The sequence below is a fragment of the Meriones unguiculatus genome, chromosome 9 (genome assembly GCF_030254825.1).
Source record: "Meriones unguiculatus strain TT.TT164.6M chromosome 9, Bangor_MerUng_6.1, whole genome shotgun sequence".
In the NCBI taxonomy this organism is placed as follows: domain Eukaryota; kingdom Metazoa; phylum Chordata; class Mammalia; order Rodentia; family Muridae; genus Meriones; species Meriones unguiculatus.
This window is the reverse complement of record NC_083357.1, coordinates 44,910,428-45,198,785: the sequence shown is the minus strand read 5'-3', so window position 1 is coordinate 45,198,785 and position 288,358 is coordinate 44,910,428.

Sequence of the window (288,358 nt, the reverse complement as noted above, 5' to 3'; positions counted from 1 at the left end):
GAAGTGAAACATTGTAAACAATAATAAAGTGAAATAGAGAACATTACGAATGTATTACAATGAGGGATAAGAGGAAGGGAAGGATGTAGACAAATGAAATTGTGGGGATTCCAAGTATTTAGTTTGGTAAGAAACTGAAGGGAAGTAAGGTTGCTTGGACAATCCAAACGTTTCTTCAGTTATCATCCTCCACAGGATGATCAATTGTACTGTAGAAGAAAGTTGTTCCAATATCCACTGTCAAATAAAACAAACAAATATCATGATTCAAAACATTCTCAGAAGACAGATTCCTCTCGATTCAGATGAAATGAGTCTTTCAGTCTATTTATACAACTCCACACAGAAAATTTCTTGTGTTTACAACATATCTGATTTTGCGAGGTGCTAATTGATGATTCCGGTATGTTTTAGCCTATTTATCATTCTTCACATACTTGTTGTAGTGGATCCTGTGAATCCAATAGTTACATAATGCTGAGCATTTGATAAGATTTATCTCTCATAAGAAATCAAAATAATGTTAGTGTTTTTGCAAGACGATTGCACAGTTTGGTGACAGTGGCACAAGGCTTTATCTCCCAGAAAGTTTGAGGGGTTTTTGAATCAAATCATTGTCTCTAGTGCTCTTTCCAAAAGTAATAATTTCAGTATCCAAGATATCCTACACTGACTCAGGGACCAGGAGAAGGAAAGGTGAGAAACACAGCAGGAATATTCTGGGATCCTTTCAGGGGCTAAATTAGGACGGTATCTGTCATACATACATGCATGTATATATGTGAGTATAAACATGCATGTGGATAAATGTGCTTAACAGTATATGTATGTATGTATGCTTATATTTATATTTTAAAATTACACTGTTGTTTAAAGAGACTTCTCATGCTCTAATATCATGATGTGTGACAATACTGCTGTGATGCTATTTACAGTTTTGTGAAATCAAGAGAGGATGTTGTCTTTCCATTCATCTGATTACTTCTTTAAAGCTTCCTGTTACCTGTAGGAATGTCCTCCTTAGAAGGAACAGATGTAAGCTTTAATTCTTCATTATTATCATTAGGAAAGTCATACTCACTTTGGTTATCCGCATCAGCCTTATCAGGAGACTTATCACCAGAGGAGTTCTTGATGTCCTCCACACTCCTTTGGACATCTTTATACAATTTACTAGTATCCTCTTTAAAAATCTTGGGGAAATAATCAATTAGAAGTTTTATAAGGGAAACCTGTAAATCAACAGTGTAGAAACAAGATCCTTTCATTTCACATTGCTTACAAATTTGATATTAGATTCTTGAAATGACAAAAAAAAAATAGTAGTTACTATACGCAGCTATGAACCCATGAAATGAGTAAGAATAGTTTGGGCACCTATTTAATATTTTCTCAGTAAAATTACGAAAAGTTTTAGTATCCTCACAGCAATGACTGTTTCTGTTTAACTTTTGTTTTTCTTCCCATGATGCACCTAATTTTATATTTGACCAGTCTTTTGAAAATTTATTCATTTATTACTATTTATTCAAATTTTTCCCTACTGCAGCCCACTCCCTGGTCTCCTCTTAGAACTACACACCCTCCCTCTTCTCCTTCTGTGCCCCTTCCCTAGTTCCCTGACAGGGGAGAACCCCCTCCAAGCTCAGCAGTTAAAGTCTGGGCTCACAACCAAAAAATTTGACCAGTCTTAAACAGGGTAGCAAAGAAATAATTTTCAGGAATATCATACTTAGATGATTTTCTTATTTCCTACACAAATAGTTCAGGATAGTGATCCTTCTTGGCTTTCATATCTGACCACATACAGGAATATATTTGAATAGAACTGTTTAGAAAAGAGAATCATTAATAGTAGTTAAGAGTGAAAAATATATCTCATTGTTCTTTTTGTACTGAACATGAATTTTAATAAAACTTGGATTTTAGGTTGCCAGTAGCTTGATAGCTGAATAGAGCCAAGTAGAGTCCTGGATGCGAAAGTGATTCTCTGTGCTGTACTACTCCACTGTACCATGATTTCTGTCCTGTGCAGCTGATTCCTGAAAGGTACTAGTTAAATATACCCCTTGCTTTCTTCTTATTTCTTTTCTTTCTTGGTAAACAAATGACTTTATTGATTCTTTGTGAATTTTCCATCATGTACCCCAAACCCACAAATTTCCCAATGCTTCCATTACTGCTCTCCACCCTTTAAATCCCACAAAAAGAAATAATAAAAAATTATATGTATCTGTATATAAATCACTAAATTATCCCATGTAAGCTGTGTTGTGCCACTGTGTGTCAAACTAATATCCTTTTGCTCAAACAGCTCAATTTGCAAATATTCACTAAAATGAGGCAATGCTCTGGGTCAGGGCCTATGGTTTTGTGCTACAACATCAATAATAGATCCTCTCAGAGACTCTCTCAGATATTCCGGATATTCTCCTGTTGCCCCTGACCATGGATTTCCAGCAGCTTTGGGTGTTCAGGACCAGCCTCTTCACACGTTCCAAAAGTTCATAGATGGAGATTTTGGACTGGGCCAGCTCAAAGTCTTGGATCTCGTTAGTAACATAGCTTGCCAACTCTCCTTGCAAACCATGCCACCAGGGCCAGCTCTCCTGCACCTTCTTAACAAGAAGGCACACCCATACTTTCTTAAAACATTTTGTCTCTCATTTTGACACAAAACACGAAAAGGGTCTTATCAGTCTGCATCTGCACATTAGGGCATTACACTTTTTTAAATTTTATTCAGTTTTAAAATTTAGTCTTAATCCTACTGAACTTTGTACCCTTTCTGTTTTTCAAATCTATCATATCCAACTTCTTAGTGACTGCTCTGCTCAGGAGACATATGCGCTAATCATTAAATCTTTAAGGCTTTTTTCCTGGGAATTATGCTTTAAGAAGGAAGCCCCACTGTGAGGCAAATGGTATGCAGTTCTGGCATTAGAGCGAATGCAGGAGTCCTATCTTTCTCTCTGCCTTTCTCTCAGTCAGCTTTCTTTTTAACAGGTGAGCATATATTTTCTTCTCAGGAATTTTCTCCCACCACATGAAATATTCCTCTCAGGCTTGTAATAAAAAATAACCTTATCTCCTATCTGCATTGCCCCCGTGGCACGCCTGGGTTGGCTACCCAGAGGCTATTTAAGCTGTGGGCTGGCTTTCCCCGGGGTCCGAGGATTGTTCAATGTTCCTGAATAAACTGCATTGAAAAAAAATAACCTTATCAATAAAAAGTTGAGACAATCAGTTAAGCAAATTAAAGTAAATTCCTTGATGAAACAAGCTTAAGGTAAACTATTATGTGAAGTGATGTGTCAGAAGGTATGTTCATTGGCAGCTATCTCAAAGGACTCAGCATCTGTAATTTCACAAGCATCTGTACTTTCAGTTTTGTGAGAGCCAATGCCATCCTCTTGTTTCCAAAGGCACCACAATGCAAGCAGTGCACAACTTCCATGCAGACCACATTAAAAAGAAAAAAAAAAACATTTCATTCCTGCTTTACATAAATTAAAATAAATATTTTGGTTCCAGAATTATGGCTCACTATTAAGTGCACTATTTGCTATTTGAGAGCATCAGGTTGGGTTCTCAGCACCTCACGTTTGTTTAGAGTATTATGTAATTCTAATTCCATGGATTTCAAAGGTTTCTTTGGGCATGCAGGGCACTAAGAAAAGTTGATACATGCAAAATCACATGAAAGCAGAAGGTTAGCACACAGGGTATTTTACTAAAATAAATGTTTCCTTTTTATAAGTGTAGTTCTACAGGTCTGTTGTTGTAGAAATGAAAAGCTGCCTAACATATCAGCTGCATTGTTTCTTCTGTGCTCTATTCAAACACAAAGGGGGACTAAGTGCAGAGAAGCTGGGGACAAGTGCTACTCCCAGGGACGAGAAAACTACTTTGGAAATTTATGTCCAATTCTATTCATCAGTGTTTATCCATGATGGTCCACAGTCCTCAGTTTTAGTGTGATGAGCCTCCTCATCTCTTTCTATCATCCTCAGTGTCTGTGCTTCAAGTTGATTTGGTTTTCAAAGCCAGTTAAATAAGGATGATTCACAACTTGTAACCACATTAACAAGGTCCCTTCCCAACCTCCCCGAAATAGATCAATACCTCTTCAACTCTAAAAGAATGCAATCCTAGGGTGTTCTTTAACAGCAATGACTTTTCCAACTTCTAGATCATAAGAAGGACTTTGCTCACAAAGGCAGAAACCAAGAGATCCACTTACCCTTTTTGAGAAATCTGTTTCAGATATTGAGTAGTCAGCAGTATCCTTCCATAGAAGACTATCAGCAATGCGAAATGATAAAATATAAGCGTTCACAAACCAAATGGAAGAATGACTTTTAATCTCGTGTAACAAATGCATGAAGTGCCTCAAAAGAATCAGATTTGGTGGTGGCATCTTCAATAAAAGTCTGAATATAGAAAAATAAGGATTTTATGCTTGTTTGACTTTACAGGGAAAGTTACTTATCAATCTCCAAATTCAGTGAAAATGCAGGGTAAATGTTTCATAGACCAGATCATATGATAATCAAAAATTAAAAGAGGCTAAAATATTGTCTAGAATAGCTTCATCCAAAAAAGTCTCTGTAAAGAATCATAGGAAATAAAAAAAAAAAATAGGTAATAATATCTGTGCACCACCTGTTTGACTAGTGCCCATGAGCCCCTAGGACGGTGTCAGAAACCCTGGAAATGGAACCTGGGTTGTTGCAAGCCATCATGTGGGTTCTGACAATGGAAATATCCAGAGTTATTAAGCACTGTGATATCTGTATAGGCACCATGAGGACACATTTAATTTACAATTTAATGTAAACCCAAGTAACACTTTTAGGCATTCTTGATCTGATGACTAGGATGAGCTGAAAACACTCTAATGAAACATAGCAATGCAGTATGAAAGATGATGCTTTAAATAAAGCAGACATGCTGGGGTTCTGGATTGTCATGGAGCTGAAAAGTCCTCCGTTACCTGAGAAATCGTTCTATAGAGTATGGTACAGGAAAATTTTTCCATGAAGTCTAAGCTGACCTTGATCTAGACTACTCTATATTGCTATAGTTGAGAAAGTTGAACTCACTAGTAGCTTTATGTACCAAGCAGTGTCATCTATTTAGTGTGTGAAGTATCTTTAACTCTTCCATGGTAATACTATTTGGACAGAAATAACACACAGGTATTGCATACACATACTTCTTTTAATTTCTCTCACACAGGAACTGAAACCCACATTTTAGCCTGGACTGCACTCAGCTATGTAATCACGGCTATCCTGCAATCCATAACAATTAAAATGTGGCAGCCTCCCAAGTGGTGGGATTATAAGCACGAGGCAATGCTGTTGCCTGAGCAATGCATCTGTTCATGAAGTGACTACACATGTGCGAGCAAAAGAACCCTCTTGGCATGGGTCGTCATTTCAAGGGGGTAATCTCTTAAAAACAAGCTAATAATACCTTCAAGAAATGTATTGCTCCTAGCTTTGTGTTGTTTTCTGAGTGTTTAATGCAACTTTACCTTTGAATTGTAGAAATCTTTTGATCCAAATCATCTTCATCAAGAACATTAAGCCAGTCTTCATATAATTCACAACAAAGGAGGCTTCCTTGTAACTTTCGGATGAAATCCTTATTTATTTATTTATTTTTTTATATTTTAGGAAATAAACAAGAATTGTAAAGGTCAATGTATACTGGAGAAATGATAGATAAGATTCTTATTGAAAAATAGCAGTTTAGACCAGCGATTCTCTACCTGTGGGTTGTGAAGCTTTGAGGGTCACATACCAGATAGCCTGTATATCCGATGTTTACATTACAATCCACGACAATAGCAAATTTACAGTGATGAAGCAGCAGTAAATTAATTTTGTGGTTGGGGGTTCACAACGTGAGTAACATTATTATTTTATTTTGTTATTTTTATTTTTAATTCTTTACTAATTACACTTTATTCACTTTGTATCCCCCCTGTGGTTCCCTCCCTCCTCTTGTCCCAATCACTCCCTTCACCCTCTGCATGCGTGCTCCTCCCAAAGTCCACTGATAGGGGAGGTCTTCTTTTCCTTCCTTCTGATCCAGGTCAATTAGGTCTCATCAGGAGTGGCTACATTGCCTTCTTCTGTGACCAGGTAATGTTGCTTCCCCCTCAGGGAGAGGTAATTAAAGAGCAGGCTAATCAGCTCATGTCAGAGGCCGTCCCTGTTCCTATTACAATGGAACCCACATCTACACAATGGAATATTACTTAGCAATAAAAAACAAGGAAATCCTGAATTTGCAGGGAAATGGTGGGAACTGGAAAAGATCATCCTGAGTGAGCTATTCCAGAAGCATAAAGATGAACATGGTATATATTCACTGATATAGACCTATAATATAAGATAAGCCTACTAAAATCTGCACACCTAAAGAAACAAATCAAGAGAGAGGACTCCTACTAAAATGCTCAATTCCTATCCAGAAAGACAAAGAGTGTGGACATCAGAAGAAAGAGAAACGAGGGAACAAGTCAGGGCCTGACACAGAGGACCTCTGAAAGGCTCTGCCCTGCAGACTATCAATGCAGATCCTGAGACTTATGGGCAACCTTTGGGCAGAGTGCAGGGAATCTTAGGAAAGAAGTGGGAAACAGTAAGATCTGGAGAGGACAGGAACTCCACAAGGAGAGAAACAGAAACAAAAAATCTGAGCACAGGTGTCTTTCCTGAGACTGATACTCCAACCAAGGATTAGGCATGGAGATGACCTAAGACCCCTGCACAGACATAGCCCATGGCAGTGAGTAACATTATTAAAGGGCCACAGGATTAGGAAGGCTGAGAACCCAGGTTTAGAGTCTACTCTCTTAAGAGAGTCCCACCCTGTCACCTACCCAGACTCTTGGCTCAACTGTAAATCCCAGGAGGAGGAGCTTGTGTTTTCTCATCTAAGGTTGGAATCACAGATGCACAGTTCTGGAATAGGTAGCAATGAAATAAACCTATTGTATGTTCAAAGTGTTCTTCCTCGGAATAAGCAAGCATCCCAAACAGGCAGAGCAAGAGAATGTCTTGTCCTGATTCAATAACTTGATGAATCAGTGCTTATACTTCATAGAATGAAGGTTCTAATGTGCTTACAGGCACACTTGGAGTAGGGAAGAACATTATTCCTTCTTGAGCTTCCTGTGTCTCATGAGACAAGCTTTCACACTTTCACATTCATTCCCTTAAATGTATAAACATTCAAATCTTTAAATAAAGAGTGACTAACAGCTTGTTTGATGGGCAGAAATGTCTCTTTCTTTAATTCCTTCTAACTCTGGTACTGGGTCACACATACACTGCAGTTTTAAAAGCCTAGGTATATTGAAATGTGTGAGGCCTAGGCAAGCATTGGTGGTATACAGTTAGAAACTCAGAACGCATAATGATGCAGTTGGGCCTTAGGTTAGAGATTAGAGTGAGTGTCAAACACAGACAAGACTCAAAGTAGATGAATAAATAAACAGATAAGTAAACAAACAAGCAAACAGTAAATAGATAAAAAATAAAGAAAACAACAAAAATTGGAGAAATCCCTAATTACTGGGGTAAGAAAAAGAAGTATCAAATTACCTTACATAGCTTAAAACTAGCATATCTTCTCTTCTTACTAAACAGCCCAAAACTGTTCAGGACTAACTAGTTCAGTAAATCCACAACCAACTTTCATGTTCATAATTCAGTAAAGGTTGATTCATTTTAAAGATTTCTGAGCTGTGAAAGATCAGCCATATTTTGAGGTTCCAAGGATAGAGAAATGAGAACAATAGGAAAAGTCCAGGTGTTCCTGTACCTTTAAAGTACCCTGAATGAACAGCCCTGACTTGTGATCACTGATCTTCACTTTCTTTCTCAGGATGTGGTCCCAGCCTTCTGGCAATGAGAGCAAACCATACTTGCTAAGCTCCAGAACAAGGAGGGATCCAGTGGTACCTTTGTCTGATGTTACTAATCCTGCCTGCTCTCAGAGCAGTACCTTCTCTCTTTATGTCTGAGGCTACAGCTCCAGAGTCAGCTGAGTGGTGAATTCAGAGCATGGCCCAATTAAAGTCAAGCAATGGTGTTTCTCTAGAACCACTGGTTGCTCCAGTGTAAGTTCAGTGTGTGAAAGAGTGTTTTGAGTAGGTTAAGAAAATTGTTGATTATCTGACAAGGGTTAAGGATCTAGTAAATATAAAAGTACTTGTTTAATTTTTTTGTATCGAAGGAGATCAATTTCATGTATGTACTGGAAGGGGGCATTATCCACCTCTCTGTGAACTTGTTACAAGTCAGTGCTGAACTAGCCATTTTGAACTGTTTTTATTTATGAAGGATATATTTTTGGTATGTATGATTTAAGACTTGAGTTTTGTCAATCACATGTTTACCACTATTATTACTTGTTTTGTTATGACTTCAAATATTGTGTTCAGAGGTGAAATCAGCAGGGTGTTTTGCAATGCCAAACCAAAGCACATCTGCCCTATGAGCAAGTTAACTTCCTACAGAAGGTTTTCAATGGTATGTTTGTGATGAATCCCTTAACTTGTCAGACCTTTATCTACCATCCTCTTGTCCTCAGATCATCAGTTTCCACAGCTGAAATAATCTATCATCAGAAATTTGTCTCAAGGAAAGAAAGTACTTAGGCATGTCTAGAGGGATGCTAAGTATGAAGGAGGCTAAAACCATTACCTTTAAGACCGCTCCTATGACATTCACAGATTCCTGATTTAAATTTACAGCCTGTTGAGTGTCAATCTTTTCACGGAGGTCCCAGAATGCTTTGGTCCCCAAATACCTGAATAAACGGTATTCATCTAGTCCCTTTTCATGAATAATTGAAATCATCTCCTGTATGAGATAAACACATGCTTCTATGATTACACATCCAATAGTTTGAAGAACAAATGTGTCTCTTACTGTGAACTAGAGCAATGGCAATTATAGGTCAGTAACTACAACCGGGAGGAATGAAGAAGATATTGTATTTTGTAATTTTTCTTAACTTCTGAATACATTTTCTCTCCTAATCCTTTTATCTCAATTTTAAACATTGGGGTTTGTTGGAATCAGATCCTCCTTGGCATTGAATCGCAATTAGGTTCCCTAAATAACTTTGGTGATGGGTCCTCCCTTACTTTTTCCCTCTTCTATAGGAATATTCTTCCCAAGCATGCCATTCTCAGTTACTACTGGAATATTTCCCTTTCAGCATGCAAATGTGTCCTGCCTGTGCTGCTTTCTGTTGGAAATCTAAATATCTCTCTTGTCAGGAAAGATTTTTGCCTTTCAGGAAAGTTCCTTTCATAAAGACTTTCATTTCTTTTTCCTGGGACTTTTTAGTTTCAGCTATCAATATAGAAAGATGTCCCAGTCAAGAACTCAAGGAGATTTCGATTCCTCTTCCATGGTTTCACCATGTAACATTGACTACCATACACATCTTTACTCAATATTTTCGTGGTTGGGTTATGATTATAGTCATGGTTAGCAGAAGAGTTTGCAGTAAAATACTCAAGGTACGTGCAGTAATTATCATGTGTCTGACTTAATCCTATTGACATGCTGCCATATAGTTTTAAAATGCTTGCTGCACAGTAAATACATTCATTCTCTATGGCAATTTAATAACTTCTTTAAAATAGATCAAGCCATATTAGATGACTTTGAAATATATTTTTCTAGGATGAAAGGATTAATATAAAGCAAAGAAAAATGTTTACACCTAATTCCTTGATAAAGTAAAACAAAGCACTCTAGATATATTGAATTATAAGACTGAATGATCTCAGAGGCAACACTATTACAGGAGACTCCAGAATAATATGGAGGTTAAAAGAAGCTGGAAGATTTGACAGTTTGGGACTCAGAGGAGACTCCCATCCATAGAATCATTTCCTCCAACTAGATGGGGGATTTGGATTCCTGTGGTATTCAGAGGGAACCTTGGGAATGTTATACATTAGTTTTCAATATTTTTGAATTACACAACTCCAATTTCACTGGGATTTATTTCTTGGAGGCAGTATTTTAAAAGGATCTCACCCTCATGGATAGGTTATGTTTGTAAGATAATGAATTGAGAGAACAGGCTCCCCAGCAAGTATGTTGGACAGGACAGCTACGGAGACCAAAACTTAACTTACAAGTATAACAGCGGGCAGGTTTCCATTGTTACATATACTTTTGAGAGATTTTCCAAATAGGTGTCCTGGTGGAGACACAAATGGCCCTGGTGGAGAGGGCGAAAACACCGTAGTATCTTCCTCTGGGGGAGTGATATTCAGAGATTCTTCCTTTGTTTCCGGTCTTGATGTTGGTGTCCTACCCTCAGATGTCACAGAACCTAAGAAAAATGGGCAATCATTGTACATCGCAATTGAACTCACTTAAGTTTGAATGCTCTTTTCTTTTCATAGCATGTATAACTTGTGCCTCACCACAAATACACAGAAAATAATCAATATTTTAGCATGTGTTAAAAAGAGATTGCATCATGAGGCACTCGATAGCTAGTTGCATATGGCTCATCCTTTTAGGTTTAATCTGTAAATGCTACTTTTTGCTTTGAATGCAATGCATAAATGCATTAGAATCAAGCTGTGATGTTGTCAAGAACCTGGAGGCCAAGGAAGTTTGGAGGATGCACGGGCCACACAGGAGGCTTTGGAAGAGTAAGAATAGACTTCACCCTGAAATCTATCCCAGGGCTCAAGAGGGAACCCCCTCTGGAAGAAGATTAGTCCAGCCCAGAGCTGGAGAGTGGCAGTATCTCAGTATGTGCTCTGGAAAACAGAACTTTGCTGGGGAATACAATGCAAACTGTATAAGACCCCTAACACCAAGGACTTCCTTCTGCCACCCTTCCCACCTCCAGATGGTGACTTTGGGGCTGCTGCCATGTGAGGTTGAGGAGGACTGATGAACCCTGGTGGACCTGCAGGACTGTTCTTATCTTGAGATAGATGATACTTCTGAGGTTGCCCTTTCTTGGACCGAGGTGGCTTTGGTGGAGAAAGAGGCTCTGATTGTGGGGGATCTCCTGGACCTTCCATCAGAGGAAGATCAGGCAGATATGAAAGCCCTGGGATAGGGACAAAAGGGAACACCCTCAGGAATATAGAGACCCACCTTACTAGAGATCTGTTGTGCTTTACTGATGACCAGATTTATTTTTAAACCAGAAAATGTTTTAAATGTGTAATTCCATATTATAATGTTGGCAGTAACATTTTGATTATTCCTTGTCTCTACTTTAGTATTGTCACCATTTGTGAAGAATCATTAAAACAAATGGTGAAAAAAATTAACAATAATAGAACTTCTATACTTACCTAGAATCTCCTCATTTTCAAGAGAAGCCCTTGTACTTCCAGGCACTGTGTCACTTTCTATGGGGCATGTCATCCCACTGTGGGAGCGGTTTTCTTGCTCTATTTCTTTTTGCAGGACACTTGAAGTTTTATTACCGTAAGAATTAAAAAACGATGCTTCATAGAAAATGATGTTTTCTCCAAATATATATGGTGAATTTTTAATAAGGAAAGATACTAAAGAAACCTGTGACAGAAATGGGAAAAACAGAGGGTCTTGAAATCACATTTGATATATAAGTCTTGTAGGCTAAAAATATGCAGTCCAAAATTCTGAGAAAGAGTCAGCTGTTATAAGATAAAGGGAGGATATTCTGTTAGAAATTTAAAAGTTGATTTTGAGATCAGATTTTAAAATATGATCATCACAGTGCAAGACTACATAACAGAATGGTTTCCAGTTTTCCCATTGCAATGGCTAGTATCTACTGTCAACCTGAGTAATTTTAATTCCACTTGTCACCCGCATGGCTGAGCATGCTGGAAAAGGATGCTCATAGAAACACACAACTCAGAAGGAAATGTAGCACTTCTGAATGTGGACACCGTCCTAATGAAAGTTCCCGTTCAGGGATATAAAGGAAGACAGAGGCAAAATAAAACTAAGCAGCAGCCTTCATGAGTCTCTGATTGCTCAGTGCAGACTCAATGGTCAAAGCCTCATCCACAGGCATGGGTTTTCGAGAGGCATTTGAAATAAGGCCTTTTTGGAGAAAACTGGATAATTATGTTCCTGTAATGCCAGTTCTTAGGTACCCTATCTTTTTCTCCTGTCCTTTCATTTTGCTCAATATGAGGAAAATATTTTCTGAGTTATACGTTCATCTAATGTACTCCTTACAGGTCCAAAAGCAATAATAACTCAGAAACTCAATATATATATATATATATATATATATATATATATATATATATATATATGTATGTATATATATGTATATATATACTATATATTCAGTCATTAAATGATAGTATATGAAATGCATGTACCATAAAAACGTGTTCACCAGAATTTCTCTAAATCAACCATAATTAGCAACTAATAACTCTCTCTTAGCCTAATAAAAACCATATATGTTAAAAGGAACCCATATTGCCTGTTTTATGAGGAAACCACCTTGGAATCAAATAGAGTTCACTCATTCTTCTGTAAAGATATGATGATTCAGTTTTGATTGCTGGACCCAGCACCCATGAGTTTGCATCATTTTACAACATTTGCTCTCAGTGGGTTAGCTTAAGTATAGGATATTTTTAATGCCATTTAATGTCATTTAATTAACGAATGACAAAATGAGTTCAAGCAGCCACTTTCAGTCTAATTACTTAAAAGAAACCAATGATTCTTCCCTCCTAGAGGAACATAATTCAAGAGTATATTTATTTAAAACAAAACCAAACCAAAACAGATTTTCAGGATAACCCTCCGTTTCTTTCTCTTTGTAGACGTGTTAATCTTATACCTAAATGTATGCATCATTACCTTTCTGGCAAAGTTCTCTCCGAATCCTGAACCAGGTCTCCAGAGCAGAATTGGGGCTAGGCATAAAGCTAACCGGTCACTGCACATCATGTTCTTTTCTGAATTTTTAGAAATTGTGTGAAGTATTCTGAAGAGCTGTATGATGAGAAGGGCATTCACGGGTGGCACTTTTTCTAGAAGACTGAACCCAATAACAAGTTACTTTCAACTAGTAAATTTTACTCATTGATTTGCAAAAATAAAGAATGTGCACAGGGTAATTCTATCTTATTAATGGTTTTATGAGAATAAAATGAAAGTAGGAATGTTCTTGGAATATTTCTCCAAATTTAAATGTCTACATTAGAAAAATTTAAATGGATCCATATTTATCACCCTGCACAAAAACTAAAGTCCAAGTTTAATATGAACCCAGAAACACTCAACCTGTTAGCAGAAAAAGTGGGGAGGAGCCTTGAATTCATTGACATAGGAGGCAACTCCCTGTACAGAACACCAACAAAACAGGCTCTAAGATCAACATTCAATAAATGGGGCTTCATGAAACTGAAAAGCTTCTGTAAAGCAAAGGACACTGTCATCAGAACAAAATGACATCCTACAGACTAGGAAATGATCTTCACCAACCCTATACCTGACAGAGGGTTAATATCCAGAATATATAAAAAACTCAAGAAGTTAAAAAGCAACAAATCAAGTAATCAATTAAAAAAGGGAGTAGAGTGCTAAAAAGAGAATTCTCAATAGAGGAATATTGAACAGCAGGGAAACCCTTAAAGAAATGCTTAATATCTCTTGTCATTGGGGAAATGCAAATCAAAATGACCCTGAGATTTCACCTTATACACATTAGGATAGGCAAGAATAAAAAATCACATGACAATACATGCTGGAGAGAATGTCGAGAAAGGAGAAACCCTCTTCCATTGCTTGTGGGAATTTAAACTTGTACAACCACATTGGAAATCAATATGGTGCTTTCTGAGAATATTAGGAACAGTGCTAACTAACGATCCAGCTGTACCACTCCTAGACATATACCCAAAATATGCTTAAGTATACAACAAAAACCTTTGCTCAACCATGTTTTTAGCACCTTTATTTGTAATAGCCAGAACCTGGAAATAACCAAGATGTCCCTCAATTGAGGCATGGATACAGAAATTGTGGTACATTTACACAACGGAATAGTACTCAACAAAACCATAAGGAAATCATGAAATTTTCTGGCAAATAGTGGGAACTAGAAAAGATCATCCCGAGTGAGGTATTCCAGAAGAATAAAGTCACACATGGTATATACTCACATCTAAGTGGATATTAGAGGTATAATATAGGATACACATACTAAAATCTGTACTCCCTAAGAAGCTAAGCAAGAAGTAGGACCCTGGGAAAGATGTTCTATTGCCATTCAGAAAAGCCAGCAGGATAGACATTGGAAGATGGTGAATAAAAGGAACAAGGCAGGAGCCTACCACAGAGGGCCTCTGAAACTCTACATAGCAGGATATCAAAGCAGATACTGAGACTCTTAGCCAGACTTTGGGCAGAGTGTTCGTAATCTGATGAAAGAAGGGGGAGATAGAAAGACCTGGATGGGACTGGACCTCTACAAGGACAGCAACAGAAACAAAAAAGCTGGATGCTTACAGGGGTCTTTTTCTAAGATTGATATTCCAACCAAGGTCTATTCAAAGAGATAAACTTGAACTGTTGCACAGATGTTTCCAATGGCAGCTCAGTCTCCAAATGGGCTTCCTAGTAAGGAGAACAGGGGCTGTCTCTGATATGAACTCAATGGCTTGCTCTTTGATCATCTTCCCCTGAAGCAGGGCAGTCTTACTGGGCCACAGAGGAAAACAATGCAGACAGTCCTTTTTGAGACCTGATAGGCTAAGGTCAGGCAGAAGGGTAGGAGGACCTCCCCAATCAGTGGACTGAGGAAGGGGCATGGGAGAAGAGAAAGTGAGCACAGGATATGGAGGGGAGTAGGGAGGGGCCTACAACTGGGATACAAAGTGAATAAATTGTACTATACAAATAAAGCAAACTAAAACATCAGTCCTCCATTAACAGCAGGGAAAAAGCTTCCTTCCTGGGCCACAAGTTTATCTAAGAATATCTCTGAACCCAGACAGCCTTTCCAAAGAAGTTGCTATTCACTCTTGCTTCCTCTCTTGGAATGTTTGACAGTGCAGTGTGGCCCCAAGTATAGTTTAAGCATGGATTTTGAAAGCACTACCTCAAGATTATAAATCTGTCTCCCTGCTTACAACCATGCTCTCAAGTGTTATTCCTTCTGCAAATAAAGATTTTGGAAACACAGAAACAATAAAAAAAAAAAAAAAAAAAAAAAACAAATTTAACTGCTGTATGAATCCTGAGATTATGAGCCTGGGACATTGTGACTCACCATATGACTCTTCTTAACATTTCTTTCTGGTGTGTGAATAATTGTCAATTTTATTGTCAGTAATTAATTTTACTAAGCAATTCTCTGATATGTACTCTAATGTGTCTAAGCAAACATTATGTCTGTTTTTGTTGATGTTGTTTAAGAAATTAGCAAGGCATTACCTTTTTGCAGCAGCCAATTGCTCCTGTTCTGTGAGGCAGTCTAGCACACTCAGCCACTCCTCATAGAGTCCAGCTGTCATCAGACTATTTTCAAGGTTTTGTAAAAACTCCTTATATACATAGAAAGGAAATATTTTGTGAAAAAATATTAATCAAAGAAATTACATGAACTACTTTAAAGTATAAATTAAGTCAAAACTTTTATTTATTTATTTATTTATTTATTTATTTTTTATCAGTTACATTTTATTAACTCTGTATCCCAGCCATGTCCCGATCCCTCATTCCCTCCCAGTCCCTCCCTCCCTCCCTCATCTCCACCGTGCCCCTTTCCAAGTCCACTGATAGGGGGGACCTCCTCCCCATTCATCTGATCCTGTTTTATCAGGTATCTTCAGGACTGGCTGCAAAGCTCTCCTCTGTGGCCTAACAGGACTGCTCCTCCCTTCGGGGGTGGGGAGACCAAAGAGCCAGTCATTGAGTTCCTGTTAGAAATAGTCCCTGTTCCCCTCACTTTGGGAAACCAATTGGTTACTGAGCTACCACAGGCTACATCTGAGTGGAGGTTCTAGGTTATATCCATACATGGTCCTTGGTTGAATGTCAGTCTCAGAAAAGACCCTGTGCCCAGATATATTTGGTCCTTGTGGAGCTCCTATCCTTTCCCCATCAGACTAACTCCCCTTCTTTCTTATGATTCCCTGTACTCTGCCAAAGGTTTGCTCATGAGTCTTTGCTTTGAAAACACTGCTAGTTAGAGTCTTTCAGATGCGCTCAGTAGACTTCTGTCATACGTTCAATGCACATCCCATCTGTCTTTCTAAATGAGGATTGATCATCTTACCCCATGTCCACTCAATTGATTATCTTTTTTAGGTGTATAGATTTCATTATGTTTATCATATCTTATAGATCTATATAAGTGAGTATATCCCATGTTTGTCTTTCTCCTTCTGGGATATTTCACTCAGAATGATCTTTTCTAGATCCCACCATTTGCCTGCAAATTTCATGATTTCCTCCTTTTTGATTGCTGAGTAGTATTCCATTGTATAAAAATACCACAATTTCTGTACCCATTCCAGCGTTGATGGACATCTGGGTTGTTTCCAGGTTCTGGCTATTACAAATAGAGCTGCTATAAACATGATTGAGCAAGTGTCCTTTTTGTGTACTTGAACAAACTTTGGGTATATACCTAGCAGTGGTATAGCTGTGTCTGGAGGAAGCACTATTCCTATTTGTCTTAGAAAGCGCCAGATATCTTTCCAGAGTGGTTGTACCAGTTTACATTCCCACCAGCAGTGGAGGAGGGTTCCCCTTTCTCCACAACCTCTCCAGCATGTGTTATCGCTTGAGTTTTTCATCTTGGCCATTCTGATGGGTGTAAGGTGATATCTCAGGGTCGTTTTGATTTGCATTACCCTGATGGCTAATGAGGATGAGCATTTCTTTAAGTGTTTTTCTGCCATTCGATATTTTGTCATAGCTCTCAACCTGTGCCCAAGGTAGAACCTTCATTGACATGGAGGTCCGCTAAGTCTGGGCCATCAAAATAGAAATGTAAAAGCAGATCTTTCAGTAGTGCTGCTACTGCAGAGAGATATTCCCTTGGCTCAAAAGGGCCTCTATTGGACAGCTGAGCCAACTAGCACAGACTGAAGTGACCAATATCCCAGCTCAACTCCTATTTTTAAATGACATCAAGAGACACATTATGGTAAACTCTGAAGGTCAAAGGTTTTTGCTTTTAACCTTAATGGTTCCACATCAAGAGATCAAACTGCATGTGCCAGCGTACTTAAAGCCAAGGCTGAGTAAGCCTGGACTTACTTGTGTAATTTATACTTTGAGAGGAAATGTTTCTAGTGACATCCTGTAAGTGGTGGAGGAAATGGAATGTGTATTTTTTTGTAATGACTGTAAATAAAAATCAGAAACCTGGGAATGTGACAATTTGTGATCCATAATGGAATGAGTATGTGAACTCAGAGCTCAAGACAGGAAAACAACAATCTTAAGTTAGAGCTCAATCCTGGAGATACAGCAACAATATGGATAATTCTTTGTTAGAGAAAACTCAGTGGAACCTTCCTGCTGAGTCATTCAAAAACAGGGAGAAGATTTCAAATCACCTTGATAGTTTCCAGACACACGCCTTTTGTATAGGTATCACGGATTTAACTTTCAGGAAAAGCACCAAGCTATTCTTATGATTTCAGTTCAGAAATTTCTAGAGTAGCCCAACATTTTTAGAGCTGGCCAATATACTAGGCATGGTTTGAAGTACTTGGGATAGACCAGTGAAGAATCTCTCAGTTACCATCTCCTTATATCATAAATATATAATAGATGCTTCAAACCTTCTTTGGCAATCTGCATTGTTCAACATGGCTAGTTCTATGTGGTGCTGACACCATATTTATTAATAGGGTAAGGTAACTTTTTGAGAATGGGACAAGGTATTATGAGGAAAAATTTAGAAAATGTAGTGTTTTTTAATATATGCTGTTGCTATATAATCATATCACTCAGTGTGTACCTCATATAGGCAATACCTGAGTCCTTTATGTACCTATAAGAAAGTTGACTTGATCTGCTATAAGGTATTTCTGAAATATTGCCATTTATCATGTAACCATATCATAATGGGGGTCATGGAAATACTGAGTAACAGAAACAGTTACTTTCAGAGATATATGGATTTATAGAGATGGCTCAGCAGTTAAGAGCACTGGCTGCTCTTCTAGAGGACCCATGTTCAATTAGCAAAACCCACATGGCAACTCCTAACTGGATGAGACTCCTATTCCAGGGATCTGATCCCTTCCCATATGCAGGCAAATGTTAATGGACACAAAATATTAAAACATAATTAAATATTAACATAATTAAAACCTCTTAACATACATCAGTATGAATTATTCCTCTATTGTAATGTTTTCTCTTCAAGGTATTTATAATTTATTTTTATTATTCCATAACTCTTTTTGCATAAATCAATTTAATTTTCAGAAATCAAAATTCAAATTAGTCTTTGTCAATGAGAATATAAAGCAGACCTATCCAAAATGACTACAATCAGAAAAAGTTTCTCCTGTGGCATGATGAATAACTACACTGCATTAATAGCATAACAGTGAAGGGCACACCCATCGAGTCATCTTTTCAGACAGACATCAAAGTAAAAGTGTTTGAAGATGGGAAGGGTTATGGCCAGTAAATGAATAGAGTTCTTCATAAGCCCTCCGGTTTGTTTTGATTATAAAATAATTGAAAGAATAATTCTTGCTTATTGTTTAAAAATCTATGTATTATAAACTTGGGTAGGCAGTTTTAATTGAGGAGGAAGAAGAAACAAATACAGAAGGAAAGAAAACAGGTTGTTTGAAAAATCTATAAAAAAATCACATTATTGTTTTATTTAGCAAAATTGCATATAAATCACATAAGTTTATTTGTATTAAGTATACATAAAAATTAAAGTTAAGGATAGCAATGCTCCACACAATGGACAAAGACTAATAAACATCCCAGAACAAGGCTTGAAAAATCGCATTCGACGTGGTTCAGAGTCTAAGAGATTCTTCTAAGTATACATGCTATTGTTCCTACCCTTGGCTAGCTCACAGAAATTGACAATAAGTCTCCATTGCTGAACACACAATGCACTTCAGACTTAGGGGATGAAAGATCTAAGCTGGGGCTGACATGTAAAGCTCCTCCTTGAGGACCAGGTATAACAGTATTCAAAGGTGCTATGCAAGCTACAGTAGGGCCTTGGGGCCAGGAAAAAGTAATCCTACACAACTGCACCTATGAACCACAAAAATGACAAGTGTGTTAAGTAATTGTGTGGTTTCTCAGGTTCAGAAAACCATGCCCGGTACTGGAAACCTTGCAACTAAGGTCACGCCTATTAGAGGAGAAGGACTTGTCTTAAAGGCATTCTAAATATTTAAGCTACTACTCTCAGATAATGTAGCTCTTACCCCTTCATCAAAGGTTCTCTTTGCAATGGAATGAGATTATTACAGAAAACTATAGCTGTTCAAAATACAGAGAACTAATGTTCCCGTGGTTTACAGCCCAGTGGACACATATGCGAGGTAACTCTTGAACAGTGGGCTCAAGGAACTTCAGTTAAAAGACTCAGAAAGACTCTAAAGCAGAGAATCAGATAATCTGTCTTAAATCTGGGCCTCCTAGAAATGAGGGACAGGCTTCAGTCATGATAGTCCAACAATATGGTTGCTTTAACAATACGTAACGAAAAACATCATCCAAGTTAGTTGGATGAAGAAATGTCATGAAGCCAAACTCTAGACAAAGAACTATATGCACATAAATACTACTGAGTGTGAGAAAATTCGTCTTTCCCCAACATGAATCCGTTATTGGTAATTTAATACCAAATAGTTAGCTCAGAAATAATACATATACTACCAACCATAAGGGGACTCATCAGGATGTTTGAACATATTATGGATTTATATGTATTTATATAATAACAATTAAAGAAAATGGGCCATGTATTTGACAAGAAGTGTGAGGTTGTTGGGAAAGAATCTTAGAACAAAGAAATGGAAGAAATGAAATGTTGTAATTGAATTTTAATTTTAATAATAAAATGCAAATATCATTTTATGGAGCTGAAGGGATATGTCAGTGATTAAGAACACCTATTTCCCTGTCATGAAGATTTGTATTTGAGTACAGTTCTGTGTGTGTGTGTGTTTGTCTGTGTGTGAAAGAAAGAGAGAATTCCTGAGATCTTAAAGGGATCGGTAATGAAGATATATGTGAAGGAGACACATGCTGTATATTGAGAAAGAAAAACCTGCCTCTCAGAAATAAACTAGTGACACTAATTGAAGAACACTGGTACCAAAGGCTTGCGACTAGGCATGCATACCAGGTGACACATGTATATGAAATGACCCCCCCACACACACACTTATTATTTTGAAATAATATGTGTCTCATGGGTCCTCATTTGTCCCATGAGGAGGATGGAATATTCTTCATTATGTTACAGTTTATGATGGCTGCTTTATGCTGGATTCCTTATTCCTTCTGTTGTGAACATCAGGGGAACCTTTGAGGTTACCACATTTCTACCAGTGGTATCTACTGTCTGTCGGGAAATGCATTATGAAGAAACTATTGACATAGCCCTAGAGGAATCCGAGGGTAGATGACACAAGGGATCACCCTACCTTTAGGACTGCAGCAACGACATCAACATCTTCTATGTTGAGATTTACGTACTGCCCATGATCTAGTTTTTCCTTCAAAATTTGGGCTGAAGTGATATTCGCTGGTAACATAAAAATACACTCAGTGTTCGGCCCTTTGTTCTTCATGACTGACAGCATGTCCTGAGAGGAAGAAAGGGAAGTACCTGTCATTCCATCCACAGCACAGGGCACTCTTTGCTTCTTATGAACCAGACCAACCCTGCTCACTGGTGCAATGCAAAAGCTGGCATGGATGAAGAGGACCTTGAACTGCGTGGGTGCCTCCATCTCTCCTTGTTCTCATACCACCTTAAGGAGAACTCTGAAGCCCCAGGCAATATTTTCTTATCAGGCTGTCCACCATTGTAAAGAGATTAAACCCAACTTTCCCAATACCTGTTTCAGGTGAATAGCCCTCTTTTTCCTCCCTATTCTGAAGCCAACCCTTTGAATCACAATAGTTTCTCAACCTGAGGACAGAATTGAAGGCTAGTGAGGGGGTATTTAAGAAGCAGATCTTATCCTTAAGACAGCCAGAAAAGAACCTTGTAAGACCCACCAATACTGCATAGGGCAGATTGCCGTCGTTGCAAATAGCCTCTAGACTATTTCTAAACAATTTTCCTTGCTTTTCCACCAGTTTGTCAGGTTGGGGCACAGAGCCCTTGTGAAAGAGCGAACTCATGTGGGGCCATCTTTTCTTCAGTGTTTTTTCCTCCACATCTAAAGACAGAATGAGATTATTACATGGAGTAGAGTAATTACACGACCTCAAAATGCAAAACGATTACAATTGCATGAAGTGCTGTTGTAATGAACGAACACAATATTTGTAATAAAACATTCCCCACATATTAATAATGCTTAGTCATCTTCTATTGTGTGGATATTCTTTTCCCTTATACTCTATAATGTCTTTAATGTTAGAGACATGAAATGAGTTTGCCTGTTGGAATTCTCACAAGACAATATTGAATAACTCCCACATTGCGTCATGAGGCACTTGATACACATTTGAACCAACTTCCTGAGATATATGTACAGTCAGTTGCTTCAGTGTTCATGTCCTTTTCCACAGCTACCCTCATTGGTTTTCATATTAGAAAGTTTTCTATTGTCCTCAATGTCTCAGTGCATCTCTTCCCATTCTTAGTTTTCTTACTGAGTCAAATTTTGTTAATCATCAGCATGTGCCCTTCATGAGGAAATATGCACGATTACTTTTGTCTGCCAGACTCGAGACCCTTGTTCCCATAGTATCAGCTCAAATCTGAGATCAAAGTTTCTTTGTGGGGCCTGGAGAGACGGCTCATCAGTAAAGAACACTAGCTCTTCTTCCAGAGTTCCTGAGTTCAATTCTCAGCAACATCAAGGTGGCTAGCAATGATCTATAGTGTGATCTATTTCCTTCTTTTGGCCTGTAGACATATTTTCAGATGGAGCATTCATTTATAGAAAATAAATGAATAAATAGATCATTTAAACATTTTTCTTTTGTTCATGTAAGATTTATTTTAGAATAGGAGACCAAATTGAAATCTCAAATAAGTTACTTAGAACAAATGCATTAAGAGTAAAAAAAAATAGTTATAAAACTATTAGTTATATATGACTAATATGACTAATAGTCATAATATAGGTTTCTTCAGAGTAGAAAATACTGGGTGGTTGTCTAACACAAAATAGTCAGGCCTAAACATACAAGTATTATTGGATAGATGAGTAATATATGTGAGTGTGTTTGCATGTTTGTGTGTGTGTATACATGAGTGCTAAAACATATACATATTCAACTATCTTTGTAAAGAAGACAAGAAATTGGAAGCAATCAAGGGAAGTGCATGAGAGGATTGGAGAAAAGTCAGCAAAGGAGACTATAGAACAAAAGCATATTATATTTGGAAAAACAGTAAAATAAATTCAAATGTTCCAGTGTATAAATAGTAGGTCCATTTCTAGTCCAGAGGCAGGTTTAAAAGACACATGTAAAACATCCTTGATGTGGGAACAGAAATGAGCTTAAAGCCTGGCCTTGGAGCTTAAGGCCATTTTCACACAAGCCCAGAAATAAATTATCTTCAATTCCATACATTTAACTTTTCTGTATAACATTCCTTATAGGGTTGTCTACCTGCAGTTATTAGGGCATTTTCTGCTCTGATCATGAAACCCACAGAATAAGGAACATATGAGGATCCAACTCTTAGAAGTCATATTCTCATGGGACAAAAGATGTGTGCACACACAATTTCCTGTACACAGTGCCTTGGCATTCCTGTGTTGACTATCTGCCTGAAAGATGGAAATGAAAACTTCTCCCTAAATCTTATGAAAGAAGGGGTAGATGAAAGACTTGGAGGGGACAGTAGCTGCACACGATAAACAGTAGAACCAAAAAATCTGGGCACAGGGTCTTTTCTGAGAGTGATAGTCCAACCATGGACCATGCAAAGAGATAACCTAGAATCCCTGCTCAGATGTAGCCTATGGCAGCTCAGTGTCCAAGCGGGTATCAAGTAAGGTGAATAGGGACTGTCTCTGACATGAACTCAGTGGCTGGCTCTTTAATCACCTCCCCTGATGGGGGGGATACAATGCAGCCAAGTCCTGATAAGACCTGATAGGCAATTGTCATAGAGAATTGGAGGAGGATGGCCCCTCTCAATGGACTGGGGCAGGAGCATGGGAGAAGAAGGGGAAGGAAGGGTGGGATTGGGAGTGAATGAGGGAAGGGGCTACATTTTGAATACAAAAATGAATAAATTGTGATTAATATGTAAATTACTTTTAAAAAGTTCTCCCTAAAAACTAGCTCGGTCTGGACATCACAATTTAGTGTGCTTCTGATCCTGAACTGAGCTGTATTGCTGTATGTTTTTGCTTTCTATGGTGCCCCTTTTCTCATGCAAGAAAATGACACTGGACGTTGACATATTATGCAGAATAGAAGTGGGAACTGATTAGGGCACTCCAAGGAAGCATCAACTCACTGCTCTGCTCTTGGGTTTTTGCAGGGTCTCTGATCTTTAAGACAAAGCGTCCATAATCCTCCAAGTTGTCATGATTCCCGAACACTCCAGGCAGGGATGGAAATGCTTTGATGTTCCTCTCCCGTTGTTTGAAATTATTTTCTATGTTCTTCAAAAGCATGTCTTGTGGGATCTCATGTCCTATGGGAAGACAATGTGAATATAAAACTAGTGGTAACAAGTGTGAGCAAACCTGCCAATAAGATTTAGCATGCACTGCTGTATATTATTTCCCTGTACTTATGGACACAGTACAATGGACACCCTAGAGCATTAGCACTCTCTCTGGGATACTCTGACAAAGTAAGCCTGTGTACCTGAGAACTCATGAAAGTTGGGAAGGAAAATGAAAACTTTTCGCTTTGTTTGGAGAACATAAGGCCCATCATTAAACTGTGTGTTTGTGGATTTGGGCTTTTGCTGTTCTCCCCTTTGACAGTTTTAACGCCTTCCAGCTTCAACCTTGATGTCACTAAGAGTCTTACATCATTAGAAGCTTTCTTAATTTGTCCTTATTTGTATTAATCAGTTTGAATATTTACCACCCTTTGTATATAATAAAAAGAAAGATGTTTATATGGTTTGGGGGCCTGCACTCTTTAAGTAATTCTATTCGCCATGGCAAACACTGCTTTGTATATTTTTTTTTTCTTTCTCTTGATTTCTTCCACATTTATAAAGAATCCATTTCCATTCCCAGTATGAGAACTGTGTTCTCAGGAGCACTGTAGTAGGATGGCTTCTCCTTCCTCCAGCTGCTGTTCTTCCTGCCAATGGTCAGGTTGATGCTGTTTGCTGTACAAAACACATTTAGAGTCCTGGACACACAGCACTTGTGTAACTTTCTAGTTGGGGGCATGGCTCCTAGAAAGTTCATCCTAAAAATGAGGCAGATGAAAGTTTCATGTGATAGCCAATTTCATTCAGAGAATCGAAGTCACCTGGGTAGAGTCTACAACCACAAGAACAAGCAGCATGTGGCAAAAATTTGTTTTTCCATAAAGGCATGTGAATAACAACAGTTGAAACAAACCTAGTCTTATCTGCTTCACCTGGGAGGGACTTCAAAACACATTTAAGAAAAGTTCAGTGCTTTCAAGGAAACTGAGGTTTCAACACCTTAGTCTGTTTTTCCTGATGCTTTTTCAAAATCTTTCAGAATTTCCTTTGCACAGCTATGTTCTTGAATTGTGTTCCAATGATAGTGAATGTGGACTAGAACTTGAGGTCCCTGGATGTTTCATATCACTTATGGTCCCTCCTTTAAGAAAAATGAGAGGGGAGAATACAAAGGAGGAATGAGGGGAAGAACAGGATGAAGGGGCCTGAGTGTCAGGCTGAAATGAGATGTAATAAATAAATTTAAAAAAAGAAAACAAAAAACAAAGACCAGATTTTTTTTTTGGCATGTGTCTGTATTTTCAGGACTAATTATGGTGACAGTGAGAATTATACTGACAGTGAGGATTTTAGTGACAGAGAAGATTAAGAATCAAACCCGTACCTTCCTGGACATAACCTCAGTACACTTTGCAATTAAAACAAAACAACAAGAAAAGATCCAAAGTGTGGATATATTATACCCCGTGGGTATTATCCAATACACTAAAACTCTAAAGATAAGTATTGTAGAAAATCATAGTAGTTTAGTTTTACTTTACAATTTGAATAATCAAGAATGTTCCACAGATTGTGTTTAGGATACTAGAGGAGCCAGGGTATTGAGGTAAGAGTCTCCCAGTTCCTCAGAAGAGGGGGAGGGTGTCTGCAGGAGGGAGGGTGGGACTGGGAGGAAAGAGAGGAGTCGACTACAACATACATGTAAATTGAATAAACTAATTAATTAGTTTAAAAAATGTCCTTGGTTAGACGGTCAGTCTCAGAAAAGACCTTTGGGCCAAGAATTTTCGGTTCAGTTGTTCTCCTTGTGGAGTTCTTGTCCTGTCCAGGTCTTTCTATCTCCCCCTTTTTCACCAAAGACCATTCATGGAGATAACCTAGGAGCACTGCACAGATTTAGCCCATGGCAGCTCAGGGTCCAGGTGGGTGCCCTAATAAGGGGAGAGGGGTCTGTCTCTGACATGAACACAGTGGCTGCCACTTTGATCATCTCCCTTCTGAGGGAGGGAGACTATCTTACCAGTCATCAGAGGAAAACAATGCAGCCAGTCCTGGTGAGACATGATAGAATAGGATCAGATGGAAGGGGAGGAGGACCTCCCCTAACAGTGGACTTGGGGAAGGGCATGATTGGAGAAGAGGGAAAGAAGTTGGGATTGGAAGGGGATGAGGGAGGGTGCTACAGGTGGAATACAAAGTGGAATACTGTAATTAATTTAAAAATTTAGAAAATAAACTAAAATTAGAAAGTCAGGCTTGTTCGATCATTGGCGTTTTCATATTCATAATTCTTATATTAATGCATTCTTTGATTTTAATAATATTACATATTTGTCAATTATCTGGTGAAAAATTCTAGAAAATCACAGCATATGGAATAGCAGGTGATTCATTCGGGAAGGCTCCAGGAATATGAATATGTTTTCTCATGCTCTGGGAGAAAATGCTGTTAGTGGAGAGATTGTGAACTGAATATTTTTAATTAGATTCACAGAAATGACTATATTTCAGATTTGCTGTCCAAAACGCTGTTATGTTTCTCCAGTTGAGGGGAAGTATCCCCTTTATCTTAATAAATGTGGAAGAAAATGTTTAGTAAACCTTTAAGAAACAGTGTTTCAAAACATACTACTGCAAGAATAAAATTAATGTAATTTATTTGATAATTAATGACTACTACTAAAATAAATTGTATATACACAATAAAAAAACGCAATTCACATTTTATGGAGCATACAGAGTATTTTTAAAAGTGTTACATTTTAATTTTAGACTTATTTTTGTATGTGAGTGTTTTGCTAACAAGTATATCTGTGTATAATGTTGTGCCTTGTACCTGAGCTGGTTGAAAGAGAGCATCAAAACCTTGTGAGGCTTTGAATGCCTGTGAGCTACCTACCATGTGGATGCTGGGAACCACTGACACACCTCCCTAGCTGGTTAGATTTTCATTAATGTTCAACAAATGATTTTTTTTTCACCAGAAACAAGACAACCAATGTTTTGTTTTGTTTGTCTTTTTAGAAAACTTGTTTCTCAAATGGAAAAAGCGCAAGAAAATTCTAGTTAATTTTTCACCAGACCTCAAAATGTTACATAAAGAGAATTTATCATGTGTCTGGAGGTTATATTAAATTATTGTCAATTATGACTTAAGTGAATGCAATGATTTTCCAAGTTTCTTTGCTTTTAATGTGTACTTAAATTTAAGAATAAAAATGTAAGCATTGGGAATTCAAGATTAGTACACTGAACTCAAGATATTCCTGCTACTCACCTTGCAGTGGTCTGGGAGTTTTTTTATGGCCACAACAGAACCACAGTTCGTAATCTTGAACATTCTAGGGGGTCAAAAAAAATCACAAATGATCTGACAGTGGACTCTGGAAGAGTCTTGTCATTTTTTCCTAACCATTTTCATCTCTCTAGCAGAAATGTTTATAAGAGCAGTATTAATGATTTGTTTTATAACCACAGGTTTGAGTAAATAGGGCTGATTTCAGGAGAAAATCCTGAGTACTTCATCTCTGATGGAGCCCAGATCTACTGATTGCAATTGGATCTGAATTATTATAGCCTAAGAATTTCCATTCAGCCATACACACTAGCCAAGAATGTGGTCAACTAAGATTTCTTACATCTGTCTGTCCAGCCTGTAAGTGGAACATTGAACTATAATTTGATGCCTTTACATAATGTATTATCCAGAGTGTCTTACACCCACAGTGGCTATGATGACTTGGGCAAATTCAGCAACAATGAACAATATAGGAAAAAGCAAACAAACAAACAAAGAGAAAAGGAAACACAGAAGAAGAAAACAAAACAACAACAAATAAACAAAAAATAAACACAGAGAAGCTTTCAGAGTGCCTAGGAATGAAAAACAAACAAACCAAACCAAACAAAACAATAAAATCTTGGCTTTCATTATAGATGGTCAGTCTGTGGAGAAGGAAGATATGTGTCCAACCTGGAATATAGGCCAGGTGTTGGAAACAAGTTCCACAACATAGCTACTGCTCACAATGCCATGAATCCATTTGAAACAATCATTTAAATAGAATATGCTCCTGAAATATTTAGCACCTTAAAAACTGGCTAAAGTGAGAATATGCTCTAATTGGACTAATCAATAATTTTACTTATTGTTGATTACTGATTATAAGCCATTGTCATGCCCTATAAAATTCTTAAGTGTTAAAACTAGCAGACATATACACTCAGGTAGAAACCCACATCAAAACCGTCCACAAAAACACACACACATGCAGAAAGAAAGAGGGGCAGAGATAGAAGCAGAGAAACACAGAAAGATAGAGAGACAGCCTGACAAAGATCTACAAACTCACATAAGGTAATGGAGAAGGACATATACACATATGGAGAAACATACCCAGATAGAGAGACATAATTACATGTGGCAGCCTTTGTGGAGTTAATGGCAAATTTGGAGTTAATGGCATCTGAGCAGTGGAATTTGGCCTCTTGGCTTTGGCTATTTACCAAAGTCCAGTCTCTCATAAACTGACCTTGGTGGTCCTAAAGCAGACTGCTCTGACCCCGAGAAACTGTGTGCAACCATAGTAACCAGACAGCAGGCTCTGTGTAACCTTGAGTGATCTCTCCTATGTTTTGACCAAGTAAAGCTTCTACTGGAGAAACTTCTTGTACTTTTTGACTACTTAAGTGTTAACTTGACGTCCATTAAATCGACACCTTGAACAAAGCATAGACTTGGTGTCCTCTGTGTCACCCTGTCTCTCTCTCTCCCAGCCCTCTCTCAGGTGGTATTCAGGTGTCACTGCTGGCTGGTGACAATTACACAGAGATATACATGCACATTTAAAACAGAAAGAAAAGGTTATATACTTTTTGATATGTATGCAGAAAGAACAGAGACACATTTATTAAAGATTTACTAAAGGTTCAAAAAAAGAAAAATACATTCAAATCTTATACCCCTGTACCTGAACACAGACAAGAATGAAAATAGAAGGAATGGGATAAGAGAAGAAATTATACCAAAGAGGAAGTACAATGTAATTTAAATGAAAAGAAAAACCTACTTTCCTCTAAGATTGGCATCCTTTAAACCAGATATGTGCATATGGCCAACAAATCTCAATTATTTATTACAATCAATGTGTATTATCTAGTGAAACTAAAAGTGTAGCTCAATGCCATTGGGCTATGAGTTTTATTTCACATGAACGTTAGACAACAGTTCAAAAAACAAATTCTCTCTCTAAAGACTATTATATCTTAGATGTTTTTATATCCTGAAGGATATTGTAAAATCCTTTGATTGGCAAATTAGTCATGATCAAGTATCTTCTGTATCCATTTATATGCACATATGCACATATGCGGAACTGAAAAACAAAACTGAATGTTAACTTGAAGTAGTTTGAAAGTAACTTACAGGCATTCCTATCATTGTCACCACCTTCTGTATAATATCATTCACTGTTTCAGTGTTTGTTGCTGTTAAATATAATGGCTATAAAAATACAGAGAAAAAATATATTATGACATAACTTAAGTCACGTGATTATACAATTATTTATTATTAATCACTACTTATAATGTACAACCTGTAATAACAAAGCTAATGTAGCCTAAATACCTTGATTTTATTTTCAATTTCTATAACTCAATGCTGGAAGACTGTCAGTCTCACAAATCTAAATTAAGTACTTGGGTAATGGGTACTCAAACCTAACAGGTAACAGGTGGTGTAGGATGAAGCCAGACTGAGGAGCCATGGGTGTAGGAACTCTTTTCTTTCATCATGGCAGCAGGGGTTGGGGGCAGTATAAACAGAGCAGAACCATTTGCTGCCTCCCCGACTATACTTCCACCATTTTACTAATTTATTTTCATGCACTGCATGTGCACAGTTGTAGGACAATCAGGATAAGAAGTGGACATTCAACTATGAACTTTCAGCCAATGTGAATGCGTATGTTCTCCATATCAGTCTTTGTAATGAGTTGATATACAATGTTGAAAATCCGTTGCAGTGATAGATGTAGAAATACAAAATAAATATTTTAGTTATGAAACCCCATCATTTCATATTCTTGAGAATAAACAAGGGCTTATAATTAGCTTTCTACTGCCTTCATAATTAGATGTGCTCCAGAGACCTAAAAAGACAGCTTGAAGAAAAGGGAATAAATTCAAATGGTAGGAATTGATGTGAATTGATACCACTGATATACTGGAATTCTAAACTGTCGCCATAGAATATAACAATGAGTAGATAGGTACATTTTATGCAGATAGTTGCAATAGTATCAGATTATTTTCACTAAAGTTTCTAAGAATCTAGGAATCTGTCCCTTTAAAAAAAACCAGAACAAATGCCTTGTCGGCATCCACAATTAAAAAATAAAGATAAAATAAACAAGGCCAAAAGACACTGATGGATGACCTGTATCATTCAATGTGTTTATATTTATTATCTTTTAAACACTAGGCATAAAATATTTCCTTGAAAATGGGGTGTGTGTGTGTGTGTGTGTGTATGTGTGTGTGTTGTTGTTGTTGCTTATGATTTACCCCAGATCCTGCCATAACCTACCAGGTTAATTGAATTTTATGAACAAGAATAAGTTACACTTAGTGATTTTACAACTTACTAACTATAGGCTAGGAAGTATGGAAGAGCACCTTTGAAAGAAATAATAGGTCTACTCTTGTAGTACTAATGCAAGCATGAAGGAATAATGTGTGCTTCCTCTCAGAATGTGGATTTAATCATCTCTGGAAATAAAGATAGTTCAGGGCTCACTTGATAGAAGTAACTAGACAATCTCCAGCAAGTTTCCTTCTTACCTCAAAATTGGCACTTTGACCTACGTGTGCACACATTGAAACTACTCACACACATAAAAACATACATACACACACAAAATATGGTAAGAGTAATAATTTTAAAGATAAGTAAAGCTTCTGACATTTTGTTGAATATTTAAAAACTCTTCCCTATCATTTTAACCAGTGAAATATTTTATAGAAAAAACTCATATGTGATAGGGTAGTAGCGTTTCATTCTCATCATGTAAAGTCGTGTTTTCAGAGAATTTAGAACAGATTACCTACATTTGGACCATATTAAGACCTAAATTAAGATTGCATTGATGTTTATATTTCCTAGTGATAAGATTTTGTGTTTTAAAACAAACACAGTTCAAGAGAGTCTTTTTAAACCAAAAATTTCTAAAAATACTGCTTATTAAAGCATTAAAAAGAAATATAATCTAAAATTTGGTATACATGTTAAAATAAACTTGATATATAATGAACCAGGGATATATAAATAATTATTGAGTGATGACTATTGGAAGCTGGAGAAGAAATGGAACAGGACAGGAGCCTACCAAGATGGCCTCTGAAAGGCTACCCAGCAGAGTATCCAAGCAGATGTGAAGAGTCCATAACAAAACTTTGGGCAGAGTTCAGGGAATCTTATTGAAGAAGGTGGAGCTAGAAAGACCAGTATGGGACAGGAGCTACACAAGGAGATCAATAGAGCAAAAAACCCTGGGACCAGAGTGGCCTGAAGAGACATAATCTCCAACCAAGGACCATTCATGGAGAGGACTTAGACCCCCTGTTCAGATGTATTCCTTCGGCAGCTCAGTTTTCAAGTGGGATTTCCTTAGTAATGGGAGCAAAGGCTGTCTCTGACATGAGCTCAGTGGCCAGCTCTTTGATCACATTGCCCTAGGGGTGTGCAGGTTTGCCAGGCCACAGAGGAGGAAGATACAGCAAGACTTAATGTCAGATAGAAGGGGAGGAGCACCTTCCCCATCAGGGGTACAGGGTAGGGGCATAGCCGGAGAAGAGGAAGGAAGGGTGGAAGTGGAAGGAGATAAGGGAGGGGTCTAGAGCAGGGATACAAAGTGAATAAACTATAATGAATAATACATAAAAAGAGAGAACTAAAAGAAGAGTAATGAGCAACTTCACAATTGCTCACATGTTCAAAATATGAATAATAATAGCTTTTTGTAATAATGCTCAGTGATGTAAAGGAAATATGTTTAATGCAAAAATTAAGTATATATTCAGATAGAAATAGAAAACCTGTAGTATTGAAATTACACTTTAAAGTAACTTATCACTGTTTCAGTGATAAGTTTAAATATAATTGTTATTACTAAAAAGGCATGAATTTCAAAATACATTAAAGTCATCTATGCATGCAGTGAAATTCTCTCTTCCAGCCATAGCATAACCAATGACTCATACTGAGAGTGCAGATATTTGTTATCTGCAAAATATTGAGTCAGAATATCAGCATTTCGTATACTTGTAATTGAAGTCAGAAGGACAGGCAGAGAGAAGAGTGCAGGGACACAAGAAGATGTGAAGGGTTGGGGGATATTTTAGGAGTGATGCTGTGAGTTGGCAGTAAATTTGTACACATGTATAAAATTATCAAAATCATGAAGATGATTTTAAAAATCATCTTCATCGCTGTGTTCAAAATATAAGCAGTATATGAAGAATCTATATTGAATTCCAAGAATTTTAATAATAACAACAGAAAATTTTGGAGGTAAAACATCCTAGAGTAAGAATAGCTTAAAAATATTTAAGCTGTGGGCGGGATTTCCCCAGGGTCAGATGATTGTTCAAGGTTCCTGAATAAACTGCATTGAAAAAAAATTAAAAAAAATAAAATTTTTTTTTTCTAATTTTTCCATAGAAAAGTACACACACATTCATATACCCATATATATATATATATATATATATATATACAATTATATACAACTATATACATATATGTATATGTATTTGAAAGATCATTGCTGACAACTCAGAGGAGAATATGGAGAATGAGGTATGAAGAACACATCACTTTGTGAACTAAAATTTCTTCATATTTAACACCTTGTTTACTCTAGTGCAATTCCAACAGTGACACTTTAGAAAATTGACTCTAAATGTGTTTGAATAGTCATTAGCACTTATGAAGTTCAGAAACATGGTGATCCTTTTAGCTCTACTATCCTGGTATGAAAGTAGGAAAGGTCTTCCGTGCTCTGCATTCTACATAATAGTTAAATTGCTGATCGACACTGACACCAGTAGTGGAAAATATAGCAAGAAAATGAAAATTGAAAGAATAGATAGTTATTTTAATAGTATGTCTCTGAGTATTTAATACTCAAGACAGAACAGCTCTGTAGTATATGTGAGGTCATGGTTTCTATCCTAAGCACTATCCACAGAAAAAAATCTCTCTCTCCTTCACTCACTGTCTCTCTCACTCTTACAAATTTTTTAAAGGTGATTTGTGAACAGAAGTTACATGAAAAGATATCTTTTTACCTAGGAGATTCACTTGTATCTGAGGATAAGGATCCATGACTATGTAGTACCTGAGCTTCAAAATAAGGTGTGACAATCAAGAGTGAGAGAAAGGAAGAGCAGAGTTGAATAGGTAAAATGTCACCAAACAGGTCAATATGAAGAGTGAATGTAATTATTGATAACACTTTGCTTAAAAATTGTTTAAACATTTATGAATAGACAAATATATTTTAAAATGTAAGCAATCATGCAAACACTACATGAGGAAGTCTATAAAGTCTGTAAGCTATAAAGACTGGGGAAAACAGTTCAATTCTAGGAGGAATACTTGGATTGAAAAATGTATGTTGTTGGATATAGCTGACTCAATTTTCAGACATTTAACAACAACAAATTCTCATTTTTGGCGTACCGCTGCCTAAATTCTCACTTTCTCTCCTCAACCCTCTTTTCATGTCTTCCTATTTCATTACTCTCCAAACAGTCTCTCTTCTAGTCATGAATCTGGAATGTTAGTTTTCATTTTATATTCACATACATTGTCACAGCTTGGGATGTCCTCCATGAATATTTTCAGGGGAAGAGCTTTCTTGTTGCCCTTTTTGGCATCTTCGATGGAGCTGCTCAAATGCAATCAAGACACACAATAGAGTCAGATGAATTATCTAGTAGAATATTTCAAGGTAATCACTGTTAATATTTTATCAATATCATCTTGGCTTTAAATACAAGACTATCAGTTCAGTGGTATGCATTATTGGATTAGGAAGTATTCAGAAATGTTTCAGAAAGAGAGGCATGGTTGGGTAACAGCATATTGACCCAGCAAGCAAGACAGTCTTCAAAATGTTTTGTCTGCAAGAGAATGTCAGAAACCTGCTTGATTTCAAACTAGGAAGCAGCAGATGTTTAGAGAGTACATGGTACAGTAACCTCAACTGATAGCAGAAGAGAGTTCACTACAAAAAAGAGCACAGCATGCAGAATTTCCTCAAAATTAAACAAAATATTCACTTTAACAAGAGACTTTAAACTAGTAGCCAGAAAACCTGTAATCAACAGCACATTTGGCGAAAATTACCAAATACAATTTTAATAAAAGATATGGTACTCAGAATGTCATTCATACATCACTAAGAAATTAAGGTACTAAACAAGTGAAATACCTGTGGAGAACACGATACCATTGTTCTTTCTGCTCCACCGAGCTGTAATGTAAAAGTGAAAAAAAAATTACACTCTTGAGAAATGACAAAACTTTTTCACACTTTTTAAAATTATTACTATTTATCACAGTTTATTCACTTCATAATCCAGGCTCTGCCCCATTTCTCATCTCCTCTCTGTGCAACCCTCCCTCCTCCTTCTCCCCCTATGCCCCACCCCTAGTCCTCTGATAGGACAGGTCTTCCTCCCCTACTATCTGACCCTAGTCCATCAGGTCTCATCAGTCCAGGCTACCACTTTCTTCCTTTGAGGCCTGTCAAGCCTGTCCCACCCCCAACAAGGTGGATGTGACCAAAGAACCAGTCTTCCTCATACATATATTATAAGACAATTGCCATGAGTGAGCATGCTGGTGTAGGTGGCATTCTCCACATGATTGGGTAGCTGTTAGTTCTGTTATTTCCCTGGAAACCTACAGGGTAGGAAATGAACTATTGTTTGGATGCTTGTGGGGAAATACAAGCCTTGACTATAACCATGGAACAAGAACTCTGTGACCATGGCTGTGCCAAAAATTTCTCCAAACTTTATTTCATATGTCTAAAAGGATAATTAAGGCTTACAGGGTTCCCTTAACTCTTGAGGTAGTGTTCACATTGAAAGGTGCCATTACCCTTTTCAAATGTATCCCATAGATTCAGTGTCTAAGTGGGTTCCTTAGGAAGGGGAGCAGGGACTTTCTCTGGCATGAACTCCATGGCAGGCTCTCTGATTACCTCCCTCTGGGGATACATCCTTGCAAGGTCACACAGGAAGACAATGGAACCTGTCTTGATGAAATGTGACAAGCTAGATCAAAGAGAAGGAGAGGTGACCCTCTTGTAACAGTGGAATAGGGGAGGGGCATAGAGGGAGTAAGAGGGAGCTAGGGTGAGATTAGGTGGGGATGACGGAGGGGCCACAGCCAGGATACATAATAAAAATTAATAATTAAAAAAAAAAAACCGAAAGGTGCCACTACACAAACCTCCTGTAAATCACGTGAATTTTGGTTAGAATACACTTAAACCAGGGAAAGTACCTTTTATGAAAAAAAATTGTTTGTTTTTGTCTTCACATGAATTACATAATTAACACATAAGACATTAGGTTCCTAGAAAACTAGTGCTTCATTTTTGTGAGTCATAATATCAAATCACCTGGTGCTAAATAGTAATAAACTCACCTCTATTTTACTGTAGCACATACTACTCAAATGTAAATGGATTAAAGATGAATGAACCACACTAATATTCGAGAGAATGTAAATTATAGGTTGAATGGGTTGGACCTCAGTGATATTGGATATATTTAGAGTGTCTTATAATGGTCAACATTATTTTTTATGAACATCTTTTTCTCTTTTTTTCTTATTTTTTATTTTAATTTTCTTTGTTAATTACACTTTACTCACTTTGTATCCGTCCCCCTGTGGTTCCCTCCCATATCCCCTCCCAATCCCTCCCTTCCTCCACTCTCTGCATGCATGCCTCTACCCAAGTCCACTGATAGGGAAGGACTTCTTTTCCTTCCTTCTGATCCTAGTCAATTAGGTCTCATCAAGAGTGGCTGCCATGTACTCTTCTGTGGCCTGGTAATGCTGCTTCCCCCATCAGGGGGAGGTAATTAAAGAGCAGGACAATCAGTTCATGTCACAGACACTCCTTGTTCCTATCACAATGGAACCCACTTGGATACTGAACTGCCATGGGCTACATCTGTGTGGGGGTCTTAGGTTATCTCCATGCATAGTCCTTGGTTGGCATATCAGTCTCAGGAAAGACCCCTGTGATCAGATTTTTTGCTTCTGTTGCTCTCCTTGTGGAGTTCCTCTCCTCTCCAGATCTTACTGTTTCCCACTTCTTTCCTAAGATTCCCTGCATTCTGCCCAAAGGTTGCCCATAATTCTCAGTATCTACATTGATAGTCTGCAGGGCAGAGCTTTTCAGAGGTCCTCTGTGTCAGGCTCCTGACTTGTTTTCCCTCTTATCTCCTTCTTCTGATGTCCAGCCTCTTTGCCTTTCTGAATAGGAATTGAGCATTTTAGCAAGAGTCCTCCCTCTTGATTATTTTCTTTAGGTGTATAGATTTTAGTAGGTTTATCCAATATTATATGTCTATATGAGTGAATATATACCCTGTGCATCCCACTGCTGCTGGGATAGTTCACTCAGGATGATCTTTTCCAGATCCCACCATTTACCTGCAAATTTCATGATTTCCTTGTTTTTTATTGCTGAGTAATAAAAAGCTGTGTAGATATACCACAATTTGTGCATCCATTCCTCCACTGAGGGGCATCTGGGCTGTTTCCAGCTTCTGGCTATTACAAATAAAGCTGATACAATCATGGTTGAGCAAATGTCCTTATTGTGTACTCGAGAATCTTTTGGATATATGCCTAGGAGTGGTATAGCTCTATCTTGAGGAAGGGCTATTCCTAGTTGTCTGACACCTGAAGTGAACTGTGACAATTCCTCAGAAGCACCACTATTCAGTTGACCATACCCAAACAGCAGAGGAGAACTTCAGAACCCCACCAAATGGATTCTCTCCACCCCAGGGCTCAGAAGGCACCATAAATTAACAGACAACCTGAGACAGAGAGATGGTAGAGGCCAGCGAAAAAGCACAACCAACAAAAGGCAAAACAACATGTCATCCCCAAAACCCAGTTATCTAGGAGCAAGTAGCCCTGGACACCCTAACATAAGTGAAATTCAGGAAGATGACCTTACAGCTATGCTAATGAAGTGGTTAATGGAGGAAGTAAATAAAATGCATAAAGAATTAGGGGAAGATATAATAAAACAGATTATGGTCATCCGTAAAGAACTACAAGAAGATGCAGCCAAACAGTCTGTGTCACTGAAAGAAATAAAAGAAACAGAGGAACGTTCAAACAAATAGCTGAAGGAATTGAAGGAAAAAACAGGAAAATACAGTCAGACAGGTGAAGGAAATCAACAAAATGGTTCAAGATCTGAAGATAGAATTGGAAGAATTAAAGAAAATACAAACGGAAGAAATCACAGAGAGCAAGAATCTAGAAAAGAAAACAGGAATTACAGAGGTAAGCATAATCAACAGAATACAAGAGATGGAAGAAAATGTGTGGAAGATACAATGGAAGAAATCAAATAATAAATCTAAAAAATTCCTGACACAAACCATCCAAGAAATCCAAGACAACATAAAAAGAACATTTTTTTCTTATCTGGAGGATAGTCCTTTTTCAGTTCACTATTCTTAATTCTCCTTGCTCACAACCTATACCAGGTACTGTTGTTCCATTCTTAAGTTTAATATGTGAGTTATTTCTCCTTGATGAAAATTGTGATTTATGTGGTTAGGAACATTCCTTTCCTTTCTCCATGTTACTACATTCATAATTCCAGTGCCATATTCATACTGAAATTCTCTGTAACATCCTGTGTAGCTATGGACTGATTCTTGACAAAAGACTAGTACACTTCATTTTTCTACTATTAACTGCTCACCCACTTTATATCTGTGCCTGAAACCATTCTGATCAGAAGGGTAGATTAAACCCATGGCCCCAACCTCATGTGTACATAGACAACACATCAGATATCACATCATATATTAAAAGGTGACAGAGCAGGAAACATCAAAGGAACTTACAGAGGAACAAGAAAACTCTAAAGTGAGTGTTTCATGTGATGAACTCTTCATGTAGAAAAGAAATATAAATTCAGGTATAAACTTGTGTAGAGCAGAAGGTTTATGCTACACAATCCCTGTGATTCCAACTGTTGTGCTGAAGATATTCTCAGTATACCATGATCACATTTTTTTCATAAAAGATCAGAATGTGACTTTGAAATTTACCTGCAGTGCACAAATCAACTGTGACTCTGATGGTCTAATGACACTGGACTTCATCTGTTGACTATAGACACAAGTGATATTCTACTGAACTGACATTCAAGACCTTGAACAATCCAAGGGTTACTATTCTTATCTGTAGAATTATATACTGTATTTTTAGGAAATAATCATGGCACTGTAGCATGATTTTTTTAAATTTAATTATACTACACAAAATCATTGGAGAGAGATCAATTTGTTTATTTTCAAAACCCAGATAATACCTGGTCATTTTGGAGTAAAACATGTGGGGCATGCCCTGCTCCTGTCACATCCCTCATAGAGAACAATGTCCTTGATTTCTACCGCAGGGATCTTGGGACATCGTGATGAGCAACACTGATCAAAAGCTAAGGAACCTCCTTCCATATAGGAATGTGCGTGGTGAAAAGTACATAAAGTTGTTCTTAGGAGCTGAAAACTTGAGTTGGGAGCCTGAATACAATGAGACTAAAATAAATTCTTATTTTGTAAATATTCTGATTAACTGATTTCTATATTGCCTGTAAGTAAGCATTAAACTGACCCAGAATTTCTACAGTCAGCCTTTTTTGAACACTGGTCCAAGCTGTAGGTCTTACCGAAAAGTGGCCACAAAATTTCCCATAGGACACAATAGAGTAATCGACTTGGAAGCAGAGCTGTTTTCTGTCTCAACAATATCTGCATATTCATCAATCCAAAGATAAGTCAGGGAGAAGATAATTTTTATTTTAAATTTTTTCTTGCACCTAGAAAAATAATCAAGTATCTCTGTTAGTTTGCTTTTCATTACAGTTGGAATTGCTTGTCATAACACCCAGTTCTGCCTGCCCCAGAACAGAGGACTCATCCATCTCTAGGATCTAATCACACATAGCTCATGCCATGGTAGACAGACCTCAGCAAAACCTCTGTTGAAAGAAGTGAGTAGGTACCCAGGTTTCAATGCTCATAATTAGCCATACACTACTCTTTCTCTGAATGATGAGTGTTAAGGGAAAACTGTACCATGGGTTTTAAAGGCTTAGCATTTTTAGAAACACATCTTTCAATATTTCTATCCTCTATTTAGTGGAACACTAACATTTTTCCTTTGTTTATTTGTTATTCTTTTGTTTATTTTGTTTATTTCCATAAATTGCTTACACAGAAAATTAGTTAATTTTTTAAATTATAATTAGATAATATAGTTTAATAATCTCTTCAAAATAAATACTGTCGAAATCCTGTCTGATGCAATAATTTTCCCTTTCTGTGGTCCTTCACCCTGATGTAAGAAGTCATGTCTGCTCACTACTGTTGCGACTTCAGTGAAAACAAGGTATGCTTCTCATACAAGGAACACAAAGAGGATTCAGGTTTCCAAGAACTTTCTCAAGTGATTATAAACATGTCTTCCTTTCAAGCATTCTGATGTTATCAATATCCTCTTGTAAAACAATACCTGGGAATGTAAGTTCCATTCTTTCACTCTTTTTATATGAAGTTAGTTCTTTGAGAATTGTACATATGTATACAAGGTGCTCTGTTTTCTTTTGTCACTCTCTCAGATCTCCTAACAGCCCTCCTTCTCTGATTTGTAAATATTTTAAGCTATTTTTATGATGCACTGAGTAGTATCTGAGTCATTTGTTATGTGAACCTGGATATAAAACTCTCCATTGGATATTAGTGAGCTAAATGTAGATATACAATTAAAGATCATGACTCCCCCTCTCTCACATTCAGGAGATTGTGTGTAACCAATATAAACCTTGGTTCAAAATCAGAGATGTAAGCTGGGCATGGTGGCAAGTGCCTGTAACCCCATACCTTGGGTGTTGGGGAGAGGCAAGGGGATCTCTGTGAGTTAGTGACTAGTCTGCTCTGTGAAGAAAGTCCAGGATAGCCAAGGCTACACAGAGGTCTTTAAAAAGCAACAACGATAAGAAAATCCTATGTGTAAAAATTTCTAAAGTCAGTACACATGAAGACTAACACGATACTATGGAGAAAGTCCCCCCCATCTTATAAGACATACTATAATCAAAATACAAACATATCATACACCATTTGATTCAGGATACACACACAATCACAGAGACACCCACAGGTGTCACAGAAATACAAAACATTAATTTTATATTTGCATTCTACTGTCAAGACATCTAATTGTGTATATATTTTTGTAAATGTATATAAATATACATATGTGCATATATATGAAACAAAATTTTAAAAAAAATGCTTAAACCTGTAACTATTAATTTCAATATTTCTCCTAAGAGACAATCTCCCTTGAAAAGGAAAATAATTTCAATTATACCTTAAGTGTTTGATGATACTCTTTCCATAATATAAATTACAATTTTAAAATAGTATTAAATACAACTCTAACAATTGAAGAAATACAAATGTGCAGTCTTTTAGAAAACTAACCAATTTAGTTTCCTTCATTCTCAAAAAACAGAATGTAGTTCATTTATTTCTCAATTACTCTGTGTGGAATATGATCAGTATATTTTTTACATTTGAAGTGAGTTGATTACTATCTTTTATATATAAAATCTGAGGAATTCCAACTGTAGACTGAAGGGGAGCTGAGGAGAAATCACAAGAAAGATGGACAGATTATCAGACAGCTGGGTCATTCACTTATTTTAGCCGGCATCGGTCATACCCTAAGTTACCATTTTCTAGGTTTGTAGCTTAGAGTGACTGACCAGGCTGAGAGGAAAATGTTCACAGTTGGTTGTGTCTTTTTTATAAAAGAATGCTCTCCTGGATTTTCATTTTCCTCATGATCTTTGAAGTAGAACTTGGAGAGTATTATTCTCTGATGACCAGAAAGTTTGCCCCCCAAAACTGAATAGAATTGCATTGATGTCTGTCCATAATCCATTCATTGATGGACTTATTAGAATACCCTTAAATTATTTACTTGAGATTGGTACCATTTTCATACCTTTCCAAATAGTATGAAGTCTATAGTCATGGCACCTGGAGATTATATGTGATGTGCTCCGAGAAAACACCTCCAAGTGCATTGCAAGTGTGACAATGCAACCATGTAAAAGATGCAATCACAACAGACTTGTGTAGCATCTGCAGGATCACCAAGAATTACCTGCTTTGTTCCATCAGTTTTCCCTAATGAATGTAGATAGTATCTGCTTCTCATCTCTTCACACTAACTTGGAAGTTATGAGCTCAGAGGAGCATACATATGTGGACCCTGCTGAGCAACTGTTATAATCAGGGACTTACCCCCCCACACTTCAATGATCTGTCTTTACAACAGGAAATGTTTTTAATATGTTGTTTGAGAAAATTACTTAGCATAGTTTACAAACTTGCAGCACTCATAAATCAGCTTCAAAATTGCTAGAATTGTTGGCATGTGCTACCACAGTTGCCTCCATTTCAAATTTGTTGCTATACTTTTTCCAGATTCAAACTGCAGAACAGCACCTTAAATAATTCATTATTTTCAGTATGACTGAAAGTTTGTGAAAAGAGAGTGAAAAATGTGTACAGATGAAAATCCACTAAGCCTCTAGCCTGCTCAAAGCAGTATGGGACCCTGAGTAATTTCGAGGGTAAGAGAAATACTCCTCCGTAGAAAAAGTAGAAAAATTGGATATTAGGTACCAAATGCACAATCCTGAAAACATATATACAATTTAATATTATGCTGACTGAGAAGATTATAGTCTATGTAAAATACATATTTTAAAAGAAGAGCTATGTATCTCAATATACATATGTATATAACAACAATTATTAAATAAAGATATCATGAGTTTTTCTTTTAAAAGAACAAGGAAGGAAATATGGCAGGATGTGGAATAATTTTGAAAGGGGGTTTAACAAGAACCATGTATGGGATATAACCCTAGAACCACTGCTCGGATGAAGCTGGTAGTAGCTCACTAACCAATTGTTTTCCCATAGTAAGGGGAACAGGGTCTATTTCTGACAGGAACTCAATGGCAGTCTCTTTGATATCCCCATCCCCCAAGGGAGGAGCAGTCCTGCTAGGCCACAGAGGAGGACTTTGCAGCCAGTCCTGAAGATACCTGATAAAACAGGGTCAGATGAAAGGGGAGGAGGTCCTCCCCAATCAGTGGACTTGGAAAGGGGCAGAGAGGAGATGAGGGAGGGAGGGAGGATATGAGAGGGTACGAGGGAGCAGGATACAGCTGTGGTACAGAGTTAAGAAAATGTAACTAATAAAAAAATAAAAAAGTAAAAAGAAAAAGAAAAGACAAAAAGGGGGTTTAAATAATGAATTCTAACATCAAAATACACAAAATATAAAAAAGTTATTTTTGCATACTAAAGCCTAATCAATTGTGTCCTTGCATAGTTAGGCTGGCATGACACACATACTCACAGGTTAGTAGATATAACCAGAAGGTCATCAAATAAAGAAAGATATCGTTTCTTCTTTGACCATCCCCTTCTGATTTCTACAGGTCCCTGGCATAACAAGGTACGGTGTGTTGCTTCGGTGTTGAATTCCTTCCTGGTTCCCATGTGGGAAAAATTAGGATTATCTTCATGCAGGTCGCCACCTAGAAGAGTCATGCAGTTCATAAGTTATAAGACTAGTTATTACTTCTCTTCAGAGGTGCATAGTTTTAAAACACAGGCTCCAAAGCAGGATTCTTTTGAAGTAGAGGCAGATTTTAAATACAACATAAAAACAACAACGACAAAACATCTGGGCCCTGGGGTTTGCAGAGACTAATAGACCAACAAGGATCATGAATGGAGAGTACTTAAAACCCCTGCTCAGATGTAGCTGAAAGGCAGCAGAATCTCCTTGTGGGTGCCTTTGTCATGAACTCAGTGGCCTGCTCTTTGATCACTGTAGTCTGGCAATGCAGCCTTGTCAGGCCAAAGAGGAAGAGGATCTGGGCATTCCTGATGAAACTTGGTAAGTAAAGGTCAGATGGAAGGGATAGAGAACTCCCCCTTTCAGTGGTCTAGAGGAAGAAGATAGGGAGGAGAGATATGGAGGATAAGACTAGGAGAAGTTGAGAGAGGAGCCTACCATCAGGTTAAAAAATTAATAAATTTATAAAAATAATTTAAAAAATCCTTTTGATTATCTGGAAAAAATAACAGAAAAGAAGAGGTACTTAGGAAAAGATGTATTGGGAACACATTGAAGGAGTGGGCTTTTTTCAGAAGTTATTGACATGTGGGTGGTGGGGAAAGTTTGAAGAAAGGCAGTCGGTGTGGTCTAGATCAATGGTTCTCAACCTTCCACATGATTTAACACTTTAATATAGATCCCTCATGCTGTGGTGACAAAAAAACCAAATAACTAATTCATTGCTACTTCATAACTATAATTTTGTTACTCTTATGAATCCTAATGTAAATATCTGATACATAGATATCTGATATGCCGAACCCAAAGCAGTCAGGACCCATAAGTTCAGAACCACTGGTCAAAGGAAAGGAAAGGGTGGGGAATGTAATTTTATTTCAATTAAAATCATTTTTTAAAATAAATGAGTAAAAACAATATTCTTTTAAAATTGGGTTTACCAACATTTTTCATGTTTTAAAAAGTAAAGCAGGAAACATTGCAAGGTATCTTACTGCAGAGAAGAAGAAATATTCACATAATTGAGTGATTCACAAAAAAAAGATGGATTGATATCAAACACCCAATGAAGGTCAAAATAGTCAACTCCTAAACATTGGCCATTAGAGTAGTAACATGGATATCATAGTTCACTTTAACTGAAATATTATGTGTACAATAAAAGGATACTTTTGACAAACATGGTGAAATATATGTTTCTCCCCATATATTACTCCCTAATATTTTTAACCTATCAAAGTTCAAATTGAAAAATGAAGGATGCAGATATCATTAACCCTGTTAAACTTAGACTCTAACAGATGTATAAAGGATGGGGGATTTTATAGAGAAATGTGCTTTACTGAGATAGTCAGACAGGTCCATGCATAGAGACATTAGACAACTTTGAAGAGTATAGAGAAGGACACATGATTATTAGTGGAAAGTTTATATACTAAATCCTAGAGACACTTAAAAATGTGACTGAAAGAATGTGTGAGGTACTCTGTAAATCTCATAATTGAATATGTAGGATTCATTGGAAACTTTAAAATCACAGGCATATCATATAAAATTAGAAAGAAATTTATGTACTGGAATGCCTAAACTAAACTCAATTCTTAGTAAGCAAATATAAATTAACATGAAAAAAACTCAGGTCTTCCTAATGATTTAAACTATTTAGACCTTAGGGAGCACATCTATCCAGAAATAAAAGACTTGGTTCACATCAAGATAGAGGACAGAAGGATTTATGGTGTTTAGAAACAAACAAACAAAAGAGAACAAAAATAGCCAACATTATTCATTAAGAATTTTTGAGATAGAACTTGTCAATAAATAGAAGTCATTTCCCATGCCTCTGCCAGAAAGGACATATGGCTCTTCAATAACCTGTGACCTATCAGAATATTTAACCCGCTGTCTGGCTTCCAGGTTAACTGAAGGGGAAGCAAAAGTAGTTGTTAAATGTTTTGAAAACCCACCTGTGTAAGATGATCATTCCTCCCTCAGAAAGACCAACAGGACAGACATCAGGAAGAGGGAGTATACAGGGGAACAGGACAGGAGTCACCATAGAAGGCCTCTGAAAGCCACTACCCAGCAGGATATCAAAGCAGATGCTGTGACTGATAGCCAAACTTTGGGCAGAGTGCAGGGAATCTTCTAAGAGAAGGGGGAGAGAGAAAGACCTTGAGGGGACAGGGGCAACATAAGGAGAGCAACAAAACCAAAATATCTGGGCCCAGGGACCTTTACTGAGACTGAACCAAGGACCAGTCATGGATATAACCTAGAAACCCTGCTCAGATGTAGCCCATGGCAGTTCAGTATTCAAGTGGGTTCTCTAGTAAGGGGAACAGGGACTGTCTCTGACCTGAAGTCAGTGGGTAGCTCTTTGATGGACACCCCTGGATGGCAGAAGAGCCTTGCCAGACCAAAAAGGAGGAAAATGCACCCAGTTCTGATGAGACCTGATAAGCTAGGGTCAGCTGGAAGGGAAAGAGGACCTTAACTATCTGTGGGCTTGGAGAACTGCATAGGAGGAGATGAGAGAGGAATAGCAGGATTGGGAGGGAATGAGGAAGGGGGCTACAGCTAGGATACAAAGTGAATAAGCTGTAATTAATATAAAATATAAAAAATAATCAAAAAAGAATTGTATCAAATCAGTTTCATAATTATAAAAGATGAAAGTGAATGAGCAGATCGTGAAATATATTCCCGTTTGTTGTGAATCTATGTCAAATATTGAGAATTATGTTTCAAAGAACACTATATATGTTGGAAAAAGTAGGAATTTTTTGAAAACCACAGAGTTCTTAGATTTTGGAGGTTGAAATTTGACTAGTTTCTAACTAAGCTTTGTGATCATAGCAGGGAAAACAACTTGATGGAGCAGAAAATACTCCTCTCTCATATTGTGGACATACATATTTTGAAGATATACAGACAACATTCTTACATACAGCTCAGAGCATACCTCTCCAGACATGATAACTTTGTGTCTTTGGGGGGATGCTACTGAATATGGCTAGTATGCATAGCTTCCCATGGAGCCACACTTGAGTTAAGAATTAGTTCACATGATCTGGAGGAATCAACACACAGCACTTCCTGAAACCATTAGAGAATCATAATAGTCATGTAAAAAATACCTTTACGGTGGAGCCTGGAATGAACAAACTCTCAATGAGCGTGAAATTCGGCTTTTCCCTCTGGCACGAAACACCAGTAGCTGCAGGCACTACAGTAGCTTGTAGACCAACTACTGAAGTCTGAAGGTTCTGGAGTAGTCATAGTGTCACACCATTGTGATGTCAACACTGTAAAGCTCATGAAGTAACTGACAAAATGACACATGCATTTCATTTTCTTTCATACTTTTGCCTTCAAAATTATTATAGAAATATTTTTGACCACAAGTTCCTCAGGAATAACAGTCTCTTACTGCCATATATTCATATATGTATAATGTATGTTCTATATGCTAGATGATAAATAAATAGATGATAGATAGATACAGATAGAACTTTGAAGTATAGACAGAAAACTGTAATGATACAGGAGCAAAAAGAAGAGGGATAATTGTGTAAAACGTTGTGAAATTTCTATTCATGCTCAAAGAGTCTCAATTCTTAGTTCTTTAACCAAGTGAAAGTCTACTTGACCAAAGTAGCATGTAGAAATCATGAACACTGTGAACCTCAGAGTCTAGCTGATGTGAAAAATTTCACAGAAAACTGTAAAGATGAATTCACTTATCTGAGTCAGAATGCTTCATGCATAGAGAAATAAGACAATTTGAAGACTACAGAAGCCTCTATATGTTTATAAATATATGCTAAATCCTAGAGCCAAATAATTGTGACTTAAACAATTTATGAGATGCTCCGTAAATATTTATACTAAATATCTAGTAATCCTTTTCCACATAATAATCATGGGCAGTTATTTTACAATTAGAATGCCTGTTTTTAAAATGAGTGAATTTTGTTAATAGTACACCTGCCACAGACTTACCCAGTCAGGTCCCACTAACAGCCGGAAAATCAGGGCTTTGGATACCAGGTTAGACCCAGGTTCAGTGGATTGACAGACAGAGGCCACACCTAAGAGTGATTCTGCTGCAATTTTACTGAAGTCAAGCTAATAATTTTATAGTGATTTCATAAGGAAGCACCTTAAAATTGGCAAGCTTCCCAAAACGTTTAGACTCTTACCAAGGATACAAAGTTTATGTTTTAACTCAAAAGTGCAGCTAAGCATAAAGCAATGTCCACAAGAAATCTTCGCCTAGAAACTTTCTGATCAACGCAAACAAGAAACAAAAACCTCAAACTGTGGTTTCATTATCATGGACTAGTGAAAGGGAAAGTCAGGAGCTGTAATAGTCCTCTGAGCCAAGTCGAATACCTGCTAAAGCCTTTTTCTACATTAAAGTCTAATTACACCTTGGTCAACTATCCTCCCACATGTCTTGCTAAAGATTTATAATCTTCCTTAGAAACAAGAAGACGCCAAAGAGAGGCATGCTCAAGCCAGCTGTCCTTTCTTATGCTATCTTTTCCTAAAAAGGAGCCCATTTTTTTTTTACTATTTTGTAATGCTTTTTAATACTAAATTTGATTCATTGCTTCTTTTAAAATTATTTTTCTACCATTTTATTTTTGTTAAAGCTTTTAATAATCTACCAAAAATATATTTCCTTGAATAGTTAGTTGTGCTGTACAAGGAATCATAGAGAAAAATCAAAAGGCTCATTAATTCAATCCTCCATCTGAGAAAGCAGGATTTTCAGAGTACATCTTTTTGGCATAGATGGCCAAGGGGAACATCGAGGGCCTTCCAGGAAGTTGATTCCTGTAGGAAATGTGTCTCCTTGTCTTAGCAGCATAATTTTATGCTTATATAGCACATTTTTATGCTCACGTAGACTCTGGAGTTAGTGTGGCAGTAATCATTTTTGCCTCCTGCACACTGCTTAGTTTGTTTAATGTATGTATTTTTACGGTGCTAATTAATATAACAAAACTGTACCAAATTGTAAAGTTCTTCATAACTATCTTTGCTGCATAATGTTGACTTCCTATGACTGATACCTAGCACTGTGGTAAATAAAAACAAATCAGAATTAGAATACTATAGCTATTACTTTGTATGTGAACATAAATAGATGTAAAGAAAATAATCAGGATTTTCTAAAAATTTTAGGTCCCAGGGAAAGCAGATATGCTGAAATGTCAGTCTTGGTCTCCATCAAAGGAGGAATGGATACAGAAATTATGGTACTTTTACACAATGGAATACTACTCAGCAATTAAAAACAAGTAAGTCATGAAAGTTGCTGGCAAATGGTGGGATCTAGAGAAGATCATCTTGAGGGAGGTATCCCAAGAGCAGAAAGCCACACATGGTATATACTCACTTATAAGTGGGTACTAGACTTATAAGATAAGATAAGCATACTAAAATGTGTACACCTAAGGTAGATAAACAAGAAAGAGGACCTGGGGTAAGATGATCAATCCTCACTTAGAAAGACAAATGGGATGGACATTGGAAGTAGGAGAAAATTAGTAACAGGACAGGAGCCTACCACAGAGAGCCTCTGAAAGACTATCTATCAGTGTATCAAAACAAATACTGAGACTCATAACCAAACCTTTGGCAAAGTACAGGAAATCATATGAAAGACGGGGGAGTTAGTATGACCTGGCAAGGATAGAAGCTCCACAAGGACCAAATATATCAGGGCACAGGGATCTTTTTTGAAACTGTTTCTCCAACCAAGGACCATTTGGGAACCCCTGCTTGGATGTAGCCCATGGTAGCTCAGTATCTGAGTGGGTACCCTAATAAGGGGAACAGGGACTGTTTCTGACATGAACTCAATGGCTGCTCATTGACTCTCCCAAACCCCAGAGGGAGGAACAGCCTTGCTAGGCCACAGAAGGGGAAATTTCCTCTAGTCCTAAAGATACCTGATAAAATAGGTTTAGATGGAAGGGGAGAACTATCAGTGCACTTGGAAAGGGGCAGGGAGGAGATGATGGAGGGAGGGTGGAAATGGTAGGGATGAAGGAGGGGGCTACAGCTGGGATACAAAGTAAATAACCTGTGATTAATATAAAAATAAAAATTATAAAAAAAGAAAAAGTTTAGAAGTTTTCTGGTGATTAGAAGAAAAAAAACAAAAAACAAAAACAAAAACAAAAACAAAAAACAGTTTCATCACAAACTTGGGAGGTAGTTCTTGTCCAGCAAAAAAAGTCAGTTCCTTTTTTTTTTTCTGAGAAAAGAGGCCCATGTTCCTCCATTGACCTATGGCTCCTATCAGGATATCAACACCCCTGCTTGGCTTTCAGGTTCCTTCAAGTTGAAGTTAATTTTCTTTTATACATTTTATTTGTGAAACTCTGAACTCCCACCTAGATTTCAGTTCCTTACCAAGAATCCTCATGTGCTTCTATACTATGCTAACTCCAAAATATTCTAGAAATGCCAGCCCCAACTTTTCTTCGGTGAGGGTACAGCCTGAATTGCAGTGGGGTCCGCAGTGTATTGGAAAAACCATGGTCGTTAGAAGAACACCAGGTAGAGCTATAGCTGTGGATAGAGCTTCCTAATTCTGGGAGTTAAACTCTGTGAATGCAGAACAGGACACATGGAGCTGCCTGGGAATTCTGGAGCCCAGAAGATCTGCAGTTACAGATGTTAGATACTAAGCTCTTTACACTATTGTATTCAATTTTAGTATTATTCTGACAGCGCCTTTTCTCTAGCTTTTGAAGTGTGAGAGTAGGACTTATGTTTTGTATGAGTTTGCAGCTGAGAGACTCTGAACTTGTAAAGCAACATTGAACTTTTAAGCATAAGTTAAACATATAAGTTGGAATTTAAATTTCGGAAATCATAGAGAATGTGGAACTCCCTGTACTATTGTTTATATTGTGCCATTAAGATACTAATATGAAATTTGGGGATGAACAAGAAAAGAAAGTCAAGGTTTACTAAAAGATATTTGTGTGTCAATTTGACACCAGATCAGTTGCGCTGGTTTTTGTTTGTATGTTTGTTTCTTTGTCAGTGTGAAACAAACTTGAACATGTCTGGTGAAAGGGAATTTTAAATGGGACAATCATTAGACTGGCCTTTAGGCAACTCTGGAGGGCACTTATTTTGATTGACAATTGACATGGAGGGTCCAGATATGTGTAGTAGTGCCAAACCCCTGCAGTTGGTCCTGGAATTTGTAAAATGGGGTTGAACGATCCATCAGCTGCATTCCAGTAAGCAGTACTCTCCACAGTATCTGCGTCAGTTCCTGCCTCCAGTTTCTTGCTCTTGATTTCTGGCCCTGACTTCCCTTCCAGGCAGGACTGTAAATGTCAGCTGAAATAAAGCCTTGAACCCCCACATAAGTTTTAACCATAATGACTTATCACAATAGACACATAGTAAGACAAAGGAAGCTGCAGTGATTGTTTATTGATTTGAATTTTTCTAATGCTCAAATGTGTAAGTACTGTAAATAAAACAAGAATTTTAGATGCAAGACAGCTATAAGCTGTCTTTTATTCTATTTTATTCTAATTTATATATACATATTATTCTAATTCATATATATATATATATATGGCTTATAATTCTACTTTACTTTGGGTGCTTTTCACTGTAACTCCCTTAAACCATCAACCACCAACCTTAAATAGGAGAGAGAAAAATTTAGTGGGTAGAGGGGGCTCAGACCTCTTTATTTCCCCAGGCTAGTTAGGGCCAAAGGTTCTTTTAGGGCTTTATATAAATCTCTGTCAACTGCAGAGACAACTAGCAGGTTCCTCTACATCTCTGTGCACCTAATTGTTTCTCTATGTCTGTTCCAAATTACCGCAAAGTCTCTGGTCTCTCTAAAATGCTGACTCACAAAGTCTCTTTCTCAGCCCTATATTTAGACTCACAGAGGACTAGAACACAGCCCTCTTTATTCTGCACTTAGAAAGCCATTACCTGATGACATACGCCAAACTAGACAATTAACTGCTCTGAACAAACTGTAGTCCAACTAACATCCCACACTTGGGATGCCAAAAGCACACACACACACACACACACAAGATAACACCTTCAAAAATTGTGCTGGTCTAACTGGATATCTACATGTAGGAAAATGCAAATAGAACCACACTGATCACCCTGTACTAAACTGAAGTCTAAGTCGATACAAGATATAAAACCAGACACATCATCCCCTTTAATAGGAAAAATGGGGAAGAGCCTGTAATTCATTGGCACAGGAGACAACTTCCTGAACAGAACACCAACAGCACAGGCTCTAAAATCAACAATCAATAAAATCCACGAAACTGAAAATTTTCTGTAAAGCAAAGGACACTGTCTTCACAACAAAACCACAGTCTACAGATTGGGGAAGGATCTTCACCAACTCTATATTTGATAAAGGGCTAATATCCAGAATATATAAAGAACTCAAGAAGATAAGCAGCAACAAATCAATTAATCCAATTAAAAAATTGAGTCCAGAGCTAAACAGAGAATTCTCACTAGAGTAATAATGAATGGCAGAGAAACACTTCAAAAAATGCTCAACATCCTTAGCTTTCAGGGAAATGCTAATCAGCATGACCCTGAGATTTCACCTCATACCCACCAGATTGGCTAAGGTCAAAAACCCAATTGACAACACATGCTGGTAAGGATGTGGAGAAAGGGGATAGCTCCTTCATTCCTGGTGGGAAGGTAAAATTGTACATCCACTTTGGAAATCAATTTGGTGTTTTCTCACACAATTAGGAGTAGTGCTAGCTCAAGATCCAGCTCTATACCTCTTAGGCATATATCCAAAAGATGCTCAAGTATACACCAAGGTCATTTGTTCAACCATGTACGTAGCAGGTTTGCTTGTAATAGCCAGAAGCTGGAAATAATCCAGATGTCTCTAGTTGAGGCATGGATACAGAAATTGTGGAACATTTACAAAATGTAATACTGCTCAGCAATTAAAAGCAAGGAAATCATGAAATTTGCATGCAGATGATGGCAACTAGAAAAGATCATCCTGAGTGAGGTGTCCCAGCAGCCAAAAGTCACACATGATATATACTCACTTATCAGTATATCTTAGACATATAATATAGTATAATCATACTAAAATCTGCACACCTGAAGAAACTAATGGGTGAGATGAACAATCCTCATTCAGAAAGGCAAATGGGATGGACATAGGAAAAAAACATGTAACAGGACCAGAACCTACCACAGAGAGACTCTGAAAGACACTACCCTGCAGGGTTTCAAACCAGAGGCTGATACTCATAAACAAACTTTGGCCACAGTGCAGGCAATCTTATGAAAGAAGGAGAAAAGAGAAAGATTCAAAGATTCGGGGGTCGGGGGGAGACAGGAGCTTCACAAGGAGAGAGAGAGAGAAAAAATCTGGGAACAGTCAACTTCTCTGAGATGATACTCCAAACAAGGACCACTTATGCAGATAACCTAGAACCCCTGCACAGGTGTAGCCAATGGCAGCTCGGTGACCAAGTGGGTTACCTTCGAAGGGGAATAGAGACTGTCTCTGACATGAACTCAGTGGCCTTTTTTTTTGATCATCTTCCCCTGAGGAGGGTGCAGCCTTACCAGGCCACAGAGGAAGACAATGCTGCTACTCCTGATGAGACCTGATAGACTAGAAGGGGAAGAGGACCTCCCCTATCAGCACACTGATTTTAGAAGAAGGAGAAGACGAACAAGTATAGCAAGAGATGGTGGAATTGGGAGAATAACAGGGAGGGGGCTACAGTTGGGATACAATGTGAATTAACTGTAATTAATAATAAAAAAGTAAAAAAAAATTAGAAAACGTACAAAGAAACCAGATTTCTATTACAATTCTTGTTTTTAATTGATGAAATTTTAATTGGTTGATGGAAGTTCAGCAAACAGGACAATACTCATTATTTCATAAACAAAAATTTTGTAGATTTTATTAAATCACTAGAGTTTGCCTTTTCTTTCTTTTTCTTTTTTTATTATTATTTATTACACTTTATTCAATCTGTAACCCGGCTGTAGCCTGTAACCCTTCAGGTGTGTCCTCCCAAACCCACCCTCCTTCCATCTTCTTTTGCAATGCCACTCTTGAGTCCACTGATAGAGAAGGTCCTCCTCCCCTTCTCTATGACCCAAGTTTATCAGGTGTCTTCAAAACTGGTTGCATTGTCTTCCTCTGTGTCCTGGCAAGGTTGCACCCATCAGGGGGAAGTGATCATAGAGCCTGCAACAGAGTTAATGTCAGAGACAGGCTCCTGATCCCTTTACTAAGGAACCCACTTGAACACTGAGCTGCCATGGGATATATCTGAGCAGGGGGTCTGGGCAATCTCCATGGATGGTCCTTGGTTGGAGTATCAATCTTTGCAGGACCCCTGGGCCCAGATTGTTTTGGCTCTGTTGTTCTTTTTGTGGAGCTCCCATTCCCTCTGTATCTTTCTATCTCAAAAAAGAATATGCTGGTATCATTTCTAGAGGGTTTTAAAGTGGTTTTGAGAAGTGGTCTATAAGTATTAGGTCATCTGTAAAAAGACTGTATTTTCCTTGTTTATTTCTCTTATCTGGCTCAGCCTGTTGATGCCAATGTATGGACATATTACTATTCTATTATTGTGAAAGAAAGAAAGAAAGAAAGAAAGAAAGAAAGAAAGAAAGAAAGAAAGAAAGAAAGAGAGAGAAAGAGAGAAAGAAAGAAAGAAAGAAAGAAAGAGAGAGAAAGAGAGAAAGAAAGAAAGAAAGAAAGAGAAAGAAAGAAAGAAAGAAAGAAAGAAAGAAAGAAAGAAAGAAAGAAAGACAGGAAAAAAGAAAGAAAGAGAAAGACAGGAAAAAAGAAAGAAAAATAAGAAAAAAGAAAGGATCTTCTTTAGTTAAAAACCATTTATATTGACTTATTTTTTCTTTTCTTTATTTTTCTCTTTTCATTATTTTTCATTATTAGTTACATTTTATTAACTCTGTATCCCAGCTGTACATTTTATTAACCCTGTATCCCAGTTGTATTCCTCTCCCTCATTCCCTACAACATCCACCCTCCCTCCCTCATCTCCTTTCTTTCCAAGTCCACTGATATGGAAGGACCTCCTCCCCTTTCATCTGACTCTGTTTTTTCAGGTATCTTCAGTACTGGCTGCAAAGTCCTCCTCTGCGGCCCAGAAGGGCTGCTCCTCCCTTTGGGGGAGGGGTAGGTCAAAGAGGCTGCCATTGAGTTCATGTCAGAAACAGTCCCTGTTCCCCTTATCAGGGTACTCAGTTGGATACTGAGCTACCAAGGGCTACATCTGAGCAGAGGTTCTAGGTTATATCCATACATTGTCCTTGCTTGGAAAAACAGTCTTATAAAAGACCCCTGTGCCCAGATATATTTGGTCCTTGTGGAGCTCCTATCCTCTCCAGGGCACACTAACTCCCCCTTATTTTATATGATTCCCTGCACTCTGCCCAAGTTTTGGTTTGATTATGAATCTTAGTATCTGCTTTGATACACTGCTAGGTAGAGTCTTTCAGAGGCCCTCTGTGGTAGGCTCCTGTCCTGTTACTTGTTTGCTCCTTCATCCAATGCACCTCCCATGTGTCTTTCTAAGGGAGGATTGATTATTGTAACTTGGGTCCTCTTTCTTGTTTATCTTCTTTAAGTGTATAGATTTCAGTATATTTATCCTATCTTATAGGTCTACATAAGCTAGTATATACCATGTATGTCTTTTTCTGCTCCTGGGATACCTCACTCAGGATGATCTTTTCTAGGTCCCACCACTTACCTGCAAAGTTCATGATTTCCTCATTTTTAATTGGTGAGTAGTATTCTATTGTGTAAAAGTACCACAATTTCTGTATACATTCCTCACCTGAGGGACATCTGGATTGTTTCCAGGTTCTGACTATTACAAATAAAGTTTCTATAGATAGGATTTTAAAATTATAATTATTTTGATTTTTGAGAATATTATACATGCGGGTAATGAGTTTTGGGGGAAAAAATAACACTCACCCTTCCCTATGCCAAATTTCTTTGTTCCTAATTTAATGTGCTCCATTGAATATAGATTTTTTATAAAATATATTCTGATCTTTTCGCCTATCCCAGTTCCTGCCTCATCTTCATTTTTAAAAATGTGATAACATTCTTTTCCACAGAAAATGTAGCTTTGCAGCCTTAAATTTGTATGAGCCATTGATGAACAACAGCAACAAAATAGTCTCACATATTGTATCTGGTATATGATATATATTACAAATTAAATTTTCTGAAGCACTTTAGGAATGCAGTAGTGTAATACTAACTATAGTTTACAATTTCTACTCCTACCCCCCCCCTTTTTTCAGTATATACAGACAGAGATTCTTGGTATAGCCTAGGTTGTCCTGGACATATTTTGTAGAACAGGCTGGCCTCAAATTCAGAGATTTACTTTCCTCTCCCTCCCAGAACTGGGATTGAAGGCATGTATCACCATGCCTGGCTTTTCCCACCCTTTTCACACAAACATCAGTGTTTTTCTAACAGAGTTCTTAGGAAGACTATGCAGTGTTTGTTGTTGTTGTTTTTCCATTCCTTTCTACTGCCTTTTGAAAATTCATCTCAATAGGAAAATCACACATCACAATGGGTCTTCTCTAGAGGTACCTGCAGATCAGTGCTGTGAAGCTGTTTCTGGCAGTCTGAGCAAAGGAACCTTTTGAAGGAGGGGATTGGTGTTGTCCTGTGTGTTGGAGTTCAGCTGTCTACTCTTAGGGGAAATTAATTAATTTTTAATGTTTTCACTGATGAAGGACAAAAGCTAGTTGAAGAGGAAGGATCCAATGTTAGGATGAGAAGTAAACAGTTTTAGCCAGAGTCCTTCCTCTTGATTAGTTTCTCTAGGTGTACAGATTTTAGTAGGTTTATCCTCTATTATATGTCTAATATCCACTTATGAGTGAATATACACCCTGTGTGTCTTTCTGCTTCTGGGATACCTCACTCGAGATGATCTTTTCCAGTTCCCACCATTTACCTGAGAATTTCATGATTTCCTTGTTTTTATTGCTGAGTAATATTGCATTGTGTAGATGTACGACAATTTCTGTGTCCATTCCTCAATTGAGGATCATCTGGGCTGTTTCCAGCTTCTTTTTTATTATAAAAAAAGGCTGCCAAAAACATGGTTGAGCAAATATCCTCGTTGTATTCTTGAGAGTTTTTTGGATATATAGCTAGGAGTTGTATAGCTGCATCTTAAGGAGGTGCTACTCCTAATTGTGTGAGAAAGTCCAGATTGATTTCCAGATTGGTTGTACAAGTTTACATTCCCACCAACAGTGGCAGAGGGTTCCCTTTTCTCCACTTCCTCTCCAGCATGTGTTGTCAGTTGAGATTTTTTTTTTAATTTTTTATATAAATTACACTATTTAATATGTATCCCAGCTGTAGCCCCCTCCCTCAATCCCTCCCAATTACACTCTCCCTCCCTCAACTCCTGCCTGCTCCTCTTTAAGTCCACTAATAGGGACATCCTCTTCCCCTTTCATCTGACCCTAGCTTATCAGGTCTCTCCAGGACTGGCTGCAATGTCCTCCTCTGTGGCCTACCTAGGTTGTTCCTTCCACGGGAGGTGGGGAGGTAAAAGAGTTAGCCACTGAGTTCATGTCAGAGACAGTCCCTGTTCCCCTTACTAGCACACCCACTTAGATAGTGAGCTGCCATGGGCTATGTCCAAGCAGGGGTTCTAGGTTATATCCATGCATTTACCTTGGTTGGAGAATTGGTCTCAGAGAGGAGCCCTATGTCCTGACATATTTGGTCCTTGTGGAGCCCCTGTCCTCTCCAGGTCTGACTAACTCTCTCTTCTTTCATATGATTCCCTGCATACTACCCAAATTTTGGTTATGAGTCAGCATCTGCTTTGGTACACTGCTAGCTCAATTGAGTCTTTTATCTTAGCCATTCTGAATTGGTGTAAAGTGAAATTTCAGGGTCTTTTTGATTTAGATTTCCCTGATGACAAAGGACATTGGACATTTCTTTAAGTGTTTCTCTGCCATTTGCTATTCCTCTATTCAGAATTCTCTGGCTCTTATAGCAGTTTTTAATTGAATTGATTTGTTGCTGTTTAACTTCTTGAGTTCTTTATATATTCTCGATATTACCCCTCTGTCAGATATAAGTTTGGTGAAGATCCTTTCTCAATCTTTTCTCAATCTGTTTTATTTTGATAACAGTGTACTTTGCTTTACAGGACCTTTTCAGTTTCATGAGGTCCCATTTATTGATTGTTACTCTTAGAGCCGGTGATGTTGGAGTTCTGTTCAGGAAGTTGTCTCCTGTGCCAATGGGTTCAAGGCACATTTTTCTTCTCACAGGTTTAGTGTGTCTGGTTTTATACTGAGGTCTTTGATCCACTTGGACTTTAGTTTCCTTTATGGTGATACTAAGACATCTATTTGCATTTTTCTACATGAGACATCCAGTTAGACCAGCACCATTTGTTGGAGATACTATCTTTTTTTCCATTGAATTATTTTGGCATCTTTCTTAATATCAGGTGTCCATAAGTGTGTGGGTTTATTTCAGGGTCTTCTATTTGATCCCACTAATTCATCAGTCAGTATGTATGCCAGGAACAAGCCGTTTTTAGTATTGATGCTCTATAGTACAGCTTGAGATCAGGGGTGGTGATACCTCCAGATGATCTTTTATTGTAGTGAATTGTTTTAGTAATTTTGGGTTTCTTATTATTTCAAATGAAGTTGAGAATTTTTCTCTCAAGATTTATAAAGAATTGTGTTAGTAATTGGATGGGAATTGCATTGAATCTGTAGATTGCTTTTGGTAAGATGGTGAATTTTGCTATGTTAATCCTGCCAAGACCTGAGAATGGGGGATCTTTCCATGTTCTGATATCTTCTTCTAAATCTTTCTTCAGAAACTGAAATTTTTTTTTTTCATATAAGTTTTTTACTTGCTTGGTTATGTTCACAAAAAGGTACTTCATGTCCTTTGTGGCTATTGTGGAGGGTGTTGTTTCCTTAATTTCTTTCTTACCATTTTTGTCTTTTGTATATAGGAGGGCTACTGAATTTGAGTAAATTTTGTATATAGCCACTTTGCTGAAAGTGTTTATCAGCTGTAGGAGTTCCATGGTAGAATTTTTGGACTCACTCATGTATACTATCATATCATCTGCAAACAGTGATAATTTGACTTCTTCCTTTCTGATTTGTCACCCCCTGATCTCCTTTGTCTTATTGCTCCAGCAAGGACTTCAAGATCTATGATAAATTGATATGGTGAGAGTGGGCAGCCTTGCCTTGTTCCTGATTTCAGTGGTATTGCTCTAAGCTTCTCTTCATCTAGTTTGATGTTAGCTATAAGCTTGCTGTATATTGCCTTTATTATGCTCAGGTATGTGCCTTTTATCCCTGATCTCTCCAAGACTTTAAACCTGAATGGATTTGGATATTGTCAAATGCTCTTTTAGCATCTAAGGAGATTATCATGCCTTTTCTTTCAGTTTGTTTATATGCAGGATCACAGGGATGGGTTTTCATATGTTGAACCACTCCTGCATGCCTGGGATGAAGCCTACTTGGTCATAGTGGATGATATCTTTGATGTGTTCTTGTATTCATGTTGCAAGTATTTTGTTGAGTATTTTTGCATCGATGTTCATAAAGGAGATTGGCTGAAATTATCTTCGTTGGGTCTTTGGGAGGTTTAGGTACAAAGGTAACTGTGGCTTCACAGAATGAGTTTGGTAGTGTTTCTTCTGTTTCTATTTTGTGGAATAGATTGAACAGTGTTGCTGTTAGCTCTTCATTGAAGGTCTGTTAGAATTCTGCACTGAAATCATCTGGCCCTGGGCTTTTTTGGATGGTAAACTTTTGATGCCTGTTTCTATTTCCTTAGTGGATATAGGACTATTTAATTGATTTACCTGGTCTTGATTCAGCTTTGGAAAGTGGAATTGAATCAAGAAAATTGCCCATTTTCTTTAGATTTTCAAATTTTGTTGTGTATAGACTTTTGAAATAAGGCCTAATGATTTGTTAGATTTCTTCAGTGTCTGTTATCTTCCCCTTTTCATTTCTGATTTTGTTAATCTGGATAGTGTCTGTTTGCCTTTTAGTTAGTTTGGCTAAATGTTTGTCTATCTTGTTGATTTTCTCAAAGAACCAGCTATTGGTTTCATTGATTCTTTGAATTGTTTTATTTGTTTCTAATTTATTGATTTCAGCCCTGAGTTTATTTCCAGCCGTCTATTCCACTTTGCACTTTGGTATGAGTGCTTTTTTTTTTTCTGGGACTTTTTGTGAGCCATTAAGTTACTTGTATGAGATGTTTCAAATTTCTTCTTGAAGGCACCTAGTGCTATTAACTTTCCTCTTACCACTGCATTCATTGTGTCCCATAAGTTTGGGTATGTTATGCCTTCATTTTCATTGAGTTCTAGGAATACTTTAATTTCTTCATTTATTTCTTCCCTGACCCAGCTGTCATTGAGTAATGAGTTGTTCATTTTCCATATGTGTGTAGGGTTTATGTGATTTATGTTGTTGTTGAGGTCCAGCTTTAATTCATGATGATCAGATAGGATATAAGGGATTATTGTAATCTTGTATCTGTTGAGGCTTGATTTGCAACCAACTCCAAGGACTATTTTGGAGAAGGTTCCATGAGTTGCTGAGAAGAAGGTAAAGTTTTTTGTGTTTGGGTGAAAGGTTCTATAGATGTCTGTTAGGTCCATTTTTTTTAATGACCTGTGTTAGAGTTATTGTTTCTTTGTTTAATTTTTGTTAACCTGTCCTTTGTTGAGAGTGTAGTGTTGAAGTCTGCCACTATTAGTGGGTGGGGATCTATGTGTGGTTTAAGTTTTATTAATATTTCTTATACAAATGTGGATGCCCTTGTATTTGGGGCATAGATGGTTAGGATTGTGATGTCTTCCTGGTGGAATTTTCCCTTGATGAGAATGAAGTGTCCTTCCATATCTCTTTTTTATTAATTTTGGTTGAAAGTCTATTTTATTAGATATTAGAATAGCTACTCTTGCTTGCTTCTTAGGTCTATTTGCTTGCAAATCAGTCTTCCAGCACGTTACTCTCAGGTAATATCAATATCTACCTTTGTGACTTAGGTGTGTTTCTTGTATGCATCAGATTGTTGGGTCTTGTTTATGCCTCCATTCTGTTAGTCTGTGCCTGGCCACACTTGGTGTATCTCAAGCTGTGCCTGAAATTCATGGAACTCATCAGGGCCTCTCTTGGTCTTGTTCATTGTACTCTGAGAAAATACCACCTTCCTGAATTTGGCATGCTCATTGCTAGTTAGTGTGTGTGTGTGTGTGTGTGTGTGTGTGTGTGTGTGTGTGTGTGTTATTAAGCAAATTCCTGAAGGCACATGCATGAATGAGTGCTGTCTTCTGTGAATACCACCTTCAGATCCTGGGAGTTGGAGGTAGGTGATGGGACCTGAGAATTTGCTGTCTTATAGATTTCAAGGGATGCCAGTGCTGAAGCCATGAAGATGTCCTTTGGGGAGTCAGCACTTGTCCCTTGTCCTCACCTTGGTGGCACATTGGAATCTCCTTGGGAGTTAATAAAACCTCTTCCCTGGAAATATTGATGATGTTCTCTGTGCATCTGTGTAGCAATAGGACCTCAGGTTTGAGAGTCCCTGCTATAAACATCGGAGAAATGCCATCACAAATTTCTGGAAGGCCCAGGTCTGTGGCATGGACTCCTGGGGACTTCTTAGAAAGCTGATATATTGCTTCAATGCCATCAAGAGTGTTCATGCAGCCCAGCTCCTTCACTTTGATACCCCTGCCTCTGCTGGCCTGAGACCAGGATCTTAACTTTAATAAGCACCTGAAGGTCCTAGTATTTAGGAATCAGGATGTAACATCTCCTGGGCTGAGGTAATCCTGGATGCAGCCTAAATTCATGTGATCCTTGAGGCTTTGTTCATGAGGTTATTCACTTCTGGTCCCCACACCTTAAAACAGGTTCAATTTTGAATTTGCAATCCTGAATCTGGAACATCAGAAAATGATGTCAGCCCTGAAGAAATTGCCCCAGGAGTTAAGTGAGGCCTTGGACAAGTACAAGGTGCTGACTAAGGACACTGAGTTCTTTAGGTGAGTGACTGACTTGGCTGGGACCTCAGCACTTGAATGGTACTGCATCTGCTCTTCTTTGTTTTCAGTCCAAAGTGAGGGCTCTGGTTCTAGCCTGTCTGTTTCTGAGCAAGCAGCCTGCCTTTTGGTTCTTGGACTTGTACCAGATGGACTCATTTTTTTTTTCAGTGTGAAAAGACTATGAGCCCCTCCCAACACTGTCCTGCCATCCTCAAGAGCCTCTAGAGAGAAAAAATTATTTGCATCATGAAAGGGTTGTCTTTTAGGACTCTTTCAGTGGATTAAAATAGCTGGATGGGATCCATAAATACCCTGGAATTTTGATAGAACTGCAGTTCTAGCTTAAAGATGGTTTTCTCTCTATGTGCTGATGTCTTCCAGATATCATGGACTGATAAACACAGATCGGGACAGTTCCTGCTCTTGGAGGTGCATGAATTCCTTTTGGTGTCAGGGTTTTCAGAAAAAAATTGAGTCTTTCTGAAATGTGTATAGTCTCTGTTTTGGGCATGCCTCTAGGTGATGCTGGAATAGCTAATGTAGGCCCCAGTCTGGGACTCTCTGGAGACCATGGACATTGTAAGGACGATGGTACTTGGATGTGGGGAGGCAAATACTTACTGTCAGGGGCTCACCATATTTTGGCTTTGGTTCAGCCTTCATCCCTGCCAGCTCATGATTGACTGGACTAAGCTGACGCTACAAGTTACCACATTGAGAAAGAAGAACAGAGAGCTGCAGAGGAAGCATATTGTGCTGCAAAATTCCTGTCAGGAGAAAAACAGGCTCTGTGTCGAGGCCCTTGAGAAGATGTACGGCCTGTGTGATAGAAAGCAGCAGGTAGGTTTAGGTGGCAGGGGCAGGAGGTTCACCTGAGCAACCAAAAACAGACACTCCCATGTACCCATCCACCAACCCTTCCATCTGTTCACCTACATCTCTTCCAGTTGTTCACTTCTGTGATCATTTACAAGTCTCTCTGGGGAGTTATTGTCTTTTGAGAAATTGGATGATTGAAAAGCAAAGTGTCCTGCTGTGCTAGAAATTGTAGTCCACTGAGGGAGAAAGGTGGATCACACTTCTCACACCTACTTGCCACCATGATAGGAGTGTTGCTATGTGGAAACCCACTTAGGTAGTAGCACAGAGCTTTGAGTCATGACTTCAGGGGTCTGTAGCTGAGGAGATGATGATCAGATAGGATACAAGGGATTATTGTAATCTTGTATCTGTTGAGGCTTGATTTGTGACCAACTCCAAGGTCTATTTTGGAGAAGGTTCCATGAGGTGCTGAGAAGAAGGTAAAGTTTTTTGTGTTTGGGTGAAAGGTTCTATAGATGTCTGTTAAGTCCATTTTTTTAATGACCTGTGTTAGAGTTATTGTTTCTTTGTTTAATTTTTGTTAACCTGTCCTTTGTTGAGAGTGTAGTGTTGAAGTCTGCCACTACTAATGGGTGGGTATCTATGTGTGGTTTAAGTTTTATTAATATTTCTTATACAAATGTGGATGCCCTTGTATTTGGGGCATAGATGGTTAGGATTGTGATGTCTTCCTGGTGGAATTTTCCCTTGATGAGAATGAAGTGTCCTTCCCCATCTCTTTTTTATTAATTTTGGTTGAAAGTCTATTTTATTAGATATTAGAATAGCTACTCTTGCTTGCTTCTTAGGTCTATTTGCTTGCAAATCAGTCTTCCAGCATGTTACTCTCAGGTAATATCAATATCTACCTTTGTGACTTAGGTGTGTTTCTTGTATGCAGCAGATTGTTTATGCCTCCATTCTGTTAGTCTGTGTCTTTTTACTGGAGAATTGAGTCCATTGATGTTGAGAGAGATTAATGACCAGTGGCTGTTAGATCCACTGATTTTGATGTTGGCTGTTGTAGTGTGTTTGTGTGCTTGGCTACTTTTTGTTTTTCTGTAGTGAGGTTAATTATTTGTGTTTTCTTGAAAGTAGTTAATTTTCTTGGGTTGTATATTTCCTTCCAATGTTCTCTATATCGCTGGATTTGTGTGTAGGTATTGTTGAAATTTTTTTTTGTTTTTTTTTTAATTTTGAAATTATTGTTGTTGTTGTTCTTGAAAGTATTGTTCTGTCCATCTATGAGGACTGTGAATTTTGTTTTGTATAACAGCCTGGGCTGATGTCTATGCTCTCTTAGGGTCTACATGATATCTCTCCTGGCCCTTCTGGCTTTCATAATTTCTGTTGAGAAGTCAGTTGTAATTCTGATGTGTTTGCAATTATATATTACTTGGCCTTCTTCCCTTGCAGCTTTTAGTATTTTTTTCCTTTTTTCTGTATACTTACTGTTTTGAATATTATATGGCAAGAAGATTTTATTTTCTGGTCTAATTTATTAGGTGTTCTGTATGCCTCTTTTATGCTTATAGGCCTCTCCTTTAATTTGTGGAAATTTTCTTCTATGATTTTGTTAAAAATATTTTATTGGACTTGTAGTCAGGAATCTTCTTTTTCCACTATTCCTATTATTCTTAGGTTTTGTCTTTTCATGTTGTCTTGGATTTCGTAGATGGTTTGTGTGAGGAATTTTTAGAATTATTATTTTCTTTGATGGATACATCTATTTCTTCCATTGTATCTTTTCTACCTGAGATTCTTTCTTCCATCTCTTGTAGTCTGTTGGTTACATTTACCTCTGCAGTTTCTGTTTTCCTTCCTAAGTTCTCCCTTTCCAGGATTTCCTCCATATTGGTTTTCTGTAAATTTTCCAGTTCTATCTTCAGATCTTGAACAGTTTTGCTGATTTCCTTCATCTGTTTGACTGTATTTTCCTTCAATTCCTTTACTGTTTGTTTGAACATTCCTGTTTCTTTTATTTCTTTTAGTGACTTAATCATTTCTACTCTGAAAGCCACAAACTATTTGGCTGCACCTTCCTGTATTTCTTTACAAATGGCCATAACCTGTTTTATTTTTATCTCCTTTTAATTCTTCACGCATTTTATTAATTTCCTCCATTAACCTTTTCATAAGCATAGATGTAAGGTCATCTATTTGAATTTCACTTATGCTTTGGTATCCAGGGATACTTGTACGTGGATACCTGGGTTCTGGGGATCCCATACTGCTTTGCATTTTGTTGGTTGTGCTTTTATGCTGGCCTGTACCCATCTGGCTGTCTCAGGTGTAGTCTGTTAATTTCTGGTTTCTGCTGGAGTCCTGGGATGGGGAGAATCCCCTTGGTAGAGTTCTCAAGGAGATCTCACCTTTTTAGGTATGGTCAACTGTATGGTGGTGCTTCTCAGGAATTGTCACAGTTCAACTCAGGCATATGGAACTGTGTGGTAACTGTGATGTTCAGGAATTCTCTCCTCTCATCAGGAGACATCCTGGAGATGGCTGTCCTGCTAGTAGTTTTCTTGCTCTGAATTTAGTGAGCTGCACCTGCTGCTCTTATAGCATATTTGTTGGGTGTAACCCTCTTGAAGAACCAGAGAGTTCCAGTTTTGTCAGTTTAGCTAGGGATAATTGATCACACCTTGGAGCAGTATCTGAGGGCTGCTACAATGGCTCTCAGGCTTTTCCAGGTCTCATGTTGCAGCTGTGTGTCCCAGTACCCTATACCTAATCAATGGCAGGTGAGCAGAGCACTCAAGTTTGCAGTAGAAGCCTGGAGCCTAGAGCCTGCGTGAACCCAGAAAGTCTTCTGGAACTGGGTATCTGAACATTGGACCTGATGATCCCCCCCGCTTTGGGGTTTCCTCCTGACAGGGGTACTGCTGTTCTGTGCTTTGGAGACCTCAGTTCTGTCTGGGATTGCAAGGAGAACAAGTGGAGACAGCCATGCAGGTGGCTCTGCCTTGATGGCGATTGAGCTCCTGGGCGTCTGCACATCTGCCAAAACTGTAACTTTCCCTAAGAACTTTTTTGAGGGGTTTCAGATAAGTGCTCTGAGGTCAGACCTGCTGTTCCACTCATTGTGAGTTTCCATCCAACAGAGAAACTCAGTCTCTGGTGCCCTGGGGCCCACAGTTCTATCTGGGACAGTGAGTCAAGCACACAGGCAGGACTCTGTGCTGGCACCTGTGTGCGCAGCTCTGGGCTGGCTGCTGGGTGCCGGCCAGACCCCAGCTCTATTCCAGGGATTGTCTAGGTGACCTAAGGTCCGTCCAGATCATTTCTTGCACTGTGGGTTTCTCTGGTGTTATGGGGCCCACAATTCAGTCTGTGGCATTGATCAAAGCATGCAGCATGTGGCTCTCTGCTGGCGACCAAGTGGCTGATGGAACTGAGATCTCTTTGGCAGTGTAGCTGGGTAAGTTGAAGCTGATTAAATCCCCCACCATGGGGTATCCTCTGACCTGGGCAACACAATCACTGGTGTTTTCTGACAAACAGTTCTGTCTGCTGGTCACTGTTCAGATCCTGCTGTGCTGCTGGTCAGAAAGAGTGTCCTCCTGGGCCACCATCTTGGATCTCTTATGGAATTCTTAATTGTTTAGAGTCACTTGTTGGTATAATGTTCTTGTGGAATGTATATAATCTACCAATATAAATGCTGATTTCTCTACCCCACTATCTGGTTTCAATCTGGACATTACATTGTGATGTTTCTTGTATGCATCACCTGTCTAAAGTCTGTGTAAACATGCCAGCTTTTGTACTCTACATTTTCAGTAAAACAACCAGCCAATACTGTGCAATGGAGAGAATAGGGTAGGACATCCTGGTCCAGAGGTGGAGAAGAAAGTCATTGTGGGGAGTTGGAGAGTAGAGATCAGCAGGAGAGGGCCTGGAACAATGAGGAGAGAAGACCCAGACTAAAGATATTACTAAAAGCAAGTATAATGTGTAAATTCTGAATGGAAAGAAACTATGTGGGCTTGGAGATTTACAATTGTGTAATCATTGCCCAGCATTGTGCTCCAGATTAACTAAATTATCCTAGTCTCTGTGTGATGATTTGGGCATACAACTGGTTTAGGAATAATGATGGCGCCATTATGAAAAGTATCAAAATAAAAATACATTTCAAATGAAACCCAAGCATTCCATTCCCGAGTTTTTACCCCGAAAATAAGGGTCTTTTGAGAGCTTGTCTGCATGTTCTCAACAAGCACAGCCACTCATACGGCCTTTGCCAAACAATTTCCCTCCTGCATCAGAGAAAGCCACCAGGAGGATGGCCATGGATTTATGAGTGATAAAGGGTACATTTGCATAGTCAGTCACTTCAGCTTCCTCTACTCTGTTGATGAATGAGGTGACAGATATTGGACACACTGTTCCCTTGCATCCTAAAATTAGCACTGTGAAATATTGACACTCCATTGTTCATGGCCACACTATTCATAATATCCAAAATAAGGAAAAAACCTGAATGCTCATTAATAGATAAATAGACAGATGGAATGACATTCAATAACAGATCATTTAGCCTTTGAATATTTTTTAATTTTTTTATTTTTATAAGAAATATTGAATACACCACAGTAGGGATGAACTTGAAAATATTGTGCTTTATAAGGCCACAAAACACAATGATGCAAGATCACATTGATATGGTATACATAAAGTGGTGTAACATACAGCTGGAGTAGATTTATGGTTACTGAATCTGAAGAACAAGCTGCTAATCAGTGGATGTAGTCTCAGCTGTGCGGAAATAGTATGTTCTACACATCTGTTTGTACAATTACATTCCTCGGGTTGACAATATCCCTAATATATTTTTCTAAACTTAGATCTTACAGTGCATTTCTACCACAGTGAAATGAAAGCTCCCTGCTGCTCATTCCTTACTACTTTAAACCACACTTTTTTTTGTCTTTTTTCTATTAACCTAAACCCATTTCGGTTACTATTATAATATTACTTTTCTTACTTCTGCCATTGATTTTTAAGTCCCTAAGTGATGATCTTTCTGAGTCAGCTGGAGTAAGCTTCTATATTAAACATGTTTGATGATCTTGAAAATCCTTAATTTATTTCATGTACTATGCTCTGACCTAAGATCTTGGGGCAGAAAGGTGACTGAAATGAAATATGTTTTACACATGTACAAATTATTTCTGAGTTCTTGTTCAGAAGAAGAACAAAAGATATACGCACATGGTGTCAGAATATATTGCTCACACGACATGTAGTTTATGCCACCTTTCCAAGAACTGTAGATTGCAGACAGCTTAGCTTGACACCCCTCCCTTCTTTACGTTCTACAGTGCTCCAATGGTTTAACCAGTGAAAATATCCCTTGCCTGTGGGCCACTTGTGGAAAACTAATCGGATACTTCAGTTCTGTTTAGGTTCATGATTTCTTTGCCACAGTTCTGTGAGAGAAAAATCCCAGAATGGAGATAATCAATGATTAGAGTATTGTTAGTGTCAGAGGAGCAAGTCTATTATGTAGCAAAACAGATGAGGCTTTTGTGGTTAGGATGGAAGTATGACAGTAATCAAAGTGCTGCATCATTTATAGGTAGCCTCCAATGCATCTGGGTTAATTTTGTAATTAAGACAGGCAGAACAATTCAACATATTGAATATCCAGTAGTAGAGACCATAAGTGACAAGGAAACATGGATGGTTTTGCTCACAGTAGAAAACAAAGAATATAAATTTTGCTTGAAGATTGCTTTTCTGCATGAAAATAGAAAAGTAATGATCTTGAAGTGTCCCAGGTATTTTCATCCTGTAAGTCATGTACCCAAGGAATCAATCATGGGCACTATTCTATACTCATTAACTGAATTCTTGCCCTCAGCTGCCAAGGCCTCAGACTCTGGGTCTGGACCCATTGTTTTTCTGGATTGCATGCATCCATCTTCGGGACCAGCTGTAAATGTCTAAGAGTTTCTAGAACCATTTTCAATTAGTAAATCCCTATCTTCTTTATTTCTGGTGCACACAGGTGGCACAGTGGGTATTCTTGTGTAGGAGCAGGCAGAGTTATCATACTATAGGGTTCCACAGTGGTGGAGACTTTTTCCAAAAAGTTTTTGAGACTGCCATTGTATACATTCATATCCTCTACCAAAGCCCATATAAAATTTCCCAAAGGAAAAAACATAATTTCCCCAACTCCCATAATACATAGCAAAAATCATTAAAAAGGTTACCAAGTCACAGAAGAAGACAATGCAGCCACTCCTGATGAGACTAGGATTAGAGGGAAGCGGAGGAGGACCTCCCCTATCAGTGGACTTGGGGAAGGGTATGGGAGGAATGAAGGGAGGGACAGTGGGATTGGGAGGGGGCTACAGCTTGGATACAAAGTGAATAAACTATAATTAATAAAACAATAAAAAATGAAAGTAAAAAGCTGTTAGAGACTTGTGATCATCAGTGTCAATATGCTTGAACGTTGAAAAGGTGCAGTGGTCACCATCATGTCCATGACATTAAACCATGTCCCAGTTTCAGTGTTGTAGAATATAGGCTTTTCTGCATCTGACTCTACCAGTTTCACAGGCACACAGCTGACAGTAATATAAAAACTAATTGAAGACTTGTGATGAGGTCAGAGAAATGATACTTTTAAAGTAGAAATTCTAAATCACTTGAAGTTCACTGGTACAAATATTGAGATCAAAACAAAAGGCCCTGAGACCAAATGAAAACAAAACAACAAATACTAACAACAAACAAACAAATAAAAACCAACGACTTCAGTAAATACAATGGGCAAGTTATTTTTGTTATATGGGAACAAAACATGGAAAGGGGGTGAAGAGAAGAACAATGACCCTTACATGCCTAATTGGTATTTCAGATCTTTTAATTTACATGTGTAATCTAATTAATGGCTCACAAATTTTGAGGCATGAATATAAAAACAGCAACTGAGTTTTAGAAAAATTAACTCTATGCAGTTATCAGGTGATAGAGCAGAAATTTTCTTTTAAATAAATTGCAAAATATTCACAATCTTATTTTTGTTCCACTGATTTATACTTTCCCAAGGGAATATTGTTCAGCTTATCTAAATAACTCTTTTGCACGCATTTATGGCAAATTCAATGTAAGTGCAAAAGATCGGGCCAAGTGGATCATCACACGGTTTTAATACACACAGTAGGCCAAAACACACACCACACAAACACTACATATGATACTAATGGTCAAAGTAATTTATTTTGCGTAAATTCCAAAGACATAATTAAAAAAAATCAGTGTTGATGCTAAATGGCTGCAGTAGCAAATGTAATGTCTGTTTAATGAAATGTAAGCTAGGAATGGAATAGGCTATTCCCATCAAAATGCTCTGAGTTTATTATAGCAGATTGTTTCAGGTCTGGTGCATCCTGGTCCTTGGCCTCCCTCAACACACATATCATAGTTACTTCCTAGTGCTGATTCACAGAGGTGGTAGGCTAATTCTCAAAGAATGTTTCCCAGGTCTAGACATTAAACATTCCACATTAAATGAAGCCTGAAATATGTCCATTGTATAGACAGTAAAAATATTTTTAAATAATAAAAAAAACATGGAGATTTAATTTCTTATTTCCATTCTAAATAAGCTTGCCTAACAAGTAGAAAGACCACAATGAAGGACACATCTTAATGACTGATGCCCATTCTATTGCCTACATGGTCATGTCTTCTAATATTTTCATCTATGTTGGCTTGCAGCATGTGAGTTCAATCCAAGGAATGCACATGCCTAAGAAACCTGCAATAAGAGGCTTTGATTATGTATATATATATATATATATATATATATATATATATATATATATATATTGAGGCTTTGATTTTCAATATATATATAGATCCAGTGATAGTCTCCATTTCAAAAGATAAGATAGAAGCCTATGAGTGAAGACACCTACCCTTGGCCTCTTGCTTCCACACACATCTACACATAAATGTACACACTCACATACACATACATAAACACACAGACACATACATACATACACAGAGACACACACATACACACATTGTTTATTTTATGAATGAAAGTCATAATTACAAATTCTAAAATTTATTGTATATGATTTTTTTATATATTTCTAAAACATGGTGATTTAAAAAAATCAAAAGATGAAAACACGCATTCATGGGTGTATAATATGAAGTAACAATATCCCTTAGTTGTTATTAAAATATGTTGTGACAAAAAAATATTCTAAAAAATAGTGAAATCTGAAAACAAAATGTAAGAAGTGTTGAAGCCCTGAGATATAAGCAGGCTTGGTTCATCTGCATTTCTGAAAGCCAGTGAGACTGCCCAAACAGGATGACTGGCATGAGCCATGATGAATCAGATGTTGGCGTTTGTATGTCAGGGGCATTTGGACCATATTTGGAAGGAATGAAGAAGATAATGACTTGCTGCAGTTTCTGAATAATAGAGATCATGATCTTAGGGCAGTGACTATGTCTATACTAGCTGGTCCAGGCATCTTCATTTGCCTCCAATGAAGAACATTTTAAAGTCATTACAAAATTAAGGCTTAGTTCATTGGTTTAAATTATCCAGAAAAAGTAAGGGTTATACTTGTCTCAGTAACTTCTCACTAGATTTTTGTTTGTTTGTTTTTTGAGCTTTTGTTTATTTGTTTGTTTGTTTATTATTCTCACTCTCCAAAATAATTTGATTTACATTCAGTACCTTGAGAGGGAAAAACTGCTTACATGGATCACATGAAAATATGAGAAACCTGGAACGTTTGCTGATTGTATATAGTTAGTCTGGCTGTGTCTGTTATTGCATGGTTTATTTGGAAAACTCAACACCCAACAGAAACCTTTTTTAGCGGACATGGCTATGGAACACTCTAGGAAAGGTGCATTTTCCTCAGAGACCCACTTTTAGGAGTAGCGCTGTAGCTAAGATCCCTTAGACCCCCTTGAAGGGCTCTTTAGAGTAAAGGAGTCAGCAAGAGTTGGAAATTTGTTATATTATAGAAAATGACTCCTGTTAGACAAGCAGCTGCTTTATATGAAATCATAGGCAGTCTTTGCCTGATTGTCCACTTTAGCATGTTATTTTCTGTGCCTGATGGTTTCTCGTGCTCAGTCGCTTCCCCAGTACTTAATGGCCTACTGGGACAAATTTTCCCTAGTCTATGTATTTAGGACAATTCTCTGACTCCAATGTGAGAAAAAGTCTTTGGTGCTTAAGAGAATATTTTCAAGGGGAGATTGAAGTTTGTACAAACCAGAGAATATCCATCCATCAAGAAAAATTCATTTCTGGTCCTTTCCCTCCATCTCCTCCCATGCCTCTCTTCCTCTTAAATTTACAACATCTGCAATAAGTATTATACTTCTACTCCCACACACACACATAATGCTTTAGTCTATTTAGTGTTGTTCATTTATATGTGGGTTTGAGCCTGACACTCATATTTGATAACCTATCAGGAGTCGTGTCCTTGAAGAAGCTTGATTATCCTTCTTTCAGCAGCCATTAATTGCTTGTAGCTCTTCATCTAATGGTCAGGCCTTGTGAAATTTTTCTTATCCAAAGTAGCATATCAGATGGTGTTGATATTATGCAGGCCTTGTTTAGGCATCATTGCTGCTGAGATTTTACTGACCTGACAACCTAATCATGTCTAGAAGACACTCTCTTGTACCAGACATCCTCTTGTCTTCAGGTTTCCTAAAGACTCAGGTATAAGGGTAGCATTACAGATGGACTAAATGGAGCTGTGTACCCTATTGTTACTTGTTTTACATGATATGATCAGTTTTAAATCTCTGTAATAAGGATAAGTATTTAGAGTGCAGTTAAGAATATTGCTGGTTTAGCAAAATGACAGTAGCATGTTCTCTGCTGGAGTCTATAAACTTTCTGACCATCTAGATGGCTAGACTTTTAATATGAGGTAGAAATGCCATCCTATTGAGTAAGCCTTAAGTCTATGTAGACAGCTGTTGGCTTTTCCCAAGATAAAATACCACTCTTGCAATATTGGAAATAGCTTTCTGGGCAGGTCATGGGTAAGTTGCTTTATACTACCTTTCTCAGTTTTCCAACAATCGACAGATGGGACATCATAACATGAAAAGTTTTCTATAATGCTAAGAAAATAACTGGGGCTATCAGATGTGAAGGGAAAAATGGGCTCATTGTTTATACATCACTCCATCAAAGTCATTTTGTCATAAAGCCTCCATAAAGATCTCTCCCCTAAGGGAAAATGCACAAGACTCTAATGCTCTAAAAGTACTCTTTCTCTTAGGAAACCCTGTCTTCCAGAAGATTGCATTTACAACATGTTGTGCAGGCAAGTTCTGAGCATTACACTGTGCTGTTTTCATCATCTGTTTCTATCTAGCCCCAGAAAAAAATGTAAACTCAGCATAACCGTTTGCATTATCTTTTACAAAACTATATTGTGTATTTTCACAAGAAAAGAAATGCAGGTAACAAATCATTGCTACAGATATAATTCATTTGCCATCAAATTACATGCCATTTATATACACTGGCCCTTTAGGTTGTGCAAAGAATCATTTATCAGGAGCCAGTAGGGGTCTATGAAGAAGCAAAAGTGTGGTCTGTTGGGGAATGTATGTGGAATCAAGAGAATGTAAATTGACCTAATTAAAATTTCTTTGAGTTCCTTCCTTAGATGACTATCTTTTTTTCTTTGCTTCATCACCTATGAAAAGAATTTGACATGTATCTAAGCTTAAGATGTTCTCTGGAACTTTATGCTAGAAAATGTATATTGGAAACAGCATTTTATAGGTGTCTGGAGCATTAACTTTATTGCAGAATTATAGAATCTAGTAAAAAACACTAACATGAAATTGTCCCAAGCAAAGCACTTTTCCTCAGGCCTTTGGATTTTCTGGCTGAGCACTTAATGGTTGGATTTTATTATTACTTTAACTCTTCCCAGAAAACTGCATGGAATCTAGAATCTATGAGGAAAAAACTGTTAGGACCAGCGCACCAATGTGGAGGTTACACGTGGGTTCACAAATCACACCGCGAGATCAGATCCAGGTGGGAGGTTTATTAGGGGAAGGGGGTTGCAGAGAGACGGAGAGAGAAAGGAAGAGTAAGAAATTGGGGGGAGGGCTCCAGTTCTCTTATAGGGTGGCCCAGGGCATGCGCAGGTAGTTCCAGATGGTCAGCAGGTGGTCTGGGTGTCTTCACAAATGCCTGATAACTGGCCTGTCAGGTCCCTTGGTTCTGCCTGTAGAAGTGCCTGCTTACTGATTCCAACATTCCTCCCTTTTTCTATAATTAAAAATAGGGAGCTTGGGCTGCCTTTTATAAGGTAAGTTAAAGTATATAAATTTAGGCTCATTGGAAGCAGCTCTTGGTTGTCATGCAAGAGGTTGAGAGAGAAGAGTTATAGCAACAAATGGTCAGGTTGCAAGGTTAAGAATAAGAGAAGTCTCTGCCCTGGAAAACTCAGAGTAGAGGGTTTAGGGTAGAGGGTTGTCAACATAGAGAGTTTCCAGCCATGCAAGGCAGCCGGTAGAGACAGGGGAACACTGGGAGAACCTGGAGCCGCTTGTCCTGGTCCTGAATCACACCACTTCAGCCTTTTGTTAACAACAAGTGAATAACGGGCGTAGATTCTCTTCTGGCTATTTCCTGCTGACACTGGGGGTGCTGTAGGGAGGTCAAAAGGCTGAAGTGTTGGCCAAGTCCAGGAAGAATAGGCTGCTTTGAATCTTTCCCAGGTCTGTGAGAGCACCCATGGCTGGGAGGGAAGGTGCAGGTCCAGCTTGTTGGAAGTCTGTAAGGTCAGAGCTGAACACCTGTAGCTTCTTGGAAGTCCGTGAGGTCAGAGCTGAACACCTGTAGCTGCTTTGGCACTGTTGTGGCTATAGGAAACATTTGTCTGGCAGGACACTGAAACACATATATAGGCAAAAGATAAAGTTGAGTATAGAGAAAATCCTGTAGGTATACATTGAAAGGTTTGGATTGATGAGGCTTGTACATGGGAACCTCTGTCTACCTGGAGGGACCTTTATTTACCCAGTCACTGGCAATATTTAAAGAAGGCTTTGTTTTCCATTTGTCATCAAGGTGAGGTTTGGCTATAGAAGCATGTAAACTTAGAGGCCCTGGTGCCAGCTGGCACTAGGTGAAGAAACCTAAATTTCTTCAGCCTGCCTGGAGGGACGGGCATCTGGGTGTCTCCCATTGGGGGCAGAGAAGTAGAGGAACCGTGTGGGAGAGGGGAGCTTCCCACGAGCGAGCAAGTGCATGTGGGAGTGAGGGGGGAAGGAACCCGTAGAGTGGGTATACCGACCAAGGGAGAGTTTGGCCCTAAAGTGAAAGTCAACAGAGGGTCAAACCTAGACAATTAAGGCTACGGCTGAGGGGGGCATCCCTCTATCTCAAAAGATAGTAGGAAGTTGCCAGAGCTCTGTGGTCAAGCTTCTCCTACCAAGAGAGGTGTGTATGCCGAGAAAATGGAGTGAACTCACCAATCTATCCAGTGGTTGTATGCAATAAACAGTAGTCTGGTAGCCAGGAAAGGAAGTCCCAAAACCAGGGAAAGGGGAGGAGTCCCACCTTTTGAGATAGGCAATAAATATAGTACTTATCTGGAGTCTAGTTGTCCTGAGAGGTAGATTTAGGTGGACTTTCTGTAGCTAACAAGAATTACTTTTAAGTTTTAAGAAGGAGATTAAACTTTAGACATGTTAGTATTACAATTGTACTGTGCATTGAGAAAAAGGCAGTAGACATACATATGTGTTAGCGGCATAGGTATTTTTTAAGGTGAGCTCTGAAAAGGCAAAAGCCTTTTTTGAAGTAAAGAGAAACTCAATTGATCTTAACCTTAGTATAAGCATAGACATTATGGAGGCTTACAATCTTGAGCTTAGGACCATAATAGTGGCATAGTGGTATAGTGGAATGTTTTTGTATTAGAGTTAGATTAATAAATTAGAGTCCTACTGATAAAGGTCAAAACTCTGGACAGTCAATACAACAGTAGCAGAACAACAGGAAGAAATATTAAGCCTTTTTACCTACTTAAGATACCTTAAATCACCTTAGACCTTGTAACCTTTATAACTTGCATTTACCAACCTTAAAACATTTTTGAGACCATCAAACATTTATAAGTTGTATTACCAACCTTAAGACACATTTTTAGACTCTCATATATGTATAACTTACGTTTGCCAACCTTAAGGCACTTTTTAAGACACTCAAATATGTGTAACTTGTATTTCTATAACCTAAACTTCTTTTATCCTTTGACCCTACATAAGTTATATATATTTTATCTAGTGATATATCTTAAACTGATTAGTGAGCTAACAGTGGATCTAATTGTCTGCTACCATGAGCTTAGCATAGCCGTAAAGGTGATCAGAGACCTGAGAAGGGTAAGTTATGAGCTAAATAAATATACCGATCTATGTAACAATCAAAATGACAGAGATGACTAGTTAGTCCATCACCTAGGCAGTGTCCCTGGCTCCTGGGGTCTCATAACGTCATGAGCAGAGGTGGTCCAGCTAGGCACAGAAGATGAGACTGTTTCTGTGGAGAAAGAAACAAGTTAATGGCCTCACCTCACCTTTAGCAACGTGAAACATTGACTCTCCAGGTGTCCACAGTTTTGTCCACAGTTTAGGCTGGGCCTTAGCAGTCGGCAAGTTGAGACAGTATTGCCCAGTGGTTAGCATACCACAATCCAGAGTCGAAGTCATCTGTTGTGAAAAGCTTAAGATAGCCTGAATATAACTCCATTTTGAAATAAAGATCTTGACTGGGAGCTAAATTCAGGTACCAGGAAATATCACAAAATGTACACTTGGCAGAAAACAAAGTTAACTCTCCTAGCAACAGCCTCCAGGAAATATAACAGAATAAATGCTTCATAGGAAATAGAGACAAACTTCCTGGCAATAATCAATAGGAATTGGTTGAGAATCAGGTGGGAAAATTCTCCCCAATGTTTCAGATATGGTTTAGAAAAATAGCCATTGTGATTATATGCCTTAGCCATTGTGATTATGTACCTCAGAAAAGGGCACCCTGCCCTGCTAAACTTTACCCAATTCTGTAACGCCAAGGCTTGTGCCCCCTGCTTGCTGCCATGGAAACCCCCTGCTCACAGACTTTCGGTTTAAAAATTCTGTTCACTCAGAACTCGAGGTCCCACTTCTCTACTGCTGCACCAGTGAGACTTGGGTCCCGAGTTCGATCGCTCTTGTAATAAAGCTCTCTTGCAATTGCATCGAGTCATCTCCTGGAGGTCTCTGAGGGTCCTGTGAACCTGGTATAACAGTCATTGTGCTCAAATCTTCTCGGAGACCTTGGGGAGCTACTGTCAGGACTTTGGGACTTTCTGTCACAATAAGCTTACACATGTTAAAATGCCATACTCCTCAGATCTCTGACAAGCTTGAGGGTGTCTGAATTACTTTGTCTTTATTATCTGCTCTAAACTGTGTCCAATAAAATAGAATGTTATCTAGAACCATATTTTAAGTAGATTTATAAAGGCAACTTTAGTTACCCATCCTAGGCTTAACCTTAAACCTAAACAAAGAGATTAGGTAAGGCTCAACTGTAGTATTTAGCATGACTTTAAATCTGCTCTTTCTGAAATAAAATCAAAGCAAATATTTTAATCAGATACTGTTCATAGAGAGGCTAGCAAATCTTGCTGCTCCTACCAATTGAGACCTAAACAAAGATGATCGCAAACTCATGGCTCCACCCTGTTTATCCCCAGACCAACATGGCGGCTGGCCACGTGTAACTGAACTCAGCTGGAAGCCCTAAACAAATATGGAAGCAAAACTACAGCTCCATGCTCTCTCTATTGCTGAACCACCATGCCAGCTAGCCACGTGTTAGCACAGGCTTTGACTGACAATACCAAACATAGCCATTAGGTGTTGCTGATGATACAGCAAACACTGTGGAGCATTTACAATTTGCTTGATAGGCAAAGCAAAGCAAGTTACATTAATACAAAAAGTTCTGAAACTGCTAAACTCTTTCTCTAAAATTACTTCCCTGTAGCAGACAAGATGGTCCAAGGTCACATAAACTCTAAGGAACTTAGAACAAGCTTTAAGGAAATTGGTGAAACTTCCTCTTTTCTTTGTCTCAAGGTAAAGATCAGGGTGGAAACATGTTTTTCCATAAACAAAGCAGCTTAACAAACAAACAGCTCTCCACAAAATACATTGTAAAAACTGCAATCTTTTTAATTAGTGCAAACCACATGGCTTAGTTTTATTTAGTAAAATTAATAAAATAAACACCAAAGTATTTTATTCTCCCCCAAAGTATCGAGAAACTTTCAAATTTTTTGTTAGACTACCCAAGATCATTTTTATACCAAATGCCTGATAAACTTTAAACATTTTATAGCCTTAAACATTTAAACATTTTTAAAACCCGTTTTTGCAATATCAAAACAAAGTACCCTTTTTGTAGAAGTCACAAGGCATAACCATAATCTTAAAAGTCAAACCCAGATTTTAAAACCAGAATATACCAGTGTAAACAATTTAATTTTTAAAACCAATACCAATTTAAAATAAATCATCCTTTTAACCTAGAAGGAAATGAGAATTATTTGACCAAGGTTTCCTTTTTTTTTTTTATTACCCATACCAAGATGGCAGTCACATTATAACCTACATGGTAAAGTCAAGAGCCACTTTATATACCACGTGGTAACCTATACATATGCGTATATAGAGCTTATAAACACATAGGCACACATTTTAAACAAGTTTTATGAGGCCTTTTAGAACAGAAAACAGAAGTTAGATACAAACAAATACTGCACAGAGACACTGAGACAAAAACATTAACCAGCTGACCAAATTTTCCTTTAGGGCAGGCCGAACATACTGATTCCTCCTGTATTAGGTGAATGAGAAAAAGGCCCTGATGCCCCAGTAAGAAACCAAGAGTGGGCTGTTGCCCCAGCAGACACCCAGTGGCACTCACTGGGACCAGGCATACAGATTACCCACCAAAATATTGAAAATACTGATGAAGCTAGGGGCGTCCCCCTGAACTTAGGCAGCTGAGACCACTTTGATCACATCTTGCTACACAGATACAGACACCTGGAGCTCTGAGGAAGTTTTAGAACAGAGAACAGAAAGTACTACACATACAGACATTGCACAGAAACATTACACTTACAGCTGGCATAAAAACCTCTGGGTCAGGTTCCTGGAGTCTTGGGGTCCTGGGACGAGCCCCCAAAATGTTCTGCCCAGTTTACAAACCCCAAAAGAACAGACTCCACTGTAAATACATGAAGTTTTTTTAATTATTATTATAAATTACAAGCTGCAGCTTGGGCCTACACAGCCCCACCACCAAAGCGGTGGGAGTCCAGCACGCTGCACCCAGGTTAGTTGGGTGATTTAAAGATTTTGCTCCATCCCTGCATGCCCAAGGCAGGGGTGATTCCTGCCTGGCAAGCATCTATTGGTCAAAATGCTACATTTTGAATCGATTGGCTATAAGAAGTTTCCCAGACCATTAATGACCAGGTGTCCCTCCCTAGGGGGATGGTCCAGTTTCCTAGCAACTGTATCTCTAGTGGGTGGGGAAAGAATGCAAGCAGTGAGGTGGCTCTTCCCTCAGGGCATTACTAGATTTTTTTTTTTACAGTACCTACTTTAGGTCTTAATTTAAAATATTGATAAACAATTTGTATGTAACAATGAACCCCTAAATAGAACAGTATAAAGCAATTTAATAGTCTTATATTTTAAACCAACTCAATTTGAACAGATATTTGTAACTTTGAAATTTTATTATTATATAAAATTTATTTTGAAGCAGGATGTGAAATGTAACCTTGCATTTTTATAAAAAATTCATACCAACTTGAAATGAGGCCTAAAAGACAAGATAAACAGTTAATTATGGTTAAGACTTATAAATGTAACCCCAATGAGAAAATTATAAGGATTATATAAAGCATTTGAAAATATATGAGTGGAATATAGGAATCAGGATGAGAGCTTTTAAATAGAAGCCACTTGGGAAAGGGGCAGAGGGATGGCGCTGGAAAAAGGCACACGGGAGGCGGGGCCTCTTTGCCAGAATTAAAGATTGCGCAGGCAATGTGGAAGCCTCTGATGAAACCAAGGTCATGCCCATTTCTTCCCAAAGCCAAGATGGCCACACCCAGGGATTTTCGTGGAAATTTTAAAATTTGCAAAACTCCCTACCAAGTTTTGAAAAGTCAATTTTAATGCTATGTGTCTCAGTGTCTCAGGGCGCTGTCGGCCGCTGAGACTGGCACCACTCAGGCTGTTTACCTTGTTGAAGACCCAGACCCAACCACCTGTGGCTGAGCCGGGCATGGTGGGCGGCAGGCCACCCGGGCAGGAAGCAGGAGGAGTGAGGTGGTGGTGGCAGGGTGGAACTTTATCCTCTGGGTCAAAGGCAGAACTCCTTAGATTTAGTTTTATGGTTAGAAGGAGTTTAGTAGGAGAACAGAGAGGAGTTTTAGAGCAAAGGAGAAAGAAAGCATGGGTACCTCTTTTCCTTTACCAGTTTGCTGACAATGTTTGAGAATCCGTAAAATACTGGGATTTAACGTGCCGTTAATCAGCAAATTTGGACCCTTACCTAAGAGTATGTAGGCCAGGTTTTATTACAGAGGTGTATGAGTTTGGACTGGGGTTGTAGACCCAAAGTCTTAAAACTTTTTAGAATACATCCTAGTGGAGAAGCTGAGGAAATAAATGGTGTCATATGGGCGTTATCCACTGGGGAGTGAAAGAGACAAGGCCTTTTAATGACGTCTCAGATGAAGGCAAATCTTTAGAAAGATTGGTCCGGTCTTGTCCAATATCTCGTCAGATTTTGGCCAGGGACCAAGGCATAGTGCCCTGTAGCATGGCCGAGAGAACACGGTTTTGCCTAGCTAGGGCTTTCAGCAACAGCAGGTCGAGAGACTCAGTGAGCAAGAGAGAGAAATAAACCATGTGTAGACAGAGAAAGCTCTCCTAGGGTAAACTAAGGCCCTAATAGAGGTATGGTCTAGCAAAAGAGCAGTCGGGAGGTGCCGGACTCTCATTGGTCACTCACCTCTTGTCTAGAGAAACGTTTATGCTGACCAAAAGGGAAAGTTACCAATGTAGCCGGTGTTGGATGACTCTGTAGCGAACTGGTAGCAGGAAAGTGAGTCTCTCAGGTGGATTTGGAGAAAAAATAGGTCTCCAGAAGCTCCGGTGGGTGCCGGCATTACCCGCTTGGTGAACTCACTGAAGGGACCTATCCTGGCCAAAACACACCAATGTTAGGACCAGCCCACCAATGTGGAGGTTACACATGGGTTCACAAATCACACCGCGAGATCGGTTCCACATGGGAGGTTTATTAGGGGAAGGGGGTTGCAGAGAGAGGGAGAGAGAAAGGAAGAGTAAGAGAGTGGGGGGAGGGCTCCAATTCTCTTATAGGGTGACCCAGGGCATGCGCAGGTAGTTCCAGGTGGTCAGCAGGTGGTCTGGGTGTCTTCACAAATGCCTGATAACTGGTCTGTCAGGTCCCTTAGGGCTGCCTGTAGAAGTGCTTGCTTACTGATCCCAACAAAAACACTATGTAATAACTGAGTAGGTATAAATTTTAAACTGACACCACACTAATATGGTCACAGTGGTTGAAATGTATGGTTTTCTTCCAAGTCATTGGTTGAATTTCTAATCTCAAAGTAAATATTAGGTGTTGGAACGTCATGATAGCAGAGCACTCATGTCTGGGTCCATGGCCCTCATGAAAGAGAACCAAGAGAAAACATTTTTCTCTTCCACTATTATACATGAGTACTTAGACTTTAATTTTTTTGGTTAATATATTATTTAGAAAGAACTTTGTGGTTATTATTTTGAAATATCGGTTGATTTTTTTTATTAAAAATGGAAAACAAATTGACGGTCACTTTGTTTCCATTTTAATAATTAAGGATTACACAATCTCCATTTAGTATATAAAATAAGGGAATAATAAAATAGAAAACCTTAGCCTATCACAAAGAAAGTAGAAATTGTAATCATTATTTAGCTTGAACTATTGCATAGCCTCAATATCAGATGCCAAATTTCTGTAATAGAAGTTATCCTCAGATTCAAGTTTTTGGCATATTTAGCAGTAATGAATGAATTTAAGTTAAATTCTTTTTGTAATATCCATTGCTATGTTTGTGAATGTAAGCACCAAAATCCCAGTTAAGGCTCTTCAGACAGTCTTTATTATCCTCAGGCATTTTAATTTAGTTTGATCAATTTCCATTTCCAAACCAACATGAATTCAGACCTTATGATATGCTTCTAACACAAAGTTGAGGTTTAGGGCAGCATAGAATTAGAGGATGTAATTGGTCATAGCTGAGTTGAATTAAGAATGAAATTCCTAAAAAAGGAGACTTTTTAGAACTGAAGCTTAGGATAGTAGTTCTTTTTCTATTTGACCTATTACACAGGTGTTTAGAGGGTCATATAACCATCATGTAAAGTTTTTTTTTTTTTGTTTGTTTGTTTTTTTGCTTTTCTCACTCTGTTTTGGTAACCTTTACTTTTGAATGCTGCAATAAACTATGTGGCTGCACTATGTATGGTGCCTTCCAACTCATTAGAAAGCCTGTGCATTAGCAGAGTGAAGCCAGGATATAAAAAAAATAAGGCTGTGAAGATAGAAAGTATTTTGAATCAATTAATTTAATGACAATAATTTATTTCTGTTTCTGAATTAGTGCTTTCTGTTTGGCTTGTTCTACCTAAATATAGAAAGTACTTCATTGCACCATATATTGTTTGGAAGTGCTTATTGAAATCTTTTTAGTGCATGTCTATGTTTTTCTAAAACTTATAACACAGAACTAGAAAAATGCCTTATAATGCTTCATAAATTAATTATTGATAAAAAATAACTTAATATAAAATTATATAGACATACAAAACTTTCAGTATACATGATATTTATAAATGTCAGATATAAATTATTTGTTTTTCAATTACCAATTATATAGAAATCTTCTGTTTCTATAGAATGCAAATCAATTTGGGTTTGGCCCAACTTAATATTATATTCTCTGGTGGTTTAAATAAGAAATGTCTCCTTTAGAATCTTATATGGTAACACTTGTTTCTCGGTAGTTACTGCTATTTGGGGGGTATGGTAAATTGAATGACAGTAGTCCCTATGGACTCATAATGTTTAAATACTGGGTTCCCAGTTGGTGGAGTTGTTTGGGAAGGACTAGGAGGTGTAACCTTGTTAGAGAAGGTGTGTCTCAGGGGCAGAGCATTCCCAGTACGTCTCTACTGTCCTGGTATAAGTTTTCAGCTGTTCCTACCACCTTGCCTCTGCTACACCATCATAACTCTAGTCCTCTGAAACCACATTCAAAATTCAATGCTTTCTTTTATAAGTTTTATATGTTATGTTGTCTTCTCAGCAATAGAAAATTCATTAAGGCAGAGAGGGTATGAATCCTTTAGGAAATGCAGCATTCCTGGAAGAAATATGTCACCGGGAACAAGCTTTGAGGTTTATTGTCTCATACCACTTTCTTTTTTGACTCTCCGTGTTTTGCCCTCATTGCCATACCAGGGCTTTCTTGATATCATCATGGGTTTTATAACTCTCTGGAACTTGAAGCCGAAATAAACCCTTTCTTATTTAAGTTGCTTTGTTCATGGCGTTTTATCTCAACCACAGAAAGGTAGAGCAAAGTCAGAAGTTTTAATCCACTTTCCTGTGCTTTTTCTATATTTCATAGCATACAACTAGTAAACTGCTCCATAATGACCCAAAGATGAAAATAGCAACAGGAAAATAACTCAAAATATAAATTTGTGTAAGGATATGTGAAAGTGGCAATGCAGGTGAAATACTCGAGTGAAATTACTGTTTTTTCAAAGCCCAGTTGACTAGGAAGCTTCTATTTCTGTATAATATTAATCTATTTCATTTTGAGCAAAATTTATGTTTTATCCATTAACACAATATTATATTACAACGTGTACACTAGAGAAAGAAAAAAAAATAACTGATTTGAATCCAAAATTTACTTAGGATGAATCCATTCATTATAACAAATTTTGTCTTACCTAAGGACTATAGAAATTCATGGATTGTATAGAGACAGACTTACTCTAAAGTACCTAAATGAAAGTGTTACTTTGATTCAAAGCTTCCTACTTCCTTCTTGCTCATACTCCAACCAAGTACCAGGCATGGAGAAAACCTAGAACCTAGAACCACTGCACAGATGTAGTCCATGGCAGTTTAGTGTCCAAGTGGGTTACATAGTAATGGGAAGAGGGACTGCCTCTGATATAATCTGATTGGCCTGCTCTTTGAACACCTCCCTTTGAGTGGGGCGCAGCCTTACCTGGCCACAGAAGATGACAATGCATCCACTCATGATGTGATCTGATAGACTAAGATCAGAAGGAAGGAGAGAAGGACCTCCCCTATCAGTGGGCTTGGGGAGGGGCATGCGTGAAGAAAGGGGAGGGAGGCTGGGACAGGGAGTGGAGGAGGGAAGGGCTTATGGGGGAATACAAAGTGAATAAAGTGCAATTAATAAAATAAAATAAAATTTAAAAAGAGTGGATAAAAGCTTAAAAATCTCAAAAACTCCCTCATCCCTAGTACCTACCATGACCTCCTGTGATTCACAAATTGATTTTCTGACTTTATATCTACAAGACACAGTGGGCTTTTTTAATACTATAATTTTTCATAAGCTGATGAGAAGGGGGATGATAAATGAGTCATCAACCTACAGTTACCTCCAAGTGGGCTTTTAAAAAGAATGCTACTGTTCTGAAGTCATCTTTATTTTAATGGTATTTTACTACCCGTTGCTTTTCAGGGTTTTCTGAAAATCATATTCTTTTCCTTAGCAGTTATCAAGCCCTATAGATTCATTTTTCCTGTTGAGAATGAAGTTATTGTAGTACATAGATCTAGAATATGAGGCACGGATAATTTTGCACTAGCTCATATTCAAAGACAAATAATGAATTATAATTCTAGCTTATGGCAACAAATTACTGTTTAGGGAGAACTTTCTAAACATATAAGTGATACGAGACAGAAATAGTATTCTCGAAATAAAAGCCAAAAAAATAGGAGGTAAACTTTGTAACAAATATTAAAGCTTTCTATTTTTATATATATATTTTTGAGGTACTTCTTCACGTGGGCACATGGGTTAACTACAGAAAGCAACCATTTGGAGAATGTCACAATGAATACATATTTATTAATTTTTATTCACTCTTCTCTTCAATCTGTGTAAAATAGGAAACAAAACAAAACAAAACAAAATAAAATACTCAAGTCAACTTGAATTTCAAGACCCTCCTACTCTTTGCCTCACAATTAATCACTTAAAATCAGAGGTGAATTCTGCTTTGGTACTTTTTCCTCAGTAGACACTTTCAGAGGCCCCATGTGGAAGGCTCCTATCTTGTTCTTTGTCTTCTCCTGCTTCCGATAATACATCCTGTTCACCCTTCTAAATGAGGATTAAGCACCCAAGGTCCTCTTAGTTGTTTAGCTTCTTTAGGAATATACATTTTAGTATGTTTATCTTATGTTATATTTCTAATAGCCACTCATAAGTGAGTATTTACCATGTGTGTCTTTATAGCTTGTGTGCCTTTCTGTTTCTGGGTTACCTCACTCAGCTTTTCTAGCCTATCCACTTTACTGCAAAAACATGCTCAAATATACAGCAACGACATTTGCTCATCTATATTCATAGAAGCTTCAGTCATAGTAGCCAGAATCAGGGAACAGCCTAGATGTCCCTCAACCGAGGAATGGATACAGAAATTATGGTACATGTACACAGTGGGATACTATCAGCAGTGAAAAACGAGGCATCAAAATTTTTGCAGCTAGAATAGTTGTGAGGCACATGTGTGAGTTCTGGGGACTGAATTGAGGTCCTTTGCAAGAACAGCAATTGCTGTTAACTGCTGAGACATCTCTCCACCACTCATTCTAGCGAATATTTGCTAGGAGCTGGCAGTTCACAAGTGTGAAGCTTTCAGGCTATAGAGACCCCCCTCAAAGGAGTTTCATAGCACAGATCTGAGGACACATTCATTTTTAAGATACTGAGGAACTGTGTAGTCTCATAAATGTTCTGTATCATCACGGAAGTTAATTTTAACTCAACATTTTGAGAAAAAGACAATATTGAGAAAACAAGAAAAAGGCATTTCTAGGCTGCAATAGAATCCTATATTTGACTTTAATTAGCTGCGAAAACCCTAGGCAAGTTATATTTTCACTCTGGGACATCATTTTCCCCACTTTAATGACTTCAAATGAGTTGTGTGCAAGTAGTTCGAAAAAGTTACCTCCAAACATAACATAATTTTTAAATTGTTGAGTACCCAGAGGCATGAATCCTAGTTTTTTCTCCATGCCTGCTAAGTTCAGATTTGAAAGTAGAATGTTTTTCTTCTTCCAGAAATAACTGTGATACAAGATTTTTCTCAAACAAATATAAATTTGGGCATTTCAAGCAAATTAACAAAAGTTTTATGTCTTTTGTTTTTCATATGATGGTTCTTCAGATGACAATTATGTTTAATATAGTCTTCTATTTTTAATTATATTGAGATTATAATTTAATTACATTTCTTCCTTTCCTCCTTCCAAATTCTCCTGTATACCTTTCCCAGCTCTCCTTTCAATTCGTGGTCTCTTTTTTCCATTAACTATTATGGAAAGCATAGATTTGCATATACTTATATATTTCTGAATATACCTTTTGTTTCATATGAGGTTAGTTGTATGCATGGTTTCAGGGTTAGGTGTTTGGACTGGACCAATCACTGTTGAAAGGAACCACTTCTAATCCCAGCCTTGCTCAGTGTCCCATTTTTCTTTGTATAGGGCTGAGGACTCCTGGGCTTTTCTCTCATGCAGTTTGGCGTGAATTCTGGAGCATATGTTCAACTGTTTGAAGAAACTAGACAGCTATAGTTTATAAGAGTCACATATTTTATTAACTACAACAGCTAAAATCCCTATTATTGGTACAATTTATTTTTACAAGGCCATGAACTTTACTGTGGCTTGACAGGCGACTCTAGCACAGAACTTGTGACCTACATGTGGCTTGCTGATGTGTTACTGTGATGTGATTAAAGATGTAATAGAAGGATATGGATTAAAAGGAGAGAGAAGACTAAAAGCAAAACAATATGCCCAATGCAGTTTTAGAAATTCTAGATTTAGTTACAGATTGATATTACAGATTGATATCTATCTACTGGTGCACAGAAATAGCTACATAAAATGAAACACTGAAAACCAGTGTGCATGGATGAGTCAATACTGGTCACAAAAAAATGTGTGTATGGATATATTCTGAAGCAGCAAGATGAACAAGAACAAGGTGTGAAATGTGTGTACCAGGCTGCTATTGTTCATTACTCAATGTGAGTGTGATTGGGTGGGTGGTTTGAGATGCATGTAAGTCTTTTATTTCTCTCAACTTTGATTTTTTCAATTGACTAAAAAAAATGAGTTAATTTTGTAACTTGAAAAACATACACAATAAAATATAAATTAGTAGTATTTTTATTTCTTTTTTTATACATGATGGCTTGAAATTGATAAATATTGTTTCTTTAGGGTATATTATGTTTAACCTGCAGTTTAGAAAACATGTTTCACATCCATAAAAGTTGAAAAATAACTTTATTAAGTATTAAACACAAGTAAAATTCTAATGATTAAATTTATTACTCTACAATAATGAAAATTATTACTTGCTTACATTAGATCTTATTGAGTATTTCAAATGGTTTAAACAGTAGGCCAAATGAACACAATTTAACAACTGAATGCTTAAAATGTTAAAATCTTCTGTCACATTTACTTAATACTTACCATTATATCTACACTATCTTTATTTTGAGAACATATTTTCCTTCAAATAATAATAAATGTTTTACATATGTCATAAGTTCCCCAAACTCTTTTCTATCAGAAAGGAAATAATATTGTCCTAGACTGTTGTGTTTAAAGGAGAAAGTCCACACATAGGCTCCTTTGTCTGAACACATGTCCCCCAGCTGCTGGCTTTGAGGCCATTGTGGAACATTTAGGAGATGGAGCCTTGTAGGAAGTGGGAAACCGTGACAGACTTGGAGGCTTTGTAGCTCCTCTCTACTTCCAGTTCTCTGTGTTTCCTGGGTGTGGATGTTTTATGACCAAGCGACCAACTTTCTGCTACTGTCACTATAACTCCCTTGACTACTGGCATGTCTTCCCCCGCTGGAACTATAAGTCAAAAACTATAAGTCAAAACCCTTCCTCCTTTGACTTGCTTTTGTCAGGGCACATTGTAACAGCAACAGAGAAGTAATTAAGACACAGGTACATCCAAGGGACACATCCTGGATTGTTGGTAAATGCTTTGATGAGTCCCGAGATTAGGGTCCTTGCAAAGAGTACATCAGATCTTCATTTCTTTGGATCTGGCATTCCTGTATGTAGTTCTTCTTATAAGATTTCTTTTATTTTAGAATTCTGATAGGTGTCATTTTCTCTGTGTTATTTGATTTACTAGCTTTATGGATGCTACCAAATTATTGCCATTAAATTATTTCTCAGCTCTCTTAGCATTATTGACGCATTAATGGTATAGTATTGAAGTTTACTTAAAAGTAGATAATCATCTATCAGCTTCTTGTTTTATGAGGGAATGATGAGACCTTGACTGTGTCTTTAAAAGATTTGGCTTATCATTTTATATTACAATAGTGAACTTCTTTCTAATCATGATGAAAGTGCATTGTGGATCATTAATTATATCATTTGCAGTTTCACTTGCCTTACACATATTACTGTGTTTATTGCTTTCAGCTTATGTCCTGGAAAACAACATGTAACCTAAACCTTATAAAATGATATACATTTAATAGACATATAACAAAAATATGCAAATACCCATAATTCTACTACTTGCCGTGTAGGTGGAGTAGCAATTTCCTACATCTAGAAATGGGTTTCTGTGTCAATAAGCTCATCGTAATTGAAAAAAATCACAAATGCAAATGAATTTTAATTCAGTTAGCCTAACCAGTATCCTTTCTTGGCTCCACAGTTCACTACAGCATACTGTTTCATCTTTGAACCATGGCTAACTGCAGTGACTGACTTGAAAAACAGTTTCATGTTACAAACCACTAGCACAGGAGAAGAAAAAAATTAAAAAATGAAGTATAGCTTCTAAGTTTCATGACTAAAACATCATAAGGTTGAAAATCTTTAACTAGATTATGGCAAGACAGCAATCTTCTTTATTATTATTTGATAATGCAAAATTACTTGAGACACAAGTTTTATATTCAACATGTTATTCTTTAGTATAGCCAATCATGCCATATGACATTTAATCATTTTAAGCATTTACAACCCATTACATGATTTTTTTATCTATAATAAGGTACAATGTATAATTGTAAAACTCCACAAGTCTTGCACCTGTACACATAAAACATAAAATGATGTGCTTGTGTAATTATTTATACTAGAAATTATAAATAAATGTGTATATTTTCAGTAACAAAATGAATAATTTGTATAGTAATGCTGTAGACTATTAATTAAATGGCTAAAATTTGGAACTAATAAGAACTAATGTAAGTGCATTAATATGGTTAAAATTGGAAGCACATCTCCATAAAAGTGACATGCAGAATTAGATATAGTTAAGATATAAACAGAACACATAATAGTTTCAGGATATTTACATATGGAAATAGAAAGTACTCCAGTTTCACGATGATGGTTATGTGTTGGAAGCTGAATAATTTCAATGAAAAAACTCAGTACTTTTGTTTATTTATTATTTATTTATTGAATTTTTCTGCTGATCATAAGCCCTCCCTTTCCTCCTCCCATTCCCATTCTCTATTTTATCCAAGCTACTCTTACACATATGTGTAAGGACCCTTGGTCGAGTCCATGCACGGTACTTGGTTGGAGCTACAAAAGAACCCCTGCCTGAGCCCAGGTTATTTGGCTCTGATGGTCTTCTTGTGCAGATCCTGTACCATCTGGGTCCTTCTATTCCCTCACTCCCCAAGCAAGAATAGCAGAGTGTTGATAGTGTTAGCAGTTGTCCCTCTCCCAGGGGTTGGGTCTCAGGATGGGCAAGGCATCGGCTGGACATTTCGTCAGTCTTTGCTGTATTTTTCTCCCTGTACATCTTGTAGCAAGCAAATGGACCAAAGGAGCAAGAAGGAATAGCCATTCAAATATCGAATAAAATAGAATTTCAACCAAAATTAATCAAAAGAGATGGGGAAAGGCACTTCACATTCATCAAAGGAAAATTCCACCAAGAAGATGTTACAATCCTGAACATCTACATCCCAAATGCAAGGGCCCCACATTTGTAAAATAAACATTGATAAAACTTAATCCACACATAGATCCCCATACATTAATTAGTGGGAGACATTAATTCCCCCTTTCAAAAAAGGACAGGTCAATAAAACAGAAATTAAACATAAAAACAACGACTCTAACCGAGGTCATGAATCAAATGGACCTAACAGACATCTACAAAACCATTCACCCTAACACAAAAAAATTTATCTTCTTCTCAGTACTTCATGGAACCTTCTCCAAAATAGACCATATGTTTGGTCAGAAATCAAACCTCAACAGAAACAAGAAGATTGAAATAATCTCTTGTATCCTGTCTGAGCACCATGCACTAAAGCTGGACCTCAATAACAATGGCAAAAACAAATGCCTACACAAATATGGAAACTGAACAACTCACTACTCAATGACGGCTAGGTTAGGGAAGAAATAAAGAAAGAAATTAAAGACTTCCTAGAATTCAATGAAAATGAAGGTACAACATACCTAAACTTATGGTACACAATGAAAACAATGCTAACAGGAAAGGTCATAGCACTAAATGCTTTCAAGAAGAAATTTGAAAGATCTCATATGAGCAATTTAATAGCTCACCTGAAAGCCCTAGGGGAAAAGAGAGAGAGAGAGAGAGAGAGAGAGAGAGAGAGAGACACCCAAGAGGAGTAGACATCTGGAAAACTCAAGCTCATGGCAGAATTCAATACATTGGAAATAAATAAAAAAATTCAAAGAATCAGTGAAACCAAGAGCTGGTTCTTTGAGAAATTCAACAAGATAGACAAGCTGTTAGCAAAGTAACTAAAAGGCAGAGAGAAACTATGCAAATCAGCAAAATCAGAAATGAAAAAGGAGACATAACTACAGACACTGAGGAAATCTAAACAATCATTACATCTTACTACAAAAGCCTATATGCCACAAAATTTGAAAATCTAAAGGAAAAGGACAATTTTCTTGATATTTTCCATTTACCAAAATTAAGTCAAGATCAGTTACAACGATTGAATAGTCTGATATCCCCCAAGGAAATAGAAGCAATCATCAAAAGTTTCCCTTCCAAAATAAGCACAGGGCAAGATGATTTCAGCGCAGAATTCTAAAAGACCCTCAGAGAAGAGCTAACTCCAATTCTCTTCAAATTATGCCACAAAATAGAAACAAAAGGAACATTATCAAATTCATTCTATGAGGCCCCAGTCACCTTGATACCTAAACAAAACAAAGACCAAACAAAAGAGAGAACTTCAGACCTATCAGTCTTATGAACATTGATGCAAAACTACTCAACAAAACACGTGCAAACAGAATCCAAGAACACATAAAAGATATCAGCCAACATGACCAAGTAAGCTTCATCCCAGTCATGCAAGGGTGGTTCAATATATGAAAATCCATCAATGTAATCCACCATATAAACAAACTGAAGGAGCTTCTTTAGTTCTTTATATATACTGGATATGAGTCCTCTGTCAGATAAAGGTTTGGTGAAGATTCTTTCCCGAGCTGTAGGCAGTCGCTTTGTTTTGATGATGATGTCCTTTGCTTTGCAGAAGCTTTTCAGTTTCATGAGGTCCCATTTATTGATTCTTGCTCTTAGAGCCTGTGCTGTTGGTGTTCTGTTCAGGAATTTTTCTCCTGTACCAATGAGTTCTAGGGTATTCCCCACTTTTTTTTCAAGCCGATTTAATGTGTCTGCTTTTATGACGAGGTCTTTGATCCACTTGGACTTCAGTTTTGTACAGGGTGATAAGTATAGATCTATTTTTATTTTTCTGCATGTAGACATCCAGTTGGACAAGGACCATTTGTTGAAGATGCTATCTTTTTTCCATTGTAAGGTTTTGGCATCTTTGTCAAAGATCAGGTGTCCATAAGTGTGTGGGTTTATTTCTGGATCCTCTGTTCGGTTCCATTGACCCACCATTCTGTTTCTATGCCAGTACCATGCAGTTTTTAAAACTGTTGCTCTATAGTAAAACTTAAAATCAGTGATGGAGATACCTCCAGAAGATCTTTTATTGTAGAGGATTGTTTTAGATATTCTGGGTTTCTTGTTATTCCTTATGAAGTTGATAATTTTTCTTTCCAGGTCTGTAAAGAATTGTGTTGATAAAACTAAAGAAGCTGAAAAGCAGCAAACCAAGAAATCCACTTAAAAAAGGGGAAACAGAGCTAAACAGAGAATTCTCTGTAGGGGAATATCGAATGGCAGAGAAGCACTTAAAGAAATGCTCAACCTCACTAGCCAATTGGGAAATGCAAATCAAAACAACACTGAGATTTCAACTTAAACCCATCAGAATGGCCAAGATCAAAAACTCAAGTGACAACACATGCTGGAGAGGTTGTGGAGAAAGGGGAACCCTTCTCCACTGCTGGTGGAAATGTAAACTTGTACAACCACTCTGGAAATCAATCTGGCACTTTCTCAGACAACTAGGAATAGCGCTTCCCCAAGATCCAGCCATACCACTCCAGGGCATATATCCCAAAGAGGCTCAAGTACACAAAAAGGACATTAGCTCAACCATGTTTGTAGCAGCTTTATTTGTAATAGCCAGAAGCTGGAAACAACCCAGCTGCCCCTCAACTGAAGAATGGGTGCAAAAATTGTGGTACATCTATACAATGGAATATTACTCAGCAATGAAAAATAAGGAAATCATGAAATTTGCAGGTAAATGGTTGGACCTGGAAAGGATCATCCTGAGTGAGTTGTCCCAGAAGCAAAAAGACACACACAGTATACACTCATTCATATAGACATACAACATAGGACAAACCCACTAAAATCTGTGCATCTAAAGAGACTAAGCACGAGAGAGGACCCTAACTAAAATGGTCAATCCCCATCCGGAAAGGCAAAGAGGATGGACATCAGAAGAAGAAGAAACCAGGAAACAACCTAGGAACCTTCTACAGAGGATTACTGAAAGCCAGAAGAAGAAAACAGGAAAAAAACTAGGGACCTACCACAGAGGACCTCTGAAAGCCTCTGCCCTACAGACTATCAAAGCAGATGCTGAGCCTGATGGTCAACTGTTGGACAGAGTGAATGGAATTTGATGTAAGAAGTGTGAAATAGTAAGAGCTGGAGAGGACAGGGTCTCCAAAAAGAGAGCAACATAATAAGGAAATTTGAACACAGGGAATTTCCCAGAGACTCATACTCCAATTATGGACTATTCATGGAGATAACCTAGAACCCCTGCACAGATGTGGCCAATGCAGTTCAGTGTCCAAGTGGGTTACATAGTAATGGGCAGAGGGACTGACTCTGACATAATCTGACTGGCCTGCTCTTTGATCACCTCCCCCTGGGCGGGAACAGCCTTACCAGGCCACAGTAGAGGACAATGCAGCCACTTTTGATGTGAACTGATAGACTAAGATCAGAAAGGAGAGGAGAACCTCCCCTATCAATGGACTTGGGGAGTGGTATGCATACAGAAAGAGGAGGGAGGGTGGGATCGGAAGGAGAGGTGGGAGGGGCCTATGGGGGATATAAAATGAATAAAGTGTAATTAATAAAAAAATTAAAAAAAAAACTGAAGGAGAAAAATCACATGATCATCTCTTTAGATGCCGAAAAAGCATTTGACAAAATCCAACATCCAGTCATCTTTAAATTCTTAGAGAGATCAGGGATACAAGGCACATACCAAAACATAATAAAGGCAATATAAAGCAAGCCTATAGCCAACATCAAACTCAATGGAGAGAAACTTAACTCAATCCCACTGAAATGAAGGACAAGGCAAGGCTGCCTGCATATCTCTTCAACATAGTACTTGAAGTCCTACATAAAGCAATAAGACAACTAAAGGAGATCAAGGGGATACACATCAGAAAGGAAGAAGCCAAAGTATCACTATTAGCAGATGATATAATAGCGCCCAGCATGAGCCTAATTACAGTACATATGAGTGAGGCCAAAAATTCAACCAGAAAAATCTTTCAGCTGATAAACACCTTCAGCAATGTGACTGTATATAAAATCAACTAAAAAAAAAAATTAGAAGACCTCCTGTATACCAAAGACAAAAGGGCCAAGAAAGAAATTAGGGAAACAACACTCTTCAAAATATAGCCACTAATAACATAAAGTACCTTGGTGTTACTCTAACTAAGCAAATGAAAGACTTGTTTGAAAAAAAAAATGTCAATTCCAGAGAATTGAAGTAAGAATTGAAGTAAGAAATTGAAGAAGATATCAGAAGATCGAATGATCTCCCATGCTCATGCATCAGTAGGATTAAAATAGTGAAAATGGCCATTCTGCCAAAAGCAATCTACAGATTCAATGCAATTCCCATCAAAATAACAACACAATTCTTTACAGACCTTGAAAGAAAAATTCTCAACTTAATATGAAAAACAAAAAACCCAGATTTGTGGAAAGGATCCTTTACAACAACAGATTGTCTGGAGGTATCTCCATTCCTGATCTCAAGCTGTACTACAGAGCAATCCTTCATACCTCACCTATTAGAAGAACTTTCCTATCTTTTCTTGATATTGTATATCTTCATTCTCCTCATGTCTCAGTGTGTGTGTGTGTGTGAGTGAATGTGTATGAACATGTCTATGTATTGGCCTGTTTTTAAACGTGTGCTTGCACATGTGTATGTGCATTCCCATTGAATGTGTGAGTGTGGGGGAGGTACGGGGTGTGCTTATGAAGACAGTTTTATACAAGTTTAGGTACATCTTGCTACTTAACTCTTGCTAGCACTTCTGTAAGGAAGCTGTGGAAAATGGATGGGCAGACTCAGAATGTTCTTCCCACAAGGTGGCTTTCTAGAAACAATTGCATAAGCTATGGCACATGGGAGGACTTGACAGCAAGGACCTGAAGGAAATGACCTGGCATATCTACATTATCTCTGTGAACTGTTTAGTTTTTCTCCTGGCTTTTGAGGCCAGACTTGAGGACTCTGAAGCCAAATGGCATTCTGTGCATCAGTGAATAAGGTTGAGGAGGCTGTTTCCTGGGTCACCTGAAGCATGGGAATGGAGGGAGAAGGCACCAGCTGACCACTGAGTATGTCCTGTAGAGACATGGAGACTTGACATTCATAGCTGGTGAGTCTCAAGCATGATCTTTGAGAACAAGCAAGGCAACATCTCATCTGCCATTTCTCTTCCTGAACACCCTCAAAGTGCCAAGGGTGAGGTGAGATGAAGCACTGTAGAAGGCAGGTGTTGTCCCTTGTCAGCTGGATATCACAGAAGAACACTGAGCAGCTTCTGCTATGGGAGATCAGTGTGATAAGAGACAGGTAGATATGTGTTGGGGTTCAGTGTCGGTTTGCCTAGGGTGCAGTTACTGTATCTCCTAGGCTGTGGCTTTCCTCAGGGAAATGTGATGTCTCACCATCATTTGAGAGAAAGGCCAATCTGCTTGAAGTCCCAAGAACACATTGGCTCCAGGTCTCTACGTTGCTGAGATTGGCAGGCAATCTCTCATACTTTGCCTTCTACGTCCATTGCCTCATCTCTGGCTTCATGTGCTCAAGGCATACTCTCTAATTCTCTCTCTTTCTCTCTGTTTGTCTTTGTCTCTTTCTCTCTGTCTCTCTCTTTCCTTCTCCTTTCTTCTCCACCATCCCCCTCTGTATGTTCATACATATTTTTTTCATAACAATTTATGCACATGCTTTACTCATAGAACACACTGTGGCCTCAACTTGCTGTTCTCTACCAGACATTAGAAATAGAGTTGAGTCAGTTGTTATCTGCTGAGGGCTCTGCAACAACTCAGAAGTTTTTCAACCCTTGCTTTTGGCTGCCTGCTGCTGCTGCCCACCAATCTAGTGGCCATGGACTGTGTCCTTGGAGGCCTGGTCTACGGTCATATATGCCAACTGACCCTCATTGTGCCAGCCTGAAACATAAGTCTGAAGCATGCACCAAGTAACTTGCACATCTGTAAACTATCTGACTGCTTGTGAACATTATCAGTTTTCTCATGGCTTTGGAAAGCACATGGCTGAGAGCTCTAAAACCAAGTTGCATACTGTACAGCTGTGAATAAGCCCGAGGAGGCTGAACCCTGGGTCAGCTTGCACAGAAAGTTAGAAGAACCCAACTTATTATGAGACACCCACCTCCCTATAGAGGGATGGGAAAGTTGACCTCCACAGTTGGGGAGACCCAAGTCTCTCAGAACCACCAAGGGCAAAGTACCACCTGTCCATTTACTTGCTGACCAGCCTTCAATGTGCCAGGTTTGGGCTCAGATGAAGTAGTGTTTAAGGCATGTGCTGTCACTTCACTTCTTTAATTATGTATTCCTGAGGTAGCTAACCTCATTTAGCATGTCTTGCCAGTGTGATACAACATATGAAAGACACAGTTCTTCAGACATCCCTCTTGTCCTGAGGTCTAACGGTATACTTCTGAGGCCACAGTCCAGATTTCTGGAGAATTTGCAATCTAGGCTGTGCATGGTATCAGCTCTTAATTTCCTAGATTGTCAGCGAGTGTAAAAAATGTGAAATAGGGCTCTGGTAAATCTCTAGGGCAAAGGTACCTTAGTAATCTGTTTTCCTGTGCTGTTTGCTTGCTCTTCTCATGCTCCAGTGATATTGTTTTTAAAAGAAGGCTATGCTACCCTTCCTAAGGACATGTGCATTGTCACTGCAGGCTCCGGATCAGGGATTTTGGATTTTGTGGAGCTCTGGGGGCAGAACCATAGGAGTGACACACCACATACTCTCCATATTACAGATAGGAATTTTTAATTAAAAAAAAATTCAGTTTATAACCTGATTGTAGCTCCCTCCCTCAACTCTCCTCAGTCACACTCTCCCTCCCTCCTAGCTTATCAAGTTTCATCAGGACTTCCTGGATCCTCTTCCTCTGTGAAGGCCATAACACCAGGGGGAAGTGATTGAGGAGCAAGCAACTGAGTTTATGTCAGAGGCAGCCTCTGCTCCCCTTACCCAGGGACCCACCTGGAGATTGGTCTGCCTATAGGCTACATAGAAGCAGGATGTCTAGGTCATCTCCATATGTTAGTTTCTGCAGTCTGATTGAAATATTTAATTTTGCCACAGAGAATACTATTACATAACAAAACCATGCCTCCCAATTGTCAGTCAACTATCCCCCAACTCATGTGTAAGTTGGGCCATGAATCTTCCTGTGAGTGTTTGCCTCTGGTGTCTAAGTCTCACCTAGGATCCCACATCATTAATATCATCACCATTCCCTGTAAAGAGTTGACCACACCTTTGTTAACATCAAGGCTGGAAAGTGTCCTGCTGAATCTTTGAGAGAAATTTTTATCATTACCTATCTTTGTTCCGACATGACCCCATATGTCCCCCAAAACCCAGAACATTGTAACAGCTCTATGAATCATCCCTGACATGATTAGCATCAGGGGGAATGATCTTTCTTCCTGGTCATCCTGACCTAATTTCATAGCAACCTTTATTTTTATTTTATTGCTTAGAGATTTTAAGGAGGGGGAAAGCAATTGTTAAGCCGTGTTTGAAAGTTAGTCTTCATCTTCCATAGATGAAGTAGTAACAGGATTCTAATTAATCACAGAGATTTGTGGATAGGAAGGAGATGGTGCTAAGGGACTTCCCTTCTGTCTAGGAAAGGCTACTGGAAGGGATAGCTTGGCTTTGGCTGATTTGGGGAAGAGCTGGTTAGGATTATGAAACGGGCTGCTACATGGGACTCTAACAGTCCCTTTTCTGGACATTCTGTTGTATCCTAGAGCTCTCTGCATTCTCTCTGATGTCATCACTGTTGTGGCAACAGTAAATACCGTTGGTGGCATTTGGTCAGTGCCTATAGGTTTCACCTGTAGTCATGTTGTCTAGGCTGAACAGGCTATTGGGAAGAGAAAACGGGGAGTGTGGAGAGGCCAGTATGAGGCAGAAGGAATCTGGCCTTCGATCATGGTGTACAAGAACAAGAAACAAGTGGTTCTGTGGAAAGCACAGTGAGTTGAGGGCAGGGTTTGTGAGCTTCCCAGAGGAGATAAAATTTGAGCTAGGCCTTCCAGTAGTGGCGCTCAACAGCTGGCCCCTGGGAAGAAAAGGATCTATCATGATTCTCTGTTTTCTAAAGGGCAGACATAGGTCAAGGATTTCTTTTAGTTATTTTGTCAAGGGGCCAGGAATCGACAAGACTGCAGCTCCTTAATTTCATTTTGAGGGTGGGAGAAGGCAAGCAGAGAGACTAATGAGGTGTCCCTCTCAAGGTAGCATGTTGATACACTCCAATCTCAATACATTTCTGTAGGTGCCTTAGGTATCTGATACCAATAACAGGGAGGAATACTCCCCTGCATATATACCAGGGTCTTAGCCATTCAGATGCATTGGGCTTAGACACATGATCACAGCTTGGTGTTGTTAACAGTGAGGGACTCCTGGGCTTGCTGCATTCCCTCAGATATCAGCTGATGTTCCCCTCTAAATCAGTGTGTCTGGGCTAGCTATGCCTTGCAGGACCAGGGAGATTGAAGTACTAATGAGACACATGTCTAGCCAGGGAGTTTAAGGACAGAGCTTGGCTTACAGACCCCAGCTTGAGGATAACTTCCTGCTCTTTCAGGGCTTTACTGGGTCTCTAGTAGTACCTCTCTCTCAGGCTTCTTTTTGTGACTCAACATGGTCTCTCTTGTCACTGTGCCATTCAACTGTGCAAGTTCATTTGCATTTATCTACCTACACGCTCTTCAGGAAACGCATCAATCCAATGCAACAAAATCAGTGAGCGGGAGCAACAGGTGATGAAGGTGGGAGAAATGATCAGAGAGCTACATAGAATGACCTGTGAGAGGGACGAACTGCTTGGAATCCTGGCCCATTCTACTGCCAAGGATTTGAACATCAGGTAGTCGTTATGCCATGCTCTCCTCTGTTGACTGTCTTGAGCCCTATGTGTCAACCACATCTTTCCTCACATCACAGGAAGCTGCACCTCCACAGCACCCTCATGCCCAAACTAATTTTCCTGAGTGCATCTGAAAGTCAGAACCTGAAGCCTGGGTAGGATTTCAAGAAGCCTGGGGACATAGGCTATTCTGCTTCCTCCAGATGAAAAGCAGATCCTTTGGCATGAATCACAGTGTGGGGATAAGGCAATAGTGTGTGAGCTATCATCATGCAATTTAAGGGCCTTAACAGGTGTTAGCTTGTTGGAGATGCTAGGTGCTACGAGTTTATGGTGAGTCTTTGTACTCGACTGTTTTCTCTTGTCAGGAGCTGGAGGAGCCTGGTCTCACTTGGTGCATCTCAAGGTGTGACTGGGAAGCCTGGAACTCATCACTGCTCCTCTCTGGTCTTGTTCATTGTACTCTGAGACAATGTCATTTACCTGAATTTGGCCGCCTAACTGGCCTAACTGTGTGGGAACCTGAGGATTTTCTTTTCTAGTAATTTCCAGAAAAACACCAGTGCTGAAGCCTGGGTGCTTCACTTTGGGTAGCACAGCACTTGTCCCTTTTCCTCATCTTGGTGGCACATTGGAATCTCCTTGGGAGTTAATAAAGCCTCTTCCTGGAAATATTGATGATGTATTCTGGTCATCTGTGTAGTAGTAGGAACCTAGGGGTGAGAGTCCCTGCTATGAAAATAAGAAAAATGTCATCAAAGGTTGCTGGATAGCCAAGGTCTGTGGAATGGACTTGTGGAACTTCTAAGAAATCTGATCTATTCTTTCAGGGCCAACAAGGGAGTTCATGCAGCCAAGCTCGTTCACTTTGATACCCCTGCCTCTGCTGGCCTGAGGCCAGAATCTTAAGTTTAATAAGCACCAGAAGGTCCTAGCAGTTAGGATTCACAATCTAGCATCTCCTGGCCTGGGGTAATCCTGGATGTAGGCTAAATTCATGTGATCCTTGATGCCTTTATTCATGAAATGATTCACTTCCGGACCACATACCTTAAAACAGGTTCAATTTTGAACTGGCAGTCCTGAATCTGCAACATCAGAAAGTGATGTCAGCTGTGCAGAAATTGCCCCAGGAGTTAAGTGAGGCCGTGGACAAGTTCACGGTGCTGACTAAGGAGACCGAATCCTGCAGGTGAGTGACTGACTTGACTGGGACACCAGCACTTGAATGGGGCTGCATCTGCCCTTCTTTGCTTTCACTCCAAGGTGAGGGCTCTGGTTCTAGCCTGTGTGTCTCTTAGCAAACAGCCAGTACACTCTTGGACTCATTTTTGTTCAGTGGGAAGAGAATATGAGACCCTCCCAACACTGTCCTAACTGTCCTGCCATTCTCAAGAACCTCTCTCTCTCTCCATCCCTCTTTCTCTCTGTCTCTCTCTGTCTCTCTGTCTCTCTCTATAGATAGATAGATAGATAGATAGATAGATAGATAGATAGATAGATAGATAGATAGATAGAAAGATAGATAGATATACATATACATATCTATACCATGAAAGTATTGTCCTCTGGGTCCCTGGCAGTGGATTTAAAAAGTTGGTTTCCATGAGACTGTAAATACCTTGGAATTCTTGAATCTCTAAGTCCTAACTTAGAGGTGGTTTGTTCTCTATGTGTTGATGTCTTCCAAATATCATGGACTGATAAACACAGGTGGGGAACACTTCCTTCTCTTGGAGGTACATGAATTTCTTTAGTGTCAGGATTTTCTGAAGAACTTTGAGTCCTTCTGGAATTGGGCTCTTTGTTTTTGGCATGCCTCTAGGTGATGCTGGAATAGCTAGTGTAGGACCCCAACTGGGGCTCTCTGCAGATAGGAGTCCTTGCTGGGATGATCATACTTGGATCTGGAGAGGCAGATACTGGCTGTTTGAGGCTCACCATATTTTGACTTTGGTTCAGGTTTCTTCACTGCCAGCTCATGATTGATGAGACTAAGCTGAAGCTTCAAGTTACTACTTTGAGAAGGAACAGCAAAGAGCTTCAGAGGGAGTATATTGTGCTGAAAAATTCCTGTCAGGAGAAAAACAGGCTCTGTGACGAGGTCCTCAAGAAGATCTGTGACCTCTGTGCCAAGAAGCAGCAGGTAGGTTGAGGCAGCATGGGCAGGAGGCCCACCTGTCCAACCATAAACAGACACACACATGTACCCATCCGCCCACCCATTGATCTGTTCACGTACATCTCATCCAATTTTTCATTTCTGTGATCATTTACAAGTTTATCCACTATGTGGATACCGACTTAGGTAGTTACACAGGGCTTTTAGTGATGATGTCAGGGGCCTGTATCTCAGGACAGATTCCTCCTCATAGTTGTACAGAATGCTGCATTTCAGAAAAGCCCTGCAGGTGACTTCACTTACTTCATCCTGCCTGACCTGAGAGCTGTTTTCATATTATATGAACTGTAATCTTTTCAAATGCTTTTGCATAATGACCATGCGTCACTGATTTCCTCTAGAACTACCAAGATCTTCTTTGCAGGAGCAAGGGTAGGTTAGGTGAGGAGACCATGATGGATCAACATGGAGCTAGCTGGAAGATTAGCTTGGAGACCTCCTCCTTGGGGACATGGTCTTGTGTGGTCCAACTTAGCTGAACCAGTGCAGAGTTTGTAATTTGTCCATGATATCATATCAGTGTGTTCTGGGATAGAAAACATTCCTGGAAGAAGAAGTAATCACAAGGGAAGACACCAAAGCCTAGCTGAGTCTAAGACCCTTGTATACAGTTTGTAGTCCCTAGTAACTCTATGCAGCAGAAAAGGTGTAACAGCCACTCTCTCCCTGGTGTGTGTGTGTGTGTGTGTGTGTGTGTGTGTGTGTGAGTATGTGTGTGTGTTTTGCTTGCTGTGTGTCTGTGTGTGGTGAATTGGTGACCATCTGTGTGAACATGTGACTGTTAGTGTGCATATATGTGTGCTTGTGATTATGAATGTTTTTATGTATGTGTTTTAATAGTTGTGTGCTTAAGCATGTGTACAGACCATATTTGCACATTACTATCCCTATCCATGTTGTGTGTGTGTACATGTGCCCAGGTATGGGTCAGTTGTGTGTTGCTATGTTGCATGTATGTGTTGGTGTAAGTACTTGTTTAGGTGTTTGTGTTGGGTGCTTGTATGTGCAAGTGTGTGTGTCTGTGTGTCTGTGTGTGTGTGTGAATTTGTATTTATGTTCCTGCATATATGTTCGTTTGCTCATGGAACATTTTAAATGATGATAAAACCAACTTCAATGAGAAAGTATCATGTTGATTGGCTTTGCAGACATCAAAAAACACATGCTGCCGACTATCATTCTGCATTCCCACCTAGTTCCCTAGAACAAAGGACACAAAAACTGCTATAACTCACAGACTTTCAGGTGTTTGTAGAGGCAAGAATATTATCAGCAAAGAAATCCTTTCTAGGAAAACAAAGCAAGGAGCTATATGGAGGTGAGAAGAAGGCTCCTGTGGCAAAAGAAGGTGCTTGAAAGGCAGGAAACGGTAGCTAAGGGTCTTTGTCCCAAATAATTGCTGTCCACTGGACAGTCGTGTAGCTTACTGTGTCTTCCTTGCTTCCTTTTTTTGTTGTCGTCATTTCCAGCAACACTTTTCTTTCCTCCTTTGCCTAACCTTGGCTCAGTAAACTAAGGCCTTGGAGCTTGGCTATTTGAGAGATTTTGGGTTGCTTGTGTCTGACTCTGTCCAACAGAAGTCCTATAGCTCTGCTGAAGTGAGAACAGTGCTGTCTCAGAGAAGTTTCTGGAGACCTGTAGAGACACATACATGAGGTAGGCATGCTGATTGTCTTAGGTTGCCAGGCATCCATGCAGGGCATTCTTGGGGTCAGTATCATGCCTAGGCATCTTTTATTTTCAAGGTTGGAGCAGATTTCTTACATCTTATCCCGAATTACAAGGTAGATTAGGTTCAACTGATCAAAGGCACAATTGGGAGGACCCTCTGGGGGTTGAAGTGTGTTAAGGACTCCCTCTTGAGGCTCCAGCTAAACAGTTTCAGGGAAGAAGCTTCATAAGAGCCAGCAGAGGCCACACGTGTCTGGTGAAAAGCAGGTCTGTGCAAGGTTGTTGAGGTGGGTGGATGGTTCAGGCTGCTCTCTCACCACAGCAGATATCAAAGTATATTGGGGAGGTTTTTGTTTTGTTTTGTTTGTTTTGTTTTCCAAGTGAGTGATTTTTATCTGGTGAAGCTTCCCTGGAATGGATCTGCCTCCTGAGACTGACCATGTGTGAGAGAGTTAATGTGTAGAGTATGTAATACGATGCATCCTTAAACTTGTGCTATCATACCAAGGATTAAAAGAATCCACTCTTTGTAAGTGAAGGAAGACATGCACACAGAACATCCATACAGATACAGAGCTTATTCAATTCCATGGCTTAAGTAATCAGATGATGAGATGGCTCAGCACATAAAGGTACTTGTTGCTATGTCCACATATCTGAGGTCTTTCTGTGGGACAAACATGTTTGATGGAAAAAATAACCTTCCACAAATTGTTCTCTGATTTTCTTTTAGTTAGGGACTGCAAGTCTTTGCCATAGAAACTAAGACATCTGTATTCCTTTCCTTGCCCATGATAGAATCTGCCCATCTAAACCACTCATGAAAATATATCACTAAAAGAGTTTTCATTTAAGATATTTTACTCTTTGAGAGATTTTGAGTTGCTTCTGGTTGCATTTCATCCAGCAGAAATCCTATGGCCATGCTGAAGTTTGTGTACAGGGCTCTGTCAGTGCATCCCCCTTAACCTCATGAAAGCCTAAAATATTCAACCTGTTATGAGTCTACAGCACTCAGTAACTGCTTTTATTCTAAATCATTCAAATCTAATTCAAAAAGAGCCTTAAGAGGGCTGGAAGAAGTGAGGACCCTCAGACATTGCTAGTGGTATAAATGGGGTATTCCTGTGAGAAGCCATGCATAATTTTACAACATCCTGAACTGCAGATACAGGGCGACCCCGCAATTCCATAACAAGAAGTAGGTGTGCACAGAGAAACTAGAGGGCATCAGGGTTGTAGCAGTCTTCTTCAGAGCAGCCACAGGTTGGAACTATCCAGATGTCCATTAGCTGATAAGTATAAAAATAATGTGATCCACCCTTCAGGGGAAAATTGTTCATCATGAAATAATACATGCTATCATTTAGCCTTGAGTTAGTCAGCCTTCTGTTACTCAAAAAGATCCCTCATCAAATCACACTCAAAAGAGGAACATTTTTTTTTCTTCCTAGTTGTAGAGATTTTTTTTCCCCATGCTCACACTTTTGGTGTGAAATGATGCAGCCTGTGGATAAGAGAGCTCCATTTGTAGGAAGACGCTCACCTTGGAACAACTGGGAAAGAGTGGGACAGGACAAGGAGCTGCTCCACCACTATCCAATGGTCCAGAGCTGGGGAACAAGCCAACATTGCACAGCCTGAGAATTTGCTATGTAGGCTTAGCTAAGAGGTCAAGACCCCAGTGGGTCCAGATGTCTGCCCAGTGTGTTTACAGGAAAAGTACTTCATCCACTGAACTGTCTATACCCTTTGTCCACTATTTTCTTATCCCTTATAAAGAAAGGTAACATTGTTCTATATAGAATCATGGGATATCTATTATATCAGCTTCAACTGGGAAACTTAACATGTTATGACAATGCAGAATAGTTGTATGTGTGCACACATGTACTTCTGTGTGTTCAGGAGTGTGTGTGTGTGTGTGTGTGTGTGTGTGCATGTGTGCATGTGTGCTTGTGCACAATCATGTCCACAGCTCCTCTGAACACAATCTTCTATAAAATAGGATCTGGAAATATTGGAGAAAAGACTTCAGCACCCACTGAAGAAGAAAAGCCTGGAAACCCAGGAAAGGGACTTGGCAGAAAAGATGCAGCATTGCACTGATGTCATTGAGATGAGGTAGGAACCTAGGCATGGAGAAGTGGGTGGAGCCAAGTGGGTACCCTGTGACTGCCTGTCTTTTCCTTTTGGGTCTCTGGCCATCTGCATGGATCTCAGTCACAGCCATGGAAAGAACACCTCAAACCATTTTGCTAGTCAATTCACCATGATCTTCTGTCCAAGAAACAACTTGGGTTCCTTAGTGTTTCTGGGGATGGTGCACCTCTTCCTCCCTTCTGGTTTTTCAAGTCTGATCCAAGTGCCTTGTTCCTTGGTCTCCCCACAAATCTTCCATATCCCAAACCTAACAAGGGGAGCATCACTTTTGGAAGACAGTGTGTCCCCTGACATGTTATTTTCCTTCAGACACATCATCTTTAGAGGTCAGTTCCTACCCTTGGACAGATTTGCATGCAGCACATTCCTGCTGATTTCAGGCTCCCTCCAGTGTCAGGGCATTCCTGTGAGATGATTTCTTTGGTTATAAACAGAGTAAGGGGTTGACACGGTGAACCCAGAGAGGTTTCTGCATTGTAGGAATAATCAAGGCCTTCATTGTAGTGAGTAGGCTCTAAAGAGGTCTTCCTCATAGGTTACTAGGTTGCTCACATCTTTTCTGAATTGTGACTAAGACATTGCTAAACTAATAATTTTTTCAAAGTATTGCATCTGAATTAAGGAAGAAATGTGCTGGGTTTTTTATTTTATTTTATTTTTCTATTCCAGCACAGTGTATAGTTTTCAGTTCATCTTCCTACAGTTTTTAAAAGCTGATAAAAAAAATCCAGTGCCACATACTCTCTGCTGAATGACCTCAGCTGAAAGGCCATGCTGGATTGTCCAGCTGAATAGAGCTGGTGCAAATTCAACAGCTGTCATTGCCTTCACTAGGCCTCTGTTCCTTCCTCCTGTAGGTCTGAAATACTCCAGTCTGACCTGGAAGGAGCCACAGCCCAGGAAGAGAGCTCCCTGCAGACAGAGCTTCTGCAACAGAAAAACTGAATTTTCCAGGCAGCGACCATCCCATCCTATCCTCAGCACCTGGCAATTTTGGTGGGGCTTTTCTTTCTTGACTTTGTTTTCCTATTTATGAATAGGTCTCAGTTTTGTCTTGTCTGAGGCCTAGCAAGGGTGCTTCTGGGTCTGACTGATTGATTGCCTTTTCTCTGACAGCTCCCTTGAGAGAATTGAGGAGGCCAAAAAAAAAAATGCCACAGATAACTTGAACACAACATTTTCAACTCTAGGATGAGGGCCTCCTCAAAAAAAGACACCCCCCTTTGAAATGTGAACTCACCTGTGAAGCAAATATCAACTGACCTCCAGGTGATGCAGCCCCAATCTGATCCACATGTCTGTTGGCTCCCTATTCCAGGAGGAAAGAAACCATCAAAAATAAGCTTGAGATAGAAAAACGCTGAGAAAAGGCTTACACAGAATCCTGAAACGCACTGGCAAATGGTTACAGTGAGGAACAAAGCATCATTGAGGATAAGTTGCAGAGCAAGTGTTACTCCATCAAGAGCTTTGGCAAGTTGACTAGATTGCCAGCTCTCAATATGTGGTAATAAATCCAGACAGACCAACCAAAAACACCATATTCTCTCTCCAGTACAGTGTTGAAGCTACTCCATCTCACGCACATGTGATGCTGAACTCAGTGCTCTACAGAGATAACAACTGTCCCTCACTCCTTGTGTCCCTCACTTCTTATGTCCCTCACTCATTGCATCCCTTACTCCTTGTGTCCCTCACTCCTTATGTCCCTCACTCATTGCATCCCTCACTCCTTGTGTCCCTCAATCTTCATGTCCCTTACTCCTTGTTGTAATCATTTGTTCTTCAATAAGGAAAACTACTGGGTATTCTTCAGTTCCACAGTCTGGACTCTGAAGTGACTAGTCCAGAAAATGGATTTATAGAGGATGTCTGAATGATCTTTGACATCTTCTGGGCAGGCAGATTCTCCTTCTGGAATTTTTGGATCTCAAATTAGCACTCATAGTCATATGTTGGCTGAAAGAGTCATATTACAGGATCAGTACACTGTAGACTTTATTCTTTCTCAAGGAATAGAGGCTGTGTATATTATGCCAAGAGTGGGTGATAATCCATCAAGAAGCACCCTTTAGAACCACAAACATTGCTCTAGAAACTAGCACACAATGGCAAGACCATGGCCAAAGGGACTAATCCTCATTTGGCTGGGAAACTTCAGATAAAGTGATATTCAAGAGCTATGTCATCTGTTGCTGGATAATGTGAAATCAGCTAAGAAGCATGCATAAACGAGAAGCCATTTCAAAATTATCTGGAGGCAGTGTGATGACCTTTAACCAGGACAAAAAATGTTGACTTCCATCAGTATAGATTCTGATTATATACAGATGAGTATAAAGGACATCCAAATGCATTTCCACACAGATATCTGGATACCTCTCTTGTGGAATATGAACCTGGGAGGGTTTCAGAGAAGTTCTCAGGCACATTAAGTGATGCTGGTCCTCCAGGGGAAGCCAGAGCATGTAAATTAGTGCTTGATCTAAATATTTTAATAGAAATCAAGCAGGAGAATTTGAAAGGCTTTGAGCCAAAGCCTGTAAGTATCACATCCTTTGCCTTGAGAGTACTTGACTTACAAAGCCCCCAAAGAAGCATGGCAACACTCATCTTGAAAGGGTTATTGTAATCAGTGACAACCTTTCTACCATGTTTCCAAGGCCAGCCAAAGGCTATATGTCTGTGCTGCTAAATCTCTAGCAAGAGAATGCTGCTTAGCTTAATTTGTTGTTTGGTTTGGGGGTTGAATTTTGTTTGCTATTGTGTTTTTTTTTAATTTTTCTTGGTTTTAATTTTGTTATTTATTTGTTATTTCATGTGATGTTGTTATTGACTTGCTAGTTTGCTAAGGTTATACCCTGTATATAATGTCTGTCCCTCTTAATCCAGTATTGTGTAAAATGATTGTATTTTTAGAAATAAAAATTAATCTTCAACTGTTAATTGTTCAGACTCTTCTATAACCAGATGTGGTATCACAGTCATGTAACCCCAGAACTCATTGGCAGAAATGAATCTCTTCTAGGTGTAGGGGCCTTGGGCTACATAGTAAGTTGCCATCCAGCCAAGGCTATACAGAGAGAATGTTCATTCAAAGTGGATAGTGTGTCCAATACTATGGATAACTACTTCATTGTGGAAATAGTGTCCATACTCTATCACTGTGGTCATATATTTAGCCACTCCTAAAATATGGTATTCTGTGGACGATCACATGAACCAATTAATGAGAAACATAACAGCTTTGCTCTAATGCATTTTAGGAAATTTAAATATTTACTAAGGGACTATGAAAGAAATCAGAAAACCCAGAACTATCTGCCTCTGTTTTCCTTGAAATATAGCATCAGTGAGAACTACACAGCATTGACAATGAATTCAAAGGCTTGTTGGGATGAGTTTGGTTTGTTTTTTAATTTTTTTTTTTGTTACCATGGTCAAGTTTTGTGCTGTTGGCCTTGACTAGGTACTTGCCTCCTTTTTTAATTGTTTTTATCTATTTGTTTATTTATTTATTTATTCATTTATTTATTGTAAATGTATGGGTGTTTTGCCTGATGAAGGACTATACACCACATGCATACAATTCTCCCAGAGGCCATAAGAGGGCCCTGGATTCTACTGGAACCAAATTTACAATGGATTGTTAGCTGCCTTTGGGTCCTCTGAGAAACAAAGGCTCAAAATGTATGAGTCATCTTGCCAGCCTCTGCACTTGACTTTTCTACTTCACCTCATGTACTTTATTAGATTGGCTGGATCACATGCAACCAAAGAGAGAAGTTTCTGAAGACCTGTAGAGACACATACATGAGGTAGGCATCCTGATTGTCTTAGGCTGCCAGGTATCCATGCAGGGCATGCTTCGGTTCAGAATCATACCTTAGCATCTCTTATTTTCAAGGTTGGAGCAGATTTCTTACATCTTATCCAGCATTACAAGGTAGATTAGGCTCAACTGATCAAAGGCACAATTGGGAGGACCCTCTGGGGGTTGAAGTGTGTTAAGGACTCCCTCTTGAGGCATCAGCTAAACAGTTTTTGGGAAGAAGCATCATATGAGCCAGCATGGATGGAGCCTGCAACAGAGGTCACATGTGTCTGATGGAGAACATGTCTGTGCAAGGCTATGAAGGCTTGGGGATGGTTCATGCTGCTCCCTCACCACAGTAGATATCAGAGTATACTTGGAAGTGTTTTTTTCCAGATGAGTGATTTTTATCTGGTGAAGCTTCCCTGGAATGGATCTGACTCCTGAGACTGACCATGTGTGAGAGTGTTAATGTGTGGAGTATGTATTACTATGTATCCTTAAACTTGTGCTATCATACCAAGGATTAAAAGAATCCACTCTTTGTAAATGAAGAAAGACATACACAGAGAACATACATACAGATAAAGAGCTTATTCAACTCCATGGCTTAAGTAATCAGTTGATGAGATGGCTCAGCGCATAACGGTACTTGTTGCTACGTCCACATATCTGAGGTCTTTCTGTGGGACAAACATGTTTGATGGAGAGAACAACCTCCCACAAAATGTTCTCTGATTTTCTTGTAGTTGGGGACTGCAAGTCTTTGCCCATAGAAACTAAGACATCTGTTTTCCCTTCCTTGCCTATGATAGAATCTGCCTATCTAATGCACTCATGTAAATATATTACTAAGAGATTTCATTTAAGAGATTTCTTTTTTTTTTATTTTGTTGTCAAGAAGCTATAGAAATTAATAGGCCTGCTTGAAAAGAAAACAAAACAAAAAATCATGACATAACATTTTTAGAAATGTGAAGATGTAATATTAACTAAGACATCTATTCTCCCATCACTGATGGAAAATTGGGAATACATTTTAATCAAAACATCAGGGGACCGCTATGGACCTCCATCAGAGTTTCCTCTGGCTTCGCCCTGCCCAGGCATAGTTCACTATCTTTCGGGTCATAGGACAAACCCACTAAAACCTGTGCATCTAAAGAAAGTAAGCAAGAGAGAGGACCCTAACAAAAATGTCCAATCCCCCTCCTGAAAGGCAAAGAGGATGGACATCAGAAGAAGAAGAAAACAGGAAACAACCTAGGAACCTACCACAGAGGGCCTTTGAAAGCCTCTGCCCTACAGACTATCAAAGCAGATGTTGAGCCTGATGGGAAACTGTTGGGCAAAGTGAATGGAACTTTAGGTAAGAAATGTGAAATAGTAAGAGCTGGAGAGGACAAGGTCTCCACAAGTAGAGCGACAGAACAAGAAAATTTGAACACAGGGGTCTTCCCAGAGACTCATACTCCAACCAAGGACTATTCATGGAGATAACCCAGAACCCCTGCACAGATGTAGCCCATGGCAGTTCAGAGTCCAATTGGGTTACATAGTAATGTGAAGAGGGACTGCCTCTGACATAATCTGATTGGCCTGCTCTTTGATCACCTCCCCCTGGGGGGAAGCAGCCTTACCAGGCCATAGTAGAGGACAATGCAGCCACTTTTGATGTGAACTGATAGACTAAGATCAGAAAGGAGAGGAGAACCTCCCCTATCAGTGGACTTGGGGAGTGGCATGCAAGCAGAGGGAGGAGGGAGGGTGGAATTGGGAGGGGAGGAGGGAGGGGCTTATGGGGGGATGCAGAATGAATAAAGTGTAATTGATGAAAAATTAAAAAAAATATCAGGGGATATTCTGTAATGTTAACAAGCTAATTCTGAAATTTATGTGGACAAACAGATGATAATGAATACTGAAGCAAGAGAACTGAGCAGGGAATGTAACAATAGTAGGATTTAAGTATTACTATCATTATGACAGATCATCTTGAGGTATCCCGATCCCTGGTCTCAAGCTATATTACAGAGCAATAGTAATAAAAACTGCATAGTACAGCCATAGAAACAGAACGGTGGATCAGTGGGATCAAATTGAAGATCTAATAATAAATGCACACACCCATATTTACTTGATCTTTGACAAAGAAGTCAAAACCATTCATTGGAAAAAAGACAGCATCTTCAACAAATTGTGCTGGTTTACCTGGATTTCTACATGCAGAAAAATACAAATAAATCCAGATTCATCACCATGCACAAAACTAAGGTCCAAATGGATCAAAGACCTCAACATAAAATGAAATACACTAAATCGGTTAGAAGAAAAAGTGGGGAAGAGCCTAAATCTCATTGGCACAGGTGACATCTTCCTCAACAGAACAGCAACATCACATGTTCTAAGATCAACAGTCAATAAATGGGACCTCATGAAACTAAAAACCTTCTGTAAAGCAAAGGAAATTTTTATCAGAATAAAATGACAGCCTATATACTGGGAAAGGATCTTCAGCAACCCTATATCTGAATGAGGGCTAATATCCAGAATTTATAAATAACTAAAGAAGTTAAAAAGCAAAAAAGCAAGTAATCCAATTAATAAATGCGGTACAGAGCTAACTGAACAGGAAATTCCCAATAGAGGAACTGTTGGGATCAGTAAACAGGCATCTATATGGCCAGCTCCAAGGGACCTGACAAACCAGTCATCTGGCATACCTGATGCCACCAAAGAGACCACCCACTGATCACCTGGAACCACCTGCACATGCTCTGGGTCACCTTATAAGAGAACTCGCGGAGCCCCTCCCCTCTTTCTCTTTTGCCTAGTCTCTCTGTGACCCCTTTTCGCTTCCCCTATTATAACTTCCCACATGGAACCATGTTGTGGTGTGATTTGTGAACCCACCCTGTAACCTTCACAGCTGCCTGTTTTCTAACAGAAACATCAAATGGCAGGGAAACACGTAAAGAAATGCTCAACATCCTTAGCCATCAGGGAAATGCAAATCAAAACTACCCTGAGATTTCTCCTTATACCCAACAGATTCCCTAAGATCAAAACTCAAGTGACAACACATGCTGGAGAAGATGTGGAGAAAGAGAACACTATTCTAATCCTGGTGGGAATGTAAACTTGTAAAAACCACTTTGGAAATCAATCTGGTGCTTTCTCATACAATTAGGAATAGTGCTACCTCAATATCCAGCTATACCACTCCTAGGCATATATCCAAAATATATACAACAAGGACATTTGATCAACCATGTTCATAGCAGCTTTATTGGTAATAGCTAGAACCTGGGAATAACCTAGATGTTCCTCAGTGGAGGAATAGATATAGAAATTGTGGTACATTTGCACAATGTATTACTACTCAGCAACTAAAGACAAGGAAATCATGAAATTTGCAGGCAAATGGTGGGACCTAGAAAAGATCATCTTTAATGAGGTATCTCAGAAGCAGAAGGACACACAGGGTATATACTCACATAAAAGTGGATAAACATACTAAAATTTGTACACCTAAAGAAGCTAAACAAGAAAGAGGACCCAGGGTAAGATAATCACTCCTCACTTAGAGAGACAAATGGGATGGACATTGAAGGTAGGATAGAATGGGGAACAGGACTGGAGCCTACCATAGAGGGCCTCTGAAGAACTCTGCCTAGCATTGTATCAAAGCACATGCTGAGACTCATGACCAATCCTTGGGCAGAGTGCAAAGAATCAATGAGGGAGGGGGGGAAGTAGTGAGACCTGGAGAGGACAGGAGCTCCAAAAGGACCCAATACATTTGGGCACAGGAGTCTTTTCTGAGACTGATTCCCCAACCAAGGGCCATGTATGGATATAAACTGGGGCCCCTATTCAGACATAGCCCATGGCAGCTCAGTATCCAGGTGGGTTACCTGGTAGGGGGAACAGGGATTGTCTCTGGCATGAACTCAGTGGCTGGCTCTTTGACCTCATTTCCCCCCACCGAGGGAGGAGCAGCCTTGCTAGGCCATGGAAGAGGACTTTGAAGCTAGTCCTGATGAGTCCTGTTGGGCAGGGGTAGGATGGAAGAGGAGGAAGTCCTCCCCCATCAGTGAACTTTGAGAGGGGAAGGGAGGGTGTGGGAGAGAGAGGGTCAGATAGGAAAGGAATGATGGAGGGGGTACAACTGGGATACAGGGTGGGTAAACTGTAATTCATATAAAAATAAAAAAAATTATTAAAAAATGCTCAATGTCCTCAGTCATCAGGGAAAGGCAAATCAAAACAACCCTGAGATTTCACCTTATACCCTTCAGAATGGCTAAGTTCAAAAACTCAATGGACAACACATGCTGGAGAGGATGTGGAGAAAGAGGAACCCTCCTGCATTGCTTGTGGGAATGTAAACTTGTACAACCACTTTGGAAATTAATCTGGTGCTTTCTCAAATGACTAGGTATAGTGCTTCTTCAAGGTCCAATTATACCAGTCCTAGTCATATATCCAAAAGATACTCAAGTATACAACAAGCACATTTGCTCAATCATGTTCATGGCAGCTTTATTTGTAATAGCTAGAATATGGAAAAAACCCAGATGTCTCTCATTTGAGGAATGTATACAGAAATTGTGGTACATGTATACAATGGAATACTACTCAGCAATTAAAAACAAGGAAATCATGAAATTTGCAGGCAAATGGTGGGATCTATAAAAAACCATCCTGAGTGAGGTATCCCAGAAACAGAAAGGCACACCCGGTATATCCTCACTTATAAGTGGATATTAAACATATAATACAAGATAAACATACTAAAATCTGTACACCTAACAAAGCTAAGCAAAAAGGATGACCCTGGGTATAATGATCATTCCTCATTCAGAAAGGCAAACAGGATGGACATAGGAAAGAGAAGAAATCAGGGAAGAGTACAGGAGCCTACCACAGAGGGCCTCTGAAAGGCTCTACCCTGAAGGGTAACAAGGCAGAGGCTGAGAATCATAGCCAAACTTTGGGCAGAGTGCAGGGAATCTTATGATAGAAAACAGAGATGAAAGACCTGGAGGGGACAGGAATTCCACAAGGAGACAACAGAACCAAAAAATCTGGGTTCAGGTATCTTTTCTGAGACTAATACTCTAACCAAAGATCATTCATGAGGATAACCTAGAAACTACACAGATGTATGCCATGACAGCTCCATAGAAATGGGAACAGAGACTCTCTCTGATATGAACTCAGTGGCCTGTTCTTTGATTATCTGCCCCTGATGGGGGTGCAGCCTTACCAAGCTACAGAGGAAGACAATGCAGCCAGTCCTGATGAGACCTGATAGTCTAGGATCAGAAGGAATGGGAGGAGGACCTCCCCTATGAGTGGAAATGGAGGGGACATGGGTGAAGAAGAGGGAGGGAAAGTGGAATTGGGAGGATAAGAGGTAGGGGGCTACAGTTGTGATAGAAAGTGAATAAAGTGTAATTAATGGGAAATAAAATAAAATTTTTAAAAGGTTTAGAAGAAAGACCAGGTTAATTAAGATATATCTGGCCCTGTGCATGGAATAATCAGGCTTGACCACATTCCTTCCCTGCACTTAAGAGATAATGTTTCCTGGCATCCCACCCAGACAGTGTCTAGCTTATGTCCAGAGAGTGTGTTAATTACTCTTCCCTAGCAACAGCTAATCAGCACATTCCAGGCATTATTCATGATAAAATCCTCTCCACAAGGCTGGCCAGAACCATTTTATGGTCTTGGTGCCTAAAGTAGACCCTCCCTACCCAACGTTTGGAGCCTCTACTTGTGGTTTTGCCCTTTAAAAACCCTGTTTCTGCACACCTTGGGGCCTAATTCCTCTCTTGTTTCTAGAGGGAGCTTGTGATGTGGGCTCTAGCTTGTATCGAATAAGCCCTCCTGTGTTTTGCAGTGGACTTGACTTGTGGTGGTCTATTGGGATCTCGTGATCTGGGCACAACAATCCCATCTACTCCCCATTTCCCACATCTAACTACCTCAGTACCCATCTACACAATCCACTTGCTCATTTCATGACCTCTTCTTTTATTTTAATAACCTACTAAGGCTACTTGGTGCTGCTGTATATGCCTGGCCTATCCACTAGAGGATGGGCAACCTACCAATAGTCACACATTCAAAGAGAATAAATAAGGGGGTAAATCATGTTAGTAGCAAATGGGAAAAGTGATTGACAGGAAAGGAACAGAGACAGCTATATTCTATTAAGAGTAGAATGTAGCTTTTTATGTATAACACCTACTGTTCTATTACATGCTTCAGTGGATAATGGCACTTGCCATCATGCCTGGAAACCTAAATTCAGGCTCAAAGACACACAGGATAGAATGGGAGAACTGACTCCCATCAATTTTCCTCCCATCTCCATACACAAACTATGGTATGTGTGCACCCTTTCATACGCACACAAAGTGAGTGTATAAATGATGTTAAAAACTGAAAATCTAATTTTTCTATCATAATGACAACTAAATAATGATATTAACTATAAAAACTTGAAGATATTGAAATGAGAAGAAAAAAGGGAATAATATTGAGGAAAGAAGAAAAGACAGCCATGCTGTTGCTTGACCATCAGTGAGCACTAGTAAATCAGAGTTTTAGTTCAAAGACTGCCTGGACCACAACTCAAGTTAGTGGGACCAAAGTAAAATATTAACAACAACAACAACAACAACAAAAATAAAAAGGATTAACAAAAATAAGATGAGTTAGGAAAAAAGATGGAGGAAAATGGAAAAAAATGTTAACCAAACACATGCTGACCAAAATAAATGGAAAATGATAGAGCATTGTTTACACTATTGCAAATGCAAAGAGTAAATGTCACTGTGGAAATCTTAAAATATAGTTACTAAATAATTTAGTATGTTCTGTGGGTATACACCCAAAAGAGTCAAAACCAGGAACATGAATGAAGTTTGACTAGGGAAATAGCAGCTCTAATTATAAATATCAAACAATAGAAGCAGCCAAAATATCTATGAATGATGAATATATAAATGCAATTAAAATCTGTGGAATATTAATCTTCTTTGAGAGCAGTGGAAACTCTGACAGGTTTCAATTTTAAGAAACATGAACACTTTATGCCAAGTGAAATAAGCTCGCTGTCCTCACACAAATACATGAATGGTTCTGTTCATAAGGAACATTTAGAGATATCAAACTGATGGAAATAAAAAGTGGGGTGGGTTGCCAGAGGCAGACCAGAGTGGGTGGGAAGGACGACTTCTTGGGTATGTAATTACAAGTTTCCAAGTTGATGGGTGTTCTAAAGATGGCTGTAATGAAAGTTACACAACAATATTCAAATACTGAATCCCACTGAACAGGACCAAGCAAAATATGATAAAGGGATGCAATTCATGTTAGATTTATTTTGCTACAGTTTCTTAGAAACATACATTTACTGTAGTAATTATTCATTCTGCAGCAGTAATCAACTGAATATTAAAATAAAATACAGTTTTCAATAGTACTAGAAATCATAAGGGATTTAAAATAATTTTGTAAAGAATTTTTTCAAAACTTCTTGGAAGGAAAGCATTAAACTTTACAAGAAGACAAAAATTAATGCTTTAATAAGCCAATAAGTTTAGACGGAAACTGTGATGCTATTTACAAGAAAGGATCTGAACCGAAACTTGGCTGGAGGAGTGGCCAACCTATCCTGGGCAGTAATTCTACCTCAACTTCACTTTGGCTCTCATCATGAAGGTCTCAGAAGCATGGAAGTATTTTTTGTAGATAGTTCATTCCAGTATTTAAAAATAATTATAGCCAGGGCTTAAATCAATTTCTGCAAAGACATGTCAAATATTGCTGACACAACATTCACTGTGAGCATTGTCTACGGGTGAAGAAGAGTCCAGGGAACCATTATACACAATCATGTTTTATAGTTGCATTTTCAAGTTGCCCAAGGCTGTGTTCCATACAGACATTATACAAACTAAAAAATCACATAAAGTATATTTGTTTATCATATAGGTTGATGGAGAAATGAGGATTCCCTCCTGGGGCAGACAACCGAGCCACTTCAAATCCAGTTTCAATCTTACAAATTATGAGGGATTCCTCAGCTGGCATAAACCTCTGTGCACTCTATAACGCCAAGGGGTTTTCCTACTCTTTAAAAAGTCAGAATTATTGATATTATATTTATTTCTATCTATCTTTTTCCCTTTAAGAGAACTGATCACACAGCACTGCTTCTGTACCAGGTACAAGAACAGACTGTAAAAATTGGTGGTATTCATGAACCTTATCTTCAAAAGAGCACACTCACTTTAAAAGTGATTTTTCTCTAACTTGTAACTGTACACCATCAAAAGTTCAAGATAATATTGACGAGCCAGCAAATAATTTACTACTAAAGATTTTATTCCTCAGACTCTACCAATCTAATTTATAAACTGATAAAGAAATGTGATTTATACCAAAATTTCCCCAGACTCTGTTACAAGGTGTTATAATGCCCAAATGTCCAAAAGACCCATAACACACACACTTACCTATAAAGAAATTTGAGGGTTTATTTTTGTAAAGGTGTGTGTGAGACTATTTTGCTTGTGTATATGTGTATATATGTATGCCCCCAAAATGGCTAGAAATGGGTGAGAAGAATTAACCAGGAATTGGAGTTACATGCATTTGTGTGCCCACATATTTCTCACCCTTTCCCCCTTCAGTGCTACAAACAAAGCTGGGGCCATCTGGAAAATCATTAAGTGTTTTATAACTATTAAGAAACCCCCATCTCTCAGGCCTTCAAATACTGGAATTTTTAAAAGTAGCTCCTCTCATTATTAGTTCTTTAAGAATTTCATGCACTGTATTTTTATTATATTCACACTTCCCTGACTCCTGCAGGATCTGTCCTTCCTCTGCACTCACCCAATTTTTGGTCCTTTTATTTGTTGTTTTAAATCAAGTTCAGTCATTGTTTCCCCAGATATACTTGCATGTGTGGAGGGAGGTCAACTTTCCAGGGACCAAACATTTAAAACTGATGATTTTCTTCAAGCAGGTATAAATTGCCAATAATCCTTAGCTACAGATAGGATTCTATGCCCACCTGCCCTCTGCATGCTGGAATTTTGTCTAGCTTGAACTTGTGTAGATTTCATGCATGTATGTTTGCTTTGTGTGCTCTTTTTTTATTCTGTTATTGAGTGATATATCATTTATTATATGTTACCACCCTCATAAAATTGATACTGCAAACAAAACATTTTATAACAAACTCCTAGACATTAGATTATATCCAAAAATCTAAACATATGATGCTCCAGTTTCTTCTGTTGTATTTATTTTGACAATCTTCACAGTGGAGGCTTATCACTGTTCTTTAGTTTTCTTTCAATGGTCCCATAATAACATTAAAACTTATATAAATAAATACATAAATAAATAAATAAAGACAACAATACTACTATACAAAAATAAATTTAATAACTATATGAATGCATACAACTTTGCTTTGCTTTTGATAGTTGTTAAATAAGTAGATAAAATTACTGTCCTGGTTTAATTGTTCCATTTCCCAGTCACTGTCTCCAGGTGTACATGGTTCTATGCAATTTTCTATTTGTCAATAAAAAGAAGAAAGAATTTTAAGAAGCCTGAATTTAAGGGATATCACTATATTTCTACACATAGTAAAACTCCCAACAGCTCCGAAAGAAGGAAATGCCCAATGACAAACCCATTTAGTGTCTTCTCCAGAAGGACTTGTGTAATTTGGAGACAACAAACACCTGCTGATTTCTATTCCAAAATTAAACAGCCCCCAAAGACATACAAGTTCAGAGTGATAAATGTATAGAAACACAAATTATTTTATAATATTACTGATACGTTATATGTATTTGCTAAATGTGAAGAGACTATCTCACAGACCAGTCATGTAGGTATTTTAAGGAATTTTCCATTATATTTGTTTCCTCCAGAAGTGCTGCAGTTCCCTACCCAAACAATGAGCTGTCATGGTTCTGTTGAAACACATCAATACTGTCTATACTAGACTCTGCTATACCAAATCCATAGAAAAGGACTCTTCCTGCATATTAAACACAATTCTCCTCTTCTTGTGCCTCTAAAACCCTTCCTCTCCTGGCTTTCTCATCATCCATTGTCTTGATGTTAGTTTATTGTTTGTTTGTTTGTTTCCCCAAAGAACAGAACACTGTATCTTGTGCATCACATTTGGTTAACACTTATGGTTGATCTACTAGAATTTTCAAATTAATAGATTTAATAATCTTTTTTATCCCCTTCTGCATTCTCTTCATAATAGTGTTGGAACTGAAATTGTAAATGTATATCTTGCATATTGAATTGCTTCCTCAGTGGCACAGCCATATCTAGTGGGAACAGCAAAAGTCATAAAAGCACAGCACAGAGAGCCAGCAAAGCTGAGCAGAATGATACAACCACTGTTGTACATCCTTCACTTTGGCCTTGATCTCCACATATTACATGCTTGGGGAGCTTTTAACATTTGTACAACTTGAGGATGTTGGATTGATGGAAAATTACTTATGAATCATCCATGCTTTCTTCCAGGAGTACCGCATCTAATCTTCCCCAAGAAAGTCCGATAAAATTATTCACCCCTTCCACTTTTAGGAAGATATCTTTATCTGGTTTACTTGAAGGTCTTCTTTACACCCTGGAGATGGTTAACTCAAATAAAGATGCCAAAGATCTCCTTTTGAGGTTCTGACTCCAAGATACTCTTGAAACATCTGCTCCTTTACTTAGGAACAAGATAATCAGAACAAAGTGAACTTAAAAATGTAAACAAGAGTTGATGGGCTGGAGGAGTTGGAAGTAGATTGGGTTAAAAATCTCTTCTTAAGCTGTGCACAGGGGTCTTTCCTGAGACTGATATTCCAACCAAGGACTATGCATGGAGATAACCTAAGACCCCTGGACAGATGTAGTCCATGGCAGCTCAGTATCCAAGTGGGTTCTATTGTAATAGGAATAGGGACTGTCCCTGACATGAACTGATTGGCCTGCTCTTTGATCACCTCCCCCTGAGGGAGAAGCAGCAGAAGAATACAATGCAGCCACTCCTGATGAGACCTAATTGACTAGTATCAGAAGGAAGGAAAAGAAGTTCTCCCTTATCAGTGGACTTGGGGAGGGCCATGCAAGCAGAGGGTGGAAGAAGGGAGGAATTGGGATAGGAGGAGGAAGAGAACCACAGGGGGGATACAAAGTGAATAAAATGTAATTAATAAAGAAAAAAATGATTAAAAAAATCTCTTCCTAGGATGTTCTCAGTCCTGATGAGACTTGATGTGCTGGGATGGGCAGATGGGGAGGATCCCCTTTTCTGAGGCATGTGTGGGGAGAATGGGAGAACAGAGAGGGAGAGTAGTACCAATAGAAGAGGATAAAGGGGGTTACAATTGGAATGATAAGTGAAAAAACAAAAAACAAAAAAATTGAAAAAGCCTCTTCCTACTATATGTTCAGGCAAATAGGTGGCATATAAGATTTGGAGTTGCATACAGTATGCCCATTGAGGAAAAGGTACAGCAACACAATTATATTGGCTGGAGTTGCCTCTGAGCTACACTGGGGCTTACACTGATAAATAGTATAAGACAGAATGGTGTGAATAAATAATAAAACATTGAAATATTAAGAATCCTCTTTCCTAGAAAAATTTAGCTCATACAGGACTGTCCTGTATGGTGTTGTATGACCAAGGAACAAAGAAAAAAAAAAAAACAAGATTAGACATATAAGTAAATTCTAAAAATATATAAAATATATTAGAGCAGAAGCTGAATAATAACTACAGAAGGTTTATCCTGAAGACTTTTGATGGACCTAATGACAATTAGCCTGTTGACCATTAAAAGTTGATAATACACTGCTCAGGACATAACAATCTGCCCAGGCAGTCTTGGGAATTTCCTTTCTGTCTAGTGCCTTTGAAATTGAGAAAGCTACCAGCCTGAGAATGGGCTGTCATGCTTTGGCAAAATATTCCTCTACACTGTCAAAAGTTGGGTTGTGGTGTTGATGAGGAAAAAAAAAAAAAGTTAAATCTGTTCTGTCATAAATTATCAATGATAACTAAACTAATAACTGAGGCAAAGTTAAAAATATATATCTGGGGACAAAAATGATATGATCTCTGTTTGGGGACAACATGAATTTATCCCTAGCTGCTGAGCTCTGTATGAATAAAGAATTCCCCTGCCTGACACACTTCTCCCTCACAGACTCCTGAGGAACTCTGCAGTTCCTGGTCATTGCCACAGCTACCCTCTACTCCCCATAACTGAACTCCTTCTTCCCAAAAGTTCCCTTCATAATTTTATGTTTATTATTTGTTTTTTATGACCCACTGAAGTTCATTACAGTTGCTCACATGAGCACTGCTAAGATGATACTTACTGGGAGCATGATAATGACTGCATGGCTGAAGGAAATAATCCCCACTCCTTCAGCAACAATTAACTGCCAATAGTTCCATCATGAAGAGTGGAGCCTCCGAATGCCCTCCCATGTTCACCCTATTTTTACTGCTAGATTCCTCACATTTTATATAAAATGTGTATTCTGGTTATTGTCTCCTCGAGCTCTCTTATCTTTCAATAGGTCACAGAGACTGCTTCACCTTCATCATAAGGTAGAGTCTTTTTGAGACAATCAGAGCTAGAAAATAAAAACAGAACAAAACAACAACAACAAAAGTTAGCCAGACATGTATAAAAGACCTTTTAGAGTAGTTCAGCCTCAAAATGGTCTCAGCTCAGTTTCCAAATTCCCATGGCTACAATCCTTTAACCAGTGTTTCAGGTGATGGTTTATTGCTGGCCTTTTTGCTTTCTATTGCTTCTTGGCAAGAAAGTAAAATAACAAAAGACCCAAATCTCTCAAATGTAACACACAGTAATATTTCCTGAGTGCGTCAGATGGAGATTCCAGTGCAAGTAGCTGCTGTGGGCTAAGATCTGGCAAGCCTGCCTGCATGAAAGTCAGAGGACAATTAATGGAAGTTTGCTTTCTCCTTCTACCATGTGGGTCCCAGGGAAGGAACTCAGGCCTCTACACTTGAGAGACAGCATTACATTTACATGCTTAACCATATCACCAGCCAATTACCACAAACATAGAATTTGGTAAGTTATGTATCTACATTTATGCTCTGTGTGTCCTCTATTCAAAAAAGGTAGATTCTTTTTATCCTAAAAATAAAGGTTGCCTGAGAAAATACATGCTCAACTAAGGGCAAGAAATGGAGTCTGTGGAGGCGTCAGTGAGGTCAGAGGAGTGTAAAGGACTCTATAGAGCTTTACATTTTGTTGTATCCCACAACTCAGAATGTAATGTGGTTAATTTTTTTTTCCTTTTGGCCCCAAACTGTTATGACTGAACCTAGTAAAAAGTACCAGAGAAGAATCCTGTCACTGAGTTACATTCTAGGCCTGTTACTTACTTCATCTTTTACACCTGAAAGGCAAGATGAGACTCAACTGTCAGTTTGGCCACTCTAAGATTGTTTCCTTGAGAATGGCTGACAGAACGTTTTTAAGACTAAGACTGTTTATCTGAGAGAGAAGAGGAAGGGCCTAAGGCTGCACTGCACATTCGGGACAGTTTAGCCTGCAAGAGGCTGATACCATATTGTTACCTATCTGCACAAATGGCAGTGGAAGAAGCCAGGTTAATCTATCTGTCTGGTAACATTTACCAAACCAGCCAAGGCTTATACTGAGGACCAATAATTAAGTAAGCCCCAGGCTCTTTCCAGGGAGTGGAAAGATAAACAAGGAGACCCCTATTACATGATGGTAATTGGTAGTGTATGGGAATAAAGTCTCAGCTAGTTTCCTATGTGTCTACAGGTATCCCTTTCTGTGTCAGAGTCAGCTAAGAAAGAGAAGGTGAGCAATGACAGTAACTGAACTTTCCCCATTCCCTTCTCAGGCTGCTCTTAGAAGACCTGGTTTTACAACACCAGTCTGGGAAGCCAAGGGATTATTTCCACCACACATTCAGTCTCTGACTCACTGTCAGTCTCAGAAGGCAGGTCTGCTCCAGAGAAGCAAGACAGGCACAAAGCAGTTATCTAGAAGAAATACTTCCCTAGTACACTTAATCAACCATCCTTATGCCTTCCTTCTTTTGCACATACATGCTCTCTTCCAGAGGCCTGTGGCCTCTGCTGCAGGCTGCATCCCCTCAGGATAGTCTGAACTTTCATACCAACAGTGTTTAGTTGGCCTTCAATGCCACTTACTTTCTCCAACTCCGCCCTCCAGAGGTTCTTCTCAATACTGCATTTCATCGGGTGGGCCTAGTATGCATTATTATTCTAGAGGAGGGGTGGCACAGATGCTCCCACCCTGACAATAAGTGCTTCTAGGGCATTATCTTGAGCCCACAAGAGCACTGCATAGATGGCTGGCAACCTAAGAAAATTAGCATGCCATCCTCATGTACCTGTACCTACAGATATCCAGAAAATTCTCTCTTTGGGTTTGGGTGATCCACTTCAGCTGAAAATTAAACAACCCTGGAAGGGCAAAGGTCAAGTGTAGGGTTTTGGAGGCCCATAGGGAACAGCAAGTGAAGTGTCAGTAACTTGCACATATGCTCAAAAGGTCCTGTTCCACTGCACACAGCACTGATCCACTAGAGACTCCTAGCACACCTAGGATACCAAATCCTCTTCATCCTTCCCTGTCAATAGTTGACCACACCTTTGCGAGCATCAAGCCTGGAATGTCTTCTGCTGAATCTTTGAGAGAAGTTTTCATCATTACCTATCTTTCTTTTGACAGGAACCCCAACATCTCCCACAAACCCCAGAACATTGCAACAGCTGTATGAATCATCCCTGACATACTTATTGATGACAGGGAGACTGATGTTGTTTTCCCATCAACCTGACCTAATATCCTGGAAAACTTTATTAATTATTTTATTGCTTAGAGATTTTAAGGAGGGTAAGAGCCACTGCTTAGCTGTGTTTGGAAAATGAGCCTTTATACACCCTAGATAAAGGAGTGATAGGATTATATTGAAACAGAAAGCTCAGTGGATAGGAAGGAGGAGGTGCTGAAGGCATTGTCTCTCAGAGAAGGCTAGTGGAAAGGGCAGTTTGGCTTTGAGAGGTTTGGGGAAGAATTTTTAATATATTAATATGGGCTGCTCCAGAGGACCTTAACAGTCCTTTTTCTGGACATTCTGTTGTCTCCTAGCAAGCTCTCTGCATTCTCTCTGATGTCATCAGTGTTGTGGCAACAGTAAATATTGTTGGTGGCATTTGGTCAGTGCCTATAGGTTTCTCCTGTAGAAATGTTGTCTAGGCTGAGCAGGCTATTGGGAAGAGCAGAGGGAGAGTGTGGAGAGGCCAGAGGGAGACAGAAGGGATCTGGCCTTCGATCTTCATGCAGAAGAACAAGAAATAAGTGGTTCTGTGGAAAGCACAGTGAGTTGAGGGCAGGGGTTACTGAGATTTCAGAAGAGATAGGGTTTGAACTAGGCCTTCGAGGAGTAGAGCTCAACAGCTGATCACCTCTAGGAAGGAAAGGGTCTTTCCTGATTCTATGTTTCCTAAAGAACAGACCCAGGTCAGGGATTTGTGATGGTAATTTTGGCAGGGGGTCAGGAAATGACAAGACTCTAGCTCCATTCTGTGAGACCTTAATTTCATTCTAAGTTTGGGAGAAGGCCAGCAGAGATATTAATGAGGGAAGCATGCTGATGCACTCCATTCTCAGCAGATTTCTGTAGGTTCCTTAGGTATCTGATACCAATAACAATGAGGAATACTCCCCTGGGCAATTGCCTTGGACTCACACATTCAGATGCATTTGTCTTAGACACATGTGATCAGGGCTTGGTGGTGCTAATAGTGAGGGACTGTAGGACTTGCATTCATTTCCTTAGATATCAGCTTACATTCCCCTCTAAATCTGCATGACTGGGCTTGCTATGCCTTGCATGGCTCTGGAGATTGCAGCACTTAATGAGGCACATGTCTAGCTAGGGTGCTTATGGGCAGATCATGACTTATGGACTCCATGCTGTGACAATGCATGGTCTCTCCTGTCTCTGTGCAATTCACCTGGCCAAGTTCACTTGTGTATATCTACCAACAGGCTATTCTGGAAAGGAATCATCCCAGTGCTCCAAAATCAATGAGCTGGAGCAGCAGATGACGAAGTTGGAGAAAATGATCATTCAGCTACAGAGGATGACCTGTGAGAGGGATGAACTGTGTGGAATCCTGGCGCATTATACTGACAAGGATTTGAACAACAGGTAGTCATTATGCCCAGTTCTCTGTTGACTCTCTTGATTGCAGTAGGTCAACAATATCTTTCCTAACATCACAAGAAGCTGCACCTCCATAGTGTCCTCATGGCCAAACTAATTTTTCCTGAGTGCATTTGAAAGGCAGAACCTGAAACCTCATTAGGAGTACCAGAAGCCTGGGGACATAGGCTATTCTGCTTGCTCCAAATGAAAAGCAGATCCTATGGCACGAATGTTAGTGTACCAATAGGACAATAGTGTGTGAGCTATCATCATGCATTTTATAGGTCTTAACAGGTGTTAGCTTGGGGGAGATGCTACATACTGTTAATGTATGGTGAGGCTTTGCACTTGACCAGCAGTTACAAGGGGACTGGTTGCTCTTGGCAGGAGCTGGAGGAGCCTGGGCACACTTGGTGTATCTCAAGGTGTGCCTGAAATGCATGGAGCTCATCAGAGCCTCTCTTGGTCTTGTTCATTGTACTCTGAGAAAATACCACCTTCCTGAATTTGGCATGCTCATTGCTAGTTAGTGTGTGTGTGTGTGTGTGTGTGTGTGTGTGTGTGTTATTAAGCAAATTCCTGAAGGCACATACATGAATGAGTGCTGTCTTCTGTGAATACCACCTTCAGATCCTGGGAGTTGGAGGTAGGTGATGAGACCTGAGAATTTGCTGTCTTATAGATTTCAAGGGATGCCAGTGCTGAAGCCATGGAGCTGTCCTTTGGGGAGTCAGCACTTGTCCCTTGTCCTCACCTTGGTGGCACATTGGAATCTCCTTGGGAGTTAATAAAACCTCTTCCCTGGAAATATTGATGATGTTCTCTGTGCATCTGTGTAGCAATAGGACCTCAGGTTTGAGAGTCCCTGCTATAAACATCGGAGAAATGCCATCACAAATTTCTGGAAGGCCCAGGTCTGTGGCATGGACTCCTGGGGACTTCTTAGAAAGCTGATATATTGCTTCAGTGCCATCAAGAGTGTTCATGCAGCCCAGCTCCTTCACTTTGATACCCTGCCTCTGCTGGCCTGAGACCAGGATCTTAACTTTAATAAGCACCTGAAGGTCCTAGTATTTAGGAATCAGGATGTAACATCTCCTGGGCTGAGGTAATCCTGGATGGAGCCTAAATTCATGTGATCCTTGAGGCTTTGTTCATGAGCTTATTCACTTCTGGTCCCCACACCTTAAAACAGGTTCAATTTTGAATTTGCAATCCTGAATCTGGAACATCAGAAAATGATGTCAGCCCTGAAGAAATTGCCCCAGGAGTTAAGTGAGACTAAGGAGACTGAGTCCTTCAGGTGAGTGACTGACTTGGCTGGGACCTCAGCACTTGAATGGTACTGCATCTGCTCTTCTTTGTTTTCAGTCCAAAGCAAGGGCTCTGGTTCTATCCTGTCTGTCTCTGAGCAAGCAGCCTGCCTTTTGGTTCTTGGACTTGTACCACTTGGACTCACTTTTGTTCAGTGTGAAGAGACTATGAGCCCCTCCCAACACTGTCCTGCCATCCTCAAGAGCCTCTAGAGAGAAAAAAGTATTTGCATCATGAAAGGGTTGTCTTTTGGGACTCTTTCAGTGTATTAAAATAGCTGGATGGGATCCATAAATACCCTGGAATTTTGAAAGAACTGCAGTTCTAGCTTAAACATGGTTTGCTCTCTATGTGCTGATGTCTTCCAGATATCATGAACTGATAAACACAGATCGGGACAGTTCCTGCTTTTGGAGGTGCATGAATTCCTTTTGGTGTCAGGGTTTTCAGACGAACTTTGAGTCTTTCTGAAATGTGTATAGTCTCTGTTTTGGGCATGCCTCTAGGTGATGCTGGAATAGCTAATGTAGGCCCCAGTCTGGGACTCTCTGGAGACCATGGACATTGTAAGGACGATGGTACTTGGATGTGGGGAGGCAAATACTTGCTGTCAGGGGCTCACCATATTTTGGCTTTGGTTCAGCCTTCATCACTGCCAGCTCATGATTGACTGGACTAAGCTGATGCTGCAAGTTACCACATTGAGAAAGAAGAACAGAGAGCTGCAGAGGAAACATATTGTGCTGCAAAATTCCTGTCAGGAGAAAAACAGGCTCTGTGTCCAGGCCCTTGAGAAGATGTGCGGCCTGTGTGATAGAAAGCAGCAGGTAGGTTTAGGTGGCAGGGGCAGGAAGCCCACCTGAGCAACCAAAAACAGGCACTCCCATGTACCCATCCACCAAGCCTTCCATCTGTTCACCTACATCTCTTCCAGTTGTTCACTTCTGTGATCATTTACAAGTCTATCTGGGAAGTTATTGTCTTTTGAGAAACTGGATGATTGAAAAGCAAAGTGTCCTGCTCTGCTAGAAATTGTAGTCCACTGAGGGAGAAAGGTGGCTCACACTTCTCACACCTACCATGATAGGAGTGTTGCTATGTGGAAACCCACTTAGGTAGTAGCACAGAGCTTTGAGTCATGACTTCAAGGGTCTGTAACTTAGGAGAGATTCCTCCTCATAATTGTTCAGAATGCTGCATTTCAGAAAATCCCTGCATGTGACTTCATTAGCTTCATACTGCCTGACCTGAGATCTGTTTTCACATTTTGTGAAGTGTAATATTTTGAAAAGAATTCTGGGTAATGACCTAGGTAACTGACTTCTTTAGATCTCCCAAGATCTTCTTTGCATGAACAAGGATAGGTTAGGTAAGGAAACCATGATGGATCGACATGGAGCTATTTGGAAGTTTAGCTTGGAGACCTCCTTCTTGGGAACTTAGTCTTCTGTGGTTCAATTTAGCTGAACCAGTGCAGTGTTTGTAACTTGCCCATGATATCAGTGTGTGTCGGGATGGAAAAGGTTCCTGGAACATTAAATGATTACAATAAATGACACAAAATCCTAGCTAAGTCTAAGAGCCTTGTATACAGCAGGTAGGTCCTAGTAACTCCTTATGCAGCAGAAAAAAGTGTTGTAACATCAATTCTTTTCATTGTGTGTGTTTGTGTGTGGGGGGGTGTGTATTTGTGTCTCTCTGTGTGTTCATGAATGTGTGTGCATGTGTTGTGTTTCTGTGTGTGGTGAATTGGTGGTCATCTATGTGAATGTGTGATTGTGAGTCAGCATATATGTGTGTTTTTATGTAGGTGTGTTAATATTTGTGTACTTACACATGTTTGCTGAACCTTATATGCACATTCCTGTCCCTATTCATGTTGTGTGTGTGTGTGTCCATGTGCTCAGGTGAGTGTCAGTCCTTGTTGCTATGTTGCATGTATATGTAGAGGTGAGTGCTTCTGTAGGTGTTTGTGTTGGGTACTTGTATGTGCAAGTGTATGTGTGAGTGTCAGTGTGTGTGTATTTATGTGTGAATTTCTGTGTGTGTGTTTCTGCATATACATATGTGATTTTTCTCTAGAAACATCTTAAATGATGAAAGAGACCAGCTTCCATGAGAAAATGTCATGTTGACTGACTTTTCAGATATCAAACCTCACATGCCACTGCCCATCTTTCTGGATTCCCAACTTTTGCTTAGAACAATGGACACAAAAGCTTCTGTAACTCATAGACTTTGTAGAGGCAACAATACATATCTTCAAAGAAATACTACAAGGAGATGAGTAGAAGGCTGCTATAAAAAACAAGTTGCTTGACAGTCAGGAAAGTCTGGCTAAGGGTCTGTGTACTTTTTCTGCTCTTGGTGAATAGTGACTGTCCACTGGACAGTGGGGTGCCTTTCTGTGTCTTCCCTGCATCCTGTTTTGTTGTCATCATTGCCAGCAACCATTTTCTTTCCTCCTTCACCTAATCTTGGCTCAGTAAACAAAGGCCTTGGAGCTTGGTCTGGTTTTTATGCATTGAGAGATTTGGAGTTGCATGTGGTTGCATCTCAGTTCAGCAGAAATCCCATAGCAATGCTGAAGTTTGTGTACAGGGCTGTGTCAGTGCAGCCCCCTTAACCTCATGAAAGTCTAAAGCATTCATTCTGTGCTGGGTCTATAGCACTCAGTAACTGCTTTTATTCTACATCACTCAAATCTAATCCAAAATGAGCCTTAAGAGGGCTGGGAGAAGTGAGTTCCCCCAGACATTGCTGGTGGTGTAAAATGAGGTAGTCCTGTGAGAGGCCATGAATAAATTTTCAACATTCTGAACTGCAGTCACAAGGTGACTCAGCAATTCCAGAACTAGAAGTAGGTGCCACAAATAAAACAGAAGGCATCAGGGTTGTAACAGTATTCTTCATCATAGCAATAGTTGAAACTTTCCAGGTGTCCATCAGCTTATAAGTATACCATATGGTCACCCTTCATGGAAATATTGTTCATCATGAAATAAAGACACTCAAGATCATTTGGCCTTGTGTTAATCAGCCTTCTGTTACTCAAAAAGATCCCTGATCCTATCATCTTAGAGGGAGAACATTTTTTTTTTTTTTGTCTCAGTTGTGGAGATTTTCTCATTTCATAGGCTCACTGTTTGGGTTCAACGCGATGCAGGCTATGAATGAGGGAGCTTCATTAGTAGGAAGCTGATCACCTTGGAACAGCTGGGAATGAGTGGGACAGAACAAGGAGCTGGTACACCACAATCCACAGGTCTTGGACTGGGGAAAAAAAAAAAAAACAATATTTTAAGCCTCGGGAACTTGCTATGTAGGCTTGGCTAAAAGGCCAAGACCCAGTGGGTCAACATGTCTACACAGAAGGTTTAGGAAAAGTCCTTTATCCACTGAACTGTCTATATCCCATGTCCACTAATTTCTTATCCCTTCTAAAGAAAGGTAACATTGTTCTATAAAGGATCCCTGGTGATCTCTTACATTAGATCCCTGGTGATCTCTTACATTACTGGTAAAATAATTATGTTACTGCAATGTAGTATAGTTGTCTGTGAGCACACACGTATTTCTGTGTGTTCAGGAGTTTGTATGTGTGTGTGTGTGTGTGTGTGTGTGTGTGTGTGTGTGTGTGAATGTGCACAGGTGCTTTTGCACAATCATGTTTACAGCACCTCTGAACACAATCTTCTAAAAAACAGGAACTAAAAGCAATAGAGAATAAATTAAGGACCTACTGGAGCTGAAAATGCTGCTGACTCAGGAAAGGGATTTGGCAGAAAAGATGCAGCATCACACTGATGTCATTGAGATGAGGTAGGAACCCAGAGATTGAGTGGAGGATGGAGCCAAGTGGGTACCCTGTGCCTGTGTGTCTTGTTCTGTTGGGATTCTGGCCATCTCCATGTCTCTCAACCACAGCCATGGAAAGAACACCTCTGATTATTAGCTGTTCCAGTCACCAAGAACTTCTGTCCAGGAAACAACATGTGTTCCTTAGTGTTTCTGTGGATGGTGGACCCTCTCCTCTTTTCTAGCCTCTCTAGTATGATCTGAGTACCGTGTCGCTTGGTTTCCCTACAAATCCCTCTTAGTACTAAACCTAGCAAGGGTAGTATCCTTTGTAGAAGAAAGTGTGACTACTGACATGTTATTTTCCTTCAGGAACATGAACTTTAGAGGTCAGTTCCTACACTTGGGCACATTTTCATATAGCATACTCCTACTGAATCCAGGCTCCCTGCAGTGACAGGGCATTTCTGTGAGATGATTTCTTTGATTATAAACAGGGCACTTGGTTGACAAGTTTACCCAGGCAGGTTTCTGCACTGTAGGAAAACTCAAGGCCTTCACTTCAGTGAGTAGGCCCTGAAGAGGGACTCTTCATAGGTAACCAGGTTGCTCACATCTTTTCTGAAGTGTGACTCAGACATTAATTAATTAATTAATTAATTAATCATTTGGACTATTGGAGAAATGTGCTGTTATTTTTCTATTTCAATGCAGTATGTAGGTTTTAGTTCATCTTCCCGCAGTTTTTAAAAAATGTGAGAAAAAAAATATCCAGGCACATGTACTCTCTGACCATTTTTCTTTGGGAAATGCAGGGAATGACCTCAGCAGAAAGGTCATCCTGGACTGTCCAGCTGAATAGAGCTTCTGTAGATTCAACAGCTGACATGGCTTGCCTTCACTAGGCTTCTCTTCCTTCCTTCCTTCCTTCCTTCCTTCCTTCCTTCCTTCCTTCCTTCCTTCCTTCCTTCCTTCCTTCCTTCCATAGGTCTGAAAGACTCCAGTCTGACCTGGAAGGAGCCATAGCCCAGGAAGAGAGCTCCCCACAGACAGAGCTTCTGCAGCCAGACAACTGAGTTTTCCAGGCAATTGAATGACCACCCTATCCCATCCTCAGCAACTCTGGCAATCCTGGGGTGGTTTTTCTTCCTTGACTTTGGTTTCCTATGTATAAACTGGCCTTGATTTTGTCTTTCCTCAGGCCTAGCATGGGTGCCTCTGGGTTTGATTAATTGTCTTTCCTTCTTCTCTGACAGCTCCCTTGAGAGAATGGAGGAGACAGTAAAAAAGAAAGAAAGAAAGAAGAGAGAGAGAGAGAGAGAGAGAGAGAGAGAGAGAGAGAAAGAAAGAAAGAAAGAAAGAAAGAAAGAAAGAAAGAAAGAAAGAAAGTGACAGAGAAGTTGAACACAGCATTTTTTACTCTATGATCAAGGGCTTCTCAAAAAAAAAAAAAAGACACCCCTTTTAAAATGTGAACTCACCTTTGAATCCAGTATCAATTGACTTTTTGTGCATGCTGCTAAATCTCTAGCAAGAGAATGTTTCTTAGCTTAATTTATTGTTGAATTTTGTGTTAAGATTTTTTTTGGTTTTGGTTTATTGTGTTCTTTGTTTTGAGGCTTTGTTATTCATTTGTTATTTCATTGGATGATGTTATTGACTTGCTAGTTTGCTAAGGCCAAATTCTGTCTATAATGCCTGTCCCATTTAATTATTCCCTATTGAGTAAAATGATTGTATATTTACAAATAAAAATTAATTTTCAACTGTTAATTCTTCAGACTCTTCTTTAGTCAGATGTGTTGTCTTACTCCTGTAAGCCCAGAACTCACAGGTAGAAATGAATCTCTTCTTGGTTCAGGGGCCTAAAGCTACATAGTGAGTTGCCATCCAGCCAAGGCTACACAGAGGCAATGTTCTTTTAACGTGGATAGTGTATCCAACACTATGGATACCCACGTCATTGTGGAAATAGTGTCCATACTGTATCACTGTAGTCATATATTTAACTCCCCCTAAAATATGGTACTCTGTGGATGATCACGTGAAACAAACTGATGAGAAACACAGCAGCATGGCTCTAATGCTTCTTAATAAACATAAATATTTGCTCAGGGACATAAAAGAAATCAGAAAACCCAGAGCCATCTGCCTCTGATTTCCTTAAATTACAACATCAGAGAGAACCATATGTCTTGGTATATATATATTTTAAAAGGTTTTGTTTTGTTGTCATAGTCTAGTCTTGTGCTATAGGCCTTGACTAGGTCTTTGCCTCCTTTTTGTTTTTGATTTTTTTTTTTATTTATTTCTTGTACACATATGGGTGTTCTGCCTAGTGAATGACTATACATCACATGCATACAATTCTCCCAGAGGCCATAAGAGGGCACTGGATTACACCTGGAGTTGAAGTTACAGAGGATTGTTAGCTGATCTTTGAGTCTTCTGAGAAACAAATGCTCAAAATGGAGGAGTCATCTCTCTATCCCCTGAACTTGAATTTTGTCCTTCACCTCACATATTTTATTAGATTGAATAAATCACACACAAACTTGTTGGAATGTCATCTCTCCTTTCTATATGAAGTCTACCTATCTTGTTCAGTTCTAGTGACACACCAGCAAGATCCTCCCAGTCATCTGAAGAGTCTCCATTTACACAGATTTATCACTATGACCATGAGTAATAGCATGGAACTCTTTCATTGTGTGCTTGTGCTCTGAACTCTGTATATCTCAATGTGCCTTAAGTACATAATACTGATAACCTGTTGTAGGTGGCAGATATAGTATTTGCCCTGTAAGTACTGTTGTGATGTGCAGTTACAGTATGAAAAGTGTCAGAGATGTAAAAAATTGCTGTATATTACACAGTTACCGGATTCTGTAATATTTTCCCATTGTCCTACCAACCCTATAACTTAGCATTACATTTCCTCCTGGTTTCTGCACCTAGCTACTGTTGCTCCCATGCCCCTTCCTTAAGAAGCAAACCAAGTCAAGTTTGTAGGAGTAGGAGGTTTAGGAGCTCAAGGCCACCCTGGACTACATGAGTCGCTGCCTCAGAAAAATGACAACAGCAACTAAATTAACACAGAATAATCACAAAAGTAATCAAAACAAATCACAAGCAGCAAATTCATCTTTCACCAGGACATTTGCACTGGGTTCTTTTGGAATGCCTTTCCTTGCTTGTAGAGCTATTTCTTGCTTTTCAATGTTTGGCGCTTCCCAGAAGTCATTCTGGACCACTCTGTCTAAAACTGTCCCTACTAGCTTGTGTGCTATGAGTGCTCATGTATGCTGTTCATTGTGCTCACATTTCCTGATATTTTCATCACCCCCTTGTGTTCTTGTTGATCAAAATCATCTCACCACAATAGAACCCTCCTGTATGCAGTGACTTGTTTGTTGCTCTCAGCTAAGTTTCAGGAATTATAAAACCATCTGGCCGTTACTGGGTACTGAGAAGAACCTGAATGAGTGAATTACTTGAGCACTTAAACTTTTAGCATCAATTTTGTGTAACCTCTTACAGTGCTTAATAATTATAGTTTATACTATATTACTTACTGCTATATATTTAAGGTATCAGGTCTTTTTTTGTTTGTTTTCTTTTTGAGACAGGGATTTTCAGTGTGTCTCTGGCTGTCCTGGAAGTCTTTCTGTAGAGCAGGCTGGCCTTGAACTTACAGAGATCCTCCTACCTCTGCCTCTCTGAGTGCTGGAATTAAAGACATGTTCCAACATGCTCAGAATGATCATATATTTTATACGGTTTGTTTACTCAGTGATTAATATAAAGTTAGGGATTGTAGCTTTCTGGCTAGAACTGCTAGACAATGGATGTTTGCATTTTCTATTTTTATCCTGCAGAGGGCAGATCCTAGAAAGCCTCTCATCTAGCAGTTGGGTGGATAGGAATTCAGAAACAGACCGTGGGTGCTCAGTGCACCTTTTCTCTGCTTTCTTGAGCTTACTTTTCCTGAGTCTAGAATAAGATTTGAGTCATGTCTTAACAGGTGCTTGAGTTTAACCAGATTAGGTTTTGAGGGTTTTTAGATTACCTAGGGCTTCTAGGTCAATAGTTTACCTGGACTAGACAACACTAGAAGCCCCAAGGCATTCAAAAGGAATTAACTTCTCCTTGAGATATATATATATTTTTTACCGGATTACACTGAATAACAACTTGGTTGAGAGAGTTCTAGAAAGAATGTTGGATGGTTGACCACATGATTTGTGTGTGTGTTTTTAAATATTTTAATATATAAAGACTTATTCAGAAATTGTCTCCAGAAAAGAGAAGAATTACTCTCATAATGTGTCAGACCATAGATAATGTAGACAAATTAGGATGACATAAAAAGACAGACATATAGGCTGACACAAAAAGAAACACACAGGATCTGGTGATTCTAAACACAGACACTTGTATTGCAGAAGAGAATTTAAATTGCTGAAGAATACACAGTGTCAACTTCCTTAACCCCCACCCCCACATACACACAATAGAAGTAGTCCTGAAGGGGTGGCTCAGTCAATGCTTTGCAAGCAGGGGCTTGACCTCCCTCTAAAATACAGATGTGGTGATGTTCTTTCGTAGTCCCAGCACTGTAAGAGGAAACCAGAGGATCCCTGAAGCTCACTGGCTGCCAGTCAAGCCTAATTGTTGAGCTTTAGGCCAGTCAAAGGAGATGATATTCCTAAGGATGACATCTAAATCTGTCCTCTGGCCTCCATATGTATATACACCCATAACACCATCAGGCACACACACTTACATCCATAGGATGAAGTAAAAATGAAGAAAATAAAAATTTAAGGACAACATAAAATGAATTTCGTTCATAGTAAAAAAGTAGACACACACGGTTTATACTCACTCATATAGACATACAACATAGGACAAACCCACTAAAATCTGTGCATCTAAAGAAACTAAGCAAGAGAGAGGACCCTACCTAAAACGGTCAATCCCCATCCTGAAAGGCAAAGAGGATGGACATCAGAAGAAGAAGAAAACAGGAAACAACCTAGGAACCTACCACAGAGGGCCTCTGAAAGCCTCTGCCCTACAGACTATCAAAGCAGATGCTGAGCCTGATGGGCAACTGTTGGGCAGAGTGAATGGAATTTTATGTAAGAAGTGGGAAATAGTAAGAGCTGGAAAGGACAGGGTCTCCACAAGGAGAGCAACAGAACAAAAAAAATTGAACACAGGGAACTTCCCAGAGACTCATACTCCAACCAAGGACTATTCATGGAGATAACCCAGAACCCCTGCACAGATGTAGCTCAGGGCAGTCCAGAGTCCAAGTGGGTTACATAGTAATGTGAAGAGGGACTGCCTCTGACATAATCTGATTGGCTGGCTCTTTGATCACCTCCCCCAGAGAGGGGAGCAGCCTTACCAGGCCATAGTAAAGGATGATGCAGCCACTTTTCATGTGAACTGATGAACTAAGATCAGAACGGAGAGGAGAATCTCCCCTATCAGTGGACTTGGGGAGTGGCATGCATGCAGAGGGAGGAGGAAGGGTGGGACTGGGAGGGGAGGAGGGAGGGGCTTATGGGGGGATGCAGAATGAATAAAGTGTAATTGATGAAAAATTAAAAAAAAAAGAAAAAAAAGTTAATTTAAAAACCTTAAATGACTTTCAAAAGTGGAGGAAAACATGGAGTTAGTCGATTTACATGGAGCACGTCTTGCCCCTGGGGGCAATGGTCTCCTGAACCTACTCAGACCTCGGACACCACCACTGCTAGTTCTAGAACTGATGCAGGATATTCCAACGAGGGGGTTAAGGCTTCTCATAATATTTCCTATAAGCCCACACCTGTTTGTTTATATCCCCCATTTTTATTCATTATTAGCCAGAGAGAGCCAAGTAATTGTGGTAATGATACTTTGTTTTTTGCCCAATGCTGGAAAGCTAGTGAATTTAGGTATGCCCTGGTTACTTGCATGCCTAGCTGGGTGCCTGTGCCCATTGATGCCCCTCATGCTATGACTCTCTTCAGACAGAAAAGGGATCTTGGAATTACAGCCGCTATTGTGACTGCCATCTCATTGGCGGCTGTTGGAGCTACCACCATGGCATTGGCCATGAGTCTTACTATGCAGACTGCTCAGACCCTGAATAATTTTTAACCAATATAGCTCATGCCTTAGATGTACAAAAAGGAATTAATGCTCAACTAAAAGAAGGATTGATGGTTTTCAATCAGAGGATTGATCTCGTGCAGGAGCAAATTGATACCCAATGGCAAATCGCTCAACTTGGCTATCAATGAAAGTATGCTGGACTTTGTGTCACTAGCATACAACATGAGAATTTTTCCTGTGCTGTAAATCTGTTTAATCAATTGTCTAGCTATATTTTAGGTAATTGACTGGAGAATTTGATAATACAATGGAGCAGCTGAGAGTGGCCATTGTCAAGGTAAATTCTACCAGAGTGGACATAGGAATATCCACAGGATTATCATCATGGATTGCTGCAGCCATGAATCATCTGAAGGAATGGGCGGGCATGGGAGAGTTAGCAGGCCTTCTGGTGTTGGTCTCCCTGGTTTGCCTGTGGTGTATATGCAAGATTAGAGTCTCACAACAGCGTAATGCAGCCATGACCATCCAGGCCTTTACAGCCATTGAAGCAGGACAGTCTCCCCAAGCATGGGAGCTAAAATGTTATGCTCAGGATGTGAGGCTAAGCACTGCACTCAGGGGTCAGCCGCTTTCGACCCAGAGAAGGGCATATCTGATTGCATGCGGGTTGATGCCCCAGGTCCCGCCTCTGTGAAAAAGGTATTGGATGGGTCTGATGCTCTTTGGGTGGATGACACCTAAATGAACATTGGTACAAAGTTCCAATTTATTTGTAATATCAGAGATCAGACCTCTACTCTTGCCTGATGCATGTAAAACAAATAGGGGGAACTGTAGAGAGCTGCGTAATGCTGTGCCTTAAAGAAGGAGCTGGTTTCCGCCTTCCACCTTCCTGATGGTGAGTGCTCTCTGTCACAAACAACTCCATATTTGGCAAAGGCTGAGGATCTGGCTTGCTTCCATGTATGTGGACCTATCTGTATTGCCCACGTGGCACGCTGGGGTTGGTTACCCAGAGGCTACTGAAGTTGTAGGCTGGCTTTCCCCATGGTCAGAAGATTGTTCATGGTTCCTGAATAAACTGCATTGAAAAACAACAAAAGAATTATGCTGGAAACCTAAAAAAAAAAAAAAAAACAGTTCCTTTCATATAAAAATATATGTACATATTTAGGTGGGCTAAATATTACCTTTCTAACTGGCTGTGGTGGCACACACTTGTCTGTACCCCAGCACTCTAGGAGGCAGAGGAAGGTGGATCAATGTGAGTTCAAAACCAGCATGGTCTACAAAGCAAGTCTAGGACAGCCCAGGGTACACAGAGAAAACCTGTCTGGAAAAACCAAAACCAAAACCTAACAAAACAAAAAACGAAAGAGAGAGAGAGAGAAAGAAAGAAAAAAAAAAGTAATTTGCTTTTCTGGCCATCAACCTCAAAACATTTATTGAGATTTGAGATGATAATAAATAGCCACTAAGTGTTTCTGAAAGTGACACATTCTTCAACAGGTAAAGAGAAGCTATAGCTAGGAGCAGCTGGCTCATTAATACAAATTCCTACTTAGGATGCAGAAGGAGGTATATATTTGAGCTTCAGGCCACCCTGGTCTGCAGAGAAACTCAGCTCAAAACAAAACAAACAAACAAACAACAACAACAACAAAAACAAAAACAAATTCCTAAGCACAGTCATATTTTGAATTATTTTCCTGTTTTCACTTTCATGAGACACTGATATGGAGACTAGACTGGCTTCAAACTTGCATTGGTCTTGTGCTTGTGTCTCCCTCTTCATAGCTATCATTACAGACTTCAGCATAATTTACTCAGTTATCTGAGAAAGAAAAGTTCTTAATTTTTTTTCTTGCTTTCCTTTTTTCGAGACAGGGTTTCTTTGTCCTGGAACAGGTTGTCACTCCAGCCAATCAATATTTCCTTATTTCCTTTCCCAATATAATTTTATTCTAGTATTTGTTTCTGTTTTGTGTGTGTGTTTGTCAAGATATCATGTATCCCAAGCTGACCTCGAACTCCTAGGTAGCAAAGGACAAGCTTAAACCCCTGATTTTCCTGTTTCCATCTCCCAAGAGTTGGTTTATTCTGGAACAGTCAATTACAAATGTCATTTTGAACTGCCAGTCTGCACTGGGAACTTGGAATCTCTTGGCTTTTGGAACAGGCGAGAGTGAACTGCAGTGTGGCAAAGGACCTGAATCATCACCCAGCATGCTTGGGTGTTTGGTTCTGCAGGTCGGCTGGGGGAGGTGCGATTGACAGGGCTTTTCATGAGCACAGGTTGTAGGATTGGCTAGGGTCCTGTCACTGGAGTCTGTGTGCCCAAACTTGTGGCTAGCTAGGCGATGAGGAAAGGAGGTAGGCAGCAGCCAATCCCTTCCTTCTTTGCTGGGAGGATCCTTGAGGTGTGCACGCTTTCACTTAACAGAGTGCACTGGATTTCAGCGGCTAGGGGATGAAATCCCTAATTGGCAGGTGGAGAACTGGGAACCTTCCTGGTTGGAAAGCTTGAGACATGCACCCGCTCACCTGACTTAACCTCTTTGCCAGGCAACAGAGCGGGAAATTGACAGTACACTGAACCACGGACTCTATGGATGCTCCTGTGGTGGGGTGGAGAGACTTGGCTGGCTTTATTTCATAGATTTCCTGGGAGGAGGTGGGGGCTGCGGAGAAGGTGTGCAGGACAGGCTAGCCAATTGGCTCGAGAATGAGGCGGATGTTTTGATCCAGGAATAGAAGCCTAGAACCTGGCAGCTCCTCTACTCCTCAGTGGACAGCGTGCCTGGGCTGTGGGTCTGCTAGTGGTGATAGCCCCGAAGTGCCAGATACCTCACCAGATACTGCGCCTTGGGACAGATCCACCTGGCTTCGAGTGTAGGTGTTGTAACTACAGTGGAGATTTTTCTCACGTTCCGGGTAAATGGTGTGAATGACACAGACAAGAGGAACAGGTAATAGAACCTGGAGCAAAGGGTGAAGTGGCTGTTTTTGGCAGACGAGGGCGACAGGGGGAGTGGATGAGTCAACTGAGTCAGATGTGATTATGATGAGGGAGAGTTTCTCTGTGCAATGGAGGGGTTAGCTCTAAGTCATCAACTCCCAATGTTTTGTTGTGAGAGGGCAGCAGGACATAGTAGGTTATGTAGATACACTGCCCAATGTGGTCACCAAGGAAAGGATAGTGAGGCTCTGCTTTTTCACATTAACTGCTAGAGGACTGGTCAAATCTAGGCCTGAATGTGAGTTTCTCCTTAACTGAACAGTGGGCTAGCTCAGATCACATTCACCAGTTCCAAGAGAAGAACTTTGGGGAAAATGTGAGAATTTGGATACTCCTTAACGTTTTCTTATGTGTTAAGTGTAGCTTTAAATTTGAAACACCTGAATTGAAGTGGGAATGTGCATGACATAAAGAATAGCCCAGGTTACCTCTTTTCTCTACCGTTCATGAGTAGAACTGGGGGAAGACCTGAAAATTTTTATTCTCCTTTGTGTCATGATATGATCCATGGTATCTTACAGTAATGAATAAGGGAGGATGTGTTAAATTATTATTTTTTTAATTTTATTTTTTTCTTATCAGTTACATTTTATTGACTCTGTATCCCAGCCATGTCCCGCTCCCTCATTCCCTCCCAATCCCACCCTCCCTCCCTCATCTCCACTGTGCCCCTTTCCAAGTCCACTGAAAGGTGGGGAACCTCCTGCCCATTCATCCGATCCTGTTTTATTAGGTATCTTCAGGACTGGCTGCAAAGCCCTCCTCTGTGGCCTAACAGGACTGCTCCTCCCTTGGCAGGTGGGGAGGTCAAAGAGCCAGTCATTGAGTTCCTGTTAGAAGTAGTCCTTGTACACATCACTATGGGAAACCAATTGGTTACTGAGCTACCACAGGATATATTTGAGCAGAGGTTCTAGGTTATATCCATACATGGTCCTTGGTTGAATTTCAGTCTCAGAAAAGACCCTGTGCCCAGATATATTTGGTCCTTGTGGAGCTCCTATCCTTTCCCCATCATACTAACTCCCTTTCTTTCATATGATTCCCTGTACTCTGCTGAAGGTTTGGTCCTGAGTCTTTGTATCTGCTTTGAAAACACTGCTAGTTAGAGTCTTTCAGATTTCAGATGCCTTCAGTAGACTCTTGTCATAAACTCAAGGCACATCCCATCTGTCTTTCTAAATAAGGATTGATTATCTTACCCCATGTCTGCACTCTTGTTTATCTTTATTTAGGTGTATAGATTCAGTATTGTTTATCATATCTTATAGATGTATATATGAGTGGGTATATACCATGTATGTCTTTCTCCTTCTGGGATACTTCACTCAGAATGATCTTCTCAAGATCCTACCATTTGCCTGAAAAGTTCATTATTTCCTCCTTTTTGATTGCTGAGTAGTATTCCATTGTGTAAAAATACCACAATTTCTGTACCCATTCTCCATTGATGGGCATCTTGGTTGTTTCCATGTTCTGGCTATTACAAATAAAGCTGCTATAAACATGGTTGAGCAAGTATCCCTTTTGTGTACTTGAGCAAAGTTTGGGTATATACCTAGCACTGGTATAGCTGGGTCGTAAGGAAGCACTATTCCTAATTGTCTTAGAAAGCACCAGATAGATTTCCAGAGTGGTTGTACGAGTTTACATTCCCACCAGCAGTGGAGGAGGGTTCCCCTTTCTCCACAACCTCTCCAGCATGTGTTGTCACTTGAGATTTTCATCTTGGCCATTCTGATGGGTGTGAGGTGAAATCTCAGGGTCGTTTTGATTTGCATTTGCCTGGTGGCTAATGAGGTTGAGCACTTCTTTAAGTGTTTCTCTGCCATTCGATATTCCTCTGTCAAGGATTCTCTGTTTGGCTCTGTTCCCCATTTTTTTAATTGGATTACTCGGTTTGCTGCTTTTCAGCTTCTTTATTTCTTTGTATATACTGGATATTAGTCCTCCGTCGGATAAAAGATTAGTGAAGTTTCTTTCCCAATCTGTAGGCAGTCGTTTTGTTCTGATGGCGGTGTCCTTTGCTTTACAGAAGTTTTCAGTTTCATGAGGTTCTATTTATTGATTGTTGCTCTTAGACCCTGTGCTGTTGATGTTCTGTTCAGGAAGTTGTCTCCTGTGCCAAGGAGTTCTAGGCTGTTCCTCACTTTTTCTTCTAACAGATTTAGAGTATCTGGTTTTATGTTGAGGTCTTTGATACACTTGGACTTTAGTTTTGTGCAAGGTGATAAATATGGATCTATTTTCATTTTTCTGCATGTAGACATACAGTTGGACCAGCACCATTTGTTGAAGATGCTGTCTTTTTTCCATTGAATAGTTTTGGCTTCTTTGTGAAAAATCAAGTATTCATAGGTGTGTGGGTTTATTTCTGTGTCTTCTATGCAGTTCCATTGATCCTCCTTTCTGTTTTTATGCCAATACCATGCAATTTTTATTACTATTTCTCTGTAGTACAGCTTGAGATATGGGATGGAGATACCTCCAGATGATCTGTTGTTGTACAGAATTGTTTTGGAGATTCTGGCTTTTTTGTTTCTCCATTTGAAGCTGAGAATCTTTTTTTTCAAGGTCTGTAAAGAATTGAGTTGGTATTTTGATGGGAATTGCATTGAATATGTAGATTTCTTTTGGCACGATGGCCATATTCACAATATTAATCCTACCAATCCATGAGCAGGGGAGATCATTCCATCTTCTGATATCTTCTTCAATTTCTTTATTCAGAGACTTGAAGTTTTTCTCAAACAGATCTTTCACTTGCTTGGTTAGTGTCACCCCAAGGTACTTTATGCTATTAGTGGCTATTGTGAAGGGTGTTGTTTCCCTAATTTCTTTCTCGGCCCTTTTTTCTTTGGTATACAGGAGGCCTTCTGATTTCTTTTAGTTGATTTTGTATCCTGCCACTTTGCTGAAGGTGTTTATCATGCTGGAGGAGTTCTCTGGTTGAATTTTTGGGGTTGCTCATGTATACTATCATATTATCTGCAAATAGTGACACTTTGACCTCTGCTTTTCTGATGTGTATCCCCTTGATCTCCTTTAGTTGTGTTATTACTCTGGCTAGGACTTCCGGTACTATGTTGAAGAGGAGAGAGTGGGCAGCCTTGTCTTGTCCCTGATTTCAGTGGGTTGATTTAAGTTTCTCTCCATTGAGTTTGATGTTGGCTATAGGATTACTGTATATTGCCTTTACTATGTTTAGATATGTGCCTTGTATCCCTGATCTCTCCAAGACTTTAAACATGAATGGGTGTTAGAATTGTCAAATGCTTTTTCAGCATCTAAGGAGATGATCATGTGGTTTTTCTCCTTCAGTTTGTTTATGTGGTGGATTACATTTGTGGATTTCCGTATGTTGAACCACCCTTGCATGCCTAGGATTAAGCCTACCTGGTCATGGTGGATGATATCTTTAATGTGTTCTTGGATTTGATTTGCAAGTATTTTATTGATATTTTTGAGTCAATGTTCATAAGATAGATAGGTCTGAAGTTTTCTTTTTTTGGTGGGTCTTTGTGTGGTTTAGGTATCAGGGTGACTGTCGCTTCAAAGAATGAGTTTGGTAATGTACCTTCTGTTTCTTTTTTGTGGAATAGTTTGAGGAGAGTTTGTGTTAGCACTTCTTTGAAGGTCTGGTATAATTCAGGGCTGAAACGATCTGGCCCAGGCCCTTTCTTGGAGGGGAGACTGTGAATGACTGTTTCAATTTCCTTGGAGGATATAGGGCTATTCAGTCTTTCTAACCTGATCTTGACTTAATGTTGGAAGATCGAATCTATCAAGAAAATTGTCCATTTCATTTAGGTTTTCAAATTTTGTGGCATATAGGCTTTTGTAGTATAACCTAATGATTGTTTGGATTTCCTCAGGGTCTGTGGTTATGTCTCCCTTTTCAGTTCTGATTTTGCTGATTTGGATAGATTCTCTCTGCTTTTTAGTTAGATTGGCTAAGGGTTTGTCTATCTTGTTGATTTTCTCAAAGAACCAGCTTTTTGTGTCATTGATTCTTTGAATAGTTTTATTTGTTTCTAATTTATTGACTTCAGCCCTGAGTTTGATTATTTCCAGCCAAGTGCTCCTCTTGGGTGTATCTGCTTCTTTTATTTCTAGGGTTTTCAGTTGGGCCATTTATGTGCTTGTATGTGATGTTACAAATTTCTTCTTGAAGGCACTTAGTGCTATAAATTTTCCTCTGAGCACTGCTTTTAATCTGTGCCATAAATTTGGGTATGTTGTGCCTTCATTTTCATTGAACTCTAGGAAGTCTTTAATTTCTTTCTTTATTTCTTCCTTGACCCAGCTGTCATTGAGTAACAAGTTGTTCAGTTTCCATGTGCTTGTCTGCATTTTGTTATTTCTTTTGTTGTTGTGGTCCAGCTTTAGTCCATGGTGGTCATATAGAATACAAGGAATTATTTCAATCTTTTTGTATCTGTTGAGGCTTGCTTTATGACCAACTATATGGTCTATTTTGGAGAAGGTTCCATGCAGTGCTGAAAAGAAGTTATACTCTTTTGAGTGTGGATGAAAAGATCTATAGACATCTATTAGTTCCATTTGATTTAGGGACTCTGTAAGTGTTTTTATTTGCCTATTTGCTTTCTGTCTAGTTGATCTGGCCCTTGGTGAGAGTGGAGTGTTGAAGTCTCCCACTATTAAGGTATTAGGATCAATGTGTGATTTAAGCTTTAATAATGTTTCATTTACAAATGTAGGTGCTCTTGTATTTGGGGCATAGATATTCAAAATTATGATGTGCTCTTGGTGGATTTTTTCTTTGATGAGAATATAGTGGCCCTCCTTATCTTTTTTGATTAACTTGGGTTGAAAGTTTATTTTATTAGATATTAGGATGGCTACTCCAGCTTGTTTTCTGGAACCATTTGCTTGAAAAATATTTTAACAGCCCTTTACTCTGAGGTACTGTTTATCTTTGTTGCATAGGTGTGTTTCTTGGATGCAAGAGAATGCTGGATCCTGTTTTCTCAACCATTCTGTTAGTCTGTTTCTTTTTATTGGGGAGTTGAGTCCTTTGATGTTGATAGACACTAGTGACCAACAATTGTTACTTACATTTGATGTGGGGTTGGTGGTGTCACTGAGTTTCATTGCTTGTATTCTTTTGGGTTTTTTGTTGTGTAGTTATCTATTTCCCTTGTTTCCTTAGATGTAATTGTTTTCTTTGGTTTGGAGTTTCCCTTATAGTAACTTCTGTAAAAATGGGTTACTATGTAAATATTGTTTAAATTTGGCTTTGTCATGGATTATTTTGAATTCTCTGTCTATGTTGATTGAAAGTTTTGCTGGGTATAATAATCTGTGTTGGAATCTGAGGTCCCTTAAGGACTGTATGATTTTCTGTCCAGGCCCTTCTGGCTTTCGTAGTTTCTGTTGAGAAATCTGGTGTGATTCTAATAGTTCTACCTTCATATTTTATTTGGGCTTTTACCTTGCTGCTTTTAGATTTTTTTCTGTGTTCTGTAGGTTCAGTGTTTTGACTATGATGTGATGTGAAAAATTTCTTTTCCGGTCTAGTCTACTTGGTGTTCTGTAGGCCTCATGTATGTTTATGGACATCTCCTTCTTTAAGTTGGGAAAATTTTCTTCAATAATTTTCTTTAAAATATTTTCTGGACCTTTGAGCCTGAAGTCTTCTTTTTCTTCTACTCCTATTATTCTCAGATTCTGTCTTTTCATGGTGTCCTTGACTTCTTGGATGTTTTGTCTTTGGAACTTTTCTGATTTTATTTATTTATTTTTATTAGAAATGTCTCTTTTATTTTTTTTATATTTTTCATCAATTACACTTTATTCATTATGCATCCCCCCATAAGCCCCTCCCTCCTCTCCTCCCAATCCCATCCTCCTTCCTCCCTCTCCTTGCATGCCACTCCCCAAGTCCACTAATAGGGGAGGTTCTCCTCTCCTTTCTGATCTTAGTCTGTCAGTTCACATCAAAAGTGGCTGTATTGTCCTCTACTGTGGCCTGGTAAGGCTGCTCCCCCCCCCCCAGAGGGAGGTGATCAAAGAGCAGGCCAATCAGATTATGTCAGAGGCAGTCCCTCTTCACATTACTATGTAACCCAATTGGACTCTGAACTGCCCTGGGCTACATCTGTGCAGGGGTTCTAGGTTATCTCCATGAATAGTCCTTGGTTGGAGTATGAGTCTCTGGGAAGTTCCCTATGTTCAAATTTTCTTGTTCTGTTGCTCTCCTTGTGGAGACCCTGTCCTCTCCAGCTCTTACTATTTCCCACTTCTTACCTAAAATTCCATTCACCTGCCCAACAGTTGCCCATCAGGCTCAGCATCTGCTTTGATAGTCTGTAGGGCAGAGGCTTTCAGAGGCCCTCTATGGTAGGTTCCTAGGTTGTTTCCTGTTTTCTTCTTCTGATGTCCATCCTCTTTGCCTTTCCGGATGGGGATTGGACCTTTTAGTTAGGGTCCTCTCTCTTGCTTAGTTTCTTTAGATGCACAGGTTTTAGTGGGTTTGTCCTATGTTGTATGTCTATATGAGTGAGTATATACCATGTGTGTCTTTTTGCTTCTGGGACAACTCACTCAGGATGATCCTTTCCAGATCCCACCATTTACCTGCAAATTTCATGATTTCCTTATTTTTCATTGCTGAGTAATATTCCATTGTGTAGATGACATTTGCTCAACCATGTTTGTAGCAGCTTTATTTGTAATAGCCAGAAGCTGGAAACAACCCAGATGCCCTTCAACTGAAGAATGGATGCAGAAATTGTGGTACATCTACACAATGATTTTATTTTTTCTTTGAGAGATGTGTCAATTTCAGCAAGTATATCTCTGGCTCCTGAGATTCTTTCTTCCATCTCTTGTATTCTGTTGGTGATGCTTACCTTTGTAGTTCCTGATCTTTTCTTTATATTCTCCAGCTCCAGGTTTTTCTCTATTTGTGTTTTCTTTATTGATTCTAATTCTGTTTTCATGTCTTGCACCATTTCCTTCATCTGTTTGAATGTGGAGTCCTGCTTTTCAATGACAGCTTCTGTTTTTTTGTCTGTTTCCTCTCTATGTATCACTAATTGTGCCTCTACTTCTTTGGCTATAATTGCCTGTATTTCTAGGAGAGCTTTGCTTATTTCTTCTTTGTTTGCCTTCATTTGTGTGGACATTTCTTTGAGAGCTTTGTTCATTTCTTCTTTGTTTCCCTCAATTTTCATGGTCATTTCTCTGAGAGCTCATTTTTTTTTTCTCTTGGTTTGTCTCAATTTCTTTGGCTATTTCTCTGAGGGCTTTGATTTCATCTTTATGGGCCTCTAATAGCTGGAGAAACATAGTTTTGAGGTCGTTTTCTTGTATATTTAGTGACTTGAAGTTTCCATTGTTTTGTGGGGTTGCTGGTGAGTTCATTATGTCCTAATTTTTGTTGGGAGTGTTCTTATGTCTGCCTCTAGCCATCTGGTTATTTATAACCCTCACTGTTTGTTCCTTGAGTTTGTAGTTCGGGCTATGATCATCTTTTTCTGTTTTCTGGACTGTTTTTTCAGGAAGATGAGAGAGGTTCACTGGTTTGGAAGTATGAGTTGTGGTTTCAGTTTTGCTTAAGTAAGGAATGTGACACTGGCACTATTTGCATGTGCTTTTAGCAGGCTCATTTTGCATGCGCGGATTCTTTGACTATTGCAGTGGCCTGCAGGCCACTATTATGCAGTTCTGTCTGAGATCCAGGGATTGTTGGCCTGGATTACACTGGTGGACCCACTTGGCAGAGGCTTCAATGTTGGGGTCGCTATCCCAAGAATCCCTATCATGCCCACACTAGGAGTGTGGGTGGCAGGGATCTCATCTGGTTGCCTCTGTGGAGATGCCCTGGGTCCGGGGCAAACGCTCCCTAGAAGGCTCACTCACTCTCTTGCAGGACAGTTGGAATGCACAGGAATTCCCCTTGCTGTCTACTCTCTGATTTGGTCCTGCTGCGGAAAACTTCGCGGGAAGGCTAACAGTCAGCTCTGTAACACGGTGGCCGCAGGACTCGGTGTCCACCTTTCCTGTGTGCTGCCTCTCTGTCCTTTCCCTCTGCCAGGAGGGGTTATGTTGACTGGTCCTGCGTATCATGGAAAAGAGTTAGGTTGAGTGTTCTCAATCCCAGACCCCCGGCCCAGGTATCTTTGCCAGAAGCAGCCTGGCAGAAGAACCTATGTTTGTTGAATCTGAGAGAGTACTAGATAGGGTTGAGTGTCCTCAGATCCAGGGCTTGGGTTTCTCTGCTAGGGGTGGCTGGGTGAGCTGGAGATGGGGTCCTGTGTCCTGTGGCAGGCTGCCTCTCTGTCCTTCCCCTCCGACCTTTCCATCTACTAGGACAAGCTTATGGCAGTGCTCTCAGAGGAGTGCCAGAAGGGGTTGGAACTTCTTAGTCCAATCCTGAACTGGGGTTTCTCTGTTGGGTATGTGGCTCAGGTGACAGGACTTGGTGCTAGACCTTATTGAGCAGAACCCAGGAAAATTTCAGGACGTGTTGATTGACCACAGTCCCAGATCCCGAGCTGAAGTTTGTCTGCAAGGAGCAGCTGGCAGCACTGGGGTCCCAGCATTGTGAAGCTGCTGTGTGCCTCTTTATCCTTCTGCTCTATTGCAGCAGGGTTATGGTGGTATTTGAGGGAGTGCCCAAAAGGATTAAGTTTTCTCAGGCCGATCTGTGGTTGGGGTACAGACAATGTGGTCTGTGGCAGATTCTGCTGGATGCCTCCTGCCTCCTCCAAAGAGGGAGTAGGGATTTTGAGCTGGGTGTGCAGTTGCTCTCCATGTGAGGCGGGAGCTCAGTTGTGATTGCAGTGGGTACCCGTGGTCAGCGAGACCTATCAGGGAAAGACTGGGTGACCTGTGATCAGTCTTGCAATTTTCATTCCTCGTGGGGTTTTCTTGTGACTGGGACTCCCAGTCTCTGGCACCCTTGTGCCCACCAATCAGCCTGGGAAAGGACAGGCAGGCCTGTAGCTCCTCCTGGAGACCCAATGCCCGAGTTACTAGGGATCTCTTCCGGGTTCTGGCTGTGCGACCTGAGAGTGGACCTGACAGATTCCCAAGCCCTGTGAGCCATCCCTCACCTGGGAAACATGATCGCTGTAGTTTTAGGGCCCAGAGTTCAGTCTCCTGTTCTCTGCATGGAGAGTGTTGTCTCCCTTCTCAGACACAGTGTTCTCCCTGAGATGCCATCTTGCCGCCCCCTCCATAAACTCTAAATTATTTTTTTGTATGTTGAGAAACATTGAAAAAGCTGCTGATTCTAGTTATAAAAAAGCTAGAGGTGTTTGCTGCCAACCTTGAACCCTTGACTTCCATTCCTGGGATCCACATGGTGGATGAGGATGGACCTCCTCAAGTTGCCCTATGACTTTCAAACACTCAGTAGCATGAGTGAGCATGAATGCGCACATGTGAACACACATGCATTCTTTGCTATTCTTTCACTTCATTGAAATGTTGTATTTGTTAGCAGTAGGAAGACTAATCATCACTCTGTCACCACACATTAAGCTGTCAGGTGCTGGCAACATTTGTATACAATTTGTACAGATTTAAGGTGAAGCATTGCAGGAGCACCATATAAGATATGGTTAATGCCCATCATGTGGATTAGGAAGTTGAGTTATGGAGCACATGGCAGTAGTTAGAAGGATTAGGATTAGGATTCAAATCCAAGCAGAGACAAACCTACTGGGATTTCTCCTTATACTCAGCAGGCTATTCCAAGCATGGAGGTAATCATGATTGAGCACTTGCCCTGAATGGGGCAGGCTTTGTCATAGAACTCCAGAATTGTAAGGAATGAGGGAAAGAAATGATCATCCTTCAGAAGAAAATTAATTATACAATATCTAATTTTTAAAATTATGTGCATATATGTGCTTTAACATTGACCATTTTCAAGGGTGAAAAGAGCCAAGTCAATAATGTCAATGAGAACATGACATACCTCAGTCACAGCTGCCAAAGGACTGATTACCACATTCTAGGAGGTAGTGTTGGGTTCCAAGAAGCTTCAGCTTCATCTCTTTTGAGGCACTGCTCCATCCCTAGACTGTCTTGGGAAGTGCACTCCTGGACAAGGATACAGAACAAAAGTACCCTTTGTCTTTTCATCAGGATCTCTGAGGAAGCCTTAGGTAGGTCTGGCTTCCTACACTTAGAAATTGTGAGAGCCAGAGGTTAGGGGGGACCAGAGTGAAAAAGTGTCTTGTGGGCATGACAGGACTGAGGCACTCATGAACTCACAGCGTCTGGGATTCCCTGCCCAAGACCTGAACAAGATCAAGCATTCTAGCATGGAATGGGAAATTGGTTCATGAGCCCCATCTTTAACTTAGGAGCCAAGGGCATTTGGTGGCTTCTGGGGAAGGAGAGTCAGCTTTTTTTCATCATCATCATCATTATTATTATTATTATTTTTTTCAAGACAGGATACTCCATGTAGCATTGCTGTCCTAGACTCAGTTTGTAGCCCAGGCTGGCCTCAAATCACAGAGTTCTGCCTGCCTCTGCCTCTCCAAGTGCTAGGAGTACAGACATAAACCACCTCAGAAACTGAGAAAGTCACCTCTCTAATGGTATGGCTACTAGTAAATTGACCACCTGCCAGTAGATGACCACACTCCAAGAGTATGTTCAATCATGGGATATTTAAATAATAATAACTGAAATGACATGAAGTTGGAGAGTGTGGGGCAGTAGGAATGGATCTGGGAGCAGTTAGGCAAGGGGTTGTGGGTAAATATGATTAATTCACATTGTATGAAATTCTCAAAGAAATAATAAATATTATAAAAGTGCTTAGACTATCTGGGTATGTATACACACATCTGTATTAAATCTTACCACGTGGGAGGCTCAGGTAGGAAGATGTGAACTCAGGCAAGGCTGAGCTAAATAGATGACCATGTCTCAAAAAGCAAGGAATATTTCTTAGAATAACAACAATGACTGTATCTCATTTAATGACCAGTAATTGATGAAGTGTGGAATGCTTATTTTCAGTTAAGCCAATGATGTATTTATGTAACACTCATAGGCCTCACAGTGCCAGCATGAGGAATGTGTGGCTCTCGCTACGACATGGTGCTTAACCAAACACTATGGATGGTCTTGGCAACACCGCCCTCTGCTATGCTGTGCACAGTGAAAACATCTTCTTAGCTTCCCAGCTCCTTGAGCATAGTGCAAACATTGAATCTAAAACAAAGGTAAAAAAGCATTGGCTTTTATTTCCAATTCACCTCTAATATATTGCTTATAAAATATTGACACACACAGCTCCATTTTCCAGCACAGAAGGTCAGGCATTCACCAAGTAAAAGTGCTCTAAAGGGGTTAATATCAAAGGTATCAAAAGTATAGACACTTCTAAAGGTTTATTTTAGAGTCTACAGATTTCTTCTATGAATGCATAGAAAATACTTTCAGGAACGCTGAATTTGTTAAAAGGTATAGATATTTTGCATATCTTTTTCTTTTCATCAATGTCTCTTTGTTTGGAATTAGTATAAAACATTGGAAGAAAACAACAGTTTCTTAAAGTTGGGTTTTATGGCGAAAAATAATCTTCCATAATAAATAGAGATTGTGTTGCTGTTAACAAATTCCACCAACATGGTTTTCCTCTCAGAGGTGAGGCTGAAATAGGGAGAATGAGAATGGATTAGAAATCAGAAGGCAAATTTGGAAACTTGATATGGAAGGGAAATACAAAGAAGATATTGTTTAATTTTCCCATGTTTTTGTGAGCAGATAAAAATGCTCTTTAGTTGGGGAGACAGAACTCTTAGTTTGATTTAAAAAAACAGAGTTACAAACTAGTCTAGAGATGACCTTGCTCACTAATCAAATCAGATGACCACTTTTATTACAATCCTAGTAGCCAAGCTCCTTCTACTGACCCTCATAAAAGAAAATCCCAAAGAATAACTGGAGATCCTACTATCTTCTCGTGTGCCCTGATGCTCTCTTGAAGCTAACCTGTGCACTCAGATGTCAGAGGTCAGTATTAGCGTTTTTATTAATTAACTGTTAAATATGTATTTATTGCTTATATTTTGTTTATAATAAGAAAAGAAATTTAGTTAATAAAATGTAGACTTTAATGTTGCTATTGGATCATTATTGTATGTCAGAATAAAATTTTGGGGGCTGGAGAGATGGCTCAGATATTAAACACCCTGACTGCTCTTCTAGAGGTCCTGAATTCAATTCCCAGCAACTGTCTGGTGGCTCATAACCATCTGTAGTGTGATCTGGTACCCTCTTCTGGCCTGCAGGCAGACCATTGTATACATAATAAATAAACAAATCTCAAAAAAAAGAATAAAATTCTATACTGAGGTTTTTAACTGTAAAGATATAGATTTTGCTTCTTACAGCAATAAGCAATGACAATTAACTTTAATTCAGAGTAATTTCCTGAGGGGCCCATTTGGATCAAGAGTACCTAACAATGGTAACTTTTTCCTGTCACCCTAAAGAGGATGACCTTCACCCCAGCCTGGTGCGAACATACTGGAAAATTGTGAGCACCACATCTCCGAAGCCCTTCCTCAAATGTGAATATTCCCCACAAAAGTGCTGTGCAGTGTGAGTGTAAGTCAAGGAGTCTCTTTGATACTGGACCTGTAATCATAGTTCTGTAATAATGGGATGTTTCAGTCTCTGTGGTGCTTCTAGAAAAGTAAATATTCTGTGAAATACAGATCAAGTGGCTTTGTTTTGGAGAGGACAGTTTAGCCTCTTTACCCAACAGAAGTAAAACCTTTCTTACTGCTATCATGTCCTAGGGGTGGGGCAACAGAGGGGAAAGATAGCATCATTGTCTTAAAGAAGCTCTTAGTTTTATTTATTTATTTATTATTTTTTATATTTAATTTATTTATAAAACACACACTACATCCCAACTGCTGTTTCCTTTCCCTCTTTTCTCTCCAGTCTCTCCACACCATGCCCCCTTTCCCCAGTATCTGCTCCTGTCCCTGCCCTCAGAAAAGAGCAGGCTTTCTGAGGACATCAACATAACAAGCTACAATAAGACCAGTCATATATTCTAACATTAAGGCTGGGTGAGGAAACCTAGTGGGAGGTGAAGAGTCCCAAAGGCAGGCAAAAGAGTCAGAGACAGCCTGTTCCCACTTTGAGGAGACCCACATGAACACTGAGCTACACAGCCATAACATGTATGCAGAGGACCCAGGTCAGACCCACACAGGCACCCTGATCTCTAGGAGCCCACAGTCAGTCACGGGATTCTGTGGGGCATGTTCTTGTGGTGTCCCTGATCCCTCTAGATCCTCCAATCCTTCCTAGTCCTCATAGGACTCCCTGAGCTCCACTTCATATTCTGCAGTGTGATTCTGTATCTGCTCCTATCAATTGCTGGATGATGTCTCCATGACAATGGTTATACTAGGTTCCAGTCACAGCACATTCTGGGAGCTGGCCTAGCTTCCAATAGGTTAGAAGCAAGATGCTCTTGTTTTAATTGAGAAAAACTACACACCCATATGGAAGTGAAGACTCTTTGGTATATTTTACATATATATATATATATATATATATATATATATATATATATATGATTTTATTTATTTAATCACTTTGCAGTCCATTCTCAGCCCCTGCCACTTCTCCCCTATGTCCCACCCTCATGTGAAGTGAAGATTCTTGGCACCAGTGACTAGAGGAGTTTTAGAGAGTAGTGGAGTTTCAAAGGGTGGAGCAGCCTCTGCGGAAGAGCAGCTAGGAGCCAAGGGGGAGGAACCTGTTCATCTCTCTGTGCAATTTATGTTCATAACATTCAAAAGATTTTTTTTTCATTAAGTTTAGAGATACCTTGTTCCATGTTCTGTTACTTGTTTTCGTTTGCTTCTCAGGATGGTTTCATACCACTTTCCTTTGTTCTATGGCAAAACAAAGACATGAATGTAGAACTTTTGATAGAGAAGGGTGCAAATATACTCACAGTGTTTCCATAGGGCAGGCATGGTTGGTTCTTTATTAACAATCACTTAAGGCAGACCTGGCCAAGCAGATAGCTGCTGTGAGCAAAAGTGTGGTGACTTCAGAGAGTGCTGGCAGAGGGATGCTTAGAAGCAGGTATCTAGTTCAAGATCTGTGCACCCATCCTCTTTATAGATAGCATCACACTCAATGAAATGCCTCCAAAGTGTCATGACAGAGATAGGGCTGTACTATGTACCCTAGGGACACCAGCTTATGAATCAGACAGGATTAAATTCAAGAGCACAAAAACACAAAGGCCACAGTTACTGCAGCCAGTTGAACAAATCATTTGCAAGAACTGTTAGTATAATGTTCTTTTAAAATGTATATGCCTTACCCTTGTTAATTCAAATGCTGACTTCCCCACCCCCAACTCTCTGGTTTCAATCTGGATATTGCATTGTGATACTCACTATAAGCATCCTGTCTCAACTCTTGTGTAAACAGGACACAAATAAAGGAACTAGATACAATGTTGTGCAATGGGAGGAGCCATAGGACAGGAAAGAAGGGAGGAGCTGGAGAACAGGAAGGGGCGAGAAGGAGGAGGAGCTTGAGAAGAGAAGAGCACGAGGAGAGCAGAGCAGGAGGAGAGATCTTGGAGGATGTGGAGCATGAACCAGAACTAAGATTTCACAAAAAGCAAGTATAATATGGGAAATCTAAATGTTAGGAAACTGAGGGCTTGGAGGTTTAGGAGGGAGTAAATATTGCCCAGCATTGTGTTCTAGGTTAACTAAAAACCCAGTCTCTGTGTGGTGATTTGGTTATACAGCTGCTGAGGATTAACAGCAGCGTTACAAGAAGATAAAACAATAGTAAATATCAATAACCGATCACAACAAATGGCGCTCAACTAATCTAACAATTCACACCTTTTAAAACATACTTAAATATAATTTGGAGGGGGGAATAAGCTCCCAGTGATAAAACCTAAACTTAAAATCTAAAAAATCCCAGGTCAGTTACAGTCTCTTTAAGAGAGGCTCTTTAACTGGCCCAGGAGCAAAAAAGACAGTCTCCTGTGGGCAGACCTGAGACTGGCTGCTCCTGCAGTCTAACTGAGGGGTAAACAAGCATGGCTCTTTTATACTGTAGCTGGCTCAACTGGCTCAGCTCCACAGCCATGGCAGGAAAGAAAGGAACTGGAGGCATTCAAACCTCTAGACAGAGTTTAGCCTAAACTGCATATAAAATAAAAAATTGCCATGGCAGAGGGTGTTTTAATCCCTTTTGGCTTCATTTTCGCTGTCATATTCATGGATTTGGTTGCAATATGTTTGATGGTGTTGGTTCTTCTCCATGCCTTCTCCAAGAAAGTTCAAGGAGAAAATGGGGAAAAAGCCAAGGATTGGGGTACCACGTTACAGAGAATAGTACTCATCCAAATAATTAGGTTAATAACGGCTAAAATTCAAAGCTCTCTGACTGAAAGGTATTTGTCAGCTCTTTCAGGTAAGGGTCCACCAATTTATTGAAACAACAGAAAAATAACCAGCTGGGCTTTGTTTGTTACAGCATAAATTGGCACAACTGACCCCAAACTTAAATTTTTCTTTTCTCTTTGCTGGATTTTCATTTAAAGGCTTTGAGTTACAAATATACTGATTTGAAACTATATATATATATATATGAACAAATTGGTGAAGGCACATGCCTTTTTTCCCTACACAAAGTAAAAAAACAGGCAGATCTCTGAGTTCTGGATCAAGCTTATTTACATAATAAAGCCAGGATGACAACTCCTGCTGTTTAGCCACTTATAGAGATAGTCTAAGATTCTAAATGACAAAATTTTCCTTAAGGTTACCATGTAAATTCTTTTTTCTTAATAATAGATGCTATGTCCTTACTAGTCTAAGGTTGGATTCACATCATTTTTAGGTTTATGTAAAGATAGATATGTCATACTGCTGTGGAAACTGCCTTATCCTTTTAAATGTGAGACATTTTCACGGGTGAAAAATGTTGGTCATGCTTAATGTAAAAAAGACACAAGAGGCTTAAAGATGGCAAAGTACATGCCAACCTAGTTTAGTCCTAAAAACTCAAAAATTTTATTCATATGTTTAAAAAACAAAATTGTCCTTCCTATATATATATATATAAAAAAGGGCAAGCCAAAAAATAGCCACTATCATTGTAAAGTCTAGGTACAAGATGCCTAGGATATACTTAACGCTAAGGGTAAGATAGTTTATATGCTAATACTAAGAGAGTTTATATATAAAGTTCGACTCTAAAGGCATAACTGTCCAGTCTGCATAAAAAAGGGGCAAGCCAAAAAATAGCCACTATTAATGTAAAGCCCAGGTACAAGATGCCTAGGGTATGCTTAAATGCTAGAGGTAAGAGGGAGTTTAAATAAAAAGTTTGGCTATAAAGGCACAACTGCCCATCCTGTATAAATAAGGGACAAGCCAAAATATAGCCACAAACAATGTAAAACCCAGGTACAAGATGCCTAGGGTATGCTTATCACTGTAAAGCCCAGGTACAAGATGCCTAGGGTATGCTTAAATGCTAAAGGTAAGAGTGAGTTTAAATAAAGTTTGGCTATAAAGGCATAACTGCCCATTTTATATAAACAAGGGGATAGGACAAATTGCTACAACATATATAAAAATCTACGGCTAAACCTCAAAACAGGTACAAGATACCTACGGTATGCTTATATTCCAAATTAAAAAGGAGTTTATATAAAGTTTCCTTAAAACATGTGTTTTGTATTGCTCAAGGCAACCAGCCCGTCTCACTATTGGGAGGCTTCTCTAGGGAAATAGGTAGCAGCTTGGCCTAATATAACAGGCACGCAAGAGCCCAAAAGATATTTTGATCTATCCAACCTTGTTTTGATTTCAACATGATAATGATTGTATGTTCAATAATATGGTACCTTATATTGCTGATCCCTTTACATGGGAGCAACTCTGAAACTGACTGAGAGATTAAAAAAAAAAGTTTCTAGACAGAACTTCAACAATACTTGGCCAATAAATCCTTGGCTATAATATCCTCAAAATACATTATGATAACCTTTTAATTGATACAGATTAAAAATGGCTTACAGTTTAGTTTCATCCTGCAAAAATACATTATGATAACCTTTTAATTGATACAGATTAAAAATGGCTTACAGTTTAGTTTCATCCTGCAAAAATACATTATGATAACCTTTTAATTGATACAGATTAAAAATGGCTTACAGTTTAGTTTCATCCTGCACATCTCATATATTTATAATTTTAAAACTCTATAATGCTTGTGAGAAATTATATGTTTGCAGAACAAAAGAACTGGACACCAGAGACGCTGGATCAAACCTAACAGAATCATTCTTCAGCATGCTGAGACATTGACACATCTGTTCCAGCATCTTGCATATTCCAGCATTCTGCTTGTTCCTGCCTCAACTGCTTCAATTGCTATTTTCTCATCAAAGCCTGCTCCCAAAAGAACTTTGAAGAAAGCTACTAATTTTAACTGGTCCAGCATTTTAGACTGTTCCAAAAAGGACTTTTATTAAGCCTGACATTTCTCAACATTCAAATGTTATTGGACCACAAATGTTATTGCTTGCTTAATTAACCATTTTTGTTTGGGTCCCTTACAGGATTTCTACATGTCCACAATGTCAGCTAGAAGAAACTCGTGAGAACGGCGTCCAATTTCCTTTAAAGGGGGTTGGGTATGTTTTTGGTTGTCTGCTATGGCTACGAAATTTTATTGTCATTGGGAGATGTTTATTATTAACGGTCTTATTCAAAGTAAACCAAGGAATATACAGGGATATTTTATAGAAATAGAAAAAGCTTAGATTATTGAATCTACTCATCTTAAGGTTTTATTTGTTATTCCCAAATAAGGCTAATTTTAACTTTGGTATAGGATTTTGCATATTGATGCAAAAATAAGTATTTTTAATACATTGGTATAAGCTTTAGTATATTGATAGAAAGTCAAGGTTACTTCCAGTACTTTTAAACTACTATTAAAAAGTGGTTAGGATATTAGGTATGCAAATTAATTGTTAGTTATTCAACTCATAATCATGTCAGACACTAGTCTAATTTATCACAGGAGTATACATTATAGGTTTAACAGATAGATATGATTTTGTTTACAAAGCGATCACATAAAGATAGGTAGTCTTGAGCTACATTGTCCTCTACTATGGCCTGGTAAGGCTGCTCCCCCCCAGAGGGAGGTGATCAAAGAGCAGGCCAATCAGATTATGTCAGAGGCAGTCCCTCTTCACATTACTATGTAACCCAATTGGACTCTGAACTGCCCTGGGCTACATCTGTGCAGGGGTTCTGGGTTATCTCCATGAATAGTCCTTGGTTGGAGTGTGAGTCTCTGGGAAGTTCCCTGTGTTCAAATTTTCTTGTTCTGTTGCTCTCCAGAGAAGAGCATGTCTGATTGCATGCGGGTTGATGCCCCAGGTCCTGCCTCTGAGAAAAAGTTATTGGACGGGTCTGATGCTCTTTGGGTGGATGACACCTAAATGAACATCAGTACAAAGTCCCAATTTATTTCTAATATCAGAGATCAGACCTCTACTCTTGCCTGATGCGTCTAAAACAAAAAAGGGGGAACTGTAGAGAGCTGCGGAATGCTATGCCTTAAAGATGGAGCTGGTTTCCGCCTTCCACCTTCCCGATGATGAGTGCTCTCTGTCACGAACAATTCCACATTTGGCTAAGGCTGAGGATCTGACTTGCTTCCATGTATGTGGACCTATCTGCATTGCACACGTGGCACGCCTGGGTTGGCTACCCAGAGGCTATTTAAGCTGTGGGCTGGCTTTCCCCAGGGTCCGAGGATTGTTCAAGGTTCCTGAATAAACTGCATTGAAAAAAAAAAAAAAAGATAGGTAGTCTTCAAAAACTTCAGAGACCTACAGAATATGGCATTTAAAATGTTATTATTGTAAAGATTCTTTGACAATGAGACAAGTCATTTCCTGGCAGCACCCCACCTACCTGAAAGAAGATAATGAGCATCGAAGAACCTCTATATGGAGATGGCTTCAAATGTGGCAAACAAGCCACTAGGGTAAAGAAAATACCCTCGCTTCACAACAGACAAATTCTGCCTAAAATGGGCAAGCTTAAATGCAGGACAAGTTGACTGCCGAACTCTGCCAAGACAGGGTAAGCAAGTCCTAAATAGTTCCTGCTTCATGTATATGTCTGTCAAAATATTCTGAGCCAAATGGCTGAAGATGATGCTCCAACGTTATAGAGAGTTATGGGTGACTAACTGTTCAGCAGCAAACTGTCTCTGTCAATTTTTTTTATTTTTCGGAAGCTGCTAACATGCACTTCCTATTTACTCTCATAACTAATTTTATTCCTTCTCAAGTCTTTGATGGGGTTGAAGACCAAGTAGTTACAGTATCACATTTAAGATTAAGTTGTTTAGAAATTAAGAAATCTTTTTATATAGGTAATACCAATAAGGATAAAAGTTAATTTAGGTATAGACTTTAAACTTATCAAGATAGATAGGATAATCAGACACTTTTTCCTAAGATACCCTCTCCATGTGCTAAATACACATGGACTAGACATTGAACGTGTAGATCTTACCTAACAGTTTTCATAATTTCTTAATTACTATTGTATTGAAAGAAAAGGAGCCTTTTATTGGACTTAAAGGGGGAAATGTTGGTATAATGTTCTTTTAAAATGTATATGCCTTACCCTTGTTAATTCAAATGCTGATTTCCCCACCCCCAACTCTCTGGTTTCAATCTGGATATTGCATTGTAATACTCACTATAAGCATCCTGTCTCAACTCTTGTGTAAACAGGACACAAATAAAGGAACTAGATACAATGTTGTGCAATGGGAGGAGCCATAGGACAGGAAAGAAGGGAGGAGCTGGAGAACAGGAAGGGGCGAGAAGGAGGAGGAGCTTGAGAAGAGGAGAGCACAAGGAGAGCAGAGCTGGAGGAGAGATCTTGGAGGATGTGGAGCATGAACCAGAACTCACAAGATTTCACAAAAAGCAAGTATAATATGGGAAATCTAAATGTTAGGAAACTGAGGGCTTGGAGGCTTAGGAGGGAGTAAAATTGCCCAGCATTGTGTTCTAGGTTAACTAAAAACCCAGTCTCTGTGTGGTGATTTGGTTATACAGCTGCTGAGGATTAACAGCAGAGTTATAAGAAGATAAAACAATAACAAATATCAGTAACCGATTACAACAAAGAACAAACTTTTCCTTCCAAGCTCATATGTGCCTGTGTTCCTGCAGATATGTATATATCTAGTTTTGTTGTTATTTTAATCAGGAGTTAAGTTCTTCCTATTTCTTCTACATGAGAAAAAGTAAGAACAATAGTTAACTGTTGAACAAATTAAAAGTTGTTCCTACATTTTTAATATAAAGTACATTATGAACTCAAAATATAAAGAATTTAGAGTACTTGGTAAATATTTTTCATGTAAATATTAAAATAAATATCACTTTTTTTTTTCAATACCACAGTGGAGCAATACCCAAGAAACACAAAGAGCAGTAAAGGTGAGATTTTTTATATTCAAGGTAGTCCTACCCTACATAATGCAGGCAGAACACTGCATATGCAATAAGTAAATAAAATAAAATTTTAAAAAGTGTTAAAACTAAAAATTTAAGTCCTAAAAAAAAGTTAAGTTATAAATTACAATTACATTGTTTATTAACTTGTTTCCCAGCATTCTGGAAATTCAGAATTACTTAAGAAATTACTTCTACAAATTTTGAAATATGAAAATAATACTATCTGAAAATGTTGGTTGATTAACTTTGACCTCTGATATCTTTGTATAAAGAAGACAGAGATTTTTAACCTAGTACATTATAGTTATTATAGTCACATCACCACAAATTGGACTTGTTATCAAATTAATTTTTATAGTAAATTCAACATATTTTGTCCCTATGAGGTTCAAGATCACCAATGTCATTATGTAGCCCAGTGTAGTGGTCCATATCTTTAATCCCAGCACCTTGGAAGCAGAGGGAAGTGGATTTCTGTGAATTCAAGGCCAGCCTGTTCTACATAGTGAGTTTCAGGACAGCAGAGCAACATGAAACCCTGCCTCAAAACAAAACAACACATTCAATCCCCCAAATGTCTTTATGTAGTGAGATACTGAATTCAAGTGTTTTCATTAATTTCTTCCAATGAACTTTAAGTGACCTGCTGTTTGCTTTCTAACTTTTCTCAGTTTAGAACAGCATATGTATGTTGACCAACTCTTGCCTTAATCACGTATCATTTTCAGGTGAATACGTTTTGCCATAATATAATAGACTCGATGAATACTTTTAAAACTGCAAGCCCTCTCTTTTGGCATGCTATGGATTTGTGAACTTTGTAAGTGAGTGATCTTTTGGTTTACCTCTGGTACCCCTTTTCCTGATGTTACCTTTAATCAGCATGGATACATTGTTTACATGCTACAAAGCACGATTTCCACATCCACCAAAGAGGAAAGTTGAGGAAATGACATCATTCTGTATTCCAAACAGTAGATACACCTCTGTTGAGTAACATTGTAACAGTGGGAGGCTCACTCCAGAGTTTGTGCTTTCAGCAACTGGCACCACAGCATCTTTCACACCTGCCTTGCATTGGGAAAGCACACCTTTCAAAGTGTGAATAGTGTAGATGAATCTCAATGACCCTCTTCACCTATGAGATGAGGTGAAAAGAGACGGTATAACTATGACATCAGAGACTTTCTATCATATTATTTCAGCATAATATTATGGATTTTTTTGTGGTGATGAGGATTGGCTGAGGCTTCCCACATGCTGAGCATATACTTCACCACTGAGCTGCAATCTCACAATGCCTCTCATCATTTTTGTTGCTGTTGTTTGAGGGACAAATGATTTACCCTGGTCATGGGAAATATCAAGAACACCGCACTGGGCCTTCACAGGTACTTTATTAAAAACTATATTTTTATGTGCATGCACAATTTTTTTCCCACATTATGGCTGTGTACCACATGAAGGCCTGGTGTCCACAGAGGCCAGAAAATGGCATCAGATTGTGAGTCCAGATGTTTGTGCAAGGAATTGAACCTGGGTCCTCTGAAAGAACAGCCAGTGCTTTTAGCTGCAGAACCATCTCTGTAGCCTGGTTTTATGGTACTTTTAAATGAAGTACCAGATAATTGCGCTTTTTTTTCCATTTATGGAGAAAAAGCTGTTGACAAATAGTGAAAGCTGAAGTGAATTTATATGTAAATATATAAAAAATTACCTGCTTGCTGCTCCACTCCAGTGCTACTTCTCAGCTTCCCTCACTAGAGATACAGCTCAGGGTGCACAACTACCAAGGGAGGGATCTTTTTCACAGTTCTTTTCACAGGAGGCAATGGCATCTATCCTGAGAATCTTACACTACACATGAGCAAAGGACCAGAGCTAACACTGAGGGACTTTGTAGCCTCTTCCTCAGAAGGGGATGAGGAAAGTAAGCACACTGTCCTCTCTTGAGCTTTGCAGCAATAGCAGCTGGGAATTCTGTGAAAATCTTCATGTTCAGTCTCTGTCTTAGAGTTTCTGTTGCTGTGAAGAGACACTGGGACCATGGCAACTTTATTGTTATTTTTTTTTTCTCGACATATGTGTTCATTTTATTTATTTACTATTTAATTTGGCACTTTTTTCCCCTTTCATACACTATATCGCAAAAACAGTTCCCCCTTCCTCCTCTCTTTCCAGTTCCTCCAGCATCTTCCCTCTCTTGGAGACCCACTGCTTCTTCATTTCCCTTTAAAAAAAATAAGAGCAGGCCTCCCAGGGAACATGGCATAACAAGTTACAATAAGACTAGGCACAAATTATCTTATCAAGGCTGGATGAGACAACCTAGTAGGGGTAAAATGGTTCCAAGCATAGGCAGAGAGTCAGAAACAGTGTCCACTCCCACTGTTATGAGTCCCACAAGAACACCAAGCTAACAACCTTAGAACATATGCAGAGGACGTAGTGCAGATGCACACAGAGTCCAAGTTTGTTGTTTCAGTCTCTTTGAGTCCCTATGAGCCCTGATTAGTTGATTCTGTGGACAGCCAGGGCAACTCTTATAATGAAACACTTAATTGGGGCTGGCTAACAGTTCATGGCAGGAATCATGGCAGGAAGGCAGACAAGGTGCTGGAGAGGTAGCTGAGAGTAACTACATCTGGATAAGCAGGCAACAGGAAGAGTAAGACGCTGGGCCTGGCTTGAGCATCTGAGACTTCAAAGCCCACATCCAGTGGCACACTTCTTCCAACAAAACCACACCTAGTCCATCAAGGCCACACCTCCTAATAGGGCTACTACCTATGGGACTTTGTCACCACTTTCATTCAAACCACCTTTATTTCTTTCTCTTTTCTATGTTGCTTTGTATGACCTCAGGAGAATAATCCATGACAGCCATGATTTGTCTTTGAATAAGTTAGTTTAGCAAGTATATACCAAATCAGAGAGAGAGAGAGAGAGAGAGAGAGAGAGAGAGAGATGATTGAGTGCTGAAAACATCCATCATTTGAGGAAGCCCCATTGTGATTGTGATTGTCATCTGGAGTTCCCCACAGTGAAAGTCCTGGGGAAGCAGTTTCCAGTCAGGTGAAGTTTCCAAGTAAAAGAGCAAATGACAGTTGAAAGGTAGCAAATTGGGTGCTCACACATCCAGTAGAAACTGGGGAAGCTGAGGGTCTCAGCTGGAATTCCTGACTGAGCTTTCTGTATGTGATCTTGCCATGATGGAACTTCTGACTTTCTCTTTCCACACAAGTATTTCTATATCTCAAAATGAAAAACAGTAGCCTCTGGTGGGAATAGTTTACCTCCTAGTTGTATTCAAGTCCACAGTGTGTAACTCGTAGGCTTTCTTGATCTCTCCTCCATGTCTGAGTGAGGAAGGAAGCCCATCCCTAGAGAAAGCACCTTGGAGGACACTGAGACAAACATGCTTGTGTATGAGATGGGATAGGGGCAACCCCAGTTCCAGCCAGTCTTCCAGTGACCCCAAACTATACATGAATTTAACATATATTGGATATGGTAAGTTCTGCCATGCTGCAGAGGACAGTTTCCATAGATCTGGCTTTCCTGACCCAGAATGTTTAATTTTTAACATATTTAATTGAAACTTGGGAGAAAATCTTTGTCTTAGCAAGTACACTCTCTTGGAATTATTGTTAGTGTCACTACTCTAGGAAAAAGAACATATTTTTCTTGACCCTGGTCAACTGATCATTCTGCTAATGATATCATTTTCTATTAGTTTGACAGTGTACATTTAGGATTATAGCCATTGTGTGTAGCAGTCTATCCTGTCTAGTCAATCTTCATAAGTTTTTGTAATATTTGAAGTGTGCAACATTGGCAGTAAGAGCTCTTAGACATCAATTGACTATCAGTAGCCTATTTATTCTTCACTTAGTTTCCCAAAGGAAACCAAGCGCCAGTCTTCAAAGTGTGATGTTGTATTTTTCAAGTCTTACAAAAGGCATTTTGCCTTTCTTCTTTGAAACAGGTGTCAGTTCTCAATTCAACTCTTCACCCAGGTATGAATTCACATATTTGAAAATGCATTAAGTAATTGGAAAATGCATAGATAAGACATTAGATCTTGTGTAGTGTAGTCTGGAGGAGGCAGTGTATCATGTACTTAATGCTGCTGTATCGTGTAGTCATCACAGCACATTTGCAGATTATCTATGCCATTATGATGTGCTTTGTACCAATTGTTCACTTGCCATTCAGAGAGCTGGATTAACTGATTCATGGTCCTCATGGACAAGTCTCTATTAAGCGTCTAATTACTTAGCACTTTCTCTTGCCCCTCAACATAGAATGATTTCGATCTAAGCAACACTAGCATCAAGGTTCATATCCATAGCAGATAAATTCAGATTATGTAATTATGTAGTGCTCCCAGTGCAGAGTTTTTCCAGGAAGCAAGATTATGTAGTCTAATAGTTTGTCCTCATATTTTTGGCAATTGCTGTGGTAACCAATGCTTTGTTTTTAACCACTAAAGTTTATTTTTTTTATTCTTGAAAATTTCATGGATGAGCATAACAAAAGATGATTATAGCTACCCCCACTTTCCCCTCCATGTCTTGCCATATACTACTTCTCAACATGTCCCCATTCCAACGTTACGTCTTCACTTAAAAAATAGAATGTTAAGTGCAGTTAGTGATATTCACATGTGCATCGATGTGGGGTCATGGGGTCAACCTTGGGATCATCACCAGAGCTTTAGCTGTGGTCACATGATCACAGGTTTCATATAAGGAAAAGTGGGCACCCCACAGAGAAGTGGAGAATATCTATTGTAGTGTATGTTCTAGTAACGGTATTTAGCATCTCCTTGGAATATTTTACTTGATTCCTTCACATTATGAATTTTCACTGTGGCTTTCCCTGGAAGCTACTTCCTCAACAAGTTGTAAGTTTTTTGTTTGTTTGTTTGTTTTTTTTAGTTAGTTTTTTTTCCCTTTGGCAATTTCATATAATGCATTATGACCACTCCTTACCATATACCTTATCTTATCTCTACCCATTCGCCACCAACTACTCCCACCATCCCTTTCCCAGATTCATCATTTGGGATTTTGTTTAGTGATCCATTTAGTTTTTCCAGTGTCTTAGTCAGTGTTCTGTTGCTGTGAAGAGGCACCATGACCATAGCAACTCTTACAAAGGATAGTATTTAGTTGGGGCTGGCTTACAGTTTCAGAAGTTTAGTCCATTGTCACCATGGTGGGCAGACATGGTCCTGGAGAAATAGCTGAGAGTTCTACATCTAGATGTTCATGCAGCAGGAAGAGAGAGGCTGGGCTTGGAATATGCTTTTTGAAACCTCAAAGCCCTGCCCCAGTGTCAAGCTTCCTCCAACAAGGCCACACTTTCTAATCCTTTCAAATAGTGCCACTACCTGATGACCAAGTATTCAGATCTATGGGTGTATGGTTGGAGGGCATTCTCATTCAAACCATCACAGCCAGGGCCATCTGTGAAACCACTGGGTTTCCATACTCCCTGGAACCTGGTGGGGTATGATGTCATCAGCACAGGGCACAAAATTGAAGACAGGAACTTTGCTTTCCTGAATTTATCAGTATTAAATAGTTTAGCAATGAAGGGTGATTCCTTAGTCTCTACTCCATGCCTGACTGTTGACAGGCCATTCTTGTGTAGACTCAGTATTGGCCTCTACTGAGTGGATGAACTCAAGTGCTGTGAATTCCTAGTTGCAGTGTCTTACCCACAAAAGTTGGCAGTTTGTGTAGCCCTTCTCCCTACCTTCTTTCTACACTTTTCTCTCTTAATTCTTTTATTTTTATATGAATTAGAATTTGTTCATTTTGTATCCCAGCTGTAGCTCTCTCCCTCATCCCCTCCCAATTCAACACTCCCTCCCTCATCGCCTCCTATGCCTCTCTCCAAGTCCACTGATAGGGGAGGTCCCCTTCCATGTGACCTTAGCTTATCAGGTCTCATCAGGACTTGCTGCATCCCCCCACAGTGGGAGGTGGTCAATGAGGCAGACCATGAGTTCATGTCAGAGACAGTACCTGTTCCACTTAGTAGGAAACACACATGGATACTGAACTGCCATGGTCTACATCTGAACAAATGTTCTAGATTATATCCATGAATTGTCCTTGCTTGGAGTATCAGTCTCAGAAAGATATCTGAGCCAAGATTTTTTTATTCTGTTGCTCTCCTTGTGGAGCTCCTGTCCTCTCCAGGTCTTACTATAATACTTCCTTCCTAAGATTCCTGGCAATGTGCCAAAAGTTTGGTTATGAGTCTCAGCATCCGCTTTGATATGTTCCTGGGTAAAGTCTTTCAGAGGTCATCTGTGCTAGGCTCCTGTCCTTTTTTCTGTTTTCTCCTCTTCCAATGTCCATTTCATTTGTCATACTGACTGAGGACTGATATTCTTACCCAGGTTCCTCCTCCTTGCTTAGCTTCTTTAGGTGAACAGATTTTAATATGTTTATACTGTATTATATATCTAATATCTACTTATAAGTGACTATATACCTTGTGTGTCATTCTGCTCCTGGGATACCTTATTCAGGATGATCTTTTCTATATTTCACCATTTGCCTGCAAATATCATGATTTCTTTGTTTTTAATTGTTTAGTAGTATTCCATTGTGTAAATGTACCACAATTTCTGTATCCATTCCTCAACTAAGGTTCATCTGGGTGGTTTTCAGGTTCTGGCTATAACTAATAAAGCTGCTATGAACATGTTTGAACAAATGTCTTTGTTGTGTACATGAGCATCATTTGTATATATGCCTAGGAGTTGTATTGCTGTATCTTGAAGTACTATTCCTGATTGTCTGAGAAACTGCCAGATTGATTACCAAAATGGTTGTACAAGTTTACATTCCCACCATCAAAGGAGGAGGATTCCCCTTTCTCCATATCCTCTTCAGCATGCATTCTCACATGAGTTTTTTATCTTAGCCATTCTAATGGGAATAAGGTAAAATGTCAGCGTTTCCATGATGAGAAAGGACACTGAGCATTTCTTTCAGTTTTTCTCTACTATTCTATATTCCTCAACAGAAAATTCTGTTTAGTACTTGAGTTGTCACTTGAGTTTTTGATCTTAGCCATTCTGATAGCTGTAAGGTGAAACTCAGGGTTGTTTTGATTTACATCTCCATGATGGCTCAGGATGTTGAACATTTCTTTAAGTGTTTCTCTACCATTCGATATTCCTCTATTGAGAATTCTCTGTTTCACTCCTTATTCCATTTTTTAATTGGATTCCTTGATTTTTTGCTGTTTAACTTCTTTAGTTCTTCATATATACTGGATATTAGTCCTCTGTCAGATATAGGACTGGTGAAGATCTTTTCCCAATCTGTAGGCTGTCATTTTGTTCTGACAACAGTGTCCTTTTCTTTGCAGAAGCTTTTCATTTTCATGAGGTCCCATTTATTGATTGTTGCTCTTAGTGCCTGTGCGGTTGGTGTTCTGTTCAGGAAGATGTGTCCACAGTCACCTTGGTTCCTAAACCTCACAAAGACCCAACAAGGAAACAGAATTTCAGGCCAATCTCCCTCATGAACATCTATGCAAAAATACACAACAAAATACTTGTAAACCGAATCCAAGAACACATCAAAGATATCATCCACTAAGACCAAGTAGGATTCATCCCAGGCATGCAGGGGTGGTTCAGTATACGGAAATCCATCAATGTGATCCACCACATAAACAAATTGAAGAGAAAAACCACATGATCATCTCCTTAGATGCTGAAAAGTTATTTGCAAAATCTAACATGCATTCATGTTTAAAGTCTTGGAGAGATCAGGGATACATGGCACATACCTGAACATAGTAAAGGCAATATACAGCAAGACTATAGCCAATATCAAACTCAATGGAGAGAAACTTAAATCATTCCCATTGAAATCAGGGACAAGGCAAGGCTGCCCACTTGCTCCATATCTCTCTCTTCAACATTGTTCTTGAAGTGCTTGCTCGTGCAATGAGACAATTGAAGGGGATCAAGCGTATATAAAATTGGAAAGGAAGAAGTCAAATTATTACTATTTGCAGATGATATGACATTATACAAGAGTGACCCCCAAAATTCTACCAGGGAAGCCCTACAGCTGATTAACACCTTCAGCAAAGTGGCCCAATACAAAATTAACTCAAAAAATCAGTAACCCTCCTGTAGACAAAAGACAAAAGGGAGGAGAAAGAAATCAGGGAAACAACACCCTTCACATAGCCACAAAGGACATAAAGTACCTTGGTGTGAACCTAACCAAGCAAATCAAAGACTTGTATACAAAGAAAATTCTAGTCTCTGAAGAAAGAATTAGAAGAAGATATCAGAAGATGGAAAGATCTCCCATGCTCATGGCTTGGCAGGATTAACATAGTAAAAATGGCCATTTTACCAAAAGCAATCTACAGATTCAATGCAATTCCTATCAAATTACCAACACAATTCTTTACAGATCTTGATAGAGAAATTCTCACCTTCATATGAAACAACAGGAAACCCATTATTGCTAAAGCAATTTTCTACAGTAAAAGATCTTCAGGAGTTATCTCCATCCCTGATCTCAAGCTGTACTATAGAGCAACAATACTAAAATCTACATGTTACTGCCATAGAAACAGACTGGTGGGTCATTAGAATCGAATAGAAGACACTGACATAAATCCTCACACTTATGGACACCTGATTTTTGACAAAGTTGCCAAAACCATTCAATGGAAAAAAAAGACAGCATCTTCAACAAATGGTGCTGGTTTAACTGGATGTCTACATGTAGAAAAATGCAAATAGATCCATATTTATCACCCTACGTAAAACTAAAGTCCAAGTGGATCTAAACAATTATTTTTAACAAAATGATTGAAGAGAAAAATAAAAGACCTCAATGAAAAACTAGAAAAACTAAATCTGTGAAGAGCAAGTGGGTAATAGCCTTGAACTCATTGGCACAGGAGACAACTTTCTGATTTGAACACCAATAGTAAAGGCATTAAGATCAACACTTAATAATTGGTACTTCATTAAACTGGAAACTTCAGTAGAGGTGACTGTCAAAGCGGACAAACGGCAGTCCAGAAAATGGAAAAGATTGTTTATCAACTCCACATATGACAGAGGGATAATGATATATATATATATATATATATATATATATATATATATATATATATATGTATGTATATATATATATATGTATGTATAATTTAAGAAACTAGACATTAACAAACTAAATAATCCAATCACATTGATGTGAATATTCATAATAAGGCAATTTGATGTTTCACTGGGACACTGGAAATGTGCTTCTTTTATCAGGCTATTAACAAATGATGAGGAAGCTGGAGAAATATTCCGCAACACTTTTTGGGCAGGAGTCCTTGAAGAATAATTTATTTCTCTAATCCTTCTGAGTGTTGAATTAATCATTCTATTGTTTTCCAGAATATTCAACAAGAAATAGAGAAATGAACATACTTGAATGAACAGGAAACACTCAAAACCAGAGTATCATGATACTGAAAACTTGGCAGTATATATAAAAAAATATCAAAAACATTAATGGTTAAGCAATATGTGAACAAAGAATATGTCATTTTTCTAGGCGATTCTGTATCCTTCAAAGTTTCTTCCTACCAATGTGATAATTTCCATCCTCATAGAATCCATCACTTTCTAGGCACTCACAAAGTAACACAGCCTCTTCCTGGTCTTGCTGGCTCTGTCTGCAAAAGAGTCTTTCTGTATATTAAGATAGATTAAATGTCTCTGTCAGTTTCATCACTTTATCTTTTTTATATTGATTGAGAACCTGCATTAGCATTTGTCTATATTATGATTTAATGTTAAGTTTTATTTTGGAGACAGAGCAAGATAGTGTAGTCTTTAGCATCATTGGCTTGAACATTATACAAAGTAATATGCCATTTCCTGACATTAGCACCTGTAGCAATTCAGTCAAATGTTTTTAGCCTGAAAATCTATGACACTAATTTTGTAGCACAATGTGAATGTTAAAATAACATGAGGCACCCAACATATTTCAAGTGAACAATTATATAAAGAAACATAAAATAATGTACATAACTAGAGCATGGTACTCGGTTCCTGGAAGCAATTCACATTCTCTTCACACAATCCACTTCTCAGATGTTCTTTCTACAGTAAATAACTTGTTTAATGTTAGAAAATGCTGCTTTGGCTAAGAAATTTTTGTTTGTAAATTGTTTTTCTTTTTTGATAATTTCATGTGTGATAACTATTTTATTACCCCTCCTTTCCTCCTCCATCAATTCTTCCATTGTCACTACCTTACTGTCCCTCAAATTATTTAGTATTATTTTACAACTGTCATCTCTCTATCTATCTATCCATCTATAAAATTTAGCTTTCATCTATATTATTATTTAAATTTCAATTGTAGTCTATTATCTATCTCTTTATCTATTTATATATCATCTCTATGATTAATTTATAAATACATATATGTCTGTCTGTATACCTGTATGTCTCTATCTATCTATCTATCTATCTATCTATCTATCTATCTATCTACCTACCTACATACCTACCTACCTACCTACATAACTATCTACCTATCTGTGGCCATCATCACCTAACTATAACCTGAGACCCTTTAGGGCTTCTCACATGTATATGTGTTTAGGAATGAACACTTGGAAGTGGATTACCTATTAAAATGCTTGTGTCTAGAAAGGTATGTTGCTCTGTTTTTCAACAACCATTAATTTCCTGTACCTTTTTGTCTAGAGCTGTGGCCTTGTGAGATTTCTCACTCCCAGACTGGCATACCAACTGTTGTTGTCATTGTGTAGGTCTTGTTTAGGCAGCCATATTTTTGAAATTTCATTGCTGTAGCTACCGCATTCTGCATAAAAGACACCATCTCACATCATATATCCTCTTCCTCTTGCAATCCTATTGCTCTCCCTTCCATAGTGTTCCCTGAGTCTTAACTGTAGATGTATCTTTTGGGATTGGTCATTCCATGATCAGCTGTTTTCTGCACTTTGATCAATTTTATATTTACATAGTCCATCTGCTGCCGAAATAAACTTTATAATTATGGGTAAGAGCAACACCTCTCTGTTGCTATAAGAATAAGTATTTAATTTAGAATGTTGTTAGAAATTATATTAGTTGGCTGGCTGGGCATAGTGGTACATGCCTGTAATCCAACTACTCTGGAAGAAAGAGGCAGGTAGATCTGCCTTTTAGTGTCCAAGTAGGAATGGGAAGAGGGACTGCCTCTGACATGATCTGATTGTCCTGCTTTTTGACCACCTCCCCTGACAGGGAAGCAGCTACCAGGCCACATAGGAAGACAATGCAGCCACTGCTGAAGTGATCTGATAGACTAAGATCAGAAGGCAGGAGAGGAGGACCTCCCCTATTAGTGGACTTGGGGAGGAACATGGGTGAAGAAGGGGGAGGGAGGGAGGGACTGGGAGGGGAGAAGAGAGGGGCTTATGGGGGGATACAAAGTGAATAACTAATAAATAATAATAATTAATAAAAAAAGAATATCTTGCCAAGTTTTTCATTTTATGGTTTGTAGGCTTTACAGCTTCGTAGGATTGTTTATTGTTTTTCTCCTTTGGCAACGTGCTGGTCTTCAGGGAGATTTACATATTTTTTCACATCCTGTATTCTCTGTCTCTCTTTCTCTTTCTCTCTGTCTCCTACACACACACACACACACACACACACACACACACACCCTCATTCCTGCCTATAAGAAAGTTATGGTGTAAAAAGAAATATTGGCTTCCTGAGCTGTCAAAATTTCAGACTAACAGTTAAACAAAAATGCTGAGACAAAAGGTTAATACATTATTTGTTTATAGTTTTATGTGACAAAGGGAGCTTTCTATCAAAGACACCAAGACTAAGGGTGAAAGAGACATTTTTAATGAATAGGTTGGATGAAGGATGATTGGTTCATAAAATATGAATGGAAACAGAGAGTTTAATGGGATGCTGTAGCCTGAGTGGAGAAACCTAGCAAAGCCTGTCCAGATTATTTTTGGCCTGCATATATAGCATTTCTTACTTCTAGGTCTGTGATAGAAACATTTCTTAAATAGGGCTCTTAGGATATATAATTGGGGGAGAAAGCAAAAACTGTGTTTCTTCTTTTTTATTCTTCCCTCATACAATACATTCCAACACCAGTTTCCTCTTCTTTCCACTCTTCCCAACACTGCCGACCCCCAGCTCTTTTCTTCCCATATTCATGTATTTTTTGTATCTATTCAGAACAAAGCAGGCCTGCTCTTTTCAAGCAACAGTGCATAAGAAGCTATAAAAAGATTAGGCACAAACCCTCATATCAAGGCTGGACAATACCACCCGGTAAGAGGAAAGGGATCCTAAGATCAGGAAAACAAGTCATAGACACCCCACTCCCACTGTTAGGAGTCCCACAAAAGACCCAAGGAAAACAACCACAGCATGTGTGCAAAGAACCTATCAATGATTCATGGGATTGCTGTTTCAATCTCTCTGGTACCCCTATGAGCCCTGTCTTGTTGATTCTGTAGCAATGTTCTCGTGGTGTCTACAAACCCTCTGACTCCTAAAATCCTTCCACGCCCTCTTCACCAGGACTTCCCAAGATCAACTTAATGTTTGTCTATGGATCTTTGCATCTGCTCCCATCAGTTGATGGAGAAAGCCTCTGAGATGATGATTGGGTGAGGTACTGATCTATGAGAATAGCATAGTAAAATTGGGAGTTATTTTATTGACTTTTTTTTTATTCAGTTCTGCTTGGCTCTACCCCAAGTCTCTGAGCCATCAACCTTTCAGTTCCTGACCATCCAGACAGTGTCAGGCATGGGCCTCAATTAAAACTAGTCACTGGTCGGCTACTTCCCCCAAGCTCTGATGCACTGTTGACCCAGCACAGGATGAAGGCAGGAAGGTGTGAGTTGAAGGTTTTGCTGTTGTGTTGCTGTCCCAATCCTATCACTGTAAGCATTGCCTGGTTATAGATGATGGCTTGTTCAGGCACCCTATCCAATATTACTAGGAGTCCTCACCAGGGTCACCCTCATAGGTTCTTTCTGTACGATCTCCCTCTGTCTCTCCCTCTCCAACCTGTTCCTCTTGTTTCCATGACCACCTGCCCCTAGTCCAATTGCAAGAACTATTCTATTTTCCTTCACAGGAAGAACCATTTGTCCTCCCAAGGGACCTCCTTGTTTGGGTCTGTGAATTGTAGCATGATTATTCTCTACTTTACAACTAACACCCACTGAAAGTGAGTATGTATCATGTTTGTCTTTCTGGGTCTCAGTTGACTCTCTCAGGATGATTTTTTCTCCTAGTTCCATCTATTTGCCTTCAGATTTCATGATGCTGTTTTTTTTAACAGTTGAGTAATATCCATTGCATAAATATGTTATATTTTCTTTATCAGTTCTTTGTTTGAGGGTCATCTAGTTTCTGGCTATTATAAATAAAGCTGCCATGAACGTAGCTGATAACCAGTTCTAGGATAGGAAGGTTGAAGAAGAACACAACAATGTTTTTAAGCTTAATATCTTCATGCAGATTAAAGAAGTTTTAGTTTCTGTGGTTTTCTTTGAGATAGATTGTTTCTAGTTTGTTTGGTAAAAATGAAGGGTACATAACAGGAGTGGGACAGAGAGAACCTTTGCTTCATACTCTATTTCTGAGACCTTATATTTGCAGTGTTCTTTACTGTGTTCCAGTGCTAGATTGCCAGAATAGAATTGTTAGCTGGTAACTGGGAAGATTCAAGCAGACTGAAAGCAACCGGGAACATTGTGTATAGAGGAAAAGCCATCCTACTTTAAGACTTGTGTATTTTGACATCTGTTTCAGCACCTGACTTCCTTTGATTGCATATATAAGGAAGAAAAGGGAGTTTCATTTCTTTAGTTACTAGAACATTAGACCTGAGGAAGTACACATTAACTGCTTGCTGCTATTTTATTTATAGGAACTATGAAGAGTCTAAAAAGAAAACAGAATTGAAATCTTCAAGTTAATAACTTGTGAGAATGTGTGATGATGAGTAGGACAGTTTGCTTGAAGGGTATGGTCACTATAGAGGACAATGTCAGATGACTTTGTAAATTCACAGCACACATGTTTTTATCATTGCTTTCACTCTGATAAAAAGGTAGTTTTTGTCTTTTTTTTCTGTTAAGATTTTTCTGGAATGTTCATATTCTTGGTCAAAAAGCAAAAAGAAATATTTTCTTTTCTGTTTCTCTGATTATATACTCTGATAAAACAACTAAAGAAATAATGAGTTTATTTTGGCTGACAGATCCACAGGAATAGAGTTTGCCATGGAAAAGAAGACCTGGTGGTAGGAGAAAGGAGCTGAGTGATCACAATATCATCTGTACTTAGGAAACAGAGAGAGAAAACACCAAGTCAGCCAAATTATAAAACTTAAAACTTAAAATCCTATCCCCGGTGATATCCTTTTTCTGGCAAAGTTTCATCCTCCAAATATTTTATAGTCTTCCCAAAGAACACCATCAATTGAACCAATTGTTTAAACACAAAAACCCATTAAGGAAGCTATTAATATTCCAACCAGAACAGAAACCAAATTTACTAAGCCATTGTTACTCAGAACTTATAACAACCACGCACGCTACCATCTAGTAACTTTCAGATGGCATAATGCACCACTGTTTAAAACATAATTTCTTCTAGTATTTCTATACCTGTCTTTGTAATCAACACTTTTTATTTGTTGTTCAATAGGCAGGAAGTAAAATCTAGAAGTTATATTCTGGTGTCTGAATGTCTACACTACGGGACTACCTACTTTACATGCGCTGGCAAAGTCCTCTCTACAGAGATTCTTAAATTCAGCCTAAATGTAGAATTTACTCTGAAATTATATTATTTTCGTGAGTCCTTCAACATACTTTATTCCTTTTCTAGAAGTGAGGAAATAGAGTCAATTGCAGCAACTACAGAAAGTTATTTAGAGGTTTCACTTAGCTATTTTCTCCTGGCTGTAGATGAGAATTACCATTTTTTTTTTTTTTTTTTTTGGCTTATTTTTGTGTTATTTTTTTTTTTTCAATGCAGTTTATTCAGGAAGATTGAACAATCCTCGGACCCCGGGGAAAGCCAGCCCACAGCTTAAATAGCCTCTGGGTAGCCAACCCAGGCGTGCCACGGGGGCAATGCAGATAGGTCCACATACATGGAAGCAAGCCAGATCCTCAGCCTTAGCCAAATGTGGAGTTGTTCGTGACAGAGAGCACTCACCATCGGGAAGGTGGAAGGCGGAAACCAGCTCCATCTTTAAGGCATAGCATTCCGCAGCTCTCTACAGTTCCCCCTTTTTGTTTTAGACGCATCAGGCAAGAGTAGAGGTCTGATCTCTGATATTAGAAATAAATTGGGACTTTGTACTGATGTTCATTTAGGTGTCATCCACCCAAAGAGCATCAGACCGTCCGATACCTTTTTCTCAGAGGCGGGACCTGGGGCATCAACCCGCATGCAATCAGACATGCTCTTCTCTGGGTCCAAAGCGGCTGACCCTGAGTGCAGTGCTTAGCCTCGCATCCTGAGCGTATCATTTTAGCTTTTTATGGTATCCAACCATGCTTGGGGAGAATGTCCTGCTTCAATGGCTGTAAAGGCCTGAATGATCATGGCTGCATCACACTGTTGTGAGACTCTAATCTTGCATATATACCACAGGCAAACCAAGGAGACCAACACCAGAAGGCCTGCTAACGCTCCCATGCCCGCCCATTCCTTCAGATGATTCATGGCTGCAGCAATCCATGTTGATAATCCTGTGGCTAGTCCTGCGTCCACTCCGGTAGAATTTACTGTGACAATGGCCACTCTCAGCTGCTCCATCGTAGTATCGAATTCTCCAGTCCCAATTACCTAAAATATAGCTCGACAATTGTTTAGACAGATTTGCAGCGCAGGAAAAATTCTCATGTTGTATGCTAGTGACACAAAGTCCAGCATACTTTCATTGACAGCCAGGTTGAGCGATTTGCCATAGGGTATCAATTTGCTCCTGCACGAGGTCAATCCTCTGATTGAACACCATCAAGCTTCCTTTTAGTTGAGCATTAATTCCTTTATGTACAACTAAGGCATGAGCTACATTGGCTAAATGATTATTCAGGGTCTGAGCAGTCTGCCCAGTATGACTCATGGCTAATGCCCTGGTGGTAGCTCCAACAGCCGTCAATGAGATGGTAGTAACAATGGTGGCTGTAGTTCCAAGATCCCTTTTCTGTCTGAAGAGAGTCATAGCGTGAGGGGCATCAATGGGCATAGGCACCCAGTGAGGCATGCGAGTAACCAGGGCATACCTAACTTTACTAGCATTCCAGCATTGGGCAAAAAAGCAAGTATCATTACCACAATTACTTGGCTCTATCTGGCTAATAATGAATAAAAATGGGGGATATAGACAAACAGGTGTGGGCTTATAGGAAATATTATGAGAAGCCCTAACCCCTCATTGGAACATCCTGCGTCAGTTCTAGAACTAGCAGTGGTGGTGTCCGAGGTCTGAGTAGGTTCAGGAGACCATTGCCCCCAGGGGCGAGACGTGCTCCATGCCAATTGACTAACTCCATGTTTTCCTCCAATTTTGAAAGTCATTTAAGGTTCTTAAATTACTTTTTTCCCTTTTTTCTTAAATTTTTCATCAATTACACTTTATTCATTCTGTATCCCCCCATAAGCCCCTCCCTCCTCCCATCCCAATCCCACCCTCCCTCCTCCCTCTGCTTGCATGCCACTCCCCAAGTCCACTAATAGGGGAGGTTCTCCTCTCCTTTCTGATCTTAGTCTGTCAGTTCACATCAAAAGTGGCTGTATTGTCCTCTACTGTGGCCTGGTAAGGCTGCTCCCCCCCCCAGAGGGAGGTGATCAAAGAGCAGGCCAATCAGATTATGTCAGAGGAATATCAAATGGCAGAGAAGCACTTAAAGAAATGCTCAACCTCACTAGCCATTAGGGAAATGCAAATCAAAACAACCCTGAGATTTCACCTTACACCCATGAGAATGGCCAAGATCAAAAACTCAAGTGACAACACATGCTGGAGAGGTTGTGGAGAAAGGGGAACCCTTCTCCACTGCTGGTGGGAATGTAAACTTGTACAACCACTCTGGAAATCAATCTGGCGCTTTCTCAGACAACTAGGAATAGCGCTTCCTCAAGATCCAGCCATACCACTATTGGGCATATATCCAAAAGCGGCTCAAGTACACAAAAAGGACATTTGCTCAACCATGTTTGTAGCAGCTTTATTTGTAATAGCCAGAAGCTGGAAACAACCCAGATGCCCCTCAACTGAAGAATGGATGCAGAAATTGTGGTACATCTACACAATGGAATATTACTCAGCAATGAAAAATAAGGAAATCATGAAATTTGCAGATAAATGGTGGGATCTGGAAAGGATCATCCTGAGTGAGTTGTCTCAGAAGCAAAAAGACACACATGGTATATACTCACTCATATAGACATACAACATAGGACAAACCCACTAAAACCTGTGCATCTAAAGAAACTAAGCAAGAGAGAGGACCCTAACTAAAACGTCCAAACCCCATCCAGAAAGGCAAAGAGGATGGACATCAGAAGAAGAAGAAAACAGGAAACAACCTAGGAACCTACCACAGAGGGCCTCTGAAAGCCTCTGCCCTTCAGACTATCAAAGCAGATGCTGAGCCTGATGGGCAACTGTTGGGCAGAGTGAACGGAATTTAAGGTAAGAACTGGGAAATAGTAAGAGCTGGAGAGGACAGGGTCTCCACAAGGAGAGCAAAAGAACAAGAAAATTTGAACATAGGGAACTTCCCAGAGACTCATACTCCAACCAAGGACTATTCATGGAGATAACCTAGAACCCCTGCACAGATGTAGCCCAGGGCAGTCCAGAGTCCAATTGGGTTACATAGTAATGTGAAGAGAATTACCATTTTTTAACAGAGCAGCTGTGATGATCTTACATTGTTATCACAAAATCAGGCATACTGCTATTTGATCATGGAAGGAGAAAGAAGCCACAGGACTCCTGAAACATTCTGTGGGCCTTCATGAAGCCTTCATGAGATCCTCATGAGACACCACCCTATCCTGAGATTATTATTAAATTACTGAACCCCTCAGTGGTACAGCTACTTGTAAGTCACTCAAGAGACTTCTTTTAGGAGTAGCTCTCTGTTAGTCACTCATGCTCCTTCAAGTAACATTAATAAACTTATGCTTCAGTAATATGTACCTAGATGGATCTGTCTTCACTGTTCTATTTCTCTCTCTCTTGCTCTCTCTCTCTTCTGGGTTGTACAGACTTTCTTTAGGTCACCACTGTGGGGAAAAAAAAATTCAACAATGTGTTTCACACAAAAGGAAAGTTAACTAGGAACAAATTTGATTTCAATCTCAGTATTTGCATAGTATTGCTCAATTTAAGGTTAAATATTCCTTTCATTAATTTATATATCTACTTGCAATAAATCACTAGATTGGATTCATCTAATGTGAAAATTATCAATAAATGTTACTTATTATAATTAATTAATTATTATAAATGATTCTCTGCTTTTTTTTCAGTAAATGTTACCTTTTGTTTTCTCACATTGTTTTGTATTCATTCTATTTTAGGGATGAAGTAATAAAAGTGTATTTTTACATACTTGCTCCAATAAACAAGTCTTTGTCTCTCTTTCTGAGAGATAAACAAAGTTAAGAACATTTGTCCACCATTTGAGAGATAGCTTCTAAGCTTATGAGATTCCCTAAGTGACAAAAATGTACGTGGGACTAATGAGAGACCACTTTAGTTTATGTTATAAGAAAGTTTCAGAACGGGCCCTGGGTGTGCTAGATACCTAGCTATGCAGCTTAAGGGTAAGTGTTCTATGCCATTTGATATTAGTCTGCCTCTCAGAAAGAGTGAGGAGATGACTACTGAATCAGGACATGCTTCCACTTACCCAATCATGTGTGGATAATGAGCTCCCAATAAACTCTATTGACAAAGGGCTTGGCTGAAGCAAATGCAGAATGACCTGACCTCATGACATTTTGCATGGTCTCAGAAATTTCTCAGCTGGGGTGTTTCCATACAATGCCCTTAGTTTTTCCTTTAGCAGAGTCTTGATTTTATCATTCATATTTTGCAGATCACAGCAATTGCAATTGTACCATATTCCTGAGCTGTATGAGTAATTTTAGGCAATTAGGAAAACAACGAAGTTAATGGAAGCCCCTTCCTTTGTAGTTATTCTCTTAGTTGGTAGTGTATGTAACCTTAGAACTGAAGTCTGAAATGAGAACAGTCTTATTGTGGATTGCTTCACCCTGAAGTGTGGACTTAACCACTGGTACCCAGTGTGAGAACTGCACTGCATTACAGGATGCTCTAGTGGTTTGGAGAAGCCAGAGTGCTCTGACAGAAACAGTAAATAGCCGGTACAGCTGAAGTAAGGCATGACCATCAATACGGGAAACTTCCCCTAGAGTATGAAATCATTAGAAACCTTGTTCAACTTATTGTAGTTAGAGCTTCTAGAAATGTATTTGACAAAGTAGAGAAAAAATCAACTCCTAAGAAAATTGACTGGAGGATTAGGGGCTTTTCTTGTCACTATGACAAAATACCCCAAAGAAGTAATTTAGGAAAGAAAGTTTTAGTTGGGCTCACTGTGTAAGCAAATGCAGACTTTCATGTCATAGAAGTCATGCCAGAATTGATGGCAGCTTCCTGCCATCAATCATGAGCATGCTTATGACAATCATAAGAAAAATTAAGGCTGATTAATAAAAAGAGCTCACCTGGAAGTGCAGAGAGCTACAGCTCTCTCCTCTTCCTTCCGTTGTATTCCAAGTTCCCATTTCCAAAAGTTCCCACTATTCTCAAAGCAATGCCATAAGATAGCGGCAAGGCATGCCATGGGCTTTTATAGTCTCAAAGCCCATCCTCATTAAATACCTCTTCCAACAAGTTTAAATATCCTAATCCTTCCTAACCATTTCCACTAACTAGGGACCAGGTATTCAAATACATGAGCATATAGAGGCTATTTCCATTCAAACCACCACTGACACCATAAATTTTGTTTGATGGCTCATTAAAGAGATATCAGCACCTCTCTGCATCTAGGTCCTAATTACTCAAGGACTGGGTATATTATGGCACTGCTGAAGAAGGCATGTGTACCAAAATCAAGAAAGCAGATAATGCCAACAGTGGAAGCTGAATAAGAACGGTGGGACCTATTAGTGGTAGCAATGTTAAAGCCAGAAAAGTCTCACAAGGGGGTTCTGCAGCATTCTTTGAGCGTGAGTACACACACACACATACACACACACACACACACACACTCATATACACAAGCGCGCAAGCAGAAAAATAAAAAGAAATAGCACTACCCCAAATTCCTTATTTTTATCCTAAAAGCATCCTTTCATTTCTTTTTCTTTTCCCTTCCTTACTCTCTCCATTTCATTCACATGCTTGCTTGTATGTGTGTTTTTATGCTGACTGAATTCAAGGACTTGTATGAATTAACATACACGTTTGCTCTGAGCACACCTCAGGCCTATATGTACAAATCTTAACTCTATGAACAGATAATTCCTGTTTGGTGTATATCAAATGTAAGTAAACAGCACTTTTTACTCCTAGTTCTTAAAGAGCACCTGGTAAAAGAGTTTCTTCTACTGCCACTGTGCAGTGGCCTTACCCTACAAATTTCTTTCCCCCCCTTCAGGGACTCTTGAATACCACACAAGTAGAAATTACAACTGAGGGCAACTGCTTTGAGAAAGAAATAGCAAAGAAGAGAGGGGAAAAAAGGGAAAAGGACAGGCATGAAATGCTAACATGATGAGCATTCTCCGTCACCAGTCCCCAATGTTCACATAAACATCTTGAGAAATGAAGGCTCCTATTTTTTTTTTTTTTTGACCTTAGAGAAGCTGGGGTGGCTTAGCTCACAAAGGGAAATTGACAACAATTAAGTTAATTTTACAAGTCTTCTGAGTACTAGAAGAGCAACTGATAATGCTTTCCTCAAATGAAGAAGGCTCAAAGTCACCAAAATCTCCCTGTAAGAGCTAAAGGAGGTGAGTTTTCATTCTTTATATTTTATTTTATTAATTACAGTTTATTCACTTTGTATCCCCCATAAGCTCCTTTCTCCTCCCCTCCTGATCCCACCCTCCTTCCCCCTTCTTCACGAATGCTCCTCCCCAAATCCACTGATAAAGGAGGTCCTCCTCTCCTTCCTTCTGAACTTATTCTATCAGATCTCATCAGGAGTGGCTGCATTGTCATCTTCTGTGGCATGGTAAGGCTGCTCCCCCCTCAGGGGGAGGTGATCAAAGAGCAGGCCAATCAAATTATGTCAGAGGCAGTCCCTCTTCCCATTTCTATGGAACCGATTTAGACACTAAACTGCCATGGGATACATCTGTGCAGGGGTTCTAGGTTATCTCCATGCATGGTACTTGGTTGGAGTATGAGTCTCTGGGAAGACTACTATGTTAAAATTTTCTAGTTCTGTTGCTCTCCTTGTGGAGTTCCTGTCCTCTCCAGATCTTACTATTTCCAACTTCTTACATAAGATTCTATGCACTCTGCCCAACACTTGGCCATAAGTCTCACTGTCTGCTTTGATAGTCTTCAGGGCAGAGCCTTTCAGAAGCTCTCTGTGGCAGGTTTCTAGGTTGTTTCCTGTTTTCTTCTTCTCCTGATGTCCATCCTCTTTGCCTTTCGGGATGGGGACTGAGCGTTTACTGTTGCTTAAAACAAGACTTTTCCCATGTTCTAATATCATAACATGTGCCAGTACTGCTCTGATACTCTTTTCAGTTTTGTGAAATCAGGAGATGACGTCATCTGATTAATACTTAAACCTCCTGTTACCTGTAGCAACTTCCTCCTGAGAAGGAACAGCTGTAATCTTTAATTCTTCAGAATTATCATTAGGAAAGTTTTTTTTTTCCTCACTTTGCTCTTTGGCAACAGCCTTATCACAAGATTTATCAATAGCAATTTGTAAACCAGAGGAATTCTTTATGTTCTCAACTCTCCTTAACATGTCTTTATAAAATGTAGTAGTATCCTCTTCAAAGATCTTTGGAAAATTTTCCATGAGAATTCTCATAAGGGAAACCTGTAAATCAACAATGCAGAAACAAGGTCCTGTCATTAACATTGTTTACAAATTTGATATGAGAATCTTGAAATGACAAAAAAAAATTAATAGTTACTTTATACAGGTATGAACCCATGAAATGACTAAGAATAGTATGGGCATGTACCTTATATACAGTCAGTAAGATATGGTATAATAGGAAAGAAAAAGTTTCAATATCCTCACAGCAATGATTATTTCTGTTCAACTTTTATGTTTCTTTCAAGGGTTCACCTAATTTTATACTTGAGCAGTCTCTTTAATTTTTTAATTATTTATTAATTTATTACAATTTATTCAAAATTTTCTCTCCTGCAGCCCCCTCCCTCTTCTCCTTCTAGTACCACCCAACCTCCCTCTTTTCACTTTATGCCCTTTCCCATGTCCAGTCATAGGGGAGGACCTCCTCCCAGCTCAGCAGTTAAAATCTAGCTTCACAACCAAAAATATTTTACAAAAAAAAAAATTCCATGAATATCACACTTGGATTATTTTCATATTTCATGCAGAAATAATTCAGAATACTTATCCTTCTTTGTTTTCATATCTGACAACCTAAAGTAATATATTTGAGTAGAACTGTTTATGAAAAGAATATCATTAACAGTGGTTGAGAGTATAAAATATATTTACTTGCTCCTTTTTTCCTGAATGTGTCCATAGTGTGTGTCCATAAGTGTGTGGATTTATTTCAGGGTCTTCTATTCGATTCCATTGATCCACGAGCCTGATTCTATGCCAGTACCATGCAGTTTTTACTATTGTTGCTCAATAGTACAGCTTGAGATCAGGGATGGAGATAACTCCTGAAGATCTTTTACTGTAGAGAATTGTTTTAGCACTTCTTGGTTTCTTGTTGTTCCATATGAATGTGAGAATTTTTCTTTCAAGTACGTTAAGAATTGTGTCAGTAATTTGATGGGAATTGCATTGAATCTGTAGATTGTTTTTGGTAAGATGGCCATTTTTACTATATTAATCCTGCCAAGCTATGAGCATGGGAGATCTTTCCATCTTCTGATATCATCTTCTAAGACTAGATTTTTTTTCATACAAGTCTTTGACTTGCTTGGTTAGGTTCACACCAAGGTACTTTATGACATTTGTGGCTATTGTGACAGGTGTTGTTTCCCTAATTTCTTTCTCCTCCATTTTGTCTTTTGTATACAGGAGGGCTACTGAATTTTTGAGTTAATATTGTATCCAGCCACTTTGCTGAAGGTGTTAATCAGCTGTAAGAATTTTCTAGTAGAATTTTTGGGGTTGCTCATGTATACTATCATATCATCTGCAAATACTGATACTTTGACTTCTTCCTTTCCAATTTGTATCCCCTTGATCTCCTTTAATTGTCTTATTGTTCTAGCATAGACTTTATTTCAATTTTCCAACCTTTGTACTTGGTCACACATACACTGCAGTTTCAAAAGACTAGGGACAGTGAGAAGTGTGAAGCCAAGGCAAGCATTTATACTATATAGATAGAATCCCCATTTAGAATGAATCCGTGGGGCCTTAGGTAAGAGACTAGAGTGGGTGTCAAACACAGACATGTCTCAGAATACATATATAAGCAAATACATGAATAAAAATGAAAAATAAACATACCAATAAAAATTGGAGAAATCCCTAATTACCTGAGTAAGAAAAAGAGATATCAAATTATATAGTTCATAATATGCATATCTTCTCTTCTTACTAAATAGCCCAAAATTGTTCAGGACTAACTAGTTCAGTAAAAACCACAATTCATAATTCAGTAAAGGATGATTAATTTCACTGATTTCTGATTTGTGAAGTGTCAGCCATGATTTGAGGTTCCAAGGGTAGAGTAATGAGAACAATGGGAAAACTCCAGGTGTTCCTGTACCTTTAAAGTACCCTAAGTGTACAGCCTTGCCTTGCTGGTCACTGATGATTACTTTCTTCCTCACTATGAGGTCCCAGCTTTCTGGCAATGAGATTAAGCCATACTTGGCAAGCTCCAGTTCAAGGAGGGATCAAGTTCTGGCTTTGTCTGATGTTACCTATCCTGTCTTCTCTCAAAACAATACCTTCTCTCTTTATGTCTGAGGCTATAGCTCCAGAGTCTACTGAGTGGTGAACTCAGAGCATGGCCCAATTTGAACCAAGGAATGTTATTTCTCTAGAACCACTGTTTGCTCCTGAGTAAGTTTAGCTTGTAGTAGAGTACTTTGAGTAGCTTCAGAAAACTCTTGATTTTGTGACAAGGGATAATAATATAATAAATATAAAAGTACTTGATTATATTTTTTTGGTAGAGAAGGAAAACAATTTCATGTACGTACTGGACGGAGGGCAAAAACCAACAGTTTGGTGATGGATTAACCATCTTGAAATGTCTTTATTTGTGAAGAATATATTTTTTGCTAAGTATTATTCAAGACTTGAGTTTTTTAAGTCACATTTTTACCACTATTATTACATGTTTTCTTATGACCTCACATAGTATGGTCATAGGTGAAATCATCAGGATGATTTGCATTGCCAAACCTAAGCACATCTGACATGGGAGGAAGTTAAGTGCCTACAGAAGGTTTTCAATGGTCTGTTGTGATGAATCCCTTAGCTTCTCAAAATTTTATCTTTCTCTTGTCCTCAGGTCATCAGTTTCCATAGTTGAAGGAATCTGTCAGCAGCAGTTTATCTCAAGGAAGGAAAGTACTCACACCTGTCTGAAGGGATGCTAAGTATGGAGTATGGTAAAAACATTACTATGAAGACCTCTGTTGTGACAACCATAGATTCCTCTTTCAAATTTACTTTCTGTTGAAAGTCAATCTTTTCCTGTAGGTTCCAGTATGGTTTGGTCACTAATTTTCTGAATAAATGGGGTTCATCTAGTTCCTTTTCACCAATGATTGATATCCTGGTCTCTATGAAATAAACACATGCTTCTATTATTATTCATCCAAAAGTTTGAAGAAAGAATGTGTCTGTTACTGTGAACCAGAGCAATGGCAATCATAAGTCAGTAACTACAACTGGGAGTAATGAAGAAGATTTTGTATCTTTTCTTTTTTAAATATTTATCACAGGTTATTTACTTTGCATCCCATCCATAACTCCCTCCTTCATTCCCTCCCAATCCCGTCCCCTCCCTCATCTTCTTCCTATCTCTTTCCAAGTCCACTGCTAGGAGACATCCTCCTCCCCTTCCATCTGACCCTAGCATATCAGGTATCTTCAGTAATGGATGCAATGTCCTCTGTGTCCAGGGAAAGCTGTTCCTCTCTCCGGAGTGGGGGGAGGTAAAGGAACCTATCCTTGAGTTCATTACTTCTGAATATATTTTCTCCCAATCCATTTTTCCCAATTTTAAACATTGGGGTTTGTTGGAATCAGATCCTCCTTGGCATTGAGTCACAATTAGGTTCCCTAAATAGTTGTGGTGATTGTTCCTCCCTTACTTTTTCTTCTCCTCTAGGAATATCCTTCCCAAGCATGCCATTCCCAGTTCCAATTGGGATATTTCTTTTTAGTGACACAAACACCTCCTGTCAGTCCTGGGTATTGTTTTCAATCTTAAAATCTGTCTTTTTAGGAGACATTTTGCCTATCAGGAAAGTTCCTTTGATAGAGACTTTCATTTCCTTCTCCTGAGAAGTTATAGTTTAGCTATCAATGTAAAAAGTTGTCTCAGGATAGGGAGAGAAGAAGGAGGGAAGGCAGGATTGGGAGGAGACAAGGGAGAGGGCTACAGCTGGGATACAAATAGAATGAATAGTAATAAATGATAATAATAATAAAATAAGAGGGGCAAGATGGCGGCGCCGGGAGGACTCTCATTCTGAGCAGCAGCACAGCAGGATCAGCACAGTGAACAGCAATCAGAACTCTCGGCCATAAAACACAGTCATTGTGTTTCCCAGGTGAGAGGATACCCCACGGTGGGGGATTCAATCAGCTTTTAACTCACCCGGCTAAACCGCGGAAGAGATCCCGGTTCCGCCAGACGCTTGGCTGCCGGCCGCCAGCCCCAGCCCCAGCCCCAGCCCAGAGCCACAAGCCAGTGTCTCTGGTCACGGTCCCAGACTGAACCTTGGGCACCACACTATCAGAGACTGGAATTTTCAGTCGAGAGATAACCCCAGGGTACAGGAAACGATTGGGACCGGCCTTAGGTCACCCAGACATCCCCTGGAAAAGACTCGGGCGGGTTCCATGGGCACCCCAGGAGCCAGCCCGGAGCCAGAGCCAGGGACCCAGGTTCCAGCACAGAGCCCTGCCTGCCTGCGCGCCTGATTCGCCACCAGAGATAGAAATGGCGGGTCTGATCTCAGAGCACTCAGCTCACCCCCAACCTGAAAAGGTCCCCGGAAAATTGCCCACCTTAGGGAGCCACTCAGACTCCCAAAAGCCACAAAGGCAGACACAGGCAGTTTCTGCGCACCAGACAGCTGGCAGAGACTGAGCCGCCATCACACAGCTGTGCTCCAGGCACAGGCAAATTTCTGTGGCCAGCCAGCTGGCGGACACTGAGCAGTGTGCGCCAGGGCAAAAAAAGACACTAGGAGTCCGTGTCTCCAGAGAATCCACGGGGAAGGAAGGAAACTGTACTGATCTAAATCACCCAATCCTTCCCTAGAAAAAGTCTAGCAGTCTAGTGGGGCCGAGGCGACAGCACTCAGCTGTGCTCCAGACACAAGCACAAACAGTTGAGGCACGCCTGATGTCCAACTGGGTCACAGCAGCTGATCATTAAATTTGCAACAAGAAACCCAGAAACAGGGCAGCTTCCCTCAGGACTTCCCTGGGTGAGAGGAGAACCCTCTCGACTAACAAAGACCACAGTTACCACTCAGGTCTATATCCCTGAGGTGAGTAACTCCTGAAAAAACACCAGCCATCCAGGGACTATACCCAAAAAGCTGAGAAGACATCCTTCAGGAAAATCCAGCTTTCTGCAAAGGGGATTCTCTCCCCAACAGGATCCCCAGGAACCACCAGAAAATAACCCCAAACTCCTAAGATAACACAATGGGTAGAGGCCAGCGTAAAAGCTCAAGCAACAAAAGACAGAGCAATATGGCATCTCCAGAACCCAGTTACCCAGGGGCAAGTAGCCCTGGACACCCCACCATAACTGAAATCCAAGAAGATGACCTAACAAGTATGCTCATGAAGATGATAACAGAGGAAACAAATAAGATTCGTAAAGACATAGAGGAAGATAAACTCAAACAGAATATTGCCATCCGTAAAGAAATAGAGGAAGCTGCAGCCAAACAGTTTATGGCCTTTAGAAAGGAAATGCTTAAAACACTGAATGAAATGAAAGAAACAGAGTTGAAGGAACTAAAAGAAAAACAGGAAAGTACAATCAGACAGGTGAAGGAAGTAAACAAAACAACTCAAGACCTGAAGATAGAATTGGAAAAATTAAAGAAAACACAAATGGAAGAAATAATGGAAAGGAAGAATCTAGGGAAGAAAACAGGAACTACAGAGGTAAGCATAACCAACAGACTAAAAGAGATGGAAGAAAGAATCTCAGGTGTAGAAGATACAATGGAAGAAATCGATGTATCTGTCAAAGAAAATGTTAAATCTGAAAAATTCCTGACAAAGACCGTCCAAGAAATGCAAGACAATATGAAAAGACAAAACCTAAGAATAATAGGTATAGAGGAAAAAGAAGACTCCCTTCTCCAAGGCCCAGAAAATATTTTCAACAAAATCATTGAAGAAAATTTCCCCAAGCTAAAGGAGAGGCCAATTAGAATACATGAGGCCTACAGAACACCCAGCAAATTTGACCAGAAAAGAAAATCCTCCCGCCACATAATAATCAAAACAGTAAGTATACAAAACAAAGAAAAAATACTAAAAGCTGCAAGGGAAAAAGGCCAAGTAACATATAATGGCAAACCCATTAGAATCACACCTGACTTTTCAACAGAGACTATGAAAGCCAGAAGGGCCTGGACAGATTTCATGCAGACCCTAAGAGAACACAGATGTCAGCCCAGGCTACTATACCCAGCAAAACTCTCAGTCCTCATAGATGGAGAAAACAAGATATTCAATGACAAAAACAAATTTCAACAATACCTACAAACAAATCCAGCATTACAGAAGACACTGGAAGGGAAAATACAACCCAAGAAAGCTAGCTACATTCAAGAAAACACAGGAAATAAATAACCTCACTTCAGTAAAACAAAAAGCAACCAAACACACAACCTGATGACCACAGCCAACATCAAAATCAAGAGATCTAACAGCCACTGGTCATTAATCTCTCTCAACATCAATGGACTCAACTCTCCAATAAAAAGACACAGATTAACAGAATGGATACGTAAACAAAACCCAGCAATCTGTTGCATACAAGAAACACACCTAAGACACAAAGATAGACATTACCTGAGGGTAAAGGGTTGGAAGACGACTTTCCAAGCAAACGGACCCAAGAAGCAAGCAGGAGTAGCCATTCTAATATCTGATAAAATAGACTTTCAACCAAAATTAATCAAAAGAGATGGGGAAGGACACTTCATACTCATCAAGGGAAAATTCCACCAGGAAGACATCACAATCCTGAACATATATGCCCCAAATACAAGGGCACCCACATTTGTGAAAGAAACATTGATAAAATTTAAAGCATATATAGATCCACACACATTAATAGTGGGAGACTTCAACACCCCACTCTCAACAAAGGACAGGTCAACCAAACAGAAATTAAACAAAGAAACAATGTCTCTGACAGAGGTCATGAATCAAATGGACCTAACAGACATTTACAGAACTTTACACCCAAACAAAAAAGAATTTACCTTCTTCTCAGCACCTCATGGAACCTTCTCCAAAATAGACCACATAGTGGGTCACAAAGCAAGCCTCAACAAATACAAGAAGATTGAAATAATCCCATGTATCTTGTCTGATCACCATGGAATAAAGCTGGATCTCAACAATAACAGAAATAACAAAAAGCCTACACACACATGGAAACTGAACAACTTGTTACTAAATGACAGCTGGGTCAGGGAAGAAACAAAGAAAGAAATTAAAGTCTTTCTAGAAATCAATGAAAATGAAGACACAACATACCCGAACATATGGGACACAATGAAAGCAGTGCTAAGAGGAAAGTTCATAGCACTAAGTGCCTTCAAAAAGAAATTCGAGACAGCTCATTCAAGCACCCTAATGGCTCACTTAAAAACCCTAGAAAAAGAAGAAGCAGACACACCAAGAAGGAGTAGACGGCTGGAAATAATCAAACTCAGGGCTGAAATCAATCAATTGGAAACAAATAAAACAATTCAAAGAATCAATGAAACCAAGAGCTGGTTCTTTGAGAAAATCAAAAAGATCGACAAACCCTTAGCCAGGCTAACTAAAAGGCAGAGAGACACCACCCAAATCAACAAAATCAGAAATGAAAAGGGGGATATAACTACAGACACTGAGGAAATCCAAACAATCATTAGGACTTACTTCAAAAGTCTATATGCCACAAAATTTGAAAATCTAAATGAAATGGACAATTTTCTTGATCGATTTGACTTACCAAAGCTGAACCAGGACCAGGTAAATCAACTAAATAGACCTATATCCCCCAAAGAAATAGAGGCGGTCATCAAAAGTCTCCCATCCAAAAAAAGCCCAGGACCAGATGGCTTCAGCGCAGAATTCTACCAGACCTTCAAAGAAGAGCTAACACCAATTCTCTTCAAACTATTCCACAAAATAGAAACAGAAGGAATATTACCAAATTCATTCTATGAAGCCACAGTCACCTTGGTACCTAAACCTCACAAAGACTCAACAAAGAAAGAGAATTTCCGGCCAATCTCCCTTATGAACATTGATGCAAAAATACTTAATAAAATACTTGCAAACCGAATCCAAGAACACATCAAAGATATTATCCACTATGACCAAGTAGGCTTCATCCCAGGTATGCAGGGGTGGTTCAATATACGGAAATCCATCAATGTGATCCACCATATTAACAAACTGAAAGAAAAAAACCACATGATAATCTCCCTAGATGCTGAAAAAGCCTTTGACAAAATCCAACATCCATTCATGTTCAAAGTATTGGAGAGATCAGGGATACAAGGCACATATCTAAACATAGTAAAGGCGATATACAGCAAGCCTATAGCCAACATCAAACTGAATGGAGAGAAACTTCAAGCAATCCCACTGAAATCAGGGACAAGACAAGGCTGCCCACTCTCTCCATATCTCTTCAACATAGTGTTGGAAGTCCTTGCTAGAGCAATAAGACAGTTGAAGGAGATCAAGGGGATACAAATTGGAAAGGAAGAAGTCAAATTATCACTATTTGCAGATGATATGATAGTATACGTGAGTGACCCCAAAAACTCTACCAGGGAACTGCTACAGCTGATAAACACCTTCAGCAAAGTGGCAGGATACAAAATTAACTCAAAAAAATCAGTAGCCCTCCTGTATACAAAAGACAAAAGGGCTGAGAAAGAAATTAAGGAAACAACACCCTTCACAATAGCCACAAATGACATAAGGTACCTCGGAGTAACCCTAACCAAGGAAGTCAAAGACTTGTATGAAAAAAATTTCAAATCTCTGAAGAAAGAATTAGAAGAAGATATGAGAAGATGGAAAGATCTCCCATGCTCATGGCTTGGTAGGATTAACATAGTAAAAATGGGATCTTACCAAAAGCAATCTACAGATTCAATGCAATGCCCATCAAATTACCAACACAATTCTTTACAGACCTGGAAAGGAAAATTCTCAACTTCATATGGAATAACAAGAAACCCAGAATTGCTAAAACAATCCTCTACAATAAAAGATCTTCTGGAGGTATCTCCATCCCTGATCTTAAGTTGTACTATAGAGCAACAGTTTTAAAAACTGCATGGTACTGGCATAGAAACAGAATGGTGGATCAATGGAACCGAACAGAGGACCCAGAAATAAACCCACACACTTATGGACACCTGATCTTCGACAAAGACGCCAAAACCATACAATGGAAAAAAGATAGCATCTTCAACAAATGGTGCTGGTCTAACTGGATGTCTACATGTAGAAAAATGAAAATAGATCCATACTTGTCACCCTGCACAAAACTGAAGTCCAAGTGGATCAAAGACCTCAACATAAAACCAGACACATTAAATCGGCTTGAAAAAAAAGTGGGAAATAACCTAGAACTCATTGGTACAGGGGGAAACTTCCTGAACAGAACACCAACAGCACAGACTCTAAGAGCAACAACCAATAAATGGGACCTCATGAAACTGAAAAGCTTCTGTAAAGCAAAGGACACCGTCATCAAAACAAAGCGACCACCTACAGATTGGGAAAGAATCTTCACCAACCCTTTATCTGACAGAGGACTCATATCCAGTATATATAAAGAACTAAAGAAGCTGAAAAGCAGCAAACCAAGTAATCCCCTTAAAAAATGGGGAACAGAGCTAAACAGAGAATTCTCTGTAGAGGAATACCGAATGGCAGAGAAGCACTTAAAGAAATGCTCAACCTCATTAGCCATTAGGGAAATGCAAATCAAAACAACCCTGAGATTTCACCTTACACCCATCAGAATGGCCAAGATCAAAAACTCAAGTGACAACACATGCTGGAGAGGTTGTGGAGAAAGGGGAACCCTTCTCCACTGCTGGTGGGAATGTAAACTTGTACAACCACTCTGGAAATCAGTCTGGCGCTTTCTCAGACAACTAGGAATAGCGCTTCCTCAAGATCCAGCCATACCACTACTGGGCATATATCCAAAAGAGGCTCAAGTACACAAAAAGGACATTTGCTCAACCATGTTTGTAGCAGCTTTATTTGTAATAGCCAGAAGCTGGAAACAACCCAGATGCCCCTCAACTGAAGAATGGATGCAGAAATTGTGGTACATCTACACAATGGAATATTACTCAGCAATGAAAAATAAGGAAATCATGAAATTTGCAGGTAAATGGTGGGAACTGGAAAGGATCATCCTGAGTGAGTTGTCTCAGAAGCAAAAAGACACACATGGTATATACTCACTCATATAGACATACAACATAGGACAAACCCACTAAAACCTGTGCATCTAAAGAAACTAAGCAAGAGAGAGGACCCTAACTAAAACGTCCAATCCCCATCCAGAAAGGCAAAGAGGATGGACATCAGAAGAAGAAGAAAACAGGAAACAACCTAGGAACCTACCACAGAGGGCCTCTGAAAGCCTCTGCCCTTCAGACTATCAAAGCAGATGCTGAGCCTGATGGGCAACTGTTGGGCAGAGTGAACGGAATTTTAGGTAATTGGACTGGAGAATTCGATACTACGATGGAGCAGCTGAGAGTGGCCATTGTCACAGTAAATTCTACCGGAGTGGACGCAGGACTAGCCACAGGATTATCAACATGGATTGCTGCAGCCATGAATCATCTGAAGGAATGGGCGGGCATGGGAGTGTTAGCAGGCCTTCTGGTGTTGGTCTCCTTGGTTTGCCTGTGGTATATATGCAAGATTAGAGTCTCACAACAGTGTGATGCAGCCATGATCATTCAGGCCTTTACAGCCATTGAAGCAAGACATTCTCCCCAAGCATGGTTGGATACCATAAAAAGCTAAAATGATACGCTCAGGATGCGAGGCTAAGCACTGCACTCAGGGTCAGCCGCTTTGGACCCAGAGAAGAGCATGTCTGATTGCATGCGGGTTGATGCCCCAGGTCCCGCCTCTGAGAAAAAGGTATCGGACGGGTCCGATGCTCTTTGGGTGGATGACACCTAAATGAACATCTGTACAAAGTCCCAATTTATTTCTAATATCAGAGATCAGACCTCTACTCTTGCCTGATGCGTCTAAAACAAAAAGGGGGAACTGTAGAGAGCTGCGTAATGCCGCTCCTTAAAGATGGAGCTGGTTTCCGCCTTCCACCTTCCCGATGGTGAGTGCTCTCTGTCAGGAACAACTCCACATTTGGCTAAGGCCGAGGATCTGGCTTGCTTCCATGTATGTGGACCTATCTGCATTGCCCCCGTGGCACGCCTGGGTTGGCTACCCAGAGGCTATTTAAGCTGTGGGCTGGCTTTCCCCGGGGTCCGAGGATTGTTCAATGTTCCTGAATAAACTGCATTGAAAAAAAAAAAAAAGTTGTCTCAGTCAAAGACCCAATGAGTTTTAATTCCTCTTTCATGCTTTCTTTGTGTAAAATAACTACCATATACTGCTTTATTCACTATGTTTGCTTTTTTCAACGTTGGAATGATTATAGTCATGGTTACCAAAAGAGTTTGCTGTAAAGTACTCAAGGTATATACAGTAATTGTCATGTGTCTGACATGATAATCTTGTTGACATGCTACCATATAGTTTTAAAATGCTTGCTGAACAGTACATATTGTCATGCTCTACGGCAATTTAATAGCATATTTAAAATAGAACAAGCCATATTAGATGAATTTGAAATATATTTTTCTAGGATGAAAAGATTGATATATAGCAAAGAAAAATGATTAAACCTAATTCCCTGATAAAGTAATGTAAAACACTAGATATATTGACTGATAGGATTGAATGATCTCAGAGGCAATGCTATTACAAGAGACTCTAGAATAATATGGGGATTAAAAGAAGCTGGAAGATTTGACAGTTGGGGACACCAACAGACTCACATCCATAGAATCCTTTCCTCCAACTAGATGGTGGATTGGAATTTGTGCTGAAATCAGGGGGAAATTTGGGCATATTATACATTTGTTTTTCAATTTTGTTTAATTACATGACTCAAATTTCACTGGGATTTATTTCTTTGAAACATTATTTTAACAGGATCTCACCCTCATGGATAGGTTATCTAAACATTCACATGTTTGATAAATTATTAATTGAGAGCACATGTTCTCCATCAAGTATGTGGGACAGGACAGCCAGAGAGATCAAAAATTAACTTACAAGCATACCAGAGAGCAGCATGCTATTCTTACAAATACTTGTGAGAAACCTGCCAATTGGTGTCCCACAAATGGTCCTGGTGGGGAGGAAGAAAGCACAGTGATATCTTCCTCAGTGGGTGCTGGTGGAGTTATGTGCACAGTTTCATTGTTTTTATCAGGTCCTGATATAGTTGTCATAGTTATGAATGATATCTTCTCAGATGTCTCAGAAGCTAAGAAAAAAGGGCAGTCATTGTATATCCTAATTGAACTCACCTAAGGGTTGAATGCTCTTTTCATTTTATAGCACATGAAAGACTCCCAGGAGCCTATCTAGACAGGGAGACCCCGCTTCCCAAGGAACAGCGAGACCAGCCTTCGGATGCAAGCCGCAAGAGGTTTATTTTGATACACGGGTACCCGGGGCGACCAAGCCTATTGGAGGACTTGCGTGCCTCTCGGTTGGGGTGACGGGTTTTTATAGGGCTCGGGAGCAGGAGGCGCGGTTACAGAAGCGAGAAGCATAGTTACAGGGGTCTGATTGGGTGGTTTGAACAAAGCCGTAGTTAAGTCACGTACCCAGAACAGGGAAGGCGGGAAGGCAGATTGTGAGTCGAGTCACGTACCCTGAACCGGGAAGGTGGGAAGGCAGATTGTGAGCCAAGTCATGTACCCACCTGGGACGGGAAGGCTGGAAAGAATGCAGCGAGGTTGCTCTTCCCTCAGGGAACTCACTGCTATACCGTGCCTACTCTACATAGTGTTAACAATCGCTGCTTATCTTTTGGTCTCTCATTTCCCCCTTTCCTATGATCATTTGAAGACCCAATCTTGGGTTTTCCAGATATGACCCCTTGTATCTTATAGATTATTTTTTTTAATTAAAATGCTTTTAATAATAATTTCTAAAGAAATGCACGTAACAAAAGCCACATAGTTGAATGATTTAAAAGGCTTTCCCATGCCTCTGTAAAATTCTTTTTTTTTAAATTTTTCATCAATTACACTTTATTCATTCTGCATCCCCCCATAAGCCCCTCCCTCCTCTCCTCCCAATCCCACCATCCCTCCTCCCTCTGCTTGCATGCCACTCCCCAAGTCCACTAATAGGGGAGGTTCTCCTCTCCTTTTTGATCTTAGTCTGTCAGTTCACATCAAAAGTGGCTGTATTGTCTTCTACTGTGGCCTGGTAAGGCCGCTCCCCCCCCCCCCCAGAGGGAGGTGATCAAAGAGCAGGCCAATCAGATTATGTCAGAGGCAGTCCCTCTTCACATTACTATGTAACCCAATTGGACTCTGAACTGCCCTGGGCTACATCTGTGCAGGGGTTCTAGGTTATCTCCATGAATAGTCCTTGGTTGGAGTATGAGTCTCTGGGAAGTTCCCTATGTTCAAATTTTCTTGTTCTGTTGCTCTCTTTGTGGAGACCCTTTCCTCTCCAGCTCTTACTATTTCCCAGTTCTTACCTAAAATTCCGTTCTCCTGCTCAACAGTTGCCCATCCGGCTCAGCATCTGCTTTGATAGTCTGAAGGGCAGAGGCTTTCAGAGGCCCTCTGTGGTAGGTTCCTAGGTTGTTTCCTGTTTTCTTCTTTTTCTGATGTCCATCCTCGTTGCCTTTCTTGATGGGGATTGGACGTTTTAGTTAGGGTCCTGTTTCTTGCTTAGTTTCTTTAGATGCACAGGTTTTAGTGGGTTTGTCCTATGTTGTATGTCTATATGAGTGAGTATATACCATGTGTGTCTTTTTGCTTCTGGGACAACTCACTCAGGATGATCCTTTCCAGATCCCACCATTTACCTGCAAATTTCATGATTTCCTTATTTTTCATTGCTGAGTAATATTCCATTGTGTAGATGTACCACAATTTCTGCATCCATTCTTCAGTTGAGGGGCATCTGGGTTGTTTCCAGCTTCTGGCTATTACAAATAAAGCTGCTACAAACATGGTTGAGCAAATGTCCTTTTTGTGTACTTGAGCCTCTTTTGGATATATGCCCAGTAGTGGTATGGCTGGATCTTGAGGAAGCGCTATTCCTAGTTGTCTGAGAAAGCGCCAGATTGATTTCCAGAGTGGTTGTACAAGTTTACATTCCCACCAGCAGTGGAGAAGGGTTCCCCTTTCTCCACAACCTCTCCAGCATGTGTTGTCACTTGAGTTTTTGATCTTGGCCATTCTGATGGGTGTAAGGTGAAATCTCAGGGTCGTTTTGATTTGCATTTCCCTAATGGCTAGTGAGGTTGAGCATTTCTTTAAGTGCTTCTCTGCCATTCGGTATTCCTCTACAGAGAATTCTCTGTTTAGCTCTGTTCCCCATTTTTTAAGTGGATTACTTGGTTTGCTGCTTTTCAGCTTCTTTAGTTCTTTATATATACTGGATATGAGTCCTCTGTCAGATAAAGGGTTGGTGAAGATTCTTTCCCAATCTGTAGGTGGTTGCTTTGTTTTGCTTTACAGAAGCTTTTCAGTTTCATGAGGTCCCATTTATTGGTTGTTGCTCTTAGAGCCTGTGCTGTTGGTGTTCTGTTCAGGAAGTTTCCCCCTGTACCAATGAGTTCTAGGGTATTTCCCACTTTTTTTTTCTAGCCAATTTAATGTGTCTGGTTTTATGTTGAGGTCTTTGATCCACTTGGACTTCAGTTTTGTGCAGGGTGACAAGTATGGATCTATTTTCATTTTTCTACATGTAGACATCCAGTTAGACCAGCACCATTTGTTGAAGATGCTATCTTTTTTCCATTGTATGGTTTTGGCGTCTTTGTCAAAGATCAGGTATCCATAAGTGTGTGGGTTTATTTCTGGGTCCTCTGTTCGGTTCCATTGATCCACCATTCTGTTTCTATGCCAGTACCATGCAGTTTTTAAAACTGTTGCTCTATAGTACAACTTAAGATCAGGGATGGAGATACCTCCAGAAGATCTTTTATTGTAGAGGATTGTTTTAGCAATTCTGGGTTTCTTGTTATTCCATATGAAGTTGAGAATTTTCCTTTCCAGGTCTGTAAAGAATTGTGTTGGTAATTTGATGGGCATTGCATTGAATCTGTAGTTTGCTTTTGGTAAGATGGCCATTTTTACTATGTTAATCCTACCAAGCCATGAGCATGGGAGATCTTTCCATCTTCTCATATCTTCTTCTAATTCTTTCTTCAGAGACTTGAGATTTTTTTCATACAAGTCTTTGACTTCCTTGGTTAGGGTTACTCCGAGGTACCTTATGTCATTTGTGGCTATTGTGAAGGGTGTTGTTTCCTTAATTTCTTTCTCAGCCCTTTTGTCTTTTGTATACAGGAGGGCTACTAATTTTTTTGAGTTAATTTTGTATCCGGCCACTTTGCTGAAGGTGTTTATCAGCTGTAGGAGTTCCCTGGTAGAGTTTTTGGGGTCACTCACGTATACTATCATATCATCTGCAAATAGTGATAGTTTGACTTCTTCCTTTCCAATTTGTATCTTCTTGATCTCCTTCAACTGTCTTATTGCTCTAACAAGGACTTCCAGCACTATGTTGAAGAGATATGGAGAGAGTGTGCAGCCTTGTCTTGTCCCTGATTTCAGTGGGATTGCTTGAAGTTTCTCTCCATTCAGTTTGATGTTGGCTATAGGCTTGCTGTATATCGCCTTTACTATGTTTAGATATGTGCCTTGTATCCCTGATCTCTCCAATACTTTGAACATGAATGGATGTTGGATTTTGTCAAAGGCTTTTTCAGCATCTAGGGAGATTATCATGTGGTTTTTTTCTTTCAGTTTGTTAATATGGTGGATCACATTGATGGATTTCCATATATTGAACCACCCCTGCATACCTGGGATGAAGCCTACTTGGTCATAGTGGATAATATCTTTGATGTGTTCTTGGATTCGGTTTGCAAGTATTTTATTAAGTATTTTTGCGTCAATGTTCATAAGGGAGATTGGCCGGAAAATCTCTTTCTTTGTTGAGTCTTTGTGAGGTTTATATACCAAGGTGACTGTGGCTTCATAGAATGAATTTGGTAATATTCCTTCTGTTTCTATTTTGTGGGATAGTTTGAAGAGAATTGGTGTTAGCTCTTCTTTGAAGGTCTGGTAGAATTCTGCGCTGAAGCCATCTGGTCCTGGGCTTTTCTTGGATGGGAGACTTTTGATGACCGCTTCTATTTCTTTGGGGGATATAGGTTTATTTAGTTGATTTACCTGGTCCTGGTTCAGCTTTGGTAAGTCAAATCGATCAAGAAAATTGTCCATTTCATTTAGATTTTAAAATTTTGTGGCATATAGACTTTTGAAGTAAGTCCTAATGATTGTTTGGATTTCCTCAGTGTCTGTAGTTATATCCCCCTTTTCATTTCTGATTTTGTTGATTTGGGTGGTGTCTCTCTGCCTTTTAGTTAGCCTGGCTAAGGGTTTGTCGATCTTGTTGATTTTCTCCAAAGAACCAACTCTTGGTTTCATTGATTCTTTGAATTGTTTTATTTGTTTCCAATTGATTGATTTCAGCCCTGAGTTTGATTATTTCCAGCCGTCTACTCCTTCTTGGTGTGTCTGCTTCTTCTTTTTCTAGGGTTTTTAAGTGAGCCATTAGGGTGCTTGAATGAGCTGTCTCGAATTTCTTCTTGAAGGCACTTAGTGCTATGAACTTTCCTTTTAGCACTGCTTTCATTGTGTCCCACAAGTTCGGGTATGTTGTGTCTTCATTTTCATTGATTTCTAGAAAGATTTTAATTTCCTTCTTTATTTCTTCCCTGACCCAGCTGTCATTTAGTAACAAGTTGTTCAGTTTCCATGTGTGTGTAGGCTTTCTGTTATTTCTGTTATTGTTGAGGTCCAGCTTTATTCCATGGTGATCAGACAAGATACATGGGATTATTTCAATCTTCTTGTATCTGTTGATGATTGCTTTGTGACCCACTATATGGTCTATTTTGGAGAAGGTTCCATGAGGTGCTGAGAAGAAGGTAAATTCTTTTGTGTTTGGGTGTAAAGTTCTGTAAATGTCTGTTAGGTCCATTTGATTCATGACCTCTGTCAGAGACATTGTTTCTTTGTTTAATTTCTGTTTTGTTGACCTGTCCTTTGTTGAGAGTGGGTTGTTGAAGTCTCCCACTATTAATGTGTGGGGATCTATATGTGCTTTAAATTTTATTAATGTTTCTTTCACAAATGTGGGTGCCCTTGTATTTGATGCATAGATGTTCAGGATTGTGATGTCTTCCTGGTGGAATTTTCCCTTGATGAGTATGAAGTGTCCTTCCCCATCTCTTTTGATTAATTTTGGTTGAAGGTCTATTTTATCAGATATTAGAATGGCTACTCCTGCTTGCTTCTTGGGTCCGTTTGCTTGGAAAGTCGTCTTCCAACCCTTTACCCTCAGGTAATGTCTATCTTTGTGTCTTAGGTGTGTTTCTTGTATGCAACAGATTGCTGGGTTTTGTTTACGTATCCATTCTGTTAATCTGTGTCTTTTTATTGGAGAATTGAGTCCATTGATGTTGAGAGAGATTAATGACCAGTGGCTGTTAGATCTCTTCATTTTGATGTTGGCTGTGGTCATACTGTTGTATGCTTGGTTGCTTTTTGTTTTACTGAAGTGAGTTTATTTATTTCCTGTGTTTTCTTGAATGTAGCTAGCTTTCTTGGGTTGTATTTTCCCTTCCAGTGTCTTCTGTAATGCTGGATTTGTTTGTAGGTATTGTTGAAATTTGTTTTTGTCATTGAATATCTTGTTTTCTCCGTCTATGAGGATTGAGAGTTTTGCAGGGCATAGTAGCCTGGGCTGACATCTGTGTTCTCTTAGGGTCTGCATGATATCCGTCCAGGCCCTTCTGGGTTTCATAGTCTCTGTTGAAAAGTCAGGTGTGATTCTAATGGGTTTGCCATTATGTTACTTGGCCTTTTTCCCTTGCAGCTTTTAGTATTTTTTCTTTGTTCTGTATATTTACTGTTTTGATTATTATGTGGCGGGAGGATTTTCTTTTCTGGTCAAATTTGTTGGGTGCTCTGTAGGCCTCATGTATTCTGATTGGCCTCTCCTTTAGCTTGGGGAAATTTTCTTCAATGATTTTGTTGAAAATATTTTCTGGGCCTTGGAGAAGGGAGTCTTCTTTTTCCTCTATACCTATTATTCTTAGGTTTTGTCTTTTCATATTGTCTTGCATTCCTTGGACGGTCTGTGTCAGGAATTTTTCAGATTTAACATTTTCTTTGACAGATACATCGATTTCTTCCATTGTATCTTCTACACCTGAGATTCTTTCTTCCATCTCTTGTACTCTGTTGGTTTTGCTTATCTCTGTAGTTCCTGTTTTCTTCCCTAGATTCTTCCTTTCCATTATTTCTTCCATTTGTGTTTTCTTTAATTTTTCCAATTCTATCTTCAGTTCTTGAGTTGTTTTGTTTACTTCCTTCACCTGTCTGATTGTACTTTCCTGTTTTTCTTTTAGTTCCTTCAACTCTGTTTCTATCATTTCATTCAGTGTTTTAAGCATTTCCTTTCTAAAGGCCATAAACTCTTTGATTGCAGTTTCCTCTATTTCTTTACGGATGGCAATATTCTGTTTGAGTTTATCTTCCTCTATGTCTTTACGAATCTTATTTTTTTCCTCTGTTATCATCTTCATGAGCATACTTGTTAGGTCATCTTCTTGGATTTCAGTTATGGTGGGGTGTCCAGGGCTACTTGCCCCTGGGTAACTGGGTTCTGGAGATGCCATATTGCTCTGTCTTTTGTTGCTTGAGCTTTTACGCTGGCCTCTACCCATTGTGTTATCTTAGGTGTTTGGAGTTATTTTCTGGTGGTTCCTGGGGATCCTGTGGTGGAGAGAATCCCCTTTGCAGAAAGCTGGTTTTTCCTGAAGGATGTCTTCTCAGCTTTTTGGGTATAGTCCCTGGATGGCTGGTGTTTTTTCAGGAGTTGCTCACCTCAGGGATATAGACCTGAGTGGTAACTGTGGTCTTTGTTAGTCGAGAGGATTCTCCTCTCACCCAGGGAAGTCCTGAGGGCAGCTGCCCTGTTTCTGGGTTTCTTGTTGTAAATTTAATGATCAGCTGCTGTGACCCAGTTGGACATCAGGCGCGCCTCAACTGTTTGTGCCTGTGTCTGGAGCACAGCTGAGTGCTGGCGCCTCGGCCCCACTAGACTGCTAGAATTTTTCTAGGGAAGGATTGGGTGATTTAGGTCAGTAGTTTCCTTCCTTCCCCATGGATTCTCTGGAGACACGGACTCCCAGTGTCTTTTTTTTGCCCTGGTGCACACTGCTCAGTGTCTGCCGGCTGGCTGGCCGCAGTAACTGCCTGTGCCTGGAGCACAGCTGTGTGATGGCGGTTCAGTCTCTGCCAGCTGTCTGGTGCGCAGAAACTGCCTGTGTCTGCCTTTGTGGCTTTTGGGAGCCTGAGTGCCTCCCTCAGATGGGTAATTTTCCGGGGACCTTTTCAGGTTGGGGGTGAGCTGAGTGCTCAAAGATCAGACCCGCCGTTTCTATGTCCAGCGGCGAATCAGGCGCACAGGCAGGCAGGGCTCTGTGCTGGAACCTGGGTCCCCGGCTCTGGCTCCGGGCTGGCTCCTGGGGTGCCCTTGGAACCCGCCCGAGTCTTTTCCAGGGGATGTCTGGGTGACCTAAGGCCGGTCCCAATCGTTTCCTGTACCCTGGGGTTATCTCTCGACTGAAAATTCCAGTCTCTGATAGTGTGGTGCACAAGGTTCGGTCTGGGACCGTGACCAGAGACACTGGCTTGTGGCTCTGCGCTGGGGCTGGGGCTGGCGGCCGGCAGCCAAGCTTCTGGCGGAACCGGGATCTCTTCTGTGGTTTAGCTGGGTGAGTTAAAAGCTGATTGAATCCCCCACCGTGGGGTATCTTCTCACCTGGGAAACACAATGACTGTGTTTTATGACCGAGAGTTCTGATTGCTGGTCACTGTGCTGATCCTGCTGTGCTGCTGCTCAGAATGAGAGTCCTCCCGGCGCCGCCTCTACTTCTTTTTTTTTTTTTCTTCTTTTTTATTAATTACACTTTATTCACTTTGGATCTCCCTATAAGGCCCTCCCTCTTCCCCCCCATCCCACCCTTCCTCCCCCATCTTTTCGAATGCCCCTCCCCGAGTCCACTGATAGGGGAGGTCCTCCTCTCCTTCCTTCTGATCTTAGTCCATCAGATCTCATCAGGAGTGGCTGCATTGTCATCTCCTGTGGCCTGGTAAGGCTGCTCCCCCACTGAGGGGGAGGTGATCAAAGAGCAGGCCAATCAGTTCTTGTCAGAGGCAGTCCTCTTGCCATTACTATGGAACTCATTTGGACACTAAACTGCCATGGGCTACATCTGTGCAGGGGCTCTAGATTATCTCCATGCATGGTACTTGGCTGGAGTATGAATCTCTGGAAAGACCCCTGTGTTCAAATTTTCTAGTTCTGTTGCTCTCCTTGTGGAGTTCCTGTCCTCTCCAGATCTTACTATTTCCCACTTCTTTCATAAGATTCCATGCACACTGCCCAACAGTTGGCCATATGTCTCAGCATCTGCTTTGATAGCCTGCAGGGCAGAGCCTTTCAGAGGCCCTCTGTGGTTTCTAGCTTGTCTCCTGTTTTCTTCTTCTTCTGATGTCCTTCCTCTTTGCCTTTTGGGATGGGGATTGAGCAATTTAGTCAGGGTCCTCTCTCTCGATTAGTTTCTTTAGATATACAGATTTTACTAAGTTTATCCTATATTACTGTCTATACGAAATAGCCCAGATGCCCCTCAACTGAAGAATGGATGCAGAAATTGTGGTACATCTACACAATGGGATATTATTCAGCAATGAAAAATAAGGAAATCATGAAATTTGCAGGTAAATGGTGGGACCTGGAAAGGATCATCCTGAGGGAGCTGTCCCAGAAGCAGAAATACACACACAGTATATACCCAATCCTACTTCTTAACCCTGTGTACTTCACATGTGGGGCAGAGCTAGTAGTTCTAGGGTCCTTTAGAATACGGAGAGCTTTGGGTCGAAATAGGATCTGAAGTGGATTGAGTGAAGATACTCCCAGACTAATATATTGCAATACTTGATACCTAGTTGATACTTGATACCTTTTGAGGGAGGCTGAGTTTTATTAGAGGAAATATCTGACTGTAGGCTTGGTTTGAAAGTTTAAAGACTTGCAACATTTAAAGTCATCATCTATTCTTCAAACTTGTAATTCAAGGTGTGAGCTATCAGCTTCCTGCTTCAATCATAATGTCTGCCTGCCACCATGCTTCTCCTCCATGATAGTTATAAAGTCTTATCTCTCAGGAACTGAAAACTCAGATTCTTCCTTCTATAAGTTGCCTTTGTCATGGTGCTTTATCACAGCAATTGGTGTCTAATACAGGGTCACACGGGCAAATATTGGGAGCACAATTGACAGTTCTGATGGAGGAACCTAAGTGTCAGGTTAAGAGATTGGCTATAGGGTCACTAAGATACTTGAGAACCAGGAAGCCAAATGAAGTATGATAGCAGATAGTGTCTGCATGCCAAATACTGGCTACCATGACAGATGGGGCAACATGAAAAGTATGGGATATTTCCATTTGATGTTTCAAGACTTGGTTCCTATGCTACAAGTCTTCCCATTCTCCAGCTGTCAGGCAACTAGAAAAGTGTTTTTCCTAGACACTTCTTCCTGCTTTCTTGCTCTCTCTTCTTCTCAGCCTTGCTTCATCTCTGGTTCAGAGCACAATAACAGAAAGACAGGCCCTGATCAGGGCTCACAATTGAACTTCTTAGCTATATCTTGGTTGGATCCTCGGCTTCAAAGCTTTCCTTGAGGATTTTAACCTTTGATCTTCTTCACCTCTCCTTTGGCTCTCTGGCCCACAACTTTTACTGTCTTGAGTTTGGATCTACCTTCAGTGTCTGTTGCCTCCATCACCTCCTATCCTGTGACCTTTAGCCTTTTACTGACTGCTAACAGGACATATCTATCATTTGCTCACAAATCATTGTTAGTCATACTCTGGGCTGCTGTAATTTTATATTCCTGTGTGGTTATGTAGCTTTCATCAGCTTAGGATTTTTAGTTTCAATAAAAGAAGGAGCCCTGTATTGATTATCATGCTGTAATTAGTTTTGTCTATGGGCAGAAAAGCAAACTTGACCTCTAATAGCAACTTTCATTGATTTTTGTGCATCTAATAATGAGTACCATTAATTCTCTTAACAAATATTGAGTCTTACAGTAAGTCACTGTGTAGGGGCTAATGTACAAGAAGAGAATAAATCTCACAAATGGAAGAAGGCATCTACAAATTAATAAATGCGCAATAAATGATTTTTCACTGTTGATGCTCATAAAAATGACAACAGTGGATTGTTTAACCTATCATATTTTAAAGTTAGATAATGTTGGCAACCAGACTACAAAGTACCTAATAAGGTACCTCAATAATAGGAGATTAAGTGCTAGTCCAAATGTCAGTAATGAGTTTTTTAAATATATTGAGGAATCACTTAGTTTGAGTTTTCACTTTTTTGAAAGATGACTTGTAGAAATGCTAAGACTTGGGGTGGGTGTGCAGCTGCTGTGCAGGAAAATAAAGGGCAAGATGGAGTTGGACTGAAAAGTGCAGCCATTTGTAAACACTGAGAATATTGGACTAAGGAGAAGAGATCTGGGGAAACAACAGAGGGGAAAGACCAGAATCATCTTTCTAAAAAGATTCATATGTAATATGAAAAGAAATGGTCAAAGGAGGAAAGAGTAGAATAAGAGAAAGTACTGCAAAGACATTTTATGAGGCTGAGTATTGAGTTACGGGGAATGTTCTGGAAGACTCCAAGTGTGAAAAACTAGTATACTTTGCTAGAGAAAAAACGGTTTTTCAAATATGTGACAGTGGTGTCAATTATTAATTTTAAACAACTTGAGTGTTGATGTTCAACTACAATGTTTAAGTTGTACAAACTAAGAAAATTATCCATGGCTCTGTATCTATTCATGTTAGGAACTAGAGCACAGAACTGAGACAGATAAAAAAAAAAAAAAAAGAAAACATAACTGAAGCATTAACTCCTTCAGCTTATTTATACTTTGGGGAGATGGTGTTAGAAAACTGTGTTCATTTCTTTTATTTTCAAAGAATGAACTACTGACATATTCAAGGCCATTAGCAAACTGTCAAGGCAGCCAACAATGAATTACATGTGTCAAGCTGTGGCATCACAGATGTGAAGGTTAATCATTATGTCACTGATGGCCCCAGAGTTCATAATTTCAGGCTTTGTACAAATGGAAAACTGTAAACCTCAGCTGCCTTTAACAGACTATTAAGGGACAGGTGAGTCACCAACAAAATGCTGTTTAACCTGGAACACGCAATGCCCATTTTTAAAGGCACTGTTGGAGGAATGCACACATTTTCTTAGGAAAGAAACATTCTGCAAGATGGATGTCCTCACAGGGTGCTGTGGCATTTGTTTTTCCATGTCATGTCTGTACGATGGGACGGCAAGTTCAGATTATCTGCTCCAGTCGAAGTGGACCATTTAGTATCCCATATGATGCATTATTCTTTTCCACTTTGTTTTCTGCGGGCTCCTTTGAGTTTCTACAAAGCTATAGTAGGCAATACGTTCTGACCAGCATTTATATCCGAAGGCATCCTGTACCTAAGAATAGAAAAATTTTACCATGACAATATAATTTGCTTCACACAGAATGAAATTAATTGGGTACCAGAGCGGGCTAGGTTCACTAGAGGTACCTGCCATAACTTGTTTCTCTATCTCTCTTTCTCTGTCAGTGTGTTTGTGTGTATGTGATATGCACATGTGTACATTCATGTGTGTGATATATGTATGGGTATATTTTTCTGTAGGTGTACATGTTTGGGTGTACATGAACATACACATGTAGAACCCAAAGGTTGAGGCTGTGAGTCTTCCTCTGTTTCTCACCATAGTATTTGCCTGAGGCATGGTGAATGTTGAGCCTCGAATTCACCAAAGGGGAAGGAATGATTTGGCTGATTAACTCCTGGTCTGTCTCTGTTTCCCTAGGGCTGGTATTTTTGGTATGTACCACCATTCCTGGCTTATTCCACAGGCATCTGGGATCTGAACTCAGGTCCTTATGTTCTTCCTTAGAGTACTTCACTAGCTGGGCTACCTTTCAAACCACTTATTGTAATTTCTGTTTTGTTTTTTTTTTTTTTCAATGCAGTTTATTCAGGAACCTTGAACAATCATCTGACCCTGGGGAAAGCCAGCCCACAGCTTTTATAGCCTCTGGGTAGCCAACCCCAGCGTGCCACATGGGCAATGCAGATAGGTCCACATACATGGAAGCAAGCCAGATCCTCAGCCTTAGCCAAATGTGGAGTTGTTTGTGACAGATGTTGTTTCCACCATCGGGAAGGTGGAAGGCGGGAACCAGCTCCATCTTTAAGGCATAGCATTCCGCAGCTCTCTACAGTTCCCCCTTTTTGTTTTAGATGCATCAGGCAAGAGTAGGCAAGAGGGCGAGATGTGCTCCATGTAAAATGACTAACACCATGTTTTCCTCCACTTTTGAAAGTCATTTAAGGTTCTTAAATTATTTTTTCCCTTTTTTTTTAAAATTTTTCCTCAATTACACTTTATTCATTCTGCATTCCCCTATAAGCCCCTCCCTTCCCCCCTCCCAATCCTACCCTCCCTCCTCCCTCTGCATGCATGACACTCCCCAAGTCCACTGATGGGGAGGTTCTCCTCTCCTTTCTGATCTTAGTCCATCAGTTCACATCAAAAGTGGCTGCATTGTCCTCTACTATGGCCTGGTAAGGCTGCTCCCCCCGAGGGGGAGGTGATCAAAGAGCAGGCCAATCAGATTATGTCAGAGGGAGTCCCTCGTCACATTACTATGTAACCCAATTGGACTCTGAACTGCCCTGGGCTACATCTGGGCAGGGGTTCTGGGTTATCTCCAAGAATAGTCCTTGGTTGGAGTAGGAGTCTCTGGGAGGTATCCTGTGTTCAAATTTTCTTGTTCTGTTGCTCTCCTTGTGGAGACCCTGTCCTCTCCAGCTCTTACTATTTCCCAGTTCTTACATAAATTCCATTCACTCTGCCCAACATTTGCCCATCCGGCTCAGCATCTGCTTTGATAGTCTGAAGGGCAGAGGCTTTCAGAGGCCCTCTGTTGTAGGTTCCTAGGTTGTTTCCTGTTTTCTTCTTCTTCTGATGTCCATCCTCTTTGCCTTTCTGGATGGGGATTGGACATTTTAGTTAGGGTCCTCTCTCTTGCTTAGTTTCTTTAGATGCACAGGTTTTAGTGGGTTTGTCTTCTGTTGTATGTCTATATGAGTGAGTATATACCATGTGTGTCTTTTTGCTTCTGGGACAACTCACTCAGGATGATCCTTTCCAGATCCCACCATTTACCGGCAAATTTCATGATTTCCTTATTTTTCATTGCTGAGTAATATTCCATTGTGTAGATGTACCACAATTTCTGCATCCATTCTTCAGTTGAGGGGCATCTGGGTTGTTTCCAGCTTCTGGCTCTTACAAATAAAGCTGCTACAAACATGGTTGAGCAAATGTCCTTTTTGTGTAGTTGAGCCTCTTTTGGATATATGCCTAGGAGTGGTATGGCTGGATCATGGGGAAGCACTATTCCTAGTTGTCTGAGAAAGCGCCAGATTGATTTCCAGAGTGGTTGTACAAGTTTACATTCCCACCAGCAGTGGAGAAGGGTTCCCCTTTCTCCACAACCTCTCCAACATGTGTTGTCACTTGAGTTTTTGATCTTGGCCATTCTCATGGGTGTAAGGTGAAATCTCAGGGTTGTTTTGATTTGCATTTCCCTAATGGCTAGTGAGGTTGAGCATTTCTTTAAGTGCTTCTCTGCCATTTGATATTCCTCTACAGAGAATTCTCTGTTTAGCTCTGTTCCCCATTTTTTTAAGTGGATTACTTGGTTTGCTGCTTTTCAGCTTCTTTAGTTCTTTATATATACTGGATATGAGTCCTCTGTCAGATAAAGGGTTGGTGAAGATTTTTTCCCAATCTGTAGGCAGTCGCTTTGTTTTGGTGATCGTCTCCTTTGCTTTGCAGAAGCTTTTCAGTTTCATAAGGTCCCATTTATTGATTGTTGCTCTTAGAGCCTGTGCTGTTGGTGTTCTGTTCAGGAAGTTTTCTCCTATACCAATGAGTTCTAGGGTATTCCCCACTTTTTTTTTTCTAGCCGATTTAATGTGTCAGGTTTTATGTTGAGGTCTTTGATCCACTTGGACTTCAGTTTTGTGCAGGGTGATAAGTATGGATCTATTTTCATTTTTCTACATGTAGACATCCAGTTAGACCAGCACCATTTGCTGAAGATGCTATCTTTTTTCCATTGTATGGTTTTGGCGCCTTTGTCAAAGATCAGGTGTCCATAAGTGTGTGGGTTTATTTCTGGGTCCTCTGTTCATTTCTATTGATGCACTATTCTGTTATTATGCCAGTACCATGCAGTTTTTAAAACTGTTGCTCTATAGTACAACTTAAGATCAGGGATGGAGATACCTCCAGAAGATCTTTTATTGTAGAGGATTGTTTTAGCAATTCTGGGTTTCTTGTTATTCCATATGAAGTTGAGAATTTTTCTTTCCAGGTCTGTAAAGAATTGTGTTGGTAATTTGATGGGAATTGCATTGATTCTGTAGATTGCTTTTGGTAAGATGGCCATTTTTCTATGTTAATCCTGCCAAGCCACGAACATGGGAGATCTTTCCATCTTCTCATATCTTCTTCTAATTCTTTCTTCAGAGACTTGAGATTTTTTTCATACAAGTCTTTGACTTCCTTGGTTAGGGTTACTCCGAGGTACCTTGTGTCATTTGTGGCTATTGTGAAGGGTGTTGTTTCCCTAATTTCTTTCTCAGCCCTTTTGTCTTTTGTATACAGGAGGGCTACTGATTTTTTTGAGTTAATTTTGTATCCGGCCACTTTGCTGAAGGTGTTTATTTGCTGTAGGAGTTCCCTGGTAGAGTTTTTGGCGTCACTCACGTATACTATCATATCATCTGCAAATAGTGATAGTTTGACTTCTTCCTTTCCAATTTGTATCTTCTTGATCTCCTTCAACTGTCTTATTGCTCTAACAAGGACTTCCAGCACTATGTTGAAGAGATATGGAGAGAGTGCGCAGCCTTGTCTTGTCCCTGATTTCAGTGGGATTGCTTGAAGTTTTTCTCCATTCAGTTTGATGTTGGCTATAGGTTTGCTATATATCGCCTTTACTATATTTAGATACGTGCCTTGTATCCCTGATCTCTCCAATACTTTAAACATGAATGGATGTTGGATTTTGTCAAAGGTTTTTTCAGCATCTAGGGAGATTATCATGTGGTTTTTTTCTTTCAGTTTGTTAATATGGTGGATCACATTGATGGATTTCCATATATTGAACCATCCCTGCATACCTGGGATGAAGCCTACTTGGTCATGGTGGATGATATCTTTGATGTGTTCTTGTATTCGGTTTGCGAGTATTTTGTTGAGTATTATTGCATCAATGTTCATAAGGGAGATTGGCCTGAAATTCACTTTTTTTGTTTGGTCTTTGTGAGGTTTATGTACCAAGGTGACTGTGGCTTCATAGAATGAGTTTGGTAATGTTGCTTCTGTTTCGATTTTGTGGAATAGTTTGAAGAGAACTGGAGTTAGCTCTTTTTTGAATGTTTGGTAGAATTCTGCGCTGAAACCATCAGGTCCTGGGCTTTTTTTGGATGGGAGACTTTCGATGACTGCTTCTATTTCCTTCGGGGATATAGGACTATTTAATTGATTTACCTGGTTCTGATTTAGCTTTGGTAAGTGGAATCGATCAAGAAAATTGTCCATTTCATTTAAATTTTCAAATTTTGTTCTGTATAGACTTTTGAAGTAAGTCCTAATGATTGCTTAGATTTCCTCAGTGTCTGTAGTTATGTCCCCCTTTTCATTTCTGATTTTGTTGATTTGGATGGTGTCTCGCTGCCTTTTAGTTAGCTTGGCTAAGGATTTGTCTATCTTGTTGATTTTCTCAAAGAACCAGCTCTTGGTTTCATTGATTCTTTGAATTGTTTTATTTGTTTCTAATTGATTGATTTCATCCCTGAGTTTGATTATTTCCAGCTGTTTGCTCCTTCTTGGTGTGTCTGCTTCTTCTTTTTCTAGGGTTTTTAATGAGCCATTAAGTTGCTTGAATGCGCTGTCTCAAATTTCTTCTTGAAGGCACTTAGTGCTATGAACTTTCCTCTTAGCACTGCTTTCATTGTGTCCCATAAGTTTGGGTATGTTGTGTCTTCATTTTCATTGAGTTCTAGGAAGATTTTAATTTCTTTCTTTATTTGTTCCCTGACCCAGCTTTCTTTTAGTAGCAAGTTGTTCAGTTTCCATGTATGTGTAGGCTTTTTGCTATTTTTGTTGTTACTGAGGTCCAGCTTTATTCCATGGTGATCAGACAGGATACAAGGGATTATTTCAATCTTCTTGTATCTGTTGAGGCTTGCTTTGTGACCAACTATGTGGTCTATTTTGGAGAAGATTCCGTGAGGTGCTGAGAAGAAGGTAAATTCTTTTGTGTTTGGGTGTAAGGTTCTGTAAATGTCTGTTAGGTCCATTTGATTCATGACCTTTGTTAGAGATATTGTTTCTTTGTTTAATTTCTGTTTAGTTGACCTGTCCTTTATAGAGAGTGGGGTGTTGAAGTCTCCCACTATTAGTGTGTGGGGATCTATGTGTGGTTTAAGTTTTATCAATGTTTCTTTCACAAATGTGGGTGCCCTTGTATTTGGGGCATCGATGTTCAGGATTGTGATGTCTTCCTGGTGGAATTTTCCCTTGATGCGTATGAAGTGTCCTTTCCCATCTCTTTTGATTAATTTTGTTGAAAGACTATTTTATCAGATATTAGAATGGCTACTTCTGCTTGCTTCTTGCGTCCATTTGCTTGAAAAGCCGTCTTCCATCCCTTTACCCTCAGGTAATGTCTATCTTTGTAACTTAGGTGTGTTTCTTGTATACAACAGATTGCTGGGTTTTGTTACGCATCCATTCTGTTAGTCTCTGTCTTTTTATTGGAGGATTAAGTCCATTGATATTGAGAGAGATTAATGACCAGTGGCTGTTAGATCCTTTGAATTTGATGTTGGCTGTGGTCATACGGTTGTGTGCTTGGTTGCTTTTTGTTTTACTGTAGTGGGGTTATTTATTTTCTGTGGTTTTCTTGAATGTAGCTAGCTTTCTTGGGTTGTATTTTCCCTTCCAGTGTCTTCTGTAATGCTGGATTTGTTTGTAGGTATTGTTGAAATTTGTTTTTGTCATTGAATATCTTGTTTTCTCCGTCTATGAGGACTGAGAGTTTTGCAGGGCATAGTAGCCTGGGCTGACATCTGTGATCTCTTAAGGTCTGCATGATATCAGTCCAGGCCCTTCTGGCTTTCATAGTCTCTGTTGAAAAGTCAGGTGTGATTCTAATGGGTTTGCCATTATATTTTACTTGGCCTTTTTCTCTTGCAGCTTTTAGTATTTTTTCTTTGTTCTGTATACTTACGGTTTTGATTATTATGTGGCGGGAGGATTTTCTTTTCTGGTCTAATTTATTGGGTGTTCTATAGGCCTCTTGTATTCTTATTGGTCTCTGCTTTATGTTGGGGAAATTTTCTTCAATGATTTTGTTGAAAATATTTTCTGGGCCTTGGTGCAGGGAATCTTCTTTTTCCTCTAATCCTATTATTCTTAGGTTTTGTCTCTTTTTATGTTGTCTTGAATTTCTTGGACAATCTGTGTCAGGAATTTTTTTAGATTTAACATTTTCTTTGACAGATACATCTATTTCTTCCATTGTATCTTCCACACATGAGATTCTTTCTTCCATTTCTTGTAGCCTATTGGTTATGCTAACCTCTGTAGTTCCTGCTTTCTTCCCTAAGTTCTTTATCTCCACAATTTCTTCCATTTGTGTTTTTTTTTTTTTTAATTTGTCCAATTCTATCTTTAGGTCTTGAGCTATTTTGTATGTTTCCTTCCCCTGTCTGTATTTTCATGTTTTTCCGTCAATTCCTTCAGCTGTTTGTTTGAACAATCCACTGTTTCTTTTATTTCATTCAGTGATTTAAGCATTTCCTCTCTAAAGGCCACAGACTGTTTGGCTGCAGCTTCCCGTATTTCTTCACAGATGGCCATAATCTCCTTGTCTTTAATTTTCTCCATTTCTTTACGGATAGCCATGATCTGTTTGTTTTTATCTTCCTCTAATTCTTTTCGCATTTTATTTGTTTCCTCTGTTATCTTCTTCATGAGCATAGATGTTAGGTCATCTCCTTGAATTTCATTTATGCTGAGGTGTCTAGGGCTATTTGCCCCTGGATAACTGGGTTCTGGAGATGCCACATTGCTCTGGCTTTTGTTGGTTGAACTTTTACGCTGTCCTCTACCCATTGGGCTATCTTAGTTGTTTGAATTTAGTTTCTGGTTGTTCCTGGACTCTTGTAGTGGAGAGAATCCCTTTGGCAGGAAGATGGTTTTTCCTGAAGGAAGCCTTTCCATCTTTTTGGGTATAATCACTGGATGTCCGGTGTTTTTCAGGAGTTGCTACAGCTCACCTCAGGCGTAGAGACCTGGGTAGTAACTGTGGTCCTGATTAGTCGAGAGGGCTCTCCTCTCACTGGGAGAAGTCCTGGAGACAGCTGCCCTCCTTCTGGGTTTCTTGCTGTAAATTTAGTGATCAACTGCTGTAACCTGTGTGTCCCGTGGTTTGGTCGGTTTTGTTAGGGATAACTGGTTGCCCCTTGGAGCAGTATCTGGGGGGTTGATCTCAGGGTTCCCGGTCTTTTGTAGGTCTGAGGTTGGAGCTCTGTGCCCCAGAACCCAAGAGGTAATCTGTGGCGGGTGAGTACTGCTCTGGTGTCTTGTGGTGCACAGTTCTGCCTGTAAGGTGTATTTGGTACAATGCAGGCCTCTGGGCTGGTGGAGCGTGCGCCGGCCTGCTAGTCTGTGGGAGTTGAGTTTCCGATCACTCTGTGCTCCCTGTTTGGGCCCAGATCTGTGATGGCTGGGCGTACTCACCTGTCTGCGATCTGTAGGATGCTAGACTTTCCCTAGGTGACCCCAGCAGCACGGTTTCTTCCTTCACTGTGGGGTCCTCTCTGGACAGGGGTTCCCAGTCCCTGTTGTACTGGGGCGCGCATCTTGTCTGTACCGCTGAGTTGAGTGCACATCTCTCTGCACGGCAGGAGCTCAGTTGTGTTGGCGGTGGGTACCCGCCGTCCTAGAGACCTTCCGGGGAAAGACTGGGTGACCCGTGATCAGTCTGGCAACTTTGCTTCCCAGTGGGGTCCCCCCGCGACTGGGACTCCCAGCCTCAGGAACCCTTGTGCTCACAGATCAGCTTGGGAAAGTGATTGGGACAAGGATGCTTGTGGCTCCAGCCCAGAGACACAAAGCCCGTGTTACCCGGGATTTCTTCCAGGTTCTGGCTGGGTAGCCGTGAGTGGACCCGACCGATTCCCACACCGTGGGAGCCTCCCCTCACCTGGGAAACACGATTGATGTAGTTTCAGGGCCCAGAGTTCAGTCTCCTGGTCTCTGCACGGCGAGTGCTGTCCTGCTTCTCAAATGCGGTGCTCTACCAGTGCTGCCATCTTGGCTCCTCTGTAATTTCTTTTTAAGAAAATGCCTTACTCTGGCATATTATTAGATCATAGGCATTGAAAGTAAACTTGAATATTAAGAAAGTGAGAGAGAGAGAGAGAGAGAGAGAGATAGATTGCTCAAGATGTGAGAGAGGAGTATGTCCTGCCCTAAATGAATAATTCTCAAAAGTAAATCTGGGAAAGCCAGAGGAGGGTATTCTGAGACAGGAAATACAGCTGAAGGTTTCTTATCCAATAAATTGGCTTGAGGCAATGTTGCATTATTTAATCATTATGAAATCACATACACCGTTCACGGTGATTAAACTCAGATTTAATGGACTGAGATAAAAGAAAACCTAGAGATGGTAATCAAACAGACTGCAATATATCTTGTTGATTTTAGGCATACAGTATCCCAATCACAGCTACACAATAATCTGTGGTTAGTGGGGAGGAGCGGCACTATACACAGGGCAATTTGCTCCACCCTCCTCTTCATTTGTGATTTAAAAAATAATCTTTACAGTAGTCCTCTGAGATCATGTAAAATCTTGTTTTATAGTAAAGGAAGTTATTATTTAAAGAGTATTGTGGAAAATATATGAGGCAACATGAATTTTTGCAGTGAATTTCATATTCAAATAAAGTTGCCCCCTCCCAAGGGCCCAAACTATGAATGACACTATATCTCAGTCATCAGAACTGTAGGAACTGTACCTGTATAGAACTGATGGAAATCCAGCAGAGATCTTAGTTGCGGTGTGATGTGGGAACAAGAAACCCTGTAATGTGGATACACAGTTTGTTTATATGGCTTATTTTACAAGTGCACAGTCAATATCTTCATAGAGATTGTTCTTACAGCTATTTGTAAGGGATTCTAACTGACAGCATAGCTATGGATATCTGATTACCATTCATCTCCTGATAAATCAGTGAAGACAGCTACATCAACAGAAGTTTGGCTGATTTTATCTTTGCTGAAGGGCACATTAAAAACACAAATGGTAGTTCAATAATCTCATTTGTAAATCTTAGGCATTTTGATTGCAATTATTCAGCATAAAGGGTTTCCTCTCTGGTCTTTCTTCTTCCTCAAATGTTTATGGGAGACTAGAATCTCAGATGCTGCCTTGAGAAGGGGGCAGATGCACAGAGGAATGTCTTCAATGTCAATCCAAGAGGTCATGCTTGGACTGAGGAAAGACTTGATCTTTTAAACCATATGTACTTATGTGTGAGCCTAGGTCCTTTGCATATGCTATAAGCAAGACCTATAAACTGTCTACCCCTCAGCTTCTTGACTAATAAAAAATGATGCAATAATACCTCCTCAGAGTGAAAATGGACTATGAGGCACAAAACATGCAGCATCATAATTGGGACTTAGTGAATGCTCGATAAATATTAGCTGCAAAGTCAACACATGGATTCTTGCTGCAATATCACACAGAGAAACCACTGGTCATCTCCAAGACCCCACTCCCAATCTTTTGAAGTGGCATCCTGGTGGAAAGACCAGCTGTGAAGCCTGATACTACCCAGAGCCTTGTGAATGAGAATAATCTCTGCCATTTTCACCCATGCAATCACACTTTGCTGCCAACCAGCTGCTCACATCTGACCTTGGAAATACAGGTAGTCAAAACTGATGTCCCAGGTTCAGTCCAAAACCCAAGTGATGACTTACAACTGTCTGTAACTCCAGTTTGAAGGCATCAACACCTCTTTTTGCCTCCAAGTGTAATCCGGCACACATGTGATAAACATGCACATGAGCAGACAAAACACAGATAAATATAAAATTAAAATGAAGAATTTAAACTAGTCCTTTCTGTTTTGTTTTACTATCTATCTATCTATCTATCTATCTATCTATCTATCTGTCTGTCTGTCTGTCTGTCTGTCTGTCTGTCTGTCTGTCTATCTATCTATCTATCTACCTATCTATTTAATTCTATATATCTACCTACTTAATTCTGAGAATAGTCTTTTCTTTTTCTTCTTTTTGAGAATCATCCTTCATGCTCATCTTTTCAAGGGCCTGCTTATCTTTTCAGATGTAAGTCAAGTCTGTCTTCATTCTCCTGGTTGATACCTAAGACCCACAGCACATTCCTTTCTTTACTGTGCCTGTCCCAGAACAGTTTGGTTTCAGTTCACAGTGTCTCATGCCGCTTGTAGACCACAGACATTCAACTAAGAAAGCTATAGCTGGATGCTACCTGTCCTGGATATGAATTCTTCCCCATCTCCCATCACTATCAGTCTGAAGTCAAAGTGGTAACTCAGCTCCATTGACTTCTGTTACTTCACTTAAAATTTTAAAGGTTTTTTGGTTTTGGTTTTGTTTTTTTACCTACTCTTTAAGGCTGCCATGGGGATGAAATAACACTCATGTTTCATTTAGCCCACTACCAATGGTAACTAATACATGATACTAATATGTTTCACAAGAATTATTATTATGATTATTAGTACTAGTATTATTGGATCATTATGAGAATTATCTTGAGTTAAAAATATTAAAGTGCGATCCTTTTCTTTCACATTGGAGGAATGAATTCATGTTGCATTTCCTTTGTTATGTGACTCATAAGGACTATCTTAATACAAAGCTACATCAACGCTCTTCACCTTTGAAGGATATTTTGATCTACATCTTAGTTTTTCTCTTTATTATTATTATTTATTGCAATCTATTCGCTTTGTATCCTGGCTGCAGCCTCCTCTCTCAACTCCTTCCAGTCCCACCCTTCCTCCCCTCTCCCATGTCCCTCCCTTCTCCCATTTCCCTCCCCTGACACATCCCTCCTCTAGTCCATCGACAGGGGAGGTCCATCTCCTCTACCATCCGATTCCAGCCTATCAGGTCTCATTAGGACTGTTTGGATCCTCTTAATAAGCCCACTTTGCCAGGGGGAGGAAATCAAAGAGCCGGCCACTGAGTCTATGTCAGAGACAGTCCCCACTCCCCTGACCAGGGAACCCACATGGAGACTGAGCTACCCATGGGTTACATCCAAGCAGGGGGTACATCTTTGTGTTAAACAAACAAACAAACAAACAAAACAAAAAAACAACTTTTGTGCCTTTATTACTCCAGCACATCTAATGGACAGAACAGATTGTAGGTTGGATAGTTGGATGTTTTGTGGCTGAGTTGATGTCCCAGTCCCACTTCTGAGAACCTTGCCTGGTTATAGAAGATGACCAGTTCTGGTTCTTATCTCCATTTCTAAGAGACTAGGAGTTTCCTAAAAGCCCTTCAATCCCTGATGTCTCTCCTCGGTCTCTCTCCCTTTGTCCCTTCCAACACTAATTCATCCCACCTGTTCCCATCCACATCTGCCCACAGTCCACCTCCAAGTTCTGTTACCTTTCTTCTTCCCAGGGAATTCCAAATTCCATAGTTCCCCCATAACCCTTGTTACTTAGCCTCTCTAAGTCTGTAGACCATAGCATGATTATCCTTCACTTAACAGCTAATGCCCACCTCTATGGGACTACACATACCATGTTTGTCTTTCTGGCTCTGGGCTTCCTCACTCAGGATGATTGTTTTTTCCTAGTTGCATCCATTTGCCGGCAAATGTCATGATATCATAGATTTTAATGGCTGAGTAATTGTGTAAATGGCTACAATGTGTAAATGTACTGCAATGTTTTATCCATTCTTTGTTTGTGGGATATCAAGGTTGTTTCTAGTTTCTGGTTATTATGAATGAAGCTGCTATGAACATAGTTGAGAAATTGCCCTTGTGATATGCTGGGTCATCTTTTGGGTATGTCCAAAAGTGGTACAATTGGGTCTTGAGATACATCAATTCCCAATTTTGTAAGGAACTGCCACACTGATTTCCAAAGGGCTTTATAAGTTTACACTCCCACCAGCAAAGGAGGAATGTTCTTTTTGCTACCCATTTTTGCCAGCATGAACTGTCATCTGTGTTTTTGAAATTAGCCTTTCCAAAAGGTCTAGGATGGAATCTTATTTTTTTAATTACAATTTATTCACTTTTTATTCCAGCTGTAGCCCCTTTCCCTCATCCCATCCCAATCCCACCCTTCCTCCATTATCTCCTCCCATTCCCTTCCCTAATTCCACCGATAGTGGAGGTCCTCCTCCCCTTCCATCTGACCCTACCCTATCAGGTCTCATCAGGACTGGCTGCATTGACTTCCTTTGTGGCCTGCTAAGGCTGCTCCTCCATCAGGGGGAGGTGATCAAAGAGCCAGCCACTGAGTTCATGTTTGAGACAGTTCCTGTTCTCATTACTAGGGCACCCACTTGGACACCGAGCTGCCATGGGCTACATCTATGCAGGGGCTCTAGGTTATCTCCATGCATGGTCCTTGGTTGGAGTATGGGTCTCAGAAAAGACCTCTGGGCCCAGATTTCTTGGTTCTGTTGGTGTCCTTGTGGAGCTCCTGTTCTATAAAGGTTGTGTTGGTATTTTGATTGGAATTGCATTGAATATGTAGATTGATTTTGGCAGGATGGCCATTTTCACTATGTTAATTCTACATATCCATAAGCATGGGAAATCTTTCCATCTTCTGATACCTTCTTCAATTTCTTTCTTCAGAGACTTGAAGTTTTTTTCAAACAGGTCTTTCACTTGCTTGGTTAGAGTCATACCAAGATACTTTTTTTTATCAGTGGCTATTGTGAAGGGTGTTGTTTCCCTAATTTCTTTCTCTGCCCTCTTGTCTTCTAAAGAGGAGGGCTACTCTTTGTTTGTTTGCTTTTGATTTAATTTTGTATCCAGAAACTTTGCTGAAGGTGTTTATCAGCTGAAGGAGTTCTCTGGTTGAATTTTTGGGGCCACTCATATATACTATCATATCATCTGCAATTAGTAATACTTTGTTTTTTTTTTCTTTCTAATTTGTATTCCATTGATCTCCTTTAGTTGTCTTATTGCTCTAGCTGAGACTTCAAGTATAGAGAAATTGTGCAGCCTTGCCTTGTCCCTGATTTCAGTGGGATTGATTTAAGTTTCACTCTGTTTACTTTGATGGTGGCTATAGGCTTGCTATATATTGTCTTTACTATGTTTAGGTATGTGCCTTGTATCCCTAATCTCTCCACGACTTTCAATATGAATGGATGTTGGATTTTGTCAAATGCTTTGTTGGCATCTAAGGAGGGGATAATGTGGTTTTTCTCCTTCAGTTTGTTTATATGGTGGATTGCCTTGATGGATTTCCATATATTGAACACCCCTGAATACCTGGGATGAAGCCTAATTGGTCATGGGATGATATCTTTTATGCATTCTTGAATTTGGTTTGCATGTATTTTATTGAGTATTTTTGCATTAATGTTCATAAGACAGATAAGTCTGAAGTTCTCTTTTTGTTGGGTCTTTGTGTGTTTTAGGTATCAAGGGCACTGTGGCTTCATAGGATGAGTTTTGTAATATTCCTTCTGTTTCTATTTTGTAGAATAGTTTGAAGAGAATTGGAGTTAGCTCTTCTTTGAAGGTCTGGTAGAATTCTGTGCTGAAACCATCTGTCCTTGGGTTTTTTTTTTTTGAAAAGGAGACTTTTATTTGCATTTCATTTTTAAAATTTATTTATATACTTATAGAGTTTATTCACTTTATATCCCCATTCTAGTCCCCTCCCTCATCCCATCCCAATTCCACCCTCCTTTATCATCTCCTCCCTTGCTACTCCCCAAGTCCACTGATAGGGAACATTCTCTTCCCCTTCCATCTGATCCTAGCCTATCATGTCTCATCAGGACTGGCTGCATTGACTTTCTCTGTGGCCTGCTAAGGCTGCTCCTCCATCAGGGGGAGGTGATCAAAGAGCCAGACACTGAGTTCATGTCTGAGACATTTCCTGTTCCCATTACTAGGGAACACACTTGGACACTGAGCTGCCATGGGTTACATTTGTGCAGGGGCTCTAGGTTATCTAAATGCATGATCCTTGGTTGGAGAATCAGTCTCAGAAATGATCTGTTTGCCCAGAATTTTTTGAACTTTTGCTTTCCTTGCAGAGCCCCTGTCCCTCCTAACTCTCCCTTCTTTCATAAGATTCCCTGTACTCTGCCCAAAGTTTGGCTGAGTCTCAGTATCTCCTTTGATACCTTGCTGGGTAAAGTCTTTCAATGGCCCTCTGTGGAAGGCTCCTGTCCTGTTGCTTATTTTCTCCCTTTTCCAATGCCCATCCCCTTTGCCTTTCTGCATGAGGATTGATTATCTTACCCAGGGTCCTCCTCCTTTCTTAGCTTCCTTAGGTGTATAGATTTTAGTGTGTTTATCCTACATTATATGTCTAATATCCACTTATAAGTGAGTATATACCACGTGTGTCTTTCTGCTCCTGGGATACCTCACTCAGGATGATCTTTTCTAGTTCCCACCATTTGCCTGCAAATTTCATGATTTCCTTGTTTTTAATTGCTAAATAATATTCCATTGTATAAATGTACTACAATTTCTGTATCTGTTCCTCAGTTGAGGGATATCTGGGTTGTTTCCAGATTCTGGCTATAAAAAATAAAGCTGTTATGAACATGGTTGAGCAAATAGATCTATATTTATCACCCTGCACAAAACTAAAGGCCAAGTGGATCAAAGACCTCAACATAAAACCAGACACATTAAACCTCTTAGAAGAAAAAGTGGAGAAGAGCCTTGAACTCATTAGCACAGGAAAGGAAAAAATTTATGACTGTCTTTATTTCTTTGGGGGAGATAGGACTTTTTAATCTATATACCTGATCTTGATTTAGTCTTGGTAAATGGAATCTATTAAGAAAATTGTCCATTTCATTTAGGTTTTCAAATTTTGTGGCATGTTAGCTTTTGTACTAAGACAGAGTGATTGTTTGGATTTCCTTTTAAAATGGAATCTTAAAATAGTTTTTTGTTTTGTTTTGTTTTCATTTTTTTTGTATGTTCGTTTTTTACATTACTCTGATGGTTCAAGGTGATGAACATTTCTTTAAGGGTTTCTTAGCCATTTGAGATTCCTCTGTTGAAAATTCTGTTTAGATTTGTACTCCATTGTTAACTGAATTATTTGGTTTGTTAATGTCTAGTGTCTTGATTTCTTTGTGTATTTTGGATATTAGCCCTCTGTTATATTTCAAGTTGGTGAAAATCTTTTTCCCTTCTCTAGGCTGCTATTTTGTGTTATTGATGATGTCCTATGGCTTAAAGAAGCTTTTCAGTTTCACAAGGTCCTATTTATTGATTGTTGTTCTTATTACTTGAACTATTGTTGTTCTGTTCAGGAAGGTATTCCCTTTGCCAAAGTTTTCAACATTTCCCTCACTTTCTCTTCCATCATACTTATTGTATCCAGTTTAATGTTGAGACCTTTGATCCACTTGGACTTGAGATTTTGCAGACATATATATATATATATATATATATATATATATATATATATATATATGTGTGTGTGTGTGTGTGTGTGTGTGTGTGTGTGTGTGTCAATTTGCATTCTTATACATGTAGACATCTAGCTAGAGTAGCATCATTTGTTGAAGATGCTTTCTTTTCCCATTGTGTATTTCTGACTTTATCAAAAATCATGTGGCCATAGGTGGGTGGATTTATATCTTGGTCTTCTATTTGATTCCATTGATCAACCATTTAGTTTTTATAACAAAGACTGGTCCAACTTGAGGCCAGTGCCACAAGAGGGAGCCACTGCCTGGATGTCCATAGGCAGGACATTCAGAGACCCAGAATATAACCAATCACAACTAACAACAACAACAACAAAAGTCAATGAAATGTTTCTAGTGATAGCCAGCTCTGGTCATAGATCAATGACTTTCTTTCAGAGAAATTGTTATCAGAGAGGCATCATCAAGCATAGATACAGAGACCCACAGGCAAACATAAAGCAAAGCTAAGGGAACTAACTCCACAAAGGAGAGGAAGAATTGTAGAAGCCACAGGGGTCAAGAACACCATTGGAACACTGCTCAACTAACAGAAGCAACTAGCAAGGTTCATAGGTGCTCACAGAGACTGAAGCAACCAACATAGATTATGTATGGGTCTGAGCCAGGACCTCTGCATGTATGTTATGGTTGTGTAGTTTGGTGTTCTTGTGGAACTCCCAATAGTGGGAATGAAGGGTGCAACTGACTCTTTTGCCTGCACTTAGGACCCTTTTCCTCCTACTGAGATGCCTTGTCCAGCCTTGATCTTGGAGTTTGTGTCTAGGCTTACTGTACCTTGTTAAGCCATGTTAGGTGGATATCCTCCTGGAAGACCAGCTATTTTGTTTATTTGCTTTTTGTTTGTTTGTTTGTTTTTGTTGTTTGAAGAGAAATAGAGAAGTGGAGGTGGGTGGGAAAGAGGAATGGAGTGAGGGCATACCAAAGCAATATATATATATATATATATATATATATATATATATAATTTCTTTTTCACTTCATATATTCACTGAAGCTGACTTCAGATAGTGGCTTGTATTCCCAAGATTGACTGTCTAATATCATACTTAATTTGAAAAAAAAGGATGCCTGTTTTGTTGTGACTGGTATTTATTGTCGCTGATGTTTGTACTGCCCAAATAGTCTCTGATGCATCAGACCAAGATTTGCCTGAAATGTCCCCTTCATCCTCACGTCTTCCTTGTTTCCATTAAGATAATAGAATAAAAACAAGAACTCTTTATAGATGATCCAGTGAGGAACATAACCACTTCCCTTGGAGTTGCTTCATTGATTACAATTTGAATGCAAGATGACTTTCTTTCCAGACTCTTAGAAAACATCTCATTTTATAAAACACTCAGGAAGTCTCTCAAGAAAACTAGTTAATAACATTATTTGCTTAAGCACAATGAAGATTGTTGAAAAGTTCCTGTTACTTTGGGAAATAAAGTAAGATTACTGTGGATATGGGGCTCTAATGAAGCTTCCGTTGATTTCCTGTATGTCTACAGAGAGGTTTCAGGCTTTCTTCTCAATCATTCATCCAGCAGTTTAAGATGAAAAGAAACTGCATTCTACTGTGGAATGTTGGTCCTCAACCAAAAAGAAAAAAACTTCCAACTAAGAAAGGAAATACGGACATCAGTGTTAACCTTGCTTCCCCTGCTTTCTTCGTCCCCCTTCTCTGAACTCTCCTTCTCTTCCTCCTCCTGTATCTCTCCTCTTTTCTTCCTTCTCCTTGATTAAATCTAATCTGCTTTCCCTTTATTCTGTGTTGGTTTTCTTACTGTGTTACTATCACGAGGCCAGGCAAACATTTGCAGGGCAGGTAGAGAGTTCCCCTTGACTTCCCTTACTGTTCTCTACCTTTGAATGAGGGACACAGTTAATGGGAGATAGTTCAGTTTTAATTGGTTTCATATTCCTAGAAGAAAAGGTTACTTCTATCCTGTTTGTCTTTCTAGGTGAGAATTGTTCATCTTATAGCTGATCAGTGGAACCGTAGTGTGTGCCACCACACCCGGATTCATACACTACTGTACTTGACCCAGGACTGGGTCTATAAACTTTATAAGCAGTCTATGAACTTATCCACAGCCCCAGCTTCATATCACTACTCATATTTTTTTCATTTCTGATCAACAAATACAATGAAGAGTTTGGCTGCAATTTGATTTTAAGTAGCTTCATTTTTCTTTATATGTGTATATCTAGTATATGGTTTTGGTTGCCCATGAAGCCAGAAGACTGTGCCATGTCCATCTGGCTTTGGTGTTATGGGTTGTTATGTGTCACCTGACATGAGAGCTAGAACCCAAACTCCAGACTTTGTAAGAGCAGCAAGTGTCTTTAACCACTGAACCATCTGGAGAGCTCTACATTTCAAATTTTTATATAAAAATTTATCTTCAAGACAAAAATCCTGACCTCATTCTCATAGAATGAATCATCCAGAATGTATGACACAATGAACAATAGGCTAGGTTTCTCCTAAGTGCTCCTCAGCTGCTATGGGAGAAAAAGCTAGTTTACCTTCCCCTTCTGCTCTCAGGTTTTTATGCCCTTGATGTCCCTATACCCCTTATAACCATAAGGTACCTTTCATGGTGTTTCTTTCTAGAAAGGCATTTTCAAGATGGGATCAGCATTTATGAAATGCCATTTTCATTTGGCATGTATCATTAGCACAGAAATCCAAAGCATCTAAAGCAGAGGAGTTAAGGAAGTAATTAAAGAATGTCAACTGGTGGTCCAGACATAAATGATTTAAAGCCAGTCTGTGGGGGTTCTGAGATCAGAGCATTAAATGTAGATGGGCCCCATGTTCCTCTTCATTTCTGTGATAAATCCTGCTGTAAGAAGCTGTAGTTCAGCAGGTAGTTCACTCAAAGCCCCAAGGCCTCAATGTCTTCTGCTGGCTTTCTTATCTATTTGACATTCAAGGTGATCATGTTATTTTTACAAATTGTCCATTCATTTTCTACATAGACATGGAAAACTCTAACCTCTACTTGGCTTTTAACTCCTCCCTGTTTTAATTGTTAGAGTTATTGTTCTCTGTAACACCTTCTGTTGCCAAGTATCTGCTCAATCACTGTACAAAAGGGGCATCAGGCGAATAATAGCCATCCAACAGACAGTCTAGACTCTTGTCTTTCTGAGTATTTACGAGACATCAAAGTATAGAAAAGAAGTGTAATAAAAATGGCTTCTACTGTTTTTAATTACTAGATGGCATTTAGATCCCTCTATTCACATTGGAGATTGCCTATAATATTGCAACTTCAATAACAGCAATTTCAGCAAATCAAGTTTCAAACACTCATGAAGAAAACCAAGTCATTGAATACTGACTTCTAGCCTGGAGATTTACCCACATTTATCTCAGTGCCTTTCATTAACGTAATAAATAAGATATTAATAACCATACCTACTCAGACAACCTGGATATATGTTACATGATTACATGCATTACATGCAATCAGTCACTATTTTATATACTTTAGAAACGATCTATTGTATCTCTTGTAGAATCAATATAAATTATATAATCAATGTGTTTATGTTACACATGTAATTAATATAAGTTATACATATGTGCATACATAGAACATCTTAATATTTTATGTTAGATTTGAACACAGATCTTTATTTTATAGTATAGATTTTTTTTTCCTCAGAAATTACTGTGATCCAAGGCTAGGAACATCAGCACCATCTGAGAGCTTGTTAGAGATGCAGAAATGCAGGTATCACCCTGGGCCAAGCTATCAAAACATTCATTTTAATAAGATCCCCTGATAAACCTTACACACATTAAAGGCTAAAAAATATTGATTTATACAGCATGCCTACAAAGGGCTTTTGACAACCCCGCTTTCTCTATTACCTGTTTTTCTCATATGGCTGCCTTTGCAGGCATAGGCCATATTTTAAAATAAATTTATGTGCACAAAATACACACCTGCATTTTGTTAAAACAACCAAAGGTCTCCTAGTATGTGCCATTTCTTAAATTAATACTTGAAAATATTATGTGTGTAGGTATTTTGCCTGTATTCATGTTTGTGTAACATGTGTAAATAAGCCCGGTACTTGTGTAGACCAGAAGAGGGTATCAGAATGTCAGAAACTGGGGTTATAGATGCCTGTGAGCCAACACGTGGATACTGAGAATCAAACTTCAGTTCCTCTGGAACAGCAGCAATTGCGCTAGCCACTGAGATCTTTTTCTCTAGCTCTGTACTAGTCAATCTTTACAAATTGTTTTTCTTTCTCATTTAACTCCTCTCCCAGGCAGTTTTTTTTTTTTCTTTATCTCAAAGCACCACTGGTGATTTTCTCTAGTAAACTGATTTCATGCTTTTGTATTGTGTCATATGTATGTCATTTTGTTTATGTTGTGAAGAAGAATTATATTACCTAACTCGTGGACTTGAATGCAATTGTATTTTGTTTGCCATGTATCTTATAACTCTGCTTACATATACTCTATGAGTACGATTGTTTATGCATATATAAATCTAAAGTGTGATATTCAAATATTTACTGTAAATGAGCACCTAAAACATTCTCTTTTCTACTGTAGTGATTTTGTTCTTATGACACTCATTTTATTTCTGTGGTATATAACACATTTAGATGTAAACAATACAAAGATAAACTAAAATTTACTAACGTCTCCAAGCTAAAGCACAATAATTAAAAGTTATAAACTAGATTCTGGTAAAATAAATATATAGATTAGTTTAAATTTAGTAACGTGATTGCATTGTTCCATTTTCCACTTCAAGTCACTTGTTATTTATTTATTTGTTTATTTATTCATTTAGTTATTATTTTCTAGCTTATGCTGGCCTAGAATTCATCATGTATCCCAGGCTGGCTTCAAACTCAGTCTGTGTAACTCCACTCCTCTGCTACTGGGATTCCAGTTGTGTGACACCAGGACTGGCTTTACAACATTTTTACAATAGCTAGTGTGTGTAAATTCTTTTACTGGTAATAGATATGTGTTTTTTATCCATACAGACCTGGAAATAAGAAAGGCTCTCAATTTAAACTTCAACTTTTCAGAAGTAGTATTTTTTTTTCTGCAACAAACATTTTATCTTAGTTAGTAAGATTTCATAGGCTCTACTTAAAAAAAATGTATCCAGGACTTAGGAAATTAGGATTGTCTCAAAATAATGATTTTATCAGTATCTTTTTATTTCAAAATATTTTTAAAAATACTGCAGATTGAACCTAGTACAAAAGGCATGCCATACAAGTGGTCTACCAATAAGCAATAAGCAATCAAATTATCTGCTACTTCAATAAAGATTCACTATTTCCAAAGCCTTATCTCTCTCTTTTTTAACATAAAATACAGAACATATAAATTATAAATATGTAAATATATAAAAAGAAAGGTTTGTGTTTTTAACCACATAACATGAAAGATGAGGACATGATCCATCAGAGATGACAAACAAGAGGCTTACAATTACATTCATCTTTCCAAAATATATTATTTTATAGTATAAAAATATAAATATATTACATTAGACAAACTTTGTTTAATATGTGTTACATTACCCAGGCATGGTGGTGTGCACTTTTAATTACAGCACTCAGATTTAGAAGCAGGTGTATCTCTCTGTAAGTCTGAATCTAGCCTGGTCTATCTACAAAGCAAATTCTAAGTCAGCCAGGGATACAGAGTGAAAGTTTGTTTCAAAAATACATACACATTTATGTGTTAATTATTATATATTATATAATTTTAATATATAGTCTCAAAATAACACATAATATTATAACAAATAAACAATAGCCAGATCCTGTTTAAAAAAATATGTGAATTAATATATATTATATAATTGTAATATTTAATATAAAAATAATAGATAATATTATAACAAAGAAACAATATAATATTTAATATAATAATAGAGATGTTATGTTTAATACATTTTGTAACTAGCATCTTATATTTACTATATTTTGGTGATTTTTCTTTCAAACAATCTTCTCTTTACGATCTGAACCTCTTCAGATCATCGTAACTATTGAGAATTAAATTTTTCAAATCATTTGTTATTTAGCTTATGATGGCTGCTAGTTTTCAGATTCATATTTTGTAGAGGGCATAAGGCCTTGTTCTCACAGAGAAGCACCAAGAGAAACAGGAATATTAATCATGCAGGGGTGTCTCCTCTTGTAAGCGATAAAATCAAATACTTACTTTCCATCCACAAAGCTGAGAATGGAGCTTGTTAACAACCTGGTGACGTTTTGGTTATCTGAAGGGGCAGACCTCACCCAAACTCTTCTCTCTCTAGAAGGTTACCCATATTTAGGGAAAATGTTACATGTACTTTATGGCCTGCTGACCTCGATGATATCCATCAGAGACTACATTAGACTCTAGGCCTTTTAGCTATAAAACCCACCCTCGTGGTCACACGTACTTTGTTAAAAGAGTTTCTGTATAGTTACAGCTTATGGATTATTGAGCACCTGGTGTAGGAAATATGGGAATTATTGTTGCCTGGAGACCCTTTTCCAAATTCTGCTGTGTTTAAATATACCTATCAAAAAATTTCTGGTATTAGACGCCTTGTAGTCTAATCCAGGTTGACAAAATCAATCTGCACTGGGTTTTCATTCTTACTTCTTGTGGTTTGCTTCCCTGTCTGACATCTTCAGGGACCCCTCAAGATTTTAAAGCCAGTGCTGTTAGGAAGACCTTTATTTAAAAAAAAAAATCGTGCATACATAACTTTAAAAGATAAAAATAAACACTCTTTCCATGTTTTTATCTTTATCGTTTTCTTGATTTATTCCTAATCAATGTGTTAACTGGCCACTGGCTTTTTATAAACTTTTCAGTGTGTTGTATGTGTATGTGTGCATTGTCATTTGGGGTCAAGATAACGGGCTGTAAATTTCAGCTTTAAAAATCCAATTACTTAGATGAATTCTGCTTTTCAAAAATACTTTATTGACTTGTTTTGTTTTGTTTTGTTTCAAGACAGGGTTTCTCTGTATAGCTTTAGCTGTCCTGGACTCACTTTGTAGAACAACATAGCCTTGAACTCACAGAGATGAACCTGTCTCTGCCTCTTTGAGTGCTGGAATTACATGCTTGTTCATCGTGCCTGAGAGTTTATTGACTTCTACTTTTCTTTTTTTTTTTTTAATGGAAAATGTGCTAAAGCTTTTGAACTTCTTTTTAATACTGTATGTGCCCTTTATATACCATGGATGCTGTTACTTGTCCACTACATGCAATATAAATAATCATTTCTGCTTATGATTTTAATAAACAGAAATTCTTAATTGTATTCCTATTAGATTTATCAACCTGGTCATTGTTACAGACTTTGTATCTTGTTTAAGAAGACAAATATTCCTGCGATTCTGTTTTCATTAAGAAGGAGTTCACAGATACTGAACTGACAACCAGAAAGCCTGCATGGGATGGATCTGAGCCTTCTGCACATATGTTACAATTACCAAAGATTGATCTTCTTTGGTAACAGTGGAGGGAGGACCTGTCTCTGACTCTGTTGCCTGCTTCTGGGACACTTTCCTTGCTACTAGTTTGCTTTGTCCACCCTTAATAAGAGAGGAGGTGCCTAGTCTTACTGCAACTTGATATGCCATGGCTCGCTGATAGGAAGCCTCCCCTTTTGGATTGGGAGAAGAGGGAAGACAAGAGGTAGAGGGGAGGGACTAGCAGCAGTGGGGAGGCTGCAAATCAGATGTGAAAGAAAGAAAGAAAGAAAGAAAGAAAGAAAGAAAGAAAGAAAGAAAGAAAGAAAGAAAGAAAGAAAGAAAGAAAGAAAGAAAAAGAAAGGTAGGAAGGAAGGAACGAAGGAAGGAAGGAAGGAAGGAAGGAAGGAAGGAAGGAAGGAAGGAGAGAAAGTAAGAGAAGGAAAGAAAGAGAGAGAAAAAGATTTAGAGATTTACTGGTTAGATTCAGTTTCAGATCTGAAATTCGGATGAGACTGAGTGCAGTAGGCATGCAGTACTGTGTTTTTTCCATGTGGATGAGACTAAAAGAAACTTACATCAAAAGATCACATACTATGTATCGTTTTGCTACAGAAAAGACTAAACAGACACATAAGTGACTAAAGACAAATACTCCAGTGAAAATGTCCCTGAATTATCTATCTATCTATCTATCTATCTATCTATCTATCTATCTATCTATCTATCTATCTCTCTCTCTCTCTCTCTCTCTATCTATCTATAGGCAGGGCACTCACTGTGTAGCTCTGTTTGTCCTAAACCTCACTATGTAGACAAGCTGTTCTCAAACTCACAGAGATCCACCTGTCTCCACCTTCTAAGTGCTGGGATTAGAGCCATATGCGTCTACACCCCACTAAAAGCTACTGGTTTTAACTGGGTGTGTGATGTTTTCATGTATTTGCAAGTTTTTCTTTTAAGTATTATAAAGTTGATATTTAAGAAGTTTACTGCAATATTCCAAACAATTGATACTGAATGAGGGAGAAGAAAAGAAAGGAAAAGAAAAGGTAATTAGAAGTTACGGAACACAAAGCCTGGTCTCTACTTTTCATAGGTATGTGATAACATTTTGGTCTTATTTTTCATACATCTCAATGGTGGTGATGTTCTTATTCAGCCATTTGCAAGATGGCTTTCCCTACTTTCCCTAGTCATTGTTGAAATGCCTTTTGTCAACTGATGTCTCCTTAAAGTATATTTTATTATCTTTCTCATGAGTATATAGGCACAGAAGTGCCTGGAAGTATCTATCCCCTTAACTATGACTTACATTGCTGCATATTACTTATCAGTATTTATATGACTTTTATAATGTCTATAATTTTCAATACATCATAAACATCTTTGAAGATAAAAAGAAATTATGTATGTACTTTCTCAATGAAATGTAACTAGGATAGCAGTATTTATTAAATATATGTCAGCCAAACAAATGGGTAAATAATTGGATGTTAGAGGTTTTGTACACTAATCCAATTTCTACTTTTCTTTTTTTTTTTTTTTTTTTTTTTTTTTTTTTTTACAATGGTGTAATTCTTATATGATTCTGGAAAGATGACAATATGACAATGAGCCCTTGGATCTTGTCAGATCTCTGTGAATCCTACAGAACAATTCAAGAATGATGATGACAATTGATGGTGAAAGACTCCCTGGAGCCTATCTAGATGGGGAGACCCCGCTTCCCAAGGAACAGCGAGACCAGCCTTCGGATGCAAGCCGCAAGAGGTTTATTTTGATACAAGGGTACCCGGGGCGACCAAGCCTATCGGAGGACTTGTGCGCCTCTCAGTTGGGGTGACAGGTTTTTATAGGGCTCGGGAGCAGGAGGCGTGGTTACAGAAGCGAGAAGCATAGTTACAGGGGTCTGATTGGGTGGTTTGAACAAAGCCGTAGTTAAGTCACGTACCCAGAACAGGGAAGGCGGGAAGGCAGATTGTGAGTCGAGTCACGTACCCACCCGGAACCAGGAAGGCAGATTGTGAGCCGAGTCACGTACCCACCCGGAACCCGGAAGGCGGGAAAGAATGCAGTGAGGTAGCTCTTGCTATACCGCGCCTACTCTACATAGTGTTAACAATCGCTGCTTATCTTTTGGTCTTTCATTTCCCCCTTTCCTATGATCATTTGAAGACCCAATCTTGGGTCTTCCAGATATGACCCCTTGTATCTTATAGATTTATTTTTTATAATGGGATCTGGGGTTCCTTCAGGGTGGATATAGGGGTAGTAAGCCAAGGAGAACTATTACAGGATCTCTCTAGGCTTTTAGCCCAGTTGCTGCAATATTAGTGTCCATTTCAGCTAAGCAGATGTCCAAGACAATAGCTAATGCCAGGGAGCCCCTTTTGACTTAGCATTTCAGCCTGCTAGGGGGGATTTGGGCATAGATCCGTCTTCTGGAGCTTCTTCGAGCTGACCGTTGGACCGTAGGCATCAGGGACTAGGAAGGCTGAAATGCCAGTCAAAGGCTGGGCAATGGGGAAGTCCCAAGCATCTGGATCGTTGATCCACCCGAAGAGGCAGGGAGCAATCATGTCAGTTTCCAGGAAGTCCAGATCTCAGCTTGCAGTCCACAGCTGATCCCGAACAGAGTTAAACAGGTGAAGATCTGCTAGACAAATTCAAACTGGAGACAGAAGTTAAAATTTGTCTATTAAACGGGAAAGATCAGGGAAAATCTCATCTGCGATCCTTTTGAGCTATGCCAGATCCAGGTCACATCCTGAAACTCATATGAAATTTTAGTACACAAAAGGAAATATACATAATTTTAAATACTCAGAAAAGTAACATATCAGCAAATCAAACATTTTGAGAGGAACAGGTAAAACTGCATCCCACTGAATGAGTATCAGTTAGCTGTTTGTTTTATAACCTTTATACACAACCTAAGTGTGTCCACAGTAACATTTTTTTTTTTTTTTGTGGGCATAGCTGTTTGTAATTAGTCACGAATGAAGCTTGGCCATTTTTATACACTCAGCATATACTTTTAGTTTTCACTTTTACTTTTATGTTTACACTGGAAAGTTAGGCAGAAATACATTACTGGCTTTTAGTGCTAAACCCGGGATGCTTGGACTTTCCTTAACAAAGCAACTAGAAGGAATAGGTTTAGGATATTTCTGTGTCAAAATCTACCCCAGAAATGGCACATATTAAGAATACCATACTAAAAGCTATGACTTTTGGGTCAGATACACACATTAAACAGATGTTTTTAAAATAATGAGAAGCACCTTTAGTCTATCTTCAGAAGCCAACAAAGGAAATTAAAATCTTAACCTGGTGACTGAATAATAAGCAGTTATTGCTCCATCAACTTATCAGAACTCTATTGATCAATGTTAACACTCTGAACTTTTAAAATTTTATAACATAAGCACAACAGTAGCAAAGGGGGGAGAAATTTAAAATATTTCCCATTTTTAATCTGCTTTAAAATATTTATCTCTTTATAACTTATAATTATATCTTTAAAAAAAACTACTTAGACTCTCCAATCTTTTGAATTTACCAACCCTGAAACATTTTTTTAACTAAATAATAACACTCTACATTTTTACAACCTAAACTCCTGTATTCTCAGACCCTATATAAGCTCCACTTATTTATCTTAAGACATGAGTCCTGTGAGCAAGGCAAACCTCTCTTTTTTTCTAAATAAGGTATCTAGTACTCTGTGGTTCTAGCTAATGAGCTGATCAATGAGCTAACAGTCGATCTAATTGTCTTTTCTCTAGCTGCAAAGCTACCATAAGCTTAGCATAGCCGTCAAGGTGTTCAGAGACCTGAGAAGGATAAATTATAAGCTAAATAAATACCAATCCATGTGCCAATCAAAATGACAGGGATGACTAGTTAGCCCATTACCTAGGCAGTGTCCCTGGCTCCTGTGTTTCAGCATCCTGAACAGACGCAGTTCTGCCAGGCACATAAGATGAGAGACTGTTTCTGTGGAGAAAGAAACGAGAGAATGGCCTCACCTCGCCCTTAGCAATGTGAAACATTGACTCCAGGTGTCCACAGTTTTGGCTGGGCCCTAAAAGTGGGACAGTTGAGGCAGTATTGCCCAGTGGTTAGCATACCACAATCCAGAGTAGCATTCATCTGTCGTTGTGCCCAAATCTTCTCGGAGACCTTGGGGGACCTACTGCCAGGATTGCGGGACTTCCTGTCACAATAAGCTTACACAGTTAAAAATGCCTAATTAAGATTTCTGACAAGCTTGAGGGCCAGCATATCTGAGTTACTCTGTTTTTATCATCTGCTCTAAACTGTGTCCTATAAAACAGAATGCTATGATCTCTGATTCTAGCATATTTTCGAGATACATGTCCTGGAAGTATATATTTTAAGACAAATAGACAAGAGACTAGGTAAGGCTCAACTGCAGTATTTAGCATGACTTTAAATCTGTTCTTTCTGAACTAAAATCAAAGCAAACCTTTTAATCAGATACAGTTTATAGAGAGGCTAGCTAATCTTGCTGCTCCTACCACTTGCATTAAAATTGAACATTAAAAAGCTTTGCATTTAGCACTAATGACTAAACATATCTCCGGACCAGCATGGCGGCTGGCCACATGTAACCGAACTGAGCTGGAATCCTTAAACAAACATGGCAGCCAAACTACAGCTTCACGCGCTCTCTATTGCTGAACCATCATGGCGGCTGGCCACGTGTAACTGAACTCAGCTGGAAGTCTTAAACAAATATGGCAGCCAAACTACAGCTTTACGAGCTCTCCATTGCTGAACCATCATGGCGGCTGGCCATGTGCTAGCATTAGCACAGGCTGTGACTGACAATACCAAACATGGCCATTAGGTGCTGATGATACAACAAACACTTCGGAGCTTCCATAATCCCCCACAACCAAAAGTTCCCAGTAATCGAACAAGCTTTAGCAGCTAGAATTGTTTTCCTTAAAAGAGCATAAAAAACATTTTGTAATGAGGAATCACCAGCCTTTTAAATGAAGTATAACATTTTAAAACAGTTTTTCTTTAAATCATATTAACTCTCTGGCTTTTTATAACACATCCACTAACCTTCTGCAACATGCTATATACATTTAGATTTCTAGCTTTTCTTTTCTGGCTTAACCAGACATGCTTACTTTTTTTGCTCTCTTTCTTGCTTTTTAGACAACATAAAAACTCTCACTAAAATCCTTTCCATTCTGACATGATCCTGAAGCCCAGAGTCTACGTACGATTGGCTTTTTATAGGCAAAGCAAAAGCAAGTTACATTACTATAAAGAGGAGTTCTGAAACTGCCAGATTTTTTTTTTAAATAACTTTCCTGCATCTGATAACATAAAGGTAACAACCAAACTCTAAGGAACTTAGAACAAGCTTTAAGGAACTTGGTGAAACTTCCCCTTTTCTTTGTCTCAAGATAAGGAACAGGGTGTAAACATGTTTTTTATAAACAAAGCAGCTTATCAAACAAACAGCTCTCCATAAGATACATTTCAAAAACTGCAATTTTCTCAGTCATAGTCATACCCAAATGTCTGATAAACTTTAAACAATTTTTAAAACCCGTTTTTGCAATATTAAAACAAAGTACCCCTTTTGTAGAAGTCACAAGGTATAAACATAATCTTTAAAATTAAAACCAGATTTTAAAACCAGAATTTACCAGTGCAAGCAATTTAATTTTTAAAACCAATACCAATTTAAAATAAGCTATCCTTTTAACCTAGAAGGAAATGAGAATTATTTGACCAAGGTTTTTTTTTATTTATTTATTTATTTTCGGATGCAAGAGGTCCTTGTGGAGCTCCTATGCTTTAGACATCATACTAAGTCCCCTTCTGCCAAAGTTTTGGTTTTGAGTCTTAGTATCTGTTTTGAAACACTGCCAGGTAGAGTCTTTCAGATGCCTTCTGAGGTAGACTCCTGTCATACATCCTATGCATATCCCATTTGTCTTTCTAAGGGAGGATTTATCATCTACCCCATGTCTGCTTTCTTGTTTATCTTCTTTAAGTGTATAGATTACATTATGTTTATCATATCTTATAGGTCTATATAAGCGAGTGAGTATATACCATGTTTGTCTTTCTCCTTCTGGGATACTTTACTCAGAATGTTCTTTTCTAGATCCCACCAATTGCCTGAAAATTCATGATTTCATCATTTTTGATTGCTGAGTAGTATTCCATTGTGTAAAAATACCACAATTTCTACATCCATTCCTCCATTTATGGACATCCGGGTTGTTTCCAGGTTCTGAGTATTACAAATAAAGCTGCTACAAACATGGTTGAGAAAAGGTCCTTGTTGTGTACTTGAGCAAATTTTGGGTATATACCTAGCAGTGGTATAGGTGGGTCTTGAGGAAGCACTATTCCTAATTGTCTGAGAATGTGCCAGATTGATTTCCAAAGTGGTTGTACATTCCCACCAGCAATGGAGGAGGGTTCCCCTTTCTCCACAACCTCTCCAGCATGTGTTGTCACTTGAGTTTTTCTTCTGCAGAGGATTCTCTTTTCACCTCTGATCCCCATTTTTTAATTGGATTACTTTGTTTGTTGCTTTTCAGCTTCTTTAGTTCTTTATATATACTGGATATTAGCTCTCTGTCAGATAAAGGGTTGGTGAAGATTCTTTCCGAATCTGTAGGCAGCCATTTTGTTCGATGATCGTGTCCTTTACTTTACAAAAGCTTTTCAATTTCATGACTTCCCTTTTATTGACTGTTGCTCTTAGATTTTCAGTTCAGGAAGTTCTCTCCTGTACCAATGAGATCTAGGTTCTTCCCCACTTTTTTTCTAACCGATTTAGTGTGTCTGGTTTTATGTTGAGGACTTTGATCCACTTGGACTTTAGTCTTGTGCAGGATGATAAGTATGGATCTATTTGCATTTTTCTACATGTAGATATCCAGTTAGTCCAGCACCATTTGTTGACAATGCTATCTTTTTTCCATTGTATGGTATTGGCGTCTTTGTCAACGATCAGGTTTCCATATTTTTGTGTGTTTATTTCTGGGTCTTCTATTTGGTTCCATTGATCAACCATTCTGTTTTAATGCCAGTACCATGCAGGTTTTATTACTGTTGCTCTGTAGTACAGCTTAGATCAGGGATGGAGAGCCTCAAGAAGATCTTTTATTGTAGAGGATTGTTTTAGAAATTCTGGGTTTCTTGTTAATCCATATGAAATTGAGAATTATTCTTTCCAGGTCTGTAAAGAATTGTGTTGGTATTTTGATGGGAATTGCATTGAATCTGTACATTGATTTTTGTAAGATGGCCATTTTTAGGATGTAAATCTTGCCAAGCCATGAGCATGGGCAGTCTTTCCATCTTCTGATAGATTCTATTTCTTTCTTCGGAGACTTGAATTTTTTTTTTTTTGTCATACAAGTCTTTGACTTACTTGGTTAGGGTAAAACCAAGGTACTTCATGTCATTTTTATCTATTGTTAAGGGTGTTGTTTCCCTAATTTCTTTCTCAGTCCTTTTGTCTTTTGTATACAGGAGGACTACTGATTCTTTTGAGTTAATTTTGTATCCAGCCACATTGCTGAAGGTATTTATCAGTTGTAGAATTTTCCTGGTAGAATTTTTGGCATCGCTGAGCTATACTATCATATCATCTGCGAAGAGTGATAATTTGACTTCTTCCTTTCCAATTTGTATCCCCTTGATCTCCTTCAACTCTCTTATTGCTCTAGCAAGGACTTCCAGAGCTATGTTGAAGAAGTATGGAGAGAATGGGCAGCCTTGTCTTGTCCCTGATTTCAGTGGGGTTTCTTTATGTTTTTCTCTGTTTAGTTTGATGTTGGGTATAGACTTGCTGTATATTGCCTTTACTATGTTTAGATATGTGCCTTGTATCCCTGATCTCTCCAATACTTTAAACATGAATGGATGTTGGATTGTGTCAAATGCTTTTTCAGCATTTAAGGAGATTATCATGTGGTTTTTATCTTTCAGTTTGTTTATATGGTGGATTACATTGATCAATTTCCGTATATTGAACTACCCCTGCATACCTGGGATGAAGCTTACTTGGTCATAGAGGATGGTACCCTTGATGTGTTCCTGTATTCGGTTGGAAGTATTTTGTTGAGTATTTTAGCATCAATGTTCATAAGGGAGATTGGCCTGAAATTCTGTTTCTTTGTTGTTTCTTTGTAAGGTTTAGGTACCAAAGTGATTGTGGCTTCATAGAATAAGTTTGCTAATGTTTCTTCTGTTTTGTGGAGTAGTTTGAAGAGAACTGAAGTTAGCTCTTCTTTGAGGGTATGGTAGAATTCTGAGCTGAAACCGTCTGGTCCTATTTCTTTTTTTTTTTGATGGCAGGCTTTTGATGAACACTTCTATTTCCTTGGGGAATATTTAATTGATTTACCTGGTCCTGATTCAGCTTTGGTAAGCAGAATCAATCAAGAAAATTGTCCATTTCATTTAGATTTTCAAATTTTGTGGCATACAGACTTCTGAAGTAAGTCCTAATGATTGTTCGGATTTCCTCAGTGCCTGTAGATATGTCCCTCTTTTCATTTCTGATTTTGTGGATTTGGATGGTGTCTCTCTGACTTTTAGTTAGCTTGGCTAAGGGTTTGTCTGTCTTGTTGATTTTCTCAAAGAAACAGCTCTTGGTTTCTTTAATTCTTTGAACTGTTTTATTTGTTTCTAATTGATTGATTTCAGCCCTGAGTTTGATTATTTCCTGCCATCTCTTCCTTTTTGGTGTGTCTGCTTCTTCTTTTTCTAGGGATTTTAAGTGAGCCATTAAGTTGCTTGAATGAGCTGTCTCAAATTTCTTCTTGAAGGCACTTAGTGCTATCAACTTTCCTGTTAGCACTGCTTTCATTGTGTCCCATAATTTTGGGTATGTTGTGCCTTCATTTTCATTGAGTTCTAGGAAGACTTTTTTTTCTTTATTTCTTCCCTGACCCAGCTGTCATTTAGTTGCAAGTTGTTCAGTTTCCATGTGTGTGCAGGCTTTTTGTTATTTCTGCTGTTGTTGAGGTCCAGCTTTATTCCATGGTGATCAGATAGTATACAAGGGATTATTTGAATCTTGTTGAGGCTTGCTTTGTGACCAACTATATGATCTATTTTGGAGAAGATTCCATGAGGTGCTGAGAAGAAGGTAAATTCTTTTTTGTTTGGATGTAAGGTTTTGTAAAGGTCTTTTAGGTCCATTTGATTCATGACCTGTGTCAGAGACATTGTTTCTTTGTTTAGTTTCTGTATTGTTGACCTGTCCTTTGTTGAGAGTGGGGTATTATAGTCTCCCACTACTAATGTGTGGGGATTTATGTGTGGTTTAAGTTTTATCAATGTTTCTTTTACACATGTGTGTGCCTTTGTCCCACCTGCAAAGTTCATGATTTCCTTGTTTTTAATTGCTGAGTAGTATTCCATTGTGTAAAATTACCACAATTACTTTATTCATTCCTCAACCAAGGGACATCTGGGCTATTTCCAGGTTCTGGCTATTACCAGTACAGCTGCTACAAACATGGTTGAGCAAATGTCCTTGTTGTGTACTTGAGCCTCTTTTGGATATATGCCTAGGAGAGGTATAGCTGTAGCTTGAGAAAGCACTATTCCTAATTGTCTGAGAGAGGGCCTTATTGATTTTCAAAAGCGGTTGTACAAGTTTGCATTCCCACCAAAAATGGAGGAGGGTTCCTCTTTCTCCACAACTTCTCCAGCATGTGTTGTCACTTGAGATTTTGATCTTTGCCATTCTGAAGGGTATAAGGTGAGATATCAGGGTCGTTTTGATTTGCATCTCTCTGATGGCTAAGGATTTTGAGTATTTCTTTAAGTGTTTCTCTGCAATTCTGTATTCCTCTACAGAGAATTCTCTGTTTAGCTCTGTACCCCATTTTTTAATTGGATTGCTTGATTTGTTGCTTTTAACTCTTTTAATTCTTTATATATTCTGGATATCTACCCTCTTACAAGATATGGGCTTGGTGAAGATCCTTTCCCAGTCTATAGGCTGTCGTCTTGTTTTGACAACAGAGTCTTGCTTTACAGAAGTCTTTCAGTTTCATGAGGTCCCATTCATTGATTGTTGTTCATAGAGCCTGTGCCGCTGGTATTCTGTTTAGCAAGTTGTCTCCTGTACCAATGAGCTCCAGGCGCTTCCCCAATTTTTCATTTAACCAATTTAGTGTATCTGGTTTTATGTTGAGGTCTTTGATCCACTTGGACTTCAGTTTTGTGCAGGGTGGTAAGTATAGATCTATTTTCATTTTTCTGTATGTAGACATCCAATTGGACCAGCACTACTTGATGATGATGCTGTTTTTTTTGTTTGTTTGTTTGTTTGTTTGTTTTGTTTTGTTTTCCATTCAATGGTTTTGGGTTCTTTCTCAAATATCAAGTATTCATAGGTGTGTGGGTTTATTTCTGGGTCATCTCTCTGGTTCCATTGATCCACCATTTGGTTTCTATGCCAATACCATGCAGTTTTTATTACTATTGCTCTGTATTACAGCTTGAGATCAGGGATCGAGATGCTTCCAGATGATCTGTTGTTGTACAGGATTATTTTGGAAATTCTGGGCTTTTGTTTCTCCATATGAAGTTGAGAATTTTTCTTTCAATGTCTGTAAAGACTTGTGTTGGTATTTTGATGGGAATTGCATTGAATCTTTAGATTGCTTTTGGCAGAATAGCCATTTTCACTATGTTAATCTTATTGATCTGTGAGTATGGGAGATCTTTCCATCTTCTGATATCATCTTCAGTTTCTTTCTTCAGAGACTTGAAGTTTTTCTCAAACCGGTCTTTCACTTGCTTGGTTAGAGTAACACCAAGGTACTTCATGATTTTAGTGTTTATTGTGAAGGGTTTTGTTTCCCTAATTTCTTTCTCAGCCTTTTACTCTTTGGTATACAGAAGGGTTTCTCTCTCTTTTTTATTTAATTTTGTATCCATCCACTTTGCTGAAGGTGTTTACTAGCTGAAGGAGTCCTTTGGTTGAATTTTTGTGGTCGCTCAGGTATACTATCATATCATCTGCGAATAGTGAAACTTTGACATCTTTCGTTCCAATTTGTATCCACTTGATCTCCTTTACTTGTTTTATTGCTCTACCTAGGACTTCAACTACTAAATTGAAGAGATAATGGAGAGAGTGGGTAGCCTTGCCTTGTCCCTGATTTTAATTGGCACATTCCAGAGTTCAGTTTACAATGACAAGTAACAGACTGATCAGAAAAGACAGATACAGACAAAACAAGATCAAACAGTAACAAGAAAGACAAAAATTAGCTTGGCTATCATGCACTCATACTCTTGGACAGTGGGAATCTTATGATGTCTCACTCAGATCTGGATCATGTACACTAGACTAGTGGGCCCAGATGACCTTTATTCATTTACTTAATTTAGTTGTCATTTTATTTTAATATTTTTTTTTAGTAAAAATCTTTGTCATAACCCCAACACTTCTCCTATCACAGTCTCCCCTCCCTTCACCCTCTTCTCTGCTTTTCCACAGGAAATGGGAGCTCCCTTTTCCATTTACCCCAGCACATCTACTTTCATGAGTACTGAGTATGTCCTCTTCTGTGGCCTGGCAAGTCAGTTCCGCCAGGGTAAATTGACCAACAGCTGGAAAGCAAGTCTATGTCCCCACTTCCCTTACTAGAGGACCTACCTGAAGCCTGAAGTACTCATTTGCTACAACTTTGTAGGGAACCTAGGTCCAGTTTGTGCATGGTTCTTGCTTGATGATTCAGTCTCAGGGAGCCTTGGTGAGTTGGCACTGTTGGTCTTCTTATGGAGCTCCTGTCACCTCTAGGTCCTTTTCTCTTTCTCTTCCCTTGTGGAAACAAGACTCCCTACTCATTGCTCAATGTTTTTCTCTGAGTCTCAGCATCTGTTTTGAGGCATTTCTGGGTAGAGCCTCTCAGAGAAAAACTCTGACAGGCTCCTGTCTGCAAGCTTAGCAGACTGTCGTTCATAGTATCAGGACTTGAACTCTAAAATAGGATGGGTCTTTGGTTTGACCAGGCATTTGTTGGGCATTTCCTCAATCTGTGTTCTATCTGCTCTATCTTTACCATTGCAATATTGTAAACATTGCAAATTTTGGGTTGACATTTTTTGAGGGTTATTTGTTGTTCTGCTCCCCTTGCTAGGAAACTATTCTAGTTAGACGTGTCCTCTTCAGTCTCTATGGAGTCTCTGCTTGAGTCCCCGTCATATCCTCCCAGGAACCTACACTGATTTAGGTCTACAGCTTCTCACAGGGATATCTCCACCCTCATTTCTCCTTTCTCTACAGGGCTTTTGTCCTCTTTTCCTTGCTCTCCCCAGGTCTGATCTCTACCCTCTTAACTCTGTGCCCCCTCTCCTGCCTTGTTCCCACTCTTCAGCTAATACCTCTGTCTATTCTATCTCCCCCTGAGTGATATTTATGGATCTTCTCCTGGATCTTCCATGTTACTTACCTTCTTTGGGTCTGTGTGTCACAATATGTTTAACCTGTAATTTTGGCTAAAATCCACAAATAAGTGAATACTTACCATGTGTGTCTCTCTGGGTCTGGATGACCTCACTCAAGATAATCTTTTCTAGTTCCATCCATTTGCATGGAAATTTCATAACTTTCTTGTTTTTAATAGCTCAGTAGTATTACATTATGTAAATGTGTCAATGTTTCTTCATCCTTTCTTTGGCTGAGGGACATGCAAGTTTTTGTCTGATTCTGGCTATAATGAATAAAGATGCTCTGAACATAGCTGAGCAATTCATCTTGTTGCATGGGGAATGTCTTTTGGGTATAAACCCAGGATATATATATATATATATATATATATATATATATATATATATTTCTTGAAATTAAGCTATTCCCACTTTTCTGAGAAAGCAGCAGATTGAATTCTGAAGTGGTTGTACAAGTTAACACTCTCACCAGCAATGGAGGAATGTTCCCCTTTCTTTCCACCCTTGCCAGAATGTGCTGTTGCTTGAGATTTTGATCTTAGCCATACTGACTGGTGTGAGGTGGAATCTCAGAGACATTTTGATTTCTATGATGACTAGGGTAGGTGAGATTTATTTGTTTATTTATTTATTTATTATAATTTATTCACTTTACATCCTGACTGTAGCCCCCTCCCTCCTGTTTCCTCCTGTTCCCAGCCACCCACTCAACACCCTATGCCCCTCCCATTGATCATACACAGGAGTTTCCTTCCTCTCCTACCATCTGACCTTAGCCTATAAAGTCTCACCTGGACTGCCTGGATCCTCCTTCACTTTAGCTGGCAAAACAACCCTGCCAAGGTCAACTGATAAAACATCACACAACTGAGTTTCTTTAAGTGCTTCTTGGTCAATAGAGATTCCTCTGTTGAGAATTCTCTGTTTATTTCTGTCCTTCATTTTTTAATTGTGTTATTTTATTGGTGTTTGATTTCTTGAGTTCATTACATATTTTGGATATTAACCCTTTGTTGAATGTAGAATTGGTGAATTTCCGAATCTGTAGATTGTCATTTCATTCGAATGAAAGTGCCCTTTTCATTGCAGAAGCTTTTCAATTCCAAATAGTCTGCTTTCATAGAGCCCGAGTTCTTGGTGTTTTGTTTAGAAATTTGTCTCCTATGCCAATGATTTCGAGGTTCTTCTGTGTTTCTCTTCTAATAAATTGACTGTATCTGGCGTTACAATTAAGTCTTTGATCCACTTGGATTTGAGATGGAAAACTTAGGGAAAAGGAAAAGAACTATGGACACAATCATCACCAACAGAATACAAGCAGTAGAAGAATACAAGAGGTAAGAAATATGATTGAAGAAATCTATACATTAGTCAAAGAAATGTTAAATCTAAAAAGTTCCCAAAACAGAACAGTCAAGAAATCTGGGACACTATCAAGAAACAAAATCTAAGAATAATAGAAAAAGAAGAAGACTCCCAGCTCCAAGGGCCAGAAAATATCTTCAACAAATTCGTAGAAGAAAACTTCCCCAACCCAAAGGAAGAGAGGCAACACACAAGTAGCTAACCAAACACCAAATAGATTGGATCAAAAAGAAAATCACCCCACCACAAAATATTCAACATACTAAATTTACTGAACAAACAGAAAATATTAAAAGCTGCAAGGGAAAAAGGCCAAGTCACATATAAAGGCAACCTACCAGAATTACACTTAACTTCTTATCAGAAACGCTAAAGGCCAGAAGGGCCTGGAATACCTTATTGACATTATGAGACCACAGTTGTCACCCTCAACTACTATCCCCCCAAAAACTTTTAATCCTAATAGAGAAAGAGAACTAGATATTCAACTACAAAATCAAATTTAAACAATATCTACCCACAAATCCACCCTACAGAAGATACTAGAAGGAAAACTCCAACCCAAAGAGGCCAACTACACCAAGGAAAACACAGGTAATAAATAACATCAGGAAAAGCAAAAGAAGGAACACACACAAACACACACACAACCATCAACACGTTCAATCTAACAGGAAGTAACAACAGCTGATAATATCTATCACCATTTATGGCATCAACTCCCAATTAAAACACAGGTTAATAAAATGGATCCAAAAGCAGCACTCATCATTCTGCTGCATATGGGAAACACATCAGCAAAAAAGATAGACATTACCTCAGAGTAAAGGTTTTCTAAGCAAATGGACCCAAAAAGTTAGCTGGAGTAGCCATTCTACTATCTAATAAAATAGTCTTTCAACCAAAATTAATCAAAAGAGATGGAAAGAACACTTCATATTCATGAAAGGAAAAATCCACCAAAATGATATTTCGATCAGAAAGTGTATGCCACAAATTCAAGAGCACTCACATTCATAAAATAAACATTACTAAAACTTAAACCACACATCAAACCCCACACATTAATAGTGGGACACTTCATTATGCCATTGTTTCCAAACTACAGATCATCAAGACAGAAACTAAATGGGGAAACAAACAAACAAACAAACAACTATCTGATGTCATGAATCAAATGGACCTAACAGATATCTATAAAACATTTCACCTGAACATAAAAGAATATACCTTCTTCTCAGCAGCTCATGGAACCTTCTCAAAAATTGAACATATTCTTGCTTATGAAGAAAACCTCAGTAGATATAAGAAGAAATAACTCCCTGCATCTTCTCAGATCACCATGGATTAAAACTGGAACTCAAAAACAAGAGAAACCACAGAAAGCCTACAAACTCTTGGAAACTGAGCGACTCCTTACTCAACAATCACTGGATGAGGAAAGAAATAAAGAAATTAATGACTTTATAAGTATTCAATGAAAACGAAGGCATAATATACGTAAACTTATGGGACATAATTAAAGCAATGTTAAGAGGAAAGTCATTAACACTAAGCACTTTCATAAAGAAATTGGAAAAGCTCAACTAGGCCCATAGCAGCTTTATTTGTAATAGCCAGAAACTGGAAACAACCTAGCTATCCCTCAACTGAAGAATGGATACAGAAATTGTGGTGCATTTACACAATGGAACAAACAAAAAACATGAAATTTACAGGCAAATGGATGGGACTAGAAAAGATCATCCTGAGGCAGTTAACCCAGAAGCAGAAAGACTCACATGGTATATACTCACTTATAAGTGGATATTAGCCATATAATATAGGATAAACATACTAAAATCTATAGTTCTGAAGAAGCTAAACAACAAAGAAGGGAAGGGGCAGAAAACCAATTCAAAATGGCAACAGGATAGACATCAGAAGTAGGAGAAGACAGGGAACAGGACAGGAATATTCCACAGGGGCCCTCTGACTCTGACTATCAGGGTATCAAAGGAGGTCTGAGACTCATATCCAAACTTTGGGCAAAGTACAGGGAATCTTATGGAAAAAGGGAGACACAGAAAACACTGGAGGGTACAGGAGCTCCACAAGGAGACCAACAGAGCCAAAATTCCTGGGACCAGTGGTCCCTGCATAGACACATACTCCAACCAAGGACCATGCATGGAGTGGACATAGATCCCCTGCTCAGAGGAACCCATAGGCTGCTCATTTTCCAACTGAGTAACAAACTAAAGGGATCAGTGGCTGTCTCTGACAAACTCATTGGAGGTTTCTTTGTTAACCTCTTCCCAGGGTGTGTGTGTTTGTGTGTGTGTGTGTGTGTGTGTGTGTGTGTGTGTGTACAGCCTTGCCAGGTCACAGAGAACTATGATGCAGCCTCCCTTGATGAGAGCTGATAGGCTAGGGTCAGATAGAGAAGGTGGGTTGGTATAGGAGTAGATGAGGGGGTTCTACAGTTTGTATAAAAAGTACATAAATTGGGATGAGGGGCAAGATGGTGGTGCCAGGAGGACTATTTCTGACCAGCAGCACAGCAGGATGAGCACAGTGACAGCAATCAGAAGTCACGGCCATAAAACACAGGCGATTGTATTTCCCAGGTGAGAGGATATGCCACTGTGAGGGATTCAATCAGCTTTTAACTCACCTGGCTAAACCACAGAAGAGATCCTGGTTCCGCCAGATGCTTGGCTGCCAGCCCCAGCCCAGAGCTGCACACCAGTGTCTCTGGTCATGGTCCCAGGCTGAACCGTGTGCACCACACTATCAGAGACTGGAATTTTCAGTCAAGAGATAACCCAATGGTGCAGGAAACGATTTGGACCGACCTTAGATCACCCAGACATCCCCTGGAAAAGACTCAGGTTCCACAGGCACCCCAGGAGCCAGCCCAGAGCCAGAGCCAGGGACCCAGGCGCCTGCACAGAGCTGCGCCTGCACAGAGCCCCGCCTGCAGGACTGATTTGCTGCCTCACATAGAACTGTGGGCCCCAGGGCACCAGAGACTGAGTTTCACTGTCCGGTGCAAACACAGGTAGGGAAATGGCTGGTCTGATCTCAGAGCACTCACCCGACACCCACACCCCGAAAAGGTCTCCAGAAAATTATCCAGTTTAGGCAGACTTCCAGGCTCCCAAAAGAAGACACAGGCAGTTTCTGCTCTCCAGCTATCTGGCAGAGACTGAGCAGTGTGCCCCAGGGCAAAAAAGAGATTGGGAGTCCCTGTCTCCAGAGAATCCACAGGGAAGGAAGGAAACTGTACTGACTTAAATCACCCAATCCTTCCCTGGGAAAAGTCTTGCAGGCCGGCGGGGCCGAGCCGCCCTCACTCAGCTGTGCTCCAGACACAGGCACAAACAGTTGCTACGCTCCAGAGGTCCAAATGGGTCACAGCAGCTGAACATCAAATTTACAGCAAGAAACCCAGAAACAGGGCAGCTGTCTTCAGGACTTCCCTGGGTGAGAGAAGAACCCTCTTGACTAAAAAAGACCACAGTTACCACTCAGGTCTCTATCCCTGAGGTGAGCAGCAGCAACTCCTGAAAAAACGCCAACCATCCAGGGACTATACCCAAAAAGCTAAGAAGACTTTCTTCAGGAAAAACCAGCTTTCTGCCAAGGAGATTCTCTCTACCACAGGATCCCCAGGAACCACCAGAAAATAACTCCAAACACTAAAGATAGCATAATGGGTAGAGGCCAGTGTAAAAGCTCAAGCAACAAAAGACAGAGCAATATGGCATATCCAGAACCGAGTTAACCAGGGGCAAGTAGCCCTAGACAACCCAGCATAACTGAAATCCAAGAAGATGACCTAACAACTATGCTCATGAAGATGACAATAGAGGAAACAAATAAGATACATAAAGACAGGAAGATAAACTCAAACAGAATATTGCCATCCATAAAGAAATACAGGAAGTTGCAGCCAAAGAGTTTATGGCCTTTAGAAAGGAAATGCTTAAAGCACTGAATGAAATAAAAGAAACAGAGTTGAAGGAACTCAACAGGTGAAGGAAGTAAACAAAACAACTCAAGACCTGAAGATAGAACTGGACAAATTAAAGAAAACACAAATGGAGGAAAGAATGGAGAGGAAGAATCTAGGGAAGAAAACAGGAAGTACACAGGTAAGCATAACCAACAGACTACAAGAGATGGAAGAAAGAATCTCAGATGTAGAAGATACAATGGAAGAAATTGGTGTACCTGTCAAAGAAAATGTTAAATCCAAAAAATTCCTGACACAGACCATCCAAGAAATCCAAGAGAATATGAAAAGACAAAACCTAAGAATAATAGGTATAGAGGAAAAAGAAGACTCCCTTCTCCAAGGCCCAGAAAATATTTTCAACAAAATCATTGAAGAAAATTTCCCCAAGCTAAAGGAGAGGCCAATCAGAATACATGAGGCCTACAGAGCACCCAACAAATTTGACCAGAAAAGAAAATCCTCCCACCACATAATAATCAAAACATTAAGTACACAGAACAAAGAAAAAATACTAAAAGCTGCAAGAGAAAAAGGCCAAGTAACATATAATGGCAAATCCATTAGAATCACACCTGACTTTTCAACAGAGACTATGAAAGCCAGAAGGGCCTGGACAAATATCATGCAGACCCTAAGAGAACACAGATGTCAGCCCAGGCTACTATACCTGCAAAGCTCTCAGTCCTCATAGACGGAGAAAACAAGATATTCAATGACAAAAACAAATTTAAATAATACCTACACACAGATCCAGCATTACAGAAGACACTAAAAGGAAAAATACAACCCAAAAAATTAGCTTCTTTCAAGAAAACACAGGAAATAATTAACCTTACTACAGTAAAACAAAAAGCAACCAAGCACACAACCTTATGACCACAGCCAACATCAAAATCAAAGGATCTAAGAACCAGTGGTCATTAATCTCTCTCAACATCAATGGACTGAACTCTCCAATAAAAAGACACAGATTAACAAAATGGATACATAAACAAAACCCAGCAATCTGTTGCATACAAGAAACACACCTAAGACACAAAGATAGACATTACCTGAGGGTAAAGGGTTGGAAGAAGAATTTCCAAGCAAATGGACCCAAGAAGCAAGCAGGAGTAGCCATACTAATATCTGACAAAATAGACTTTCAACCAAAATTAATCAAAAGAGATGGGGAAGGACACTTAATACTCATCAAAGGAAAATTCCACCAGGAAGACATCACAATCCTGAACATCTATGCACCAAATACAAGAGCACCCACATTTGTTAAAAAACATTGATAAAATTTAAACCACATATAGATCCCCACACATTTATAGTGGGAGACTTCAACACCCCACTCTCAACAAAGGACAGGTCAAAAAAAAAACAATAATTAAACAAAGAAACAATGTCTCTAACAGAGGTAATGAATCAAATGGACCTAACGGATATTTACAGAACTTTACACCCAAACACAAAATAATTTACCTTCTTCTCAGCACCTCATGGAAACTTCTCCAAAATAGACAATATAGTGGGTCACAAAGCAAGCCTCAACAGATACAAGAAGAGTGAAACAATCCCTTTTATCCTGTTTGATCAGCATGGAATAAAGATGGACTGCAACAATGACAGAAATAGCAAAAAGCTTACACACACATATAAACTGAACAACTCGCTACTAAAAGACAGCTGGGTCAGGGAAAAAAATAAAGAAAGATATTAAAGTCCTCCTAGAAATCAATGAAAATGAAGACACAACATACCCAAACTTGTGGGACACAATGAAAGCAGTACTAAGAGGAAAGTTGATAGCACTAAGTGCCTTCAAGAAGAAATTTGAGACAGCTCATTCAAGCAACTTAATAGCCCACTTAAAAACCCTAGAAAAAGAAGAAACAGACACACAAAAAATGAGTAGACAGTTGGAAATAATCAAACTCAGGGCTGAAATCAATCAATTAGACACAAATAAAACAATTCAAAGAATCAATGAAACCAAGAGCTGGTTCTTTGAGAAAATCAACAAGATCTACAAACCTTTAGCCAAGGTAACTAAATGGCAGAGAGACACCACCCAAATCAACAAAATCAGAAATGAAAAGGGTGACATAACTACAGACACTGAGGAAATCCAAACAATCATTAGGACTTACTTCAAAAGTCTATACGAAACAAAATTTGAAAATCTAAATGAAATGGACAATTTTCTTGATTGATTTGACTTACCAAAGATGAATCAGGACCAGGTAAATCAATTAAATAATCTTATATCCCCCAAAGAAATAGAAGTGGTCATCAAAATTCTCCCATCCAGAAAAAGCCCAGGACCAGACAGCTTCAGTACAGAATTCTACCAGACCTTCAAAGAAGAGTTAACACCAATTCTCTTCAAACTATTCTACGAAATAGAAACAGAAGGAACACTACCAAACTCATTCTATGTAGCCACAGTCACCTTGGTATCTAAACCTCACAAAAACTCAAAAAAGAAAAAGAATTTCAGGCCTATCTCCCTTTTGAACATTGATGCAAAGATACTTAACAAAATACTTGCAAACCGAATCCAAGAACACATCAAAGATATTAACCACTATGACCAAGTAGGCTTCATCCCAGGTATGCAGGGGTGGTTCAATATATGGAAATCCATCAATATGATCCACCATATTAACAAACTGAAAGAAAAATAAAGAAATGATAATTTCCCTAGATGCTGAAAAAAGCATTTGACAAAATCCAACATCCATTCACTCCATTCACATTTAAAGGATTGGAGAGATCACGGATACAAGGCACATATCTAAACATAGTAAAGGCAATATAAAGCAAGCCTATAGACAACATCAAACTGAACAGAGAGAAACTTAAAGTAATCCCACTGAAATCAGGGACAAGACACAAGGCTGCCTACTCTCCATATCGCTTCAACATAGTGCTGGAAGTCCTTGCTAGAGCAATAAGACAGTTCAAGGAGATCAAGGGGTTACAGATAGGAAAAAAAGAAGTCAAATTATCACTATTTGCAGTTGATATGATAGTATACACATGAGTGACCCCAAAAACTCTACTAGGGAACTCCAACAGCTGATAAACACCTTCAGCAAAGTGGCCAGATACAAAATTAACTCAGAAAAAAAAATCAGTAGCACTCCCGTATACAAAAGACAAAAGGGATGAGAAACAAATTAGGGAAACAACACCATTCACAATACCTACAAATGACATAAAGTACCTTGGTGTGACCCTAGCCAAGCAAGTCAAAGACTTGTATGAAAAAAACTTTAAGTCTCTGAAGAAAGAATTAGAAGAAGATATGAGAAAATCGAAAGATCTCCCATGCTCCTGACTTGGCAGAATTAACATAGTAAAAATGGCGATCTTACCGAAAGCAATCTACAGATTTAATGCAATTCCAATCAAATTGCCAACACAATTTTTTACAGTCCTGGAAAGAAAAATTCTCAACTTCTTATGGAATAACGAAGAAACTCGGAATTGTTAAATCAATCCTCTACAATAAAAGATCTTCTGGAGCTATCTCCATCCCTAATCTCAAACTGTACTATAAAACAACAGTTATAAAAACTCTATGGTTCTGGCATACAAACAGAATGGTGGATCAATGGAACTGAAGAGAGGACCCAGAAATAAACCCACACACTTATGGACACCTGATTTTTGACAAAGATGCCAAAACCATACAATGGAAAAAAGAAAGCATCTTCAACAAATGGTGCTGGTCTAACTGGATGTCTACATGTAGAAAAATGAAAATAAATCCATACTCATCACTGTGCACAAAACTGAAGTCCAAGTGGATCAAAGACCTCAACATAAAAACAAACACATTAAATTGGCTAGAAAAAAAAAAAGTGGGGAATACCCTAGAACTCATTCATACAGGAGAATACTTAATGAAGAGAAGACCAACAGCACAGGCTTTAAGAGTAACAATCAATAAATGGGACCTCATGAACCAGTAAAGCTTCTGTGAAGCAAATACATTGTCATCAAAACAAAGCGACTGCCTACAGATTGGGAAAGAATCTTCACCAACCCTTTATCTGACAGTGGACTCATATCCAGTATATATAAAGAACTAAAGAAGCTGTAAAGCAGCAATCCAAGTAATCCACTTATAAAATGGGGAACAGAGCTAAACAGAGAACTCTCTGTAGAGAAATATCAAATGGCAGAGAAGCATTTAAAGAAATGCTCAACCTCATTAGCCATTAGGGAAACACAAATCAAAACAACACTGAGATTTCACCTTACACCCATCAGAATGACCAAGATCAAAAACTCAAGTGACAACACATGCTGGAGCGGTTGTGGAGAAAGGGGAACCCTTCTCCACTGCTGGTGGAAATGAAACTTGTACAACCACTCTGGAAATCAATCTGGCACTTTCTCAGACAACTAGGACTAGCGCTTCCCCAAGATCCAGCCATACCACTCCTAGGCATATATCCAAAAGAGGCTCAAGTACACAAAAAGGACATTTGCTCAACTATGTTCGTAGCAGCTTTATTTGTAATAGCAGGAAGCTGGAAACAGCCTAGTTGCCCCTCAAGTGAAGAATGGATGCAGAAATTGTGGTACATCTATACAATGGAGTATTACTCAGCAACGAAAAATAAGGAAATCATGAAATTTGCAGGTAAATGGTGGGACCTGGAAACAATCATCCCGAGTGAGTTGTCCCAGAAGCAAAAAGACACACATGGTATATACTCACTCATAAACCCATACAACATAGGATAAACCCACTAAAATCAGTACATCTAAACAAACTAAGCAAACAAGAGGACCCTAAATAAAATGCTCAATCCCCATCCTGAAAGCAAAGAGGATGGACATCAGAAGAAGACGTAAACAGGAATCAACCTAGGAACCTGCTACAGAGGGCTTCTGAAAGCCAGAAGAAGAAAACAGGAAACAACCTAGGAACCTGCCTCTGAAAGCCTCTGCCTGCAGACTATCAAAGCAGTTGCTGAGCCTGATGGCAAACTGTCAGGCAGAGTGAATGGAATTTTATGTAAGAAGTGTGAAATAGCAATAGCTGGAGAGGACAGGAACTCCACAAGGAGAGCAACAGAACAAGAAAATTTGAACACAGGGAACTTCCCAGAGACTCATACTCCAACCAAGGACTATTCATGGAGATAACCTGGAACCCCTGTACAGATGTAGCCCATGGCAGTTCAGTGTCCAAGTGAGTTACATAGTAATGGGAAGAGGGACTGCCTCTGACATAATCTTATTGGCCTGTTCTTTGATCACCTCCCCCTGTGGGGGGAGCAGCTCTACCAGGCCACAGAATATGACAATGCAACCACTTCTGATGAGATCTGATAGTCTAAGATCAGAAAGGAGAGGAAGACCTCCCCTATCAGTGGACTTGGGGAGGGGCATGCGTGCAGAAAGGGCAGGAAGGGTGCGATCGGGAGGAGAGGAGGGAGGGGCTTATGGGGAGATACTAAATGAATAAAGTGTAATTAATAACAATAAAAAATGAAAGAAAAAGAAAGAATGAGAAAGTTGTAGGAAAATATGTTGGCGGTGTGTGTTGTGCCCAGAGAAATAGAGAATGGATAGGATCAAGTTACATTGTATATATGATTGAATATATAGAAGAATAAATATGTTTGGTCTTTAAAAAAATGTTTTAAATCTTTATAGGTGACACGTGGCTTTTACTCAAAACATACTATGTGCCCAAGCTCAAGGAAAAGACAGATAACAGAAGGTTTCTAACTGCAGCAGCACTATGACCATATAATTTATCTTCAGCCTTGTTAAGAAGTCAGGGTTTTAATTTGTGATTAACTGCTTATTTTTCTAGTTGCAATTACTCACGTAGAATATAACATTCGTATCAAGAGACTTCCAGGGTCTCATCTAACCATGGTAATAGAACCAAAGCCCAGGATCAGACAACCCATTTTATATTTATGTATACTTTCTTCTGATTAATAAATGTATGAACTAATCAAAAAATGATCTATCAGAGAAACCCTGTCTCAAAAACCAAAACAAAAGTTTAATATTGTCCAGTGTATGGATGCTGTGTGTGTTTGTGTGTGTGTATATGTGTTTGTGCATGTGTATGTGTGTACACAAGCTATGTCCAGGGCAGATGACGGTCTGCGGAGTCAGTTCAACCTTTCAACATTTGTATGGATTCCTGGGATTGCACTGAATATGTTAGGCTTGCATGTAAGTAACATCAGATTTGTATAGCAGGATGACCTTCAGGGAGTGATAAGGTCAGTGCACACCTCTGAGTCCACCTCTGCAAAAGGCCATATCATACACTGACCATGATGAAGACCATCAGGAGGGGCTCACCAAGAATAACAATACTATATTAGTAATGATAACAGTAATTTATATTTCTAATAATAATTCCAAATAAGCTCTCCTCTAGTGTAGAGTGCCAGGACCAGCCTTTGTCATCATAAGAGAATTAGCTCTCAAAGATGCTATACCCACAAACATGCTGCTTAGCCAAATCTGGCCTACCTCCTAGTAGATATTATTTTTTTCATATTGTCCTGTTCACCTAGCCTCACATCTTGGAACTTGGTGAGAGTGCTCTTTGGCTAACTAGGTGATCATGCAGAAGTAGGGCTTATGAAACCTTTGGCCACATGCTCCTGTTTTGTTGAGGTTATTTGCAGGCCTCACCACCAGAGATACATGTTATTTTATGGATCATTTCTTTTCACTTCCTTCTCACTTCACCCATTTTCCTAAATTCTTTTCAGTTCTCATGGTCTCTTTTCCCTATCTTTTTGTTTTTGGTGGTATGCATTTTTCCCACCTTCCCATCATGACAGTTTTTTCAAGAAATCCACTGAGGGGGTGGGTCTGCCTTTCTAACAAGTTCATAGTAAGTCAGTTGCCAAATGATGTGTGGCCCATAAAGTTGTCTTCTGTCCTCCACACAGCATTTCTGTATACAAACAAATAAACACACCATTCATGGCTGTTCCAAGATGCTCTATGCACTGTCTAGACAGAAGACTTAGGAGGAAGAGGCTGAGCTAAGCTGTAATCATTTGTTGCAACAAAACCTGTTTTCGGATGACAAACAAATTGCTCTCTTCCTGCAGATTCCAGGAATTTATAAAACAGCTTACAATTTACTCCAATTCTCAGCAACAAGTTTGGATTGTTAACTTGTGAAATCCAATACCAGAAAAAAAAGAAAGATGACATGACAGGAAGGAAAGATGAAAGAGAAAGGAATACAGGAGAGACCACAGAGGCAGTGAGTTGAGCCATTCTCTGCCCTGTGCTTCTCCTTTCTTACCACTCCTGAGTATGTAACACATGGCGACATACACTTTAATCCCAGAACCCAGGAGACCAAGGCAAGAGAACTGCCAAAATTTAGAGCAAGGCCTTGTTTCAATGACAAACATATGTAGCCCCAGTACTCTGGATACAGATGCTGGTATTAATGTTCTCCCAACAGGCAACATGTTTTCCAGTCTAAGGCTGGGCTAAGTTCTGAAGTCTACAGACATTCTGTGCACAGGTCCCCAAGGCACCTGTTTTCCAGGAAATGAGCCAACATTCACAACTTGAAATATGAGTTGTAAGAGAGCTGATGAGCACTGCACTTGCTTGCGACCAGAGCATTTGCCCTGAGGATTTGTACACATGAAGGTCTCAAGATCGGTTTAGCTATTTCATCTCAACAATTTTACCCTGAGGGACATTTGACAGTTCTGTAAGGTATTGTTACATATCCTTGAAAAGAGTGAAGGAACAAGGAAGCTAGTTTGTGTTATTAAAATGCTGAACACAGCAAGTCAGAGCATACCATGATGAAGAATGTTGGGGCAGGTAGGAAGGTGGAAAGCAAGAGAGTTTGGATATGAAGGTAGCTGGGGAAAAGAGACCCACAGGGCTGACCTAGGGCTAGATGACTTAAGCTTGTCACTCTGCCCTCAGCTCTGCTGTCCCAGAACAAAGCCTTTACTTAGCACTTGGGCAGGTGTGCTGTGAGTGTCTCCAACTTCATGGTTAGCCACCTTCAATGGTCAAGGTGGTTCTGCAAGGCTCTGCCCTCTTCTTCACAAAGGTCAGTTGGGTCTTCCTGTTCTTCCCTTGATTATATGGCCAGGAGCACAGTAATAATCCTTGGGTACATTTGGATTCTGTGTTTGTATGTCTATGCTTTCAATGTGCTGGTTCTATTGTTAGAACCAGAGAAGTGAAAAGAAGGGGAATCTAGCCCCTTAAAATTAATCTCTATCTGCCCTTCTTGAGAGGGGAAGAAGTAAGGCAAAACAGCCTTTAGTAGGTGTGTTTGCTGTGTGGGCCTCAGAAGGACCATCTCAGAGAGGAGAGAGATGTGAAGCCTTACTTAAGTGTCTTTCCAGATGTACTTTGCTTTACTAAATGTGTGTGATTTTTTTTTTTTTTTTTTTTTACCGAAGAAAACACTCTATTCTTTCCCTTTTTTTGGTTTTTGTTTTTTCAAGAGAGGGTTTTTGTGTAGGCCTGGCTGCTTTGGAAATCACTAGGTAGAACAGGCTGGCCTTGAATTCAGAGATCCACCTGCCTCTGATCCCAAAACACTGGGGTTAAAGAAGGTGATACCACCACCCAACTCATACTCTTGATTCTTATCTAATTTGTTCAGTGTGACTAAATTAGGTACTAAACTTCCTTCTTTAAAGGAAGGAAAACATGAAACAGTTTCAGAACAAGGAAAGGCAAAGGGGAGTGACCTTTTTTTGACAAATATGATCAAGGTAAATAGTGTAGTTCTGTATTCCTGGAGACCCCTGAGAACATCAACAGACTACTCTGCAAGATTCTGCTATAGATTTCAATAAGTTACAACTGTACTTATGTAAGAATTATCCATCATTACAAAATGTATTTTTCATGTAGATCAATTATCTTAAAGATACATGGGAACCTATACATTGCAAATATTTACATCATGATATAAACATTCAGTTGACTGAGTAAAGATTGTTAACAATAAAAACACACCAAGAGAATTTTGAAAACCTACACAAGACTCAAGGAAATGTGGCAAATGAAGTACTAACCCTCAAACGTCTGGTTCAGGGTAGTATGGTAAATCAGGGCCAGTTCAACAGTGTGAGAGGAGACCCAGGCAGGAGCAAGTCACCACATAGTGGAGACATGGCACATTGGTCTAATTTTGCACATTATTTGCTTGTAACATGCTTAGCTTCATTTCACTGAGGATTGCATTTTGGGTAATCCCATTGTGTGTTTCCTCCATTTTCCTTACAGCAATTACATTTGTATGTTTCTGGCAGGTAGATGACTTCAGTTCCTCTTCTAAAAATCCAATTCCCATCATTACATTGTAATGATTATTATTTTGAATGATGGGTCTTTTATACCTAGAGTGTGTACAGAAAGCTTGGGAAAGGATGCACCATCCTGTGGATTTGTTCTTAAGTTTTAAAATTTTTTAATAACTCCATCACTAAAAGCTATCTGATAACAGGAGTAGAAAAATGAGAGTGATTGTCAGACAAGGCCAGACCACAGTGAAAGGTCACTTAAGAAGCACACACCAGACTCCAGATTAGATTTCCTTCAGCACCAAAGAAAACAGAAGCGTCAGCTAACATTTTCTGACTCAGGTGTAATGCATTTTTATAGAATTGAAGATGAATCTTTTAAAGTCCAGTGTATTGTATTAAATACAAAATTGCTTTGTGAATTGATAATTTATGAGTATTGGAGATACATACACAATACTTTGGGTTTAGTTATTTTATTTTATTTTTTTAAACTTTTTTTTAATTTTATTTTTTTAATCAGTTACATTTTATTAACTCTGTTTCCCAGATGTATCCCATCCCCTCATTCCCTCCCAATCCCACCCTCCCTCCATTATCTCCACCCTGCCCCTTTCCAAGTCCAATGATAGGGGGGGACCTCCTCCCCATTCATCTGACCCTGTTTTATCAGATATCTTCAGGACTGGCTGCAAAGTCCTCCTCTGTGGCCTAACAGGACTGCTCCTCCCTTGGGAGGTGGGGAAGTCAAAGAGCCAGCCATTGAGTTCCTGTTAGAAATAGTCCTAGTTCCCCTTACTATGGGAAACCAATTGGTTACTGAGCTACCATGGGCTACATCCGAGCAGAGGTTCTAGGTTATATCCATACATGGTCCTTGGTTGATTGTCAGTCTCAGAAAAGTCCCTGTGCCCAGATATATTTGGTCCTTGTGGAGCTCCTATCCTTTCCCCATCATACTAACTCCCATTCTTTTATATAATTCCCTGTACTCTGAAGAAGGTACGGTTATGAGTCTTAGTATCTGCTTTGAAAACACTACTAGGTAGAGTTTTTCAGATGCCTTTTGCAGTAGACTCCTGTCATACATTCAATACACATCCCATCTATCTTTCTAAATGAGGATTGATCATCTTACCCTGTGTCTGCTCTCTTGATTATCATTTTTAGGGGTATAGATTTCATTATGTTTATCATATCTTATAGGTCTATATAAGCGAGTATATACCGTGTTTGTCTTTCTCCTTCTGGGATATTTAATTCAGAATGATCTTTTCTAGATCCCACCATTTGCCTACAAATTTCATGATTTCCTCCTTTTGATTGCTGAGTAGTAATCTATTGTGTAAAAATACCACAATTTCTGTATCACTCCGTTGATTGACATCTGGGTTGTTTCCAGGTTCTGTCTATTACAAATAAAGCTGCTATAAACATGGTTGAGCAAGTATGCCTTTTGTGTACTTGAGCAATTTTTGGGTATATACCTAGCAGTGGTATAGCTAGGTCTTGAGGAAGCACTATTCCTAATTGTCTGTGAAAGCACCAGATAGATTTCCAAACTGGTTGTACCAGTTTACATTCCCACCAGCAGTGGAGGAGGGTTCCCCTTTCTCCAGAACCTCTCCAGCATGTGTTGTCACTTGAGATTTTCATCTTGGTCATTCTGATGGGTGTAAGGTGAAATCTCAGGGTTGTTTTGATTTGCATTTCCCTAATGGCTAATGAGGTTGAGCATTTCTTTAAGTGTTTCTCTGCCATTTGATATTCCTCTAAAGAGAATTCTCTGTTTAGCTCTGTTCCCCATTTTTTAATTGGATTACTTGGTTTGCTGCTTTTCAGCTTCTTTAGTTCTTTGTATATACTGGATATTAGCCCTCTGTCACATAAACAGTTAGTGAAGATTCTTTCCCAGTCTGTAGGCAGTCGTTTTGTTTTGATGACAGTGTCCTTTGCTTTACAGAAACTTTTCCGTTTCATGAGGTCCCATTTATTGATTGTTGCTCTTAGAGCCTGTGCTGTTGGTGTTCTCTTCAGGAAGTTGTCTCCTGTTCCAATGAGTTCTAGGCTGTTCCCCAATTTTTCTTCTAACAAATTTAGAGTATCTGGTTTTATGTTGAGGTCTTTGATCCACTTAGACTTTAGTTTTGTTCAGGGTGATAAATATGGATCTATTTTCATTTTTTCTGCATGTAGACATCCAGTTGGACCAGCACAATTTGTTAAAAATGCTGTCTTTTTTCCATTGAATGCTTTTGGCTTCTTTGTCAAAAATCGAGTATTCATAGTTGTGTGGGTTTATTTCTGGGTCTTCTATTCAGTTCCATTGATCCTCCTTTCCATTTATATGCCAATACCATGCAGTTTTTATTACTATTGCTCTATAGTACAGCTTGAGATCGGAGATGGAGATACCTCCAGATGATCTGTCATCGTACAAGATTGTTTTAGAGATTCTGGGTTTTTTTTTTCTCCATATGAAGCTGAGAATCTTTTTTTTCAAGGTCTGTAAAGAATTGGGTTGGTATTTTGATGGGAATTGCATTGAATCTGTAGATTGCTTTTGGCAGTATGACCATTTTCACAATGTTAATCCTACCAATCCATGAGCATGGGAGATCTTTCCATCTCTGATATCTTCTGCAATTTCTTTCTTCAGAGACTTGAAGTTTTTCTCAAACAGGTCTTTCACTTGCTTGGTTAGTGCCACCCCAAGGTACTTTATATTATTAGTGGCTGTTTTGAAGGGTGTTGTTTCCGTAATTTCTTTCTCAGCCCTTTTGTCTTTGGTATTCAGGAGGGCTTCTGATTTTTTTGAGTTGATTTTATATCCTGCCACTTTGTTGAAAGTGTTTATCAGCTGAAGGAGTTCTCTGCTTGAGTTTTGGGGGTGCTCATGTATACTATCATATCATCTGCGAAAATTGACACTTTTTCCTCTTTCTTTCCGATTTGTATCCCCTTGATCTCCTTTAGTTGTCTTATGGCACTGGCCAGGACTTCAAGTACTATGTTGAAGAGGTATGGAGAGAGTGGGCAGCCTTGTCTTGTCCCTGATTTCAGTGGGGTTTCTTTATGTTTTTCTCTGTTTAGTTTGATGTTGGGTATAGACTTGCTGTATATTGCCTTTACTATGTTTAGATATGTGCCTTGTATCCCTGACCTCTCCAAGACTTTAAACAGGAATGGGTGTTGGACTTTCTCAAATGCTTTTTCAGCATCTAAGGAGATGATAATATGGTTTTTCTCCTTCAATTTGTTTATGTGGGGGATTACATTGATGGATTTCCGTATGTTGAACCACAGTTGCATGCCTGGGATGAAGCCCACTTAGACATGGTGGATGATATCTTTGATGTGTTCTTGGATTCGGTTTGCAAATATTTTATTGAGTATTTTTGCATCAATATTCATAAGATAGATAGGTCTGAAGTTCTCTTTTTTTGTTGGGTCTTTGTGTGGTTTAGCTATCAAGGCGACTGTGGCTTCATAGAATGAGTTTGATAATTTTTCTTCTGTTTCTATTTTGTGGAATAGTTTGAGGAGAATTGGAGTTAGCACTTCTTTGAAGGTCTGGTAGAATTCTGCACTGAAACCATCTGGCCCAGAGCTTTATTTTGGAGGTGAGACTGTTAATGACTGCTTCAATTTACTTGGGGGATATAGGGTTATTCAGTCTTTCTACCTGATCTTGACTTAATTTTGGAAATTGGAAACTATCAAGAAAATTGTCCATTTCATTTAGGTTTTCAAATTTTGTGGCATATAGGCTTTTATAGTATGACCTAATGATTGTTTGAATTTCCTCAGTGTCTGCAGTTATGTCACCCTTTTCCTTTCTGATTTTGCTAATTTGGATAGATTCTCTCTGCTTTTTAGTTAGTTTGGCTAAGGGTTTGTCTATCTCGTTGATTTTTCTCAAAGAACCAGCTTTTTGTTTCATTGATTCTTTGAATAGTTTTATTTGTTTCTAATTGATTGATTTCAGCCATGAGTTTGATTATTTCAAGCCGCCTGCTCCTCTTGGTTGTATCTGCTTCTTTTTTCTCTAGGGTTTTCAGTTGGGCCATTAATGTGCTTGTATGTGATGTTACAAATTTCTTCTTGAAGGCACTTAGTGCTATAAATTTTCCTGTGTGCACTGCTTTTAATGTGTGCAATAATTTTGGGTATGTTGTGCCTTCATTTTCATTGAACTCTCGGAAGTCTTTAATTTCTTTCTTTATTTCTTCCTTAACCCAGCTGTCATTGACTAACAAGTTGTTCAGTTTCCATGTACCTGTTGGCTTTTTGTTATTTCTGCTGTTGTTGAGGTCCAGCTTTAGTCCATGGTGGTCAAATAGAATAGAAGGGATTATTTCAATCTTTTTATATCTGTTGAGGCTTGCTTTATGACCAACTATATGGTCTAATTTGGAAAAAGTTCCATGTGGTGCTGAAAAGAAGGTATACTCTTTTGAGTTTGGATGAAAAGATCTGTAGACGTCTATTAGGTCTATTTGATTTAGGGACTCTGTAAGTGTTTTTATTTCCCTATTTGTTTTCTGTCTAGTTGATCTGTCCCTTGGTGAGAGTGGAGTGTTGAAGTTTCCCACTATTAAGGTATTAGGATCAATGTGTGATTTAAGTTTTAATATTGTTTCATTTACTAATGTAGGTTCTCTTGTATTTGGGGCATAGATGTTCAAAATTGTGATGTCCTCTTGGTGGATTTTTTCTTTGATGAGAATACAGTGGCACTTCTTATCTTTTTTTATTAACTTGGGTTGAAAGTCTATTTTATTAGATATTAGGATGGCTAATTCCAGCTTGTTTTCTGGAGCCATTTGCTTGAGAAACATTTTTCCAGCCCTTTACTCTGAGGTAGTGTTTATCTTTCTTGCATAGGTGTGTTTCTTGGATGCAACAGAATGTTGGATCCTGTTTCCCCAACCATTCTGTTAGTCTGTGTTTTTTTATTGGGGAGTTGAGTCTGTTGATGTTGATAGATACTAGTGACCAACAATTGTTACTTACTTTTGATGTGGGGTTGGTGGTGTCACAGAGTTTCATTGCTTGTATTATTTTGTTTGTTGTTGTTGTTGTTGTGTAGTTATCTATTTCCTCTGTTTCCTTAGATGTAGTTGTTTTCTTTGGTTTGGAGTTTCCCTTCTAGTAATTTCTGTAGAGCTGGGTTACTATGTAGATATTGTTTAAAATTGGTTTTGTCATGGAATCTTTGGAATTCTCCCTCTATGTTGATTGAAAGTTTTGCTGGGAATAGTAGTCTGGGTTGGAATCTGTGGTCCCTTAAGGACTGTATGATTTCTGTTCAGGCCCTTCTGGCTTTCATAGTTTCTGTTAAGAAATCTTGTGTGATTCTGATAGGTCTACCTTCATATGTTACTTGGCTTTTTTCCCTTGCTGCTTTTAGAAATTTTTCTTTGTTCTGTAGGTTCAGTGTTTTGACTATGATGTGATTTGAAGAATTTCTTTTCTGGTCTAGTCTACTTGGTGTTCTGTAGGCCTCTTGTATGTTTATGGACATCTCCTTCTTTAAGTTGTGAAAGTTTTCTTCTATAATTTTTATGAAAATATTTTCTGGACCTTTGAGCCTGATGTCTTCTTTTTCTTCTACTCCTATTATTCTTAGATTTTGTCTTTTCTTGGTGTCCTTGATTTCTTGGATGTTTTGTGTTTGGAACTTTTCTGATTTTATTTTTTCTTTGAGAGACGTGTCAATTTCCGCAAGTGTATCTTTGGCTTCTGAGATTCTTTCTTCCATCTCATGTATTCTGTTGGTGATGCTTACCTTTGTAGTTCCCGATCTTTTCTCTATGTTCTCCAACTCCAGGTTTTTCTCTATTTCTGTTTTCTTTATTGATTCGAATTCTGTTTTCATGTCTTGCACCATTTCCTTCATCTGTTTGATTGTGGAGTCCTGCTTTTCAATGACAGCTTCTATTTTTTTGTCTGTTTCCTCTCTATGTATCACTAATTGTGCCTCTACTTCTTTGGCTATAATTGCCTGTCTTTCTATGAGAGCTTTGTTTATTTCTTCTTTATTTGCCTTCATTTATGTGGACATTTCTTTGAGAGCTTTGTTCATTTCTTCTTTGTTTGCCTCAATTTTCGTGGTCATTTCTCTGAGAGCTCTATTGGTTTCCCCTTTGTTCGTCTCGATTTCTTTGGCTATTTCTCTGAGGGTTTTGTTCATTTCATCTTTATGGGCCTCTAATAGCTGGAGAAACATAGTTTTGAGGTTGTTTTCTTCTATATCTAGTGAATTGAAGTGTCCTTTGGTTTGAAGGGTGGCTGGTGAGGTCATTATGTCCTGATTTTTGTTGGGTGTGTTCTTATGTCTGCCTCTAGCCATCTGGTAATTTATAACCCTCACTGTTTGTTCCTCGAGTTTGTAGATAGGGCTATGATCATCTCTTTCTGTTTTCTGTACTGTTTTTTCAGGAAGATGAGAGAGGTTCACTGGTTTGGGAGTGTGTGTTGTGGTTTCAGTTTTGCCTAAGTAAGGAATGTGATGCTGGCGCTATTCACATGGGTTTTTAGTGGGCACTGTGTGCATGCATGGATTCTCTGGCTATTGCAGTGGCCTGCAGTCCACTCTTATGCAGTTCTGTCTGAGATCCAAGGATTGTTTGCCTGGATTACATTGGTGCACCCACAAGGCAGAGGCTCCAACGTTGGGGTAACTATCCCAAGAATCCCTATGATGCCCACACTATGTGTGTGGGTGGCAGGGATCTCATCTGGTTGCTTCTGTGGAGAGGCCCTGGGTCTGAGGCAAACTCTCCCTAGAAGGCTCACTCACTCTCTTGCAGGACCAGTAGGAATGCACAGGAATTCCCCTTGCTGTCTACTCTCTGATTTGGTTCTGCTGTGGAAAATGTGTGGGTAGGCTAACAGTCAGCTCTGTGACACTGTGGCCATAGGACTTGGTGTCCATCTTTCCTGTGTGCTGCCTCTCTGTCCTTTCCCTCTGCCAGGAGGGCTTCTGTTGACTGGTCCCGGGGTAGTGCAGGAAAGAGTTACGTTGAGTGTTCTCAATCCCAGATCCCGTGCCCAGATCTCTCTGCCAGAAGCAGCCTGGTGGTAGAACCTATGTTTGCTGATCCCCAGAGAGAGTAACAAGCAGGGTTGAGTGTCCTCAGATCCAGAGCTTGGGTTTCTCTGCCAGGGACCACTGGGTGAGCTGGAGAGGGGGTGCTGTGACCAGTGGCAGGCTACCTCTCTGTTCTTCCCCTCTGTCCTCCCCTTCCACTAGGGCAAGCTTATGGCGGTACTCTCAGGGGGGTGCCAAAGGGGGTTGGGACTTCTCAGTCCTGATCCTGATCTGGGGGTTTCTCTGCCAGGGGTCGGAGTTTTGCCGGTGTTAGGACTTGGTGCTAGACCTTATTGCACTGGACCTGGGAGAGTCTCAGGATGTGCTGAATGACCACAGTCCCAGATCCTGAGCTGAAGTTTCTTTGCTAGGAGCAGCTGGCAGCACTGGGGTCCTGGCACTGTGAAGCCACTGCGCACCTCTCTATCCTTTGGCTTTGCAGTGGCAGAGTTATGGTGGAGTTTGGGGGAGTGCCTGAAAGGATTGGGTTTTCTCAGCCCTGATCTCGGGTTGGGGTACAGACAATGTGGTCTGTGGCAAATTCTGCTGGATGCCTCCTGCCTCCCCTGAATAGGGAGTAGGGATTTTGAGCTGGGCTCGCAGCTGCTCTCTGTATGCAACAGGAGCTCAGTTGTGATGGCAGCAGGTACGCAAGGTCAGGGAGACCTTCCAGGGAAAGACTGGGTGACCCGTGATCAGTCTTGTAACTTTCCTTCCCTGTGGTGTTTTCTTGCGACTGGGACTCCCAGTCTCTGGCACCCTTGTGCCCACCAATCAGCCTGGGAAAGTGATCAGGACATGGAGGCATGCAGCTCTGACCTGGAGACCCAATGCCCTCCTTACCTGGGATCTCTTCCGGGTTCTGGCTGGGCCGCTGCAGAGTGGACCCAGCCAATTCCCAAGCTGTGGGAGCCTTCCCTCACCTGGGAAACACAATCACTGTAGTTTTAGGGCCCAGAGTTCAGTCTCCTGGTTGCTGCATGGAGAGTGTTGTCCTGCTTCTCAGACACAGTGTTCTCCAGGCGCCTCCATCTTCTTTTCCTCTCTCCAATACTTTAAACATGAATAGATGTTGGATTTGAAAAGTCAAATGAATTTTCAAACATCTAAGAAAATGATCATGTGGTTTTTCTCCTTCAGTTTGTTTATGTGGTGGATCACACTGATGGATTTCCATATAGTGAACCTCCCCTGTATGCCGGGGATGAAGCATATCATGAGTGGATGATATCTTTGATGTGTTCTTGGATTCGGTTTGCAAGTATTTTGTTGAATATTTTTGCATCAATGTTCATAAGTGAGATTGGCTTATAATTCTCTTTCTTTGTTGGGTCTTTGTGAGGTTTAGGTACTAAAGTGACTATGGCTTCATAGAATGAATGAGTTTGGTAGTGTCCTTCTGTTTCTATTTTGTGGAATAGTTTGAAGAGTATTGGTGTTAGCTCTTCTTTGAAGATCCTGTAGAATTCTGCACTGAAGCCATCTAGCCCTAGGCTTATTTGGCATGGTAGACTTTGATGACAGATTCTATTTCCTTAGGGGATATAGGACTATTTAATTGATTTACCTGGTCCTGATTCAGTTTTGGTAATTCGCATCCATCAAGAAAATTGTCCATTTCATTTAGATTTTCAAATGTTGTGGCATATAGACTTTGAAAGTAAAACCTCATTATTGTTTGGATTTCTTCAGTGTCTGTGGTTATGTCCCCCTTTTTATTTCTGATTTTGTTAATTTGGATAGATTCTATCTGCCTTTTAGTTAGCTTGGCTAAGGGTTTGTCTATCTTGATTATCTCAAAGAAACAGCTCTTGGTTTCATTGATTCTTTGGATTGTTTTATTTGTTTCTGATTGATTGATTTCAGCCCTGAGTCTAGTTATTTCCAGCTGTCTACTCCTTTTTCATGTGTCTCCTTCTTTTTTTTTTTTCCCTTGGGCTTTTAACTTAGCCATTAAGTTGCTTGCATGAGATGTTTCCTATTTCTTCTTGAAGGCATTTAGTGTTATGAACTTTCTTCTTAGCACTGCTTTCATTGTGTCTGCTAATTTTGGGTATGTTGTGCCTTCATTTCTATTGAATTCTAGGAAGTCTTTAATTTCTTTCTTTATTTTTTCTCTGACCCAGCTGTCATTTAATAGCAAGTTATTCAGTTTCCATCTGAGTGTAGCCCTTTTGCTATTTTTGTCATTGAGATCCAGTTTTAATCCATGGTGATCAGATAGGATACAAGGGATTATTTCAATCTTCTTGTATCTGTTGAGGCTTGCTTTGTGAATAAATATATGGTCTATTTTGGAGACAGTTCCATGAGGTGCTGAGAAGAAGGTAAATTCTTTTGAGTTTGGGTGTAAGGTTCTGTAGATGTCCGGGAGGTTTATTTGATTCATGACCTCTGTCAGAGTTTTTTCTTTGTTTAATTTCTGTTTTGTTGACCAGTCCTTTGTTGAGAGTGGGGTGTTGAAGTCTCTCACTATTAATGTGGGTCGGTCTATGTGTGGTTTAAGTTTTATTAAAGTTTATTTTACAAATGTGGGTGCCCTTGCATTTGAGGCATAGATGTTCAGGATTGTGATATCTTCCTGGTGGATTTTTCCCTTGATGAGTATGAAGTGTCCTTCCCCATCTCTTTTCATTAATTTTGGTTGAAAGTCTATTTTATCACATATTAGAATGGCTACTCCTGATTGCTTCTTGGGTCCATTTGCTTGGAAAGCCTTCTTCCAACATTTTACCCTGGGGTGATGTCTATTTTTGTGACTTAGGTGTGTTTCTTGTATGCAACAGATTGCTGGGTTTTGTTTACTCATCCATTCTGTTAGTCTTTGTCTTTTTATTAGAGAGTTGAGTCCATTGATGTTGAGAGAGATCAGTGATCAGTGGCTTTTAGATCCTTTGATTTTGATGTTGGCAGCAGTCATAAGGTTGTGTACTTGGTTGCTTTTTGTTTTACTGTAGTGTGGTTAATTTTTTCCTAAGTTTTCTTGGAAGTAGGTACTTTTCTTGGGTTGTATTTTCCCTTCTAGTGTCTTCTTTAACACTGGATTTGTGTGTAGGTAATGTTGAAATTTGATTTTGTCATTGAATATCTTGTTTTCTCCATCTATGAAGACCAAGATGCCTGGGCTGGCATCTGTATTCTCTTAGGGTCTGCATGATATCCTTCCAGGCCCTTCTGGCTTTTATAGTCTCTGTTGAAAAGTCAGGTGTGATTCTAACAATTTGCCATTATATGTTACTTGGCCTTTTCCTTTGCAGCTTTTAGTATTTTTTCTTTGTTCTGTATACTTATTCTTTTGATTATTGTGTAGCAGGAAGATTTTTTTTTTCTGGTCTAATTTATTGGGTGTTCTGTATGTCTCTTGTATTTTTATTGGCCTCTCCTTTAAGTTGGGGAAATTTTCTTTAATGATTTTGTTGAAAATATTTTCTGGGCCGTGGTGTAGTGAATCTTCTTTTTTCTCTATTCCTATTATTCTTAGATTTTGTCTTTTTATGGTGTCTTGAATTTCTTAGACAGTCTGTGTCAGGAATTGTTTTTAGATTTAACATTTTCTTTGACAGATACATCCATTTCTTCCATTGTATCCTGCACACCTGAGATTCTTTCTTCCATCTCTTGTAGTCTATTGGTTATGCTAACCTCTGTAGTTCCTGTTTTCTTCCTTAAGTTTTTTCTCTCCACAATTTCCTCCATTTGTATTTTCTTTAATTTTTCCAATTCTATCTTCAGATCTTGAGCCAGTTTTTTGATTTCCTTCAGCTGACTGACTGTATTTTCCTGTTTTTCCATCAATTTTTTCACTGTTTGTTTGAATAAACTTCTGTTTCTTTTATTTCATTCATTGATTGAAGCATTTCCTCTCTAAATGCCACAAACTGTTTGGCTGCCACTTCCTGTATTTCTTTACGGATGGCCATATTCTGTTTGAGTTTGTCTTCCTCTAGATCTTTATGTATTATATTTGTTTCCTCTGTTATCATCTTCATGAGCATAGTTATTAGGTCATCTTCTTGGACTTCAGTTATGCTTGGGTGTCCAGGGCTTCTTGTCCCTGGATAACTGGGTTCTGAAGATGCCACATTGCTCTGTCTTTTGTTGGTTGAGCTTTTATGCTGTCCTCTACCCACTGGGCAATCTTAAGTGTTTGGGCTTAGTTTCTGGTGTTTCCTAGGGATCTTGTGGTGGAGAGATTCCTCTTGGCAGAAAGATGTTTTTTCCTGAAGGAAGTCTCAGCTTTTCGGGTATCATCACTGGATGGCTGGTGTTTTTCAGGAGTTGCCACTGCTCACCTCAGGGATAGAGACCTGAGTGGTAAGTGTGTTCCTTGTTTGTGGAGAGGGTTCTCTTTTTGCCCAGGGAAGTCCTTAAGACAGCTGCCCTGCTTCTGGGTTTCCTGCTGTAAATTTAATAATCTGCTGCTGTGACCTGTGTGTCTTGTGGTTTGGTCAGTTTGTTATGGATAACTAGTTGCCCCTTGGAGCAGTATCTGGAGATTGATCTCAGGGATTCCAGGCTTTTGTAAGTCTGAGGTTGGGGCTCTGTGTCCTAGTACCCAAGGGGTAATCTGTGGTGGGTGTGTACTGCTCTCTTGGTAACAAGAGTCTATCTGGTGCACAGCAGTTCCCTGGGTGTGGCCGGTCTGTGGGACCTATTCCAGGGATATACTGTGTAGCCTAAGTCTATCCGCTTTACTTAGTTCCCTGTGAGGATTTCTCCCAACAGTGACTTCCAGTCTCTGTTACCCTGGGGCACAAGGTTGGAGAGCTAGCATGCAGCAACTGTCTGTGCCTGCTGCTTGATCCCAGATCAGTGATGAAGGCGGCTCTTATCTGCCAGTCTGCGAGACTTTTTCCAGGGTAGGACTGGGTGATTTAAGTCATTACTGTTTCCTTCCTTCCCTGTGGAGTTGTCTTGCAACAGGGACTCTTTTTTGCCCTAGGGCTCACAGCTCATTTTGTGCCAGGTAGCTGGTGCATGGAGACTGTTTGTGCCTGCAGCTGGAGCCCAGATCAGTGATGGCAGCACTGGGGTCCTGGCACTGTGAAGTCGCTGTGTGCCTCTCTGTTCTTCTGCTCTTCCAGGTCACAGTTTTGATGGCATCCTAGTTCTCAGGGGAGTGCCCGAAAGGATTGGGTTTTCTCAGCCCCGATATCTGGTGTTTTTTTTTTTTTTTGTTTTTTTTTTTGTTTGTTTGCTTGATTTTGTTTTGTTTTTTCTTTCTTTTTTTTTTCTTTTTTTCTTTTTTTTTTTTTTTTTTTTTTTTTGGTGTAAGCTGCAGCTCCCGACAGGGCTGGGGTACAGACAGTGTGGTCTGTGGCAAATTCTGCTGGACCCCTCCTGCCTCCTCAGAAGAGGGAGTAGGGTGTTAGGTGCGGGGAAGTGCCTGGGGATCGCCTCTCCTGGTGTCTCCTCCTGGAGGAGTCTGCCATGACCTGATTTTAGATGGACTCAGATCATGGTTAGTCTCTTTCTTCTTGAAAGTCTAGATAACTCTGTTCTGGTTGATCAGCCCCTTCACTCACCAATTTACGAGTTGAGGGTCCTCTCCCCTTCAGCTAAGCTGCACACTAGCCGCTGCCATTTTCAAAATTCCGGGGTTTAGTTATTTTAAAAACATTTACTTTTGTTTTAGACAGAAGCAGAAAAGGAAAAAAAAATGTTATAATTTAAAAGAGAAAAATAATGCTTCAAGAATGAATCAAATGATACTCAGAGTGAAAAGTTTGGAATCAAAACTCCCTGAGATCAAAAGCCAAGTAGATTCCTCGAGAAGAGAAATGGGGAAATATAAACAACTCTATGTAGAAGAAAATAAAAGGAGAAGATCACTCTCTAATACAAAAAGTAAGTAAGGCAACAGAGTAACAGAAAATAATTCAATCCATTCACTGGTCTCTAACACATGATTAGTGTAATACAGGTTTTAGATTAGTAGACTATGAATGCTCACTATACAATAAACTTTGAAAAACAACAGTAGAGAATGAACTGTAGTGTCTTTGCAATGGGTTCACTTGGGTGTTTATTTGCTTCTTTAAAGAATACTAAATCTAGTTCCTGTTAGAAATAGTCCCTGTTCCCCTCACTTTGGGAAACCAATTGGTTACTGAGCTACCACAGGCTACATCTGAGTGGAGGTTCTAGGTTATATCCATACATGGTCCTTGGTTGAATGTCAGTCTCAGAAAAGACCCTGTGCCCAGATATATTTGGTCCTTGTGGAGCTCCTATCCTTTCCCCATCAGACTAACTCCCCTTCTTTCTTATGATTCCCTGTACTCTGCCAAAGGTTTGGCCACAGAGGAGGGCTTTGCAGCCAGTCCTGAAGATACCTGATAAAACAGGATCAGATGAATGGGGAGGAGGTCCCCCCCATCAGTGGACTTGGAAAGGGGCACGGTGGAGATGAGGGAGGGAGGGAGGGAGGGACTGGGAGGGAATGAGGGATCGGGACACGGCTGGGATACAGAGTTAATAAAATGTAACTGATAAAAAATAAAAATAAAAAAAATACTAAATCTGTGTAGTGTCTTCAGAAAATAGGGTCTTACCTTCAAGTTCTTTGAGACACCCAAGGGCAATGGTGATAGCCTGTATTGGATCCCTCTAAAGAAAATTCAAAGGGAGGTTTACTAGGCTTGGCACTGGGGTTTTGTAGCTTGTCTGTAAGTACTGCAAGGGCATAAGTTCTTTTTTATTTTTTTAATTTTAATTTTAATGACCTTTTTGTTTTTCATAATTTATTTAATTTTTGTTTTATGTGCATTTGGTGTGAAGGTGTCAGATCCCTTGAAACTGACATTACAAACAGTTGTGAACTGCCATGTGGGTGCTGTGAACCTGTGTCCTTTGGAAGAACAGGCATCACTCTTAACCATTGAGCCATCTCTCGAGCCCCTATTTTTAATTTTTATTAATTATAATTTATTCACTTTGTGTCCCCAATGTAGCTCCTTTCCTCCTCCCCTCCCAATTCCACCCTCCCTTCCCCTTCTCCACCCATGGCCCTCCCCCAGTCCACTGATAGGGGAGGTCTTCCTCCCCTTCCTTCTGATCCTAGTCTATTAGGTCTCATCAGGACTGGCTGCATTGTCTTTCTCTGTGTCCTGGTAAGGCTGCTCCCCACTCAATGGGAGGAGATCAAAGAGCCAGCCACTGAGGTCATGTCAGAGACAGTCTGGGTTCCCGTTACTATGTAACCCACTTGGACACTGAACTGCCATGGCCTACATCTGTGCAGGGATTCTAGGCATCAGTTCTTGATAATCACACCATCAGCTATCCCCTCTTCCCCTAGAGATGCTGCTCTGAGTGAAATCTTGGGGATAAATCTTAATTTATACATAGAACATGGACAAAGTACACAAATGATGAGTCCAAATAAATGACAAAATCCAAGGGATGATTTTTTTAAGCCCTTTGGGTTCTCTAGCTACAAGGATTTATGCCTCTTTTTTAGTTCATATTTGTAGTATGCATTTAAGGAGCACAATGTGATATATTGACCCATTAACATATAGGGACTCATTGTTCTTTTTTTTTTAATTTTTCATCAATTACACATTATTCATTCTGCATCCCCCCATAAGCCCCTCCCTCCTCCCCTTCCAATCCCACCCTCCCTCCTCCCTCTGCTTGCATGCCACTCCCTAAGTCCACTGATAGGGGAGGTTCTCCTCTCCTTTCTGATCTTAGTCCATCAGTTCACATCAAAAGTGGCTGCATTGTCCTCTACTATGGCCTGGTAAGGCTGCTCCCCTCCAGGGGGAGGTGATCAAAGAGCAGGCCAATCATATTATGTCAGAGGCAGTCCCTCTTCACATTACTATGTAACCCAATTGGACTCTGAACTGCCCTGGGCTACATCTGTACAGGGGTTCTGGGTTATCTCCATGAATAGTCCTTGGTTGGAGCATGAGTCTCTGGGAAGTTCCCTGTGTTCAAATTTTCTTGTACTGTTGCTCTCCTTGTGGAGACCCTGTCCTCTCCAGGTCTTACTATTTCCCACTTCTTACCTAAAATTCCATTCACTCTGCCCAACAGTGGCCCATCAGGCTCAGCATCTGCTTTGATAGTCTGAAGGGCAGAGGCTTTCAAAAGCCCTCTATGGTAGGTTCCTAGGTTGTTTCCTGTTTTCTTCTTCTTCTGATGTCCATCCTCTTTGCCTTTCCGGATGGGGATTGGACATTTTAGTTAGGGTCCTCTCTCTTGCTTAGTTTCTTTAGATGCACAGGTTTTAGTGGGTTTGTCCTATGTTGTATGTCTATATGAGTGAGTATATACCATGTGTGTCTTTTTGCTTCTGGGACAACTCACTCAGGATGATCCTTTCCAGGTCCCACCATTTACCTGCGAATTTCATGATTTCCTTATTTTTCATTGCTGAGTAATATTCCATTGTGTAGATGTACCACAATTTCTGCATCCATTCTTCAGTTGAGGGGCATCTAGGTTGTTTCCAGCTTCTGGCTATTACAAATAAAGCTGCTACAAACATGGTTGAGCAAATGTCCTTTTTGTGTACTTGAGCCTCTTTTGGATATATGCCCAGTAGTGGTATGGCTGGATCTTGAGGAAGCGCTATTCCTAGTTGTCTGAGAAAGCACCAGATTGATTTCCAGAGTGGTTGTACAAGTTTACATTCCCACCAGCAGTGGAGAACGGTTCCCCTTTCTCCACAACCTCTCCAGCATGTGTTGTCACTTGAGTTTTTGATCTTGGCCATTCTCATGGGTGTAAGGTGAAATCTCAGGGTTGTTTTGATTTGCATTTCCCTAATGGCTAGTGAGGTTGAGCATTTCTTTAAGTGCTTCTCTGCCATTCAGTATTCCTCTACAGAGAATTCTCTGTTTAGCTCTGTTCCCCATTTTTAAGTGGGTTACTAAGTTTGCTGCTTTTCAGCTTCTTTAGTTCTTTATATATACTGGATATGAGTCCTTTGTCAGATAAAGGGTTTGTGAAGATTCTTTCCCAATCTGTAGGTGGTCGCTTTGTTTTGATGATGGAGTCCTTTGCTTTGCAGAAGCTTTTCAGTTTCATGAGGTCCAATTTATTGATTGTTGCTCTTAGAGCCTGTGCTGTTGGTGTTCTGTTCAGGAAGTTTTCCCCTGTACCAATAAGTTCTAGGGTATTTCCCACTTTTTTTTTCAAGCCGATTTAATGTGTCTGGTTTTATGTTGAGGTCTTTGATCCACTTGGACTTCAGTTTTGTGCAGGGTGACAAGTATGGATCTATTTTCATTTTTCTACATGTAGACATCCAGTTAGACCAGCACCATTTGTTGAAGATGCTATCTTTTTTCCATTGTATGGTTTTGGTGTCTTTGACAAATATCAGGTGTCCATAAGTGTGTGGGTGTATTTCTGGGTCCTCTCTTCCGTTCCATTGATCCACCATTCTGTTTCTATGCCAATACCATGCAGTTTTTAAAACTGTTGCTCTATAGTACAAATTAAGATCAGGGATGGAGATACCTCCCGAAGATCTTTTATTGTAGAGGATTGTTTTAGCAATTCTGGGTTTCTTGTTATTCCTTATGAAGTTGAGAATTTTTCTTTTCAGGTCTGTAAAGAATTGTGTTGGTAATTAGATGGGCATTGCATTGAATCTGTAGATTGCTTTTGGTAAGATGGCCATTTTTACTATGTTAATCTTGCCAAGCCATGAGCATGGTAGATCTTTCCATCTTCTCATATCTTCTTCTAATTCTTTCTTCAGAGATTTGAAAGTTTTTTCATACAAGTCTTTGACTTCCTTGGTTAGGGTTACTCTGAGGTACCTTATGTCATTTGTGGCTATTGTGAAGGGTGTTGTTTCCCTAATTTCTTTCTCAGCCCTTTTGTCTTTTGTATACAGGAGGGCTACTGATTTTTTTTGAGTTAATTTTGTATTCGGCCACTTTGCTGAAGGTGTTTATCAGCTGTAGAAGTTCCCTGGTAGAGTTTTTGGGGTCACTCACGTATACTATCATATCATCTGCAAATAGTGATAATTTGACTTCTTCCTTTCCAATTTGTATCCCTTGATCTCCTTCAACTGTCTTATTGCTCTAGCAAGGACTTCCAGCACTATGTTGAAGAGATATGGAGAGAGTGGGCAGCCTTGTCTTGTCCCTGATTTCAGTGGGATTGCTTTAAGTTTCTCTCTGATCAGTTGGATGTTGGCTATAGTCTTGCTGTATATCGCCTTTACTATGTTTAGATATGTGCCTTGTTTCCCTGATCTCTCCAATACTTGAACATGAATGGATGTTGGATTTTGTCAAATGCTTTTTCAGCATCTAGGGAGATTATCATGTGGACTTTTTCCTTAAGTTTGTTAATATGGTGGATCACATTGATGGATTTCCGTATATTGAACCAAACCTGCATACCTGGGATGAAGCCTACTTGGTCATAGTTAGATAATATCTTTGATGTGTTCTTGGATTCGGTTTGCAAGTATTTTATTAAGTATTTTTGCATCAATGTTCATAAGGGAGATAGGCCTGAAATTCTCTTTCTTTATTGAGTCTTTGTGAGGTTTAGGTACCAAGGTGACTGTGGCTTCATAGAATGAATGAGTTTGGTAATGTTCCTTCTGTTTCTATTTTGTGGAATAGTTTGAAGAGAATTGGTGTTAGCTCTTCTTTGAAAGTCTGGTAGAATTCTGCGCTGAAGCCATCTGGTCCTGGGCTTTTTTTGGATGGGAGACTTTTGATGACCGCTTCTATTTCTTTGGGGGATATAGGTCTATTTAGTTGATTTACCTGGTCCTGGTTCAGCTTTGGTAAGTCAAATCGATCAAGAAAATTTTCCATTTCATTTAGATTTTCAAATTTTGTGGCATATAGACTTTTCAAGTAAATCCTAATGATTGTTTGGATTTCCTCAGTGTCTGTAGTTTTATCTCCCTTTTCATTTCTGATTTTGTTGATTTGGGTGGTGTCTCTCTGCCTTTTAGTTAGCTTGGCTAAGGGTTTGTCTACCTTGTTGATTTTCTCAAAGAACCAGCTCTTGGTTTCATTGATTCTTTGAATTGTTTTATTTGTTTTCAATTGATTGTTTTCAGCCATGAGTTTGATTATTTCCAGCCGTCTACTCCTGCTTGGTGTGTCTGCTTCTTCTTTTTCTAGGGTTTTTAAGTGAGCCATTAGGGTGCTTGAATGAGCTGTCTCGAATTTCTTCTTGAAGTTACGTAGTGCTATGAACTTTCCTCTTAGCACTGCTTTCATTGTGTCCCACACATTTGGGAATGTTGTGTCTTCATTTTCATTGATTTCTAGAAAGACTTTAATTTCTTTATTTCTTCCCTGACCCAGCTGTCATTTAGTAACAAGTTGTTCAGTTTCCATGTGTGTGTAGGCTTTCTGTTATTTCTGTTATTGTTGAGGTCCAGCTTTATTCCGTGGTGATCAGACAAGATACAAGGGATTATTTCAATCTTCTTGTATCTGTTGAGGCTTGCTTTGTGACCCACTATATGGTCTATTTTGGAGAAGGTTCCATGAGGTGCTGAGAAGAAGGTAAATTCTTTTGTGTTTGGGTGTAAAGTTCTGTAAATGTCTGTTAGGTCCATTTGATTCATGACCTCTGTCAGAGACATTGTTTCTTTGTTTAATTTCTGTTTTTTTGACCAGTCCTTTGTTGAGAGTGGGGTATTGAAGTCTCCCACTATTAATGTGTGGGGATCTATATGTGCTTTAAATTTTATCAATGTTTCTTTCACAAATGTGAGTGCCCTTGTATTTGGGGCATAGATGTTCATGATTGTGATGTCTTCCTGGTTGAATTTTCCCTTGATGAGTATGAAGTGTCCTTCCCCATCTCTTTTTATTAATTTTGGTTGAAAGTCTATTTTATCAGATATTAGAATGGCTACTCCTGCTTGCTTTTTGGGTCCGTTTGCTTGGAAAGTCGTCTTCCAACCCTTTACCCTCCGGTAATGTCTATCTTTGTGTTATAGGTGTGTTTCTTGTATGCAACAGATTGCTGGGTTTTGTGTACGTATCCATTCTGTTAATCTGTGTCTTTGTATTGGAGAGTTGAGTCCATTGATGCTGATAGAGATTAATGACCAGTGGCTGTTAGATTCCTTGATTTTGATGTTGGCTGTGGTCATCAGGTTGTGTGCTTGGTTGCTGTTTGTTTTACTGAAGTGAGGTTATTTATTTCCTGTGTTTTCTTGGATGTAGCTAGTTTTCCTGGGTTGTATTTTCCCTTCTAGTGTCTTCTTTAATGCTGGATTTGTTTGTAGGTATTGTTGAAATTTGTTTTTGTCATTGAATATCTTGTTTTCTCTGTCTATGAGTACTGAGAGGTTTGCAGGCAATAGTAGCCTGGGCTGACATCTGTGTTCTTCTAGGGTTTGCATGATATCCATCCAGGCCCTTCTGGCTTTCATAGTCTCTGTTGAAAAGTCACGTGTGATTCTAATGGGTTTGCCATTATATGTTACTTGGCCTTTTTCCCTTGCAGCTTTTAGTAATTTTTTCTTTGTTCTGTATACTTACTGTTTTGATCATTATGTGGTAGGTGGATTTTCTTTTCTGGTCAAATTTGTTGTGTGTTCTGTAGGCCTCATGTATTCTAATTGGCCTCTCCTTTAGCTTGGGGAAATTTTCTTCAATGATTTTGTTGAAAATATTTTCTGGGCCTTGGAGAAGGGAGTCTTCTTTTTCCTCTATACCTATTATTCTTAGGTTTTGTCTTTTCATATTGTCTTGCATTCCTTGGACGGTCTGTGTCAGGAATTTTTCTGATTTAACATTTTCTTTGACAGATACATCGATTTCTTCCATTGTATCTTCTACACCTGAGATTCTTTTTTCCATCTCTTGTAGTCTGTTGGTTATGCTTACCTCTGTAGTTCCTGTTTTCTTCCCTAGATTCTTCCTTTCCATTGTTTCTTCCATTTGTGTTTTCTTTAATTTTTCCAATTCTATCTTCAGGTCTTGAGTTGTTTTGTTTACTTCCTTCACCTGTCTGATTGTACTTTCCTGTTTTTCTTTTAGTTCCTTCAGCTCTGTTTCTTTTATTTCATTCAGTGCTTTAAGCATTTCCTTTCTAATGGCCATAAACTGTTTGACTGCAGCTTCCTCTATTTCTTTACGGATGGCAATATTCTATTTGAGTTTATCTTCCTCTATGTCTTTACGTATCTTATTTGTTTCCTCTGTTATCATCTTCATGAAAAAAGTTGTTAGGTCATCTTCTTGGGTTTCATTTATGCTGGGGTATCTAGGGCTACTTGCCCCTGGGTAACTGGGTTCTGGAGATGCCATATTGCTCTGTCTTTTGTTACTTGAGCTTTTACGCTATCTTAGGTGTTTGGGGTTATTTTCTGGTGGTTCTTGGGGATCCAGTGGTGGAGAGAATCCCCTTTGCAGAAAGCTGGGTTTTCCTGAAGGATGTCTTCTCAGCTTTTTGGGTATAGTCCCTGGATGGCTGGTGTTTTTTCAGGAGTTGCTCACCTCAGGGATATAGACCTGAGTGGTAACTGTGGTCTTTGTTAGTTGAGAGGGTTCTCCTCTCACCCAGGGAAGTCCTGAGGGCAGCTGCCCTGTTTCTGGGTTTCTTATTGTATATTTAATGATCAGCTGCTGTGACCCAGTTGGACATCAGGCGCGCAGCAACTGTTTGTGCCTGTGTCTGGAGCACAGCTGAGTGATGGCGCCTTGGACCCACTAGACTGCTAGACTTTTTCTAGGGAAGGATTGGGTGATTTATGTCAGTACAGTTTCCTTCCTTCCCTGTGGATTCTCTGGAGACAGGGACTCCCAGTGTCTTTTTTTGCCCTGGTGCACACTGCTCAGTGTCTGCCAGCTGGCTGACCGCAGAAACTGCCTGTGCCTGGAGCATAGTTGAGTGCTGGTGGCTCAGTCTCTGCCAGCTGTCTGGTGCGCAGTAACTACCTGTGTCTGCCTTTGCAGCTTTTGGTAGCCTGGGTGCCTCCCTAAGATGGGTAATTTTCCAGGGGCCTTTTCAGGCTTGGGGTGTTGGCTGAGTGCTCTGAGATCAGACCAGCCGTTTCCCTCCCTGTGTGTTTGCACTGGACAGTGAAACTCATTCGCTGGTGCCCTGGTGCCCACAGTTCTATCTCAGGCTGCAAGTCAGGCGCGCAGGCAGGCAGGGCTCAGTGCTGGAACCTGGGTCCCCCCGGCTCTGGCTCCGGGCTGGCTCCTGGGGTGCCCGTGGACCCCGACTCTTTTCCAGGCGATGTCTGGGTGAACTAAGGCGGGTCCCAGTCGTTTTCTGTACCCTGGGGTTATCTCCGGACTGAAAATTCCAGTCTCTGATAGGGTGGTGCGCATGGTTCAGTCTGGGACCATGACCAGAGACACTGGCTTGTGGCTCTGGGCTGGGGCTGGGGCTGGCGGCTGGCAGCCAAGCGTCTGGTGGAACCGGGATCTCTTCTGTGGTTTAGCTGGGTGAGTTAAAAGCTGATTGAATCCCCCACCATGGGGTATCCTCTCATCTGGGAAACACAATGACTGTGTTTTATGGCTGTGAGTTCTGATTACTGGTCACTGTATTGATCCTGCTGCTGCTGCTCAGAATGAGAGTCCTCCCGGCGACGCCATCTTGCCCCTCCCCCCGATCTTTTGGAGCAATTTTTAATCCTGCTTGGGACAAAGCCTTAGAAAGATCTGTATAGCAAGCAGTAAGCCATAACATTTTGAGCTATAGGAGAGACTAGTAAAATATCATTTATATAATGAATATTATAAATAGAAGGCCATTTTTTATTGGTCTAATGGCCTTAACTCCAAATTATTGGCATAAAGTAGAACTATTTGCCATGCCCTGTGGCAGCATCCTCCAATGACAACGTTTCATACATTCTTTGAAATTAATAGAAGGGAGACTAAAAGCAAATCTATGGCAATCCTCAGGATGCAAAGGAATGGGGAAAAAAAGCAGTCTTTTAAATCTAAAATAGTTTTGTAAGTGTTTTGAGGAATCCCACTAGATGATGGGAGTACTGGTTGTAATGTTTTTATAATTATCTTAGTCTCATTTTTAAAAATCTTGTAATGATTAAATTTGTTAGATCTCTTTTTAATTATAAATATGGGCATGTTCCACGGTGAGTTAGAGGGAACTGTATACCCTATAATGATTAACAATGATCTGAATATAACTCTGTATAATCCTGGGCGAATATGGAGCTGTAGTCCTTCTTTTTTTTTTTCCTATAAAAGAGCATAAGCAAACATTTTGCTCTGCAGAATCTCCAGCCTTTTAAAATGAAGAACAACATATTTTATGGATTTTTTCCTGATATGATACATTGTAATAACTGCACTTTTGTTAATGGGCTCAAACTGCCTGGCTTGGATTTATTTTGTAGAACTAATAAAATAAATACCAAGGTCTTTTGACCTCCCACAAAGGGCTGAGAAACTGTTTTAAGTTCTTTGTTAGACTGCCCATGGGTTATTATTTTAAAATACCCGATAAATATTAAAATGTTTTATAGAATTTAACTCCAATGGTCCAGGTCCAAACTCAGAGGTGCTGATTTAAACTGTCTCATGTCCAAAAATATCAATATCGTTAGTCCAAATCTACAAATAAACATACATACACAGATAAACATACACACATAGACATAGATAAGGAACATAGAAATCCGACAATGCCACCTTAGATTAACCAGAATACCCAAATACCAGGACTTGACTGGCCCCTACTGGACACAAGTCCCACAGATTCCAGAAGGAGTGGACCTCTTCTTGGGCCCCTCCACACACATAGATTCCAGAAGGAACAGAGTCCCCATGGCCCTCTCCACAGCTTCCAGATGGAGAGCAAGTTCCAGTAGCCCTCTGTCTATCCAGAGTAGGGTCCCAGCAACCCTCTCTCCTGGTCCCAAAAGAAGTAGAGCCTTTATGGGCCCTTGGGTCTCTCTCTTGGCCCCCTTCCCGGGAATTGGAGTGTCCTCCAGAGATTCTTTTTACCAAATTGGAAACTCTCCGAGCTTCCCCAGACCTTGCAAGCAAACCAAAACCGGAAACCAGAGCAGATAGCCAGCAGACAAAAACATACAAACAAACAAACAAAAATACAAAAAAACAGAGACAAAGACAAAAAAACAACCACGGTACCTGCTTTTTAAACAAAACCTGTTTTTGCAATATTAAAATAAAGCATCCTCTTTAGGAGTGAAATCATAATTTATAATTTTAAAAATCAAAACCAAACTTCAAAATTTACCAGTGCAAACAATCCATTTTTTTTTTACATTGGCCATCGGTTCATTTATTTATTATTATTATTATTATTATTATTATTATTATTATTATTATTTTCTATTAGTGACCTAATTCTTATGCCTGGGGAAATATAATTTATGAGCTTCAGCATTGATTTAGTCACCTACCTTTCAGATACAGGCTTCGGATGGTTATCTTGATTGTCATCTTATGAGATCTAGAATAATCTAGAATAATAGTAATATTAGAATAGAATAATCTAAAATAACCTAATTCTAGATCTAGAATAATCTAGAATAGGAAAAAATACTGCACAACTATGAGGAATGTTCTAGATTAGATTAATTAAGGTGGGAAGACTCACCCTATATGTGAGTTGCACCATTCCTTAGGTTGCTGTCCTACACTGAATAGAAAGAAGAAAGTGACCCAAGTACCAGCAATCATCTCTATATATTCTGGCTGAAGATGGGATGTGACCAGCTGCCTCCAGCTCTTGCCTTTATGACTTCCCTGCTAAGATGGTTACTACGAGATAAAGTGTGAACCGAAATAAATTCTTCCTTCCGTTAGCTAATTCTTGTTGTGTAATTCATCACACTAATGAGGAAAGAAAGCAATGTGAGGCCCAAAGCTGAAAATAGAGGTCATAATTATAGTTGGCTATATTTGAAGTTTCTGGATGACTCTGTCTCTGTCTCTGTCTCTTTGTCTGTCTCTCTCTCTCCCTCTCTCTCTTTCTCCCTCTTTTTTTTTCTCTCTCTGTGTGTCATGTGTGTATATGTGTGTGTGTGTGTGTGTGTGTGTGTGTGTGTGTGTGTGTGTGTGTGGTCAGTGTGCAACAGCCATAAAACAAAGGAGCTGTTTCTCTAGTGGCCATGTGACTTTAAAAAATAAAACATAGTGTACTATACATTTCTATATCCCACTTTTGGGAAGTATCCCAAACCTTCTCCAATATAAGTGACTCGTAGCCTAAAGCTTTCTTTGGCAGCAAACTAAAGGGACACTCTGAGCAACAGCCCTACTGGAATTTGAGAGCTGCATTTCAATTCTTCTCAAGGCTTTCTCAACCAATCCTTGCATATTATGTGCCATTATACTCCAGAGATGTGAGGAACAACCAAGCATAGTTATTTAATTTAATCTGTGGTACGTGGGAGTAAAGTCTGTTCCAAGAACTGCCCTGCTTATAAGAAATTCCCTGGTCATAAATATTTAAATGTACAGTGTCATACTTTGGAAAATTTAGAGATGATATTTAATTTATTAAAAAAAGAAAAGGTTATTTGCTTACATTAGTATAGTAGGCCACAAAAATAGAAAAAAAAAACTCTACATTTTAAAAGAAAAATACACAAAATCACAAACAAATACCTATGAAGTATATGAAAATAATAATTGTTATATGTATTTACTAAGGATGAAGATTATTTATTCTGATTTAAAACACAGTGACTGGACTGTTAATGTACTATGTAGGACACATGACTCAAAACATGCAGAACGGGAGGGTTAATACACTAATAACTCTTTATGAATATTCAGAGCCCTGAGAAAACCAAAGTTTATTATCTGAAATTGTGGGTTTTATCACCTTCAAAACTTCAACTGATAGAGAAAGACTGTCAGTAAGGATGGAAAATAAATAGTATTTAGGAACCTTCATGTATATCAAAAGATGAATAGAGTCTTGGCCATGATTAAACTGACTCATTTCTATATTTTCTTTAAAGAAATACTCTCTGGAAATTGATTTCAAGTAATACAATTATTGGTGATATCTACATATATAAATTTGTGAACCTAAAAGATATATCACCGTAGAAATCAAATACAAATAGCAAAGAATAAAGAAGTTTAACATTTAAGAAACTGTTTTGTGCATTCTAAAATAATTTAGTTCCACCAATATAAGTCTCAGAGGATAAATAAAATCTAACAATCCATAACTTTATAGTCAAAACTATTGTAATGTTATGTGTTTGGTATTATAGTAGAGACAGTAATGTTGTATTAAAGCAGCCATAGTCATGAACCCCGGGTTTATTTTTATATTATTACAATATAACTTTAATAAATATTGATTCTCAGTTCAAAACAAAAAGAGTAAACAGAAAAGCATCTTTCAGGAGAGACTTTACTCGGCTGATTAAAAGAACAAATTGGTCTTAAACAATAGTTTAAGATGAGAATGGGAGATGAGACCACCTTTTAAATTAGTCTCCAGGGAGTGCTTGGAAAACTATAAGTTCAGAATGCAATTCATATCTCATGGCAACACCTTAATTGTTGCAAGATGAATTTCGTAAGGTTGGGAGGATCTGAGGACCACCGAGTAATAACAGTGTTGGGTGGGGTGGGGTGTGCTGAGGTCAACCTCAGGGAGTCTGGAGAGAAGAAGTCAGAGTGGCAACACTTAGATCCACTGAATGATTGTCTCAGTAGAGAGAGCCAGCATAAATAAGCACCTAGCTAAGAGCATACTAGCAAAAAGTGCAATTAACCATGATAGACAGGCTTAATTAGGAAGAGGAAGCTTATCAGAGACCTCAAGGAGGAAATATATTGTTGATCTCTTTATAAGTGGGTTAGAGGACTTCTTTCAGGTAAGATGGGTGCTGTGGATCAAGGTCAAAGGCAGTGTTCTTTTCCTCTTATCATTGCTTCACTCTCTCTAGATATATGTTGCTCAATAGTCAGTTTTGATAATACTTGATTTGATTTGACTGTTGTGCAGTGTTGGGAGTAGAAATGAGAGTGTTGCATGCGTGAGGCAAGGGTTTTGCCGCTGGACTATATTTCAGCCATGAGGACTATTTTAGTTGAACTCAATTAAAGTTAAATTAAGTCTAGAATTTATTGTCTCACCCTAGCTACGTACAGTTTAAGGATTCCCTAGCCACATATAGCTAATGGTATCCATTCTCTGAACACCACCTAGTGAAGATACTCAACATATTAGTGTTTAAATTTTTGTTTCTATTTTATAATACACATGACAATATCTGTATAATGTGAAAGATTAATGATTTATAGTAAACTTTTAATTTTGATATTGTAATACAATTGCATAATTACGTCTTTGTATTTCCCCCCTCCAAAGCCTCTCATATTCCCCATTTTGATCTTTTAAAATTCATCTTTTAAAATTCATTTTAATTGTTCTTAAATGTATATATGTATATGTATATATATGTATGTATGTGTATATATATATGTATATATTCCTAATTATAACGTGTTTAGTAAGTATCATACTATTCTTATATTGGGTAACTAATTGGAATGCTGTTTTGTATCTAGTATATAACACAATGAAATAACTATTTTCCTTTTCCTTTTAATTAATGTCTACCACAAAATGTAATTCAAAAATATATCCTTTGAAGTATTATTATATACTAGAAATTTCATACTACACTAAAGTTGATTAACTAATTGCTATCTATCATGGGCATCTTGTGGGGTCATTTTAACTTTGCACTACAAAAATAGTGAATGACCTTACATTATAGAAAGGAGAGAATTATGTACATATCTCAGTGAGCTAGTAACAGAAAAGTGGACTTTTACATGTAACAGGAAAATATACTTTTACGTGTAAAACATTTCTTAGGGACATGCATGACTCAGTAGACAAAGTTAGTAATTGTCACTTTCTAATTCACTCCCAAAAGTTGCTTAAGGCTTGCATATTAGAGCAATATCTACAATAGAGTATTTGAATTAACTCCAGGGCACACAAATTTGTAAAACTTGTAGAAAGAAGCTAATAAGAAAAATGGCATAGAAGAATTCCATCTTTGGATATGTGTATGTATGTTGTGTATTTTTGTTACATGTTTGCATATGTGTGGGCACACATTTATAAGGTGCACCTGTGTGCAGAGACTGGCTGATGGTGAGTGTCTTCCTGCATCATGATCAACATTATTTACCTTGCAGGATCACTCTCTGAACCAACAACTCTCAGGATTGCCTAGTCTAGCTAGACAGCTTGCCTCAAGAATCCCCTGTCTCTACCTTCTCAGCCTTGGGATTACTGGTCAGCAGCCACATATACCTATATTTTTCACTTGAGTGCTGGCCATCTAAACCCTGACATTCATGCTTGCACAGCAAGTGCTTTGTAGACTGAACCATCTCCCCAGACCAGAATTGAACACTTTAATAAGGGAGAGCAAGATATTACACAGCAAGCTAGAAAGATGGCCAGTGGGATAGGTCTTGAGGTCATGCTCTTGTAATCAAGACTTCAAGGTAGAGGTGGGGCTAGAGAGTTAACATGTCTCAAGAGATGGAAGCAGTTTCACACTGATCTACCAGACACTAAAAGTTGGTGGGTTCTTGCATCAAACCAATAGATAATACATTCTCACTAATACTTATTGACTCAAGTGCAGCCCCCTGATTGATGTCTGATTGTCATTATAATGGGTTGTTCTAAAATACATGGGGTGATGATCCAGAAACCAATCTCCTGTCTCTAGAGGATAGCAAGTGTATCAGTGGCAACCTAGAGAAGTGCAAAATGCAATTTGGAGTCAAAAATGTTGGCTATATTCCGGATTCCTTCTAGATTTAGACATAATGACCTAGCTCTAGAGTGACACTCTTCTGTTGATTGCCATATTTATAATATGATATCAACTAAACCAAATTACATGTCTTTTACCCAGCTGTGAAGGATTAATTTGATGATTTGCATAAATGCCCAAGACCATATCATGATTTATGAGAGAGGCTCTGGAAATGTATATTTTATTGCCCTTTCTGACTTAAAATGCCTAATTTATCTTTGGTTCTGCATTCAAATATGTATTTCAGAAATAGAGTTATTAAGTACAGAATTACAGAAACTTAGCAATAGGCACAAGCTAAAGTTTTATTGGTTAATGCTTTCATTAAAAATAATTACTCTTTCCATATTAACTTGACCTACCAGAAACACTATCTGCCATAGTTACCCATGTTGTCCCTGTACCCCGGGTTGTACTCGATGCCCTCCAAAATTTAATGGGCCTGTCTAGTGATGATTCAGGAACTTTGAGAGCTGAGACTTATAGAAGAGTTAAATTTCCCAGTTTGCACGTGAGTTTTCATTACATTGTACACATTCTCTAGTTAATATTGTCCAAAGCTTTACCCTAATCTCTTAAAGGATAATTACACAAAGTCATACAAAGCTGGTTTGCTGAGGAAGAGAAGGAAAGAGAATGAATGTCCTGAACTTACTGCCTGGAGAGCAGCATCAACATTCAACTCAAAAAGCCACATCAAGGTGTGACAAATTTGATAGATCATTCACTGACTTCCTAGTTTTATTATGTGCCAGTCCTTTGTGGGTTGTTTTTGTTTTCATGATTTGTTGTTGTTGTGTGGTTAGGTTTGGTTTTCTTTTTCCAATAGGTTATCATGAACTAAACTTGCAATATGTCTGGAAAAATAATTTTTCTCTACTTATAGAAGAAAAATATAAATTGAGTAAAAAATTTCCAATGTCACACAAAGTCTTGTTTTCAGGTTCACCAGGAACTAAGTGGCTCGAGGCTTCAGAACAAAGCCACCCTGTTCTTATTCTGAACTGCAAATAGGATGCACACAGATACAATGCACACACAAAATGCTATTGTTTCCAAGAACCAAATCTCCCTCTAACTCTCTCCTTCTGTAAGGTTTGACCTGGGATTGTTTTATATGACAAGAATCTGTTGAAGAGAAAACCTGAGAAACAAAAATCCAAAGGTCTAAAGGTGAAAGGTTAATATTTTTCAATCTAGAAAAAAAAATAGAACACAATGAACTTGAATCCAATCACCTGTGTGCACATCCTTCTGACAATTTGAGTCTCATTTCTCCATTTTTTATACCTACTTCTGTGTCTTACTTGTTAACCGTGGCAAGGCTATAGGAAGAAAAGCTGTATTGTCACACATTCTGAGTCACAGCCAGACAATGTTCTTATTTCTGTATTACAATTTTTTTCTGAAACTGTACCACAAAATGGTTGGGCTTTGTGTACTTTAATATCAGCACGGAAAAATCAGGGGCAGCCCTGTTGGATGTCTAGGAGAAACTTGAAGAAGAACAAGACAGCCTGGTCAGAAAGTGTCTTCTCCAAAAAAGAATCTGAAAGAAATGGGTTTCTGCCTGCACAGAGAATTTTGAAATTTGTATCTTGAAATAGATTTGTTACTTGAAAATTTCCTCAAAGTAAAAGTTTTTGGCCCTAAAAGGAGAAATAGCCATTGGTCTTTAAAAATTACTACACAGCACTTTCCATCTTGGTCAAACATGATTTTCCCAAATTTGAAACTGAAAACCTTGCTACTGAAGCTAAATACTAATTTTTTGGTGCAAATATGAAAATGTTGTACCTTGGGAGAACATTTTCAAGAAAGTCATATTAGGACTTTGAATTCAACATCCAATAGAGTCCAGAATAATTTAAAAAATGGCTATTCTTCTTTTAAAAGATCACTTATTTAATTGTTCTTACATTTTTATGCAGAGCCTACAGTTGCTAGATTTATTCATAGTAGCCAAAATCTGGAAACAACCTAGATGTCCCTTAACCATAGAATGGATAAATAAACTGTGGTGCATTTACACAATGGAATACTACTCAGCTATTAAAACCAAAGAAATCAGGAAATTTACAGGCAAATGGATAGAACAAGAAAAGATCATCCTGAGTGAGGTAACACAGACACAGAGAGATGCACATGATATGTATTCACTTATAAGTGGAATTTAGCCATATAGTATAAAATTAGCATAATAAGAGACACAGACCCAAACAAGATAAGTAATAAGGGAGACACAAGTGAGGATGTATGAATCTCACTCAGAAGGGGAGATAGAATAGACAGAAATAATGACTGAAGAGAGGGACGAAGATAGGAGAGGGAGTGCAAAGAGCTAAAAGAGTTGATATCATACCAGAAGAGAGCAAGGATGAGAGGACAGAAGGCCTGTAGAGAAAAGAAAAACTGAGGGTGGAGACATCTCTGTGACAAACTGGAGATATAAGTCAAAATAATCTCCTGGGAGGATATGAGGAGGATTTAAGCAGAGACTCCTAGTAGGAGAAACCTTGGAGACTGAAGAGGACACCCTCTAACTAGACTAGTCTTCTAGTAAAGGGCAGGAATCACCAATCCACCCACAAACATCTCAACCCCAATTTTACCCGCCTACAAGATGTGCAGAATGAAAGATAGAGCAGATAGAATAAAGATTGGGGGGAATGCCTAACCAACACTTGACCCAACCAAAGAATCACCCTACTGGAGAGTGCTAACTCCTGCACTATGAAGGATACTCTGCTAAGCTTACAGACAGGAACCTGTCATTGTTATCCTCTGAGAGGTTCTACACAGCAGCACTTCAAAACGGATGCTAAGACTCATAGCCAAACATTGATTGATGTGTAGGAAGTGTTGGGGTAAAATGGGAGGAAGGAAAAAAGGACCTGGAGGTGATGAGAGCTCCACAAGAAGACCAACAGGGACAACTAACCAGGGCCCAGAGGGGTTTGCTGACACTGAAGCATCAACCAAGGACCAGGTGTTAACTGGACCTATGATCCCTACAAAGATGTAACGGATGGGCTGCTTAGGCTTCATATGGTTTCTCTAGTAAAGAAAGTGAGGACTGCATGGGAGATGGACTCACTTGCTAGCCTTTGGATCATTTTCCCCTGGTGTAACTGCCTTGACAGGCCACAGGGGAAATGGACACATTTAGTCCGGAAGTAACTTGATGAGCTGGGGTAAATCTGAAAGGAGCTCCCCTTTTCCTTAGAAAAGAGGAGCTAGAAGGGTTGAGGTGATGAGGGTGAGGCTGTTAGGAGAGAAGGAACCACAGGATGTAAAGCAAATAAAAGAAATTAATGATAAAAAGAAAAATGCATGAAATATTTAGTATTTTGTTCTCCTTTTTAGTTTTTCTTTTCATTCATTAAAAATTGTTTTTTTTTTTTCTCATTCAGTATATGTTAGTTTTAGTTTCCCCCCCACTCTACTGCCCCTATCCCTTCCCTCACTCAGTGTGTGGTATGATTTTTATATTTTTTCTCATGGAATAGGCCTTAACTCAAACCAGACATTATTTGTTACTTCCATAATTTCTCTGCCTCCATTGCCCTAGCATATCTTTCAGGTGACATTACAGATCAAAGATACTGTGTGTGGATTAGTGTTTCTTTTTCTGTTTTGATTTTCTGAGAAGTACATTCCTGGAACAAAGACACTGGAGTGAACGTAGAGTGAACATTTCTTAGAGATTCCAGCTGGACTTCTCCATGTTCAATGATCTGTGTGGGTGTTGTCCTTGGCAATGGAGTTATAGACTCAATTTGCTATTGTCTTAGAAATGGCCTGGGTTGCTGGGAGATTTATATGGGACCCCCTTGGCCAAAAATTCAATTGTATTCAATGCAGGCCTGGTACTGAAAGACTCATTTGGTGACAAGAGATAGTTTATTGGGACTCAGTCACCCAATTTTTAAGCAACGTTATTATGATCACCTTCATATATTTTAGGGAGTTTCCACTGCACTAGATTTCCATGCTACCCCAAAATATGCCCCTCAGTTCTATCTACTTCTCTCTGCATTCCCTCCCTCAATTCTATCTCCCTACTTCTCAACCCCCAGTCATCTGACTCATGTCCTGACCTCCCCCCAGTGAACCAATAAAATCTATTTTATTTTCCCCTCCAAGAAGAACCAAGTGTGGCCCCTACTCCCTTTCTCTATACCCCACCTCCTTCCATTGTAAGTTGGTTATCATTTATTTAATGACTAATATCCACTGTAAATGTATATGTACCATAATTCTCTTTCTAGGTCTGCATTACCTCACTCAGGATGATTATTTACAGTTCCATCATTTGCCTGCAAATTTTATGGTGTCATTTTTAACACTTGATTAATATTTCATTATGTAAATGTATCACTTTCTTTATCAGTTCCTCTGTTGAGGAAACCTAGGTTGTTTCCAGGTTCTGGTGATTATAAATAGAGCAGCAATGAACATAGTGGAGCATAGTCCATCTGGTAAAATAATGAATAATTATGTATTTTATATCTTAGAATATCCCTTGGCATATATACACATACATATATATATATACATATATATGAGTTGTATAGTTAGGATTGAGGTAAAACAATTTCCAACTTTTTGAAGGACAGCCATCTTGATTTCCACAGTGGCTGTACAAGTTTGCAATTTCACCAACAGTAGATGAATATGCCCTTAATCCACATCCTAGCCAGCAGGAGCTTTCACTTGTTTTATTGATTTTAACCTTTCTGTTGTAAGATGGAATCTCAAAGTTGTTTTGATTTCCATTTCCTTTATGATTAAGGATGTTGAACAGTTCTTTAAGTGTTTCTCAGTCCTTTGAGGTTTCACTATTGAAAGTTCCCTGTTTATATTTGTACCCCATGTTTTAATGAAATTATATGGGTTTTTGATATCTGGTTTCTTGAGTTCTTTGTATGTTTTGGCTATTAGTCCTCTATTGAATGTGGAGTTGGTAAAATCTTCCCCATTCTGTAGGCTGCCACTTGTTTGAATGAGAGTGTCCTTTGCCTTTCAGAAGATTTTCACTTTCAAAAGGTCCCATGTATGAATTTTTAATCTTAGTATCTGTGTTACTGATGTTCTATTCAGAAAGACTTCTGTCTCATTCAGTTTAAGGCCTTTCCCCACTTAATTTTCTATCAGGTTTAGTGTATCTGGTTTTAATCTTATGATCATTGATCCATTTGGAGTTTTGCACAGGGTGATAAGTATGGATTTATTTGGATTCTTCTACATGCCAACATTGAGTTTGACCATAACCATTTGTTGAAGATTCTCTTTATCTGTTGTGTATTTCTAGCTTTTTTATCAAAAAAAAAAAAAAAAAAAAAAAAACAGGTATCAATGAGTGTGTGGATTCATCTCTAAGTTTTCAATTCAATTCCATCATCAATGTCTGTTTTTATGCCAATATTATGTGGGGTTTGTTTGTTTGCTTGTGTTTGCTTTTGTGTTTGTTTTGTTATTGTTGTTGTTTACT